The sequence below is a fragment of the Grus americana genome, chromosome 13 (genome assembly GCF_028858705.1).
Source record: "Grus americana isolate bGruAme1 chromosome 13, bGruAme1.mat, whole genome shotgun sequence".
NCBI lineage: Eukaryota > Metazoa > Chordata > Aves > Gruiformes > Gruidae > Grus > Grus americana.
Window position 1 is genome coordinate 8,426,967 of NC_072864.1, and position 288,358 is coordinate 8,715,324.

General features: G+C 36.4%; 1 protein-coding gene and 1 long non-coding RNA gene across 7 annotated transcripts; one reads left to right on the plus strand and one right to left on the minus strand.

The window, feature by feature from the left end:
• Positions 1 to 30,817: 30,817 nt before the first annotated feature.
• On the minus strand, positions 30,818 to 181,909 carry CDH8 (cadherin 8). 6 transcript variants are annotated; one of them, XM_054840964.1, is made up of 12 exons: positions 181,563 to 181,909; positions 166,297 to 166,743; positions 128,504 to 128,798; positions 111,630 to 111,749; positions 98,418 to 98,585; positions 94,342 to 94,529; positions 91,351 to 91,604; positions 83,747 to 83,883; positions 65,192 to 65,313; positions 58,389 to 58,506; positions 33,952 to 34,203; positions 30,818 to 32,840 (listed from the first exon to the last, which is right to left on the minus strand). In XM_054840964.1, the coding sequence occupies exons 2-12, from the start codon at positions 166,546 to 166,548 to the stop codon at positions 32,347 to 32,349; spliced, it is 2,400 nt and encodes a 799-aa protein (XP_054696939.1). In that variant the 5' UTR covers positions 166,549 to 166,743; positions 181,563 to 181,909; the 3' UTR covers positions 30,818 to 32,346. The 6 variants fall into 6 exon arrangements, 5 of the variants coding, with proteins under 5 accessions (XP_054696939.1, XP_054696940.1, XP_054696944.1 ...); XM_054840965.1 differs by having other exon boundaries at positions 166,653 to 166,743; positions 181,563 to 181,902; XR_008579161.1 differs by lacking the exon at positions 30,818 to 32,840 and adding an exon at positions 50,270 to 50,390 and having other exon boundaries at positions 34,114 to 34,203; positions 181,563 to 181,902.
• Positions 181,910 to 182,759: 850 nt separating this feature from the next.
• Positions 182,760 to 205,695, plus strand: LOC129212430 (uncharacterized). The gene is made up of 3 exons (XR_008579165.1): positions 182,760 to 182,798; positions 203,393 to 203,422; positions 205,568 to 205,695. It is a non-coding gene; the product is annotated as an uncharacterized LOC129212430 (long non-coding RNA).
• Positions 205,696 to 288,358: the final 82,663 nt, after the last annotated feature.

A 288,358-nucleotide genomic window follows, 5' to 3' on the forward strand; every position in this document is an offset into this window, starting at 1 on the left:
CTTAGCATAAAAAATAAATATACTGGGAGTTACAAAGCACTGAAATATTTAATGCTGTTGAATTGAAATGAGAAAGATACTGCTTTAAAGTATTTCATCTTCTATAATATTTTTTCTTTTTACTCTGTTTAAAAAGAAAGAGCTACTTCAATGTTTTAATAAGCAGAAAATATTTCAAACAGAAAACAAAGAATCCATGTTTCAATAACTTATTTAAAAAGAGGTTAAAGAGCAGCAAATTCTCTTTTTAAGGAGTAATTAAAAAAAAAAAGTTGTCATGGATATGAAACAAAAATCTATTCCTCCCTACCTCCTCCAGCTAAAACACAAGTATTTTAGACGACATTTGAAAGTGTTTTGAAATAAAAAAACCATACACAATGTATATTAATAGTGTAATTACTCTGTAAATGTTCACTAATGAGGCAAAAGTCCAAATGTCTTGGTCTCACCACTCAGTCGTTACTTAAATTAACACCCCCCAATGAAGCAGATGATAGGCTACTTTTACAAACAGCCATGAACCCTTTTTCACCATTAGTGAATGATCTGAACTTCAAAGTGGTCAGTTCTGGCCAAATTCTACATTCCTTAAATTGCCACCTGTAACACTAACAAAAATAAGAAACAATCTGTTATCCTTTAAAAGAAAGGAGGAAGCAGAAAGGAGTAGAAAACAGATGCTGTAGGGAGTTATGAAAACCTATTTGAATATTGAAGCTATTGATTTCTTTTTTTGCTGTGACCCCTCAATCTACAGTTTTATCATACCCTGCTTTAAATTAAACTGACAGCACAGCACTGAAAACAAGTCATTGAAAGTGGTGAAACTTTGACCTCATAAATCTCAAATGAAGACAAGAGGCTACATGCTTGGTAGAATCAACTATGGAAATTTTGGCATGGGCAGAATTTTAATTACAAAATTGTTGTCTGGACAGAGCATCTCAATGGGTAAAAGATTGATTAAACTTTAAGGAATTTATCAGAATTGTCATCAATCTATGCGTTCTGGTGGCTGAAGATACAGAGCCCAGCCCAGAACAAGGAACACAGATGCTCCTGTAAGTGGTTCAAACAGGGACCTCCACTTCATCCTACATTAAATCCATCCATGAACATGAATTCAATAGAAGCAGACTTGAAGTCCAGTACAGAACTGCCAAATAGCCCTATGCTTTCTAGTATGCTGTGCAATAGGGACTACACCCACTGAACCCTCTGAATGTGGCTTATAGTTTTGTATAAAACCATACACTTTGGTTATCTGGGAGCTTATATAAAAAGGTTGTTTCAGCATTCTTAAAACACTAGTTAGAAGAAAAACCATAGAAATTAAGGTGGCCCCATGCACCTAAATTTAGTGAACCTGCATGAATGGAAACAAATAGTGCCTACATTTATATGTGAGTTGAATTTCCTTTAGTCTGGTAAAATGTAAAAATCACTTTGAGAAAACATCTCTCATGCACTTAAGTCACACTGGTAGAGCGAAGGCGGACAAACAACTCATTTCTTCAGGAAACCAAACTACAATTGGTTGGTGACCATGCAACTAGGTGCTTGGGAGATAAACACTAACACTCTTTATTGTTAAGTGCTTTGTTTTGTAATCTTACAAAGTAAATAATAAACTTTGCATTTTTTTCCCCTTGGAAGAGACTAAACTCCATCAGTTTCTTGACAGTTTCACTATTATGTAACATCCACAGGGATTAGCAACCAAGCTGGCACAGGTAAAGCTGCAGCACAGGTGCCTACCTACCCTTTGCACTAACCAACACAAGCTGGAGGTTGTCACTAGTGTGTGATTGATTTTAGAAAAAGAGGTAACCAACACTCACAACAGCAGAGTACGGTCACACCAAGGAAACTAAAACTGTGGGAACAACAATTCTCACCATTTTTTTCAGGTAAGTTGAAAAAGTAGCAGTCATCTTCTCACAGCAGTAGTTACCCAAAGGGCTAAGCCTTTTCAGTCATTTCCACTGTTACTGAGGGAGAAAAACCATGCAGGATTCACAAAGCAGAGAAAACAAAGGCAAACAAACACACAAGCATGATTACAGCAGCGCTGGATAGCCAGCCTGCCAAAGGCCCTTGAGAAACCAGAGCACAGCAAGAACCACCGCCTGCTGCTGCCTCCCGGTCCCTCAGAGGTTCCAGAACGTTCTGGGCTGCTGAACAGGCTTCGCCTCAGAGATGCCTCGTGCACGGCGCCCGCAGCGTTCAGCCAATCCCGCTCGGGCTGCAGGGGCGCGGGTTCTTCCGATTGGTGTACCCGGCCCACTCCTTTCTCACGCCTCACTACCGCTGCCCCCCCCTCACCCGCGCCGCTCGCCCTCATCCTTGGAGCAGCGCGGGGGCGCTCCCGCTTTCGCGACGACGGCAGCTGCCGTTACCGCCTGTGAGGGGGGTGCCGCTAAACGAGTGTGCCCCGGCGCTCCCTCTCCGCCCTTCCACGTCCCTGAAGGTGAGACAGAAGAAGGGAGAGGCTGTAGGCGTTTGCGGGATAGAGGGATGCCAGCCCCCTGGGAATGCTGTTCTGCAGGAAGAGCAGAGCACGGAGCAGAGGCAGCCTTTGCTGCTCGGCCGTTTCCCTTTCCCGGCAGCCTGTGGTCCCGTTGCGTGGGAAGACAGTGCTAGAGGCATGTGCCCAGCTGCCGTGGATCGCTTTTGCTTTTTCTCCTCTGGCTTTTCTCTGTGGCGTTTTTGGGGCAAAGACACTTCAACTTCAGAAAATTCATACAAATGTTAAGATTCCAACGGCATCTCCCAAAGAAGAAAGGAGAAAATATCCAGTCCACGTATAAAAAAGAGAGCGCTTTCAAAGGAAAAGATTGCCTTTTCTCCCTCAACACAGGCAAAAGCAAGAGCCCACTTTAGAAGCTGCTTGGTAAACCTTTTGTCCTGTCTTGTCTCCCACTCTTCTGTCATCCCCAAAATCAGAGAGGAACATCCAAGCTGGAAACATTTTAACTTATGTAATTGAAACTTGCTGAAGTCAAAACCAAATAGAAGTAGTTTCCTGTAGAGACAATGTCAGAAAACTTTAATGATAGGTGACTATGTCTTTCCCTGAAGTAGATTTCATCCTGTTGAAAGATCTAGCAGCAATGGCGAGTGACCAATTCTCTTAAAGACTTAAACCTATTACTTGTATCCATAAGGAAAACAGTTGAGAAAAAGATAAATAGAGAAACTAGAGGAAAATCAGCAGTTGTTAAGGTTAAAGTACAAATCACTTGAGGGGATTGTAACTACTTGGCCTCTAAGTGAAACTTAAAGGGATTTCTAAAGCATTAGTCCCAGTTTTATATTTGCCCGTTAGACGTAAACTCAATAGACTGTGAAGAAAGGAAGCAGAGAGGCTGCCCAACTGCTTTGATAAAAGATCAGTACAGCTTTGGGTGGAAGCATGGAATTTATGAAACTAGAGGAATTTAAACCTCAAGTGAAGTGAATTTATTTTTGTCAAATATGCCAGTGCAGAAGACATTATAAAGTAGGGCTTCATCAGGCAATGTGCAGCTCAAGAATGAGGAAATGGCCAGGCCACTTCTTGGCTGCTATCAGTACTCAGAGGACCAGAAGGTAGACAGCTACTGCAAGTTAAGTCAGCCTGCAGACAAACATGAAATCCATTTTCCATCATTCTGCAAACATACAGCTCTGCGGGTTTACTCTGGCCTGTCCTTTCATGTTTATATCCCTGTAGTTGAATAGTGTAGAGCCATAAGAAGGGGCTCAGTTTCACAGGTAGACTTTTCCTGAAAATAACAAGGCTTAAGCAATACTAATAGATAGGTAATTGTGTAGTTACAATGAAATCAGCTAATTAAAGTGAAGCCAAATGGGAAATATCCACTGTTCTGTTTTGGCAGGCAACACAGAAAAAATTACCCACTCCTTGTATGTATCCCTAAGCCATTTATATCTCTAATTCCAGACCTTTTTTCTGTCTGAGGTAAGGATTAAAATCTCTTATGAAAACAGTGTTAACAAGAGAAAAGCAAACAGGAAAGCTTAGTTTTGAGATGGTAGTTGCATTCTGAAATTTCAGTCTGGAAAATGGTATCCTCCCATCCTGATAAGATTTGATCTTTACAGTTCTGCAGCACATGCTTGTTTATGGCAAAGCCAAAGCCAAAATTTCTTTTCACCAAACAATGAAATCAGAGATAAAATTAGAATAAATTAATTTTTAATTGCTTTTTATGGTGTTGGCCGCCTAAAACAGGTATAAACGGGTAAATGGGATTCTGTGCCATCTTCAGACTCAGTACCAAGCATTTACTGAATCAGGGCTACACAATTAGTTAGGCATTACTGAAGATACAAAAAGAATAAAAAAAGTAAATATATCCTATCCTTTTACTACTTCGAGAATATTTGGGACAAGCATGGTGCCATCCTGCTTTCGTAAGAAAACAGAAATGGTTTGGCTGGACGACAGCTCCAATCTCTGGGCTGTGCATCCTACTCACCCCCACTGGTATGAAAGATGGAGCACAGACAGAATAGATAAGAAAGCAAAAAAGTAATGGAATTTATTCAGTAAGTTCACCCATTTATATGTAATGCTGTTGTTTTTATGAAAGCATGTTGTAGTGCATTTTTGTTATGCAATATGAAGTATGATTTTTTTTTTTAATTACTTGTATGAAGGGGAAAGGGAGTGATCCCTGTTTTAACCTGTAGAGTCTTTAGCAGCAAGAACAGTCTTTAGAAGTAACAGAATGAAATAATTAAAAAATCTTTTAGTGGAAACAGAAGGTATAGGGATAATGTTGAAGAAATACTGGAAATCCATTTTCTCAAACTTTTTAAAGGTAGCCAGAAAAGCCATTAGTAAAGCTAATGTAAGGCAAAATCCTACAATACCAAAAATGACTACATGACTTAATGCATCCTTTCCATTTTTCTGTCTCCCACAATTCTTTTGATAATCTTATCATTGTGTAACCATCACAAGCAGCATCACCAGACGTAATGGTTAGCTATTCTCAGACCACTTTTAAATTATTCACAGCAGCTATGTTTCCATTTCTCTGACTCATTCTTTTAGAAATAACAGGAAGTAGAAAACATGGAAATGGAAGAGTTATGACATTACATTTTTTAGAAAAACAGAAAGCTAAAAATTATCCAGTCTATTATTTGTTTTCTCAGCAATGCAAGAAACATTGTCAACTTACTGAACAATGACCCACTGAAGCACTAAAAAAAACCCCAACACCAGAACTTGCTCAATGCTGGACAGATCCATAGGTTCTTTGCTGCTGCTCTTAAGGAAAAAGGATACAAGTAAAGATGAAGCTTTGCTAGGACAGAAACAAGAGGGTTTTTTGTTTTGTTTTGTTTTGTTTTTAATATTAATGAACCTCTACAATAAGAGTAGCCCGAAAAGGACAATCTTGGCAGGCACCTTTTAGTGCATCTTGCACAGGAAGAATGCTTTTAAATTTCACACCCCTCATGCTCTCCCCAAATACTTCAGTCCTACTTTCTGGGTTTTGGGGTGGTTTTTTTAAAGTTATCAAAAAAGGAATAATCATTCCAACTTATGCTTTTTATTACCCTTATTTTAGGGAAGAGAAGACTGAGGCACAAGGTGAAAAGTCTTGGCAAAGAGTTCCAGGTAAAGAAACAGAATTGAGGTCTGAATCCCAAAAGCCTACGCGCTAGCTCTCACTACCATCTAGCAAGTGGGCAGGTTTAAAAAGAGAACGAGTTCTCCACAATGCATTTCACTGTCCTTATTATTTTTAATTCTTTTTGACAGTATTATAAAACAAGACTGTAACAAATAAGCAAGTAAACTGGTATTTCTGTCAGGTGTAAGAGAGGGAGACGACAACAAGCATGACATGGGGATGGGGACTTTACAGCCCCTGTCTGCCACAAGACTATTCACTCTGTTGGAAGAACTCCTCTAAAGATTTTGTAAATTGGCTTCATGGCTGCTCCCTCTTACAGAAATATAGAAAAATACAGGGGAAAAAAGCTTCTAAAAGGATGATCTGGCTCAAGATCTCTATAGTAATAAACTATTGGACAGAATGTCTTACACAATCTTCCAAAAGCAATTCAAAATGACTTGGAAACAAGCCAGCTGGACTGGAAGCTGGCTGAAGAACTGCAAACAAATGGTGATGTTACACAGTAATGTATCAAGTTGTCCGCTCAGACACCAGAAAGAGCAGTGTTCTGTCAGGTCTTATTTAAAGCATTGCTCTGCTCTGGAAAGTGACAAGATAAAATGGCACCTTCTTTCTCAACAAATCTGATCTATATATGTATCCAGTCATATCTAATTCGTGACAAAAGTTTATTCCTATTACTCCTGCAGAGCCAAAATAGTTTAGAGTTAACTGAAGGGTAATGCTTCCAGTACATCATTGAAATAGTTTGGTTGGTTCCATTCAGTTCTAGCTGCACAACAGAGGTTGCAGAGGTGCCACTGGGGGCTTAATTCAGCAAACGGACTCTTCATTACCAGTAGTAGTGCTTGAAATGGGAAAAAAAAATTACCCCAACACCTGTCTGACTCTCTGAACACAGCTGGAGTTTTCCAGGCTGGCAGCCAGATCCCTCTTCTTAAGGGATAAGTACATTCAGTAAAGACTCATCAAGGTAGAACAACCATGGAGCCCTGTAATACTACATTTACCAAGAAACTGTTCACAGTGAACTGAAATAGTGAGCTTGTTTGTAATTTAAAAGTGGTCAGCTATGGGAGTTCATCCCTGGTGCTAATGAACTAATGTAAAATGATGACCTAAAAGGAAAGTTAAAAAACCTTGACAAGTTTAATATATAGTAGATAAAATTGGCCTTTAGATATCATTTCCCAATTTCAATAATTCTACCCTTGAATCCTCTTCAAATGCTTTTAACATTGAATTTCTTAAAGCATACATAAGCTGCTTTAACTGGAATTCTTTTATGTGATAAAAAAGAATATACATTGTGATTAGGTGCTCATCTTCCTAGCCACAATGCTAGTGAATGTCTTGGAAACAGTACCAAATTCAGCAGGTGATATTGATCTATCTTAAAATAAACTAAGCTAAATAATAAAATAGTCTAAGCTAAACACATGCAATATACTGCAACATTAAAGGCTGTAGCATACCACGTATAATGGATTTCTTGTGGTTCATAAGTAAGCATCAAGTATTGACTGCTCATAATAGAACCTAGCACAAATTGGGGATGGACAGGAGTCTCAGCAGACTCCAGATGCCAAAAATACTGTGAATTTCCAAAAAGTAAACCAAAAACTTCCTTATAGAAGAAATAAATAAAATAAGAGTGAGAAATAAAGAGAAGAAATTAGACAGTGTTTTCTGGTAGATTTTGGTATAAAGACTACTACATCCTCATTAATGAGCAGAAGACTTACCCGCCCAATTCTGGAAGATATATTCCCACTTCATGTAAGAATATTGTTTCTAGCAAATAGCCAGGAAGCAAGAATGCAGCCTATATTATTTTTTCCCTCATGCTGCCACACTTACTGCTGCAGAAAGTCACATGTAATCATTTGCAAAATATGCCTGGTATGAGGGCTTAATATTTGCATTTTGGGATGCACATTTACCAGGAGAAGGCCTTACGGATGGCTCCTGTCCTATGGCCAACATTAAGAGAGCTTGCCATCTACCCTTAATTTGCCCTTACACTCCCCAAATGTGAAACACACCGTTTCTACAGCAGCCAAAGACTAGAACACAAACCCAAACATCCTCTACTTACCCATATGAAAACTTAGCGATACAACTGAGTTGTTCCCCATGCTACATGATGTTTTTGTAAAAAAACCCACAATCACAGTTCATCACACAAAAGTAACTTTGAATACAAACTTCATTGTTTCTTGCAGAAATGAACTGGTGTTAACTTTCACCATGATTTGTATATTTCAGCATGTTCATACTACGCCAATCTTTAGAGTTCCTTCCATTTTTCATTGTGACTTGCAAAGTGAGACTAAGACCTAAACGCTACTACCAGGCTGGATTATAAAAAGAGGGTCTATAGCACTATCAGCAGCTTAATTAAAGATATTATTTCTCCCAGCAGTCCTTGATTCTCTTACATTCTCACACCAACTCTCAGTATGACTACTGCACACTTTTAAAAAGTTATGTGTCTGCTTAGAATAGCCATATGGCTGAATTTTGCATTCTAAGTAAAGTGACATGCTTACTTCTATTACTTGAAAATTAGTCCTAAAATCAAGATCTTCTTTCAGGAATCCAAAAGACAGTGTCAACTTACTCTAAAGAACACCAATTTTCTTTATTATAACTGAAGCTCAGTAAACTTCACCTTATTCTCTCACTTTGTTGCTTGTCAGTGCCCATGACAAGAACAGCATGGTATAAAAACAAGTTGTTGTCACTAAAAATAAGTAAATGTGACTAAACAAACAGATAAAATGGGTAAAGAAACTGCGATTTCTATAACTACTTGTCAAGTGAAATCACAATTTGGAACACCTGGTGATGTTTTAAGTATCTTTACAAATATGTACTTCCATTACCTAATTTTTCTCATTGTTAAGGGTTTTTTTCCCTAATGTCTGATTTAAATGTTTCCTTTTATGCAGTAATTTCATGCTATTGCTCCTTATTATGCCATTTTCAGCCACTGTCAATAACACAACAGGGATTCTTGCTGCTTAATTATTTGTAGACATTTATGTCCCTATCATAGTCCCCCTTTGACTCCTTTTCTCCTGGTTGTGCATATCAAAGTGTGGTTCTGTCTGCAAACTTTAAAGTATATATAATGGGATATAGTATTTATCATCCATCATTTGCCTTTGTACCAAAATGATACAAAATTTGCATGTCAAAAGGCTTTCTCCCACTTCTCCAACTGCTAGAGCAGCAAACTCAGTCTGGTATCTGAAAGTCAAGCTGTGTTCCTTCTGCTTCATACATCATCTTTCTAATAAAAGTTCTACAGTGAGACCCAGCTGCAATTCTGCTGATGACGCATGCAACAAAATATATACCAGCTCATAGTACCATTGGCTCGACAGTCATAACAGAAGTAAAAACTAGATGCCACTCAAGTGATTGTGAGTGACTTGAATTAATCACCTGGAAGAGAGTGATGTCAGTAGCTTATGCCCAACACCTAGCAGAAGTCTTTCATTTAAATGTAATTTCTGAAGCTTAGCATTGTGTACAAAATATTGTCATTCTAGAATGTGGAGTACATAATCTTAACACATTTTCACAGGTTTAAAGTAGTGATTCATATTTTGCTATTTTCTATTGAGTTGTTTTCCAAAAGTCTTAAACTGTCATTAAATGTAGTTCCTTCTTTAATGTGAACTCTCACTGAGGGATTTAGAGAATGTTCTTCTGACATGTAAAGGAAAAAAAGAAAATTAAAAGCTAATCGTGAGTTTTAACTGAGTAACAGCTTGTTTAATTTATTCCATTTGAGAGCTATCCAGAATTAAATCCCTCAGTATAGGACACAGGTCCTTGCATAATCTTTCTACCAGAGTGAAAGTTGCCAGCAGCCATCCACAGCCAGTGTTCAACCCATGGCAAAGTGGTATTTCCTTCTGTATGTCCTAGGGGCCCTATGTTATGTCCCAAATTTTCCTGTGCAGATCAGTGTATTAAAGAACTAGACCTCCTATCCGTTCCATGAGAAACTGTCCTGAACACATGATTTGGGACATGGTAATTTTTGTGATTGTCTAGTCCATGCTAAATATATCGGAAGGTAGGTATAGACCATACCTTTCTTGCAGTAAAAACTCCCTGTCCTCCTTCTCTTCTTGCCAGTCTGAACTTAGATTCACCTTTTCACGGAAAGTCCAGGAAAAAAAGTCATAACCTTTGTAGAGCCACTACCCTGACAAAAGCGCTCTCTGCAAATACATGGGCTTACATTCATTCTGTGTGATGAATTAGAACAGTTTTATGTAACATTGTATGTCCTGCAGGGCATTTTTTGTATGTTTACCATTAATTTAAGCATAAGGTCAGCATGTAGGCCTGATATTGGTAGTGTTATTAGTTACAGAGTCACCAGACTTCTTAAAAATCATTGGCTTTTATTAGATTTGTGAAGTTAGTCTGACACTGATTAAGGTCGTAAAGGAAGTAAGTTACCTAAGGTTTGCTGACTTCGTTGGACTATGGCACAGATCCTATAATGCAGATTTCACAAATTACATTTAATTCACATGAAAAGTGAGCATTGTTTCACTTGAACTTACAGTATCAGGGCTGACTCTCCCCTGCCCACCAATGTCTAGCAATATAGACTAAATATTAAAGTGTGGAAAAGTTTGTGGGATTTTGTGAGGTTTTTTGTTTTGTTTTTAAGTAAGCACCTGACTTTGCATTCCGTTTGTCTCTTTTCCAGAAACAGTTGACTATAAAGATTTCAGAAGTCCTGAAAGCAGCTGTCTATTTCTCTGCCTATCCGTATGCAGTGTAAAGAGAGACCAGAATAAGCAGAAAGCACAGTGAGTAACAGAAGAAGCTTTTCTTTTGTTTTGTTTTCATACAAAAGTTTCTCGGGCAAAAATGAGATATTGGAATAAGGGAAAATGATAAATTAAGACTAGACTATGTTTCTTTTGTAAAGGACAGTATTAAAAAAGAATGCACAAAAGTGAGGTAAGCTCAATGGAGTAATGTCTTAAACTTCTGAAAACAATAACCAATTATTTTCAAAACAGAACAATTAATAAACTTTGCATGAGAAGACTAATACTTAAAACTGAAATACTTGAAAAGATTGAGACAGAAACAGCAAAACATGTAAAATGAAGGATCCCTATGATAGTAACTAAAGTACGCATAAGTTAGTCAGTGCAATACAGCATCATTAAGCATGGTAGAAATCTGGTCTACCTATTCCTTAAAACCATTGGACATATGATGTCACAGTGTATTTCTTTATTACAGCACACCATGCTCAGGCTGACAGGTTATTTGAAACAATACTACTATTTTCAAAATACAGAGATGGAAACCTTTCCTAAAGCTACCTTCTCAGATTATTGCATTTTAAATATATTTAATAAAAACTGTTAGTTAATGGAGACTGTAAATGCACTACTGAGCTACTCTCTATTTGTGGTATTTTAAATTTGATTGAAAACAATTAGCAGACGAGAGAGATGCCTGTGAGCATTCATTAAAATGAGGCTTGTGGATTGTGACTGCTGAATTTCACTGTGCATCTGGAGCTGTTTACACTGATGGCACAGTTTTCCATCATAATAAAAAAGGGACTCTTCCCTATAAAGGTTATGCTGGCAAAAAATAAAGTGTATTAAATTTTTCCAAAACTTCCCGTTGAAAAAGCAGCAGCTTGTTACCCAAGGGGAATTTCTATATCAGATGACGATGGCTCATGGACAATTTAATTTGTTGTTTCGTTTAACAGCTTGTAAATCCCTCTCCTATAAATAACATGCAGTTGTAAAAGCTGACTGCTAATGAGATGATTGACCCTAAAGGTCATACTGGCAGAATCCCCCATTGTTTGCTTAAGGATATAATTTTCATTTCATCTAACTGAAAACTGACATTCAAGCATAATGCGATGAGAAATTAAACAAAAATATTGCATTACTGGAAGAACTATGCTATTGTTTTATCTTTTAGAAAAAAAAATTGTTAACTTGAACTGAAATACTGCTAAGGCAGTCAGCTGATGAATACGTGGTTCTCAAATAGACTGTAGGAAGAGATGAACACACTAAAAAAATATCTAGTGAACAATATCAAAAGTGAGCATGTTCTGAACTTGAACATTCAATTTTGTTTTTCATTAAAACCAAGTTCAAATCCAAAACTCATCTCAAAGTGAGCTGAGTGGGGTAAGGAGGTAGTTTTATTAAGGTTTTGCTTGTTTTATATTAGAAATTTTTGTTGCTGCCTGCATTTTTAATATTGAATGGATAGAAGATTCTTAGGCAAGACTTAAACTTAATGCACTAGAGGACAAATAATATGGACAACAGTCCTAACTTAGAAATGGTTAATACAGTAAAAATCTCTAGACTTGCTTCACCCATTCTATGTACCCAATAGTCTGAAAAAAGCACAAAATTATGAGGCTGCTATCTTACCTTATACTTTTCTCAGTATCTACCATAGTAGATGTACTCATATTTCATTCTTTCTGCTCCACTCCAAGTGAAACTCAAGCAAAAGAACTCCAAATTAGTCTAACATTGTTTAGATTCTACCAGCTGTACATCATCTCCAGCATTGCTTGTGTGATTTCACCTACACACAATTCAACAATTGGAATGTGAAGAATCAAATAGGAATACTAACAAAGTTAGCTCTTGGGGCAGGATCAAGATACCTCTTTGACTTAGATTAGCAATAGGAGTTGTCAGAAATTCTAGAAATACAATTATGTGTCATCACAAAATAACTACTTGAAGAAGGCTGGAATTTAACTTATTTGCTCAGACCCATCATTAGTTCTCATAAAGTTTAGTTACCATTTATGTCTGGGGAATATTTTTGGCTTTTGTGTCAATGTGCATCTTGAATCATGAATTACTTGGTTAATGTGTAACAGTATACCCAAAAGTGAAATATTTAACAAATACAGGAGAGAACATGCGTTACTCATCTGAGTTAATCCAGTAAGACTAAATAATGTAAATGAAGTGTGCAATACATTATAATTTTCAGCACATTAATTTGCGATAATCATGGTGATTACATAACCAGCTATCTGATGAAGACACACATGAACAAATCTGTAATAATACCTCAGATACATCAAATATATTGACAGAGATCCCAGTACCTTTGTAAACCTCTGATATCTACTGCAGAAATCATCTCCACCAGAAATACTATCAGTATTCATATATTGTTCTTATCAAAACATTAGTTATATAAAAAGCTCAAAATAATAGACCACTTGGCAAAGGTAAAATGATTTTACACAAGATAACTTTGTGCATTATTCCAGCTTCTGGGTACACATTTGAAAATTCAAGGAACTTTAAGAGGGCAATCTCTGCCATTTAGTTCATAGCAAACATGACATATACTAACAATAAGGCCAAAATTAGCACTAATACTCACAAATCAATCTGAAGAAAATTATAGGCTGTATGTAGGTAGATGATACCTCATTTTTATATTTATGCATATTCAAAACTTAATAAGAGCTATGTGCTCTGCATGTCCCATTTACATCTCTAAAGGTTCAACAACAGGGTATTCAGGAATTCCAAGGTCTCCATGGCAATGATGTGTGTTGAGCATCCGTCCCTTTGAATGAAAAGTGATGACCATATTTTTATTCTACTTGGCATTGGTTATCTTTGAGTATAGTCACAGCTCAGCTTTTTATGAGATCTTCACATTCCATCGTATTTTCCTCTATTCTTAGAGGAAGCAAAACCAAAGTTTGCTTGCTGGACAGAAGAAAGAGTGAGGATTACAATAGTTTTCAGGAAAGATACGGTTATACCCTTGAGTTTCTAATTAAAATTAATGAAATATTCAAATATCTTTAAGTTTCTTTTTATTGCACTGACAGACAAGCGGTATCAGCAAGAATGAGTCATCATCTGCTTAATGTCCAATTCTTAAGCCATTTTATCTCTCTTTTTTTTTTTTTCTTTCTGCTACTCTGTAGACATCAACCTAACGTTCAAGAATTCAGTTTTCAGTGTATATCAGGGCATTTACTATAGCATCGCCTGGTTGTATTCTCCCATAAGATCCATGTTCTTTTTAGCCCACAGCACAGATTTGTACCATCTTAACACAGATTCAAACACCACAATTTTCTAGTGCAGGGAAGCTGTCATGGAGTAATGATGTAAACATCATTTATCCACTATAGATCCGACTATTTGTCATTTTAAGGAAATTTAAAAAAAAAAAAAATCAAAGAAAAGGTAAGTTTTGTGATTTAAAAAAATCCCCAGAGAAGTTAAATGTTAAGCATCAAACACATCGCAATGGTAATTCCAATTACAGATGCTTCAGGATTTGCCAGATTCCTGTATACAAATCCAGTGTTTAGAGATTACCCATCTAGAATCGCTCCCTTTTTTTGTCTATTGATCAGCATCAGGGCTGCTGATTTCCACTGATATGTTCTCCACATTGGCATATTGTTTAGAAAGTAGAGATGCCTTGAATAATCATAAGACTATTATATTAAGTGTAATTCCCAGACCCTGTTATCAATTTGCTTCTTAGCTTCCTAGTGTCATGCACAGCCAAGATCACTTAATGTTGTCCTATTTAGGGCATTACAGTCCTCTCTCTGAAGATTGCTGCTTATAATTAGCTAGCTAGCACTGGAGCATCCATTGGTGTTTTCTACTAAAAAGGCTAAATTTTTACTCCCCTTCTCAATCACCAAAAAAGGCCACAATCTAAAAACCACATCTTGGTCTTTGTGTGAACAAAGGCTGCACTGCGATGTTTTCAACAGCCAACATTGGTACAGGAAAAATGCCATACTGTTCACACAACAAAGCTGAAGCTAAATGACAGGCCGCATCATCCAAGCAACATTTCACATTACCAATTGATACATCCTTTATATACAATTACTTCGCTGATACAAGAGGTAAGATAGCGTTCCTCCATCCTCTTTTTCTTTCTCCTTAATAAATTGAAAACTTTCTTATTTAATCCTTAAAAAAAAAAAAAAAGACAAGAAAAAAGAGAAGATGACAAGGAGTTGAGGAGGTTAAATTGCATGAAACTGGTATTTTTGCAGCATAAAAGTGCTGAAAAAGGAATTAAATACTTTTTATTTCCTTAGAATATGTCACACTTGATACTTTCACTGCTGCAGAAACATGGAAACAAGGTTTTTGTGGACTTTTGTTTTGGGGAGAAGTAGTAAAGAGCAGCAGATGAAAGTATCACAGCTAAACATACAGGTTTTTTCACAAAAGGGTAATATCTGTCAGTTCTTCCTCACTGCCATTTGACTTCCAAAAAGTTTTGTGTTTTCTGTAAGAATGATAAAAAGCTTCAACTTAGAACAAATTTCTGAAACTTCACTTGTGAATTTTAATGAAACACTGATAGTAGTTTCCATTCCTCTGCTACTGTGAATATACTGTCTATGTGCCATTTTTCATTTAGTATCTGCATATGTGTTTGGAGTGATGAACATGGGTGATTGTATTTATGCTAGTATAGGAAACAATACATAGTATGTTTGTTTACACTATCTGGGAAACCACAGTCTTCTATGCATTACATTTATGGCAGATACATATGATTCAACAAAGTACCTACAAACAATACTTAAATATCTTCAGTAAAGAACAATTGAAATATTTACATGACAAGAATTGTTTAATGTTACTGGAGAACCCAGAAGAATTAGCAACTTACTGAGTAGAGCCAATTGATTAATAGATAGAAGAGATGGCAAGGTGGTACAAGAAAGAATTGAACAGTGGATTAGGATGATGTATTGGCCTTATGATTCTTTGCAGTACGAAAAATTTACATTAAATTCCGAGTCACTAGAGTTTCCCTTTATCCTCCAAATGGAAACTAACTCACTTTTAAGTTCTCTGTCCAATGTGTATCTGAAGATGCTCCCACGTCTTAATCATACCAGCCCCTCCTAGCAAACATTGCACCTCAGCAGTTTCCTATGGCAGTACCTGTAGACAGGAGTATATAAACAGAAGTACAATAAAAATTTCATTCGTATCACAACTGCAGGAATATGACTTCCTTGTGTTAGTGCAAGTCAGATCAAGATGGGGGTCATACACCAGCTTTGTAGGCACATTGACAGTAGGTAGAAGAACCCATCTAATAGGTTGAGCTCATTTTAGTCACTTCATTCCTAGCAGTTGGAGGCACTGCTTTGGCTTATAGGAACTCAGTAGAAGGGGCACTTTTAAATACTCATGTGCAGCATAGCTGTGCAAATACTGCGAACTGTTGACAGAGCTCTTCTTTGCTTTCTTCTGAAGGAAAAGCGTCTACCAGTAAAATCATACTGGCTGGGGTCACGTGGGAGAAAAAGCTGTCCAACTGTTAGCGCTTTTTAGAGTACAGACTGTTAACTGCTTGTTCCCTGCCGGGGAATGCATGATCATTCTTAGGTCAGAGCTTGGATTTCTAGATTGGAATTGAATACTGAGAAAGCTAAAAGAACACAATAAAGGCATTTAAGGCTCAAGTATTGTGTATCAATGAGAAAATAAGTGTCTGTGGCTAGAATAATTTTACTTTATTCATAGGATGGCAATGCAGGGTAATACTCTGTCTGAAAGAATCGCACAAAAGGTTTTATTGGACTAATCGGAGCCCCTGGTGAACAGACCTAATTACTAAACTGCCATGGAAACATCAGCACAGTTCCAGGTGATTGATAACTTTTGTTATTTCCAAAACACAGAGAGCAGGGAGAAGGAAATATTTAGATAACAAATAATGCATAAATGTGAGGGGAAATGTCATACCTTTAAAGTATGCTGCTCTTTTATGGAACTACTGTTATCCTTTTATCCATAATCATCATAAAAAGCAAAACAGAAGTCATTTGCAGATATATTCTTCAGGCCTAGTCTTTTTCCTTAAAACACCGAAGGAAGAAATGCCTAGGACTTCTTATCATATGGGACAAATAAAATAGCAAACAAGATGAAAGCAAAAATGCTAACAGGGATTGTTACACAGATGTTACCAGGGATCAATGTCCATATGTGGGCATGATTACTCCGGTAGAAATTGAGAAGCAGGATATTAGGCAAACCCAGTGATGTCAGTTCTTTTCACTGGCTTCAGCTGGCTCTGGATTATAACTTCACTGAAATTACTGCAGATTCACATTGGTGTAAGAAATGGTTAGGAATCTGGAAAGACAGTTTATGGAATGTTGTTACCTAAAGCCTTCTGGATCATAACTATTACAAACAAAGCTTGTCTGTCTAGAAAGCCACCCTGTTTATTTAGTTGACAGCCTGACACATCATGTTGTAATAAAAAGGAAGAGTAACAGGGTTGTCAAGCATAGTGCATTTCAAGGATTTGAATGAGAAATCCGCAAACTTTCTTCCAGTTTTACAGAGATGCTGTTATTTCCTTTCACAAGACGCACCCTTCCATTTTTTCCCCAAGATAAGACCCCCTGTATTTCCTCCTTGCAACCCAGCTGAGAACAGACGATAATGGTCATTTGTCCAAGATCTCCACATGTCAAAGCTGCTCATTCAGAAGAGTAGTGCCAATCAACTTCAGAGCACATGCTTAGCAGGGCCAAACTACCCAAGGATACACCGCGCTCACAGTGCGTGCAGTGCTGGGCTAAGCTAAACATCACTGACGTTTAGAATCTTCTCCTCTAGTCCCAACTCTCTCAGGAACATGAACAACTAACCCATAATAAGTACATTTATTCCCTAGCTTGCGGACAGCACATTCCAGATTCAGGGCATGCTCAAATCACTACTTATCTCTATATGCTTAGATCTAGAAATACAAACATATCATTGAAATGTAAAATTTCTGAGCATGGGAACAGCAGCCCGTGCCACATGATCTCCACTGAGATTGCTGTAGAGTGAATAAAAGCCAAATTCAAACTAATGTCAGAAAGAAATAATTTTAAACAGAGTAACCTTCATCTTCATTTCATCTCACTGATGTGATGCAGAAAAGGCCTTTTATGAGGGAGGGATGATTCTAAAATTTTTGAAGGTTCATTTCAAAAGCTTTTTAAATGATTATCCAAAGCATCCCTTTGGTATAAAAAGCAGGCCAGAGTAATTTTTTCATCTCTTGAGACTACCATCCCCCTTTGGACTACTCAGAAATACCTTTCCTACATAGTACTTCCATTCCACTCATAGGTACCTCACAGGAGTGCAGACACATACAAATTATTAATTTACAAACCAAAAAAGAGAAGGATTTTGAACCGAGTAAGAAATTCTAGATTGGTTTATTTAAAAATATTACTAAGGAATGAGGCAGCTCACTCATCTGAATGTTGAGAAATCATCAATTAATTAATCAGTTGGTCACACTGACATTAGACTCAATGGAAGGTTCTTGTTTACCTCAGAAGCTGAACAACATCACAACTCTATTATAGGAAGAGATTGTAATCAACAGAAACATTATATCTGGTATTTTCTATTACACTTTCTTCAGTTATAATATATTCTGTTAACTCGTTCAAGTTACTGTATAGTCTGCTTTAATACAAATAGGAAAGAAGGCTATCCTGGTCTTACAGGACATACATAGGTTTTAGGTTAAGGTTCCTGTTTTATTACATTTTCTGTGTGGCCTGACACAAGTCCTTTAGTGTCTCAGTTTCAGTTCCTTAATTTGTGCAAGGTGGTTAATAGCATGTTGTTACAAAATAGAGTTATGAGGGTAACTTAAAAAAAGCAAGGCTTACTACAGTAATGGAAACTAATAATGTACATTTAAGAGGCAGAAGTATATACCTCCCCTTCAATTCTCTTGGACTCTTGATGGAATCAATCTCTCAAGAAAAAAATCTTATAGTGTCTTGAAATCCTAGAGTCTCTAAAGACTGGCTATTAATTAAACTATTAATGTGTTCTTTGCTCCACTACGGAGGCAAATAACCAGGCTTATGCTTTAGGAACCTCTTGTGAATAACAGCTGGGGTTTTTTTAACCTCCATTATTATTTTGTCTCTCACCAATCCAGTATCATTCGCTCCTTTTTTCCTTCTTTTCTACCTTTCCGCTAACTTCAGGCAACATAAGGGCAAATTGTTCATATTCTTTCTTTACTGATGAGATAGACTTCAGAAATTATCTAGCTAGCTTGAATATCACATTTTAATTTTTTTTCAGAGACTCTATAATTTAAAACAACTTTGTCTTCAGTTCTTTTCACACAGATATCCATAAACACAGCACCAGTTCCTGAAAAGGACACTATTTTGGCACATAACATGCCCATTTAAATGAATGAAGTTATGATTAAAAATCACTTATTACCCAGACCTGTGATGAACATATAATTCATCTATACCATACCAAGGAGGTGTATAATTGGAAAAATAACTGACTAAATGGTATTCACTTTACTAAAATACATCTACCTTCTTGTCAGAAAACAGAGTAGAGGTGGGAGAGGAAAGGAGAATTGGAGATGAGAATTGGCAGGAGAGTTGATTTTTTTTTTGTTTGTTTCTTTGTTTGTTTTGGCCACGACACATTAAATAAAAAGTTTAGCATGCAACACATTCCACTGGAACATCATCAGCAAAGCACACAGACATGTCAGGAATATTTTTTTGGGAGAATAGCACATAAAATAAGACAGGCACAGAGTAAAGGGTAATGAGAAATTGACCATTGTTCTGAAGTATCTGCTTGGGAACTGTATAAATCCTCTTTATTGATCCATGTATTACAATGACAATTCCTACTCAAAAATTCGATTTATTTCTAGCATCATATAACTTCTTTAAGCTTATTGCATATTTTTACAAAAAAAGATAAAAATCTGAAAGTCCTTTTTCCTTAACTCTCAAGAGGAATTAATCTTGCAGGGTGTGTTGGGTTTGCGTGGCAGGGTTTTGGTAGCGGGGGTGCTACAGGCGTGGCTTCTGTGAGAAGCTGCTAGAAGCTCCCCCTGTGTCTGACAGAGCCAATGCCAGCCGGCTCCAAGATGGACCCGCCGCTGGCCAAGGCCAAGCCAATCAGCGCCTCTGTGATAACATATTTAAGAAGAAGAAAAACACTTAGGGAGAGAGAGCTTTTGCAGCCGGAGAGAGGAGTGAGAAGATGTAAGAAACTCTGCAGACACCAAGGTCAGTGCAGATGGAGGGGGAGGAGGAGCTCCAGGCACCGGAGCAGAGATCCCCCTGCAGCCCGTGGTGAAGGCCATGGTGAAGCAGGCTGTCCCCCTGCAGCCCATGGAGGAAGGATGAGGGGGTGTAGCGATTCCACCTGCAGCCCGTGGAGGACCCCACGCCGGAGCAGGTGGAGGCACCTGAAGGAGGCTGTGGCCCGTGGGAAGCCCATGCTGGAGCAAGCTCCTGGCCAGACCGGTGGACCCGTGAAGAGGGGAGCCCACACTGGAGCAGGTTTGCTGGCAGGACTTGTGACCCCGTGGGGGACCCCACGCTGGAGCAGTTTGCTCCTGAAGGTCTGCACCCCGTGAGAGGGACTCCATGCTGGAGCAGGGGAACGATGAGAGGAGTCCTCCCCCTGAGGATGAAGAAGCGGCAGAAACACCGTGTGCTGAACTGACCGTAATCCCCATTCCCCGTCCCCCTGTGCTGCTGAGGGGGAAGGTTGAAGCCGGGAGTGAAGTCGAGCCCGGGAAGATGGGAGGGGTGGGGGGAGGTGTTTTAAGAGTTGATTTTATTTCTCATTCCTCTACTCTGTTTTGCCTAGTAATAAATTAGATGAATTTCCTCTCTAAGTTTGGTCTGTTTTGCTCGTGCCGATAATTAGTGAGTGATCTCTCCCTGTCCTTATCTCGACCTACAAGCATTTCGTTATGCCTTTTCTCCCCTGTTTGGTGAATGAGGGGAGTGAGAGAGCGGCTCTGGTGGGCACCTGGCCTCCAGCCAGGGTCAACCCACCACACAGGGGACTAGATATTTTGTTTCTAATCTTTGCTTTTTGTGGTTTTTATTCTAACACCTTTCTGTACTCACACTTAGTAATATGTTCGGTATTACTATGAGATAGCAAAAAAGTCATACTCTGGTCCCCTTCTGAGACAGAACAACACCTTCTGATAAACATGAACTCATTTGGGCTACATCTAAATAGATGGTCCCAGGAATGCATCCAAGGGTCTGTATCCTACCTCTGTGTACAGTCCTTCCTCATGCACTGATTTTCATGGAAAGACATGCCATACTCACAGGGGTAAGGAAGCCACTAAAAATTCTGGACTTATTTAGAACTTGTGCCAGCAGGGGAGCAGGTCTCAGGAGGTCTCCTCCAAAATAACTTTTTCTATGATTCTATGGAAAATATGAGAACGCTCTCTGGCATCATGCTTCTGTGATATTCACTGTCTGCTAGACAGCTGTGCAGTGTGGATGCTCATTCCCAGCTCAGTCAGTATTGCCCACAGTGCACGTATCACGCTGAAGGATTCATTGGCAATCAAATTCAGGCTTACACCTGTGACTTCAAGAAAAACTTTGAGTTATCTAGCTCTTTTTAGCATCAATACTAACATCATCAGGATCATTGTAGTTCTCTCCCTAATACATGTACAAATTAGTGATGATGGGGAAATCCATCTGTTCTGTAAAATGGCCTCTAAAGAAAAAAAATATTACTACAGCCCTTTGTTGCTGTGAAATTCTACCATATTAGAAGAAAATAATTTCTTTACTCAATGCTGTTTCTCTGAAAGTTTGGTTTTTTTCAAAAGATGATGACCTCACATAGCTTTCTTTTAGTTTGCAACAGGCAAAGGAGCTGTATAAATATCAAATCAAAGAGATGAAATACTGCTACATCAGAAAGAATTACTGTAAGATGTTTGATTGTCTTTCGCCTTTGGGTGAAAGGCAATCTGAAATACGAAATTCTATTTAAGGCATAGTGAGGTGATCAGACATACATTATTGTTCAGATCATGTGACTGATGATTATTCCTTTTATAACAAGAAAAAATAAAGTAACTTGTGTTGCAGATAAGAACAGTGAAGAAAATAACCTAAGTAGATGTATAAGTTTTCTAATAGTTATCTCACCAGAATAGAAATGCTTGAGAACTGTATAAACTGGACCATTAATCCTGTTTATAAAGACTCAATGTCAGGGTATTAAATGTCCATGTTTGCAGAATTTTTTTCAAAATTTTGATGATTTCTTTGTCATTCTCTCCTATACTCCATCTCATATTTGTAATACATTTGCGAGAAAGAAATTCTCATTTATACTGCTTTCTGCTCTGCTACTCATCCCAGAAATCACTACATTCCCAATCTGATTTGGGGTTTACTGTGTTCAGAGTAAAAACAATTATACTCAGACTCAGATTGCAACACAGTGATTTGATTATAAGTGACACCTTATGTTTTAGCTGCTCATTCACTTTCAACTCTTGTACATTATTTGAATTCTCACCAGCTGACTGGTACAATTTTGAACATTTTCAGCTTACACTGCACTACAAAATTGTAAAACCATTGGGTACAGGCATGAAAGTTACAATGATGTATGAGACTGCCAACATAATGGCAATAGCCTGCAAGTTTGAAGCTTATTCTCTATGTTTGTGTCCTCAGAGAAAATCACTGCAGTGCTGCGGGCCATATTTTGTGGGTTTAAGTGTTAATTAAGTGGTGTATAGGTCTCACTCTGGTTCCCTGCACAGGGGAAGCTTTTAGCCTTTGAGTTCGGTGAACTATTCACAGTAGCAGTTTTTTTTTCTTTTTTTCAGCTGTAACCCGTTTTCATCTTTCATACCTTCTAGAAACTTGTTTGAATGTTTTATGTAAAGCATCAAGTACTATGAATACAAACAACATTCTATAAGCACTTCCAAATATTCACAATTTGAATTTCAGCTTTCAAAGAACAATGTTTAGGTTCCTGGGACAAATACAAAAATTATTGCTGTACACTTACCTGATCAGGTATTAGGTTAGATCAGGATGTGTTGTATTACATCTGATTTAGTACCTCAGTTTGCTTTTAGGTGGTAGGTGAAGCACAGAAAAATCAGCAAGAAACAATCAGAAACAAATGCCAAAACAGAAATAGGCAAATTAGCCCTTCTCGGTCTACAGCACTCACACCTGGTGCAGCTGGTGCTTACTAGGACTAAGCAGTTCATTACCCCTTTACTCAGTAGTGCATTCCTTACTCATAGAAATCTCTACAATAACATATCACAGTGTATGGAGCCCTACACACTTCCTCCTCTATCTTAGGCTACTATATAACATAAAGGGTTGCTTACTTCCCACCCAGAGTTTGTGTGGCTAGGTCCACTCTCTGAAATGCTTTTTCAGCCTACTGCTTTTTAGTCTCCTATGAAAACAAAAAAATAGGATGAGGAAGCATTTAACAGTGTAACACTGAAACCTGGAGCACAATCTGTGTCTTCCCAACAACTCTTCTTACACCCTGTAAAACTCCTGTTCACTCTGAAGTTCTCATGTTTTTACCTGTCAAGACTTCCAACAATTGAATGTATCCAAGCTCTCCATGAGGACTACAGCTCCCATAATTCCTTGCTGAAAACTAAATTGATATCAGGCCATCAAGTTTCATGATCCATGTGAAAGGACCACTCATGGCAATAATGCATGTTCTCTTAAAAGAGACAATTTTCCTGTAACTGTCAGCACATGTAGTTGTTTCCACAAAATATTCCACAGAGCACACTGAAAATACTACTGAAATAAAGTGGTATAGCTGCTGCTCAATTTTTCATAAGGAGAAACAGTAGATTTCATTTTGCAATAGAGTTGTATGTATATTGGTATTTATAATCAGGCTTAAATGATGTAGGACAAACCCAAGAATGTCCAGCAGTGGAGACATGGTTTTCAATGTAAAATGTAACTTCCTGTCAAAAAAACTTACTTGAAGTCTCATTATATCATCTCCTGAGTGGAGAATAATGATTTCATCCATGTACTCTGTTCCACAATGTAAACATTTGGTATAGCATTTCTTGGGACTAAATCCAGCCTCCTTTGTCACGCAAAGCTAGCTAGCAGCCATTGATTTCAGTGCAAGTATCTTTGGGGATTATTAGAATCCATATGTGGGAAATGAAAACTAGACTGAATCATTCTGAAAATTTAGGAAAAAAATATTAATTTTAAATGTCTTTCTTTTTTCTTTCTATTCTGAACTAGAAGTTGGTTTGTGATAACAAAACTCTTCACATCATTATGTGCTCATTTAACCATTATGACAACATAAGAGGAAGTAAATTCTCAAAAGTAATACATTCTGTTCGTGTCACATTAGGGTTGAAAAAAAACCCACTCACCTTATTCTTTCATGAATCTTTAAGTGATAAAATATATTCAGAAACAGAAACTGTGGAAAAACTTGAAAAACAGTTATTAAGGCAATAGCAGGTTCATAAGATAATACTTTTCTTCCCTATCTGATATTAGCCCACTGCCTGAAGGGAAAGGGTTCTTACTGGAATCTGAGTCAAAAAGCTCTCAAACAAACTGCCACATGGACAATACTAGACACAATGCTAAATTTAATTAATTAATTACTTAGTTAAACAAGCCAAAAGCATCCATGAGGATGGGACAGAAAAAAGAGAGTAATGTAGTCTTATGCTTTGGTCAGATATTAGGCTGGGTCTATACAATCATGGGCTGAAAATTTCCTATTTTTTTGTAAATTATCAAAAAGAACTGGCAGACATTATGACAGTCTAAATAAAGCACCTTTATCATCAACCGTTACTTTCATTTAAGGAAGAAATATTATATACAATAAAATAAATGGCTGCTGTTTCATGTGAAATAAGAGGGTTGGAAAATATCCGTTAAAAACCTACAGCATTTGATGATTCATACTTGACCTTTTTCTGCAAGGATTAATTGTATCTCCTGCTCTATGTTGCAATGACATTTTACCTAACAATACCCTGCCTTTATTTGGTATAACAGGTTATACTGGGTAGCTACAGCTTGAAACAGTTAAGACCTGAAACTGCAGAAATTGAAAGGAAGGCAGTGCTGACTTGAAGGCTGTAAAAGTTGTCTTAATACAAAACTATAAAGCTGCATCTACCCCTCTGTAGATGACAGGTTCTTGGCCACCTTCACCACTTTGCCATGGAACTTACCTGGCAGGATGCTGGGATAACCCCCTGCCTCAGGTAACCTACAAAATAACCTTCTGCTTGATAGTTACAAGAAGACCCCTTGGTTGTGTGAAGGAGGGAGGCCATATGTATTGCCAGAATAATCTGTTACTTACTTCTAATCAGCCTAATCAGCTGTGAGATCAGCTGAGACACTGGACCAGGATTTTGAATTCAGCTCTGTATTCTACTTGTACATGTGTTTTTGAGTATAAAAACCTATTCTTTCTTTGTCCATAGGTTTAAGTCATGACATACTTTTTTCATAAACTATAGGAAACTTATTCCTCAACAATTTCTAAAGAGACTGAGGTATTCCCTTGCATGTAAAACTCACACCAACTGCATGTGAATACAGGTATACCAGTGTATTTGAAAATGAGTCCAAAAATGATCATATCTGTGGCTGGAAATGTAGGACCGTTGGAGTTTATTTTAAAGGTGATTCAACTGGTTCTGCATTGCTTCCAATTATATAAATCATATTTCAGTTAAAAAAATGCACATCTTTTATTTTCATACTAATTGTTAAAACTGCCACTTTGTGAAATTTGGCAGAATGAACTGTGTCAGTGTTGCCACCAATGCAATTTCCATTAACAAAGAAAGAAATTATAAAAAAGACCCCCCACCTCCTGTGCCCTCCCAAACGTAAGACCTTTTTTATAATTCAAAACCCAAGCTGTTATGAAGAGCAAGGAATTGACCTTTTTGCTGTTAAAAAAATATTTTGAAGGTAAATATCTTAGACAACACAAAGACTGAAGTAAGATACAAAACGAGGACCCAATCCAGAATTATCCATCCTTATACCATCAGTTATCTATGCTACCTGCCTTCTGTCTTACTGGCTGTTTGTTCCAAACTTCACAAATCAGAACCTTTCCACATCAGCAAAGAAATAAATCTATGTGTTCATAAGCACCAGGGAGTGAGTTTGCATATCAGTATCTAACACAGAATACATGGCCTGTGTTCATTTGATGAATAGGAATTTGAGATGCCAGTATTGGAATTTAAGTAGATGGTTCAGAGCGAAGAAAAGAGCAACAGTTCTCATCTCTGTACTTTGAGGAGGATCTTTTCCCTGGATATATGTGGTATGATGAGAACTACAAGATTTTTATTTAACTACAAGATTTTTATTTTGACAAGACTTTGAGGAGAGAGTGCTACTGCCCTCATACCATAAATGCTTTCTCCATTCATGCAATGAAACAGGTAACCTCTACTCATCCCTTCTATCTACCTGTCATCATCACACAAACTTCATTCAAGCAAGCATCTGAAATAGTGGAAGGAGAAGAAAGGGAATTTTGTAAACTATTACATAGCCCCTCTGAAGAGAAGGCTGAAATTTTCATTTTGTTCATTTCACTGGTTTAATTTTTGCAATGGGCGAGGGGGTAGGGGGAGGAAAAAGAAGGAATAATTGTGTTGCAATGCTAATGAGTACATTTACAAGGCTCTGCCAGAAACCCTGTGCTTCAGCTTGCTTTTATTAGCCATTTTGGAAGATGTCTTAGTTGCAGTTGCACAAAAAGCATTGTCAGGGCTTTTGTATTTTCTCATTTAGAATACTGTGACATTATTTGGAGAGGGACTAGTTCTGGAGCACATAAGCCGGTATCAGTATTGTATAATACAGCAGCTAGACTAATTTTGCAGTGTGATTACAAAACCCATCACAGTGAATTATACAGCAAGTTAAATTTGTTTCCACCTTCTGCAAAGCCAGAATATTATCTTCCACAAATAGTGTACAAATGTAGAAATAATACAAGTCCAACTTATCTGAACGATAGACTACAGAAAGCTTCCACTGTTCATTCCATCGATACTCTCTATCGGCTGCTAATGACACCCGCTACATTCTGAAAGCAAACTCTAATAATGGTGAGGACTCCCACTTTTTTTTTTTTTTTTTACTAAGCTTTAATTTACTAGAACATCCTGCCACTGTTAAAAACTTTCCAAACCTGAAAGTAATTTTTGGGAGTAACATCTTTTCACTTCTCTTGATCAGAAATATTTGTGAATGTGTGTTACTACTGAACATTCTATTAACTAAAAAGCACCATGATTGGCTTTTGACTTTTCAGCATAATTTAAAATACAGAAACAGTCCTTTAATAAAACTAACCCAGACTGTTCACTGTAAGTCTTCCTATGATAGTTTTTTCTATTGCTTCTAGTCATGTTTTTTATTTTTTTATGCAGCACTTGAACTTGTTCAAGCAACAATACAGTCCTCTGAGTATATCTGAAAAGTAAGCCACTTGCATACAGTTTTTTATTAGGTTTTTGTTTTGGGTTTGTTTTTTTTTTAAACATAAATTGGATAATAAGAGAGAAGGAAGAGAGTCTGGTGAACTTCACTGTCCTGGCTTACCTGCTTGTTTCCAGTCACCGAACAGACCAGCTAAAAACAGCTGAAAAAGAGCTATGTGGTCTTAATGAACTTACTTCCTAACATTTTGTTCACAGTACTATAGGTCAGGATAAGTGAACTGGTGGAGGGAGGGGCAGGGAAAAGGAGAGATAAAGTCAAATAGCACAATTAAGACAGAAGTTATATCCCAAGAAAATCAGATACAGAAACAGACTACCTGCCAAGGTTTCCTCTAGCCAGACAGACCTTGGAGAAGCTTTCTAGACCCGTTTATCCATTTCTAGAATTCAGTGACCATGCAGGCCGTTAAAAAAATTTGCCATACACATATATAGGTTTTTCTCTGTATATTAAAATCAGCAGATTAATCTCCGACAGAGCAGTACAAATAAAGTTATTTCAAACATACTATTTTGCAGACATTCCGTCTGTTCTCCAGATTGAGAATTGTTACTGCTGTGCTCTGACATAGTTGATGATATTTGGAGTTGCCATAGTGTTAAATGTTTTTCCTGTGATCAGCAACTGCTGATTTAAATGAAAATCTTCAGATATTTTCTCTCCTGTATATTTCACAGTCATTTCAAATTCATCACAGACAAAAAGGTATAAATGATACCAGATGAAAAATGTATTGTGTCTAAATGAGCTTTCCATGATTTGATTTCAAGGTCATAGCACACAAATGGCATATGCTTTTAGTTACTGTAAAGGATACAACACACTGAAGACCTTTAGTCATCTGAGTTATAATCTGTAAACATATACACTCATTAACTTCACAGTACTTGCATATTTAAATGCCTGAGCTAAATTTTGTGTCTGGACAATGTCCAGGCCAAAACCTTAGAATTCCATCTTTTATGTGTGGGATGATTTACTTTAGCAGTTCTGACAAATGAGTATGAGACATAGCTAGGTGAAGGCAAGCCAGAATCAATGGGACTCTTAAGGCGCTTGGCACTTGTAAAAGATTTTGAGAATTTAATTCTCAAATTTATCAGTATTAATAATTCTAATTTAATGCATTTTCCTTGTCACTTACAATGACTCAATTGCTAATTAAATGTTGTTGAAAAAGATGAATTGCCATTTTACATGCTTAAAAAGAATGTCGCTAATATGTCTAAATCTAGATCTGAAATGTAGAACGATATGATTGTAATCCCCCTAAATACCATTGTTATCCAAAACAATTTTATACAGAATTAATTTCATTGTCAAAAAAGGAGCAAGTACTGGAAAACTCAATGATCAATATTTAACCCTCTAATATGTATTGGTATGAATTTTATATTCAACTTACATGGAATTGGATTGCAGAAGGAATCATTTCCCTTTGATGGGGTACCAATGACTTCAAGAAATAGCACATCGCTGTTGATGGATGACATATTATTTTTTTTCTCCCCATTGCATTGTAGATATTAATGTTTAAAACTTGTATAAATGGACCATTTACAGCTATGCCCAGCAGTAGTAGCTGCCATCTCTTTTTGACTGACAATGATGCGATTTCTGGCCTGCTTTCCCTTTCTTACAGTTCCAGTGATGGGAGTTTTTTTTTCTTCGAAATCTTCATAGAATGATAGAATGGATTGGGTTGGAGGCGACCTTAAAGATCATCTAGTTCCAACTCCCCTGCCATGGGCAGGAACACCCTCCACTAGACCAGCTTGCTCAAAGCCCCATCCAACCTGGCCTTGAACACTGCCAGGGATGGGGCAGCCACAGCTTCTCTGGGCAACCTGTGCCAGTGCCTCATCACCCTCACAGTGAAGAATTTCTTCCCAATATCTAATCTAAATCATCCCTCTTTCAGTTTAAAGCCATTGCCCCTTGTCCTATCACTCCATGCCCTTGTAAACAGTCCCTCTCCAGCTTTCCTGTAGGCCCCTTTAGAGACTGGAAGGCTGCTAGAAGGTCTCCCCGGAGCTGCCTTTTCTCCAGGCTTAACAACCCCAACTCTTTCAGCCTGTCTTCATAGGAGAGGTGCTCCAGCCCTCTGAGCACCTTCATGGCCTCCTCCGGACTTGCTCCAACAGCTCCATGTCTGTCTTATACTGGGGACCCCAGAGCTTGACGCAGCACTCCATGTGGGGTCTCACAATAGCAGAGGGGTGAATCACCTCCCTCGACCTGCTGGTCACACTTCTTTTGATGCAGCCCAGGACACGGTTGGTCTTCTGGGCTGCAGGCACACACTGCCGGCTCATGTTGAGCTTCTCATCAATCAATACCCCCAAGTCCTTCTCCTCGGGGCTGCTCTCAATCCATTCTCTGCCCAGTCTGTATCTGTACTTGGGATTGCCCCAACCCACGTGCAGGATCTTGCACTTGGCCTTGTTGAACTTCATGCGGTTTGCACAGGCCCACCTCTCAGCCTGTCAGCTGGTTTCAGCTGGTATGTTCAGTGACTGGAAACAGGCAGGTAAGCCAGGACAGTGAAGTTCACCAGGCTCTCTTCCTTCTCTCTTATTATCCAATTTATGTTTTAAAAAAAACCAAACCCAAACCAAAAACCCAACAAAAAGGGAAGGGATGGCATCGCTTCCCTTCAGCGTGTCAACTGCACCACGCAGCTTTGTGTCTTTGGCAAACTTGCTGAGGGTGCACTCGATCCCACTGTGCATGTTGCCAACAAAGATGTTAAACAGCGCCAGTCCCAGTACTGACCCCTGAGATGCTTATACGGCTATAGAAAATAATATGATCCATATCTCACAGCACTTTTCTCCCAGGGTTGGGATGTAGACTAGGAATTGGCTTAGTTTCAGTTTCAATTCAGACTTTTCCAATTTACACTACTATTAGATTTGGCATGGCAATTCAGAACACCCTGGCACTTGGTGCAAGTGATTAGTAAGAATGTGTTTGGCTGTTATTATAGTCTGTTACATAAATATGTTTGATTTCATTGAAATATTGATGACTGCTTCTTTTCTATCTTTAGATGACTTCACTGTTTAGTTTATAGTATTACCAAAATTGCTACATCAAGTTATTCACAGGCAAAAAATTTTAATGCAGTGTAACTTAAATGAATTGGATTCTTCATTATTTTCAACAAAATCTTTATAATACATGAAGAAGTGGTGCAAGCCTATTAGTTGTCCACAAACTACAGTCTGTAAAACCACCCATGCCGAGGCTAAATCAAAGTAAATGTTTCCATCTTGAAATACAGGCAGAATTGGGGGTGATGCATTAAGACATTTTTGTTTGCAGAACAACTAGTGAGGAGCTTAAAGAGAAGAGATTATTTTTACTAGCAATACTTTAACAAAAAAACTGTGAGGTTTTTTTCAGCGTGGTACAGTGAATTAGACACGCATAACTCCTGTGGCCACAGGCTGCTACATATCTAATTCTGCAAACACTGTCAAAACTGCTTCAAATATTATCCTTTTTTATTTTGACTGTATTCAACTAATAAATAAATTATTTTGAAGGAACTACATTCCTCAACAAACTATGAAGTTATTTAGGTAGATTCCTTTCTGCAGTGTACAGGTAAAACTGAAAGAAAAGCAATAACAAGAAAAGTATTTATAAAAATATATTTCACAAAGTAGGAAACAATACAGGAGTTTCTCTGAATACAATACATGGAGTAAATAAACAAACAATAATATAGCTTCAAAACAAAGTAGAAAATTAAAATGATTTGCATGTAATACGTAGTTTTATTATACAATTGCTACTTCTAAATGGCAAGTTTGCATTACAAATTGAGTATGCTTGCAGCTTCTAGTGTTGTTCTTTCTCTGTGTGCAAGAGCCCTGGTGCATCACTATGAATATTATAGAAAGGAAATGCTAATAACATAAGCAGTAAAATTATGTACACACTGGTTCCTGCTCTAATACAGTGGAGAACTATAAGCATGTTTTTTTACTGTACTGTGTTATGTGTGGATTTCTAAAAGTCTATAGTTTAAATATTCACATGAACCAGTTTACTTCCAGCTGTTTGTGCTTGTATTAAAAACACCAGGTACTAGATTTATGAAGAAGATATAAAACTGTCAAAAGTTTCCTCTGGGAAAGTTTTATTCCTGCCAGCATTCTCTTAAAATTCAGCTACTGCAAATGGATAGGTTACTGCTTTAACCTGCAACAATTTGTCAGTTTTCTTTTCAAAATGTACATGTATTAAACATTCATTATACATAGAAAAAAAATCTAACAGATATAATTTAGTTTTCTTCATAATCTTACTCTATAGATTATCAGTCTTAATAAATAAAAGCAGTAATGGACATCAATAAAATATTTATTTCAAAGATTAAACAAATAAATTCGATCTTTAGCAATAAAATCAGCAATTCTTTCATATATGTAAGTCCATCCCCTTTCACAGTTTTTTCTTTCCTTTCAGAAGACGAAGCACAGGATTGATCCTTCTTCTAGAAAAAGATCCTTTTGTAAAGCAAGGTTTTGTAGCCCTGCCTCTGAATCTCTGCACATTAGTAGGATTTATTAACCTTCACTGGAATGGATTAAGAACATGTGAATATTTTAAGGCTTGACACAATATTTAAAGATGATATTCAGTCTGTGGTTACGTGGCCAACAATTACTGTATGTACAATGTATGGTCACTGCACAGTAGAAGCCAGTAGGAATTTACAATGCTATTTCTATTCAGCATTGCTAAGAAGACCAAGATATTGCTTTTAACATTTCTGTGGCGGGATCTTTGTTGGCAACGGAGAAACAAACCTTTAGCTTTACACATACTGGCAGGAGCTACTGTTCAACAGCAAAATCCCTGCAAGTCCATTTTCTAAGAAAGCACCAATTTCTTTTTGTTCTTTTCAATTCACTGGAGATAATCAAAGATCCAAATCTCCATCTTCAGAGTGGTCAAGTGAATATCAAATATCCAAAGACTTCTAGACACTCCACATACTTTACTTCACACTCCACAAGACTTAACCTCCTAACATATACTTTTTTTTTTTTTTTTGGTTCAACATTACAATGTAGTTGATTTTATAGATGACTGGCGCTAAACTTGCCTCTAAAACAAAAAGCCACATTAGTTTTAACTAACAGCAGTGGCCCTAGAATATTACATGATCATTAAGTCAACAGTGAAAAAGTTTGTAATCCACTGTCAAGTTTCTTTGTCACTTTCTCCAACTGAGTAAAGTTCTCCAAGTCTTTTAAAGCGAGGACCCCATTCACTGAGGTAGTCAAAATTCTGATCTGAGTCTGATGCAGAGGACTCCAATGAGCTAAGGGAACCAGCCGCTGACCCTCTTCCTTCATAGCCATAAATCTGGATAGAGTCATATGGTGGAGCTGTGGGATCATTATCAGCTTCATGAAGCCTTACATTAATAAATTCATCAACATCAACACCATTAGGAACAGGTGCAAGACCCTGCCTGGGCATAAATTGAAGATCAGGCTTAATATCCTTACGTGGCAAAAATCCATTAATTCCATCCGGATTTTGCAAAGTTGCAATGTCAAAAGCTTCTGTATCTTCTTCTCCACCTCCTTCATCATCATAGCGAATGATATTTTCCCTCACATCTTCATCATCTTTGATGATTAAAGGCTCATTTTTATGTCTTCTTAGTGTTACAAACAGCACCACAATGACTGCAAAGAAAGCATCATAGGCTGATTAGATAAAAAATTTCCAATCAAAGCACTACAATTTAAGTGCAGTTGTGGAAGGTGATAGGTTGCTTTTTGTGAAAATAAGAGTAATAAGGGTAGTGAAAAGCTGAAAGACGTGTAACTTCAACCCCATTCAAGTAATGAAAATTTGATCAGAAGCTCTGGTTAGTCCTCTAGTTTTATATTATCAGCTCATATTTACATCTGAAGATCAATTTTATATAAGCAATAAGAATTTGCATACTTCCATTTTTGAGCCTCAAATTTAGACAACTTTTCCCTTTGGAAAAGTTACAAACATAGGTGAAGTCAAGCTATCACCATTCATTGAACATTAGTCTATAATGATCTACATTATGGATGGAGCTTTCCAAAATTAGAGGGTGTTTTTCTGAAAACATAGCCCTGATGACAGAAGGAAATTGGTGTCTTTTTTTTTTAATTTTTACATGTTGCAAGACTCACACTATATAACTGAAAGGAGAATGAGACAGTAAAGGAGAAAGAAAGAGCTGAAGATACATCAGTTTCAGAAAAAAGCTCTAAATTGGTTACACTTGTTTCTGCACCTGAATGCTGAAATCTCAGCTACTAATGTAAATCTCAGTTACAAAGTGCAAAGCACAGAAATAGGCCTCTTCCTTCACTGTTCTCTCCCTCACTTACTTGATGTATACAAATTTTGTATGTTTCATTAAAATAGACAGTGCTTCTTATCTTGTAAAACTGTAATGTCTCTTGTGCCATTACAAGCCAAAACAAACTCATACAGGTCTCAAGCTACAACAAATCCATTTTCCCTCATGTGCAGTATATACTGTGTGGACCTTTCTGCTTAACATACCTGATTTGATTTTCGGTTTCATGTTCCACACCTGTAACTTGTGTGTAAGACTACTTCAGATTGGGATTTTGCTTTATATGCTTTTGTTCAGTTCTTAGTACAGTGGGGATGCAGTCCTGACAGGTCTCTCAGTACTGCTGCATATTACATTGTGTTAGATTGTATGTGGTTCTGTGTGACTGCTTGCTTACAGCCACCCAGGAATCAGAAAAATTTTGAACACCAGGCTGTGCAATGAATACATACCTAGCAGCAAAATGATGCATGCTAATATTGCAATTAGGGCTCCCATACTGAGTCCAATGGGAAGTACATATGCTTCAACGTTACAGGACTGGACAATACCATCACTGCTGCAACCACAGACTCGAATAGTGAGAGTGCTAGTACTGCTCATGGGAGGATTCCCACTATCGCTTATTATGATTGGCAGCAGATATACTTCTTGCTTCTGCCGGCTGAATCCACTATGCTTTGCCAATATGCTGAGAGTATTATCTGAAAAAGGGAAAATTTGCATTGATTCACCACATAAAATAACTGCTAAACCCACAGCTTTTTCTTAATGCACGCAGAAAACCTGTGTATGAACACGAACAATGCACTTTATTACACAAGCAGCATGTGACACAGAAATCCTTCCCCTTTCTGTCTGGCTGCCCATGCCCAAATGAGCAAGTGCAACATACACATTTTCTTGTGTCATGTGGTATGATCATAATGGCAAACCCTCACTTTCTCCTCTGCATACATCCCTGTAGATGTCTTCCCATCATGATTCATCACTGTTTTTCAAGTCACGCAGTCATAAAAATTCAACCAGTACAAAAGAGAGAAATGAAATGTTGAAGTAACCCAAACTTAATAAAGCATATTCACCAATTAAAGCAAATGTTCCATGCATTATAAGGACAAATTGCAAAATATTTTGCCCTGCTATAAAAGATTCCTCTTTTTTATTAATGAGCAATATAAAGACAAAAGAAAAGCCGAATGTGTGTAAAGCTGAACATTTAACTCATGAATTATACATACTTATTTTGTCCTCTTTTTTGCATACACAGTTAAACCTCTCATAGTTACTCAGTTCTCAGTTCACCATCAAAATGATTACAATGTAATTCTGAATACTTACATATAATGTGGTACATGTGATACTTTAAATACTATTAATTGTAATTAATAATTGTAATGAATTCAGAAATTACTTTATTTTACTTACGGTAATCATATAGATTCTATTGTGTATAGTTGTAAGAATTACAGATTCTAGCCATTTAACAACATACCACTATCAAATATCAATGATCTCATATGTGCCAGAATGCTCAAGGATAGACCATGATTAGTGAACATGTCAAATATGCAAAACACTTTTATTTCTTTACATACTTAAATATTCACTTTAGCTTTTAACTGCTTTATTCTGTGGAACAACAAAAAAAATAATTCAGTATTATGAGTTATATACTAACAGAGTGCATGTTGACTTGTACTAGTTTGTTTCTTGTGTTCTTCCATCAAAAATAACACCAAAAATTAATAAAAAGATTCCGGCACACAGAATAGGAATGCATGTGTGTGTTCCTGAGGAATCCAATGACAATTTAAAAATAAAGCTGCACATCATATGTGAGAGGAGATTGTAGCTCCTTTCATTAACCTCCCTTCCCCTGCGCTACCAGAGTTAATTTTCCTTAAGTATCATGAACAAAAGTAAGCCTCCTGATATTTTATGCTATAAAATGGGCACATGCAATCACTGAATGCCATTCCATGGAAGGAAAGAAATTACTGAGAGTTGTGTGGCAGGCATAAGGAAGAGAAGACTTGAAAGACAGGGAGTGTTCGTATATGACGGATATGACGAAGAGCCAATTCTTGTGAATTTAAACCAAAAAGGGTACCTGAAGTGCATGACAACACATATATGCATATACATATAGTGACTGTAAGAAAGCTTTGTATCTACTTTGATCTTGGTACTGGTCAGGTACTCACTTGAAAACATGAAATAGTTTAGAAATGTTTAATTTGTACTGTGATCACCAGGAACATTTCTGCCAGCCCATGGCATTTGTGCAGCATGTATCACTGCTCCAGCGTAAAACACCTATGTATGCTCAAAACAGCTGGCAGTCTACAAAGCACAAAAGACAGACAAAGATGCAGGGAAGGAAGAACGGGAAAACATTCATGAAGCCAATACTGTAACATGGTAACAGATCAAAAAAAAAAAAAAAAAAAGTATTTTATTCTTGAAGTCCTTAGTAAGGAGGCATATTAATAAGGAATAAAGGTAGTTATAGAATATAATGATTATAGAATTGAACATTGCTAAACTTTATCATATCCTGAACCTATATCAATATATCAATCAGTAGATAACTCCTATCTTTAATTCATTACTACCATAAAACCAAAGATGAAGAAAAAAATTATTTGATATTTAAGCACATGGGGAATTGTCTCATACAAGAGAACAAAGAAGGCTTGTTTTCCCATTCAGTGACTAAGAAACTGAACTTCAAGTAGTCTCCTTCTGAAGTTCAGGGTCTTTGATTTTATCCCTTCCATGGTGGAATCACCTACCAGTCACACTTATGCAGCCTAGAGAGGTTCTTATTATAATTTATATTGCAGATTATGGAATAATTTCTACATTTTTCATAGCATTTAGAGTACATAACCCATAAAGATCAACCTAAAAATCAACTACTTTATAAAAAGCAGTATAAATATGGTCACTTCATAATACCTTTGCAGAACAAAAAGGATTCCTAACAATTTTTCTTTCCAGGAATCCTGAGTTTTTATCTATTCAAGTTAGAAACAGTCACATCAAAACTGATGGCACCCTGGAGCTAAATAAATAGTCTAGTCCTTCCTTGTGCCCTTTTTAAAATTAAAGGAAGCATATGTGTTTACTGAAGATAAATTTCAGGTATAAGCTCTTAAGAATTCTGACAATTCAAATAAGACCAAACTCCTTGATGATATCCAGTGTTACATGTGCCACTGTGATGCAGTGGAAAAGTCAAGTGTGTTTTAAGTCAACAATTAGCACACATTTAGGATTAAGCAAAAACTGCACTCCTCCTTCTTGGCTGAATGCATCAGAGATTTAAACACATGTGTGCAAGTTAAACCACGTCCAGTGTCATACCTGCTCTCTAGCTGAACTGCAAGGAAAAAAGGGAAATGTTACGTTAGTAAAATAATATTGTAGCTAAGTTTCCTGAATATCAGTGTGTATAGCTTTACCAAAGTGACTACCACACCTATTGTAAGGTGTAAAAGGTATATTTTTTTACCTGACAGCATTCTTTTCCTCCTCTGCCCCCCCATTTCCAAACACTGAAAAATAAATTTATCTGTCCATTTGGCTTTCTCCTGGAAAATTAAAAATATCTCCATGTAAGTTGCATCCTTAATCCTTTTGCTTTAACCTTTCAAAGGAGAAAAAACTATGTGGGGATCAATTTCCAGCTTTTTCTGTCTTTGAGACAAATCCCACTCAGAAGTGTCACATCTGTAGTAATTTATTCAGAACTCCAGAGACTTTTACAGTTCTATTACACGGTGACTTCTGTGCTCTAGAAATCTGTACTCATACAGCCTGTTCCTTCCTATAAGCCTGGTACAGTCCTTCTCTGTCCAAGCTGGAGGAAAGGATTGATATGCTGAGCCCTAGCATGCCTGCCCTTTACAGATATGCAAAAGAGGTAAGGCACCTGCTTTAGGAAGAAATGAAAAGAAGCAGCTGCTCTTGTTGGTGACAGCTTCAGATCCCTTCCATCTTTCTGACATGCTCACCACTGCTCTGCCTGGTTCAGAAAATTCTAATAAGCCAGAATCAGAGAGTAAAACAAAATGAAAAAGGAAGAGCACTATAAAGAGACAAATAGAAGAGGGCAGAAAAAATGAGAGGAAGGAGGAGGGATGGAGAAAATAAAGTGCCCATTTCTGCCAATCAGTGAAGCTACACTGAGTATAAGAAACTACCTGGTACCAGTAATGGTTATCAATTCAAGTTCAAAAGACATGAAAGTAAAAGATATGCAAGATATTTTGGACGTTAGCTGAACTATGTAAGTGTAAAAGAAGTTGTAATGGTTGAATACTTAGTACTATGTAAGAAGAGATGCAAGGTAAAGAGAGAAGAGAATAAACTTTCCTTTTTTAACAGAGGGAGGTTTTGTGTTAAAAACGGCTGTGTTAGACTAAAGTTGAATTTGTTGTGCCAGGGAAGAAACTGTCAATCAGAAGTAGTCAACAGGAAAAGCAAAATGAAATGACCAAATTGTTTTGCCAGTGGATGGCAAGTACTCAATTTTGCCTTGGGAATTTTGTTTAGCAACAAATTCCTTCCTCTTCCTTTCTATGTCCTAAAATAAATATACCTTGGTGTTGTCGGAGATGTGACTCTTGAGTGAAGAACAATGACTCTCTAATTGACATTTTAGTTGGTTCCTAGAACTTGAAAATAAATCCTAGCAGCTGATTAGCAATGAACTAAATTTATCTGATTTGCTTTCTCCTCTCTGTGGACGTTTCCCTTACCCATAGCTGACAAAACAGCAGGAATCTCCTCCAGGAACAACCTCCAGCACTGCTGCATGAATTAACTTGGCAGCAGGTGCTCAGCAGGAGAAGGGACAATCACTTTCCACTCATCTTTCCAATTAACCCGCTGATCCTTCATTATAACGCTGTTCAGGTTATTTATTTATTCATGTCACTTTTAGCAAAACAAGGAAAATTACATGCAGAAAAAAAGAACCCTTCTCTGTCCCCTCTCTGTAAATAAAGCTCTGAGGTAACCTGCCACAAGCAGAGAGACACTAAGTCCTTACCTCCAGTCAGTGAGGTATATTCAGGCAGTCCTTTGACATTCTCAATCAAAATGAGCCTCCCTGAATTCTGTACCCTTCTATGTGGGGAAGGGATTGAAGAAATTCATTGAAATGCCAGAGTCCTGTTAAATGCCATCTCACTGATGATGTACCAACTACACAGGGCGGCCTAGGAGCTAAATTCTGTCCTGCGGGCTTAAGGAATAGTGTAAGATAAGTAATCTTAATGGTTGTCTTAACTTCTCAAGAATTTCTGCATCACTGTAAGGTCAGAGTAACACAGCTCCAGGAATACATAACTACAATTTAGATCTGGAGATCATTTTTACCCTTTTTTTAAACATAAAACCAAATCAGTCATTTAGATCACTGGATGACTCAGTTTCTGAAGTTTACCAGCAGATTTGTGAAACAACCATGAAAGAGACTGCTATGGGAATATCTCCTTCACAGCTGGAACAAAGAATAACAATGCAGAAGGTCTTTACAAGATGTCCAGTGTGATTTCTAGACAAAAATAGTTTGAATAACCGCAACTGAGGACATGCTTACCACAGGGCCAAGTGCTTCCTGCAGATTCCCAACTGTTCTCAAGACCCTCTGATCTCTTTTGAGGTTCTTGGATGAAAGATTTTGAGAAAAAGTATATGCAATAATTTTAATACAAAGCTACTTTTGTATTTGCTGGACATGAGTGACTTTAATGGGACTGACATCAATCTGGATGTGAAATTAGCAGGCAGGAGTCAACTTCATCTTCTACTTTGTAAAAGAACGTATGTTGCAATTTTAAGCCAGATAATAAAATGACAGAACAAAAGTAAAAATGAGAAGCAATCAGTTTACATCCAAGTGTCATTTTCTTGGCACACATTATTGCAATTCTTTAATTGCTTCATGGTGTCTTTAATGTTTTGAGATCAGTGGACTTCCCTGCTGTGTAACCTTACACCTACATAGCTCTCTTTCTTTCTTTTTCCATCCCTTTTATAATGTTCTCAGAAAGACCAAATCATTAATGGTATTAAGGACTTTGTGATAGAAATTGTTATCTATGCTGGATATGTTACTTATGTGAAGAAAGAATTTGAATTGGAAACTTTATGGCTGGAAACACTAGAACAACAAATATATGTTTCTTCATGTTTGTTAGAGCTCTCTTTTTGTGTACATTTTTTAGTCTAAACCAGATTCTCTGTAATACAGAGTCTTTCGGCACAAGTAGATGAGCAGCAAGAATATCCTTATTGTGATACTCCCTGCTTATTTCAATAATGAGAAGACACAGACAGCTCATTCATTTCCTTTCTCAGTTCATAAATGGCAGCTAATCTCACATAAAAACTTGAAATAACTAATTAATTTATTATAAAGGTTTCAGTGGAAACTACCAAAGTACAGGCAGAAAAAACCAAAACATATGACATTCTAAGAAATGTTAGTTATATAATATTTAGCAGTCATCTCCAAACGTACTAGAAGAGAACATTCATGAGAATGCTAAGATAGCATTTCAGCTCTTTGCATAACTATTAATTCATTCATCATCTGTAATACTTACTATTCAGTACTGGAGACCTTACAATGTTAAACACAGATTTTCAAAAGATCTATAGTAATACTGTGGGTTGGTTTTTTTCTTCAAAATTCAAACCTAACGACAGAGAAATAATGGAATATAGGGAAGATTCCAATCCCCATTTTAGAGACCGGAAACTATTAAAGTTGTCCAAACACATGGAGGTGTCTCAAAAAGTCTTTATATAGACTCCATGAGCTATAAGCCATACCTTAATCATTATTCTTTTAGATACTTTATCAATAGTACATAACTTTCTATGAAAGGATTTACAAACAAAACACATTTAGATTGGTAGTATCACAGTGCCAAAACAAGACCAATGAATGCAGCCCCAACAATTCACTATCCATAGTCCCACATGTGATATCTCTCTGTCAACGCAACTATTTTGAAATCTTTTTTAATTCTCATAATTACAAAAGCAGTGGGAAAGAATATTCTTGACCTGCTTTCTGATCTAGCACAAAAGGCAGAAGATGCAACTCAAAGCATATCCTCATCAGTGTTCACCTAGTAAAAGAACACTATTCATAGACACGCCCTGAGCTGAAAACCGATTTGTATGTTTCAGACTACGCTTAAGTACAAATTAGAAGCATCAGTTTCTTGCTTCCAAAAGAACGCAATTAAAAAGTGCTTTGAGAGATACACCCATGTCTGTGTAAGACGGGGTTTTTTTGTTTCTGCCTTAGGACATTACACTTTTTAAAGGAATACCTGTTTAAAAGGGAACAATGAGTTTGCATGTTATAAATTTACCAATTGTTAGTAGATGAAAAAACTATATATTCCTTAGTATAACAATTTTGTTTCATGATTAAACTTTGTATTTTCAATGTGGATATATTTATGTATACCAAATACATTTTTATGAGAACTCATATATGTATATATGTTAATATATATGCATGACTGTGTCATGTAATTTTTTACACATGTACTAGATCATCTTCCTTGATGACTGTCTCAAAATCCTGTTGAACAGCGTTTTACAAGGAAGATGACCCTTTGCCTAATCTGTATGGTAAAGGCATAAATGTTTTATTCAAGTAGAAGGTTTATAAAATAATCTGAAAATAAAAAGATGCCATTTTTGTAGTATATTTTGTCTGATTTATGATAGCCAAACCATATGGGCACTGAAGCATTCACAGGTATTTCAAACTGACCTGCTTTTCATGAATGTAAAAAATTTGTTACGTCTTCAAAAAAGCAGATTGATGAGTGCTATCAAATTTGATAGCAGACATCAGGTTCAAAAGAAAAAAGTTTTTGTACTATAAAAATTCAGCTGACTGATCAAACTGTCTCTCCTGCACCATAGTAAGTCACATGCCATACTGACATATATAATGGGAATTCACAAAACATTCCTATGACACATTAGCAAACACTTGAATTTTTTTTTTTTTTTCCTAGAGACCTGGACTTTCTGGAATCCCTTAAAAAACCATTAAGAACACAGGAAAAAAGTATTTCGTGGGAGAAAATATAATGATGAGGAGAAGAATTGGAAAATGTCACATATTTTGTATCTTTGAGTTTCTTTTTTCTTTAACAATTGGCCTAAATAATAATAGCTTATGCCAGAATTGAACTGCTGAATCAACTAATGAATTAAAAAAACTAAACACATTTCCAGGACATGTATTCCTTTGCAGAAATAAAAAGTGCTGCTGGGAATTTTGAATCATGAGCAAAGTAATGTTTAATCATGTTCAAGAATACATCACTCTCATATGTTAAAGTGTCTTGGAAAGGGGAATAATCATATTAATACTGCTGTGATGCAGAACTTGTAGTAAATAAATTCTTGACAGAATAAAAAAACCCAGACAAATTAACAGCAAAGTGATGGAATAAATATTTCCTCCTACCATTTTCCTTTGAAAAATGTGAACTTTAGATAATAGTCTGTATAATTTCTAGTTCTATTCCTTTGGAAAAGTCTGAACTTTAGATAATTGTCTCTTAAGTATTCTAAAATTTTCCTTTGACCTTTAGTCCAGCGGAGCTATAATCAAACATATCTATATGGTCACTTGCAGTCTAGCAACAACTCTTATATTTTGTTCCTTGGTTTTTTAACCCATTGAAGGAAGGGTAGAAAATCCCTGCTGATGAAATAATGATGTATATGATAAGCACGCATTGAGTCTGAAACAATCCTAGTTTTATTGTTAACAGGGTAGAGAAATAAATAGGACATAGTATCCCTCTCTCTTTTTAATTTACAGATACTTATGGCAAGTCAAACCAGGAAACTTTGGGCTCTGGGTCTGTTTAAGCTACATAGTTACCACAGTTGTCTGAACTGTACCCAACAAACCTGATTTTAATCTCACCCGGTCTGATGTTATGCCCATTTATCTCTTCTGAATCCCCTGGTGCCAATTGTGATTGACATTCCCATAATCTGAAGCAAATTCAGTCCAGTGAAGATGTAAGATAGGCTAAAACAGCAGTGGCTTTTGCATCTCATTTTTCTCTTCTGTATTCAACAAGCCAGCCACAAACTTGTTTACTAATAATCACATTGCTTTGACATGCTTTACTTTATTCGGATCACATCACTACATGGCATGTGCATTGAATGTTACATCTGTAAAGTGTAAGAATTAATGCAGGTTGCCAAGCTCTAGTTTAGAAAGAGATGAAATGGCTGTCAAATGTGCTTAGCATTAAAAATACATTATTAACACAGCAATTTGCATAGACTGATGGATCATTTTTGAAATCTACATATTCTAGTTAATTCTATTATCTTGTTATTTTAACCAAAAAGTTTCAGAAAGTAATACTGTTTTTTATAATGCTTTGATGAAATAATGGCTGTATTTTGCATTTGAACCAAGAACTTTCCATTACTGTGTTACCAGATTCCAACAAAATTCTGCAAAGACAAATAAAAAAGCCAAAATATCCCAAGGCTTTGCCATCTGTATTTCTCTTGAGGGATAATGGGTTGTTATTCTTTCTATGAATGTGTACTTACAAGTGCAGTCTAGGAGGTGAAATTAATGAAAGACAGGTATCTAAGCCCCTTAGGCCACTGTGAGGTTTACAGTTTTACACATTACATGGATTTGGGGTTCTCTTATGTGTAAAACTAAATCTCAAGCAGATTCAGTGAAATTTGTAGTACTTTTGGTAGGTGATGGAAGAGTTCCAAGAATTCCATCCTACGCTCTTCACCTTCCTTGCTTCACACGCATTCTTCAATTCTTACTTCAGTGACTTACTTCTAGGGTCTGGAAAAGTTCAAAGTCTTCACGACTATGAAGACAATCACAGATGTTGGAAGTGAATCTTTCTTTCTAGAATGTAAACTATGAATACCTAAACTATGAATAACTAAGAAAAATAAAATTTAAGCAGGAACGCTTTGGTTTTTAAATGTGATGTGTTCTTGGCATTGAAGTGAGCTGCATACTAAGAAACTTAACACCCACTTCTCCATGCCATGATGATTGTCTTTTCTGTTCCAATACTGTATGGAACATAGACATGCACATGGTAAGAATTTACAACAATTTACCAGTAGATCATATGGCAGTCCTTTAAAACTGAATCTGGAATCAGACATACCAGCCATATTGAAGTTTTGTTACAACAGTTAGGGAGCCAAATTCAAGCCGTACCAGTGTATTTCAATTATGCTATTACTTTTTTTCTAATGTTCACTTTGAAATACAGTGGCAGAAAGCAACCACCAGACTATGAAAAAACCAACCAGCATTTATTGGAACACTGCTTATTTGTACTGGTGTAATAAAGGTCTTGTCAGCACATTACAAAATGCCAATTTTCAGGGGTTTATAACTCTGACATAACAACTTAACTATAAGAAGAAATTTACAGTGTGTACTCTCTGCCAAAAAGCATTGAAAGTTAAATACAACTTAGGTTGGATGAGGCATTTTAAGTCAGAAAAGAAATTTTAAAAATTTTTGACTTAATATTTTGTTGAGCTAGTGCCACTTAAGAAAAAAATGTGGCTTTGATTTTAAGAAGTACCAGATCCTGCTGTTCTTATATACACAGAAATCTCTTTAACTTCACTGAGAATAATTTCTATGAGAGAACTGAAAGGGGTGCCGTTATACACTTTTGTAAATGTCATCAAGAGTTATATTAGCTTTTTGCAATTTGAAAGACTGAAATGCTATGGTATAAGATTGCCCCTGGGCACACAGGCAGCATGATAATGACTTTCTGAGACATTCTCATATGCAGATTACATATAACAATAACAATTTTTTATCATCAGGCCATTAATGGCAGTAATTTATACCTCTGTCTTACACCCAAAGTATACACATAATGTGTTATTATATGCACACCTCTCAATGAGGACATGTCTCCCATGGTGAAGATTAATGGTCATTTGAAAGGCAGGGACCAGCAAAATGCATCCAGAGAAGGAATTTCAGTAAGTGAAAAAAACAATTGCCTGTCTATAGAGTGGATTAGGTTGTATAAAGTTTTCAAATGAAATGTTCAAGATACTCTTGGGAACATTTCTGCACACCATGTAAACACTACATAGAGAAAACTTGGCATAGCCAGAAGTTCCAAACTAGCATACACAGTCAGATTTCTGAGCATCAAAGCAGGTCTACAGGAACACGTGCATATTCATTTAAATTTCAAGACTGGGACATACTGCAAGACTTTGCTATATATGTTGCATGACACAACACATAACTTGGAAAGAAGAAGGAGCCAGGGGAAGATGTCAACATTTGAATTCTGCCTCACCGCTGTACAGATATTACAAAGTCAACACTTATATTGGTAAATATCTGCAGACACAGCATCAGTTCATAAGATGTTCTAGAGTTTTCATAGAATCACAGAATGGTTGAGGTTGGAAGGGACCTCTGAAGGTCATCTGGTCTACCCTCCTACTCAGGCACAGCTACCCAGAGCCCAGGACCATGTCTGGGCAGCTTCTGAATATCTCCAAGGATGGAGATTCTGCAAATAGCAAAACATTTCTTAGTCACAATTGAAATAAGCGTACAACAAAACAGAAGACATTTATTCATTCATTCTCTTCGTATCAAGCTGAGAAGTTACAAGGTATGAATATATAATGCATCTCTATGCTAGGAGAACAACTTGCGTATCACAGTGAAATTGTTCCCTGTTGTCTTCTAATTCATAATGAAGAGTATCACAAAGTACAAATGAAGTGTATCAGCAGAAGCTGCAATAAAAATATGAAGCAGGATAAAGTAAAAGTATTACAAGAGACTAGCCAGTTGTACTGGCAAAGGAGAATACATCTCAATATGCCAAAAAACCCTCCATGATCACGAAAGAAAACTTAAATAGTCAAAAAGGAGAACAGAAGAAAACAACAGATACTTTTAGAAAGATACATGTTTCCTTACTGGGGGGAAAAAAAAGAAAAAAAGATTAAAAAAACCCCAATTTTAGTCTATAAAAAGGTAAGTTATTTATACAAAGTTTTGAAGCAAGTGGTTCTGCTAGACTGACTGCATTAGAACTCTAAAGTTTTTAGCAAATACATCTTTTGGTCTTGTGTGTTAGCAGGAAACAAGCACAAAATAAGAGAAAGTTGATTTGTTATAAAAAATATTTTTCTCATTTAAAAATAGAAAATAGTAGTACAAAGACAGAAGTTGTAATGTTGTTGGACAGATAAAGGGTATAAAGGAGACATATGGTGTAGAACTGAGTCTAAACTACCTTTCTCTATATTTGGTATTCCAGCTTGTATCAAAGATACAACAATGCTTTAGCTACAGCTGTCATTAGACTGGGCTCCACCATTTCCTTCCCTGCGCTGCAGAATAACTTCTACATTTTCTAACTGGGAGTTTCAGAAGAAACCAAAGAGACACCATAAGGTACTCTTGAAAATCTCAGTCCTTACCAATCCATAGGGAGCTGCTAATAGGTGCCTTTAATGTCCTATGTGAGCATCAGATGAATGTTTTAAAAGAATGTCTGCAATGTATGCATAGCACAATGACAGGCACGGTGATTAAATGACTTATCCAAAATCATGCAGGAAAAATGTAACTGAGCTATACAAAGCTATTCTGAACTCCAGAACAGTTCCTTAACCAAAAAATCATCATTCCTGTAGAGTGCTCTGAGATCACAAGGGCTTAATCTTTATTGGGGTGAACACTGTATAATTTACAGAAGGGTCATATAGAGTGGATGAAAATGTTACAGAAAGTGACATGACAGAGTTAAGCAAGGTTAGGGAGCGACAGATTCAAACAGCTACCTGAAACATTTTTATCTTCTTTCTTATTATTTCTTATAATGTAGATTTTAGCTTTAATTTTAAGTTAGACTGAATGAAAGTTTCCTAACAAAACACAAACAACCCCAAAAAGTTCTATGTATTTTTATGAAAGCAATGTGAAACTGGTATATCATTTATTACATTCTAAAACTTAAAGAGAAGAAAAAAGTCAGTGTTCATGTTCAAGACAGTCCAACATTCTACAGAATACAGCAGAGCACTTTCATCAACATTCAGTGATTATTATTGATGCTCTTTTTAAGGTTTATGACTGCAATACCTAACTCCATTCAAAACTTCATAGATAAGACTTTATTCCTGACTTATCTCTTATTATAGAATCAGATGTATGAAAAAAATTACTATGGTGTTACAGTTACTGCTCAACAATGTACATAGCCTATAGCAATAGCGAAGTTTACTTGAGCCCATGATTAGTTTAGGCCATGCTGGGTTGATCTGACTTTGCTATCTTAAATACGGGCAGACAGCTACCTCTGCTTAGCTGATTCACTGCAATTTGACTATGCATCCATCCACGTTACCTTCGAAGGACCCCACTAGCTCTCCCTCTTCAACATCATCAAGCAGACATCTGGTCCTTTTCTTGAAGTTCTTCTATTTATCTCTCCCTAACAAGCTGGCTTATTATCTCACTTCAAACAGGGGCCCATCTTCACTCCCTCTATAATCAGCACTGATTACCCAGTATGCACATCCTATCATTTTAGGATATGCAAACTCTCCCCAGACTAGACAGGTCAACTTGTGTGTTTCATTATTTTCTGCATTTGGCTCAGCATGTAAGATCTTTGCATTCAGCAAAATCATGTACTCTATCTCTTTTCTGGCCTCTGAATGGATTGCCTACTAGACATATTTATTATATAAATATTAAATACTAATAATTACATAAATATATCACTAATTACTGGATGCTTGCCAAATAGAATTCATTCTAATTAGATAGAATTAAATGAAGACCAACAGTGACTCATTTTACAACAAGGCCACTCATACAAATTACAAAATCAGACATTGAAGCGAAAATATTGTAAGTGGTACAAAACCCCCCCAACCAACAGAATAAAAGCTTTGTCTTATTCTTTAAAGCTTGATGTGAGAAGCTCTGGTCAAAATGATTAAAAATTTCAGATTTCCTTCAGTTTGTCAATGCTATATTTGAACTTGCCAGAGAAATGCCCGTCCTTGAACAGTCACCTCCTTAAAAGGAGTAAGGAGGAAATGAAAGGGTATGTAGCTATAGGACAAGGGGTAATGGCTTTAAACTGAAAGAGGGATGATTTAGATTAGATATTGGGAAGAAATTCTTCTCTATGAGGTGGGCGAGGCACTGGAACAGGTTGCCCAGAGAAGCTGTGGATGCCCCATCCCTGGAAGTCTTCAAGGCCAGGTTGGATGGGGCTTTGAGCAACCTGGTCTAGTGGAGGGTGTTCCTGCTCATGGCAAGAGGGTTGTACCTAGATGATCTTTAAGGTCCCTTCCAACCCAAATCATTCTATGATTCTGTGATAAGGTATAGAATAAATGTGATCACTCCAGACAGGTTCAGGAGAACATATAGACATAGAGTTCACATAGTATCAATGTAACGGTCATCTCGTAGGAAGAATGACTGTGATTCCAATAATATTTACTTCTATCTTGTATACCACTTGTGTAACTGGTTCAAAACAAGATGCAAATTGGAACATGGTCTTTGTCTTCTTAATTCACATTATAATGTTAGCTGTGCAATAGTTTTATCAGATAAGCCTTGAGGCCAAGTGTGAAAAATTAATACCTTCTATTTTAATGGAGGAACCATGTGCGAATAGTCTGTATACTTTTCAGCTGTTATAATGACAAAAGGAGATTTTTACTAATCAAAGGAAAATTTAACAGCCAATATGTGATGAATCCTGCTTACATTGTTTTCATTTTTAGTCTGTTTAGATTCTTCCTCTAGTAGAAGACTGTTGGGGTTCTTTTAATCTTTACTACAACTGAAAGTTTAAAATGGGACTTCTATCTAGTTTCTCATTAATTGATGAAAGAAAAGTACAATTAGAGCAACTAATAAATTGTTATTCCCCCTCAACAGCCTGTATTTAGAACATGATAATGAAAAATTCCATAATAAAAGCAACCAATAAATTTACAAGGTGCAAAAATGGTCTTGTGCCATAATTACCAATTAGGCACTTAGAGAGAAAATCCAAATATTCAAAACAAAACCTAACAATGAGGTGAAAACAGAGGGGCACTTCTTAAGATGCAATATGTCTCTGTCAGGTAATGTATTGAGCTGGTGAAGGGGTACAGGCTCTACAAGAACCTTCAGCTCTAGGACGTCATTCCACCTACTCAGTGAATTAAACCCATTTACAAGAAATCAAACATAGTCAGTATGTTGTCCATAAACCCTTCCACTACAGGAACTGTTTCTTGCAGAAAACCTGGAGGAATTAGATCCACTCATGAAACCCGAAGTGGTACTTTGGCAGAAATCTCGTAACAGATTTTCAGAAGATAGTTGATTAAAAATCTGGAAACTTATCTCCAAATATTCTGTATTCATTTAGTTATAAATACTACTATGAAATACTTTTAAAGCCCTAGAATATAATTATCACGGGTGCTTCTAGCTTTCCAGGAGTTATGTTGTTAAAGCATTTAGGGAACCTTTGAAAATTAAAGCGCTATTGGAGCACTGTTTCATTGGAAGACAAATTCCAGAGAGATGGTACTGCAGATCTTACTGTCTTCCCGACAGCACTTAGTTGAGAAGTTTTCTACTCATTAAGAACAACGCCTTTCTGTCTGCTAAGCAGCTCAGTTTTGAGACCCTGATTTAATATTTATTTTCCCCATTATGTGTCTGAAATTAAGTCACACTGAAGATTCAATTTGTTCTTATCTCTGTTATTTCTTTCATCCGTGTTCCATATTATTACTAAACCAGATTTATTTTCATGCTAATTTGCTGACCAAATTCTTTTCCTCTTCTGTTCTGTTTTCATAACCTTTTATCCCTTACTTAGTCTTTGAAAGTTATGGAAGTGTTGTTGCTCACTTTTCTTTAGTTTTAATATGATATTAAAGAAATAAACGGGAAAAAGAGAGAGAAGTATGTTACACTATCTGAGCATGATGAAACTCCTACAGCAGGAAAATTCACAGCTGTCCAATCCATCTCCTCATTGTGAGTAAGCACTATCATACATATGGTGCCCAACACTGACCTCAGATCTTTTTCACTCAGATTGCATCTGGTTCTTAATTAGTTTGATTTATAAAATGAAACATAATTGATGCCTTGGCAACATTATGTTGCTAGCAGCACAAATAATAAATTAAGAACGAGTGAAGTAAAAGTCTCTTTGGTCATGTAGCCATAATGGCACGCTGCATATATACAGTATTATCCTGTATTTCATCACTCACATTTTATGTTGGTTTGGTCTGGGTCATGTTTACATAAATGTCCTGAAATAGCTATGTAATTGTGATTGATTCATATGATTTAACAAAAAAAAAAAAAAAAAGTGCACTCTGCAAGGATGTCATGCTGTCGAAATAAGTCTTATTTTCAAGCGTGCATATACAACTTCTGTAATTGTCTGAAAGTTTGTATTTGTGAGGCTTGGAAAGAAGTTGTTGTCATCACAGAGCTAAACTAAAACAGGATTGAAAGGTTAAACAGCATTTGGAACAGAAGTGCTCCCAGAGAAACACTTTGCCAGCTACAAAACTATAAAAAGTACAGACGTGCTGGGGAACACAGCAGAGCTGAAGAAGAGCCTAAAGATGCCTAAAAGAGGACAATCGGCTTACCAGATGGCCCCCTCCTTGCTGGTTCATTCATCAGGTTGGCCTGTCCAGTCGAATGAAGACTTGGTGGATCACATCTGGTTTAGGGCGGAGAAGAGAGGGAATCTGTCTGGAGCCCTGCATCCTGAATACAGGAGAGGAGTGAATAAGGTTTCAGATGGACAGAATAGACAGAATGGTCAAAGTGTGGAGGAGCTTGGTAGCTGAGTTAGCCTTTGAAGAGCCGACTATTTTTCTGACATTGTTTCAGCTAGAGCTGCTATGTGCACCAAGAAGGATTCATCTCTTTAGCCTATCGAAGTGGGGAAAAGCACATAACCATTGTAAGAAGGTGTAAATCATCCAGATAGGGCTAAAAAGTATGTCTGCAGAGGAACTGCACTTAGTCTTCACTTGTTCTGTGGTTCTAATTAGAAGGGAGTCCAGAAAGAGCAGTGATCTGCATGCAAGAAGAAAGATGGGAAAGACAGCAGAAGCAGGTGTCAGTGAAGGAAGTGGCACACAAAGGATTGGAGTGGAAAAATGCTGGTTTCCCATCTACATTAACGTAATCTTCAGAAAATAATATCACGTTCTTCCATATCAGGGAAGTTGTTTCAAATCGCACTCAATTGATATTCAACATCAAGGAAAAACAGAACATCAGGGAATAACAGAACATAGTCAATAGTGATGATAGTAAAGAAAGAAGGGGAAAGGAAGCAGAAATCTATCAGGTATGAAAGATATATACTGAGAATATTTTCACCGACATTCTCAGACTAGATGGGACTAACACTGCTGTACCATGGAAAAGTGTAACCTTGCTAGGACCACAAAATGATATAGCAGAAATAAGTTGAATATATTACTTCAACTGCATGTGAAATCATACAATGGAAATGGAAATGCATTCCGTGCCTTGCAAGACAGAACTTCTGAGCATTACTGGAATGTATTAGGGTCCCTTGGTAATATTATCAGTAACTTGAAATCCTACCAGTCTTCTAGATTTTGAGAACAGTCTAAAGATCTATAGTACCGATTTCCACCTCACATTGCTTATCTCTTTATCACTAGCAGAAAGGGCTCATCTTTTTGAGTCTTTAGACACAGTCTATTACTTCACAGAATGACATTACTTCTTAGAATTCTGTCAGATATGTAAATAAGAAAATTGATTACTTTTCCTACAAAGAACGATCTAACATAGTTTCTGATCCAAAGCTGTTTCAATCAGGTCAATTGTCTAAGGACTAAGGATGAAGGAACCTGAGTATAATAAATAAGGAACTGCACTTCCTCTGTTATAAAAACAAATTATTTCAGAGACTCAACACTTGCCACGTAATGCACAACACTCGCTTCAGGAAAAGTATTTGCACTGGCTGAATACCATTTTTTTGTATATTAATCGAGTGGAAGCTAGAATCTGTCCTTTCCTTCTTCCGGCCATCATATCCCTGCCTGCCTGCTCCAATAGTGAGAGAGGTAAGGTAGCATAGCGTTCTCTTATCATCACACAGCCGGATTCTAATTCTTACATGCTTTCTAGCAGACAGACCAAGACATGCTTGAGACTACATTCTTAGAAAGGGACTCAGACCCAGCAGTGTAGTGTAACTTGTAGATCATAAGTAGAATGTGTTAGTTCAGACTTGTAAATCACATTTTGTTTTTAACTGAGAAAGGTAAGCATGCATCCAAAATAAAATCAAGAGTTTTCTGAAATATGATTTAATGTCAGAATAGTCTAAATCCACAGAACTAAAATGTTTCATGGCGCTTAGCTACCTTAACTATCACATGATTTGTTTTGATAAAACTTAGACCTTTCTAATCAGCAAAATATCATCTTTATGCTTTCCTGTTTTAAATTCTATAATTTACAATTTGTAACATAAGCAAAAAAGAACTTACTGAACAAGAACCACACTAAAAAGGAAATATTTCAATAATTTTATATTAACAATTTCATTATTAACTATATCATTCATAAAAAAATCAATAATCTGAGGTTGTTCTGGTATCTTCAGTTTATAAAAATGTTGAACTTTGCTATTTAAACAGCCTCAGTTTTAATGCCATGCTGAGAAAAAGATTGATAGTATGATATTTATAATACGTTTTTTTCACACTATGAACACTCCTGGAGAAACATGACGTGTGCCTATGGATGGCAGATTCTGGCACAGAAGTGCCAGATTATAGGTTAGTTTGTGTTTGTTGGTTTTTAATACATCAGAATAATTTATTTTGAACTCTACTACTTTCACACTGAATGCACCTTGCTATGCAAGTATTGCTTGTGACTTCTCGCGACAAAACTATGCCTGTTAAGAGAGATGCTGATCAATGCTGTTTCCTAGATTATGCAGCATATTTCAGATGCAGTATTCTAAATGCTACTGCATATCACTAATATTGATAGACACGGTAGAAAAATATTTACAAGACATCTCTGATCGCTTAATTTTACTTTTCAAGAAATCCACTAACAAGGATGTGATTTGGTATGTTTTAGAGTTGTACTTTGAACGTCTAATTATTGATATATAAAAGAAATAAGTATGATAATTAAACACTTTAGAAATATATAAGCATGTGTTTTCCCTCAAGAATTGCCATTGTGAAACACCCTCTGGCGTAGATGGCAGCTGGGCTGCAAAGTTTCCCAAGGCTCTTGAAAAAATTGCATGAAACTGCAAAAATGTATGAGGATTTACTGCTCATATTCAAGGGACCATATGGGTGCTGTTATTCTAGATGTTCGTTGTACATCCATCAAGAAATGATGGGTTTAATGATATCCTTGGCTAAGGCAATTTGTACCTGAGGTCACTGGATTAACTTTGAAATTGGGCAAAGTGGAAGGAGGGCAATGAAATAGCAGTGCCACCTCTTAGCTCTCTGAGTTATATATTTGGAAAAAAAAAAGTCAATCAAAACCACAGAAGGAGCTTTAGCTGGCAGCTGAGACAATGGCAGAGAGACTTATCGAGAAATGCCAAAAGAAACTGATTCAGGGAAAGAAACTCATTTTAACACATGAGAGTTACTCTTGTGGGAACAAAAGACTCACCCTCCAGGTATACATTTGACAGATGCTGCTAAAAATATTTTCAGGAAAAAGATATTTAAAAAAAAAAATCTAAGTTTTATTACATTAAAAACACAGTGACACAAAAGTACGTTCAAAAATGAAGTAGTGCTCATAATTTGTTTTTATTATTTGGGATATCTAAAAGAGAGGTTGCATGTAATTTTCTTCTCTGGATCTTTCTAAATAGTTTAGAAATAGTTGTTTATTAATGGTAAAGAGGTGATGAGAAATAGCAAATATTTTAAAATAAGATGTGCAATAGTATACAAAGGCATGCAAGCCAGTTAGTGATTGAAGTGATTATACCAGGCTATTTCCTTTTAAATACATGAAACATTGCCTATAATTTCAAGGCAGCACAATGAGGACATAAGTGACAGATTAAACTTGCTAGATGGACAGAACAAAACAAATGGACATTTAAACACAAACATTATTGGAGCTATTATAGGTATCAGAAGTATAATAGACTAAGCATGGCTGAGAATAAATATTAAGTTCATTAAAGAGAACCAACAGAACAGTTCATCACTGAATTATATATAATGCTTCAGTTTAAAAAGAAAAAAACCCCTTCTTTAGTATGCACTCACTAAAATCAGTTTGGCCCAAATTCAGAGCTGAAATCACCAGATAGACATTGAATATTTACTTGTAAAGCTATTGGACTTCTGCAGAAATATGAACATATGCCATTAAGATGGTTAACTTAAGAGAGGCCTGCTCATGTTCCAAGCAACCCTGTGATTGTTTCTACTACATAAGTCCTACTAAGAGGTATGTAATATCACATTTATACAGTAGAGATGAACCATTTCTTCTGCCAGAAGAGTTACTGCATCCAAAGACACTGTAGGACATTTGATTTGGGGTTTACTCCATTAGGAAACAGAATTTGGCAAAGGAAAAATGGAATAGCAATGGAAACATCTTTTGGGAAAAACTTAAATCTCTTTATGCCAAAGATGTATTTGGTAGTTTTTGAAAGTAAAAATTACATCGGCAGCATATCAAAATGTTTAAATCTGTGAAAACGCTTTTATCACAAAATTTTGTTCTCACTTGAACAACCTAAGGAAACCATCAGAACATTAAGAATTCAAAGTTGAAAACGAGTCTTGCTGTGAGCCTATTGTTTGGGATGCAGGAGACCATCCATGTACTGGCATTACATTTTAGGTAATGCTTTGTGAAGACCACTCACCTGAAAAAAGACTGTCAACAAATGCTAATTCCACTTCCAGAGGTCTCATTTCAATCTACTAATACCATGACAGTACAAAATCCTTATCAGTTGTCTAAATTCCTGTCAGTTTTTTGTCACTGATTGTGATCCTACAGCTTTTTGGAAGGGTTCATTTCATTCAGCTAAGGAATCTACGACACGTTGCTAGAGTATATTAACACCTGTCTAAACATCAGATATTTTCATCTGAGGTTTTAGGTTTTTTTCTGATTTGAAGTTTGTTGGAAACATTACATGAAACATTTCTTTTCATTTTTCCCATTTCTGCTCCTACGCAGAAACTCATCAGAAAGACGTGTGAAAAGTACAGGACCAGACAGTCAGTCTATATGAGTTTATGCAGTCAAGGATTTGTTTTGCCATGGAGTCACAGGTGTAGTCACTAGGATTAACATAGAAAACCTTAAATGATTTTCATGTTGCATTAACTTCTTATATTTTTATTACATAACTTTATTATTTCTCTTGTGACGAGATAAAGGCATCTGGCAATCTAAACAATGAGAGTTCCTTGCATTACAGTTTGAGAGAGTAGGACTGCTTTACTTCAGAGCATCAGTAGCTGCCCATTTAGCCAAGGCAGAAAGCCTAAGAAAAACTACTCAGTAACAGACATTTGAGCTGAGAAAAGAACAGAAAGAACAGATCAGGAGATATGAGAAATAAAGATTTCTGAGAGATGATCTACAGACATTCAGTGAGATGTATGATGACATTTAAATTTACATTTTTACATTACTTACATCAGAAAGGCACAACTGCCTCTACAGTTTTGGGCATCCTGTCTCCAGAAGGGACTGTAAATATGCAAATTTAACAGACCAAACAAATAAAGGATACCAGTATATCATTTCAAGGAACAGATTCTGCTGTGATCACAGGATAATTTCTATAATATATAACATCATCTTAGGAGAAGTGGGGGTTTTTTTGGTGGCTTCTGATGAAGATATGCTGTTGTGTCACTCAGTTAAACATATTTGGCAACAACAACATAGCCAATCATAATATTTGTAGTACATTTGGGCAGCACAGTTAATTACTGAAGTATCATGTGAACTTGCCTTAGGGCAATCTGGAAAGTTTAAACAATAGAATTAGCCTGTAGGCAACAAACTAAATTAATTAATGGTTATGCTTATGTTCCATATAGCACGAGAAAATTCCAAAATACATGCATCGTATATATTCTTTAGTATGAGGGACAGAAACAGAACATCACAGCTTTCTTCCCATGGCAGATGCCAAATCTCATTGTTTGCATACTAATGCCACCAAATCAGATAACATCATTACTTTGTGAAGTAGAGAAATAATTGTCAAAAAGCACAATGTTACCTAAAGCACAAAAGAAGAATCCAAAAGGGTAATATAATTTCAAAAATGCTCTTGAGGAGGGGTACTTTTGTTTATCTCTGCACTTGAGAGAATTTTGGAGAAAGGCAAGATATGAAAAATCTTTTAAATGAAGAAAAGAATTACTAATTCTAGCAAATAAAAGATTGGGTTTCTATATTAGGTTTCCTGAGAAAATGCAATCCATTTATAATATCCGTAAGAGCATAGCATTGCTTCAGCTGCCATCAGGGCAGTCTCTGCTGCCTTGAAGAATTTAGCAGGGCCAAGGATATGGGAGGAAGTTGAGGCTTAGGTCACAGTCAGGAAGATGTCAAGGATTTTGTCCACCAGTATGAGGAAATGTTTTTCCAGTCCAAGCCTAAGTGAGTTGTGCACTGATCTGATCCTCAGAAACACAGTTCTTCAGAAATGAGAGTAGCGTTTGTTATAGGCATTTTCTTATATTGCTTCTAATAAACCATACCAAACTGGCTTTTGGACAGCCCAGATGCTCATTAGTACAACTAAGGAGAAATTTGACTTATGAGTTCAGTTTTCAAGAAAAATAATCACTAATGCTTATCTAGCAGATATATGCAAGACAAAGTCATGGTCAAGTTCATTGTTTAAGTGGTATAACTAAAGAAAGACTTAGTAAAGATTTATGGTGTTTAAATGACATGAAACCTCACCTCAACCAAATTATACCCAGATTTTGGCTTTGATAGGAATATTTGCTTCCTGTGAGAAATCATGTTCTAGCATCAACCACGGACTGCATCCCTGGCTGAGCAATCCTGATAGAAGAGGGTGGTATGCATAGTTGGAAGTTTATTCTTGGATACTGAATGATTAAATCAGAAAAGTCTCTTCAAGTGGATTTTTAATTTCAGAAGATTTCAGTTGGTTGTTTTAAGAGGATTTACACACTTAAGTGATTCAAATGCATTAAAAACTATGTAAACCTGAGTGGCAATATTGTAACAAAATTGGACTTATTTTTCTAAACCATGTTATATAGAAAGGTTCCTCACTCCCACTCGGATCAGGACACATTCTGCCATTGGCTGTGACTAGGAGTGAGAGTGGGTCTTAAATGGGTAACAGATGGGAAGGACAAGGCTAATTAGTGATGTGAGCTAAGTATTTAAACATGAAGAGAAATTCTAAGACTTTTTTTACTTTGTCATGCTGTGCAAAGCAAACGACCTCATCTTTAGGATGCTTAATTCAATTTGTGTTACACTACTGATGATTATGAAATACATTTTGAAGAGGTTTGTTTTATCTTCTCCTCTAAGTGCAGAAAACATACAGAGACTTATTTCCTACATGAAAGTACAAATATAAATAGAGACACTCTTTGTGAATGCTGTAAGAGAAAAATATCTAATGAAAAGAAAAATTCAGAAAATATTTAAGCAGAGAATTTAAGAATTTAGGTTTTTATAGAATCATTGAACAAAATGGTGCCATCATTCTTCTTGATTGGAACAGCTAGAATAAAAAACCAAACCCAGCATTTTCTCTTTATTTGACATTTCAGGTATTTTACACTCATGTGCATACACCTCATGCATACATCTTCCTATTAGTAATGGACTAAATAGAGATTTTCTTCATTGTCATTTCAAATAAGAGACTGACTTTGACTAAAATTTCTGCCAGGGTAGTGTTTTATTTAAAAAAAAAAAAAAAAGCCCAAACTTTTCTGAATATTCAAGTAAGTACTAATACATAAAGCACTATTTATAGCATTCTTGTGATCAGTCTTAGCTCCTTCTCACATGACCTTCAAATACATCTGTGTGCCAAAGAAAAGGATCAGTGCAAATTTATTGCTCAACAACATTAAATGGGTCTTTTTTCCCACCACACATGAAATTCCATGCCTATAGTATTACAAAATGATATTATGCCATTCCAGAAGTGCTCTAAAGCATAGTGATACAAAGTGCCCTTCTGGGCTTTGCTGATCTATCAGATTTCTCTTTCTAGTAAAAGTGCCTAACTGAAATACTTTGGAACCTTTATATACACAATGAACAGGCCTAAAAGGTGTTTCCTTTGGGGATTTAGTAAATACTTAATTTTATGCTCCCATCTATATGCAGTCAATGTAGGATCAACATTTATTTATCAACATAGTTTCAGATTTTCATTTTAGAGCATATCTCTGGAATTTCAAATTAATAGAAATATAAGAGGCAGTAAACCCAATCTTGCATTTGAAGCTAGTGAGCTGTCTTCTGGATCTAAATTCAGTATTCATTTTATTTTCTTCTTATCTACTGTAAAGATATTGGAAATAGCTTAAGAAATATAATGAAGGTACCATTAAACAGATTATCTACATTGTAATTGCCCAAGGGACAAACTGGTAAAGTAACTGGAAGTCAACAAAGCAATTCAAAACTAAGCTGTTCAGATACATGTTATATAAGGTTTATATTTACCTTCATTTTTCTTTATCGTGAAATTTGGATTGTTGACCATTTCAGGAAGAAGACTGTACAGGAAATAATGCCCGTTTTTAGGATCATCTTTGTCAATGGCACTGACGATCTGAATTACCTACAACAGAAAACACTCCCATTAGGTATTCGCACTCCTGATAAACATACAGAATTGAAACAACCATTCCATTCTATTGGACACATTCTCATTTGTCTACATGCCAGATTAAAAATGCTAATTTATAATCTTACTAGGCTTTTGCAGATCTTTGAAAGTCTGGGACTGTATCTGGCCCATTTAAACTGTTTTCAGAACAAGGAGGCAGAGAATGAGAAGAAACAGGTTCACAAGAGAGGCCAGTAAAAGCTGCTACTGATTTAGGCAAGTAATAAATTATTATTTAGCAATAAAGAAGGAGGAAAATTGTGTTTCAGAAACACTCATGGTGGCTATCGTAGTCTTTCATTCATACAGTCATGCTTCTCACTGGACCAAAATTCATAATCTACCCTTTTAATCCTTTTTCCTTTCCCCCACCATTTTTTACTTCACTGAATAAATATTTTAACTTAACTTTTGGTGTGAAGCTTTATGTGATAAATAATCTAATCTGAAAAAAGAAAAGAAAATATCTAAGTCTATATTTGGATTTTTTTCCTTAATATTAATAGAACCTCAGTTATTCCTGCACTAGGAACATGGAATTGTTTTAAAATACCATTATTAACAAATGATTCCCAGGATAATGCAGGATACTAAGGTTAGAAGAGGAGAGAGTGTTTGGATAGGCTGAATGACTTTGAATAATTGAATAACTTTGTATGAAGCACCTCAAATGATTAATGTGACCAACTACAGTATCTGCAGTGTATTTACCTCCATTTACCTCTTTTACCTCCAACATTACTCAAAGATACTGCAGTTGATCATCTTCAAACCATGCAAAGCTGCATAGGGATATGAAAGGAGGAAACATTGTTTTAAAATAATCAGGAGATTTTTTTTTTTTTATATTTGGTGCAATGACTTTTGTTTCCAACTATTTTCCAGAGAAGGAGAAACAAAGACAACTATGGGTCCAGATCTCACACTCAGAGCTGAATTTCAGCTGTAGTTAACTCATGCTAGATGAGGTTTCTAAAAAATTTAATGAGAATTATTGACCTTTCCCATGTCCATTGAATTCAATAACATTTTTGTCTTATGCAGTCATTTTTGCAATGCCTAAAGCAACTGACCAATAATTTCTTGGACAATTAAATTCAAATTAGGAATCATTACAAATTTCACTTTTCAAGAGTATAGGAAAAAAAAATAGAAACAGGGTCTGACGCTGTCCAAATTCATAGACTTATACTTTAAATTTTCAAAGCTTCACTAACAAAATGCTAATAACTAATATGTTATACTGGTTTTACTGGGACAGAAAGGACTATCGATCTGTATATGTTACATATATGATAACAGTCAATATACCATTCTTTCTTCTACGTTCTTCAAGAGTCAAAGAAAGAATAAAAACTTACTAGATAACCAGAAAGAGCAACATCAGAACATAAATATTTGAAATTAGGTATGTAAAAAGATGTTTGACCAGGTATTGATATAGACATATATAATTTGTAAGAAGGAGTTCGAGACAATTAATTCCTTGCCTAACCATATTCTGGATAGGTCAGATTTAGAAAAAGTTTTAGATTATTTAAATAGATTCTTTTGTTTTATAACTGCACCTGCCAAGGGGGAAACCTTGACTGATATGATTTCAAACACATGTATTAGAAGAGATGGACAAAAAAAGGCCTAACATAGCTTTTGCTCAAAGCAGTAGGTCTCCAATTTAACAGCTGCATAATAGATACTAGAAAGCTACACAGTGTGGGGGGAAAAAAAATCCCCAAAAACAAACCAGCTGAAAAATATATACGCAGATGCTCTCTGTCCCACTGCAGAGATGGATCCTTTTACAGATGTGGAACATTTTCAGCTGTCTCTTTGCAGAGGTGTAAGGTACTAACCTGTCCACATGCGTCAGGCCCAGGGCTGGACTAGGTACTAGTAATTCTGCATCATACGTAAGTGCAATTTAGAATGGAATTGCAAACGAGTACCTTTAGACAGATGTATTTTATGATTGTTCCATTTCTGAAACACTGCTAGAATGGGAAAGGAATAGGGAAAAAGGATAATGGCCCAGTGATGTCTGGAAGGTCAACCGCACATAATAGGTGCAGTTTATCAGACGGTTATGCAATTTTATCTCTACTGGCTACATAACTGCTAATTCTTTCCAGTATTATGTAAGAGAGTTGACTGTAAAAATTCACTTCACTGTCTCCAGGTTTTCAATTAATATACCTGAAAGCCAGTAGCCAAAAGCATTAGTAATATGGGTTTTCAGCTCACAGAAATTTTATGAAATAACTTAGAATATCATATAGATTGGAAATTTTCAAGAAATAGAAACTGGGCATATTCTTTGTCCTTTTTTTTTCCAGGAACTATAGATATCTCCTAATGTCCTATAGAATTCTTTCATCTTTTCACATTTCAGTTCTTTCCATCCATTCCTTTCGTTGTTTACCAAATCATTCTTTCTCTGAAAATGCACTGAAAATTATATGCAAAAGACAGGCTTAGTGGAATACTACATTTGTTGTGTTACATGCACACATCAAGGAATTAAGAGTTAGTGTTCCCATAGCAACCTTATTTCTTTGTGCGTTTGCATTAAAATAAGCTCTAAAAAAAAAAAAAAAGGCATAACATATATACGGTGATACAAAGCTGCTGTACCTTTTACTCCATAGGGGTGAGAAAAGTCCAGTAATTCTCATTACCACATTTTTATTAGTATGCTGATGAGCATACTTTATTGCTCAGCGTTGTGTGATCATGTAATGGAACACTATCGAAGTAATTCTCCAACTCTTAATTTGTGGTTCATAACATGGTAGAGAATCTTCCTGGGCTGGCCTGCCTTACCTATCACTATAGATATTTTTTTCTTTCCTAGTAACAACATGCATAACAAAGGCGTTCCATATAACAAAATTGGTCAATACTAATAATAAAGAATACAACTGATTTTTTTCACTATGTATCCATAAGTGCTATAGTGAAAGTTAATAACCCTTTGGCTATTCAATCTTGAAATTTCTGAAATTCTTCCATGCAAAATTTCAACTTTGATGTTGTATTAAAAATTCATGCATATATTTGATTCTGTACATACATTTAGTAGAAACATAGTAAATCATCCTATTTTGCTTAACAGGCAGCTCTGGATTGAAATTAATAGTTAAATGATCCCCTAGGACAACTCAGCATTATAGTCTGCAGGTTTGTATTGCACTTCTACAAAGCCACATATGCCTGAAATAATATTTATGAAAGATTATGAGTATAATGAATGATGTAGAAATATAAATAGCAAAACAAAGTTCTTATCAATGTATCATATCTATGTGCAATTTTAATATGTGATACTGTTTAAAATCTTTCCCTGTAATGCAACTTGTTAACCTAACCTTAGAATGGCTCCTTATCAGTAGTAAACTGTTCCCTACTTCTATTAAAACTGTTCTTCCAACTCTGAAAAAACTTTTGCAGTTACATTGGTGTTTATGTTTATTTCTGAATTACTTTGCAGACTCCTAATACTCTAAGCAGTATTCTCATCACAGTACAATTTTAACTTTGCCTTTTCAGCTAGAGCCAGCCCCTTGCAGCTAGAACCTGCATTTTGCCATTTGAATGAGCTTTGACTCTTCAGAGAGACAGAGATCTATCTGAAGATTTCTTCCATTAGAAAAAAGCCAATTCTATTAGGAGAACTGAATAAAATAGAAACAAATGGCAAGAGACTGGAGGAACATTGTATTCAGTTTTATACTGCTCTAGTTTGAACACTGGCTTGAGCACCAATACATCATTGTCTGCGCTACTTAAGTGTTTGAAAATTTTGTAGCTTTGTTTTGAGCAAACAGCACTTCACTGGAAAAGTCTGGGGATGGACTGGGGAACAGCGAGTGAGGCACTTTTCTTATGCAGCACTATGGATTTTCTGTTCTAGGCATATAGGAAAATCATTTAGCTGGGCTGGAGAACAATCTACTATACAGCTATACCCAGCAAACCCATGAACGTTCTGGTTTTAGTAAGTGGAATTATGGAAGAAAAAAAAAAAGGCATAAGCTGGTTTATGGTTAGCTTAGAGGTACTGTAACAGTATATTCAATTATTTTTATTTTTTTTCCTCCCTATAACTGACAAAAAACATATCTGGCAGCTTTCTGTTGTGTGTAAAAATGTGGAAGGAGCACATAAATATGTGCATGAAGAAATACATTTCCCCCTCCTCTCCCTTTCCTCTCCTACTAGCTGTAGTACCTCTACTGTTAGAGGTAGGTTAAAGCAAAGAAAATGCATCTGGCAATGCTATACATCAACAGTTTTTAGTATATTCTGTCACATCACCAGCAGCTGCACTTGCCACTTGCAATTATATCAGAACCCAAAACAGAACACTTAGAAAGTGAACTGCAATAGATGGTTCAATATATTTAGGGGCTGCAAATAAGGTTTCATAAAAGGTTCAAATGTAATCTCCCTAATGGTAATTCAAATTTGATTTAAACTTAGACTGAAGTTGAACTGCAAATGTAAATAGATTGGAATACCATAACACAATTGCGCCTTTCCTGCAAATGTAAAATTCAAGTTTAAACTTTGGAGAACTATCCAAATTGGGCTTTTGCTACTATTTAAGAGAGTAGTATCTTTCTCACATTAGCTGTTTCATAGCTGAGATATATTTAATTTTTTGAGTTCTACCTCTTCACTGATTAATATGATTTTTTCATTTGAATATAGACTAATAAGCATAAGAAAAACCAACTGGGTAGTGTAGATACTACAATCTTTACATGAGCAGGTAATTTTTGAATGACAACTTAAATTTAGAACCTAACCTTGGTGATTATTCTGGACTGGTTACTGTTCCAATAATGTTATTTGTTTAAAACACAGAATAAATTGCAGGATCAGTGCCACCTCATCCATGCCGGCAGCCAAATATTTAATAACCATCTGTAAAGTTCACAGAAGGATTCATGCTCAAGAGTGACATCTGCCATCAGATCAAGAGTGTAAGAGGTGATGGTAAGATGAAGAATATCGCGGTTTAATGAAAGTTTTCTTTAAGTGCTTAAACAAAAGCCTCTTTTACTAGCTGGCTCTTAATTATCTCATTATTTTATTCCAAAATAAAATGTGAACATTTTTCACCATCTCTTAAACCAGCGGAAATTTGATAGCAATACCCAGATAAATATATTCAGAAAACACTGTGCAACACAGCTTTCTGATTTCAGGGAAGCTTATTGAGCCCTGGATAAGGTATACTCATTAGCTTTTAATATATCTTAGAAAATGTAACTACTCAGCATCTGAAATCCACCCTGAGCTAAACAGAAATCCACTCTGAGCTAGAAGAACTTAAATACCAACAGCAATGTAACCGTCTGCCCATAAGGGCACATTTCAATAATCTGCTCTTCAGTGGTTTGAGAGAATTCTCATTTCTGAAATGACACATTTTTGACACCTTTTTAATAAACAAAAAGGGGTGCTAGAAGTCAAATCATCTTCTGTAACAATTCAGTCTTGGCAGAGGTAGGTTATCATATAGTACTACATAGGCTGTCATTTAATACTACTAAAAGACAATAATTTCTAACTCTATTGTCGGGTAACCTTCTTTGGAGAATAGTGAATTTAATGCCTAACACCCACATGAGACACAGGAATAGTTGGATTAACAAGACTAGTGTCATGCTGTCAGCTGCTGTTTATTTAAATAAAATGTCACAATCTAGAAATAAATTAGTTTAAAAACAGTGATTTCTTGTAACATACAGTCTTTCTCAAGCTGGACAAAAGTTAAATCTCATTTACGCTGCATTACATTCTAAAAGTCTGTACATTTTCTTGAATCTTTATCTTGTCATTTATGTGGCATATGAGATATTCCTCCCTATTGCTGTACATTTGTCCTTCAAAATGGATGACTTTTAAGAAATCTGTTTCATTTTCTTTGAAAAAGGCTATACAGGTTAAATCTTGCTTCCTATATCTTGCTATGTTTATTTCACCTTGTAAAGTGTTGTATAAATTCCTTTGCCAACCCTTTTATGTCATTAAATCAAGAAGGAAGTAACCTGTTAAGTCTTCTTTTTTTTGTGAAGTATAATGAAAACTTGAACTCAACTTCTCTGATACCTCATCCCTCTTTAGATACTCTAAATGCAGTTACAATTTACTTGACTTTCCATCAAGTTCTGTCTAGCTTTCCTGTTTTTTCCCAATTGTCATAGAAAAGTAAGAACTAAATGGATAGAGATTATAACTGAGATATGGGTAAAGGAGAAATGGTTTCATTGTTTTAAGTGTTTCTTCTAAATTATAATTGGGCTCAGCTGCAATATAGTTCAATAACTGAATTGGAATTCAGGTTGGATTATACTTTTACCTAGGAACACACATGAACCTATGAAGTGATGCACTCCATCAAACAGAGCGGACACAGTGGGATACAGCATTTTCTCTAGATATTGTCACAAGATACCTACCTTTAACTTAAAACCTATACTTTAAAAATTACGTAGGTCCATATATAGAGAGATGTACTAGGGAATTCAATCATGAGTTTATCTTAAATGAATGTTAAGAGTTGTTAGCATGAACATATGGGCACATATTTTGGCCAAAGTACACAGTATAATACCATGGAGATACTTACTTGCCCAGGCTTTCCATTCTCACATAGAAAGGCTTCGTGCTCTGATGCAAACTCAGGAGCGTTGTCATTTACATCAAGAACTTTGATAGCAACAGGCACCCGGGACACTTGACTGTGGTTCCCTAAGAAAAGAAATCAAAGCATAAAAGGTAAGCATATTTAATTTGAGACTGATACATAAATGCTTACATAGTAACCATACTCTTCCTGTCTTCGGTCCTCGCTTAATTGGGTTGTCTTATCTGTAATGGATCGTAGAATTGGAGCATGAGATAAAGGAGGATGGCCAGTATTTTATGGTTGAAAAGAATAAATAGATTCCTATTGCAAACAGCATTTGTTGGAGATTAGCTCAATGAAGACCTTTCTTGGACTAAATTGGTAAGATTTTTCTTTGATGAAGTTTGTATTGTTTTATTGATAAAGTCCATTATACACGGAAAAGGGAAGGCTGTAAACAACATAGATTTATTTCGTTGTTTATCTTTGGCAGAGCACAGAGTATTTTACTCTATTAGTTGTGCTGACTGCACATCTATTATTTCTTCATTACAAATACGATTAATGTGGAGATCCACATTGTGAGAGATAGATGGTAGATTGATGTAGGTAAAACTAGATAGTACTTTGGACTATTAAAGCACTTTGATTCATCTGCCACTGACCAAAAATATGACCTGTTAACTTCTTTCTTCACCAAAATAAAGCCTCGTTATTTATAATATAAAGCTATTTTGCAAAAAAGTATTTATCAATGTAAAGAATAGAATAACCTTGTTAAGCTGCAAGGAAAGAAAAGTTAAACCAACCATTTGCATTCTACTTTGAATAGATTTCGCAGTCAGTTTCTAGTGTCTTTCCTTCAATTTGGTATAGCTGATTTATTTTAAGACATTATTTATAAATATTTTAGATTTTTTTTCCCAAGGAGAAAAACATGAATTCAGTTTAAACTGAAGTGACCAGTTGATCTGAGGAGTTTAAAACACTGTTCTATAGCACATGCATACCTCTACAAGTAACTCAATGCTAGCTCTAAAATCCATCTCTTAGTGAGGATTATTTTACAACCATAGTATTTTATCTTGTTTATATCACCAACAATTTGAAGAACTGCACACTGTGTGAATTAAACTCTGGGTCTGACTTGCAATTGAACAACGTGTTTTTGCCTAAATTATTACTGCAGGCAAGAAAGCTGCTACCATAAGTCAGGATATCAACTTACTCACAGTTGTTGTGAGAGCTTAGCAGCTGTTTAAAGCTGTCGTCAGTCCATGCGGGTTCTGTTCTCTGGCAATACAGACCTGGCTGAGGGGAAGGCAGGACGGAAGTTCCTGTTGCCTGGTATTCAATGTACCTCTCATAACAAATGTCTACAAAGTAGAAGTAGGTCAGGCTCCACCAGTGGGCAGGTAGCAACTGGTGGCAGCCGTATAAGTGGTAGTGATGATTAAAGGAAGAATTACTATATACACTGTATTTTTTGTGGTTTCCATCAAAGTTAACTGTGTTGTGACCTAATCAAACCCTACCTCTTGCAATTTTTTTTTTCCTTGTATGGTAAAGACATCCATAATTTTTGAGGCTTCACCAATAAACCTAAATGTGAATATTTCAATTGCTCTACTAACATTACTTTGAAATAGCATAAAAATAACTATTTCAAAAGACACAAAACCAGGCTATCATCGAATGTACTAATGCTATAAAGGCTTTATGTTTGCTGGATAGCCTGAAATATTAAAATTCCACCTGTATAGGATACGGAAGATTACAAGACATCAGACTTTAAATGTTTCCCTTTTGAAGGAGTCAAAAGTTTGAGTTCAGAAACATGTTACAGAAGAAAAAGAAATCCCCACCAAAATACCGTGAGTAATATTTATGTGTTTTGCATCATATGATCTTAGTTACTAACAGATGAGGTGAACAGTTTTGCCATGAGATAATAATGTATTTGAAATTGAATAGAAGTTAATATATAAATCATGAATCCCAAATATTTTAAACAGATTGTTTTATCTTAACTTGATAAAAATACAGACAATGAATCTTGAGCTTATCAGAATTCTCAGCACTAGTGTCATATTTAAACACTAAAGATTTACTTTTATCTAAATTAATGAAATGATGGCAGTTCAAATTTAAAGACTTTACAGACAAATGTAATTAATTAGATAAGCTTCTAAAGAAATTATTCATGTCCCTTGTGACTGCCCCCAAAATGTTTGTCTTTCATCAGAAATACAAACATTAAATTTAAAGATATTATAATTAGAAACTTGATGAGAATTCATTTAAAAAATTAATTTACTAAACACAAGAGAGACCCAACTGGTTTGGAAATCTCCAAACAAGGGGATATCCACCACTTATTAGGGTTCTTGTGACTATGGTGAAATTTATTGTTGAGAAAGAGAGAGACAGAGAGATGGAGAGGGAATTTTATCTACTGCTAGTACTGGCCACCACACTGAATACATTGCATTATTTTGTCATTGCAAACTTTTCAATGAAATTTCACTTTATGCAAAATGTTTTCCCTGTAAATAAAAATCAGCCTAAACATCCCTATTTTAAAAAAATTACAAATTCTCACTAAGCAAATCCAGATTTCACTTGTGGATGAAAATAGTTTCATCTGCCCATTTTCACACTTTTAATGTTTTCAGACTTCTCAGCGATAAAACTTGGACACAGAGGATGTTCCTCTCAAGTTTAAATCCATGGCTGTTACCAATGCCCAATATCCTTGAACTAAAAGTAGACAGTGATTGAAGTGGATCCACTGTGATCCACAGAGTGCACAGTTACGCTTGCATGGGCAACTGTCCTTCATACAGTTGGCCTTCATACTGATTAGTATTCAATGTTCAGAACCTTTCCTCATTTGTATGAATGGAGAGTCAGTTCTTTCTGAACTAGTGACAAAACTGAGTTTTAATTACTGGGGTTTTTTGGTCTGGTTTGTTTTTTTTCTCAATGAACCACCCAGTCAATAGAATTAAGTGAACCTGAGTCTTCTTGCACGTACCAGGTAGATAGTAAGACTGATTGCTTAAGTTCCAATCCACTGTTTTATGCAAAATCATCAAAGAGCGTAAAGTTAGAGACTCTCTCCAAGGGACTAATCGAATTTGTAAAAGCTTCATCACCTGTATTTATTGTGATTCACAATTTAAAAAGACCTACCTTGAATTTTGCAATACAAGTATATCATTAGGACTGTCACTTGTGAAGCAATGGCTTGGTTTGAAAATTTAGCACACTGAGGTGCAAGATTAAAAAATATTGAGAAAATTTCCACTAATTTAGTTTACCAAAACTCTTTTCAGAGTAAGGCTGCACAGAATGACTTAGGTTTAAATTTCAAATACATTCAATTGGTCATCCGCAGACACCACTGCTACAGCACACCATATAGCTATAAGAAACACATATGCAAATTGTGTCCATAATTTCCTAGAAACACAGCTCTTTTATGTCTCTGCTGAAGTCTCAATTGCTGCCCAGAGTTCTAAGGTCCAGTAGCCTGCTGTAGGTGAGCACAGCACACAAAGGAACATCTAGACAGGTAAAAGAAAAGGATGACTCAATGTAAAAATAACTAGTTGAACTTACCAGTGATAACTAAATTTGCAAAAATAATGGAAAGTCCAGCTGACTTCAGAAATGTATATTGAAAGGTTTACAAGAATTATAAGGACCCAAAAAAGCTCTTCTGCTTTTCTCCCCAGTTCTCAAGATTCTATTGGAACATTAAATGCTTCAAATACACACCTTGCTGGTACTCATCTTTGAGTAACATACCCATTGACACTTAATCAGCATTAAAAAAGGCTGCCGAGTTTGATACAAAAATGAAGAGGTAGATGAGTGTGTTGGGTTTGCATGGCAAGGTTTTGGTAGCTGGGGGGGGCTACAGGGGTGGCTTCTGCGAGAAGCTGCTAGAAGCTTCCCCTGTGTCTGACAGAGGCAATGCCAGCCGGCTCTAAGACGGACCCGTTGCTGGCCAAGCCAATCGGCGCCTCTGTGATAACATATTTAAGGAGGAAAAAAAAACAGAGCTGTTGCAGCTGGAGAGAGGAGTGAGAAGATGTAAGAAACTCTGCAGACACCAAGGTCAGTGCAGAAGGAGGGGGAGGAGGTGCTCCAGGCACCGGAGCAGAGATCCCCCTGCAGCCCGTGGTGAAGGCCATGGTGAAGCAGGCTGTCCCCCTGCAGCCCATGGAGGAAGGATGAGGGGGTGCAGAGATTCCACCTGCAGCCCGTGGAGGACCCCACGCCGGAGCAGGTGGAGACACCCAAAGGAGGCTGTGGCCCATGGGAAGCCCACGCTGGAGCAAGCTCCTGGCAGGACCTGTGGACAGAGGAGCCCACGCCAGGGCAGGTTTGCTGGCAGGACTTGTGACCCTGTGGGGGACCCACGCTGGAGCAGTTTGCTCCTGAAGGTCTGCACCCCGTGAGAGGGACCCCATGCTGGAGCAGGGGAACGATGAGAGGAGTCCTCCCCCTGAGGATGAAGAAGCTGCAATGTGTGCTGAACTGACCGTAACCCCCACTCCCCGTCCCCCTGTGCCGCTGAGGGGGGAGGAGGTTGAAGCCAGGAGTGAAGTTGAGCCCGGGAAGATGGGAGGGGTGGGGGGAGGTGTTTTAAGATTTGATTTTATTTCTCATTCCTCTACTCTGTTTTGCTTGGTAATAAATTAGATTAATTTCCTCTCTAAGTTCAGTCTGTTTTGCTCGTGACGATAATTAGTGAATGATCTCTCCCTGTCCTTACCCCGACCTACAAGCATTTTGTTATGCCTTTTCTCCCCTGTCTAGTGAAGGAGGGGAGTGAGAGAGCGGCTCTGGTGGGCACCTGGCCCCCAGGCGGGGTCAACCCACCACAATGAGATAAAGTCAAATTTAAAAAATCCCATTATCAAGCCATTTAGTTTCTCCAAACCTGAACTTTTGGAGGCTACAGACGCACGCTAGTTCTTATTATGATCAACAGATTTGTTCCTTCCTGGAAACACCCTACATATCCGAGATGTGCATGTATGATTGGAAATTTGTAATACAAAGCACTAAGCATTGTCAACATTGTTAGTGCATGCAGTAAATATGCTGCATACTTGAGTAACTAGAGCTTATAAATAAAATTTTTGGTCTTGTGCATAACCAACAGAAAATAATGCAGCTATTCAATTCCCATAAACACTTAAACACTTTATAAACATGCTTAAAACACTTCTCCACTGTCTTTCCTTGACAGACAGACATACAAGTGGTCTTAAAGAACAGTGGTCTTTAAGAAAGAGTAATATTGGCTGCACAGAATGAAGTTCATCATTTGTTTAACCCAAAGAAATGAAGTTTAATCCATTTTTCCTTTATTTAATTAAATCATTCAAAATCACTTCAAGGTTCTCTTAAAAAGTCATAAACTGTCTTGCATTTTAACTAAAATTAAGTACCTGAGTAGAAAGTAGACTCCTAGAAAATAACACATCTTTGATTATTATTATTATCATCGTCATCACCACATGGCTTGGAAATGGCTATTTCATGCTTCTCTGATTCAGTGAAATTTCTGCTATAATAATATTGTAAATTACAAGTAGAAGAAGTCCCAGTTCTAACAGAGAAATCAAAACAAAATCTGAATCACTGACAATAAAAACAACAGCATTTGTTTTATCTCCCTTATGTTTCAAACTTATTAAGTTGTATTTTAACACGTCCATTCCCCATGACTTTATCAAGGTTTTCTCTGATGACTTTACTAAGATAATCTACATGCAGGACAAGTTTATTTCTCCCGCTAGGGTTTATGTTGTTTCTTTGTGCAATTCTTTACCTACACAACAACATGGCTTATAACAAATTTTTTTCGCCATATAACACTGACAAATCTAACTTCAAGAATCCTGAGAAACAGACTCGCTATTGTGTAACTGAAATTTTATTTATGATGAAGTTTAACTAGAGAAATCACATACTGCAGCAAATACTGTGTTCATTTCTCTGAAGTGTTGTGTAATGATCTGATTCAGGAGAGCCTGAGTGCCTGAAACTGACTCTGAAATTGTCAGGAAAAGACATCAGTAATTGACAATATTTCTGTTAAAAATAGCAGAACACAAGCTATTTCTGAATTAGAATGAAATTCAAACAACCAAACAAAAAAACAAACAGGATTGGTCATCACAAAGATTTAGATCCTCCCTTAGATTCTTGCATTTTTAAAGGATGAGAAAATACTAAGAGTTGTGGAATATCTATAAAGAAATATAAACATATCAGTGCATAGCAGAAAGGCTTCTGTACAAGTTGCTAAGACAAGAAACAAACACTGCTTCAAAATTAACGTTCCATTTATATTTATTTCAGCACACTGGAACATATTAGAGGAGTACAGATTGTGGCGAGTCTCTGCATGTACATGTATGTGGGAGGGAGGCAGAAAGAAAAAGATGTGAAACATATTTTTCGGGTTCGTTCCTTAAGTCATTCTTTGGGAGAAGAATAATAATGGAGTTGAAAAGTTTTGTCTCTTTTCAGTACATCACTCGGTTTATTTTATTATGGTCTCCAGAAGAAAGATGAACAAGTCAAGAGTAAAACTATGCTACATTCTATTTCTATTTCCTCGCTGATAGACTGTCACAAGTTTAACCAAGGACTTGCTCAACATCTTCCACCTCCTTCATTTTTGTTCACTTTTCTACCTCTCATTGCCATGAAAAAGATGTCAGACTCTTGCAATATGCATACTTCCACAGGCATGGACAAATGCAGAAGAACCATACATACCCGCTAACCAGGTGGAGTGCGAGGCGTGTATTTCGACTGCATATCCTGGGAAGGAGGACAAGGAGGAGGGGAACCTGAGGACAGACTACATTTTCAAGTCCTTGCCTTCAAAGCTGAATTTGTAGTTAAGAGGTTTCCAAAGTTCAGCAACTCCATCTGCAAAGAGGTGACTGAGATAGGCCACATACACCTACTTTTAATCAATATATAAGATGTATAGCTTGCGACTAAAGGACATATTATACTTTCAGGTTGCTGATAATACCAGAAGGAAAAAAAAGTAAAATTTCTGTGGTAGATGAACAAGCAATGCCAGAAAACGTTAATTAAATAAAGCCATATTCTTCAGGCTCTGTTCAAAGTGTTCCTTCACTTTCATTTTATGTGGGATTTTCTATTTTTTCGCATTAGTGCATGTAAGACAAAAATTGCTTATTATAGCCAAGAACCGATGAGAATTTTGAATCAATTACCTAAAATTTGCAGAAAAATGAAACAAGCCTGCAAAAAGACCAAACTTATTATTTTTTTTATCAGTGGCGTTCCACCTAACCCTGCACTGAGTTCTTTGCTTGCCATTGTAGTAGCAAAGTAATGTAAACAGAGTATGTTGGCATGCCCTTCTCCCTTTCACTTCAAGGCCTGGTTCAGCTTCTACTGAAGTTAGTCAGGTCTCTTCTCTGGAAGTTTAATTTAGTCCTTGTCTTTAATAGTAACTTATCTATTCCCTGCATTTAAAAGAATTTAAGATTTAAAATGTAAATATGATTTAAATTAAAACAGGGACATGAACCGAGTACTTTGTTAACTTCAAAGCATCAACATTGATTTATAAAACTTGATAATCAAAATTTTTAAAAAGTTCATATATTTTTTTCATACAGATACAATACGTATTGATGGAGTCAGCCCCCATTTTGCTTATCTGAGGGCAGGCTATAATTTGACATTCAAATGCAACCTCTTTGTTATTTTTCATACCATTAAGCTGTGCAGTTATTCAGCAGCCTAACAAATAGTTACTCTGTAATTACCTCTGATCCTCTCTGAATTGAAAGATCCATTTGCAAAACTGGGAAATGTTTGTGTTTTTTTGCAGAAGTATAATATTTTGTTTCATGTATATGCATGATATCATCTTGTCTGAATGCACAGAGAGATCAAAAGGGCTTGGAAAGGCAAAGCTAGATTGGAAAAGCAAAACATCCTCTCAAATGTAGTTTACAGCTGTGAAGAGGGTCTCTTCTACCATAACCCTGGTCATAAGGGAAAATCAAAAGACACCGTTCTGTTTAAATTTAGCCATGCATGATAAGAGAGGAATAGTTATCTGGTGCTGCAATGGGATTGAGAACCAGGGAGCACGGTAAGTGAGCTGTAATTTTGTCCTTGAGGGAGCAGAGGATGCTGAAACTAATTCATATCCACCTTAGAGCTGGAAGGGAATGGTAAACATGGGCAACACCTACCCCTCGTACCAACCTCCCCAAAACTCAACCACCCAGAAACTCAAGTATTCCTGGTTATTAAAAATCACTTTGAATGGTGCTCTCCCTTTAGTCACAATGTTTGTGTTTTGAAAACTCCACCTTAGTTTCACCACTTCCTATTATTTTTCATGAACTAAAAAAAGAAAATGCCAGAAGATACAGTAGATACTGGATGTAGTAGGTGACACACGAGTGCTCATTACATGGAACCTACGTATTGCGTAAGAGAGTGATCAGACTGCACGGGATACGCACTAGGGGAGGGAAGGGGGGCTATTAAAGTAGCAGCAGCAAAGGGATGGGATGAGGCTTGAAAAGAGTTAGAAGGGGCATCCTAGTCAGAAACTGTAGCACCTTTTCAATATTTGAGTAGCAATTACAGGTACTTGTCTCTTGTCAGAAGCTCTGGATGCAAACAGCATGTCCTTAGAGACTGTTCTTCTGCATATCTAATTTTGACCACAGTGAGCTTTATATTCATAGTGACACATAATCAAGATATATGTGACACATGAATATGAGTAAACAAATACATAATTCAAAATAAATTATTAGTATAGCTGCTTGAGCAGGTTGCATTGGAAGCTGCTATAGTCATGTCAGGTTTATGACAATGAAAACAATTCTGTTTTATTCACAGATCCTAAGTAAATCCTTAAGGGGGGAGAAAAAAACCACAAAAATACACTGCCAACATCCTTCCACCCACACATCTATCCAGAGACGAAACTGAAACAAATGCTGGCAGAAAACAAGCTGTATTTCTGATACAGTACTGTGTTATTGAGCCTTATTTGTCTCTAACAAGGATGCAAGTCAGGATGTAGTTTGCAGTTATGTCATTTTCAGTAAATGAATTGTTTTACGTATTTCGGTGGTGAATTGTTACAAGTGCAAAAATGAAATATATGGTTTAAGTTTAGCAACTATTAGCAGTGGACTTATAAACTGTAAAGAAAGGGAAGCTAGAAACATTTCAAGTTATACAGTTACATTTTTTGCAAAAATCAATGCAAATTAAAAGAAAGAAAAAAAAAGGAAGAAATTATACCTAACTTCAAGAAAAAGCAATAGCAAAACAGCATTTGCAATCCCTGGAAGCATCTGCAACTAGGAAGCACTGATCTACTGACCCATCATTTTAGCAAAAGTCAGAGTCTACTAAAAGCTTTTGAAAAAAGTTTTTTCTACTTCCTGGTGGCAGCTGCCAATGAGAAGGAAAAAAGAGTTAGGAAAACAGGGAACCACAGAAAAGCATAGGGAACCACATCTTTCTGTTACTTTTATTATACACACCAGCAATAACAACAGTGCGATGAAATGCTACCGGATCTTTACTTCTTGTGGATCACAGCACCACCAACCTAATTAGGTTTCCAGATTTTCTGAGATACTGCAATGCCTTAATTGTTGTGAGGAAGTAACAGGTTTTAATTTCTAAATATAATACCGAGGGGAAAAAAAATCCAGAAAATCATATGGTGCCATTAAATGACAGAAAAGGATTTGCCTTAAAAAACAGGCAGGAAGAAAACTGACTGAAGAAAAGTTTTAAGATAGAACAAATGTACCAGGGCACAATTTGCTGCTGTGTTGCTCAATTCCAGCTTAATCAAGGAAGTTGTGCTAGCATAAAACAGTCAGGAATCTGCCCCCCACTTTAGAGCAATTATATTGTTAATATGCTAATACATCATGCATATTAAAATGTTATAAAATATTGACTTAGCTATGCAAGGTCTTATTGTCAATTATAATTAGCTTGAAATTTTATAATGTCTAGCAGCAATAATAACAACAATAAGCAGACTGATTGAGGACAAGATGTCTGGAATATTTTGATTTTTTTATTTTAAATGATTTCATGATTGAAGTAAATTAATAGCTCAAATGAAATCCCTCACTGATAGACAAAAGATCAAAATGCTTTAATATTTTTTTTTTAAACAAGAATTTATTACAGAAGTATTTAAATGTCATTTTTTTTAGAGCTCATATTCCTTTCTGGGACTGATTTTCTTAACAGTGCAATTCTTACATTTCCTTCACAGATAAAATATTGCTGGAAATCCTGGATTTGAATCAGGTTCTAGGAGTTTAGCATCAAACCATGCTTGCTTGCATACCTTCAGCAATAAGCAAAAAGATCTCCCTAGCATATCAGTATGTACCTATAAAAAATTCCGCTCCTCTGTTTTTCAGTCAAAAAATAGTCATTCTTTGCTATCCAGCAACTTTACTAGAAGTTCAAAGCATGCTACTCTGAACAGAGTCTTCATTCTAGAAAGAAATGTGCTTAAAGAAGATTGACTACAATGATATTCAGTTACAAACCTCTACTCTGACCTACTCTCATGCCTTGCCAGAGATTTGAGAGTCACATTCCCCTTAGAAGTAGATGAATTCTGCTTATCAAACTAGATGAATACTACACAGTACTTTTCATCAGATTAATCATATGTTCTTCAGAAATTCTAATTCAAAGTGCAGATGGCCAATTGTTATTTGTTAGTTTAACAATGCACTCATTTTGCTAATATAATATGTATAGTGTCAGTTTAACCATGCTTCCAATTTTCTCAAAGCAATTTAGAAATGCACTTCACATGAATTAGTCAAGTTCTTACTAAGGACTCCTGTATTCCTTACTTAAGTCCTTATCTGTTTTGTGCCCTAGAAAGTCTTGTTCCCTTCTAAAACACCACCTAGTATCCCAACCTGTTGTGTTTTAAGCCATGAACAGTGTTCTCAATTGCAGTGTGTTTGTGTGAAATCAACATTTGCAAATCTAGAACTAAGATGTCTAGCCTGGCTTTATAATGCCCTGAAACCAGAAATAAAAGAAGTTAGACTGTTCATGCAAATCTCCCCTTTCCTTGCCATATTATGTTTATTACCTCCACTGACTTTTTATTTGCACTAAATTACTCAGATGCTTTATTCACAGCTGCCTTACGTGCTTTCCTCTGAAATCAGAGGTTGCTAACTTCTATTCAGCATCCCATACCTGAAGTTTAATGCTTGCTCCTGAACTACTGTGACCAATTTATACAGAGATTGTTTCATAACTACACTCCATTCCCATTCTATTTCCTCATAAGATGGCCACTCCCATGCTACTATCCCTGTGGACCACCTCTCCTGCTATTCCTGAGCTGTGAAAAACACTAATGGGAAAGTCTGTGGCATGTCTGAATGCACTTGCATAGCGGAGGGCTGCAAATCAGCTTTATATGATGTCCACTGACCAGTGGCAAATGCTCTGCAACCTGTTAGAATCTATGTGTAGCCCTGTATTTATGTGCAAATGAATAAAAACTACCTTACTAAATTCTGTGTTTATGTGCAAAACTGATGGATTATCTAGTTTGAGTTCCACTAAGTCAGAGAAAAAAGGGTCAAGCGAATTCCTGAGCTTCTGTTTAAACCTCCATAAAGGCTTATTTCCTTCTCTTTCTAAAACTTACTGAAATTTACTCAGTCCTAAATTAGAGGTAATTATATGATGCACCAAAGTAACTTCCTAAAATGTTATTTATTGCTAATAATGCCTATAGTCATTTTTACAATAAAAGGCTAAATAAAATTAAATAAATGAAAGCATGAGCAAAAGTATTCATGGCATTAAAAAGCACACTGTAGCTGAAAGCTTATTCTGAAGAGTAATTATGTCCCTCTTCCTTTTTAATTAGCGTCCTTGTATTTTTTAAAAGAATATACAATATAGATAACTTTAGTAGAGCATGTGCCAGGTGATGATTCAATTATTGTATTTATATTCTTGGTAAACCATAAAGAGTCTTTCTGGCTTTATGCCCTTTCCCATTAGGTGATAAAATTGCCTCATACTTCTTCATTTCTAAAGAATGCAGTTGGTATGGGTAATTACCTTTGTCAGATAGAGCCCACAACTTTGTCCTTGAGATTCCTATGCTCTGTGCCTGGAAAATATTTATTGTGGTCAAATCACCATTTACATTTCAAGAGCTTGTCTATATTTTCCTCTATTGCTTTGACTAATAATTCACAAGAATTTCTACTAGTTGTGGCAGTTCTGGTACCTTGCCAAGTACTTGGGCAGGGGGCTTAGCTAGCCACTGGTGTGCTTTTTGTTTGGCACGTGAAGCTGAATACCAAGAATCATTTGATAGAGCAGTCAATCAAAATGAAAATAATAGCTCCATGACTGCAGTGCCTGGAGAATAAGGAAGACACAAATTCCATTAAACCCCTTCATTCAGAGATTTAAAACTTGGCTAAAAGCATTGCTCTAGGCTAAGAGAAATATCCTCTCCCAGGCAGCGCTGCACTGGCTTTGGAATTCCCCAGCGGAGTGATTTGTGGTATGTCTGTGCATGTGATGCACAGAGTGTGAGAACAGGGAGAAGTTTTAGAAGAGCCTTCTTCTTGGAACCTGGCACAACAGAGCAAACGGATGCACACTTCACCTCTGTATCTCCCAGCATGTCTGAAGAGGCTTGAGTCCATACTAATTATAAAAGAACCTGCCTATGCTTGAATATGCTCAGGGTAGTACCTCACAAACCGTAACTGCGCTGCGACCTGACTGCAGTTTGAGGTATCCAGTGCTGCACGTGGTCACAAGAAGGCTAGGAAGAAAATATAAATCGTAAGTAGCCCACTCAATGTTATGTCAGGTGAAAGAAAGCTTGGGGACTTTAAAGGGATCATCATTTAGTTATCTTTAAAGTTTATGAGCCACGGTTTCCATTATTTGTTGATGTGTTTTTCTCAAATTTCAGAGGCTGCCAACTGGAATATGTTTAGAAGTTTATTTCTTTTCGAAATCTATGGTATTGTTCAATGAATTTCTACTATGTAATAACACATATTCTTGAGAAAAGGATTACCTCCCTTTTTAAAAAGAGAATTCCAGATAAGCATTGCTAATAGTGAATGCATTACAGCATACTTTTTGTTTTCAAGAATTCACTAGAATCCTGTATCTCAAGCAGATCTCAGCTACAGTTTAGGAAGGATGAGTATGCAAATATCAGGATATTCATATTTAAATTGGAGGAATGTTGTGCAGTTAAATTTTGTTACTAATACACTTCTTTCTTGCCTAAAACAGCTTCTCTGAGATAGGTCTTTGTTTTGGTTTCAAACTACATTAGTTCTGGATTGAGAATCCAAATCTCAATCCAACCTTTTATTACTGTTTTTGTTATATCAATTAACCAGAAATGACGTGTAGGGTATTTGCTTAGTATTAATATGACACTCGGTGAGGATACTGGGGAAGTATCTGCAATGTGGCTGTTACAGCCATTAGAAGATGGCAATGGAACTCCATGGAGCTGGAGGCAGAAAGAAGATAGAGTTTAATTATTATATGCCTTAGACATGTATGACAATCTGGTAGGCTGATGGATCAGTGATTCTGAACTCCATTCAGAATCTGTGCAAACTGTAGCAAAAAATTTTCCAATAAATAAATAATGGCTATTTGATTTTCTTTTAGTAGCTGAGTAGCATCGACAACACATAACTCGGTAAGTACTGCAAAACCTGTACAAGAAACTGAGAGAATACTGAGGAGGTTAGCCCTGCCTGAACTCTGCTCTGCTTCACTGCCCAGCAAAATTGCTAACCAGTTAAGGCAAGCAACACAAGCATGTCAATGTGAACAGTAGTTATAGCTACAATTGTCACTTATACAAACTAAACAAATGTATTTGTATGTTCAGATGAATGAGATCACATATGACTGTAAGGATCCTGACTTTACTAGATTTTACTGAATGGCAGAAAATTCCATGTCAAAAAAGTACCAAAGAACCAAAGATGTGATGAGCCTTTGTACATACAAAAAAGATGCACCAAAAGAAATGTCTGTAAGTTAATCATTCATTCTTCCTGCACTGCAATTCAGACTCTCGGAGAATACTCACATATGCCCCCAGATTCCTTTCCTGTTCAGGGCATAGCTCCAGAGAGCCCAAACATACGAGCAGCATAATCAGCCCCCGCTTACAAAGCACGCCTATATCTACCCTTGTTCTCTCAAGCATCTAGCTAAAATAAACCTTCCAACCTTGGCACGCAATTTTAAGCTCCCATAAGTCTCAACTACATAACAAAACAATGAGAAATCTCATTAGTCCAGCATTTAAAGTCCAGAGTCAGTAACAGAAAACAAAGTTCACCTTTCATATCCACAGACCAAAAGGAACATTTCTCAGGGAAAGGTCATTTTGCCAGGGAGCCTGCTTCCTCCAACCTGTAATCATCTAGGTGTTCCAGCTCCTGACTCACTCAGCAGAATAAACTTGGATGTATGGCAATGTAGAAAGAAAATTTAAGAATCAATTCACAGGTGCAATAACTTTCAGTATTCCTCTTGCCATGAGTGCTAATACGCATATTTCTTCTGTGAATCCTAAGCCTGTATTTCAGAGTGATCTTTCAAAGAGGTCAAAGTTCTTTCTAATATTCTCTTCCCTTAAAAATCCATGTGACAGAATTCATCAACATAGAGGAGTCACCGCATGACCAGAAAGGAAAAAAGTTGAACAAGGAAGCAAAAATTCATTTGACAACATAAGAAAGAACTATAAGAAATCACACAATAGAAAAAACATGCAAAAGGAATGGAATTTTTAAGAGTAGACAGATTTCAGTGTAGTAGTTGAGAGGATCAAAGCTGCACAAGGTAGTTATCTACTGATTTTTCACTAAATTAACGGAAAATGTATAACTAAATCTGAAATACTGAAACTGTCACCTAAATATCACCTGTACCATGTTAGTGAGTTTCAGTCCAGTCTTTTTAACTGATCACTTTTTACATTGTTTTACCTTTAGTAACCAAAAAAAGATTCAGACGGATGAGATATTTGAACAATTATCTCCAGGGGGCATGCAACCAGTATGCAACATAGTTACTGTGTTTTAAACCAGAAGCATAAAACTACGTGCAACTTGTCTACATATTTTGAGAACCAGAACATAAAATCAATACAAAAGTTTGGGCAAACTGTCTGAGGGAGAGCCACTCAAGGCAACTAGCTTTTCCTTCGTCTGTCTGGCTAGTTAACCACCCGAGAAGAAAGGCTGCAGACAACTAGAACCTCCTTCACAGAGGCTGGAAGGAGTCTGCTGGTGATAGGAAAGTGAAAAGAGGGAAATGCCACCCTCCAAAATGTCTCACTTTGCGCAGGTCTGAGAATACGATGGTAGTACTATTTGTCACCAGTAGTACACATTTGTTCTGAATTATACCTAGCAGACGCTTGCCTATGAATAAGAAAATGTCGTCCTCCTAAAAAAAACCCAAAACAACCCAAACTGGTCTTTTGCCTGTTAAGTACTTACAGAAAACAGCCACAGTCCCCACTGGCTCACGCTTTTCTGTTTCTCCTCCTAGTTTTGCTAGACATGAAAGGGTTAAGTTCGCATATTGGGACACTCAGATTAAAAAGAAGTAGCATGTTTAAAATTATCCACACACATTCTAAATCTGATCACTTTCAAAAAAATCAATCTGAATCTTCATCCTCAAGCCAAGTGAAAATGCAGAAGTAGTTATGCTCAATCCAGCCAGACCAATCTTGCCTTGGAAGATGCCCACCCGAGCCAGTGGCTGAGCGAAGAATTACTTTGTCATGGTGACAGCAGAAAACTATCAAAAAATACCTGCGTTTAAAGCACAAATTTAGCTGTAGGTAACTTACCAGCACAAAGTTCTGAAATAGTGGTTTATGTTTTGGCAAAACTTGGTGTTTACCTGTGAAAGTGTTGATAAATCAGGGTATATTTAGGTTCTACCATGCTGGGAATCAAGAAGAAAAAAACCAATATCGTGGCTTAGGATTAGTAAGCACGCCTAACGGCAATGAAACGGTCTGATCATTGCCTCACAGGAATAGAGGGGAGCCGTGAACTGAACCTGGAAAGCAGCTAGCCTAGGAAGAGAAAAAGCTCCTGTATGAATGATGCTGACATATTTATTTTTATAGGAGAGATCAGCACTCCATTAATATTGCTGTCAGTGAAAGCACCATCATGACACATTTTGTATTTTCATTTGCTGCTGGTGTCTGCCTCTGACAGATTTCTGTTGGAGATCTTGCTTTTTATTGTGTTGGAAGAAAAAAATAATCTAAAAATGCCCATTTTACCCTGCTTGACAGTTCTATGAACACATTTAGTTTCTGCATGAAGAGTTTAAAAATAATTTCTCTTAAATAAGCAAAGATAGCACTCTATGAAATTAAACTCTTGTTTTATGTAAATGTCAAATAATTATATTAGGAATGCAAAAAAAAAAAAAGCCATCAGCAGGAAGGCAAATGCTTAGAACAAGATTTGCATTATTATTTTCATAGCCACTCTGATAAGAGGCAATTTTACAATAGCGATAGATGCTGAGGCTCCCATGAAGTCTAATGACAAGGCTGATTTCTTACAAAATTCTTGAGTATAATTATGTTTTAAAAATCTGAAGATGCGACAGGCAGACTTGATTCTGATGTAAAGTGCACTTCTGTTAACTTTGCTCTGACACACACGTATAAGGGAGATAAAAAAATGAATTGGAGGAGTTTCTTGAAAAAATATTCTTTTTATTTTCTTCTTTTTCAACTTTTTGGAGGAAACAAAATGTAAAATTACTTCACTTTACATCTTACTATTCCAATATCTGAAAACTTTGGATTACAAACTAATAATTCTGCTTTGCATGTCATTGGTAAATCTCATGATCTGACATTCCTCATGTCTTGAGAAAACTGGTATGGAAATTTTATACCTTTCTCCTTTAAAAACATCAAAATTATTAAGTGGTTTGATATTAACCTGGGCAAAATATGCCCTATGAAACCAGAGCTTACTTTCATTCCTTATGTAGTTTGATTCCCTGTGTTAGCTTGGCTTTCCTGCAAGCAGAAAGTATTCTTGCTAATTTATCATAGTAGTGTTTGCCTGCAAGATTTAACAGTAATTAACAGGGCACTCTTGGCACTACTGCACTATTGGCAATGAAAGCCACAAAGTATTAAGGTAGGTCACTGGAACACAGTTTACAGGGGCTGTACGTTGAGACCTTAGTTTATACTCAGACCTATCTTTCTCATTTATGTATGCCATTTTAGTTACCTGCCACGGGTTCCCCTAACATATTTGGTTTTGAAAACAAGTGCAACAGAAAAATATTGGACAACAAAAATGGGCCAAATAAGTGTCTTTTATCCTCTCCTTCATTGTGTTCATAGCTACAGCATTATGAAACTGAGCATTAAGAGTTCTGTAGCATAACACTATATTCTTTAAAAAAGATACTCTGGGGGAAAAGCAAGCATTAACATCGCCCTATTTTCTATATGCAAGAATGAGCAGCACTGATTATCAGGCTCTGAAGACAAATATTCTTACGACAATGTGTCAAGTGTGTGTATGCACGTACTGGAATTATGCATATACATTGATTGCAGCACAGATACTTTAGCAGAAACATTTTCGTAGCTTGTTTCAGTTAAGATGACGACAAGGGATGACAGACCTACGTTCTGAATTTGTTCTTTTGCTGCAATATGGTTATGTCAAATGTATAGTCTAAAATACAGTGCTAATAGTAATAATAAATTATATGGTTATATGCGATCTTGCCCGTAGTTCTTACTATGTGAACATTCCAAATTAATCAAGATATCTTCTGGATTAAAATCCAGGACCCATATTTCCAGACAGGGTGACACTCCTGGCTCCCGATGACTTGGGTGTACAGATCAGTCACAATGGTTTTGTGGATCTGAACAATCCATATTCTTGTCTATAGCTGTATATGAGTAAATTTATTCACATGCATCAACTAGGACTACTTCCATACAACATTACCCATGCACTTAATCATTTATGGTACTGAAACATAGTATCACTCAGTGTTACGAACTTTTGCGTTGAGTCTATTTACTTCTCCGATAGCAAAGCTTTCTTTAACTTTTCTGACTTAATATAACTAACTAAATACAAGGCTTTGGGTGTGGGGTTTTTTTAAACTTTTTTTTAACATTTACCCTATATATCCTGTACAAATGTACTCATACATCTCTTCAAAATCTATACTATCTTACTCAGTTTTGAAAACTAAAAGAAATGGAAATTCATTGGAAATTAAGGGTTTTTTTCCAAAAAATCTGTAATTTAAAAATCCAATATATGCAGTTTCCCCCACATAGGCTGTTAAAATGAATTATAAATCCAACAGAACTAAAAGTCAGGATATACAAATACTTACTAGTTTCAGTAGCTACAATAGTTATGTTGTGCCATGTATTTGTTTCTCTGTCCAGTGGTGTTGCCAAAGTTATTTTCCCATCTTCTGCGTTAATGTTGAACTGTCTCTCGAGGTCAGTATGCCGATCAATGGAAAACCTACAAAATAGACATCCCTGTAATCTACTTAATTAAGTTGGTGTAATCCATACAATCACAAGACAATTTAGGGAGCCCTCTAAGAGCTGCAGTTTTATAGCCAAATGGATTGAGAAGCTCAGAAGCATAATAATTTATAAGACAAAATGACAAACTGAGACTAAAAAAACTTAATAATTATTGCCCAAGGAGTAATTAGCTGTATACCCAGTGTGAAGGTCATAAAATGTCCTCAGGTTCACTGGGTAACATCTTTGAAAAACGGTGCTGATCAAGAGTTAATTACACAATCCATCACATTTATTAACAGTTTCTATGGCATTTCACAGTAACTGCTGATAATTTCAACAGTAATGTATTAAGCACACAAAATGGTGGGCTTCATGGTTATTTTAAAAAGGGCTGAATAACATTATTTTACCAATAAATTTCGGATTAATGAAGCATGAACTATTCACCAAGCACATTATTTGGTTATGGTTCAAGCGGCTTCATGGGCAGAACGTAGTTAGCAAATCACCATTTTCCTATAAAACACTTCAAATGCTGAAGGGCTGGTTGTTTTATGGATGGACATCACTGATTTTTAACAAAAGAAGTTGCATCTGACAGGTAGTCGGAGTTTGCAGATGTGAATGTCCAGGTGAATTATGCAGCCTAAACAGAGCCAGCTTAACAACAAGAAAGAGCTGCAGTAGATTGCTCCAGCGGTGCATTAAGCAGGATGATGATTTAAAGCTCAGAACAGGATCTCCAGGAAAGCTTTTATGTTTGTCCATTTTTGCAGATTTATTCTATTAATGTATTATTTGCAAAAAGAAACTAAATCACAAAATTAAGCCTTCCGATTTTTTGACAGGAGAGGTACGAAATAAGAGAGTTCAGTGATAAACTATTGATACGGTTCAACAAAAATTGACTTCAAGGGGTTTCACTGAATCCTAATTGTGGATTTATATAAAAGCTTTTTAAGCCTTTGTGTCTCCGTATTACAGAACCTAACAGCATGCACTGACAATTTTTACATCTGTTCTGCATCGCATCTAGGCATAATAGGGTGAGTTAGGCTACAGTATCAGACTGGATTACATTCTATAGTGGTCAGAAAAGTGACTCAGACTGTCAGTTTCTCGTTACATTTCTACTTTTTGCATATTTGCTGTTAAATTCACCGATAAAAGAACAAGACCGTATTTTGCTACAGTGACAATGGCACAATTATGTGAAAATCAGTTATTCCACTCTGGTTTATGCTTTATCATAAGCAATTTCCAAAAAAAGTTCTGCTTCGGAAGTCCCTTTATATGCCACAGTAAACACATTCTGATGAACTCAAACTCATTGCAGCATAACACAATTGATTTTGATAGACACAGCATTAGGATCTGATTTCAAAGCTGAGGATTATGGCGTTTGTCATTTTTATTTCAGTGTCAGATATTTTCTTATTTAGAATGAAAGATACATCACAATTAGATTGCTTGTGCACTGCATTCAGTAAGATACAATTCACTTTCAAAAATTAGTTCTAAATTATGAAAATGTATTAAAATCTTTAAACGTTTAAAGACTGTATTACTAAAGATCAAGGCTAGCATGATCACACTGGTACTTAACAACTAATGGACTTAAGAGTGAAACCCCCTGTTTAACTAGGAAATGAGATTTGTTAGACATTTAAGTTTTCTGGTTTTAAACTGTGAGAAGAACTAGTTTTACTCACTTCAAAATGGTTTGGTTAAGAAGAGTACCAGAAAAAATAGGAAGTAAAATTCCAAATATATGTGCCTAAAGCTAGGCACATGCATCTATATTTGGACATTTAAGTAAACTGATTTTCTAGTGAGCTCCACATACTCAGTTCTCCATGGTTTAATGGGAATTGTACTATCCTCAGCATTTCTCAAAATCAGGTCACTTGTGTGGAAGAAAAAAGCTGTAGGTGCCTAACTCCAGGCAATCATTTTCGAAAATGTATCTTAACCTTATTTTGATGTCTCCCTAGTTCCAATTAAAGTATTAGAAGTAAAATTCTCCTGCTAGTGAAGTTAGTGAAAAATATCTTACAGACTTTTACAGGTTTAACATTGCACTCAGGAAAATATGAGAAAGACAGTGATCAAGATAGTTTTAAATGATGATATCTTAAAAAAAGTTATCTTTTAATTCTTGATGTTTATGCAATGATGCAGAAAGAACTCTTCTGATATCAAACATTTATGAAATCTTTACAGTCCGCAAACAAAATAAAATATGAACCACTTATACGCTATTTAATGTTTAGTTGACCGGGGCTTGACATAAATTCCATTGAGATAAGACATAGCTTTTCTCTAGGGATCAATTCTTTTTTAAACTTTCATTCACAGTCTTCCTACAGTACATTTTTTGACGTTATAAAACTGGGAGCATAACATCTGTGAGTTTATTATATTGCATTTCATCTCATCCCAACAGTATTTACTCACAATGCAAAACCAGCATTCAAAAGGAAACATTTTTAACATAAGTTACTTGGCTTTACAACACTACAAAAATGTAAAACCCTCTCCTGATTTTAATTTGATAAATATTTGGTACAAAATAAAAAATAAAATCTGCAGTGTCATAAACCTGGGAAAACTAATAGTACATTTGCAGTTTCCTTTTCACGATAATGGTATTGTAACTCTTTTTAAGGGGAATGCACTGTCAGATCCATAAGCTATACATAAAACATACATTTCTCTAAAAATGAGAAAAGAATATCTTGGGAAATAATATCTTTTCAAATTGCCACAAAGCCAGCACAGGTTATTGGGAAGTTTTGGTTAGTTTATGGGTCTGCTATGGCAATGACGGGAACTAACCCATAGTGGTTTAACAGAAGACTTAAAATGATTCTCAGTCCTGCTCCTGCACTATTGATATTGCTGTTATGAGTTAATTTGATCTATTCTTTATTTGCACCGATGTAAATAAGAGCAGAAATCCTTTTTTGCTGCACCTGCTGAGATTTGAATCATAGTACTGATACCTCATCAGTGGTAAATCACCATTGTTTATTAATGCCAGGCAGATTGGACATGCTACTTAGTGACAGATAAACAGCTGTACCATTAGGGAGGCAGAAAACATCGTATCTAGGGTTTTAAGGCCTGCTGTGAATTAAGAAAATGATCAACTGCTGCCAAAGATGAAATCTTTGTCAATATGAATGGGGAAAACTTGCCATAGTGAAGCTTATCTCTCCGCAGAGAAAGACACTGAAGGGCAGTGATTTATGGGAGGGCAGAGGCAGTACAGGAAGAAAGATTATTACTCATGCTTTTTTCTATACACTTGCATCATGCTTTATCCAAGATAATTTACTGCAGATAAATAGACCATGTTTATAAAATAACAGCAGAAACGTGAAATAAGTACTACTAGAATCAATAGATTTGCATGCTAATAATGATCTTTCAAGCCTAATTATACTATAAGCCAGAATGTACCACCACCCTTACTAAATAAACCACAGTGAAACTTTACAACGAGCCTAGCTGAATTCACAGGGTCCCTTTCCCAGGAGATGCAGGCTGTCTAGATGCGGGAAGATGTGAGCCACTGACACGTGCTTCTGAAATGACTAGAGTAAGACAAACTACTGACCATGTTTACAATTATCAGCCAAATTTGTAAAACCTTTTCACCATCAGGCTTAAAGTCGACCCTTAAGCAACATGCACAGCAGAAGAGCAAATAAAGATAGAGAAATTTTGCTGCTTATTTTAAAAATACTAGGTTATGAAAGGCATGATATAATTAGACTAGCCAACCAATATGAAAAGCTAATTTATTGGAGAAATGAATAGTGAAAGCATAATTCAGCCGAATATCACCTTATCACTTAGCCATTCAAAGGTGCCTTTGTTATCCACAAGTAGGGCTCAACATCACCAATGAGAAAAGTCCCTTACAACATATGCATCCTTTAGTCCCATCCATCTCATAGTGTCTAAATTTCTTTTTGGCTGATACGGAGATTTCAGACTAACAACCACGGCCAAAACTCTGCATTTGACGTAAGACGTTGCTAAATAACCGTCTTCAGGTATTTCCATCAGGTGGGCACATTCAGAACCAGACTGGTAACCCATCTGTACACAAGCTTGTAAATCTATGATGGGCTTCATGACTTTTTAGATCTAGTGACAGAAAGGTCAGAGAATTTGTTTCATATCTTCTAAGCAAGAAGTTATTGGATAGAAATGAAGTTATTGGATTGGTTATTGGATAGAAATTAAGTTAAAACTTAAAAAAAAAAAAAAAAAAAAAAGAAGACATGGGAGAAGTTTCTTTCCAGGCTGTTTTCTATTATAATTTTTCTAAATTCTTTAATGTTTTGTCTCATGACTCAATTATCAGAATATTTCCATCTTCAGAGATATCCATATTTTATTTCATTTATGGTACAGCAATAGTCTGAGTTTACTGAGTCTGTGTATAAGACTAATGTGCAGCACATGTGGTATTGGTAGCATATAAGGTGATTCATATTTTCGTTTGTGTTGCTAGGAGTTTTATAACAAGTGCATACAAAAACTCTAACCAAAATATTGATAGAACAGATATCTATTGAAAAATATAATTTCCTTAAAGTGTAATTGGTTGTTGTCTCCTAAAATTCTGTTTTAAAAAAAAAAAAATCCATTAAAACATGGCCAGGCAGTATTAAAAAAGTCCATTATTTTTAGAACAAAATGTTTAAATTTTGGTTTTCAATCTTTTAACTTCCATTTAATGTTTTTGGAAGTGTATCATAGAACGTATACATAAAATTTACATCATATATGTGATAAAACGACAGAATAAACAATTGAAAAGCATAATCAAAATGAAACATCCTAATCCAACAAAACAATGTTGCCACGTATTTTTGTTAGAACCTGCCATGTTCCAATTTTGTTCTGAATTGGAAAGAAAGTAACTGCATTTCTGTTCCCTACTTGTCTCATGAGTATTTTTGCTCCCGTAACAGTAGAATTTCTAACTTGAAAGATTTTTTTTTTTTTTTGCCTTAAAAAATTTTTCATGCAAAAAAATGCAAAAAAGGAATTTGGACTTTCCAGAGATATCCCAGATAAAGCCAAATTAATCAGGTGAGCAAACAAGAAAAAAAAAAAAAAAAAGAAAATTGAGCTCTGTATAATCCTTAAGTAGCTTTCAAACCAATACCGTAGAAAAATTAAATCTTATAAAATACCGCATATAATATTTCTAAAGAAGATATAAATTACACTAGTTAATTACCTTTTTGTTTAAATGTAATGAATTTGGGCCAATTCTGTTTCATGTATTTCAATTGGTTCTATATGACTTGATAAAGTAAAAATATTTTAATGCAGTTTGCACATATAAAATATTTTTTGTTTTGAAAGTTTGAAAATACTTTGATCTATAAAATGATGAAAAAAGTGGAAATTAAGTATATATTTTACTCACCTCAAATTTTTGGGCTTGGACAGAATAGAGAGGCTCAATTTTAGGAGACACATAAGCTTGCAGCTGGTCTAAATAATTAGGAGTTTGGGGCAGGAATAGAAAAGATTTTCTTTTTTTTTTTTTTTTTTTAAGCTGAAGGTGTGTAGATACAGATTTAGATTAGATATTAGGAAAAAGTTCATCTTGATGAGGGTGGTGAGGCACTGGAACAGGTTGCCCAGAGAACCTCTGGACGCCCCGTCCCCGGTAGTGTTCAAGGCCAGGTTTGATGGGGCTTTGGGCAACCTGGTCTAGTGGAGGGTGTCCCTGCTCATGGCAGGGGGGTTGGAACTAGATGATCTTTAAGATCCCTTCCAACCCAAACCATTCTACACTTCTATGAATTCCAGGGAAACAGAACAAGACTGGACAGAACATAGCCAAGGTAAAACTAAAGCAGAGTTGAAGCCAGGCTGAGATGAGGAACAAAGGGGATGCAATCAAGAGGCAGACAAGCACAGGACCAAGCCAAGAGCAAAGCAGAACAGGGTAGGGGGAAGCAACTAAGGTTAAATTGAAAGAGAAATTACTATCAAGCTGGAATAAAGGGAAGAAAGCCAACTTGCTGTCACCACGGCCGGTCTCACACAACTTTCAGAAAACCCTGTCTTTGTAGCAGCAGTGCAGCCCTTTTTCACAGATGCCAGTGGACAGCAGTAATAAAATCAGGGGTGGAGCCACTGTGTTAATTGTGATAGATCAAACTCTGTGCATTCTGTGTTACTTTTTTTCTGTTTACATAACATTTTTCTAACCTGGGTAACTACCCTCATTTATTTCCCATTTCTATGATCAGATTACCATCTTTGATCATCCTGAGAGCTTCTCTGATAAGAAAATAAATTTGGTGTCTATTAACACTGTCTGGGTTATATGCTGCAGTAGAAAATATATTAATCGATTAATTTGTATAGAAATCTGTGACAGTAAAATGCTACATTTGTCTAGTTTTGAAAGGATGATTTAGAAATGAGAGACTCCAACATACTCTCCAGCATGTTCATACACAAGTTCTAATACATCCAAACATGTTGGAAATTCTGAGTTTCTAATTCTGAAAATACTAAAATATGATATGCAACATGTAGGCCTCCTGAACAAAGGTTTAAAGTTTGGGTCTGTGACAAACCTGATATAAATGATGATGATTAGAAAATGGTCTGAAGTGATAGATTATAACAATTAGCATCATCCTCACAATGCTGAAGACTGCTTGCGACCGCAGCTTAAATTCTCTAAGGCACTAATGTAGCAGTAGTGATGATTACTATTAAATAGACTCTCTCCAAATATACCTTTACTATGAATATGCGTTTTGGTGTTTGTTTTCATAATGCTTTTAGCAGGCAGTGCTATACACAGCAAAATGTGTTTTGGGAACACTTGCATCATACCATACTAACCATTACAAATAGGGAGGGGAAGATGTGTGCTCATCAAAATGAGATACAAGCCACTGATCTGATGAAACTGGAATAACAGATTTTGTTCAAGTTAGATCAAAAAGGGAAAACACTGTAAATCGAAGATGCAAAAGTCATATGGGCATAATCATCTCTGACTGTATATCTTTAAACCAGGAATGGGTTTAGCCAAAGGAATACAAAATGTGTTTTTACAATTACATGGAACAAACTCAGCATTGTTAGTGCAGACACTACCGGATTACTTAAAATAACTGCAGAGATACACACAGATGATTCAACCCCATCAGACTTCATACACCCTATTTCTTATTTTCATTACACTCCTACTGTTTCATAAGACTACTCATGTCGTAAGGAACATTTTTGTAATTTTGAAAATTATCTGAACTGATAAATCTAACATCATAAAACAAATCCTATACAAGTATTTTCATAGAAATAAAACAGTGTAAGAACAGTCTCATACAATGTATGGGAAAATATACTTGGTATTCTGCCAGTAGTTTTTTCAGTGAGAACTTTAAAGCAGCACTACCTTATAGGACTGGAAGACACGTCAGGGTCATGGGCAGTCACCTGACCAATCACAGAGTTAATAGCAGCGTTTTCATGCACTTCCAGTAGGTAAGTAGGTGATGAAAAGACTGGTGGTTCATCAGCGTCCTCTACTACAATTTTTACTGTTGCTGTATCCTTGAATGGTCCTCCACTGATGAAGCGAGGATCAATGTGAACGTTGGCTGCTTCTACCTTCAGAGTATAGGATTTTTTGGTCTCAAAGTCCAGCGGCTGTTAAAAATGAGAGATAAATGTCTTTTACTAATGGCCATAGAGAAAGAACAAATGGATATAATGCTGATGGATGAAAGTTATGTGCATTTAAGCACATTCAGTGAGTTTTCATGCAATCATTTCCCACTCCCAGAAATCCAACCTGCAAATTTCCTAGGCATATGTTGATATCTGTTTATTAACCAGCCTCAGAGAAAACAAGACTCTCTGTTTTCTTGCTTTTCACAAGAAATTTACCAAAATATTCTCTCTCATGAATTATACCATTACAATTACATATCAGATAAATACTACAAATCTGTTGAGAATGACACGACTTGCATACTAATAATGCACTTAATCAGTGTTTTGTTAGTTGGAGATAAGAAAAAAAATTATACTGGCTCCACAAAGAATAAATATTTTATTACTTCCAGAACAATGTGAGAAATACAAAGAACTAGCAGTTATTATTTGCTGGACACGAGGCATTATGTGGAAAAATGTAGAGCTAATCATATAGGAAAGTACTTCAATATTATTGCACTTCAGGTAACTCTGCATTTGTTTATAGGGGTAAATGAGGCAGACATCTCTCAGGAATTTCTTAAAACTATAGCAATTCCTATTTCTGTATTTTATTTTTTTTTTATAGAGAGAAACACGAAACCGATTACTTTATTCTGCCAATATACCTGCCATGTCACCATTGTTTTTACTATTTTACAGTTCCATATTAAAATATAAAAGATGAAAACACAGTGGATTTAAAGGAATGAAATACCAAATAAAATCCAAATCTGTGACACTTTTGAATATTAGAATTTTTCATTAGAGGAGATTCAAGTTTGTGTCTTGAAGCACATCAGTATATTCACTATATAATTCTCTTGTGTCTCACAAAGATTCAAATTTCAAAGATGCAAATTGCCAAGCATTGGAAAGATATTAAGATTTGCATTACAATGTTCCAGGGATAAAAAGAAAAGGACATAGAAACTCTGAATCTGCAATGCAAATACCAGCAAGAGCACAAACAGGAACTTTCAGGAAGTCTGTCAAAGCCTTCAATATGTATACTTACAAATTTTGTTGATTTTTTCAGGTATGAATCAAGCTCTAATGGGATTTGCTCTTTCTCACAAATTCTAGTAAACATGAGAAAACCTTGCTTCTTTAGCAGCTCTTAAATTAGTAAGCTTTTGTAATTATGAATGGTGATTTATAAATCAGCATATTCACAATTTGCCAATCATAGCTCCTATATAATTTTTTTCAATTGCTTTTCATATGCTTTACAGAAATGAGAGCACCCCAATACATTTAGTCACGCTTAATCAGAATATCATATTGAAAATTTACTCTGCATTGTCTATAGCTCATGAATTTATGCTGGAGAAAATCTGTTGGTGAACAGTACCCTCCATACATCATCTACTGTAGTAGAACCAAAATGATTATTGCTGTCAAAATGAATATATGAAACAACATTATGTTAGAGACTCAGTTATGAAATAAAGCCAAGGGAAGTGGGGCAAAAGGCTAATTGCCTTAGTTTACAAAAGAGGCCACAGCATACAATAAATAACAGTAAGGAATTTATATCATAATTTTCTCTTTAGGAAAAGAGATCTAAATTTAGATAAATATACATCATTTTATTATGCATCTACAGTGCTGACCTACTCACTGAGAAACAGAAAACATAAACTTTTGACAGGTATTCTGCCTGACCTCTTCAATTACAGGTACAAGTTGAATATTAATTACCTGTACTCAGTGGATTCTTCTTTTTTCATTGGAATGTCATGTTTTGGTTTTTTGGTGGTTTTTTGTTTTTGTTTTTAGCTTTTTTTTTTTCTCCAAAGAAAGATTCATATAGAGTACTTTATGCTACAGATTTGAAACCCTGTATGCCAGTGTTATAAGTTATATTCATATCCTTTTTAGGAACACAGCATGACAATCAGCTCTCTTCTCCTTCCCCACAAAACAATGAAAACTAAGTCTGCAATTAATGTTTCATTGACTTTACTAGCCAAGTTTTGTCCTAGATATGCTGTGTCTCCCCATATTTCTGTATATAATTGGATGGTCCTTCTGTTGTGTACATGCAAATACCTCATCTTGCATACATCAAGGCTGTACAAGCATAGAAAAGGTAACAGAGTTGTAGCCTTCTTCAGGGCCTGAACTTGGCACTTCGCATGTGAAACAGCACTGATGTCCTTGATAAGGTTCACTGAAATCACTATTCATTGAGCAAAGAGAGTTTAACATGAGAAAAGGTGGAAGATGAAGCCTCTCACACATCTGGTAATTTAAATAATATGCTCTGATTTTTTTTTTCTTTGAACAGTATTTGACCAGCTATACAGCAAATCAAATAATAGACACAGTTATTTGATGAATACTCAGGCAAGTTTTTACAGACGTTTACACCACCAACAAAGCAAATTCTAATCTACTCTTCTCCTTTGGAACCATGGAAGCAAAACCTGTATGATTTGACCCTGTGGAAACCCAGATAAGATTAACACATGTCCAGCACAGAAAATACTTCCACAGACATCTCCCCGGTTGTCACCTAAATGGCAATATTGAGGGATGTGGCTAATACATCCCTTTTTTATCACTTCACTGGCTTGACACCTCATCCACAGATAAAAGAATCCTTGGAAATTCAGCATCTTCTCACAGTCTGGCTTGGTAGTTGTATGTACAATAAACATTGTTTTTTAACAGAGATATTTACCTTTCTCACTCTAATAATGCCGTCCTGAGTTTGGGAATCTGTAGTAATTTCAAATATATCCATTCCGTCTCCTTCAATAATATCATAGGATGATTTAGCATTTTCTCCAATATCCAGGTCATTTGCTTTCACCCTTCCTATTGGTTCACCAAGAGCAACATCTTCCATTACTGAGAAGTGATACAGACCTTACAAACAAGAGGAAAAGACTAAACATTACACCTGATTCCAGTATCTCCTGTGTGCTCTTCATTTGTTTATACTTTCTTGAGATGTGCAACTGATACAAACCACATTTACACAAGTTATTTACTGAAAGCAGCAAAACATGTTCCTTATATAGGTCTATTCAGTTTACTGTCTGTGAATGTTCTTTTCATTACAGTAGTCCTTGCAGGGTTGCTTAGTGCTGGCAAACACAAATATTAAGCTACTTTCCACACTGCAAGTATGCAACGTTCTCTACTGCAGACACTGTTGAACTTACCAGTTTATTTGCAGACATGTAGTTAGAATTCAACTATGAAACTTGGGCTTTTACTCTCTAGAAAACTGGTCTAATACTTTAAAGATGCATTACACAATTTCAAATATTTACTACTTTTTTGACCCTTTCAATTTGATTTGGTTTTGTTTGTTTAACCCCTTCCACCTCCCTTTTGTGGTGAGAAACTAATTAAGAAACATTCAAGGAAGGTCTCAAAATTTATGTTTTAAATGTATGTTTTAAAACTTTTTATAGCAATCATTATTGTATTTACTATTTGGTTATAGGGTTAGACTAAAATCCACTAAAAAGTGCTATTTAAATTGTCAGCATTTTTATTTTTTGTAACACTTGCCTCAAACCTTCTGACCTAAGGAGTGTCAAAAATTTATTTAGAACTTGTAATATATTATTTTAGGTATTTTATTCAAAGAAAACTCAAAATATCCATTTTACTATTATATCTCCCAGTTCTTAACAGTATTCTGAAAAACAGAAGACATGCATGTTTTACATCAAAAATTCTTTATGGAGTGCCTATTTTTTTACCTCTTGGTCATTTACACTTGAAGCTATGGTTAATACGTGATCTAATCAACTGCAGTGCTACTTAGTACTAAAATAGTCAAAAGGAATTCAAGGTTAGCAGATGAGACCATTAAAATAGGTTTTGACAACAGGTTCTGGACTTGTTCTTTTCTGTCCTCACTGTTGTTCTGAGACAACACGCAGTTTTACTGTTCTGTGCAGCTAGTGATTTTCTAAAACCAAAATGCTCTGGAGTTGTTGCTGTAACTGTTTGTAGGCTGATTGCAGTGCCAACAATTGAAAGTAGGAAGGAAACTGTGAGAAATTCACACATATGTGTATTCCCAAAGTGAAATTTTTTTTTCTTTAATGTTTCTAGGCTAAATTATTAGAGATAATTTGAAGATCATCAAGATTCCTCAAGAATATACATAATGGCTCACAAACAATGAGCAGCCAAAACAATCAAGTGCCTCAGGAGACTAAATTATGTGTACATAATTTATACTGCTGTCCACACTTTGTGGTTTGAATCTCCAGACACACTTGATTGCATTTTTAGTTGGTATTTTTCTCTCAGATTTATTAAGATAGTTTACAAAATATTGTAAAAAAAAAAAAATTATTATGATGCAGCTGACTCTTTTACACAAATTGCTCTCAGGAATTATGAATTGTCCTGTCAAGATATCATATTGCAGAGCTGACCAAAAATCCACATTACACATCTTTGAAAAACTTTGTTTTTTCACACTGTTTTTTCACAGCAGCGCACAGTTATTCTCAGTACAATCCTATCGTAAGCTGTCAGGTTAAAAACTTCTGTGACTTATAAAATGCCTCTAAAATTATTTCAAAGAGATCATAGAAGTAGTGAAAGTTCATCTTTTTCATTTCTAAACCCCAGAAGGCTAACACTCTTTGAAATCTAACCATAAATATACATTTCTGTCCTGCCTGGAAACAATAAACCGATAAACCACACTGCTTTCCGAGTTCATTACAATTTATTGTGAAAGCAGCATGTATTACATCCTATGAATTTCTATTTCATTCTGGTTAGGCTCTATTGTAAGTTTGATCCTTTCTTATTTTCCTTTCCAGGCAAATGCAGACCGTGCTTCAACGGTGTAAAAAAATGTTAAAGGCTTGATCAGGTCTTGTATAAGGCCAAAGTCATGACTAATCTCTAATGCTAGGCAGCATGCTATGAATACTTAGTTTTAAAAGGCAGAATTTGTAATAACATCCAGTTACAATATTTCCTATGGCTCATCCTCACTAAATGCAATATATACATAATAGAAAGTTATAGTACATGCAGGTTTTTTTCTAATGAAGTTGCGTAATGGTCAGTGTTATAACAGGGTGCTTATTCCTAGATGGTAGCTTGAATTCTGCACTGGAATGCACCGGCTCTAACAGCTTCAAAGACAGCAACGCACGCTTTGTTGGAGAAAAATTAATCTACGTTTTCCATATAGAAAATATATTTCAGGGATCTGTGATGCAGTATTCCTCATGCTACCCAGTTAATGCGTTACTGTATCCAAACTACAGGAGAACAGATACGAGTGAACTGCACCGGGAAAGCAGAGTTTCCTCTCCGTATGCATTCAACCTTTTGCCTCCTGCTGAGACCTCCAGCTAACGTACGAATTAGTAGTGGTTGCGTTGCTGATTTTCTGATCAGCTTTTCTCCTACTGGCAAGCAAAGGCTTTTTGAGACAGAACGTGCTGATACAAATACAAAAGACAGGTAAACTGGCAAAAGTAGACCTGTAGTCAGAGCTATAGTACTTTGCAGGTATAAAGGAAATGTCCCACCGCATTCTGGTGATACAGGAGTCTCATCTGTAGATGTTTACATTCGTAGGGAAATTGTCGTCATATGTTGGAGAACACTACTACACAAGTGCAAGCAATGCAATGTCATATGAAGTAAAAAAAAAAACTATGCATTTTTTATTTTATAATGAAAGAAAACCTTTTATTGTGCACAGAGTGCTTACCTGCTAAAAGCCACTATGATGCGATAATAAAATATATATTTTGCAAATAAGCTTTTACCTCTAGTTATTTATTTTATATTTTTTGTCTCTGTCTGTATGTGCATTTCTAGACTATAGGAGAGTATTTATCACATCCTAAGTACTAGGACAAACCCATTTCACTCTGCGTTTTCAGAACAGGGCAAAAGTGGACTTCAAGTCATACATATGTGGAAAAGAATTAATTTTACATTGGGTGCATAAGTGCCTTGTTAGAAAAACATGCTTCTAATAAAGTAAAAATGATACAAAGTCTAGATGTGAACATTCTCCAACCCCCAAACAGGCTTTTAATAGGTTACAACTTTAGTTTTTCAGAACAAGCTGGATAAAAAGATAAGTTTCTAATAGTGCATTAGATTGCACCTGTTCCAAATAAAATCAATCCAGTCATTGTGTTCTTCCCTCTTCTTTTTGTCTTCATCTTTCAAATAAACTACAGAGCTGGTACAGAATCTCAGCAGGATGCCAAACCATTTTAACCTAGCCCAGCAAGGTATCCATTGGAACCACGGTAGTAAATATGGATTTTGAATTAAAGATCAACAATTATTTAGACTTAGACTTATTTTCTTTGTTGTCTTCACTATTAACTAATTAGTCAAACCTTTATTTCTTTTATCAGTTACATATGTCTTTTACTGGTGGTGTCAGTTGTCTGCATGAGATGGAAGCTCGTATAACAGCAACTAACACTAGCACTTAGAAACAACTGCACTGAAAGCAAATAAATATATGAAAAAAGTCCCCAAACCCTTCTCTGTGGATGTGAGAGGGGTAACAAGGAAGACAGAGAGTGGTGTACATTGTTTTGGGCATAATTCCCTCTTTCCCAAGCTCTTAATCAGGCAGAGGACTATTAATCTTTCTCTAGTAGCAGCTACATATTTTTAAATTACTTTACAAACCCAGGAAATATGATTATTAGAAAAAGAGTTTCATGTAAAAAAAACCCCAAGCATTATATTATTTCCTTATACAGAAGAAGACATATACATAATAGCACTTACTCTGTGCAAACTTAGGAGGATTGTCATTAACATCGGTGAGTGTAATTGTCACTGTTGTAGTTCCAGAGAGTCCACCCATATGTCCTCCCATGTCCTTTGCTTGGATGACCACAAAGTATTCTTCTTTGGCTTCTCTGTCCATGTTGGGAAGAGCTGTTTTAATTATAGCTACAATAATGGGGGGTGGGGGGGAAAAAGTCAGGTACAGACCCAAATTCAGTTTTGCAGCTATCTTTATGGACATATGTAAATATTGGTATAAAATTTGAAAGGTCCAGTTATGTTGCCTTTTAGTACAAAGGATAAAGAAGAATTTGAGATTTTCAAAAAAGTATATTAGAGGTCACCTACCTTAATTTAATCAAAAGTGCAGTGAAATTGTGGTCCAAAACCCAAGAATTAATCATACCTGTGATACATATTAATTTTTACTTTTTTTTTCCTGATAAGTTTTTGGTTTCTGTCCTACCACCCACAGAAATCCATTGTTTCCCCACAAAATTCACAAACAGAAGACAACCACGTAGTAAACTTAATCTATAAACACTGTTAACCATATCTGTCAGATTGTTTCAAATATTTTAAAACCAAGCCCATTATTTAATCTGCTCTTGTATATAATGCAGGCTACCGTTGTTCCCTTACATCCTAAATCAAGTGCCTAAACTTCTACTGGAGAATGACGACATGTCTTTCAGTGTAGTCATGAGTACTGCAAACTCCTAAAGTCACTGCATTGTCCCTACTCTAGGAGGGCCACTTGTTGGACAATGATCTCAATAAGCTGCTATCACCTGCTTTATTAGGCTAGAAGGTTTTAAAGATAGAGAAGTGATCTGCAGTATATCAAAATATAAAATGTCAGTGGGCTAGCAGGAAGATACCTGCAAGGGACAATCCAATTAAATACGGGTCCAGATCCATTGCAAAATCCTAGAGATTTCATGGACATCTAATAGAAGTAATAAAAAAAAAAAAATCTTTTTTTCTTTCCAAAACTGTTCCATTATATTCACATCATTCAGTATGGATAGTGCAATACCAAAAGTTTAATGGTAAATTTAAATGGTGTTCATCACAGTCTAGTATTGTCCACTATAAGTAAAAGATAATAATTAACTAAAGAAGTCCTACTAAACCTAGGGAAAACAAGTCTAAATGTTAAATTGAAATGCAGTGCTTTTTTTTCCTTTTAATCCTGTATTTGAATTTTATTTTTGAAAAAAATCATTTGTCTGTGAAAAGAGAGCACACAGTTCAAGTCACTGAATTATCTTAGTGGTTAAGTGAAGTGTAAGAGTGCCGAGGGTAATTGCATCCACCATTGCAGTGGTTCCTTTAAACCATGGTGCTTGAGGGTTCTTATGAGGCATAAAGAAGAGTGTCTCTTTTCATGGGCCTGTACTTACAGAGCTGAAGGACACAGTTTATGGGCAGGCATTGACAGTAACTTGCCAAGTCTTTGGAATTCATAAAAAAAAGAAGGTAAGAATTCTATATGGTACTGTATATTTGTTAAGATTTGCATGTTGAATAGAGTGGCCAAGTTCACACCCTGGATCATACATACCTGTTTACTGGGCCTGATCATACATGTCATTAGCTCTCACACTGTATTTTATTTTTTTACCTGCTCTTTGTTAAGTATTGTCAAGAGTTTTTAGATATCAATCAATACTTGCTGCAAATCTATTAGTTTTGATTTCTCTACTGGGACTAGCAGAGCTGTGGAGACTTCAAATAGCTCTTTTTCTTTCACATGGGATAGTTTCTATTAAATAAGCTTCTTAGAAATGACACTGGCTGAAATGCTGAGATTATCTATTCATGTATTTATGGTCAATAAAGGAATATTCCTGGTCTTTATTATTAATAGAGATGCATTTAAATAGATTCTAAAATTTACTAAACTTTAACATTGTAATATTAAGAATCTGATCAGACCTTCTTTTCTTGGCTGAGTACAAGACCAAGCTAATAGCAAGGGGGTGTAAGGCATTTAGAATAAAGCAATACGCTTGCTACATAAACCACCAAACATAACATAATGGCAGTCTTGTAACCTACACTTTTGTAAAGGATTTCCATAAAATATTTTGGGTTGTTGTCTTATTTGTTTTATAAATATAATTCTGGATAAAAATGAAACCTCTCTCTTATGTCTGCAACTGCCAAGCCAGAGTAATCTCCTGTTCCCGAGGAACTCGATATGTAATCAGCGATTTTTCATTCCAACACGTGGTAAGCGAGGTTAGGAGCAGCAAGGCCAACTGCACTGTGGTTAAAGGTGACGTAGGAGCAGAGTGTGGAAACAAGGCAGACAGGAGCAGTGACCTCACCAACCAGGAGCCAGACTGCAGAGTGGCAAGTCAAGGTCCCACTCAGATCCAGTGGCCAGGCAGAGCCACAGTCTGATGATCACCCAGCGAGCCCACAGCAACAGGGTCTGGCTCTGGGTCAGAACCGAGAAAATAGGAGACCGGGCGCGGGTGTAGCAGAGCCGGAGGCCAGCAGTGGAACCTCAGCCTAAAAGCAGCTCCCAAGGAAAAGGAGGGGCAGCCCCTGCATGAAGCGTTCTTCACGACAGCTCCTATCAGTGAAGGAGCTGACCTTGGACGCAGCCAGCTGCACTTCTAAACTTAATAAGTAAACTCCTTGAAGGAGGTTGTGCTCAGGACCCTGACAAATGCAGTATAATCCAGTGCTCGTAAAACCAGTGAAGCAGCCTTGAAGTACAATGTTCATGTAATTTAACTATTCTATACCACCTGTAGGAGGGGACATAAGTTATTCTGGAAAACATTGAAGAATATGCTTCTGTGAAATTTTTTGAATGAAAACAGGGGAACCCAGAAGATAATAATAAACATTTATCAGATGTGATAGGTGCAAAACACATTCAGTAAAAGAGTAGGGCCATTTCCTCCATAGCAGCCTGGGTAAGGAGAGTGAATGATGTTTATTTCTGAAAGCATTTGACAGTTGTGACTGGTTTGGATTGATTGGTTTACTATTTAGGAATAATAATGATGCATTCTGCAAATAACTCTATTGTTATAAATGAGATGACTCATAAAAAGGATGTTAATGCAAACTTAGGGTATCAGAACTTCATCCACATTAATTTTTTTTCACTAATAGAGCTGATCCAAAGATCAGTGAAACCTTATTTCAATGGCTTTTGTATTAAACGTACTGTAACTTTTTCTCCATTATTATCTTTTAGGCAGAGCTTCTATTTTGGTTTTGGTTTTGTTTTTTAAACCTAATTTACATAGTTAAATCTAGCGTACACATTACTTGTATAAGACGCCACATTCTGTGTTCTACAGTTTCCTCTGAAACAAGTTAATTATTTCAATAAAGTGATGATTTTTCCTAGACATGTATTTTAATTTGTCTCTTAATATATGGAACAATCCAGCCCTTGTCTGTGGTTTAAAAGATATCAGGAAGATTAAATACCTTAAGGAGTGCCTAAACCAGAATTACAGTTTCTGACTGTTAAAACATAAAAATTTGGGGTTTTTTTCTGTATAAAGATACTAACACAACCTGTTATTCCAATAGTTTTATACATATTTCTATCTGCTGTCTCAGCCCATAAACCATTTGCCAGAAGCTATGAGTCAAAGTCAAGTTTCAATTTCAAACACAATAAAAAGCTAAAAATTTGTTTACTGTTTTAATTACTGTAAGAGAAGCTGAACGTTTTTAAACATCAAATATATCCAAATTACACAGGCTGATTGTAACCACCAGTATTTCTATATTCAGCATCTACAGAATGGAGGTCAGCAAAAGAGAAGTGTCGGTATCTCTTATGAAGCAAATTAATAAACACAAAAAGGCTCCATCCTCACCTAAGTAATGTGATTAAGACAAAGACACACTAAGAGAGTTACGCATAGAGAATTTCAAGGATATTTATTTGTTCTTTTGCTTTATTCACCAGTTCTGAGGCTTGGCTCACAGGAAGTACTGAAACTTTCAATCTATTTTTAGAAAACAATTCAGGCTCCCCAAATATTAATACGCATACAGCACACAGAACATTAACTCATTGAGCATTCAACCTGTTCTACTTCAATTCAACCCAGAAACAAAACGAGAATAAAAACATAATCACTTTCAGCACACTATGATGGATGAAAATGATGTGCCAAACGGGAGAGTAGTTTAAAAGAGAGGGATGAGAATTACTGTAAACTAATGTAGGGCAGGTAGGTACTTGTTGGAAGATTGTATTCAGAACAGTTATCAATAGCTTACTGTCAAAGTGGATAGATGGATGAAGGGGTTCATAGGGTTTGTTCTGCTTCTAGCATCATTCAATATTTCCTGAATGATGGAAGGCAGGAAGAACTTATCAAGCCTTTGAGATGACACAAAGTTGGGAGCCATTGCAAGTATTGGAAGAACAGGATTAGAGTTCAAAACAATTTTGACAAATTGGATAGTCTAATAAAGCAGGTTGCAACTCAATTTGGCAAATAAAAAGTATTTTGTGTGGGTGAAACAATTAACTTCCCAATTACAATAGAGCAGATGACTCACAAGACAGAAAAGAAAGTGGAGTCAAAATGAGCTGAATATGAGTCAACAGTGTTTTGCTGATAAAAATGCTCAAACATTTCCTGGTGTATTAGCTAGTATGTTATATGGAAGAACTGTGGAATAATCCTGCCTATTCACGCATACTGGTAAGGCTGCAGCTGGAACCATGTGCCCAGTTTTGAAAAAAAAAATGGTTTATATAGTTAGGGAAGTATGAGGAAAGACTTTACAGCCAAATATGTAAAAATTACTGGGAACTACTCTCCTTTTCCACTGGGGATAACAGAAGAGATGATGGGACTGTAATATAAACCACAAAATGGGTTTAAATTGCAGCAAGAGAGATTTCAGTTAAACATTAGGGGAACACTTTCTAAAAGAGAAGGTAAGTACAGACAGAAGGCTGCCTGTAGAATTTCTAATATTTCCATTACTGAAAGTTTTTAAGAACCTATCAGAAAAATGTCTGTCAAGAATGAGAAGGGATAAACCTGATCCTTTTTTGGAGCAAGGGCACTCACTGCATTCTCACTTGAGGTCCCTTCCTTACATATTGCCTAAGATAAGGCTTTATCTCTACGTACTTTAAAACATTACACAAATCTGAGTCCTGTGAAAACATCAAATGGACATGTAGTACAACCACTGAACAGATACTTGCATCATAATTTGGCTACGGATCCTCTGACTAAAGCTGGAAACATCAGGAAGCAGGTTGGAAGGTAAAGAAATCAAGTAATCTACTTCTTCAAAGAATGAAAACATCCCCAATATTGGAAGTACCTTTTCTTTTTTTTTTTTTTGGCTGAGTTGCTTTTCCTAAACTACTATTGGTGTCACACTGCTCAATAGCAAATAAAACAGCTGCAGAATGGGATTTACTTTTACAGTGGTCCTAAATGCACACACTGAGCAATTTGCACAATCTGCCTCACAACTTGAATCGGTTAAAATGCACCCCTGTGGACTACTTTCAGAAACCTATTTGAAAGAATATACAGTGTCTCACACTGAAAAAGATCAGGGGAAAAGCAGCAATGTGTCAGAGGCAATAGCTGATGAAGAAGAAGAGAAGCAAAAGGAACAATAGAAATAAGGATCTGTTTTTCACTTTTCACTTTCCTCTCCATTTTTTTTAAGGATCTCTTTATGGTAACACTATAAAACTACACATAATAATAATAGAGAACATGGAACAAAACCAAGCAAGCACTATGCAAAATTGGAATCTGGCCCTGAAAAGCCTTTCTTAAGCATCTCGTTCATCTCACACATTTTGATGAAGACTTCCTGCTATTTCAACTTGCATACTTTGGAACTTTCCCTTCTTCGTTTTGGAACAGCTAAGTAATTGCTTTGATCTCCCTTCCATGCTAAAATCTTGGTGGAGATTCTTAATAAACGTAACAGTCATTTAGGACCCAAACTCCTGAAAAATCAATCTTGTAATTTCTTCAAAGAGCTGTGAGATGCATTCTTTGTATTCCCATGAAGCACACTGACTTTAGTGATGTTTTAGCAGTCCATAAAAAAAGTTCACTTGGAGATCTGTGGAAAACCCATACCATAATTCCTAAAAAATGAATAGATCACAACTAACTTCCTTAAAAATTAAAAAAAAAATCTAGTACTTTGATGATGTGATACAGGCATACCAGTCCACTATTTTTAACTCAATTTACCCTTCATAAAAAACCCCAATATTTTAAATAAAAATTATCATCAAATATTGTCTCTACTTACCAGGCATTCCCTTTTCCCTGGGACCAAGTGTCACTGGCATAGTGAAAGGATCACCCTCTCACCAACTGAGAATGAATGCAGTAAATGAACAAACAATCCGCACTGCATTTATGACCCTGCTTCCTTACGATTTTATTTGTAATGATCCTCTAATACCAAAGATTATACTAAACACGTTACAGAAAGTAGCCTTGGATTCTTTTTCAGATACTTTCCAAATCCATCTGTGTAGTTCAAATTCCTCTCTCTAATTCAGTCTCTTGAAGTACAACATTATTTAGATATGTAGCCCCTGTTTTCCTACTCAGCATGAGGAAAGTAGTTAAGTCCTAACTATCACACTGGCTTTCTAAAATGATAGACGTATTGCTCTGAAATGCTAGAAATATGTGTGGTATCAGCTTTTTTGTTACTACTATTATTAGATAAACTCTAGAAGCAGAAATCACTTTTTTCAAATGCCAATCTGTCTTGATCTTAAGCCACTCATCTTTACCAACTACAGACCATCAGAACTGTTTTCAAACATCTCTGCAGTGATTTTATACTTCCTTTATTAATCAGAAAAGACAGCTCTTGCTGCAACTGAAGGACCCAATCCTACATACCTTATCCATAATAGTTGCACTTTATACATCTAAGTAAAAAGCAAGAACTGTAGGACTGACCCTCAGGTCTGCTGTGCTAGCGGTTTGTCAGTACAACTCTCTCTCCTAATGGGCTGTCACCAAGACAACTCTCAGAATCACCAAAGAATCTCTGTACAAACACCTTAACGTAACTCTTAAGGTTGCACAGTATACTTAGTACACAATGAGAAGAAAAGGTTTATACTAGTTTGAAAATATACTTTGTTTTCTACATTGCGCCTAAATGCATCAAATGCTGTCAAGACAGAGTTGAAGGTGCTGTAATGGAAGCAACCAGGTATAAGCCAGAAATCCTTGCACGTGCTGGAGTTGCTTCTGCTACCTTGGAAATGTTGCTATCTGGGCCACATGAACCTACCTTCTGTATGGTGCTGCACACACCTGCCTTCTCCTCTAGGAAGTTCCTACACCTCACTTGCTAAGACAGAACAACATCTACCTATCTCAGTCCACGCCTCTCAAAATTATTTCACTTAAAAGATCAGTTAGCTTTAATTGAATCTGTAGAAATTGGCAAGGATATCACAGCAGCACTAGTTAATAAAATGAGCTAGACAGCAGCAGTTCAATCCAGGCTCTGACTAATGGCGAACAAATTCTTTCTCTACACTAATCCCATGATGCTTTAAATCTAAACTATTTAGAAACAAAACTATTTAGAAAGGCTCTGTTGAACATGAGCTAGTTCTCTTCCCAGCAGTTCATTACTTTCCCCTTACAGTTGCAGATTACTTCCTGTATCAAAACTGTTTTCCCATCTCGTTCTAGTTTGAAAAGACTACCGTGTCATTTTATCGTGAGTAATTACAGAAACAGTCCCCGTGCCTCTCTTTTATTAACACCTTTCAAATATTTGTGCAGTGATTTCATATCCTCCTTTAATCACCTCTTATCCAGTTTATACAAATTAAGTTCAATCAATCTTTCATTATAAGTAATATTCTCACCTTAGCTACCCTGCTTTGAACTTTCTTCAGTATTTTGGTAGTCTTTTTTATGGCGATGGGTCTCATCAATACTACATGCAATATTCTCAGGGCACCTTGTGCTGTCATTGATATGCACCGTTACTAGTAAACTGGGCATAACCAGATAGAAGTAGTAGTTTGTAACATCACAAAAATGCCTGTAACTCAGAAATTGCTGTCATTTATCCGCTTGCTACCTTACTTGGTTTTATTCTGCTGGATGGTATTGCAAGCTCTATATGGAAGAAGATAATAAGGACTCAAATTAAAATAAAAGATTTGGACCTGACTTCTGCTGAGTGCTGTTTTCATTCCTCCTAGGCCTACTCATTTATGTTCTGATTTCAGAAACACAGGGTGTCGCAGGTTCAACACTGTGGTCCAGAGAGGGCCATATACTAAATCATTAACAGCTCTGTTCGTTAAAGCATGTGCTCTTTCACCTGGAAGTTAAAGCTAGGTATAGAAAAAAAATCACTTATTCACTCTCCAAAAAAATATCCACATTCTATTAGGAGAGTCTTTAATTGTCTAGGTCTCCTGCCTCCTCTATTCATCTCGGTCTTACTAACTTGAACTTTGGCTTTGAACTAAATGACCATATCCAAGATGGTAGTGTTTAAAATGTATTCTCTTTCATATATACTAAGGGTTTGTGCTTGAATAATACAATGTGTTTTCTAGTGCAGTAGGGTGTTTGGTGTAATTTGCCTTGTTCACGTAACTGTATTTCAGGTATGTGTAGGCGTGACGTTATTTAAGTTCATGTGAAATGTAAATAAGTCAGACACAGCTGAAAATCTATGTTCTCTGCCATGCCTATATTGTAGAACATAGTGTCACTTCATATTATGTGCCATTATGATAATCTTATTTTAAAGCTGACAGTCATGATTTAATATCCTTGAAAAAGCTTAAAAGTGAGAAGTGTACTTTAGCTACTTGTAGCATTCTTAAGGAACCCCCTTCCCCAGCATTTCGATTGTCATTATTTGGATTATGAGAGAATACATACAACTTGTATACCTTTATAAATAATACACACTAGTCAGGAAACCTGACATCAGTTAGTCAGATGTAATGATAATGATTTATGGAATATATTTTAGTCCACCATTAAGTTTCGTTACTAATCTGATGTCATCACATTGTAGGTTTAGCCTCTTGTAGAAAAGCTGAATCTGTATCTTTGTAAGGTATTATTTATGTTTACTCTCTATCCAATAAACCAGTGGTCATATTAAAATTCACCTATGAAAAACGAAAAATACTCAGAACAAGCCATCAAAAACCCATTTACCCTAAGCCATATTCAGAACACTGAATGAAAAATAACTTCTGAATTACCTTCCTTCATGTGTCTATAACTCATACAGAAAAATTTGCAAACTAGAACTGCAGAAGCACATGCATTTTTCACCTAAGGTAATGGAAAATTATTTTATGGGTCACTTACCAGTACTTATTTCTGTGCATTATAAAATTGGTACAGCAAGAAGGTTGAGAGTACCATCAGAGTTTCAACCAAGCACTACACCTAGTTAATGTCAAGTTAGTAGGAACAAAAAAGCAGAAGAGTAAGCAACTGCTTTATTCAGGTTTACCATCAGGTGCAGCAATCCTTTCTACTGTAGGCACGAAGCTATATCCTACACCTTTGATCCCTCTTTTTGTTCAGAGTACTACAGAAGGGAGAGGAATCAGGAGGCATGATTGGGATTACTCCCGATGGTCAGCTCTCAGTGTGCCATTAAAACAAAGTAGCAAGGTCAGACAATCCTTAGTCTGAGCCAGGAAACGAAAAAAAAATTACAGTCAGTACAGCCTATCTGTGGCTGCCCTGGTGCTGGTAGCTGCACAGATCTAAATCTAGTCTTAATTTCTAATATACAAAGCTAATAAAAGGCCAGTCATATAGAAAAAAACAGTAAGTAGATCAGCACTAGCTATCAATAGCTGTACTTTTGATAAGATTTGATACACTCCCACAAATGACAGAAAATATTTACATTCTGAAGTGGATCACTTCAAGATAGTCCATTTCTTAAAACAGCAATTCCATTTTGGGAAAGACACACTTCTAGACACCCTATCTGCATTCAGACACAATTCAGTTTCAAATTAATTGGAAAGGCTTTCAACTTAGCAGGGGCACTAATGAAATGTAACCACAGAAAAAAGTGTAGCTATACACACATCCCTGCCAAAAAAGAAACCCAAACAAACCCGAAACCCTAAAATATCTACCATGCTTGGAGGATCACCTTCAGGTTTGATTTGATTTGGAAAAGACACTACTATACCTGGCTGTTCTGCTTTAATTTCCACACTGTCACAATAGTATCCAAATATCTTCCACATGAAAACTTTAACTGAAGTTCCCAGTACTATATACAAATGTGCAAGATAATGTGTATTCCTGGCCTAGTTATACGAGCAAACAAATAGTTGGGATGGTTCATATTGCTAAGGTTGGATAAATATAAAGAAAAGAAATCTACATATTTTCTATTTGCTTTGGACATTTCCTTTTTGTTAAAATGCACCTTCCACTCTATCTGTCCATGGTGAAAGCACTACTGTCCAAATTATATAGCTGCTAAACTAGTGTGCACGTTTATGCACCACTACCTCTAAAAGGTGAAATATACAGTGCCACAAGCTACTGCAAAATTGTAGCTATCTCAGCATAATACTATCGGCATTTTGAGACTGCATGTAACAACCCATAAAACTCTCTCTGGTATGTAATAAACACTATCGTACCCATGCTCCAAAATTCTGGTATTACCTAGAAAATGTATTGCATAGTTCCTTACGTTTTCTGAAATCAACACCTCTTCAGAAGAACCACAACTATAAGGCTGCTGGGTTTTAGAGCAATCTTTTTCACCCTGGCTGCAGTTTCTACATGCCTACCTGCATCTAGTTTGCTTAATAACTAGACTTTTATGTATATTTATTGTTTACATATTCTAAACAAATATATGCTGGAGGGCTCTACAGAATTTGATATTTAGTATGGCTAAGATTTCTCTAGGTGAATGAAGACACATCTCAGGCACGAGAACAAATTCTGCAAATTTTAAAACATTACCAGCAATGGATAGGTTCGTCTAATATCATAGAAACAACTGCAGACTCTCCAGAACAACAAATTATTTTCTGGGTAGCTGTAAGAGTAGTATGGTAGTTACACTAGAGATGAAGGCTATTACAGAGAGATGGCAAAGGAAGAGAGGCTGGCCTCAGTACATAAACTCATTCAATTGTACGGGTTTAGAGAAGAACATAATTGATGTCCTCCATAGATCTAGAAAAATGGGGAATCTGAAACCACTTACTCATTCAGAAGCAGCTCTGTAATATGAAGCCACTTACTCAGGGACTGTTGCAAAGCCACAGTTGAATTCTTCATGATTAAATTTCCTTTAGAAACTAACATGTCATTTTCATGGTAACTGAACTGCTACTCAAAGGAATATTTATAAATGGAAATGAAGGTAGGAGGGGGAATTTAATGCTAGTGAAACAGGAGAAAAATCATGATTTTCAGGTTCACCAAAAAGCTTTGGAGTTTTCTCTGGCTTTCATGATAACGGAAATCACTTTCTTAGGTGATGAATAGTTACTTCATTGGATTAAGCATAAAGTTCTAATGCAATACAAATAATAAACTTGAATAAAATTAAACAATTTTTTACATTTGGAATATTTTCTTTCAGGCTATTTTGTGTGAAAGAAGGGAAGAATCTTCTGTGTAGGTAGAGAATACACTTGGCTCCTCTGTGAATGCCGATGTGTTTCCCTGCTAAAGCACTAAATTTCCCTGGTAGAAAGTGGGAAAGCCTACAGCTAATCCCCCTCTAATTAAGACACCTAACTGAAGTCATTACTGCATGCAATAATTCGTAACATTAAATAAAACCAAATCATATAGTTTGATACCTGATGGTCAGGGGTCTGTTCAGAGTTATATTTCCACACGACTTGTGACAAATCAGCCAGCATAAACTAAGGGGCTTCACTAATAACACTCTCTTGACGTAGTTATTTTTGAAACAAGCTACTGTTTTTCCATTGTGCTCTGCAAGAGTTATCCTTTGTAAAACTCTATTTTACATACAGCATAAAATAAAATACTAGATCACATTCCAGAGGTTGTTTTCACACTCAGGATAGCTGTCCGTCAACCAGAAGAAAATACTTTAATGAATTAATCCATTAACCCATTAATATTTATTGACTTACACTATTTACCTAAAGTCCCAGCAAATTAGGGCATTTCTAGGAAAGGGAAATAATTTTTCCCATGCAATCTCACCAGAAAAAGTTAAAGAACTTCCAGACTTTAAAAAGTCTAAGAGTACTCTGTTTAACATTCATGAGAAAACTTAGCGCACTTGATCTATCAAAATCATCCTTTAATAATTTTTCCTAGCATTTATTTCATAATTTTGTTAATCTGCATGATGACAAGAATTTTTACTTCTGCTTTACTCCTTTATGGTCATATAAATTCAGGTGGGTTTTGTATGTTTTAAAATGGGTTACAGTTTTCTTCTCCTTAGGAGATCACAGCTGCTTGACTCGCAGGGACTAAAACCAGCTTCTAGTAAGAGGTGAAAGAATATAAGAAATAATATCAAGTCACTTTAAAAAATATGTCCTCAAACAGAACTAAATGAATTTGCTCTAAGTACGACATATGTACAGGAAACAAGAGGGAATGGATTTATTGGCAGTTCTTTCAGATGACTTTCCAGACTTCGAAACCACAGAGAAATAGAGTCATCCTAAATGCACGCTAATAAAACTTCATACCAACACTCAGTATCATGTTCTTTCTTGCTCCCTGATTCATCCCATCAAGAAAGAAAAATAATTTTTATGAAAACACACAATACATTCACTAAAATTCCCAAGCTAAACAGTACTTTAACTGGGAATACTATAGTCACATATTGAAAATTACATTATGCTCATTAAATTCCTCAGGCCAAGTCTTTCATTGCCTAATCAAGTCACACAGCACTTCCACTACCTTCAGTTTTGCTTCAGTAACTTCTGTAATATTAGCATCACCATTACTTACATTACCATTAATACAGATTTTTCTTTGTCTTTTCACATGATCAGACTCTGATGGAATACAAGTGAGACACGTGTTACAACTCGCTAATACTGACAGACATCTATTTATGCTCCCTGTTTAAGCATATTTTATGGAATACTTAAGAAGTATGGTCGCCTGTGTAAATACAACCCAGGGATTCATAGTCAGAGTCACCTACCTGTATGTGGCTCAATAGAAAAGTAAGGTTGTCCTTCCAGAATGCTATAAACCAGCTTGGCACTGTTTCCATAAACTGGATCATCTGCATCTGTAGCTGTGACTTTAGTAACAAAGGTGCCTAAATAGAAAGAACATACACAATTAATATTTCTATTCTTACTAGAAATTTACATAACATTAAAAATAATTTGAAACAAAAATTAATTTCCTTGTGAGTTGTACGACAAGAATAAAAGAAGAAAAAACATCAGTAACAACTTAAAATATCGCTGGTGGAACACAAACAGAACATTTTCCTTTGAGATGATATATGCCAGGAGACTGAATTTCTGGGTAAAAGAAAAACCTTTTTAGTAGCTGTATTATTTAAGGTTTCTTTGTAGAATGCATTTAAAGCTACCTGATAGATCTGTGTAGACTTCAAGCATTTGCAAAGGAATCATATCAAAGCCATACGAAATACAAGGTTAATAATACAATATAATATGTTGCATTTAAGACTTACAAAATCACATTTGAAAGACCCTTGCCAAGTTACAGAGACTGCATAGAAAAGCAATAATAAAAAGGATTCTTTTTTCTTCTCTTGGCTTGCAACCATAATAATGGTTTGATGTGGCCACAGTGACAGAGTTAGGACAACATCTATTGTCTCCGAAATGACTCTCTGCCACTGAGGGGATCATTGTCTACCCAGAGTTATAAATTCCATACTCTGCCCAAAAAATTAGAAGAAAAAATTAAGGAAATTGCCCTTTTTATTTCTTCGGCAACATAGCACTTTCCATTTCTGTAAGAAGCAAAATCGAATGAAATTCAGTCTGTTACATTAAGCTTGCTGCAGAGATTTCTTTTTTGGATAACTTAAAAATATAATGACATTAATTAGGCTAACAATAAAGGCAATATCTGTGGAGGGAGAGAAAGTAAGAGTAGGAGAGAGGTTAAGGGCTGAATTATGTTTCTTATGTTCAGAAAGGAAAAGAATTACAGCACCCACCAAAATACCCCCCTTTTTGGATATGCCAATAAAAATAGCCTCCTCTTCCTTCTCACACTTTGTGCTGCTGAATCCAAATTACACATCGCTTCAGGACAGGAACAGTAAACTAAAGGGGAGGAGATCCCTTTGGCACACCCTTGCATTGCATTCTCTTTTCTCTGTATGGCACATTGCTGCTATAGCTTTGGGCAGATTTGTGCATTACAGTACATGCAAATTATTTAGAGGAACATTTGCATATTTAGACATAATTTGCATGTCACCCAATAGCTTCCATTTCACGCTTTTCCACCTGGCCACTTTGAGCATCAGAGCAAGATATGGGGCCCGCAGGATTTGGGAGTGTCTAGAGGGGCAGATGACACCTCACTTATGGAGTGGAAGTTCTGCAGTGCCTGAAGTTGTGGTGGGTGTGCTGCGTGGGAACAATGGGATAATTCCTGGGGAGGGTAGGTTGCAGAAATACATCTCACTAGAGAAAAAAATGCCTATGGTACTGGTCATTTATTCTGGCTACTGGCATAAATTTATCCGTTCTTACAGGGGGAGAATACCAACAAAGGGAAGCAGATCAGCTGGTTGCCAAGCAAGCTCTGACCCATCTGGCAGGGAAGTGTCCCATCAGCATCTCTGCTGCTGCTCAGCAGAGTCCAGAAGAATCCATGTGGCCTGCAGCTGATGCATACCACGTGGAAGAGGAATAGAACATTGATGAATATTTTGTGGCATCTTTGACAAATGCTTGCTGAACCTGTTCTTATAAACATACAAACTGTTTATGTTTCGAAGCTTAACTGTTTTTGATGTCAAAAGGTGATCTTAATGCCTAACCTTTAATACAGTAATTTTTAACCTTCCACTGGACATAAGAAATGGACTTTATCCTCAACTTGATAGCTGGTTTGTAAGGAAATAACATCAGAAATTTGTTGTCTGACCAACTACAATTTTTGCTGTATACCCAGATGCTAACAGACAATGCCTGGTAGCTTTGAGTGAATGATAAAGGGGATAGATGACACAAACATGGTCCTCAGCCTTGTAGCAAGTACAGCAGCCTCAGCCTACCAACGATATCCTGAATGACCTCCTTCACATAGAAGAGAATAAAAACAGTAACAGGGAAGCAACCATGGGGCACACAGAGGCCATGGCAAAGGCTACAGAAAATAAATGAAATAGGGAACAATGACAAGGAAGTATGCAGGAGGCTTCAGTTTGGATGTTGCAGGAACAGAGGAACAAAAGGACCCTTTGTGGCTTGCCCACAGTGGTTACAAAGCATGAAAAGATGTAGCTATTGGAATTGTCTCACATATTTAAGTTTTGTTGGCTCACCCTCTGTAACTCGTACACCAATTACAAGTACTCTATTTTGTTGTTCCTACAGAAAACAATCTCTTAGCCAACCTGTACCTCCCCTCTCACAGAATTCAGTCTATAACCCCACCATCCCAGCAGGACATTCCCTGTAGTTCACAGCTGCTGTCCCATGTGTGACACCAAATAAGAATATAGAGGTCTGTGGTGGGTTAAACCTGGCTGGACACCAGATGCCCACCAAAGCCACTGTAGCACTCCCACCTGCACTGGCGTGTGGTCCTCCATTGGCTGCAGGTAGATACCTGCTGCACCATCATACTCCATGGGCTGTAGGGGGACAGCCTGCCTCACCATGGTCTTCTCCACAGGCTGCAGGGGAATCTTCACTCCGGCGCCTGGAGCTCCTCCTCCTTACTCACTGACCTTGGTGTCTACAGAGTTGTTCCTCTCACATATTCTCACTCCTCTCTCTGGCTGCAGTTGCTATTGTGCAGCAACTTTTCCCCCTTCTCAAATACATTATCCCAGAGGTGCTCACTGATGGGCTTGGCCTTGGCCAGCACTGGGTCCACCTTGGAGCCGGCTGGCATTGGCTCTGTCAGATATAGGGGAACTTTCTAGGAGCTTCTCACAGAAGCCACCCCTGTAGCCCCTCATTACCAAAACTTTGCTATGCAAACCCAATACAAGGTCACTGCTTTCTTCATCTGAATTCAAACTGAAATAGCAGGTGACGTACCAGGTTTCCGTGGGAGCGGCTGCTATCATAAGACTTTTGTTTTGTAACCTTCTAAGACAGAAGAGGTTTGTGCAGAATATCATACAATGGGACAGGTCAGGAATAAGATACGGTTCATCACAGAACAGTGAAAATTTCTATAAAAGTATTTTATCTAGGCTGTTCCAGTTTGTTTCCATGATATACTTTATACACAAAGGAAAATAAAGAAGCGAAGCTGTTGACTTCTTTGAGATTGTGTTTGATTTGCCTAGCTGGCTCTCATTTCAAAGGACTTCAGAAATAATTACACTGCTTGTTTAGAAAGATTTGATATATAATGTCTATTCTTTTCTTATTTCATTTGAGAATCCCTGAAGACTTTTATAGATATTTATTTCAAGATTTCAAAACTTAAATGGGTATGCTGATTCTTTGATAAATGCATCCTTTATCCCAAGTGTTCATTAGACATTAAAGTTGACTATGCCTTAATAAAAAGAGGCAATCAGTGCCTAACATTGCTTCCAATCCTGACGCTCAGCTCTCAAAATTTTTTTTTCCTGTGATATAATATAATTTACTCACTTATTGAGGCCCCAAGTTTATCTGAAGTTTATATGTACCTTAAAAATACATACATAATAGTCAGTATTCCCATTCACTGTTTATATACCAAAAAAGTGGGGGGAAATGGCATACCCTTCTTTTTCTTTCCCTTACAGGTCACTTGAAGTGTGACAATAACCTCGCTTAATAAAACTAATGAAGGGAACGGAAAAATAAAATATTCTCCCAGCTCCTAGAAATTGATTTCTTACACTGCCAGTCTCTGCCACTCAGCACTTCATTTCCGACCATCATACACAGTTCTGAGGTCTGTCAAATTCAGTAATTTGCTCCCAACAATTTTATTGATGAAAATTGTTTATGAAAGATGTAAGCAATCATGAAACACAAATTAAAGAAATTACTTCCGCTATTGAAATTGGTTAAGCTTTTACATAGTTTAAATTTTATCACCTTTAATTTGAATTTTTTGTTTTATGCCTTGAATCAAATCTTCTGCAGGTGTGAAACGTGCCACATTAATATGTTCACACTGGCAATAAGTAGTATATAAAGGAGCAAACTCTGTGCCCTCTGCAGCTGCAGAAGATGTTCCTGCATCAGTGCTGCTCTGGTTCCACTGCAAGATGCTAACAGTTCAGAAGAAGTAGCAACCTATCCCACTCCCATAAGTGACAGAACCCTTTTCAACTAAGCATGAACAAGAGATTGGGAGAACTGAGATTCCTGAGGGGTAAAAGTAATGCAGAAAAAAGGAACTCACAGCCACCCTGGCTGTTATTTAGGCAATCTCCCAAACACAGCAGAACTCTTTGTTCTTTGGTCGAGAGCTTTGGATTATCAATATTTAAGTAGGATTTTACTCCACTACAGACACTGCAGTTATAAACTACATGTACGTAAATATTTTTTACACGCATAATGTGCTTTAAGTTTTAAAGATAAAAATTTTGCATTGAAAAAGCAGTAATAATGCAGGGAGGAGCATTTATTAAGTAAATGCTCTTTAAAAAACAACATTCTGGGTTCTACCCAGCAAATAAACAGCTAAGGTTTCTGTTTGTGTTTAATTTTGAATGGATTTGGCTTGTGTTTGTTTCTTTGTCAATGCTACAACAAACTCATTTAGCTAGAGACTATAAATTTGAAATGGTGCCATTTTTACAAGAAAGCCACTATTATAGTCCAAGTCACTGTTGTCCTAATTACAATAATATAGCAGTTTTATATAATCTGGTCCAACAGCATAATCAGTTTCTTTTTTTCTTTATGTACCTAATATTGCCTTATGTAAAACAAACCCATTTTTTTGATAGATGAGGTGAATTTTAAGATGTTCAGTTAAAAAACTTTCTACGTTTTTTTCCTGAGGTACGCTTTTGCAATGCTAATGACCCTGCGATTAAATATGGAATGCAAAGAGATTCAACAGATTTTAATTAATGAACACTTCTAATGTGATTTAGCCATTAACCATTGCTGATTGTTTTACTCCGTTAGTGTCAGGTTTCATAGTTTCTCTTTGCAACAGGCTAGCAATCAGATGCAATTAACAATAGAAGTATTTTTACATGGCTAGGTAAGAAAGCCTGTGTTTGCTGGCAAACTAAGATTAAAAGCAATCATAAAAATAAGACGTGTGTGCTCAGCTAGTGCTCTTCTGTTGTTTTGGCTGTGTTTTTATGTGCAAGTCAGGGTACAGATTCTGCACATTAGTCAGAAAGAAAAATGCATATGCTGCCACAGGGAGTAGGAAAGCAAATTTTTTGGTGTGGCAGTGAAATGTGCGTACTGAAAAAAAACCCCAAACCTGTATGTTCTAGAGGACGTAACGCATAGTCAGTGCCAGAAATTTACATGAATCCATATTCAATGAAGCAACCATTTTGTTGAAAGATTGTAATGGCTGGTAAGAATAAAAAATGTGACCATAATGCAAGCTAGTGGGACCATGTTTTCTCATTTTCCCAGGGACTTGTGGGGTTGTTTTTTTTTTTTTTTTTGCTTTTCTGATGCCCTTTTTGGGCTCCCTCACTCTCTCTCTCCTACTCTTCTGAAATCTCCATTTCATTTCAAAGATCTGATTACCAATCTGACAGGGCATTAAGAGTATATTTGCATGAAAAAGACCTGCCATTATTTACCAACTGTTTTGTTTTTCTAAGAGGATTGCTGTGCTTCAAAATCTCTAGCTAGATTTTGAGTTTGGCTGATAGTAGGCGTGCAGTCAGTAGTGGTCAAAGCAAAGCATTGTTTGTATTCAGCAGGTCAGATAAGCATTCTTTCCAAAATGAAGCCTTTTCTTCACTGTCCTTCTTTGCTATAATCTCACAGGTAGCATGACAGTTGTTGTCATGGTAACTATTTTTTATTGAATAAAACTGCAATAATCTCATAAAAACCTGTATAACTTCTTGACATGTAAATTATTACTGCCTCAAAGCTGAAGAAACTTATTCTTATTTGTTTTTCATTGTTGCTGATTTTTTAAAATACAAAAATATAGTTTTAATCTTTATCATCCTCTATTATTCTATATGAGACCATTTCTAAACACAAAATCTATGAATTGGAGATTTCACTAGCCAAATAAAGAAAATGTGTATGGAAGAGAAATCTGTGTAATGCACTTCAGAACTTGTTAACATATGCAAAACACACACATAAAATATTACCATTGTATTTTAAATTGCATAGCTTGGTGTGTATGCAGATATACACACATATATACGTGGGTACGTTGTACGAGTGTTTTAAGGTTCTTTTGCAGATCGTATGTTATTTCACTCCTACATTCTACATCAGTACTTGAATGTATTCTAATTATTATTAATAGTTACTTTACTGCCAAAGTTCTAAAAGCCCAATATGTAGATCAGGTCTCGTGATGCGAGAAAGTCCTCTCCCCAAAGGCTCCAAGAGTACCAGGAAATACAATTGCAGACAGACGACTGAAGAGAGACAAGGAGATGACAAGAGGATGTAAATCACCCTGGGAAGCAACGCTGTCAGCACACAGCGGTGCTGCTGCCTGACCTGCCTGCTGTCAGCTTAGCACACCCACCCCACAGTGACTACCGTACGTAAGCATCACGGACGAGTTTTAAGGACTGCTTTGAGAACAGATGACAGAGGTCTTGTGTGAGTTTTTCAGGAGATTTTCCCACACTTAAAGGAAAGCATGTGAAAAGCAGAGAAGTATTTGCTTTTTAAGCATCCAGTGGATCCCTTTCAGTGATGAAAAATTAATGGAGGTGGAAGGGGTAGAGATATGGGCCAGAGTGGTCTGCTACAGGAAAAATGAGCAACTTATGCTTGACATGCTAGAGACAGGAAGGCCAGAATGTATTCTACTATATCTGTAGTATAATCCTGTATACAGCCACTCCTAGAGGGAGAAATGAGAAAGAAAATTTGTGTACTTTACAGATGTAATACTGATACGTGGGTGATGAGAACCACACAAATACATAGATACAAGACTTCACTTAATCTTCTGCAAAGAGAAAAACAACAACAAAAGCTTCCTTACAATGAGAAATTGTACAAGGAGGAATAGCTCCCCAAGGGAAATAACAGAATCCTCCTCACTGGAGAGTTCACTCTATTGCACAGGATGCTAGATAATGTATTCTAAGGGAAAACCCTAGAAAGACAGGAAGATTAACTAATAGGGTAATTTGTCTTTCCCGGCTGTAATTTATTTGACTCTAAGTAGTGAAATACTGTGATGCTGTCATGATCTTGTTTATGATGATTAAGGTAAGGAAGAAGGAAAAGATGGTTATTCGTGCAACACAGTTTTAGGCTCAACTGGCTAAATTAGATACTTAGTTGCACTAGCTTTCTGCTCTATCCAAGGGAGGAAGACAGAATCGTCCTCTCATGGGATCCTTCTTTCTTGGCTGACCACAGAGGAATCCAAATTAAATTAGCCAGCTAATGTGAATGCCTAAATTTCAGCCATAAGACTACTCTCTTATGTGGATGTACTCAAAATAGGCTAGACCAGTCTATAATAGTAAGCCTCCGGGAACTTTGAGCGTGTAAGCTGGCACACCAACATAGAGGACAAGTACAAATCTTGCAAGACTCTTGTTTTCATTTACATTATTATCCATATATATAGATATATAAACAGCTATGTGCACTGATATAATCATATAGACAATTGTATACACTTTCTGAAATAAACTGCAACTGATATTTCACGTTCAGTTTTTTTAAACTAACCTAGATTAGAGTAACAAAGCATTAATTATTTTATATAAGCAGTTGTATGTAATGTCACTGAAATGCACAGAAAGGGAGATTTGAGAACCCAGTACTTTACAGACCTACAGAAAATAGTGGATGCTGCCTCAAAGAACAGATAGCCTAACCCAAAAGTTTTAACACCTGAAAAATCTGGCTTAATAAAGGAATCTGAAAGAATCGTACAGGAGCAGCTTGGTTAACAACCAGCACAATAAATTACGAAGAACCATGCAGGAAAATGCAAGAAATTGTTTCCTGTTTCCGCCAGGAAAATAATCTTTTAATATACCTCTGAGATACTAAGTGAGGTTTAGCTCCATAAGCAGAAGAGGAATCTGAGTTGTTTATTCCAAATGTTACCTATTTCTTAACACAATTTTTAGAGCAGATAGTTTAGAAAGTTAATAAGATCTTTAAAAAATGTTAATATCATGCAGTATGTGTCTGAATCAAAATCTCTGAACAACTGAATATCCTACCACATGTAACAGAACAATGTTTTTAGATTGCTCATGTGTCATTTTAAGGACTTTTTATCATGTAAGGGAAATGGGAAAAATATATTGTATGCAAATGTGTAACTGCAGAAGTATGAAAGGTGCTTGCTATGCATAGGAGAAAAATACCTTCTGTACAGCCCACAGACAATGGAGCAAGCTGGCAGCCTTCAGCACGTTACAGCTGTATAATGAGGACTGTAGGAAGCATGGCTGTGAAATCTAATGAGCTGCATATTTTACATTTTTTTGTGCACAAACTAATTGTTTTAGAACTCTGATGCTGCCTTTTTAACATCATCTTTGGGAAACAAAAATGTTTTACATCAGAAATATATATTCAGATCCAGTGATATAGATAACTCTTTGGCAATTATCCTTGCTGATGTTACCTACTGCTTGGATTTAGCTTGTGTGACTCTAATAAGAAAGGACACTGCCTTTTCAGTTTTAAGGTTGGCAGTTCTTTCTTGCTACAAGTTATAAGATGGTGCCATTAGAGAGCCTGCAGGTATTCCTTTATAAATTCCCCTGGGTGGCTGTTTGTTAGGATTAGAATAGAGTCTGTAACATCACAGGCAATGGTAGAAGGGTAAAATATATTTTATGTTTGGCTTAAAGAATTATGTTTTCTTTTCATGTTATTTTTTTATTCTCCCTTTAGATATCCCCCTCACTATGGAATATTAATTGATATTTGTGAGAGATGTGGGAAATAGCTTTTCTTTTGCTCAGGACTTTTTGAAAGCCTGCTTGTCTCTAATCAATTGACTATTTCATCAGCATTCATTCTGCGAGGTCCCCAGGCAAAGACAGTAAAAATTGGATGATCACTCTACACTATATTCCCAAACAGGAAAAGGTACCATAAGGCTTGTTGATTTCGATGGAAGTTTCAGGTTAGGCTCAGGTGTATTGTATAAAAATATAAATAAAGTAGCCCCGGCTGTTTATTGCAGAAACTCTTTCATTTATAACTTTCTGTTGTGAAAACAGAAAATGGCTGGCATAATCTTGCAGCTTTGGTGCTCTGCTTGTTTTGTTTGGTAGAGTGAAGCCTATAACGCCAGCAACTGTAATCCAGGTTGCAAAAGCCGACTCAAATATTGCCCCCTCAGGCCACTGTGGAGCAAGCATATGGCAGCAGAGACCGTCTGGGCCCCAGGGAAAGGCTACAGTTGAATCAGCTGCCCAGCAGTACTCTACCAGCTGATTCATGAGAAAGCCGTATTGACATCAGCTCCGCAGGCGATTGCTTATCTGTATTCATGAAGAAACATTAAGTGCTGCGGATTCAGCAACTGAACAAAGATAGAGGTACCAATTGGGGGCAGGGTGGGGAATGACCAGTGCCAGAAAAAAAAAATGGATTCTGAATTGGACCTGAGTTTCATTTTCCCAAATGTCAAGTGTGTCCATCAAAGAGACATCTAACATAGGCCATCTCAATTAACAGAGTTTGAGGAGTATTGGTCCCCAGCATTCTGAAGCTAAATCTTTTCTGTAAGCAGAGTGATGTAAGTTATACTAATGAAAGTTTCTGTGAAAATATTACCACATTGAATTTAATTTTCTGACCTAGAACTTTCTACCTCGTGGTTAGAACTTGTCTACATTTCCCACAATTGCAAAAATACAGAATACGTTCCAGTCCAGCCCTGTGGCATTTCATAGAGCCCCAGTCTGGCAGAAATCTGTACTGGTCTCCTTCCTCTCATCTGTCTGTTTTCCACTTAGGCAGCATCCACTCGCCAGCAAACGGGCTCATGTCACAAGAATAGCTGCTTGGAAAAATGAAATGGCATGCTTTCAAAGTCAACAAAACTCCTACCACTGTTTTAAACATTTTTTTCCTTCAAAATTTGAAATTTGAGAAAATTGTGAAAAATCCTTCATAAGAGTAGATTTAAAGTTGTCACCAAAAGAGACTGTATCAGAAACCCGAGTCAAACTTATTTTCATATAGTCACAGAACAGAAATACAACGATGTGTGTGATACGTACGAATGAAAGCAATCACAAAGAATTTCAGAAGCAGAATATCTGCAACAAGAACAAGAAGTTTTGACTACGAGACAAGAATCGTCTGAAAAAATTACAGTAGGAGAGATTCTTGTACATTACATAGGACGAGAGAAGCACGAACCTAAGGCTGCCAAAGTTTTCTCTGCTCTGCCCTCATATGATCAACAGACAGCTATGTCTGTCTGTCCTCATCCTGTGAAACAGGAACATCATGTATTCCTCTATATGGAACTCCATAAGGAACTATGACTTCAATTCTGATCCAAACGGCTTTTTCCCGAGGTTATCTTCACTGTGTGTCATTTGCACAATGTTCCTTCGTGCAAACGGAATGCATGTTGTGTGCAGAAAATAGAAAATTTGTAACAAATTGCTACAGTTAATGGAGAGGAAAAAAAGCAGCTTTTGTCTAAGAAACCCCTACACATTAATAGCTCCATACTTTGCACAGGTACTTTAGGGCTTATTTCTAAGAACCAGACAGTGTCTTCAGAACCTGAACATTCAAGTACTTGCTGCCATTGGTATGAAGTATTCTGAACAATCCCACTGATTTTAGCAATTTTGTATAAAGTAGATGAACTAGCTTGGCACACTCAGGACAACATAGGTCAGTGCAACTAAAGGGTCAGATTATAAACCCCTAAAGAGCAATACCATAACTTCACCCGTGGTCCTCGAGCTCATAATGGTCATTTAAGAACAGTATAAAAAGATAATAACATTTTAAGTCAGACCTCATGGGAAATGAATGGTACAAAAATAATAGCACATACAGAAAAAATATGCTTTTTTTGAGTCTCAATAACAAGTCAAATAAGGAGAAGATTATCTTGGTTTTGAATATACCCTAACCAATTACTTAAGGTTACTTATGCCTTTCTTTTGGAACTGTGTCTCAGTCACGCAGGATGTACAGAAGATCTTAAACACATGCACGCTCACTAAATAAATCTCTCACGTAAAATGCTCTTCAGTACCACAGCTAGTGAATTTGATTATGCACAAGATGAACAAGTAGAGGAACAAGACAACATGAAGATATACATTTTCTAACAGCTGTTACATTGTTGCCATATTTTACAACATCTGCTGGTTTTTTTCCTTAGCTTTTGCACTCTCTTTGCATTTACCCTATGGGCTAATTTGTAGTTGACCCCAGTAATATAGTCCTTTTACTCTACAATTTTGTGACAAACTATCATTGATTTAACAGTCATGCTCAGTGCCTTAAAAATCAATGAATACATAGGGAAAAAAGCAGTAAGACAGCGTGGTTGATCTTGATAACATTTCAGGTCAGGTTTTTATCGCAACTTTCTAATTTATCAAGTTATTTTATCACTATTTGTATCAGACATTGCATGTTGATTTCATATTCAGCAGATTTTGTCCTTTTGCAAACAATTTGTAACCGGAAGAGAACTAATATCTTTGGGAGAACTGGAAAGAAAAGCTACACTGTGTACACTGCACATCTGCTATACGTGGCTATACTAAATAACTCTGTTCTGCTTTTGAAAGAAATATTAAAATGATTGAATGATTTCTAATTTACAGTGGTGTAATCAAGGGCAAACTTTGATCCAAAGGAAAACATTGCTAAGTAAATGTGCTTGTGCCAAAATTGGAAATTGATATTCTGACTCAACTGAAAGCCTAAACCCTTTCCAATAAAGACCTTTTTCCCCCCAGTAAACAGTTTTCATTGAAGCATTTAAGGACAAAAATATTATTCTAAGCTTTTTCACATTGTTAATGTTTTTAAGTGTTAAAGGTAAAAGGATTTCTAGAGCTATGGCAGACTGAATTCCACTGTATGTATTTTATGCTAGGTTTTTTAATGACTGTCAGGGAAATTAATATTTGGAGCCTATTAAAGTTTGACTGTTTACCTTAATTCAGGCAAACTATGAGAGAAATTTCTTCCCTTATGGCTTTTGTTCTTTTTCCATCTGTGTCCTTTTTTTATTTCACCAACACGTTTGTCACTCTACTTCTGTCGTCTTCTGTCTTTCAACATGACACTAGCTGTCTAAACACTCTTGGCTTCACTAAGAACAAAATCAAGAAATTTCACTCCTCATTCCTCTCCCGAAAAAAAGATCCTGAAACTATACTGTTGGGAGACGATATACACTTTTGCTCCCATTATCACCTCTGCAGCATGCTTTTAGGGAATTTGGGAACCTGTGCATAGCTGAGAAGGCAACCCTGATACAGAACATACTTGGGGGGTGTGTGTGTGTTTTGTTTTTCTTTTTTTTCTTTAAATAAGCTACAGGACCAGTTCCAATTACCCTTGTGGATCTTCTAAGATGGCTCATTCATTTACATAATATGCTATCTTCATTGCAGGCATATATACAGAGCTCACAGACAAATGGGTTAAAAAAAAAAAAAAAAGCGTCATGGGTTTCTTCCTCCCAGAAGCTTAACTGAATATGTTTTAAAAAGGTTTTAACCAGGTTTCATTCCCAGTGTGACTCTTTACATCTAAAAGTGACTAAACAAGGTTTATAGACAAGTTAAATTATTTCCTGTTTGTGAAATGCAATACTATTACAATTAAGTGATTCCACAGATTTCACTTTTTGGTCTTTAATTCCTTAAGAAAATTAATATCAGAATTAAAAGATTAAAGTGCTCGGTTTCAGCAAAGAACATATTCTCCATATACACTATTTGCTTTCACAGGAAAATTCATCATTTTGGAGTTGGGGAACAGGGTTTACTATGGTAGATTATACAGGAATTACATAAAAAAAATAAAGGAGCACAAAAATGAAATAAGGGAAAATTCAATTTAGTTCTCAAAACTTTTTCTGGAATGCGGTCCTCTCTTTCCTCAGAGAAAGAAATAAATTATTTCAAAATAACTCTTAACACAGTGAGGATACACACCACTCAGTACGTGTGTGGGTGTGTGTTCTGTGAAGACAGCTGAAAAGTGAGCATCATTCCTACCGGAGATAACACCGTGTAATACTAATTGTCTTTGCACCAAGTAGTAGGAGGAAAGCCATACAAGTCCTTTTGTTTTAGTAGGGAAGCAGGATTTTCCAGATATCACTGAAAAATAACATAAAAATCAAACAGGCTGGATTGTGCCATATATGTGTGATAATCTCCTATATCGGCATACACACACATTCACACATATCACATACAGAAAGTTTGCACGTACATTGCAGTTTTCACATCCTCATAGTGTATTATTCATGTTCTAGATAGCCACGCAAAAATACCACTGACATTCCTATAATACATCTCTTTTAGCAAGGAACATAAGACCAGAATCTAATGTACCTATTAGAAAAACTGCATTGAGTTAGAACCCTCTACATTACAGAATAATGAAAGGTTAATGCGTTCATCTGTATTTTACGCATTGCTTTCCACAGAGGTCCAAAAATAAAATGCCTTGTACTGCATCCTCATTACATAAGAACTATATATATATATATATAGCATGCGAGTTCCTCTTCTGTTTCAGAGCAGTCAGAATTGGTATAAGCATTTTGAGGAAAGAAGAGGTTTAGTAGAACTTTGGTTCATCCTGAATAAGAACACTGCCTAGTAATGACTGTGTTGTAGAAATGTCAAGGCTGAAATTAGCAGTGGGTGGAGATCTCTTTAAGGGGAATTAAGTAAGTGGATAATGGAAGTGAAATACTCTTAGTGTGGCAAAAAAAATTATAAAATTCCTTGAACTCTGAAAGGAGACAGTTTTCTTAAAAACATTATAGAGGAGTTAAAGTAATTTTAAGAGGACTAACAAAAGTTAAAAACAAAGTTAAATAATTTACGGAGCATCATTTACTACAGCCCTTGATGTTGCTACCTGTAGGTTAAAAGAGCAAGGCAGAAGGGAACAGTAACAGCAACATTGGTGAAGGGACAACATTCTCATCTTCAACTTTCCAGCCTTGAAACTTGGTTCCATCAGAGATTAAGATGCAGACTTGACTGTGTGCGCTGCATAGATTTTACGGTCATTCATGACCCATGTAATGCAATGGCAAACATATTCTGCATTTTGAAGTCGCAGCTGAGAATTAGGTTTTGTTTTTCAACCGAAGAGCAGGCGTCTATGTTTGTGCTTCTTTAGAGAAGTAACTCCAAAACACACGCTCCTAGGAATGTCACTTAAAAACATGCAAAGTTCAGGGATCATAAGGGATAAATGTGCAAAATTTGCATAGTTTCAGTAATAAAGGTAATAAATGGTAGACCTCTGAGATAAATTATAACAAGTTTCCACCTATATTTGTGGTGTTAGAATAAACTCATTTTGGACCAAGCTTTTCCATGCAGCCTAAAAATACATAAAAATGTGGAACTACATGATTCCAGAGGCAGTTCAGTGAAGAACTGTTTCTCCTTCCCCCATCGTTCTAGGGGAAACAGCTGACATCCTCCAAAAGCCAGTCCCTTTCGCTATCACCTGAACTGACATCTGTATTCAGGCATTAGTAATTTCTTCTACAGTCTTCTACTATAAAGTTTTCCCAGATAAAGTTTTCTCTTTTAATTCATCTCTCATGACCTTCCTTTACATTTTCCCCTCCTCTTTCACCCTAACACTTTTCTCAATTGTTTCATTTTCCCTCTCTTCCGTTAATGTTTTACCTTTTATTGCTCTCATTGCACTTTTACCATCTTTTAAACCTCATGTAAACCAATTCACTAGATTTTACTCATCTGATCTTCTATTTTCCTGTCAAAGTTTTTGCGGTTCTTTTCCTCATCTTTTCTACAGTAAATACTCCATGGATAGGGGCCATTCTTTACTAAGAATTATAAGTATTGCTCATATAAATTATTTTTATAGTAGCCTTTGTGATCAGAAACCATCTTTCCTTGTCTGCATATATCTTAATTTTCTTTTTTCCTAGAATACCAAACAAGTTCCATTCATATAAAGATTAACTGCCTTCCCTTTCTCCTTCTCCTACTCCTTCATTCTTTTTTCTTCTTTTTTTTTTTTTTAATTTATTCTATTTAATTAAGCCATTTTCTTGCCTAGAGCTTTGCAAAACTATTCTCTAAAAGCAGGTCCATATTATGTTTGTGCTGCTGTAAAATTATAATTAACTTAACAAATTAAACCTATGGTTTGGTAAAAGAACTGACATGCAGGCTTGTAAATGCACCTATCAGTTTTGCCGCAAGGAATTCAGTGCAACCAAGATATGAAAATCTGTTGGAGAAGTGTTGAGAGAAAAAAAAAAAAAAGCCGCCTCAGGTATCACTGTCTAGTCAGCACACCATGCTTACATTTGAAAATGACCTGGTACAACTCACTTTATCAGTGTGAGGATGGTTCTGGCTCCTCACATTCCTCTTCTTTTTAACTAAATAAGACAGAATGGTGTTTCTGAAACTTTTTGATAGGGTGCTGCTTTATTTTACAAAGTGCCTTGGCGCTCCTTCAAATACCTTGCTTTGACAGATGCAGACAAATTGCTGAAAAGCACATTATCCTCAACCTAATACTAGAAAACATTAGAATTTAGTCTGCATTTCATGGACAGATTTTGACGTCTTTGCTTATACTGAATTCTTACATTACCCTGAAATTGACTCATTTGGTTTGATGGGTTTCCTTCCCTTTTGCTTTACTGACTGCTAAAGATCACCCGCACTCAATACGTATGTGTCAGTATGGACTGAGGACCTGAGTACGTAAATACGTACCTCTGTAAGTACATACTTAGATATTTGCAAATACAGAACATGGGACAAATTATGCAAAAAACCCCCACTAATATGTTAATCCATGAGGAAATAGATTCACACTAATCCAACAAAAAATGAATAAATATAAGTAAAACGTATTAAGAAGATTATTTCCTACTCCTTTCTTTTTCTCCCCTTTCACACAGTTAATTTCCCTTTTCACGATCTTTTTCTACAGCTTTCTCTGTTTTTCCTTTCCATCTTCCGTGCAAATCCTATGGCTAATTGGTTAAGTCCACTCTAGAGTCTAACCATCAATTCCCAGACACAGCATCTTTCATTTCAATGTTTTTGGCTGATTACAGTTGCACTTAGAGGAAAACAAATAAGTATGTATGAACATACTGCAAGTGCTACATCTGTGTATGAAAATACACAAACAAATAAACAAACATCAACAAAATATCAATAGGATTAGAGTGTCATGTTGGAACAAATCTTGATAAATCCTTCTCAATAACAATACTCTAACTACAGAGTCGTAAGGGGAATATAAATTTAGCCCATTAAAGCGTTGTTGGACAAAGAAAGACACATTAATACATCTGTTAGTCATTTTCTTACTACTAAGGGACTCTACTATCGTGCTGCAGATGAAAGCTTCGGCCAAGAAGAGATTTGAAAATATGCAGATTAATGCTAACAACATAATAAATATCTTATTCATCAACAACTCAATGGCATACTGGCATAGTTTAAAGTGCGAGCAAAGTTCATCGATGTTTAGACGTACATACCTACAACAGACATTTCTGGAACCGTGGCATGATATGGACCATCAACAAACTCTGGGGCATTGTCATTGATGTCTTGAACCTTAATAATGAATTCTGAAGGAGGCTCCAGAGGTTTGTTTGTGTCCCTGTCGACTGCTTGAGCTGTTAGAGTGTATTCAGCTTTTTCCTCGCGGTCAAGCCTTTTCATTGCATGAATGTCTCCAGTCTTGTCATTGATCACAAAGATTGTTCCAGCTCCATCTCCTGACAGAATATACTTGATTTTGCTACTGCCAGGATCCAAATCTGTGTGTAACTGAAAGGAAAAAAAGCATTTTAGTGACAAAAATTACATCCAGGGGTTTTTTTTGCATTGGTCTAACCATACGTTTTGTCAAGTTATTCTTTTATACTTTAATCTTAGCTACAGTGATCCATATCTCAGCTTGAATACACAAGGAGAGTAGGGATTTGTATGCATACTAATCAAAAGTGAATGTAATCATAGGCATAATTAGACTTTCTATTTAAAAAGCAACTGTTATATATATTTTAAATCCCTGTTCTAAAATGTAAATGTCTTCAGATCTATTATCAGTCAAAATGAACAAGCATAAAATGTCCTTAACCTATTAGATCAAAGGGCAAATGAAGGATTAACAATAACATATATTTTAATCTACTTTCTTACTTTCAGTTATTACTTTCAGCTTATTTTCAGGTGACCGAAAATGGCTGAACGCTGGCATCTATGTAAATGTTGTAACAGACAGCAATCACAGAAATCGAAAACTGTATCATAACTCAGCTGTTAGAAGAACTTAAAAGGTTCTAAGATCTTTATTCTAAAATTATTTCCCCTGAAAGAAAGCTTTGTTAAAGCAAGTTTCCAGAAATATAAGGACCAGTCTTACACATATCGTCCCATTCTCCTCAATGCCCCATTAGAAAAAATAATATTTAGATGGTACTTGGCTTTTCAAAAAACAAGACAGGATTATAACAACCTGAAACAGTATGGGAAAAATAGGTTTTCTTCTTTCCTTTTTTTTTTTTTTTTTTTTGTTAATTAAAAGTCTGAACTGAAGAACACTGGAAATAAACAAAGAAATTCCATTGATTTTTTTTTTTTGTAGGCTCTGAGCCAAGTACTAAATACCAGATTATCTCCAATAATTTTTAATTTCTGAGGGCGAGCACACCAATTGGTGGACCATATGTATTAGTGTCAACACATTCAAAAATACAGGCTAATAACTTAAATATACAGTAATAGTGCTTTAAATTCTATTTACTATTAAATCTAACACACTCAATGTGAACAATAAGTGAATAACATGTCATTAAAAATGTAACTTGCATTTATTCTTTATCTCTGCCTCACAAAAGATAGTCTGAAGGAAATACATATAACCTGTTTAGGATAGCTGCAACATGACTTACAACTACTACTACTACTAGACTTGTTCCTCTTTGCTCAGTTTTGTACAGACAGCTTGTATTGGAGATGGAGTTAATTCTCCCCAGAGCAGCCCTCACAGTGCTGTGCTGTGTACTGGTCGCTAGCAAGGTGTTGGTATCACACCGGTGTTTTGGCTACTGCTGAGCAGTGCTGGTACAGCATCAAGGCTGTCTCTCCAACATTCCCCCCCTCATCAATAGGCTGGGGGTGGGCAAGATCTTGGGAGGGGACAAAGCCAGGACAGCTGACCCGAAGTGACCAAAGGGATGTTCCATACCATATAATGTCTGCTCAGCAATAAAAAGCTGAAAGAAAGGAGGAAAAGGGGGGCATTCGTTATTTATGATATTTGCCTTCCGGAGCAACTGCTATACATACTGAAGCCCTGCTTCCCAGGAAGTGGCCAATGGCCCAGAAGTAGAGAATAATTTTTTTGTTTTCCTTTGCTTCCACGCATTACCTTTTGCTTTATTAAACTGCCTTTATCTTGACCCATGAGTTTTTGTTCCGTCTTACTTTTCTCCCCTCCCTGTCCTGCTGAGGAGGGAGGGGAGTGATAGAGCGGCTTGGTGGGCACCTGGCATCCAGCCAAGGCCAACCCACCGCACAGCGCAACAGAAATTATTGCTGGTCATGCATTTTACTCTTCAATTGATAATAGTGGTTGCTAGGGCTAGGCAGCATTATCATTTGATATAAGAACCAGTATCAGCATATTAAACATAGGCGTGGAAAAAAAGCCTTGTAACACTGGGTACAGCCAAGCCACAAGTAGATTTTTATGTCATACTGCAAGTAGGCTCCACCGGTTCTTCAGTAGATAACTGGTCACATACATCACATACAGTTATACCCGCAAATTAGCTGTTCAGGAGTAAGAGATGAGAAAACTCATTAACAGTACCTTACATAAAGTAATCTCAAATTGTTGCAACGAGCACAGTGGACAATAGCAGTCAGGTCTGATTTTCCAGTTGATCTGGTTTATTATATATACAAAATCCTGGGCCACCAGTGTATTCTCTACTCTGCAATAATAGCAGAACTCCAACTGACTGCAAGAAGAGTAACTTCATCCTCTGTGTTTTGCTGGGCAACACATTATTACCACACCACTGTTTTAACAACTTTTTAAAAGCACTTTAACTGTCTGTGAATATGAATGACTCAATCCAGTTCACTCTTCCTACCCAACCCACACGAACATACACATAGACATCAAATGACAGCTGAGTTCTTCTTCCAAAAACTCAATCTGTTTTTTCTTTTTGTAGTTGCCATCAGCTTTTACTTGAGAACAATCAGCATAATTTACATTATGTTAATTTAAGTAAACAGCACTCTCCTGTTGGTTGGTACTGCAGTTTTGTCTGCTCAGTAAGACATGTTAATATAACTTTTTTTGTCTTAAGGATTATTGTCCTTATAATGACCTATGGAACAGCCATTTTTCTAAAATAATGTCATTGTTTGGATTTAGGATTAAAACATCATCATCTAGTTACAAAGTTAAATCACAGAACTGAAGTGAAATTCTAGGCCAGAAAGCCTAGTATTTTTTTCCAAGTAATATTTCCTGCCTTCTACCAGATGTGAATGATAATTTACAGCAATCGTCAAGCTTCAGCAAGCTGTGTTCATGTGAAGGTTAAAGATCATTAAACACATAATTATATAGGGTCTAGGTGAATGAGAGAGAGGCATAATGAATATGATAAATGAATATCAGTTTCTGCTGAAAAAGCCTCACAAATGTTGTAAATGTGAAACTGCTTTCCACACCTGTAGCTTTATTTGTTGTGCTTGTGCTTGAAAGCTGACCTCTTATTTTTCAGAGCAATATCGAGAAATGTAACAAGAACTTCTTTTTAAATAGGAGACATCTATAGCTAGCCCCTATGTCCCACTACTAGACAGCATCCCAAAACAAACAGAAAAGCATGTTTACTGGAAAACTTAATCATGTTCAGAGTGAGTCAAACTCCCTTTATGTGACATTCAGTTAATTAGGCTTCAAAGGAAGTGAAATCATCTTCCTCCATCACTGCCCTGCCTGTGGGACCATAAATTCAAATATCTCTCTGCCTTAAAGTAGCAGATGCAACCCCAAGACCCAATTCATGCCTGGATTTATAGCAACAGGAGAGGTTTTGGATCCTCTCCTAGTTTTAATGGTGATGCAGATACCCTGTATTAATACCCTACTAATAGCTTCCATGTAGCCTCAGCACACGTCTGTTCCTAAAAAATGAACTTCATTCAAAATGAACCCTCTGAACACTGCAGTTTCTAATCGTTATTAATTCATCTGCTATTCTGTGTTATAATACAGATGATAATCAATGAAGCCAGTATTAATGGTAACAGCACACACAGTGTACTTCCACAAAACTAACATTATTTTCACTAATAATGAATGCATATCTAAAAGTATTGCCAACACGCTATTCAAATATATAACATATATTTATAGTCTCCCAGGTACATACATTACAAACATGCATAATTACAATCAATGCAAGAGAAATTGCAGAGATGAAACTTAGTCAAAGAGCCTCTATATTCTGTAGATGTAAAAGTACTACTCTGTGGTAAAAAAAAAATACACGAGCACATTACTGATATTAAATTCTCCTATTCCATTCATATTTGTTCATCATATTTTTAATCACATTTCCTTAACAAATACTTGGTTTAAAACTATGTATGCAACCAAGGACCTAATGCATGAAGCTCCAGGCTAGGTTTATAAAGTTCTTTTGCAGGTCTGAGTACACAGAGAGATTTATGAGTCTCTTCTGCAGATGGAAACTGTCTCACCTTCTCTCAGTCAGCTACCTGGCAACTCAATGGTAGTCAAAACAACAGCTTGCTCAGCACAATGAATTTCATGTTCAAGCCATGTGTTCACCATCAGGAAAGTACATAATGCACTTGGGTCTGCTCCATACCCAGAATTAGCAGAAAGCTGTTGACTGACCTTTGTAGTAAGATTGGGCACTTTGAGTCCTCTCCAGGTGTGTCGTTGATGCACAACTTGACACAGACTAGCCCATAATAAGATACATCATCAAAGGGAGGATTTGTAACCCCAATTTCCTCATATTAGTAAAAAAGCATAAATATATCAATAATTCACAAGAAGGGGAAAAAATCTACATATTATGAAAATGCTCCTGGACATTTTTAATTAAGAAAAGAGAAGAAGGCATTATGTAGTCAAGTTTTTATTTGAGTTTGTTAGAAAGTAATTAATTTATCCTCATGTAATTACGAGGGAATTACCTCTTACTTGTTTCAAGGGAAAAGGCATAATCTGCCCTTAAAACTTCATTTTAAAATTTGCATCATTCTTCTCTTTCCTAACTCTGGAATCTTTTTTAAGGGATTAACTAGTGCATCATTGATTTTCACCTGATGTTACACAGATATACACACAACACACTAACACTATCCTAATGCTTCAGGTTCTTCTATTTATTACCTCTGCCTTGCAAAAAAAATTCCTCATTTATGAAGCAGACGTCATTTAATGAGCTTAGAGACAGAATTTTCAGCTTTTATGACTCTTTTCCAAAACTGCTGGGTTCTAAGAAGCTCTAGCTCATTCTGTGAAAGTATGGAAGGATTTGAGTGACTTTTATAGTAATTTATATATATATATCAATGCTTTCAAAAACTCTAATGCATCTTATTCATCCATGTGTTTCTTTCTGTTTGTGACTTTGCAGGTTTGGGTGTTTTTTTTCCCTAAAAAAATGAACATTATTAGGTGTTACAGAAAGTTTTTGTGTGTATTGTTGACGTGCTCTGACACATAATGGACAATAAGCACGTTTATTGATGACTCAGTTTAAAAAATCATTCATAATTAAACTATTATAGATAGATTCAATTCATTTGCACACAACACAGAATTAATAAAGTGAATGTAATTTCAATTTAATAGAATAATTTTCTCCATGGATAGGCTGATCCCATCTTTAGTAATGGGAATTATAGTTGCACAATTGGGAAGAGGAAAACCAAGTATTCTGCATTATTATTCCGGGTAATGACAAATTGGGGCACAGACTTGATGTACCTGACATAATGTCAGTACTTGGAACACTTTCAGAAAGGAAACAGACATGTCCGTGGATGAAAAAGGTTTCATTTAAGATATGAGAATCATGTAACTTGAAGCCTTTGGAGTAACTGTCAAAAGACATTACTGCTCACACTTCTCAGCTGCAGTTTCATAACCATATTCAAAGAGAATTAAAGCAATAATATCCCTAACACTTTCATTTAAGAGTGTAATCTCTGCTTTTGTCTGCCTCAGTTTCCTACCATGTCATTTGAGTATCTTTGATTCCAGATGGCTTCTTTTATGTTTCTGTTTATTCTTTGCTACTGCTTTTTTATTCTATTTGATTTGCTAATTTTGTCTCTGTTTATATTCATACTGCAACTGTGCACAAACTGCTTTTCATTGCTTACCTTTTGGTATCATCTTATAATACACTAGAGTGAACTGTTGTTTAAAAACTGGAGACAAGATTGGGATCTAACAATCTGTTTGTTCTAATTCACTGTTTATGACCAACTGATGCTAGAAGAGAGCTCAGGAATATGACTGAATCTTGGAAAACACACCTGGGCCACAGGACTACCCAAGCCATTCCTACACAGCTTTACGCATTTATCTCCAGTTAATGGCAATATCAATTTTTAATTAGAATTGTTATGTATTGCCAGTGTTGTTTCACAGAAGTTGTTCCCCCTGCCAGAGGAAGTCCCCAAGAGAGAGGAAACCACGCCCCCAGATGCAAAGTCTTCCCCAAATCCAAAATCACATGTTCATCTTTAATGGTTGTGATGGCAAAAAAGGCAAGGTAATTTGTATCTACTCTTTGCCATCTTCATTCCAAAGCACGGCCTCAGGTTGATTTTTCTGCATATATTTCTTATATACCTTGCTGCTTCTGAATCCTTATGTTAAGCCAGATGATAGCTAAAGCTTTCTGTTTTCCTGGTTCTGGCCTTGGCCCTTTCCATTTGGGAATACCATCTGTCTTCCCTTCTGTCCCGAGAACACCGCTACCACATATGACCTGTGTCCCACCACAGCTTGGACTGCCGTCTTTAGTCAGTGCTTTCTGCAGCTATTTAACGCCCAAGTGTCCTGTGTCAAGTGGCCTCAGATGGCTGGCACCTTTTTGTAGTTGGCTTTCTGCCTAGCTTGGAGTTCGTGTAACTATTTCTGAACCCAGACTGCTGTTCCTTTCTCATGTTCCAGCAGACACTGCTCCTGTGAAAAGGTCTTGATTTTTTTAACCCAACTGTTTCTGAATCTTGGAAGCATGGAATGAAATTGTGCCATATTGCCAAAGAGGAATCCTTTCCCATCTCTTTACTTCTCTATTATTTCATCTATAGTGTACTGTGGTTCACCACAGAAGATCTGAAAGCTGGGAATAGAGAGCCTCAGAAACTGCATGTAGTTTTAGTCTTGTGAAACATATTCCCTCCTCTGTATCTTTATGGGGAAAAAAAAGTGTTTGTCTCATCTCCTACTGTTTGGGGTCAAGCACTTATATTAACAATTCCAGTGCTTCAGGCATTATAATTAACAGTGCCTCCTGCACTTGTCACTCTTTTCCCAACTCAGTGAAACAGCAGAAAAACCATTTACTCCCTCCTCCATCTTGTCAGTCTTGGACACAAACTATGCTGTAGTTTCTAGCACCTGTAGGATTGTGTGTCTCCAAACGTGACTTCAGAAGACTATTCCCTTTTGGCTGTCAATTTCTACTGCTTCAAAGTCTGCCTTGCCGCTCCTTCCTTAGTATAGACAAAAGATGAGGACGGCTGTAAAAAACCATAAACCAGGGGAATTTCCCATTCAACGTGCCAGCCAGAAGTCTGGCAGCTCCTGTGTACCAAATCCTTCTCTTTTTTTCCTTTAATCATCATCATCTTACTCACACTGTTCTGAGCTTTTCTTCCATGTTGTTTGAGCTGTATTTTTTCTTTCCTCTTTAAAAGCTTATTATAACTTCATTCTTAGGCACAGAGTACATTGCACTTGAGCACTAAGACCTCTTTGTGTTTTTCAAATTATTTTCTCGAGTGAATGTCAGAGCAATATCTCATAATACATACTCTTAGGATTGCAGAAGAGGAATAAAAAAGTTAATCACTACATATCCATAGCAGTAATTTGAAGGCTGCTTACAAAATCTGTCAAACTAGACAAGCTATAGCCTAGATCAGCAAAGGTGGAAAAAAGTACAATAGGTCACTGTGGTCAAAGGTGACAGGATATTTCTATTTATTTCAGCATATATAAGTTGTCGTGATTTTACAATCCTTCAAGGCGCTGCTTTCAGCTGTGTTCACCACCATGGCTTCTGATCATGCTTAGCTCACAATGATTAGGAGGATCCCAGTGATAATATATTTAACCTGTCTTCCTTCTTAATAAAAGAATTTCAAATCCATGCACTCCGTTATTTAATAATATTTAATAAAACAAATCTGAAAGCATTAAAATACCTTTTTCGAATGTAATTTTTCAAACTTAAGATGACTGCTTCGCATACTTCAGTGTCTGAAGATAAGGAAGTAAGTACTGTCTAAAACCACATAATGTGTAAAGCTGGCAGTGCAAATAGAAATCTCTTTTCTAGCAATTGGCTGTCAAACACATCTACAGTGCAGAAATATAAACATCGGCTATGAAGCCAGCTTTGAGCTAAAATTGAAAACTGTTGAGAAGGTAACTGAGTGAAATAAAGAGAATTGGAAAATTAAATTGTGAGTACTTACATACTGATTATCTTATAAACTATCTGCTCACATATGATAATATAACTTATTTTTAGTGTACTTACACTAACCTGTGAACTGTGCACAGGGGTACAGTATATTTTTTTTCTTACAAAATTATTTTTCAAGTTACTTGGAATATGAAAATAAACACAGCTAGGAAATACTACAAAAGGAAATTCTTTATGAGATGTCAAACAAAACATTAGTTCTTCAGAGTTACTATGTTTGCAGTTATATAGTAACGTCAGAGTATCATACATCAGAATAAATAGATATAACATGAGGATAATTTGATTATTTCTCCCCACTTTCTTGCAATTAGAAGTTTACTGCGGACAGCTCACGCAGAATTGTAAGTTACTCAGAAGAACCTGGTTGAAACTAGTTACTATGATTTCACGCAGTTTCACAAGAAACTATTTGCCACATCACTTGTGTGGTTTTCAAAGCTTCCTAATGTCATTTCCCATGCATTTCCACTAAGTCATGTGTTCCTGTGAATTTGTTTCAAGCTGACTTGTAAAGGTTATGTCTCTCATAATGCGATCAATTTGCAATACCATTAAATTTGAATTTTTTTTTTAAAACCACTAGAGATAGATCATAGCTTCTGCCTTTGTTAATGCTTTTCTGGAAGAATTGACAGAGGAGAGGAGAACACAAACCATTACACAGAGACAATATTAAATATGCAAAAATAAACAACTGTGCCTACTCCAGTAGCATTTGATATTTAGTAACGTATTACCTCTGATTCTCTAGCAACTCTATAGAGTCCCCTTCTCAGTACATATGGTGACTAAAATCTCAGTGACAATTATCACTTTTTTTGGCACATCAGATAACCTGACCTGTTTCCAAGGAGGAAAAAATAGCAGTGCTATGATTAGAAGTGTGGGCACTGTTTGGAGTGTTTATGTCATTTGCTGTAAACACCTAACCTACCTGTGATTCAAAACATCCAAAATTTGGGGTTGATGTCCCATCAAAAGAGAAACTCTGGCTCAGCATGAATACAGACAAATTGTATACAAATCAGTATCACAGAAACTGTAAGTGTGTAACATATGTCAATCTCAAACCAGCCAGAATCCATACAGACTTAGCAATGATTTAGTCTAGACCTTTATCCAAGTCGTCTGAGCTCATGGTGAAGACTACTGTGGGAGGCTGCAGGAGACATCTGTACTAATTTAATGATGGTTGAATCACTGTCGGTTTTCTCTACCCACACAAGCTTGGTAGTGCTCATCTCACTCTGTGAGCACAGAACAGCCAAAACCCCATATGGTCCTCTCCCCATTCAGCTGTTCTTCACATTTCTCTACCAGGACATTCTTCTTAGAAGTGACTAGTGACCAGCTATCCTGCGCTAGTATCTTTTGGGGTTGTGAACAGCAGAGAAGATGCACGATACCCGCTAGACTGAAGTTAAGAGACAAAGAAACATATCAGGATTTCTCAGGACATCTTTTCAAATGGTACGTGTATTCCCCCCCTTCAAAGAACTGATTATTAGGTTGCCCACTAGAGAACGTAATGGCCATAAAAGGAACAGCAAAGGAGGGAAATGGCTGAAAAGGGAGATCCTTGAAGATTTCCAAGGACTTGGCTGAGGTTTCTCTAATAGAATTAGTTCAGGTACCTATTGGAAGGGCTCAGGAAAAAAAAAACAACACAACCCAAAACAAAAAAAAACCACAAAACTTTAAAAAGATGAGAAACAGGTACGATATTGAGAACTGAAGTTTTTTAAATTATCTAAATGATAACCCAGATACCAGAATGATACAAAATCCAGATATCTTATGTACATTCCTGCTATTTATCTGAAACAACTCTACTGAGAGCGCCAAATGACAGCTGGTTAGCTGTGCAGCTGACAACTGCAGAGTCAGTACTCATCTATAAATAATGATTATTAATTACTCGTATTACAATAACACAGAGGTCTCTTATACTGTGTGCTGCAACCTTCACTGAGCTTACTTCACTGTCCTCTGCTTATGGTGAAATATCAAATGGATTCTTTTCCCCTTCCCTTTTTCTGAAAAAGAGACAAGCAAGAATGAACCCAGAATACATAGAAATGAGTTTCTAAGATTTCTACAGTTACCACCTATGGATTTTGTTTGGCTCAAAGTCATGGAAAAAATGGGGCTGAATTTTTGCATAAATTTCTAATCCTAAGATGATTTTTTTTTAATTTTTAATGTGAATGGTTTTAGGATCGCATATAAGACACCAGACAAAACTCTGTATTTGAAACAGAAATAGAGTTATAAAGAAAGATACAGAAGCAAAGACATCCCCCCAGAAGAGAAAAAATAATCACAACTGACATCTAGTCATTAATTCATATTATGCCTCATAATTTATAGTCCAACTAAATTCAGAATTTACCACTAGCCTACAAGTTTATTTTTTATACTTTTTTGATAACTTATAGATCAGGTGTAACTGACTTTCATACAAACTAAATAATGAGATTAACAATTATCCGACTGTGAGATAATAAAGTGTTGAAAACAGCAAGACCCTGAAAGTAAAGTAAAATATTTGAGATTATTTATCAAGTCAGTAAAGCTGCCTTTTCACATTTACTCAGGATATAGGAGACGGAATATTTTGTTTGCCTATGGAGATGGGATCGTTGGGTATGTAAATGGACACTGATGGCAAAGTTAACTGAAAAGATAATCTGCTGTATATTGTTCTTCAACAAAATATTAGCAGTATAAATGCACTGTTGCTCAGTTCTGTTACACAGATATTCTGACACAAAAAATGATACAGTTAACAATCGTGTCTTGGCTTATCAAATGTTAACTCTTCTTTGACAAAAATTGGGATCATGACCAGTCAAAAAAATCACAATCACAGCATGATTAAACCAATTTATTTTTTTTCCACCCATCCTGAAAATTCAAAGCCATATTAAATATCTCACTATGGACCACAACTGGTTTCTGAGTTTGTATATGTTAATCAGCGGGACCATAGTTCCCTGTCTCAGCTACGCCAACTCCACTAATAGATAGCTTTCCTCAAGAAAAGACACACGATAAGAATGCCTGGAGCCATAATTTTCTCCAGTCTGGTGCATAACTGCTTCTGATTATACAGCATCAACATTAGCAAGGTGGCTAAACAGGGAAACCCCACGGGTTCTCCAGTCTCCTTTTCTTTTTCCATTATGTGCTATGAGAAAGGTATGACGTAGTGGTAGAACAGGCTCAAACATTTTCAAGAAAAATTAGTCAGCCTGAATATAACCCTTCTCTTCTAACCAGCACAAACCCCAAGCAATCTCCACCTGACAAAGAGAAAACACACAGCAATTTTGGGGGACTGCAACGCTTACATTTCCTATAATAGGATAGAAATTCATAAGAAAAGCAGAGTCCCTGAATGAGCTATATATTCTGCTTTTGTTTCATATATTATTAATGTGCAGGTTTAACAATCAGTTCCAAGTCTATGAAAGAACCTAGAAATACTGAAAAATTCTTACATTTGTCAATTGTTACGAAAAGGTTGCGAACAGTACCTGACAGGTGAGTCATGTTCATGGAGATTTTAGTATGCATAAGTATTGCTAGAAATTGCCATTTAAAAATTCAGTTCCACTTCTTGATCTGTGAAGACCATGGATTTCTTACAGTTGACCTGTAACTTTAAACCTTTGTATGCTGTTTGCCAGGATGGTCAGTCTCCACTCAGTCCAATTCTAACAGTTTAGATGAATACTACATTAATTCCAATCTTTCTCTAAACCTGAATAGAATGTATATTTGTTAGACAGAATGGAAGATAGTACTGAAGTTGTATTATATACAATGTACTTACTCTTCATACTTTATAAAAGAACTTCAATATGAGAGTTAAATAGTTAAAAGTCTGGCATCTGTCATTTACCAATAAAAAGAAATGAGGTTATGCAGATTAGGTGATGGATAATAGAGAAAAAGTGAAAAGACTGTAAAAAGCCTCCATCTAAAGTATGCTTTATAGTCACAAGAAAAAAACCAAAAACCAATCCTCATATTTCAGCCCCCTTCTATCTGCTGAGCTATAGTTCCAAAGGGATGGCAGTAGTGAAAGCGAAAAAACAAACATCAGCCAGTTTAGAGGATGAAAACAACCAAGAAATAGAAATATCTACAGTAAACGAATGGGAAAGCAGGAAGAAACAAAAGGAAATAAATACCAAGCATATGGCTCCTAAAAACCACGTAGAATAAAGTTACATGACTGTTAGGCAATTTAAATCTTGCCACAGAAATGAAGCTGAGAATATTTAACTTCCAGATGCCAGTTTATTGATTACAAGATGGTTGTTGGGTTGTTGTTATAAAAAGACAAACAAACCACAGCCTTACAAATACCTAAATCAAAGAGGAAAAATCCTCCAACAATCTATGTATGCTTATAATAATATTCACTTTAAGGGTTAACTGGCGAGTTTTACATTTGATAAATACTTTTTCTTTCCTTTTCCTGCTCTTGTCTACAAAAGATTAAACAATAAGTGAATTTTTAAGCCTGTGTGGAAGAACACTGGAGAAGCAGTCCCTCACCATCAAAGGGATGGGGGAGTTGCTTGATAGGAAGAAGCTCTTCCAAGAAATCTGCATGAGAAAAAATTGGAATAGCAGCTAGCTGAAATCAAGGAGAATACAAGGAATTACATTCCTGAAAGGTGGGCCACAAGTTGTTTGTAGATGATAGCTAAATGAATGGATACAGAATACGAGATCAGTAGAAAAACCTCTGAGGTTTGTTTTTTTTTTCCAGAAGTAATACCTCATCTGGATCTCATTATATTCAATAGTGAGTGTATTTCTTTGCTAAGAATACTCCCAAACCTTATTTATTCTGCTTGGAATCTTACTGCCGAGCTCATTTCTTCTCCCTCCCTGTGGCTAAAGCTCTCTTCTGGCCTCATTCTCTTCTAGAAGTGACACTTTATATTGATAGCCCAAGCAAAGAGAGTCATCATCAAACTGACCATGTCATTCAGCCCCGGGGTGCAATGCTGAGAGTGATCACAGATACTGAATAGCAGCAATTCACTCGGAGCTTTGCACAAACCAGAGATAACCTTTTATTTGACTTCCTGCAATCAAAGTAATGTGATCATCATCTAAATATTAACATATGGACACATGTACATTACTCCACAATCTGAATGTATCACCACAGTAACGGAATGAGCATCACCACAGCATGGCAAAGCGAAAATTATTTTTTCTTCCCATTCCACTGATGGGGAAACAGAGCCACAGATATAGAGACTCAATTTTCAGAGCAAACTGAATAGGTGAAGGTCCTAAGGACAGCTCTTCGAGACCACTAAGAAGCCACACCCAAATTACCAGCCTTATCCTTGTAGCTGCATATATTTTTTTCACCTGTATTTTTTTGGACAAGAAGAGCGATTCAGTGACACTTCAACAATTCACCTCCATATTACTGAAAAGTTGATTTAGGCAACAAATGCAGTTTTGGGAAAAGACCAAAGCAGTATTTTTTCTGAACATTCCTGACCAGAATACTTCAATGTTATTTTACATTTAAAAACTGTATATGTATTAATTTCATTCTTTTAAAGTATTTAACTTTTTAATATGTTCAAAATGTAAACAAAATGTTTCCTTTGAAACTAATTTCATTTGTTATTGTATTAGGGGTTTCTTTTTCATATAATAAAAATATTATGCCTAGCCCAAAACATTTTTTGGTATTCCAAAACGTGTATTTGGAGTGACACAAAAGTATCTTTTCTCCTCAACTTTTCAGAACTGCTCATGAAGTGAAAATCTGTTACTCAGAAGCAGCACTCAATTTCTAGGAGAATTAAATTCTTACTTGCTTTAAAAGCAAAACCATTCCTTCTGCCTACACAAATCCTCCAATTAAACCTTTATTTCCAACAAAAATAAGGCAATTTCATTCCATTTGTTTATCATAATTTAATTATTTTCCTTATTAGAACCAGCTTTATTTTAATGTTTTAGTGTTTTTATGCTATGACTCATTCTGTAGATATTAGAACAGCTTTCTGCTGTGCCTTTACTTCCGCAGCATCACAAACATAATTAAAACATATTTGCTGTGATTATATTTCAGCATATACAGATCAACATATATTTTGCTCTTAGGTATAGAATCCCTATTGTTCATGTAATTACTACGAAGAAAAAATGCAAATGAGCCTGCTGGAGACAATTATTGAACTTTCTTTTTAACTTTATAATGTTATAAACAAGAATTGGCATTCCACTCAGGGGTGGACAGCAAACAGTCATTTTATTGAATGCTTTAAGGACTTCAAATTAACAGAAACTAAGCAACCATTGTAATCATTCATCTAGTACACATTAGTATCTCTAAAATCAGATCTTAGATCATGCTCTAGAATTATACAGATCAAGATACTTCTGATTAGTATACCTTAACAAAAAAATGAAATATTGTGCTTCTGTGATAAAGGACATCACATCTATGACTTGGCAGCTGCCTGAACAACTTGAATAAGTAATCACAGCAGGATGAGTTAAGACTGGAGTAAAATCCACATTTGTAGTACCTGCTGAGAACACTTCTTAACTTGTGTGGGATTTAGAAAGATCTTTAAATTACTTAATTTTTTTTTTTTTTAGTTTGTAATGAAAGTCATTGAACTGTATCACAGGATGATAAACATCCACATACTATGTTCTTCTAAATTAGTTTCCTCTCATTCCCAGTGACAGAATTCCCTTCCAGTTACTTGGAAATCCACAACCAACACAGTGAAATCTCGCCTGTGAAGATCTCACCCCCAACAAACCACCTCTATTAATCACATATACATGTTGTCACGGTCCAAAAGAACACGGAGGCACATAGTACTGCAGAAATTTACCTCTGAACAACGGACAGTATTCAGAGACAGGGAAGTGACAGGGTCATCCCACAGTGTCAAAGCCTCAGATGTTCCACCAAACCAATCTCTTAATTTTTGCTTTCTTTCTTTTTCCTAGCATGCTTTTTCTTTACACTATTTGGGGTACCGCGCATAAAGGAATATCCTGCTGCTTTATCTAATACCCATCTAAAATTTTTGTTGAGTTCTCTGCTGACTAGGATGTGCAAAACTGTCTGCACCAAAGGAAAAGATGACAAGGGCCATTCTAGATGAATGATCCCTTAAACAGGATCACCGCTGGTGCCATCTGATTGATCTATAAGGCACTACAGGCAGTCCCCTGGACTTAGGCTCTTTCCTCTGCTCTCATCAGACCAGGCTGAGTCCACAGATACTACCAGGGATCCAATTGCTTATTTTTTCCAGGGATCAGAAAATTATATTTTCAGAACATACTCTGATCTTATATAGGATATCATTATGAGGAAAGTCAAGTTTTCATAAACAGCAAAAATCATATAGGAGCCTGACAAACTTAACCTCAGGTAAAAGGTTAATGCATAAGCATGCCTGAAAGCATGCTGATGGACTGAGTTTTGGGAAAGGAAAGGACATGATTAGACCTGACATCATCCTAGGTCTTCAACAGTGTCTTCCTAGTCATTTCTTCCTGCTTATCTTTCACAAATCCTAACTTGTCCAAAGGATTTCGGAGTACCAGTTTTGACATGCAAATCCAGTACTTCCGGTGCACAGCCCTTTCTGTTATTGCTTTGACTATATTTTACTACCAAATGAACTAGGCTGAGTTTGCTCTAGTTTTTGGAAACCTCCAGTCCTAAGTTTTGATGCTCTTTTTGAAATTACATACTTGTCCATATTTTTTTCCCTTTCAAAAAACACAATCAAAAGAAAGGATACCAAGTCTCCTCTGAATGTGCCATGATGGCTAGCTGAAGTACACACTATTAAAAATGGAGACAAAACCCAAGGTTAAAAAAAAGCCCTTTTTCTCTATGCAGCACTAGCAGGCTCTCCCTGCATTTCAAGTGCAGAAAATGTACTTAGATATCTCATTACACTATGTAGTAGCAAATTTTTGTCCATCTCTCTGCTGAACAGAAATCCAATGTTATAATTATCCCAACATTCTAAGAATCTCCCCAAATGCCTGTATTGACAAAGTTGCCCTTTGATGCTAAATTTTGATTTATATTTTAGTGAATTCTTTATTTTAAGCAAGGGAATGGGGGAAGAACTCAAATTACATTTGTTCACATGGAAAGAAAAAGCATTTTTGAGAAAACTAAAATTAAACTTTAAGAGCTTTGATATATTTCTCTTTTTTTGGTGTCTCCTAGTATTATAAAAATGGAAAGGAATTTTTACTTCATGCATATCTAAACTCCTTCAAGTTTTGCACTACGTGAGTTTGAATTAAGTTAACGTTATTTTTGAAAGGCTAAGAAACGCAACTATAGTTTAGCTCTGTTCAACCAAGCAGTGTCTGTGCTTTGAACTGACAGAAGCCTTTAAGTGCAAAAGCTTAGATAAGCTGATAAAGATGAAACCAGCCACATCTGCAGTTACTTAGATCCAATTCAATTCAGACCTATCACACCACAAATCTCATCCTTGCACATTTTAAAACAGTATTAGTAAATAATAAGCTTGCATAGATAATGAGATCTCAAACAAAAAGAGAAAAAAACAAAATATTATTTCTTGGTTCCTGCTCCCCCAGAATATAAGTTGTTACCACCACAATAAATTCATTATTGTGAATTAAAAATCCCCCCAAAATTTACTGAGTTATTCATTAGAAATTTCCCCTTTAACAGAGAGCGAGCTTTCCATCCCCAACACAAAACTAACTGGAACAGAAAAGAAACATATTTTGTACATTACCCTGTTGTGATATTTACATTTGGCTAAGATCAAGTAGTTTGGCTGACTTGTACTATACATACAGGAAAAAGCACAACAGTGGCATTACCCTGCATTCAGTCCTCCCTATACTAGAAACTCAGAAGAAATACAGAATATGGGCTACTACAAATTATAGTTTACTTTCCAGGAAAAAAAACCAAAACAGATTGTTGGGTCCTCTTCCCCCACCCCTGAATTTGAAGGTCACTAGAATTAAATACGCTGGCCAGATACCTTCTTTTTAGAGAGCTAAAAAGCTCTATGTGCACAATACCAGAAAATAAGTGGAACAGGAAATGCTACATCTATGCCACCTGAGGATTCCCAAATACCAGGGCAATCAGGACAGAAATGAATCCACACCACCATACTGGCCCATGGTGGCCAAATCAGTGGAGTAAATGTCTTTTAGCAATCTGTCTGGCGTAACGTAGTCCAGCTGCATTTTACCCTCCTTGTGGACACAAATGAATGCTATAAACTCCAGATGTAATTGGCTCTGCTGTGCCCTTACCAAAGTCAATGCAACTCTGCCGTGCCAACAAGTTTTGTGACAGCTTTTAATTAAAATAAATAAAGAATGAGATTAAAATGTAAATTTCAAAAAACCCATTCAGGTAATTCCATGTTGGTCCAACTTTTTTCCTATGTGGCCACCAAAAGCATACAGTATTTCAAACTGATTTTGCAAACAGATTAGCTGTTAACATAAAATCGTTAAGCAAATCACTTCAGGAGAAAACCATTCTGGGATACAGTTATGGGAAGAGGTCACATATGCAAAACTGAGTTTTGCCCAATTGATTTCTAATTATAAAATCAGAGGCTCTAGAGTTTGTAGTTAATAGTCCTTCCCTTTAGCCTGAAAAAATAAACTTACAGCATGTGCTCACACACAAATACACATACGCATAAAACGCTTCTCATTGTTTTAGTAAGCAAGTATGTATCCTGGCACTGTTCAGCTAAGAATGAATCAGATGATGCCTCACTGAAGGCCACCTATGGAATTAAGTCTACAATGCCTCACTGATGGCCAGCTGTGATACAGCAAATTGTTCCTTATAATAAAGCTACAATAATGTCCGTTTGGGGAAAAAAAAGCCACAGTCAGATTGTAACAGGGCTGAATAAATTTAAATGCCAATATCGTATAATTACATAATTTTATGTTTTCCTTTGTAAAAAGATAGTGGCTAAGAATTTTATATATTTAATTGATTCATTCTTTAGCACCAAGTGTAGACTGCCAGGACATCTGAGTCTCTTGTCTCTTTTCATCTTTGTATGAAATTGGACAATTCTTGGGAAGAAAGCAAGCCAAATAGTACAGTTCTACTTATTAAGCGTGCTCAGCATAAGGATGCTTTGAGTACATTCTGCACCTTCATCATAGACTAAAGTGGCATGAAGGTCAGTATACTTTGTCTATAATAGAAACAAATTATAAAATCTTGAGTTAATATAGGATGTACAAAAGCATTTGATTCACAGGTCTACCTGTCTATTTTATACAGCAGCTGTATTCAGTGTACATGCATTACATTTTAGAAATTGATGATTTCTTCTGAGTTCATAATTTTATAATGATAAAATGCTAGCACATTCCTAAACATTGTGAATCTTTTCTTGGGGAATCTAAATTCTGTGCTGTGCTGCGTGATTACTCAAATAATAAATTACTACTCCTCATGACAAGAAGAGAAGAATTGTGGTCTATATAACTTGTCATCTCCATCACTGATATTTACAAATGAATGCATCTAATGATTTGGCTGCTAGAAATTTCACCCCGTAATATTTGCTAAAACTTAGTCATCTTCATTATTTTTCTCTCTAAAGCTTCAAAAAAAAAAAAAACAAACCACAAACCCAGAAGAAAATTACTTTTTAAAAAGAAAAATGTTTTCTTAGTAAGTTATTACTTTCAGTCCTAGGCTTGATTTTCTGCTGCATTATTCTACTTGCACATCTATGAGAGTTAGCAGAGCAGAGATGACATTTCTTGAAGAAACAGGTCTTTCCTTGCTCTGCTCCAGTCCCCTTATCACCCAAAGTTACACAAAGTAATCTGGAAAACAGTGCCACGAATTCAGTTGCATATATCTGAGTAACAGGTTTTTAATCATGTATTGCTAGTCGACCAGCTTGCAAGCCAGCAGTCAAATTTTGTGGTGGCATCACCCACAGATGTTTCACAGAAAGTGAGACGCAGGGAGTTGTCAACCCACTGTGAATCAATTTATTCATTCTCACCAACTCTCCAGTCAATTTCATCCTTCAAGGTGCAAATTAGAAATACAGATGTATTCTCTGAAAAGCTTTCCAGATTCAGTTTTTAAAAGCAAGTTAAGAGCCTGTTGGCCCTCATCCAGTGTAGTAGCAGTTTAACACTGGAGGAATACTTCTGCAGGGAGCCACATCCCCAACTTTGAAGTGAACTTTATAAACACATATTTATATCAGTTATTATCTCTCTGCAGACCTAAAGTCCTAAGACTTCATAGCCACAGTCAAGACCTGGCAAAATGCCCTTCAACGTTCAGCCTCTTCTACCACAAGTAGAAAATGTAAAGCTCCAAGATTATGCCATTGTCTTCAACTACACGGTTGACATTATTAGTACTGGGGATCAGAATCTGGAGGACAGCAACTACCCAAAACTGCTACATGAATGAGAAGGAACTTTAGTACTTTTTAGCTATGCAGAACAGTGAGATAGCTTGCATTAATTCAAGATATATTCCATCTGCAATGACCTGGAATAGAAGGTAAAAGGAAACTGGAAGCTGAGTCAATAAACTATATAATAAAGTCATCACAGGTCTGTGATGTGAGGAGATGAACAGCAATGAAGGATAAACAATGGTACGTTACATCTGTTGCATACACTCTAAGCACTGCTGAGTGGAATTGTGTTCTTGTAATTTGTTTCTATTTGCTGTGAGAACTTGCACAAGTTAACAGATAAATAAAACAATAAAAGTCTGTCAGGATTTCTAGTATCTTAATATTTAAAGATTTTTTTCTAACACTGCAGAGTGATATTAATAATGGCACAATATTAGTTTGACAGAAAGTAGACCAAATTTACTTGCCTAATTATGCCTCACTTTGGCCTAACCGTAAGCACTAAGAAGAACAGGCAACTAACCCCAGTAGGCTGCTCTATTATTCTGGGTTATCAGTTGCAGCATTGGTTTCTCTTAATAATATATTTCAGAGGATGAAACCAGAAGACTACGTAGGTAAGAAGCAGCAATGAAAATGTTTCATTCACAATATACTTGCTAACTTTTTTTTATTTAGCTAAGACTGCTTGGAGCAAAAATTTCATTCTAGCTCAGAGATACTGCTAAAATTTTTATTAATATGTGTTGTTCTTTCTTTTTAAACCTTACAGAATTGAATCTAACATAATACTATTCTGGATTCTGAAATATTATTATAGCTGAGAAATTATGGTTTTCTACCAGTCACAATGGCAATGCTGTCTCCTTATTTTCATATTCACCCTTTATTTTAATATGCAGATAATAAAGATCTATAGCTACACAAATGTAAATACCAGAGAATTCATTTTAATCAGGACACATGAAAAAAACCCAAATGTACAGAAGCATAGAGACAAAGCAGTACTTCACAGAAGAAGTCATACACGTGTAGTTTACATGTTTATTACTGTCAGTGAATTCTTGACTTGCTCTTGCAAATAGCTGTAGGACAGTGACTCAACCAGGGTGAGCATCAGCCAAATCCAACCAAAGGAGGAAAAAACAATGCATATATTTTTTTATTTTGCTTATGGAGCAAGAATGAACACTCTACTCTGACCAAGACTCTTTCAAGAGTATGAAGAATATGTGCCACAAAGGCTTTAGGGTGCTCCATGAATGACTGTTTCCTTTCGGGCTACAGAAAAGCTTGTAATGGGACTCTTCTGTCTCTAGGGTAACTTTTAAAGCCTAAACCAAATCTCAGCAATATTTTGCAGATAGTATGAAATTGTTGCTATAAACCTAACTGCAGATACACAGATTATATTTAAGCCATATTTTTAGAACAAAGAAGTCAAAAAATCAGTTTTGAAAGGGTAAGCTTTTATCCAAATTAATAGGGCAGTGCATGCAGCTGGTTGACTTACGGCTAATGTGGTACTTTTCAGAGCTTTTAACACACTTTGCTGATTGTTTGCTCAAGGCATATGGTTTGAATGAGCTGGGCAGTGCACAGTACAGCTGGCAGACTAGATATCAAAATCTGGCAATAAGCCTTAGAATTATGTGTGACTAGGTATCAAATTTGCCTGAATTTTATGTTATGATTCCTACTGTATCAGCATAAATTTGAAGTTGCTTCTGATTCTACTATAGTAGATGTCATTGCTTCCAATCTTGCAGCAATTAGATGTAGCTGATCCATGTTGTGGAGGAATGGTCTTAAAGGGGAAAAAGGTATTTTTTAGGGCAACATAATGATGAAAAGCTTTTATTAAACAATTCCAGTATTTTCAAAATGGGCAAGTATCATTTCCTCTAGTGCACAGATTGGGAAGCTGTGACAGGTGCTGTTCCAAATACACATTCATTTCAATCAAGCAAAAAATGGGAAGTTTTTGGCAGCCTGTCCTGTTTTCACTATTGCCTCCCATAACCTAAGGCAATGGTTTCAGCCTCATCTCTGACATTCAGGAAGGTCTAACAAAACTCTCCAGCAGTATCTGAATACATTTTTTGTATTAATTTAATAAATGAAGCATCATTTTTAGACTCTCAGCATAATAAACTCTCATTTGCACTGAGCAGATTCATAAATTCATGCTGTTAGAAACTGTTTTCATCAGAAATGGGCCAGCCTCCTGTGGTGTCCATTCGTATTCCAGTTCTGAACTGCAGGAGAGTGTTTGCCAGTCACAAGTGTTCAGTTATTATTACAGAGTTTCCTTTATTGCTGCTTGAAAAGCCAATATAGATACTAAGAGTGACTCTCACATCTCAGGGTACATTCAACTGCATATTTCTGAGTATATATTTACAGTTTTTCAGTGAAGTGCATCACATTTTTATGCCACATGAGCTCAGTGTAATGAATTAAGATAAATACTAAGAGAAGCAGAGAAGCACCAAGTTCCCTGTTACACAGCCATGCAGGTCTGTCGAAGTACTTTGTAAAAAAATGCGTGCTGTAATGCAAATGCTTCACTGAACTCAAATAGCATTTCAAGTACAATGGACCTTTTCAAGCAAAATAAATAAAACAGCACATAGACTCTATTCATCTCAAATATTATTCTCTTAAGTTTAGAAAGAAACTAATTGTCAGAAATTCCTATTTCCAACAGTAGAATTCTCACAAATTTGTGAGGTTGACTAATATCTTAAATAACAATGCACATATGGACAGTTTTAGAAAAATATTATTTCAGTAAAAATAAAAATTTTTACTGCTTTTTTATTACTGAAATTTTTTTATTACTTTGAAATTTTTTTGATTACTTTGAAATATTCCTTTTTGCTATTCCCACAACCCTTTCTTCCCACTCCCTAATCGGTCCTAACAATAATGCTAACATGGGGTCAGCATAGATATACTATATTCGCACAAATTCAAAGTAAGTAGTAAAGGATTTAAAACATTTTTTTACATCTCTCAAACTTCAGTTTCCTTATCAACATAAAGGAATATAGAGAGGGGAAAAAAAAAAATTGTGAGGAAAAAAAGGTTGCATATTCTTATAGTAGAAGTACTGCCACTAAGTTCTTGAATCTTTTGAAGATGACCCCATGAATAATGAATAAAACGTGCAAAGGACACTGTTTTATAGGACAAAAAGATTGAAACACAATAAAAATGTCAAATATATTGAAGTTAAGTTTGTGGAAGTTCAGTAGGACTGAAGCACAATACAACTGGAAGAGATGTATAGTATCATTTCTCTATCAGCAAATAATACAATATGCTTGTACAAGTTCATGGAGAAGCTCTTTAGAAAGATGGCATGGCGTATGTTCTGACACTTCTAAGTGAGCATGCCACAACTCTAACTTTCCTGCTGTGGCCTTTAGAGTGTCTGTACTCTAAGGCTGATTTTTCATTATCTTTAAATTGTATTTTTAAAAATTGAATACATTATCCAGCCCTAACACTTGACAAAATGTACAAATACACGTTTCCTTTACCTGCAAAGCCCGATTTACAGACATGTTCAAAGTATATGTAAACTTCACGAGAGCAACTGAAACACTGAATAGTATTAAAAGCAGCTACAGAAAATAAACTGAAGTATAGTTCAAAGAACTTTGAGAGGAAAGTAGGGAATGTTAGAGGTCATCTCACCTACAAAGTAGTAGCGTCATCAAAGGATTACAAAATTTTATTCCCTAAGCGACTCTCAGGTCAGTTAGCTACTGGGTCCATTTCAGGTCAATTATCTAGCATTAATATGGACATTAGCAGATGACTGCTTAGATTCACAAAGAGAAATCCACCAGCAGCTTTAGGCAACCATATCTAAACTCTCTCTCTAGCCCTGAAACAACTAAATGCCTTTTTCCAGGTTCGCGTGAAACCTGACAGCCGTCGGTTTGCCTATATTTGAGCCTTCCACATCACTTGGATGTAAAAATACACACCCTCTCACAGGCCTGATTTATAGAATCATGCAGCTAACCTTCAGAGAACACAGGAGAAAGGCTGAGAATTTCCTTATCCCACATTTTACTCATATAATTAGACAGGTATTTGAAAATCCTCTCCCCCATGACCAGAACACTTTCACCCCTCTTAATTCCTTTCCTCTAGGTTGTATCATTTCTCTTTATCCCTGTTCTTTATTTTGCTCACTGATGTTTAATTGTTTTTGTCCAAAGGGAAGAACCTTAAGAACAGACCCACCTCATAGTATCAGGACCCCTTGAATGACATCGCTCTCTCTTCTGGAGGAAGAACACTGGCCTGAGCTACGAGCCCAACACAGGAAAGGCTCCATACTGACTCCGTGTTTGAGGTACTTTCTGCCTGGGCTGAAATTCCAAACACAGGTGATCTGAGTTTGTTGCATCAGCAAATAAACTCAACAGCTTATCAAAACTATTAGCCAAGCTACCTCATCTCCATCACTGTTTTAATTCAGGTTATATTGAGGGCTTTTGTTCTTTCTTTTTTTTTTTAATCATACTCACACCAGATTTAAAAAGCCAATTACTGAATATCCCATTTTTAACAATGTTTTCACAGTAAATTAAGACAATGATTAACAAACAACTCACTAAGCAAATTATCTTAGAACTCAAGTGTTATAATTGGAAGAACTCAGTGGATATTTTCATGGTAATGCAAAATAGAAAAATCTTGGCCCAAGAACATAAAACCCCCGCATATTCAGACCTCAATTACCAGGCTTTACATATGATAGCCATGGAATAATCTGGCCAACTGAAAACGGAATTTAAAATAATCCAAAATTTGGTCTTGGAGAATAAGCATATTCACACCACAAGATTCTTAATTACCAACATAAGCCTACTATTGCATCGAAATATGCAACTAATGTCAAGCCAAACTTTTAAACTAGAACAGGAAAAAAAAAATCTTCACAGAGATCTAGCGTCTCCTTTAAAATAAACATTGTGAAAATGGCAGCTATCTTGTGGGTTACACACTACCAGAATCCTGGTGAATTATTTACAGCTGGAGAGTCTTAACATCTTTTAGTATCATCTTTCTCTGGGTTCTGTACTCACGAAAGCCCTTCATACCAAAATGAGTGAAAATAGAAATGAGAATATTCCATTCCACAACAAAAATAGATACTGAAAGGTTTCATTGTAGGTCTACCACATACTAGCCTTGAAAATGTCTGCTCTGCCTGAAACTAGTCCTTTAACTTTGTATACGTGATTCTGTATTGCTTTCGTTGTCTCCCACTTCATAAACCTTCTTGTTTATGTCACAAGGTTTGGAATAAACTAACTGTTCTACGCTGTATAGCAACCAAGATGATTCTAAAGACATGCTAATTCCTTTTTTTTTCCCCCCATACATTTATTTTGCTCAACCTAATAAGATAAAACCTGTATCAAGGTGTGCTTTTGAGTCCTAAGTGTGTGTGGGGGGGAAATAGAATTACTTAGAAAGGCAGTAAACTCCTGCTATAAGTTAGTGTTTAAATAATATATTAGACATATCTATAAAAACACACACACGAAGACACATATGTGTACACTTAGACTAATATATACATTGCCCTGCAGTTCTGTATTAATCAAATGGAATACCTCGTAGTAGAAATACAGTACTAATAACTCAAAATAGCACTTCTGTTCAAGTTGCCTTGTACAAGCTTGAGGTCTAATTGTGTGCTGAAATTCTCTCTTTTAATACCTAGGTCTATTTGAAGGTTAGCTTTTGGTCCCGTGGAGATAAAGGAAAATGTGCCAGCATTTGAGAGATTTGATTACCTGTATAAAATTATGCTTGCTCATTTTTCTAAGGCAAGATACTCTTGGGTAAAGTTATACTAAAGAGAGAATAGAAATAGTGTACATCCAAAGAAAATATTTTCCAATTATGCTTCATAAGATGCAGAAAATATTACTTGTGATAGAGGATTATGAATGAGATAATTACTGGGAGCCTAATGTACCTAAAGCTACAATAAAGGAGAGAGAAAAACATTAATAAGTGGTTATTGACTGTTCCTCCTGCTCTTTGTAATAAAAGGCCAGAACAGTACCAAGGACAAACCTTTCCAGAGTTTTCCTGTGATACATTATATACAAGAATATCTTTGCTACCTACATGGCTTATCATTAATTCCTATAAATGAAACTGTATCAGCTTTTATTTAACACCAAAACACTTTATGCCTCTCAAAACAAGCTTAACAAGAAAATTTTCATATTAAGAGTCAATTGAAAATAATAGAGAGCTAGAAATACATAGGATAAATGTTTCCTCTCAAATTATTTCATTTCATACACTCCTAATGAACAACCTGCACTTTGAAAGAATCCAGACTAATGTTAGGTTGGTAAGGTAAAGAAGGACAAAAGACTCTGACTTTTAGAAATTAAAATATGTCTCATTATCACTTTTTGATACTCCAATGAAATAAATAACTCAATTATTTCTGAGAAGCCCTAGCAAAGAATATCTGAGCTTCTACACACAGTATTTCAATACAGGTGTGATCAATAGGGAAGATTATAAAAAAGGGATTTTAAGTAGGTGCAGCTCCTTTTCCTGCTGCAGAGCAGACCTTGGTACATCATGCACAATTAACTATGGTGATTTTTTTTTTTCCAATTTTGGCTCACAATACTGCTGCATCAAGTGTGCAGGTACAGTCACTACAGAAAATGTTAATAGTATTTCTAAATGAATGACAAAGGACATGAACATTATGAGGGTCAATCTACATGGAGAGGAAGCTGTGTGAGTGCTGTAGCTTTCTCATGCTCCTACGCTTACTTAATTTCAGAAAGAGCAACAGTGTCACTACAGAAACACACGCCCTACTGATTATTGTGGTTCCCCCTTCTTAACAGGAACCCTTTTAATATTCTCTTAGATACGCATACCAACCTGTGCATATGCACAGCACGCACACACCAGTTTTCACCTCAGTGTAGTCATTCCTTCTTCGATCTCCCTGCCTCCACCAGACACACTATATATATGTATGCACGTGCATATATATGTATATGCATAAACTGTATATAAGGCTTTCCATTAAGAAAGACTTAATGCCTAGTGACTTTACTAACCAAATTTGGAATGAATTTGACCTATTGGATCTGAAGCAATTCAAAGTATCTGGAAGGCTGGATCCCTCAAAATTATTTTTATGAACTAAAAGCAGTATTGCAAAGCATACAGATTCACAAAGCAGAAATTCAGACTCTGTAACAGAACATATCACTGGGCATAATAAGGACAAGCAACTTATAATCCAGTAATAGTTTATCCTTAATTTATTCTTTTCTCAGCCACTTAATTTATTGGTCTCCCTGAGACTTCTCAAACAAATGATCCTGAGAGATTTCTTTTGATAGCATCTCATGGGGACAATGAAACATGAGTGCCTGAAGACTGTATCGTGGTTATTACCGCAGGAAGGTCACCAAGAAAAGAGGCTCCTGAGGTCAGTTACTTTGTCCTACATCAGCCTACACCCTCCTATGCTGCGGAGCTTCTCAGAGCTAAATACCAAGTGGACTATCAGATGAGTCGGTATTTGTATTCTTCCAGGCTGACAACCTGCCGTCCTAAAGTGACATCAGAGCTTTCCTGTCACAAAGAAACTACCGTTGGAAACTGAGCCTTAAGACAAAACAGACACACATTGCTTGTTCTGGAGTAGGGAAAGTATCTCTTATGTATTCCAGCCTTTCCACAATTTGCAGAATTTACAAATGTATTTCTGATTCTGCACAAGAGATGTCAGTTGGAATAAATATTGACTCAGTCATACTATGTTTTTTTTCCACTTTACAAGTATGAAACACGTACATTTCACAACACATTCAAAACACCACAGTGAACCTATTGTCTCAGAGCAGGCCTCCAGCCTGACTAGTAGAGCAAAATTTTGCTTTACTATCCATCAGACTTTGTGCACAGAGAATTGTCTATTATGTTATTTGTGCAGAATGCATTTGATTTAGATAGAAACATTTACTCACAAAAAACCCCCTTAAAAATTCAAATATTTATTTACGCATATATACTGCTCAATTCCTAGCATTCCTTTGCTTATCGGTAATTTGCAGTAACTAGCAGGTGGTCTTCTAGAGTGACAGAATTTAGATCAGTTACAAAATGATTACTTAATGGGATGATCAGTGCAGTTTCCTTCTGCACAGAATGAGAAGCCTAATTCTGCCTAACAATTTAGAGTGTTTGTCATTTTCTTTATTTTTGAAGTAAGATCACTCCACTGTATCAGTAAGCCTTATGTTCAATATATTTCCATGTACATATATTTGCTATTGTATTACATTTAAGTTATTAATAAACTGTATAGGACACATGTCTTACAGAATGTCCCAAGCACCTGAAAAGTAATCACACAGTTTCTTAGACTTCCTGATGATATTCGGTCTTTACACCTTGTAGTACCATTTCTGGCTACCGGGAGACAGCACTGCCTATAGAAATTACCAGAAAATCAGAAAGCTTGTCCCCGGGCAAGGCCATGGACTTCAGACATAATTGTGGACATTGAAAATTACCTCTCTGCCCACATCATCTTTCTGCGTTGGTATTTTCTTCCTCAGTTACAGTCTGCATATCCTGTTTAGTAACAGCTTTGAGGCAGGAATTTTCTCCTACTAAAGAAAACAGATCAAAATTTTAGCTAAGGCTTCTTAATAAAAAGGGCAGCATTAACAGCTTTCACATCTCTTGTTATTTGCTGTACCATTCCTCATTTGCTGTAGTTCTGTTTATAAAAATGTCCTCCATGTACACTTTGAGGGTATGCACAATATTTTAAAAATTCACACAAGAAATAAGTCCACGCTGAGATTCCCTTAAAAACCCCCATGGCTTAATTCTCATTTTTGTCTGTAAATCTTTTCATGCCAAGTAAAATCCTAGTATATGCTTTAAATACCAAGATTAAACAGTATATATAATACCAGAATAAACAGTAACTTCTGTTTATTCATATGAAAACTCAGTAAAAAAGTAAAAATCCTTGTATATTTAGATAAGCACCTGCTCTCAGTTAATCAAAAGTATGTGGGATATCCAACAAAATAATCAAGACCCATTAATTAGCAGAAATAAACTAACAAATTTGAAATATTGTGTTGGCATTAAGTTTTGTTTTAGATGATTTTGCATGAAGGAAGAAACACAAACATTTTGCCTCTGGACATTGCATACTCTTGTCTGTATGACAGGACAACAATAGGAATTGCGAAGTGTGCCAGCGGTCTACGTTAAATGCTTTAGACTGCATAATAATTAGAGAACAGGTTGCCGCAAAACAGACACTTCAAAAAAAGAAAAAAAAAAGAGAGTGTGAAAAGGGAATAGCAAGTATATCAGTAATTGTATTTAGAAAACATTCTGTAAAAATGTGGTAGATTTTCATCAAGCTATTTGAGTTGAGAAATATCAGATTCTGAGCCTTTTGCATCTTGCTTTAACATACAGGATGACGTTGCATCAATTATGTTGCAGTTTATCCCAAATTAATTAAGAAATAAGGTGGTTTTTCCCATTCGCTTTGATATCCTGATTTCTTAGGTTAGGTGTCATAGCCTTTAATGATGCCTGTGGCTTGATGACCTGAGAAAATAATGTGATAGAAGAGCTATGGTTTGGTTTAATTCCTCTGTTCTCTGTGTACTTCACGTCTGGATGCCCACCACCAGTTCTGCATATACTAAAATTCACCTTTTCTCACTTGGTCACAATACCCCTAATGTATATAAGCAGTTCTTTCATCAAGGGAAAAGAAAATTAGATAATATGATTTCTGGATTTAACTCAGCAGATGACTAGGGCACTCTGAACTGCTAAGAAGTATCTTTTGCTGGTTTTACCTATAACTGGGCTCCTTGCCTCCAGTGATCTTCTGTGAGTCAGTCTTTTATTTCACTACATTCCCTCTCAGTGAGACAATCTAACAGCAATGCATAGCACATCAACTTGAAACACAAACCCTCAGCTTTGCTTCTATTCACTAGGGGCTGGGTGTGTAACAGTTATTGAACTCAGACCCATAAGAAAAGGGATTTCTTATGTTGCTCCTAATGATTCCTTGGGTTAATTCAGGAATGGCATTGATAGTCTCCAGGGAGAGCTACACTTACTTTTTCTTAGCTGCTGGCATGATTGCTGTAAAATAAAGGTTTTGAAATAAATTATGGAAGGGGAATCTTTACACTAATAGAGAGTCCTCGGGAAAAAGGAAAGTTATATATTACTCCATATCACTACAGGTGTTCCTCAGGAATCACCAAGAGGTTATCAGATACATTAATATTTGCTTAAAAATCTTTAGGAAAAATATCTACATTTTTTTTCAATGCCAAATGCCCCACACGTTGCTTTTAAATAACAGCTACCTTTAAATATTGCCTAAAATACTTATTGCAGCAAATTATTTCTGTAATAAAGCTGACTGCTTCACATTCAGATTAAATTACACAGCATCAACAGCCCTGGCTTTGTCCAAAAAACCCCACCAAAACCCAAAGACTCTCAACTGTGAAGTCCTTAGTTTGTTGCACAACACATGTTATACCTTCCTTTTTCTTCTTTCACTTTACCAGAACAGGAAAACCCCCAATCTTTAAAACAGAACTTTCAGGAAACAAAGTTTATGCAAACTCTTGCCCATTATTTTCACATGCAAACTAGTTTTTCTTGTGATTACTGTGAATGTGTATTTATTACATCCTAAAAATACAGAGCTGTCCACCAGCTAGAAAGCCAGCCTCAGATGTAACAGAGTTCATAAGGTATCACCCACTTCAGCTTCAGAGCTCTTACTGGAAGCCTGCAGATACTAAAGGAATCAGTCCTGAACCATTTCTCATTTTAATGCAAAATAATTTTTAAGGTTTTCATTACAGGAATCCTTGGCAAATTGAGGAACACCATATCAGGACCTGGAAACAATAAATAGACCCTTTCGCTTTAATGGTTGAAAGGCAACATCTTCTGTCACTTTTGGGAAGTTACCACTATCTGATAGTTTTTCAGTGATCTATGGGAAATATGTTTGTCAAATTCAGAAAGGACAACCTTTTAGCAAAAAACCACCATCACAATTGGCACTAATTGGTAGTTAAATTGACAACTGGAACTGAAGCATCCTGACAGCACCAGAGGTGGGCCCTACAGGTAGAAATTAAAAACCATTTACTAAAGCAATGTTGGAAAGACTAAAGGATCATAGGGCATCTGCAGAATATCATGTGCAAAGCTCTACTTCATTTTTCCATGCTGTCACTTCAGCATTTTGCATGCATAGTTGGAAAACATTTCAATTCATTGGAAGAAAGATAGTGTTTAGATCAATATATTGAACAAAAGTACACAAGCTTTTAATTCTTCACAAAAAAAATCTTGATGTTAGCTACTTTTTTTCAGAAGATTAGAAATCTTTGTGGCTTTAGAAAAATCTGACAAGAAAATTTAAGTGAATAATGTTAAAGTAACGTCAGGGGTTCCAAATACCTAAGCACACACAGTGTAATCGTGTCCACCATATATACCATTCTTTTTACAAACAAACCCAACCAAACAAAAAACCCATCCCAACTTTTTGAAGTTATTCTACTCTTATTGTCTCTGAAGTCTAAATTTTAAAGATGCAAATCACATCACAGAGGTGTTCCCACTTTAGTAAAGAAAATACAGATGGCTCAGAAGGTGCCTGGTGTTTTGCAGGTTGACCCTTTACTATGCAGAATTTGTAAGTCACTTGGCATTATAATGCATTCCTTTAAGTGCTCTCCACATTAATGGCCCATACTGGTATGTGACACCTTTTTACTCTTTTGCTTTAATAGCGTGAGGCAGAAATAGAGGAGCCATTTGATGAAATGCCTCTGAAGTTATTACTAGTCCAGTTGTATTAGCTGACATACAAGCGGTTTAAGTTGTGACTACTTAAATTGTGTTCATATTCCCAGACTGGAGATGAGGGAGCCTGAAAGTGTTCAACCTTACTCAGTGATACTCCCAGAAAAACACAGAAATGAGATTTTAGAGTCTGAAGATACATCTTGTTTGTTAACTCTAAGAGAAATCAGTACAATGATTTTTACACTGTGTTAGAAAATGTAGACATTGTTGACTCACTTCAAACTGTCCTTGTTTAGATTTATATGTTCCAAGAAGAAATTTCTTGGAACTTGTATTTAGTTAAAAAGAAAGAAATGAAATTTGTGCAGATTCAGGAATATTTGTTTGAAAACCACTATTTTTATCTGGCTTCTATAAAATGTATACTATATTTATTGTCTTTGCAGCAATATTTAATTAAGAAGAGCTTTTCTCAGAGTTAACTGTACTCCTGCTTACTAAGCTGATTTAGACCACGTAAACTGGAGCGTTCTATGAAGTATATAGTAATCTCTTCTCCTTCAGAAGCACACAAAAGGCAGGGGGAATTAGTATTTTCCATAAAGAATACAGTAGCAAAATAAATGATACATTTCAGCTTCTGGGATTTTATTAAAAATAAGTAGAAAAATTAGTCTATAATTATGGTTGCAAAACAACAACAAAAATCTAGGGCTCAGAAAGCAATGTTGACTTTGCAACATTTCAGATACTGAATATTTTATGGTATGCATTTAAATCATCGATAGCAAAACATACAAGTTTATATTAGAAGGAAAAGAGGAGAATCTATATACTATGGTGTTCTGATTTCTGTTGTTCTGTGAAAACTTTAACATTGCATTAATGTAGGACCATGCTATACCCTATGAAACCTATGCTAGGGCTATACTACACCTATATTTCACAATGATTTCTTCCATTCAGGGAAGCAGAATGCAATTCATCCCTAAAGTAATGAGACCTTAGTTATACACACTTGACTGCAACGGTATTTTCAGGCAGCCGTTATAAACACAAGCTCAATGCAGGAATAAGGAGGAAAACATATGGAAAGAACCTGTTTAATTAAAACCTTGTTTACTTTGCAAATATGTATCACTTGTACTTAAACAGAACTATTTATAATTTTAAACAAGTAAGATTTTACCATTTCCTTGTTAAGAGATAAAATGTATGTTGGCAATGAAATCAAAGATTACATAAAGCATGTATAATGTAGAACATACAGCTTAAAGCTATTTATAAGTGCTCTCTGCATTTCCAGGTTCGGTTTTTACAGTAGTACAGCCTGAAGCACTTAACTGCGAAAACATGATGCCTCTCTACTGCTCCTCCTACAGGAAAATTATTTCTCCTCTAAGAAGGCCTGAACCTAAGCCCCATACATCAAGGATAAAATCTTTGCTCTAAAAAGCAAAAGTTGCCTAGCTCCCTCATCCTATGAGCCATTAAAAAAAAAAAAATAAATAAATAAAATCTGCATTTAAAACAGTGAAAAGACACATATAATGTAAGTCAGAAGCAAGGAAGAAAAACTTCAGTCACAGATAAAAAATGTCTACCTGAGTCCACTGCACTAAAGAGATGATGTGGCCACGTTCTTTCTGAGCCGCAGTAACTCAGCATGCTTTGTTTCCTCCCCTGGCCAGGCTTTTCAGAGCAACTTCTCAAGGGCTAGCACAGCTCTTCTACTGACCACATGCCGCAGATGTGACATAGCAGCCGTGAATGCAGCACAAGTGCTGGTATTTGCTGGCCAGCTCATTTTACAAATCTCTCAGACTGTGTGCAAAAACCACAAAACATTATTACTTTCGGACTAGAAACAGGTAAATTTTAAAAAGTCTGGGAAAGATTCCAGGAGAAATCAGGGCGTACTCCCAGAACAGCACTGATCTGACAGACCTTTAGTGGAGTATTTTGTGTTTGAACCTAACTGCTGATTCGTTTAGTGGTAAGTCAGAAAATATTCAAAACAAAACAAAACCTAACCAAACTTTTTCCACCTTCACTCCCTCTTTGGTTCTCTCCATGCGTTGTACTTACAAACGATAACCATTAACGCATTAACTATCCCAGGTTTTTGCTTAAAAAGTCTATTAAACCAGGTCCTATCCCATTTAAAACATCACAAATAACACACATTCGATAAAACGCGAGCTACAATTATATACCCAAAGCCTAGTTTCCTAATGCTTTCTAACTCCATTATCTATTTCATTGTGAATTCGGCGGCTGTCTCCTGTGAAAGAACAGTGGCGCTCGCTACACCACAGATTTCACAGCACATCTGCCATGGTGCTGTAAATGCATGCAGAGGAGACTGAGAAAATGCAGCAGTGTATAGCAAGTAAAAGTTCCATCTAACTAATCAAGTCCACAGGGACGGTACGCAGCATCACAAGACATATCGCTCTACACTTGAATGAGGTTGTCAGCCACTGGGAGGCTTGCAAACTGCTGACAGCAATATGCAGTATATGGGGTCTTCTAAAGTAGATGCAGTAGCTTTGTAAAGTACATACCTGTTTCTATGGATGAAGAAAAAAAAAAAGAAATTAAGTGTGAAAGAGTATTTGTAAATCTATCTTTCTGTATTGTATTGCTGTGAACAAAACCAAACTCATTTGAAGTATGTCACACGACCAGGAAAAAGCTTTGTAGGTTTCTCAAAATGCATATATACATTTCTGCATATACAGATCAAAACAATATGGAATTTATTACAATACTGTTTGTCAAAATAATGCAATATTAGACAAAAAAAGAGAAAAACTAGAACGTTTAAAGCATTTTATAGAGAAATCTCATAAATTCAGAAATCATCCTTAGAACTATTCACACGCTTTTCTTACAGATGTGTGAACTCAAATAGAGCTGCTTATTTTAAATTTGAATTTGATCCCACTGAATATAATGATGAAAATTAACATTAAAAGTGCATATTGTTCAAACTCATTGCAAGAAGTTCAAGAATGAAAGTAAAAGATTTTCTCCCATCCTTTACTCAAGTCATTGAATAAAACCACCACGCTTTAAGAAAGAAGTCACATTAAACCCTCCTAATAGTGTCACCCCAGATTCTTTCATGTATTACAGCAAATACATCGGGAATGCATTTATTAATGTATATTCATGCAGAACAGCAATGAGTAAGTACCTCTGAAGAGTATGCAGTTGTATTGCAACACTTAAAATTCTGAAGAAGGGTCTTTGTGCCCAAAAGCTGTTCCTGGAAAAACTGAGCAGCCTGATAAAAGATATAACCTATCTCTGTAAACCCAGTCTTGCTAAACTTTATCTGTGCTTCAGAAACTTTGGTATGAGATCTTTTTAACTAACAGAATGAATGCGTAGACTCTATATTCATGCTTTTATTTAGAAAGTGATTTGTATTCTGTTTATATTTATTATAATTAATCTCAATTTTCAATTTTATTTTGCTGACGTACATTTCAATTCCATTAAAATCAAATGCTTCTACTCAGTGCCCTTCCACCCACTGACATGAAAAACGTATTTAAGTATCAATGTTATTCTGCAGTTCTTAAGAGCTGAATTTTCAATGGGCTTTAAAGGTATACTTGAGAACATACATGAAATGCTGCTTGTGTGTATATTATCTCTGTGCAAAAACTTATGTTCCTATTTACTATCTAGAGCTCCTAGTTACATGTTTGTACAAATCATACATGCACAGTATCACGTACACTCTACTATAGAGTAGAAAGAGACAAAAACCGCAACCGAGACCTACATAATTAGATTTGCTTCAAGAATGTTCCCTTTGAAGCAATTAATGGTCAAATAATAAATTTGGAGATTATACTAGTACTTTGAACATGTAAAAAAGCATATGCAAGCAACACTGCCTCTATAATGGCACAAAAGCACATCTATGTCCAGAAAATGCAGCAAATAGATAGCATACATGTTTGGTATCATTCTCTCCACAATATTAAGCCTCTCTACATTAATTCACTGTATTGTATTTTAGAGTGTCCTTCATTTGAAGTGTGGCAAAAAAACCCAACAAATAAACAAAAAAACCAAACAAGGTAAGTCATATGGCAGAAAAATAGTTGATAAAGAAAGTCACAGAATGAAGGAGATACCCCAAGTGCGCAAATCCTCTGGAAGGGGGTAAAATTGAAAGGTTGGAGGAAGAATATAAGTAGAAAAGAGATGAGGAGGAACTACATAAGTGCAAATCTACTGTGAGTTTTGAAAAGGAGGTTACTGTTAAATTGCAGTGGATAAGAAACCAATGAGGGTGACAGAGGACAAACTATAGCCCAACTTCATGGAGGAGGAGAACATTTTGCTTGTGACATTCTGTATACCTTTAAGTTTTGGGAAGAAGGATTGCCAGGAAGTATAATTGAGGGAGTTGCTGCTTTGTAGTTAGGAGGGATTAAGAGCAGCTCTGAAAGATGCTGAGTACCTCTGTTCCCACTGACCACACAGCAGGGTTTGAAAGTGCCCATAGTACTCATAAACCTTAGGAAAGAAAAATAACTCAGAAATACAGATGATTTTTCTGGAGACAGTGAAAAAATGCAGACAAGAATTACAAGAATATTTAAGCTATTTTCATGAATAAACTAAGGATTTCTCCCTATGGGACCAAATTTCACTTTTTGCTCGTTTCCATCTATATCATGTGGTGTTTTAATTATGCAGCAGTCTCAACAAATAGATTGTCACAGTATTTTAGAGTAGCTAATTCTATTCAAAATGCCAGCAGAAGATGGGATAATGTCTTTATTGGTTTGGCTTAGTTTAACCCACCCACCTCTATTCACTAATGACTTGAACAATTCAGAATATTACATCCCATCAAGAAAACCTAATATTGTAGAAATACTAAGACTTGGATAGTCTCTGAAAAATCAAAGTGCTACAAAGTACAAACTCAGGATTCTCCCCAGCCACTCAAAAGCAACTCAAAATCATTTTAAAAGCTTGACCAAAATATTCTAAAAAGAATGGGTTAGATAAAATATTTTAATATATGAAATGAGCATATTGCTATCCCTCTGAAATTAAGTTATGTTACTAACCACAGAAAAACAAATGAGAACAGATATATAATATCTGATATAAATGTAAATTAACACAGCACTCAAAAGTCACTGGATATAAAGCTCGTTACACCTTCTGACCCTAAATGTCAACTGGAAAGTAGCCATGCTAGGGAAAATTTAGGAATGCACTTGATCTGTGTTCTCTTCAATAATAGATATATTGACAGTCCCTATTTTAGACTATATGCTATTCATTTACCCAGCAAATTTCCAAAATTATCATGAAATTAACTGATAACCATAATTTCTCTTCTTTAGATTTTTTTTTTTTTTACTCAATTTCAGTAGCCCACTAATGTAATGTAATGACAATAAGCTAATGCATGGCAACAATGAAAGGTTTAAGGAAGCAGGCAAGCTAGGACACATAGAAAAATATGATAATTTTCCTTGCGTTATCTTCCTAACTTTGAAAATAAATTACAAAATCTGTGGCAATAACCTTATTTCATATATGTGCATATCAGGACCTCCCCATAAACTAGTACCTTTTAATTTGCTGTATATACCACACTTCTCTTTTAAAAAAAAAAAAAAAAAAATTCTCAGAGCATAAACAACTTCCATGTAACCAGGCTGGAGATAGAAAATAACCTATAGGTGCAACAACCTTTTTAAATGAACAAATAGAAACACATTATAAAAAGCTACTTTGGTAAAAAGCTTCAGCTGACACAGATGAAGAGTGGTGACTAACAATATTAAAGAAAAAACGTGCACATTCTTGTGTATTTTTGACAAATGGAATACGTATAAGTTTTTTGTAAATAGCAGGTTAGCTAACCAGGAAGCCATATCCTTAAAATAAGGTACATTTAAAGCACAAATGTATGGATATTAGAGAAGAATGTCAGAATAACAGAGCACCTCAAATCTGAATTTCTTAGAGGAGTCCGAATGACTCAAGACCTTCACGTGCTGTACATTTACATACTCAGAGGAAAAAAACACACACACAAAAAAAAAAAAAAAACCAAACAAAAAAACCCCCACAAACCAACAAATCTTGCCTTACCCGGCCAACTAGTATTGGTTCAGGTCCAGAAAATTCTTCTAATACAAACATTTGATTCCAAACCCAGCCTCTCTTGGAACGGTTCAAAACTCTTTGTTCTTCAGTTAGTTTTTTTAGTCCTGTACTAGATCCACTTGGTAGTACTTGAGATTGATTCATTGGAGACATATAAATGGAAGGAAGGACAGTAATCCATAATATTATTAATGGAGTCCATGTATCCATAAGCATTTCCGTTAGTCTTTCTGGCATTGTACCACAAGCTATGCAAATCACCACAGAAATGAAATTATTATTTTGCTTTCCTCCAGACTGTAGGAATCCAATTCATCATGCAGTACAGAACATTTACTTACAGCTCCTCCATGTGTTTACAGCACAGTCAACGTAAAAATAGCTTAGATTATAAAAATATGATCCATTGAGTTTTCCAGTCATTAAAGATTCCTGGTGGGGAGAAAAAAAAAAAAAAGTCAAATCAGTGACTAAAAGCTTAAGAAAGCATTCTGAAAGATCTTACTTACTTTTATATCATAAACAAGCCATATTAGGTTTTAAATTTGTTGTACATAATACTATTGCATATTAAGTGGGTTAAAAAAATAAGTGATTCTGTGAATTCCTTTATTGCCTGAAATAGTGAGAGGAGACCCAGATAAATGATTACATGCACTCAGGAAAACATTTTACTGGCAATTTGTCTTAGGATCTGAAGAAGCTCCTGGTTTTCTTGCTAGCCTGTACTTTTTATGTAGTCAACTATAAACACTTTGACACGCACATCATATAATAAAAGTCAAACAAAACAGAAGTTCTTGCATACAGACTTACTCTCCTGTCTTCCACAAGAAAAGAAAAAAAATCTTCTAGTAAGTATACAAGGCTCCAGCAATTCATTCCAATTTTAGCAATCATCTAACTGCAGCAGCACACAGCTCAGCGAAACCTTCACAGCCCAGCAGAGGAACAGGAATGTTAAGTACCACTGTGAAATCCATGATCCCCAAACCAGACCACTACCAGAACCTAAGGAAGCTCATTTATGTGCATCTACGCTATAGGACTCTCAGTGTCTCTCTAGCTTTGAGAGAAAACACAGTCAGATTTTATTTCAAAGACATTTTCCTTGATGGACACAGGGGAGCATTTTGTTTTTCTTTCCCCACCCACCCTTTCATGTATTAGAAGTCCACATCAGGTTTCATCTCAGTGTAAATATTCCTCGAAATGGACAAGCAAGTTAACATAGTAGGGTTTGCTAATGCCACAGTGATTGGCAAAACCTGAAATGCAGCCATGGATCACTTTAAGATAGGTGGGACATCTCAGGGAGAAGGGTTGCATTACAGCTACTCTAATAAGGCTGGAGTTTTGTAAAAAGATTCCTGATACATTTTCATTGACTGATTTATATCTAAACAATCTCATGAGAAACCACTCTATACAAGAAGAAATGTCTACTCTTAAGCTTACACTGTGTCATAGGCTTCAGGTTTTTCCACTTTAAAATGAGTTTCTAGTGTTGCATGTCCATGAAAATATTGGGGAGTTGGGGCTGTTTTGGGGGTGGGTGGGTTTGTGGCTTTTTGTGGGAGGGTTTTTTTGATTCATGGAAGAAAATATCTGAAAACATGAATAACACCAGTAAAAAAGTCAGCTGTTATTTTAAAAGCAAACAATATAAAAAGTATTTTTTTTTTAAACTTCAGTAATTGCCAAAGCAACTGTGAAATCTGTTGCATGAAAATCTGAAACTGTGAGAAACTTGTCTTGTTAAAAGGGGAGAAGAGCTGTTAAACTAAAATTCAGTATCTCAAGTAGCATGGAAGAATGGTAAGCTAATAGCGCAGTGCTTTGACAATGTATCAAGAATGAGGTGAATACCCATTACAGAAGTAACTGTGTGGCTTAGAAACATCGTTTAGGCCTCATTGCCAGCTGAGATGGAAAGAAAGAAATCAGAGAATACAGTGTGCTCTTGCAATGAAATTTTGGGAAAAATGTGAGGGAAGCAAGAGAGGCCTTCAATCTCTTGGCATTCTCTCAATCCCAGTAAAGGGAAAAGGATGAGGAGCAAACAGTCTAATTACTTGATGGAAGGGTCTGTCAAGTCACACTCTGAAAAACCCTTTTTGGTCTAGGGAATTAAATGGAGGTTACTGCTGTTGCTTTCTGGCACATTAAAAAGCTCAACTTCCTGGTGCATATTAGATAGTAGAAGCTATCAAAAGAGAAAAACAGCCAAACTCTCAATGAAATTGGTAAAGTTTGTTTGTATGGGATCCTCATACATATGTGAGTGAACTTGTGGGTACATGTATCTATCACGGGATACATTTTCCTGATTCCTTCAACAGAGCAAGAATTGAAACATAGGGGAAAGAGAACCACTATAAAACAGCAACAGACATTATCTTCAAACAATAGTCAGGATTAAATTCAAAACTGGGGGCATAAATTGAAACCCCAACTTGAGAGCCATTTTCCATAGCTAGAGGAGGCCTGCAAGAAACAGAATAGTAAGTTACAACTCTGTCCAAAAAAGCCTTAAAAAGAACCCAACTAGACCATGACTGACTTACTTTGCCAGTACAAATTAGTATAGTTCTCTTTACTAACAGGACCAAATAATAATAAAGCACTTTTCATATTCAAGAGGCTTTTTGAAAACAATTCCTAATTAATCTACACAGGCTGTATTCTAAAAGAGATGAATTAAATGAGATAAAACAATATGATGCTCACAGAAACATTTGTGTTTGAAGAAAGAACAGGATATTTGTTTTTCAGGCTGCCACTCTGAAACCTTGGCAAGCATTAAGTCCGTTTCAGTGCATCCTCCTCAGTTCCTCCCCCAGACTTCCTGCCTGTTACTCTTCACGTACTCCAATCAAATTTAGGTCCTATCCACTAGCACTAATGCATAAGATTCACTGTGACTGGACTGTCTTCACAGGAGCTCCCTATTCGGCAATACCTTAAAGGCAAACAAGAGTCAAAAGCTCACCAAAAATATTAGTAATGCACATAGCATGTCATTATACCTAACTTAATGAAATAACCTGGTGAAGAGTACAATTATGCAAGCTCAATGAACACAAAACTCTGAGATTCTCAAGTACTGACAGGAAAGTTAAGCAAGTGTTAGGCAGTGCAGGGTAAAGAAAAAATCTCATAGGGCTTTTGCACATGTCTGTGTACTGCGGGGGAATACGATCAGTGTGTAACAGCAGAGCTGGATAAATTTCTCTACAGTTCAACCTCGACTGCTGGAGCCTTTTGAAATTTGAGACAGACTCTCATTTGGGATTCACTGCTTTGTCAGTGAATTGTGGCATTTACTTTGTGCGATGTATGGAGATTATACTTTCCCCAAATTTCTTTATCAAATTTGGAAATTATTTTTCTTCTCCATTCCTGGGAGCAGAACACCATGTATGTTTTTGTGAACTGACGGAAGACATTATTAAACACTTGGCCCTGCATTTTTCATATTGGCTAGTATGAAAATCAAGAATTGCCTGGTAGTAAAATTATAATCCTCTGGATTAGATGTGTAATAGAAACTGATATTGCAACTGAATCAGGCTACTATAATGGTATTAAAAAGCCACATGTAAAGGGAGGTCTGGTAATCAGGGAAGAGTAGCAGGTGAGGCACACTAGCGTTTTCCCTTTTTATATTATGCCAGGGTCTAAAGAAGTGGTGAGTATGGAATGACAGCAAAAATTATTCTTGTGAAACCAGAACTACCTTTTGCTAAGCAATCAAAAGAGAGCAAGCACACAGCCATTAAAGAGTGTATTTCCACCCTCAAAGATTTTGTTAGTATTGACAAAAGCACAATTTTTGTTCCGAACATCTGGGTATTCGTATAGGCCTGGGCTGTTTTCTTTAACTAAATTTCACTGTTCTTTTAAGTGGTTTCCCTATATAGTATATGATATATACAATTACAGATACAACTCTAATCCAGCAAAGCTGTTTACAAAACAGCTTTAGTTCTTCATGCATCCCTGAGAGGAGATAGAGATATTTAAAATGTAAAGAATTTCTTTAATGTAGCGAATAGATGACAGAAAATGTGACACTATTTCAGGTAGTAGAGATTCAGATAACTGTCTTATGTTTCAAAAACATAAGAGTACATTCATAAATTTGGTTCTCCGTGCACAACCTATAGAGAAATACAGATAAAGCTGAGCTGTTTGTTTTCCTTGTATGTACGTGCTGATATACTTTTAGAAAAAACATTATTCTATTAACAGGAACATGCATTTTGGAGCACTACTCATACAACTCTAGGCCATAGAGTATGAAAGTTTTATTCAAGTACAACACAAAAAGTGATTACAATGAAGGAGAAGTTTATAACCTAACTCTAGAACATAACTAGCATACCAGCTTCAGAAATTGATGTAATATACACTGCAACCTCTTTTGGAACTAAAAATCTATGTAGGTTACTTGTATGAGCTAACTGCCTGCATGAAGTCAGAATCAGGTATGACAGTAGATAGTTATAGCATATATACTAACTGATGACAGTTCTCATTTTGTGAGTGGTGGAAAGCTTTATGATGGCTAGCATATCCAATGTAACTAATTGTGTTACAATTATTTTAGAAGCATCTTGTAGCTTTAAAAAGGTGAACACTGGAATGCCGTAGATTTGTTAAAAAGATTAATAAAATTAATAAAGTTAGTTTAATATATAAAGTTCTTATTGAAAAAGCAACAAAAGATTATAAAAAGTTTAAAAAACCCGAACAATTTATTTTTAGGTTTCAAACCACAGAATATCTATCTGGTCAAGTAAACCACTTTATCGCAATGCTTATGCATTTATTTACACCACGATCTTAGTTTAAAAGATTTTAGAGCCTCTTTAGTGTTTCTTCATGTACAAGACACAGAGGGTTGTCTTAAGAATTGCAACAAAGTTTTTTCTTTATTTCATTCTGCATTTACCTTATCTTTAATAGTCATGATATGCAATAGCTAAGCCCTTTGACCTCACTGTTTCATTAGGGTGGATTTTACCAATTCTTAAATAACTTAAGGTGAAAAACCCACCTTGAATTACTGGTTTATTTAAATAAGCTACATTAGAGATGACAAACAAAAGTTGGTGATTTTTGCCTAAAGCAGGTGGGTTTTTTGGTAGAATTTTCAGGACCTTTTATATTTTGTACATTAAATGACCTCTTCAGCTTGCATTCAGAAGACCAATATCAAACTGCCACAGTAAGAGGAAGTAAACAATACATAAAGGTAATGGAGTTCCAGTAAAAATGTTTTAGATATCTTTATGCATAATCTCTACCTTTGATGCTAATTCAATATAAGCAAGTCTGCATTATAATACAAGCAGCCTCAAATAATTGATGAGGTGTTAATTTACTGATCACCTGGAGAGTTCCAACTAGTGCTGTGCAACAGCAGGCAGAGACCCTCTGCGTTTTGCATGTCTCCTTTGGAGCCTCAAAATTCCATTCGACCCACATGGGCTTTCATATCCAGAAAAATTAATTTAATTTCTACCAGAAATAAGGATCCTTATTCCTGCAAAACAGAGCTGTAGGTAATAGTTTTAATATAGGTTAGAAGAATAAAATAGTAAGGTTAAATCAGGTGTCCTTGACAAAAATTTACATCTTCTTTTATCTGACTTCCTTTATCTGAAATTCATTAAGCAACAATGAGCTTCTCTCTACACTGTCACAGGTTCCCCACAGCTCATGATCAAATATTGTATTTCCCCTGTCAATAGGTCTACAGACTTGGGATCCATTTTGACAGCCTGTACACAGGTACAAGTATTTTGTACCTTTTAGTGTTTCCTTTACTAACATCCAAACAACTTTCTTGTTATTGTTCAAAGTACTATTTTTTTAACCTCTGGCCATTTCTCTTCTTCCTGTTTTTTTGTCCCCACAGTAGCTACAGTATCTTTTGGAGGTTTTTTTGGCTTCACACTGTTCCTTAAGCTCTTTAGGTTTACTTTTACTACTGCAGTTATTGGCTATGCTACCACTTATGCTTCCTAGTCCCATTTCTCAAGGATTCAGACAGGGTCTTTTTCCGTCAATAGCAGCAACATGATGCAAAGCCTTCCCACCACGGGAAGCACAATTATCTTTTCTTCATTGATCCTCTTCTGGCAGTACAATAGAGTCTTAAGTTTTCAGTAGTAAAAATATAAGGCCTTAGGACTCCAGTTTCACTTGTAGGAACAATTCTTACCCATAAGACAACTGTGGTAAGGATTTTAATTTGCCATTAAAGCAGAACAAAACCAAAGTCCATCAGAATAGAACTATCAAGACACCATAAACAATATATAAATAATCATGGCATCCTTGTCCACATAACTTTGCTACATACTCATCCTGTTTCCAGTATGCGCCCATTATATTGTACCTGAACTTGATTTTAAATTACCTTGGATAAGGTAGCATTCTCAAGTTTCTACTGCAAAGGAATACGTACTTCTTGCCATAAATAACAACTATTATTCTTCAGTAGATTACTCATTTGTGTAAAGACTACTCACATACACCAAAAAAATTAAAAAGCAATTCTCCACCTTACTGCAAGATGAAGAGGGACTGAGGCTGTAACCAGACATGCTACTATGGCAGTAGCTAAGATCATGCTTACAGTGTCCACTGCAAAACGCCACTTGCATGTCCTGGCTAGACTTTACTGCCTCTCTTATCTGCCAGCCTAACTGTATGTGTAGTCACTCCCTAACCCAGTTCTGTCAAAATGATCTTGTTAACTTAAACGCTTTCAATAGTAAGGTGTTTTTTTAAACCAAATCATTTTGACAGAGCTGGGTTAGGCCATTGCTCATGCTATTCTTCCACCAAGAGCAATTTTAATTTCAGAGGTTCTTGCCCCCCACCCCTGCAACATGCCAGCTGCACATTTCCAATAATTTTTCTCCATCCCCATTCCTTTCCTCACTGCAGTTTACTATCCCTGCAGTTGTGCTATTTGCAAGGCAACACTAAGCCAGATCAGTGAAATGTGGGTTTAAAAAAAAAATTGCAACAAAACCCTGTTTCAAGAAGTCTTTTGCTTCAAGTTTATAACCCAGATCATTGCACTGATCTAGTTTACAGCATGGTTGCACAAGCAGTTGCATCAGCACAACTAAAGAGTCCACAAACTACAGGACAACAACAGAAAGTTTTGCAAACAGCTGTGCTGCCAAAGAGCATCTGAAGTTTGACTATATGCTTTAGAGAGCAGTCAGACAAATAGTTGAGTCAGCAAAACTGAGCAGAGGATAACTTCTGGAAAAGAGGAGAGAACAAGAAATTAGGGGCAGTGAAACTACTTAAATAAAACTCTGATGGACTCCTAGTATAACCGTGGCAGTCTGATGCAGCACCATTTATTGATGCTGGTAGATTTCAGGGACAAAAAACTTCTTCCACTATCTCAGCTGCAGCGAGGCTGCAGTCAGATGTGCTGCTCTGAGAACAGCCTGTCAGGAGGGGAACTCCCAGTGATCCTGCCCACAAGCAGCACGCACTACCGCACAGTGGAGAGGTGCTGAAAACGGCAGCAAGCCAGCAGCCAGATTCTGGGCCATGCATGTTCTAGGCATGGCCCCAAGTCATAATTATACTTTGTAGCTGCTCTAAATTTCACCGACTAGCAGTGATTTTAAGGGACTGTTATGTCACCTGGAGTTAACTGTAACACAGAAAAGCATTATCCACACGTCCTTTCCTTTGGCCAAGCACCTGAAATTTCAAAGGAAGGAAAATGAAATGGAAAATGTTATGCTAACTCTGCTATAGCAGCAGGGTGGCATACACTTGAAGTATACTTTGTGCAGAGATGTGCCAGAGAGGATCCTGCCAATACAAGTGCAAATCAATTGTCCAAATTTATTTTGATACATGACATGTGGCAATTCGCTTGCAGAATCAAAGGCAGTTATCTAAAGAATTACTTATTTCAGCAACAATGGTAACAGACGCTACCCCCCTCTTTCTCTTGGTCTTAGATGTTCTGTCCTACACACACAGAGTAATTCAGTGTGCAAGGATATGCCACCTTATTTTCTACACTTAGTCATGCATTGCTGCTCTTTATAAAGACACCTGAACAGTTCTTTAGATTATTGAGTTGTTAAGCTTGTGTCAAATGCTAAGGGACTGTTTTTAAGCACAGTGTTTGTCAGTCTTTGCATTGGGTATATAGGTGATGGAATCCATACTTGCACTGAGGTAATACAGACATGCAGACATGCCAGCACAGAAAGGCAACAGTTTCTTCAGTGTTTCGATCTTTAATATTTATTGGAGTATTTATTCATCTGTCTATAAGATCATTATTAGTAAAAGCAGGTTACTTCAGTTTTAGGGATCTGTTTCAGAGGCAGAGGGAAGGAAGGGTTAGAAAAGCTTTTGTAAGATAAATTCTTCTTCCCTCGTTGTCTTACTCCTTTGCTTTAACTAGGAAACACCATGACTGGCATTCTGAAGGAGAGATGAGGCTGCTGCAGGATATAGGTCATTACACAACTTGACTAATGCTTTGGGATAAAGAGAAAATTATATGTACATCATATTGAAATAGATCTTCTTTAATCAAAGTAATATATTGTAACAAATTGTCCATTATTCTTTGATTGCTTAACATGGTACTTTATCATATCTACAAAGTCTATTTTATGTTAGTGACTACCTAAATATTTTTTATAGTTTTTGGCAAATATGTACTTGCAGGAAATCCTATTTTTAAAAAACAAAACAAAACAAAAACAACCCACAAAATAGTATCCTGCCCTGTGATATCGTGCTTATTATTTAAATGTTACTGAAATCAACGGTTATATTTTTGTTACTCTTCAATAGTAAAATCAACATGGGCCATCTTTAAAGCTGCCAAGGCTCTGATACTTTGTATATAAAGCTGTCAGTCTTTCCAGAAGCATTCACTACTTTACAGAACCAGAAGGCACTTAAAACCACTGTGTTGTTAGCACTTCTAAACTATTTTTTCTCTTTTATTTTGTTATTACTTGCATTGTGCAGTGCTCAGGAATTCCAGTCATGAATCCAACTGTGCTAGGCACTGTACAGATACAGGACAGAGGTAGTATGTGGTCCACAGTTTGCAATTGAAGTAATAGGTCTTGTTTGACTAATTTCATTGGAGAAGAAATGCAGTATCTATAGAGGTTTAGTGTTTGTGTTTTGTTGTTGGGGGGTTTTTGTGGATTTTTTTTTTTAATTTTCTTTACAGCTGATACCAAAAGAATAGGCATTAAAATGACAATATAGCTATTTTAGATCTATGGTAGAACAAAAGGTATTTGCAAACTTCCTTTTCAACCTCTTATACTTAGAAAAAAAAAAAAGGTTTTGGGTTTATGGGAGTCAGATACTCCACTGATGTTTGTCAAAACATCAGTTCACCTCACACCGTTGTGCTGAGAAGCTCATGATGCGGGCTCTAAACAAAGGGAAGAAAGTCAAGATTTGTTTGAACAACCAAGGTGGTCCAGAAACTTAAACATGACAAGAATAGTTGTATCTGCATTGTTTCCATTCTATAGTAAGAGGAAGAAATGAACTGAAGTAATTTTTATTCTCTACAGTCCACTGATTAAAGAGATTTTCCTTTGACTAAAATAGAACTGCATTACATATAGATTTAATAGCTTCAGCTCATGCCAACCTCATCTCTGAACTGATGCTCATTTTTACAAGGGTGTATTACATAATTTGAAGACCTATATCACTTTTAAAGGGAGAGGGGAAGGCAAGTTATGCACAACATGAAGAAAGCTCACAAAAAGGCAAATAGATTGGCCTGTGACTGAGAATTAGGTGTTAACCATGCTCTGCCTAGGGCATCGTTTATCATGAGAGTTTCAGCAGCTGGGATGTGCTTATCCTGTACTTGCTGAAAAAATGTTTAAATATTAATGGAGGACATAAATATCTTGCTTTCTGGGCTTCCTTTTTAGTCCTTTTTTGATATACAACAGAGCTTTCATTTTAATTGGTTTTCTTTAAAGAATATTAGGTATTCTCTACATAAATAAACAAAACATAATAATAAAGGAAAAACTCACACATTTCCCTGAAATGTATTCTGATTAAGCTAAGAATATAAAATGATGACTGGTCATCATGATTTAGTGAAAGCTATATTAACTTTCCAGCCATATGCATAAACATGGGTGTACATTAGAAAAAAATCTTTAAAAAGGAGAAATGTGAACATAACTGGACTTAGTTCTAACTACAGACAGTACTGCTGCAGTAAACCTACCCAAATGTTTTTTGCTGAAATATATGAAATTAGAAGTGAAGGTCTTTAATTTTGCATCATTGAATTTGATGGCAGTTTTACCATCAAATTAAATGAGTTGTTTGGAAAGAATTAGCATCCTCCAACATGAACCTTACTACTTTTGCAGTTGCCAGGTTGAGGTTTTTGTGGGTTTGTTTTGTGGTTTGGGTTTGTTTGTTTCTTTTGTTTGAATCTGATTTTTGGACATACACAAAAAAATAAAGCCCACAGCCTAGAATACAGAACTCAATCCAAACTTCAGTGACATTAAAAATTTTCTGATGATCTGTTACTTAAAAGGCAATCATAGCTGTTGCATTTAAACCATAAGAGAGGTTCATATCTAAAGCGTTGCTCAGTTGGAAAACTCTAATCAATTGCACTACCTCTGAATGCATACAGTCCATTTGCATTAGTATTTAGGGGCTTCAAATTTTTTTTAATATACAAATCCCTGTAAAAATATAAAATTACACATGCATATTATTATAATCAGTGACTGCAAAGGAAATGGATTTAAATGGTTATCCGAGTTCCTCAACTTAGGCTGAGCATTGCTTCCCAGAAGTAAACTACTTCAACCAAATATACATCAAATTAGAAAGTAGAAACTGTGAACTAATGACTGCCAAGACTCACTACTTTCATAATGTTTTGAAGTCCCACATCCAGTTGCAAAAACCTGAGCAAGACACACTGAGAAACACCTTTCTGAGCTTGTCTTTGACTTCGGCACCGCAGGGTACGATAGACACTTCTCATGGAACGTTTCACTTATTCAGATCTAGGACTGGTTGACCTTACTAATTTCTAATCCAAGCCAAGGTGCTGATCATTCTCAATTCAAATGATTTTTACAAGACACATCATGTTCAACACCTTGGAAAATCAATTCTATAAGTATTATCATTGCAACTCATGGACAAAGGCTACTCTCATGACTAAGGCAGGTAGAAATCTGTCTCTTGCCTGGAATCAGATGCTTTAAACTCTATCTGTGGGTAACTGAACCGGTTCAGAAATCATCTTTCCTTTTCAGCTTGCACTTACCACTTCAGATACCACCAGTCCCCAATGTTTTTTGGGAACAAAATTCTATTAGCATAGTTGAAATATCACTGTGGTGATGTTATTTACTTGGTTGACAAGATGAGAAACGTGCTGAACAGATTCCAGAACAAAGGGGTCTGTCTGAGGGGGAAAATATATATCTATACACACACGCACTTGAAATATCAAATTGGACTTTATTTTGCTCTATTTCTGTCTACTGCTCAAACAGTTATGTTCAAGAAAGCTATGAAGTGAGCCACCTTTTCTATGGCAACAACACTAAGAAAAATGTTGAGTTTCTATCATCTAATTTAATTCTATTGATGCGATCTTATGGCAGCAATGATGCTTAAAATGTTCCAAGCTCAAAATGCCTTAGCGTTTCCCTCCCACTGAAAGAATTTAGTTTGTATTATTTTAAACTCATAGTTGAAAGACTCTTATGATACAACTATAGTGCATACTGTGAGTATACAATTGTCAGTATTGATAGTATATCCAAAAGGTCAGGCTCTAATAGTATCAAAATGGAAAACAGAATAGAAAAGGAATACTGCTAAGATACTGTATATCTTATGGTTATTGGATGCACTATAAAAATACCTGTTTACACCATGTAGCATGAGAAGTTTCTTTCTGTTACAGAGTATGCATAATCATCGCTTATATGCAGCACCAAGAGCTTAAAGTACATGTTCACATTTCCGTCTTGTTCCTAAACTTAGAGGTCAGTATTTTTTGCCTTGAAAGTCTCTCAAGTTTTGGAAATGAAATTAGCTGTATGTATCAAGGGTCAAGTGGGTGGGTTCCAGGCCCCTAATTTCAATAAGTGACTGAAAAAGTCCCGGCTAAAGTCTGTAGGGCACTTAGGTCTTCTGAAATGAAGATTTTAAAAGATTAAATCTGCAACTGTGTGAGAAGAAATAGAAAGAAAATTCAGGAAGTACTCCAAGGGGTAATAGACGTAAATCTACATTCATGGCTGATTGTGTGTTCTTACTCGTAAGAGTTCTATATTCTGAAGAAGGGAGTACAAATATATCTTTTCTAGAGAAGACGATGCAACATATGTTAACAGAGATACAAATAGAGCATCCAGGGATCAATGAATTCATTTGGTAAAGGCGCAATATTATTGGAAAAATTCTGAAAATTACTAATGAGAAAGTGAATTTAAATCTGATTGTGGGACTACTTCCCCCTTTACAACTCTGTTTTGGACTTCAGCAGCAGGAGCAGATGGGAATGACTAAAAATATATTGATAAAGCACTGAGAAACTTTGTCTAAGGAGGATTCTACCTCATCTCATGCATGAATTTTTTTTTTAATGAAAGATGTAAAAGGAGTAGATGTCCTGTACAGGGATACTTATTAAGACCAGCTACATTTGTTAAGCAGGCACACGTACTTCTTATTGATTTTTTAATATCGAAGAAAATGTCCAAAGTTAGTTTCTTGGCTAGCAGCCTGCTCAGTTAACAAATTGTTCACCTTTAACTTAAGAGCCAACTTTCATGAAATACTTCAATCTCCAAGGACATTGAAGGCCCTCAGCTTACAACTAGGCATGGAAATCAAAGTTCTTTCCAGCCAGAATGCAATTTTTTAAAAAAAGAAGGGAGAGTTAGTAAATAGCAAGCCTAGGAAGAAGCTAACAGAAAGCTGTGCTCGTTATACATGCAGTAAGGTAGAACAATAAGGCTGAATAGATGAAAACCCTAGACTAGAATATCACATAATCACTTCCCTTCCCAGGGTTTTTGTGTCGCAGATATTCATACAATTAGGCTTGGAGGTGACGCTACAGAGAGCTTTTGGGTTTTGATGTTATCACATTTTATGGGTGTGAAATTTGATAATTTCACAGGTATGTAAAATAATTTCTTTTACCATGTTATTTAAGACAGGTAAAATGTACACTAGGGTAATTTTTCAGTCTTCCAAATGTATATATTATTTACTTATATTTACTAAGAAACCTATTGTGAAGTCTCTTCTTATTCATGTCTGGTATCGAATGTAGAGGAGGAATATCATTCATATAAGAGTACTATATATTTCTTTTTATCCTTATTGCAGAAAAAATCTTGAAGAATTTCCAAAAGAGGATGAGTGAAGTTAAGAGGATTCTTTATCTATAGCTTTACTAGTTATCAGCTCTATTCTTTAATTGAAACTGAAGTGAGCAGCTGTTAGCTTCCCTCCTACTAAGCACTAGCATGGTAGATTTTAAACAATAAACAGTTAACACTATTTGGTGTCTTAAAATCAACACCCCCAAAAAAACATCTGGCTGTGATACTCAAGGACGCAAATAGTGAGCCGTTTATGCGATCGAGTTGGCTGTTTAGAAGTATCAGCCTTTATGAAAGTTGTACGAGTATTTATTCCTGCTTTCAGATGAAAGAAAGAGTCACTTGCATGAAACAGAGCATGTGTGTTTGTGTCTGTCTGAAAGAGAAGAGGGAGAAGTGAGGGTAGAGAGTTTGATACCTGTTGGCAACACGAGCAGGTTTGTGTAACGCCGTTATGTGCCAGGTTGGATTGATTCCACTCTATTTAGTCTGGTACTAAACACAAACTGTTTGAATTGAGACAGATTCAAGACATGACTGAACAGCAACGAACCACACAGGAATTCCTGCCTGTGTTAAGTGGTGTCACCTTCATGGCGGTAGGCAGTAACTAAATAAGGATTTGAATTAATCTCTTCTATAATATCCACACAGAAACTGCCATAGGCTTTCTGTGGTCAAGCTTTGCAGTGCCTCCCAGGCTCCCCAGCCAAGCACTGTGTACAGGTCTGATACTGTCTAGCAGGGATGCTGTCTGACAGGTCGGGGCTCCTGATTGGGATGCTGCTACCCAACAGATACTGTGGCCAAGCAGAATGTAAGTACGTGTTACTCCTCTGCCTTCCTCAAAGAGGAGATGAAGTGTTTAGTGGAACAGTCAGCTTCAGGGGTCGACAGACTCCTGCATTTCTTCTCTGGGAGCCTTGGCAGTGATGCAACTAACGAGCAACTGGAGCTAAGGGTCTTTCTCCCTCTCCGAAGTTTCAGCTGGGTGCATTATCTATTTAGTCAACCAAAGAAAGGGAAGGAAAATAACTTGTGGGACAGGGATGACTCCTAGCTAGTTATGGCTAATGATTCATTCCCATCTCAGCTTTTAAGAGGAAGAGAAGTATTTCTGGGATGCTTTCCCCTCGGAAAGTAGGAAAGGAAGCTATCATACCATTCCTATTAATTTATTTACCTAGGGGGTGCAGAGCTTTGGGGGGGAAGGAAGGTATTGATAAATCTGGGGGACTTCCCCCCCCCCCGGTTCTTCCAGCCTCCTCCTCCTTCATTTACATATTTGGCTGGTGGGTGATTTTTATTCTCAGCACGAAAACTGCAATCTATTTCAATGCATGAATGCAGCCCTGCATCTATTCAACACAGTGAAATAGCCCAGAGATTTATTGTGCTAAATAAGAAAACAAGAAGAAACAGGTTCTCCAGCCTTGGAAGCAACCCTCTGTGATCTAAAGTCCTGATCCTTTAAAGGAAGGGAAAGAAAGGAAGAAAAAAAAAAACCACCACCAAACCCACCCCAAAAAACCAAAACAGGAAGAGAAATAGCCACACCACCACCACTCCTCCTCCTCCTCCCAAGGGAATAAAAAAAATCCTAACATCCCATGACATTTTCATTATCAGGAATCTCAAAACATCTGACTTAATGAGCCAATACAGTTCAGCCTAATACTGTACCTATTAACAAGGAAGGTACATGCACAGTGCACCTTGCAAGAACACAGACACTAAGTCAAAAAGAAATCTACAGAGACAGCCCTCTGCCAGCAAGACATAAATAATATTCATAAAATGAATACTCACTCTTTCAAGGACCAAGGAAACCGCTTGCTGACAGCCACTTCACACCCGGATTGAAAGGGTGAGGTAAAAAACATTAGTCAGTCCCTGTGAACAGGCAGGATTCTCCAGATTTTCTTTTCATGCTTTTTGAGGCTGCTGATGCTGGAGGAGATGCTGGTTACTTAGCTTCTCGGGTTTCTGTGCCTGCATGCTAAAGTGCAGTTATTAATTTCTCTCTTTGCACAAGCCAGCGGCAGCAGCACGTCTCCAGGAAAGCAGGAATATTCCAAATAAATCCACGAATTCCGGGTCTGAGCGCTCCAACGTGCCTGCCTGCAAAATGTAACTGTGAAGTGATGTGGAAAAGTGAGCTAGGAGCCTCCCCTGACAGCTCTTATTGGGCTGATCTCGGAGGCAGGTCTAGCGCTTGGAAATTCATGTAAGCAGTTTTGGGTGGTGGTTTTTCCTCCTCCCTCTCCTTCGCACCCCCTCACCCCGCCTTTAACCTGGTAAGCACACAACTTTTCCACAAACCGTGGAGCCACTCGTTCCCCGGAGCCGTGGCAGGCGCCCGCACCGCCAACTCCGAGCCGGGGCATTTCCCTCAGGCCGGGCGAGAAGGGCGCGGGGGCAGGCGCCGAGGCGGTCCCTGCTGAGGGAGGTGTGGGGGGGAGGCTAGGCACTGAGCCGCGGGGCCACCGGGGAGGCGCCCGCCAGGGCCGGGATGGCGGAGCAGCACGGCAGGGCTGGGACGTGCCCAGAGCGCCGGGAGATGGGCGGCGGGAGGGAGGAAGAGCGGCGGTAAAGCGCTGCAGGGGCAGGGGGCGCGAGAGACGGCGGGCGACAAGGAGCTCCCCGTCCTCTGAGGCGATGCCCGCCACGAACGGGAGGCCGGGGCCGCCGGGAGACGGGCAGCAGGCACAGCGGGTGGCGATTGGGGCCCACGGGAGGAGGCAGGACCCCGGAGAGGGCTGCGGAGGGGTAAGGAGCAGGCGGGAAGGGCAGGAGGCAGTTCCTCATCTCCGTGACAGACGCTGCGGGAGAAACAGTCGGACGCTCCGGGGACAGGGAAACTACCCTTTAAAAAACCTTTTCCAAACAATCCCAAAGAACTGCAGGCATTTAAATTTTCTCCTGTACTGTTTTAAAGCCAAGGGTGGTAATCAAATTATAAGCAGGAGTCTGAAACAGCCTAAACGCAGAACAGAGCCAAGACCTCGACACAGCAAGAGATGGCTGAAGGGCAACCACAATACAGTAAGTTGTTGACCATCGCCCAGTTTCTAAATCCTCTTTGTGAGTGACAGTACTGGTACTCCGCACAGCCCCAGCTTGTGAAGTGCTGGAAAGAGGCTAAAGGACCCTAAGCATCGAGTATCCTCAGCTGCCTTTGACTTTAAGGAGCTGAAGGTTGCTCATCCCTCCTGAGGGCTCAGCACTGAGAGCCCCTGAGGAGGGCTGAGGAATACCACGGCCAGCGCGCCGTGAAAAGTCCAAGCAACCCCTTTGCCCATCTTCTTTAGCAATTGAGTGTTTTCTTCCTTTTCATGCTGCATGTATTATCTATTAGAAGATTAAGTGTCTTATATTTAATAATTACAGACATCATAGCTCTAAATAGTACCACCACCTATATTTTTTCCCCAGGTTTAATGTTTACCACTAGAGAAGGGGTCAGTACTGTGCTAGGAGCACAAGGAACAAACATGGTCAGGTACAGACGATGACTCTTAAAATGGAGGATTGATTCAACACCTAACTAGTACTGTTGTGGAAGCTTAAGTGCACTCAGTTCCATACTCTTTCCCAACTTTCCTTGACCAGTATTATGTTGTGTTTAAGATGAGCATTCAGTATGCTTCTGTATTATTAAAGCTGGTTTGTTGCTCAACTTTATTTTTAAATGGCTGGTCATCTTAAACTCACTCATAGAAACTGAAAACCTTTTAACCTTAAACAAAAAATGACTACATTGTTGAAGATCTATCTAGGATTACAGAAAATGGACCCTAGTATTCGTCTATATAGTAGGAATACCATTTAATTTAGTTTCATGATTGTTAATCTTATTTTTCATGCTGATACTATTTGTACATGCATGCAAGACCGTGAAAGAGAGAAAGGGGGAGACCTGCATTTGGAACTTTTACGTGCTTCACTTTATTTTAACTAAATGCAATTTACTGCAGATAACAGGTGCATTTCTTCTTGCACAAGCATTCATTCTGAAAAGTCTTAAATTCATTAGAATGTAGCAAAATGTACCTAGAATTCGACATTTTTTCAAGGGCAATGAAGAAGCATCTACTATTTCTTTGCTTCCCTCAGCCAAAGCATTTACTTTCCAACTATGAGCCTGGGATGATTTCTTGGAGAAGGATAGATATAAAATACACAATACTTACTTGAAGCAGGCAGAGAGCCTTGAGGGAAATACAAAACACTGCAGTGCAATAGATAACATCAGAAGTGTGGCTTCCCTTTACCTGGGGTTCCACTGAGGCAAAGAGTATTTTTCTCCCCTGTCCTTCCACCAACTGAACAACAGAGTGAGAATATAGATGCTGTCACAAGGAAACATAAGGCTGTTTAGCCTGTCTTTTCTCCTGGTAATTAATGACAGGTTTTTTTAAAACTTTTTTTAAGGTTTCAGTAACAGTAGGTGCACACCTCATTTCTACTAAAAATACATGAGGAAAGCCACCACGAATAAAAATTCTCACTAATAAGAATGGGTTAGATCCCTTGTGTCTGTGCTTTAAACAGGCAGTACAGTTGTGTGAGGGAAGAAAGCTAATGGTAGAGGTTGTACTTTCAAGTACAGCTTAAAAGTTTAGGTTTTGTTTTGATTTCAACCTTTAACTTTTGCCATTTGTTCTATGTGACCTTGCTTGCAGTTGGAAATTACTGGGCCAAATGCTATGCTCTTTCATCCTCAAGTTGTTGTAGGAGAGGGTGATAAGTGTCTTATTAAAATGGATCATGTCATCCATGAATTCCCCTGCTGTAAAGCCTTTCAGATGGAGTAAGTCTTGACAGGAAGTGTATGGATTAATAATTTTAAAATAATCTTGGAATAGCAAAGGAACATTTACAACTTTCTCCATCCTATCCAAACTAAATGATTTAATGATATTTATCATAGCAATATATATACACACACTATCACATAGCACTGATGAGTATGCTGGCCAAAAATTGTTTCCTCATAATATATAAGAAAGATACTTCTATCTCCTAAATGGTCATTTCATTTTTTTTAAGCAAAAACCAGCTCTGACTCCAACTGAAATGGGATCAAGATTTTTAGTTTAATAACTATAGTGAAGAAAAAAATCATCTGCAAAATGCATGTCAATGAATGCATTGTGGATCAAATTGGAATTCAGTTTTTAATATTAAATCTTTGTACCAGAAAAAAATGCATTGGGTTGGGGGTGGTGGTGGTATGCATGTATGTTGTTTTTGTGTGTGGTTGTTTTTCTTTTTGGGGTATATTTGGTTGGGGGGGGGGGGTGTTGGCTCCTTTTTTGTTTGTGACTGATAAGGGGAAAAATTAACCTCTGCTTGAAAAAGAACCTGGAGATTTTTTTCCGTATTACTTTGCTTTTATGAATAAGAAGGATTAAAACCCTAATGTGATTTCTCATTCATATACAGACAGGAAATATCTGTGTACCATCTAAAAATTTGTGGCATAATGGAATACAAGGATCTTTTCACCCTTTTATGTTGTTGTGAAAACAGTTGTTGATTATCATATAATTCTTTGTTCCTCAACATTGCAAAGCAGTGCAATAAACTGTTTTCTGAAGACAGAATTTCGACCTTACTGCTTAAAAATATTCAATAGAAGTGACTTGAAATGAGCTCTTAAGGAGCAACTCAATCACAACACAGCCTTACAAGGACTGCTGCTGATGTAGATGTTCAGCGTCATCCTATTTAAATAACAATGCAAAAGTCAGGAACTTGAAAGGGGTGGGGAGGAGAGTGAAGGGAAGCATGCCTGGAAAAGAAACCACTGTTTTAATTCCTCATATTCAGATTTTATTCCATCGGATCACTTACTAATGAGATATTTACCTTAAAGTATCAGTAGCTGATTTCAGTTTTCAATATACAATATAGCACCTGATCCAAAATTACCTGAGGTTAATGAGTCCAGTGTGAATTACTGAAGTTATTTTACTGCAAGCAACTTTTGCTTACAGGGATTACCACTAGCATGCCACTTCAAAGCAATATTAATAATACAAAATTGATAACTGATCTGAGTTACAAAAGCAGGTTTACAGAATAGTGGTGTATCCTATCATTATTAAAGCTTTAAATGAATTCAATGCTGTTTTCTCAGGCAATATCCAAAAGCTCTACCTAGTTTGTACCTTTCAGTCAAGTTATGTGAGGGATTACTTCTAAATTTAATTTGTTTTGAAAGCTAGAATTCACATTCCATAAACTAAGAAGAAACAAGGTAAGTCCAGAAGATTTCTGAATAAAATACGTGCTTTCATCAGTTCACTCTGCCAGTACAGAGACATAATTATCTTCAGAACATAGGTTCTTACCACTGTCTTGCAAACCTTTAAAACCTGCTTGTATACAGTTATCACAAGTTGGTTATCATGAAAAATAATGATTCCCCTGTGTTTGGGAAGTCACTGAAGACAGCTGTAACTCAAAAAAGTTCTATTATATAATGCTTAAAGCTGATACTATAGATGAAAACAAAAGAAATTATACAAATGGCCCACGAAATAAAGGTATATGGTTTGGGGTAGGTTTCTTCTTTTGTACTGACAGAAATTCGTGGTTTCATTTTAACAGGGAAAGCTAGAAACACTCAGAAACTTAAGTGAGAAATTTGCAAAGGAATGCCAGGTCTCTATAGAGATCAAAACCAGTTAAAATTCAATATCCAACACTGGAATAGAAAACTTGAAAAACCCCACTGAAGGAAGAACAGACCATAAAGCAGCAGCATCCATAATTGACAAAAATTATTCTCAATCACCTAAAAATACTTGCTTTCCAGTCTGGCCTCCTGTGAGAGACATCTAATCAAAGTCCATTCTCTTGTTACTCAATACATGAAAATAAATACACTAATTTTGACTAAGTTACTTTTGCCTTGATTGGACAAACACATTCTTATAACTATGCAAATTCCATTTCCAGCCCATGGACTGTCAAATAGAAACAAAGGTTTAACCTAACAGCAGCACTGGGGGTTTTTGGGCCCTCTTCCCATCCAAAAATTATTCCATTTAGTAAAATAAAATGTAACTAGTTCTGAGCCCCCTTCACTGTCTAAAGATTTTAAAATATAAAACCCCCAACTACTAATTTGTGTACCATATGCACCAATGATATTATACAACGCATAAAAATAATAACACATTATCAAGTTTTATTATTCCTTGGGTACTGTTTGCAATTTTGATTAGTTGCTGTCAGGTTGACTATTAGAAAAACAAATATTTGTTTTGTACATCAAACACTAAGATAAAGACAAAAGAAAATTATAACAAGCAAGGCAATCAACCTATTTTTGTACATTAATGTTCTGGATACAAATTGTAAAGTTAATCTTTTGCTTTTCGTTTTCAATATGCCTTGTGAATATAGGTAACTGGGTTGGCTTCAGTAGCTGTACAAATATTTTTTGCTCTACTTCAAGTGCCCTCTAGTGTGCAGTAACTAAGCAGGTTAAAATAATTTTTTTCTTTTTCTTAACAGCCACTCTTCTAAATCCCAAACTAATGTGTAACACTGCTTTCCTTCTCATACAAAAGAGAAATTCATTGTTCACTGCTTTAATTGTGTGGATATAAATGAATTCTCTTCTATGTAAAAGCAAGTCACCCCCTTTGCTGTCAATTTTTTATTCTCAGAGGTAGTAGTTAAATAAAGCCCAATAATTCTGGACATTGCGCAAATGTTGTTGAGATACAAACAGTTTTCAGTGTTATTAGAATCAAAAGAACAGTCTTCTCTATCTGCAAAAGAAAATTAACATATTCATCAGGAAAACAAGACCCTAGAACAAGATTTAACAACAAAATCCCTAATTATGTTTCTAGAGTTTTGTTGTTTGATTGTGGTTTGCTTTTTTTTTAAATATATTTTTTTAAAGTGCTGGACACCACTGATAGTCCTAGCTTTGAAAGTTATTTTTAGCTATTCTAGGTAAACACAAATACACTCTAAAAATACACACTAATTTGTGAAAAATGGAAGTACTCTTATATAGACACCTACGTGCCATTGTTTATTAGCAAGTGACTGAATAAAGACACAAGGAATGTACTTTTTGTCACTAGTTTAGAAAATAAGTAATTCTACATGAATATAAATAATCACCGAGGCACACATGTAACAAGTTCTGTGTCTTCTCATCTGTCTTTAAGAGCAGGATTAATCTGTCCTTCCATTATGCTGATGTGGTTGGTCAAAATTTTGACATTACTTGGCTGGACAAGTTGCATCATGTTGGTCAGCAATAGGAAGTTCTGTACAATGCTGCTTTTTGAGTGCAGGAGGCAATGCGTACAGCCAAGCAGTTAGAGCTGTTTAACTGCCACATCAACAGGACAGAAGGTGGCTGCCTCACAACACAAAGAGGAAAGGGAGGATGGGAAAGAGAGAGGATATTGGGAGAAAATAGTCTGGAGAGGTAAAATCACCAGGTGCAGCTCCAAGAAAGAATGAAAAATATCAATGAATGTACCTGCAAGAGGTACTTAACTTATTTAATCATATTTTTAAGGGGCTCCCCTGTATTACAAAAGTAGGCTTAACCCTTGAGTTACCCACCTGAATTTCTCCACTGCACGAATGAGTTAATTTGGGGGGAACCATTGAAGAATTTTTCCCATTCCACATTTCATTGTGGTCTGACTTCATAGCCAAGCATTCACTTTCAAGCAGGATTTACCATAAAATTCCATGATAATCACAAGCTTAAGCATACTCCAATTAAAACAGATTTTTAATGGACTTCTAACTGAAAGCTGAGGTAAGAAGGATAGGTAGATCCTAGGAGAGATGGCATGCTTGCATATACTAGGGATGCAGGGATACTACAAGGTGAGAGAATTTAATCTTTTATGAGTTGTAAAATCAGTAGTACTTCCTGTAAGTGGAAAGAGTCATCATTGCTGTATCTGAGCTTGGGCTGTGGTTTCCAAGTGAGGTGCTGAAGGAAGCCAACGGGATTGTTTCCTGTTTGCTAGCTTAGACTCTTCCCTGCTTGGCATATGTCTCTCTGGAATGTTAGCTTTTGTACCTTAACTATTCCTCATGCATTCTGTGGAGAACATCGTTTTCTAACATTTTTAGCATACATTGAGGGTAACAGAAGGGAAAGCTAAACATCACAGTACATCAATAGACAGTTTTCTAGCACCTAACAGCCTATTTTCATCTATTTTAGTAGCCACGCTGCACCCAGGCAACAACTAGATTTATGCCGGACAGAACACCAGAAGAGACACTCTTACACTTTACAGCAAGTAGAGACCTAATGTACATGTTAGTAGGGGCTAGATAGGTCTTGGTGGTGATCTGGGAAAATAAACTGCATTCATTATCATCAGATTTGAGTAAAGTTATCCAGACTGCATTCAGCCCTCATCATTACGGTGCAGTGATATGGGCGAACTGCTATTACAGCAGAAGCAAAATATACCTGCTATGAATACTAGTATAACATAATGAAAGAAAAAAGCCATTCACTGGCAAGGGTATCTCCTTGCTATAAAATGGATAAGTTAAAATTGACAGCATTGTTACCTCTGTTCTGAATGAGAAATGTCTTAAATTTAGACCAGCTTTTCATGAAGGTGCCTTCCTTAACTAGAGTAGAAATAGCGTATCTTAGGTGCATGTGAAGGTGACAGTAGTAGCAGGTAAACATACTAAAAGGTAGCTGTGGTCACTAATAGAAGCAAAAGGAAAACATAGCACAAGCCTCAGGTTTCAGCATGTACCACCTGAAGAAACTCCCAGAAAGGTAGTTTTGCATAGCCCATATCCCAAATCTAATAGCAACACAAGGTGAAGCTTTGCTGCTAGTCCAAATTGTATTTGTTTTTCCATTCTGACCACAGCAACAGATTAGGAGTATATGCTTATTTCAAAGTACTTTTCTCCAGAGATTTGTGTTTTGTTTCTTTATTTACATAGGTAAGTAAACATATTGCCCATAAAGTGGGTTTTTTTTTTCCCAGCAACTGCTGACATAGTAGTTTGGCAGCCTGATTTAAAAAAAAAGAAAAAATTTCTGGTGCATATGTAACAAATATCACTAATGAAGGAGAATATCAATCATTTAAATCCCCAGGACTTAGTGCTGAAGTACTTCTTCAGTAAGTAGCTAGAAAAGCAGAGTACATAGAAGAAGAATCATTTTACTGAAAAGAAGTAGTTTTAATGCCAGTAATTTAGTGAATCAAGTAAATACCTCCTGAAATATGTATACTACATTCATTTAAGAACTTTGATAGGTGGTGTTTATTGTTAAATAGTAGTAAAATCAAGTGAATAACTATCTGAGACTGAGTTGCTGAAAGTAATGGCCCCCACAGGAAACAACACGAAAATGATGTGGCGAATAGTTCTGTTGTTTGTTGATCCTCAGCTTCTTTGCAAGCCCTTTGAAGTAAAGGAACAGTAGTAAAGGCAGCGTTCTCCGTGAATTACTTGAGTCAAATAAGCTAATTGTGGCATAACAGAAGGAATAGTAGGGCCTGATTCACTACTGTGCTGATTTCACTAATTCCAGCCTAATACTGGAGTAACGCTATGGGTAAAAGATGACCCATATTTTTATTTAAATTAAAATCTCTAATATTCATCAAATATTTATAAGAATATATAACAAATAATTGTGGCAAACATTGCATAATAAAGATGAAAGGGAAATTAACCTTGTGAATTTTTAAGTTGAAGAATAAAGACCATTACATTAATAAGACTTAATTATATCATTAAATATTTAAAATTATGTCCTCTAATAAATGTTTTTATTTAACATATTTCTTTTTTATCTATTACTTTAGTAAAATGCCTTTAAGATATGAACAAAAACCCAGCAGAGGTGGGGTTTTTTTTTTTTTGATAGCCATGCAATTACAGAAAAAGCGAGAAGGAAGCCATATGCTACCTCTTCAACTCAAGGTCAGCTTTCAGGACAGAACAATCTGTACTGCCACAAGCCTCAACTCCCTGTCTGGGTGGGCTGGCGAGGGGCTGCATCTTTGCTAAGCATTTTTCTTCAATTATTCTCTTTTTCTAGGACTAGCTTGGGTCTATCTGTGCTAATGAACTAAGTTGAGCTAGCACAAATAAAGCTTATCGCCATCCATATTTCTAGCATTCCATTTAACATCTAACTCTATTAAAACGGGTAGAGAGGACAGTGTGTTCAAAGATCAGCTTCCTGCCTGCATTGATGAGTCCTCCCTTGCTATCACTGACAGAATACAGGTTGTGGTGGGTTGACCCTGGCTGGAGGCCAGGTGCCCACCAGAGCCGCTCTCTCACTCCCCTCATTCACTAAACAGGGGAGAAAAGGCATAACGAAATGCTTGTGGGTCGAGATAAGGACAGGGAGAGATCACTCACTAATTATCATCACAAGCAAAACAGACCAAACTTAGAGAGGGAATTCATCTAATTTATTACTAGGCAAAACAGAGTAGAGGAATGAGAAAATAAAATCAACTCTTAAAACACCTCCCCCCACCCCTCCCATCTTCCCGGGCTCAACTTCACTCCCGGCTACAACCTTCCCCCCCCTCAGCGGCACAGGGGGACAGGGAGTGGGGGTTACGGTCAGTTCATCTCATGGTGTTTCTGCCGCTTCTTCATCCTCAGGGGTAGGACTCCTCTCATCATTCCCCTGCTCCAGCATGGAGTCCCTCTCACGGGGTGCAGACCTTCAGGAGCAAACTGCTCCAGCGTGGGTCCCCCACGGGGTCACAAGTCCTGCCAGCAAACCTGCCCTGGCGTGGGCTCCCCTCTTCACGGGTCCACCGGTCCGGCCTGGAACTTGCTCCAGCATGGTCTTCCCATGGGCCACAGCCTCCTTCAGGTGCCTCCACCTGCTCCGGCATGGGGTCCTCCACGGGCTGCAGGTGGAATCTCTACACCCCCTCATCCTTCCTCCATGGGCTGCAGGGGGACAGCCTGCTTCACCATGGCCTTCTCCACGGGCTGCAGGGGGATCTCTGCTCCGGCGCCTGGAGCTCCTCCTCCCCCTCCTTCTTCACTGACCTTGGTGTCTGCAGAGTTTCTGACATCTTCTCACTCCTCTCTCCGGCTGCAAAAGCTCGCTCTCTCTAAGTGTTTTTCTACTTCTTAAATATGTTATCACAGAGGCGCTGGTTGGCTTGGCCTTGGCCAGCGGCGGGCCCGTCTTAGAGCCGGCTGGCATTGGCTCTGTCAGACACAGGGGGAGCTTCTAGCAGCTTCTCACAGAAGCCACCCCTGTAGCCCCCCCGCCACCAAAACCCTGCCACGCAAACCCAACACAAGGTGTAAAAGCAACAGTTGGAAACTATCAGGCAAGTCAGCACCTTGCAAGCAAGAGAAAGGGTCAGTTTGCTTGCAAAGGATTGGAGGGAACAAGCTTTGCAAGGAATACGACCCACCCCATCATCCCTGTGTCAATGTCACAAATTTTCTTCCTTACATTAATCTCAGCCTGTTCTCTCTAGACTTTTACTATTATTCTAAAAAAGAAAATCCAAGGAAGAGTTACAGCAAAAGCTTCTGAATCAAACCAAATGCCAGTCACCAGTTCTCAGCCCACAACAAGGTTATAGTCCTATCAGAAAGAAATTCCTTTCTCTGGCATACCTCCAAGCCTTTAAATGTCTCCCTATAATTATGGCACTTCCAAGTAACATTTATGTCTCTTCAGTATATTTCAGTTGTTCTTTCTGCCTTACTATACATATAAACCACAGACTCAGGTAGCTTGCGTCTCTCAGCTTTCCACTGAAAAACTGCATTACATGCACTTGCAAAAACACTGATTAAAATCAAATGGCAAGCACTAACAAATCAAATCTAACTCATCAGCATTTCGGATTTATCAGAGGCTACAATTTAATGATGCTTTAGTGGAAATTCTCTTCACTTACAAGCACATAAATATGAGGCCCTATCTGTTTAGCTATTGTTGCTTTTTCCAGTTAAGCCATTCTTTCTGTTTACCACAGTAATACTTTTTCTGATTTAATCCCTGCAAATTCTTGTTTATTTTTGTAATATTCTTTTGACTTGTCTTCTGTAGATTGTGTGTTTTGTTGCTATGATTGGTTTCCCACTATCCCTCACCATTTCCCACTCATCTATCCGTCACCACCCATACTGTAATCACAGAAATGTTATTTGCTGGTAGACAGATGCATAGGGTTACTGGCAGGAGTATTACCATACTGCAGTGCAAATACTGTGCAGAATATTAAAGAATCATGAATCAAATCTTAGTAAAAGAGTATTCTTGAGAGTTATCAAAAAGATTGAACTAAGTCTGGTTTGCTTGTTTACACATTGGACAACTCATCTAAAACTGGGTAACTTATTTACGTTTGGCAGCTAAGAGTGCACTGGAGATACAGTCTTCAAATTAACATGCGTGATGCTGCAAATATAATCTGGGATAAACACATCTTCCATTATGTATAGCTGCCAGTCACATTGTTACAGTATTCTTTTCAGTGCACAAGTAAAACAATGCTACAAAGCAAATAAGCTCTGAGCTTTCACTTCAGTATCTGCCCAATAAACAATCCCCTGCAAATAAGGTATGACATTATTTGGAATAGTTACCAAAACAAATCCCCCCAAAAAACCAGTTTTCCAGCAGTGTCATATCCTACCATTTTATTTACCTAAGGTTCAAGAGGCAGCAGGAAAAACAAGTGAGCTTCCACTAGCATTACGCTTTACTTTGCCTTGAAGTTTCCACAAATAAAGCATGTTTCTAACTGCAGAGGTTCAGAAGAGTGAAAAATGACACCATGCTTACAAATAAAAAGCAATAAGGAATAACATATATACTGTGGGTCAAATGGATCACCTTTGAAACGTAAGGTAAAGCAGTCTTCCTCGGCACATGTACAAACCAGCACAGTTAAGCAGTTGCCAGGGAATTTTAAGCAATCACTTATCAGCCATGTCACCACTAAAATTTCACCTGGGTGCGTGTTTCAGTGATACACAGCAGCACGTATAGTCTAAAAGGGTCCACTGCCACATCTCCCTTCTCTGTTGATTAAGTTGACAAAGAAAATGCAAAGATACCGCCAGAGACAGGAATGCTGGAACCACTGAGCCAAAGATGCTTTCCCATGGTAATTTTGCCTTTTCCTCTCACTACTTCAGTGTAAGAGGACAATTTGCAGCAGCGTGCCCTGAGCGCTAGCCTCATCACTGATAGACAGGTGTGCACATATAGGGGTAATGCGCACACATGCTTATATAGACTGCTTATACCAGAGGTTTACAAATGCTCAGTACATTGTAAGATCTCTTCTGAAAAGTGACTGACTGCTGTCACTGGGAGTAAGACAGGATTTATCATTTGCTTTATATTTCAGCCCAGACATGTTTGGACGGGTGTATGGTTTTCACACAAAGCTCTCTGTTAAAGTGCCTTCAGACAGACTTTTAGTCTCCACACCACAGTTCACTGCACACCCTTACCCTGAGTTGTCTCATATATAATTTAAACGTTTAATGCAAAGTAAAGCTAATGTTAACAATACATATTTTTGAAGACTGACAGTATAATGCTTTATTTCCTAAAGGAATAACTGGAGTGATCCATAAGCAAATATAAACTCAAGTAACACCATCTGAACAGATATAAATTGTGCTCATCCTTGAGAAATCTTAGAGTGCATGCTTCCCTTCCTCCTCCTCAACTAGACAAAGTGCGATTTACTGTGTGGTTTTCTTTCAGATGAGGTATTAAAAGCTGCAGTGCACTCTATTCTGTATTGGTATTAATGATACCTTTGGAACTGCGATGTCTTTGATATGTATTGTGCGCTGCTGACTGATGGCTCTTTCTAGCCTAGAAAGGTACTTTGTCTTAGCAGGATTGTGTGGGCTGAGAGCGGAGGCCACAAGGATATTTTGAAGTTGAGGATTTTAAATTAATATAAAGTATCATATCATTAAAGTTGAGATAGTAATACCCTCTAAAGTCACTCTAAACTTTCTTTGTCCATGCAGGAAATTATTAGATATTATCCTATCTTGGTTCTGGATATCCTTTATTGCTATTCATTCTCAGACTCAGTAGATGAGAATCCACGCAAGCAAGAGCAGGGACAGCAGAATCATCCTCTTTGTGCACGTTCCTTGCATACTTGCTGCAAGGGCCCCCAAATTCTTTTTTAAATACTCAGAAGCACCAGTTCTGGTAATTGTATGACTAATATCTTCATTATCAGAAAGTGCTATCTTTCACATACAACAAGTGGAGATTATACCAACATCAGCACTGAAAAAAGGATTTAGGAAGGGGGAATTGTTTATCAAAAGGTAAAATGATAAAGTTAAAAGATTAATTTGTAGCACATCTTTTTCTTAACCTGTTTTATAAACTGCTGTCTATAGTAAATATACATTAGATAAACAGCGTGCAAAATGATTCCACATTTTCTTAAGTATTACTACTACGGTAAAAAAATTTTGCATAAGAGAAGACTCATGTTCTGCTACAAGATTTTAATTATGCCATCTGAAGCATGAGCAGTGGTTAAAAGCACAAAAGGTTGGAGACAGAAGAAAAAATTTGGCTTGGGTAGGAAATCAGATGGTTGTTAGGGACTGAAAGCTACAAACAACTCGGCCAGTCAGTGATCAATGCAATTTCTAGTAGAGAGCTGTTTACTCTGCAGAACCGCTTTTGTGCTAGCATTGAGCATCAGTCATCCCAGGAGTCTTGGAGACGAAAAGGACTCTGGACTGCTGGCTGAACCCCTCAGTCTCAGGAGCAGCCTTTTGACGTCAGGTTTGAGAAACACCAGCAGGGCAACATGGGAAACAATCGGTGCTGCTGCCCACGCTGAACCTGTTCTATGAATAGACAACTTCACTCTCTAGGCTTATCAATCTGTCACCAAGAAAAAAACAGAAAGGAAAATTAAAAGGTTATGATGTTATCTTCTCCAAAAATAGGATTTCAGTCATCCTGGAGAAGTGCTGTGCTTGGATATATTCACTCAGGTTCTGCAGTCTGCTGACATCTCCCTACTGTCACCAGTACAGAGCTTCCTCTTGGTACTGCTAAAGGTCACAGAGCATCAGGGGGGTGGAAGGAGACCTCCATGTAAATGGCCGTAAGAAAACGTCTTCAGGATTAACGTGACTTTGAAAGAATTGCAACAGTCTCTTTATGTTTCTTTGCTGTTGTTGAAAACATCAAAACAAGGAGTGCCTTCCATTATTCAGCATTGTCTCAAGTCTATCAAAGACTAAAGATTAGTTCCTAAAAATGTATGCTGCTGACTGAACGAGTTATTCGGGTAGCCTGGTTTCTTATATTTCTGAGCTAACATGCAAAACAAAGGATCAGAGATTGCAAGTGCAGAAGAGACTAGTAGAAAACAATCTAAGGAAAAAAGAAAAAAAACAACTGGTAAACATCAAATGTTATCTTCAAGAATGAAAAGAAATTAGTGAATGCCACTATTCACTTTACTTAGAAAGTTCAATGGCATCAGTATAAATTGGAAGAAAATCCTCTGGCATGAAAGAGGCTAATTCAGTTCTCAGGGCAAAGTAGAGGATCACAATGGTAAGCCTGACCCTGTAAGGTGCTGAATGCCACATGGTAGCCTACAAGCACACAGTGCTCAGCACTTCTGAGGGTCAAGCCTTTGGCACTCTGGCATTTGAGATTCAGTCTCCCTATAGCTTAGGATTGATCTCCCCTGTCTCTGGATAAAAAAATAAAAATAAACAAACTGTAACCTTGAAATTGTCATCCAAACCTGGAGTCCAGCCAAAAGAACAGAAACAAAATCCCTTTGAGAAGCAGAACAGCGACCCCAGAGGTCACTATTGATGCATCAAATAGAAACAGTGGATTTTGATATAGCAAGGGCTTACATAATTTCATTTTTATTCAAAAGCTAAAAATGTAATCATATTTTTTCCCCCTGAAATGCAGAATTGCATCCGTTGCCATTTAAACACAGATACTCCAGGGTATCTTAATATCCATTTGGAACTGAAAATGCACAGACATGCTTGAACGCAGCAGTTAGAGAAGACAACATTCTTACTCCATGGCAATAGGATAGTTTTTCTACTCTCTTCATTGCTTTTGGGAACAGAAGAAGTTGCCAGTAGCTTCAAAGCTGTGCAAAGGAAGCAAGCCATATTCAAGCTAGGAATGGCACCAGTCAACTCCCCAGAAGGAGGGATAACAAGTGGTCAAGCTTTTATGATTCATTGCAAAACAAGTAAGTTTGCATTCTGGGGTGGTTTTTTCCTTTAGATGAGGCAATATTCTGAGTTCAAATCAATAAAGAACTCAAGCATGCTGTAGGTTCTGTTTCCTCAGAAGCCTAAAACCCTACTTGAGGTTCACTGAAACTGAGGAAAGCAAAGACCACAGAATGGTATTTCAAATGTTTATGCTTAAACGTAGCTCACGGCAATGTGCTCATTGCATATGGTTTCCATACTCATAATAGGCAACACCCGGCAGACACCAAGCAAATGTGCAACGGCACAGGAAGATGCACCCTCAATTCCCAGGGGTTAACCAAATAAAATTCCAGACAATTACACTTCAGACCTGCAGAATATCAGTCTAAAAATAAGAAAAACAGGAAAGTAAATGGGAAACTACACAATAGCGTACATTTTATATAAAAATATCTGCAAAAAGAAAGTAAATTAAGAGGCCCTCAAAGATTCAGCCAAGGGAAAAATACTATATAAATAGGAATAAACAGAGAGAAACAAGTGTTTTGAAGCAAAGTGCAAGGAATTTGATTGCTCTATCAGTGACTATGTTGGCTACACAGTACACCTACCAATAATGCATTTTATTATCTAATATTTATCACTTTTGACGGTCACAGGTGTTCCTACTTCAAAAAGGTTTTAGCAAATGCCCCTAACTGTGTGACATCTGGATACTGTCATCGCACTAACAAGAGGTAACTTTTGCCACTAGGCTCTGCTCTGGCAGATGTGTTTTTACTGCCATTGTTCATTTCCTTCCCTGTTAAAATGCAAAACATTAGCTTTTACTTACCAATAGACATAACTTGTTCTTTTCTACACCATGAAGTCAGTCAGATCCTTGTATACTGTTAGTCCAATCAGGTAAAATATTAAATAGAACAAAGTTTTACTTGCTAGAATACTGGGTCAGATTCTCAAGTAATATAAATTAAAGGCCATGGAACTATTACACTTGACACGTTTTGTTAAGCATGTTTTCCATGTTGTTAAAAGAGAGTGTTTAATAAAAAAAACACTCAGGAAGGAAATAGCAAGTTTTCTCTCCTGCAGAGAGCAAGCTGCTTTGAGGTAAGGCAGAGTCAAGCTTAAAATATTTTGCAGAAAATATTTTTCACAAAAACCTAAAAAAAATCTTTGGAAACCTCATTGTTTCTAGATCCCTATATGTAGCTGAGTAAAATTAACATATTGTTAAGTCCCAAAAAAGAGCAGTTTCAGCTGCTCAGGTACTCCTGATGGCCTGTAGAGTCATGCCCTGGGGACCACAGGTCTTCCTTCGGCCAGGAAGGACCCTTCGCCAGTTGGCTTTTTATGATGTTAATTGGTCCTGTGCCAGTGACTTCATGATTTCATTAGTATTTCATCTCCACAATAATCTAACACTGAACAAGATCCCTGACCTCAGATCCAAGCTGCCTCATGGCTAGCTGTCTGCAGAACACAGCAGATCAAAGGGAGATTACTCAGCCGACAGCTAGGAAATCAGATGCTTGCTGTGGTTCAGTGAGTCCCATCGAACACTGTATGGTTTTGCAAGATTGCCTGGTGCTGGAAAGCTTTTTATGATGAAACCAGCTTTGTTGGGATGAGATTATGATGGAAGACATCTAAAATTTTTTTTGCAGGTGAGTTTTTATTAACTTGTACTTTATTATTATCCCTTACAAAAGGAAAAAGTACAAACAGAACCTAAAAAGCTATATAAAAAATACGTTTAGCTAAACGATTATCTGTATTAGATAACTGCCCCATTCATAATATGTACTATGTTTTACTATTAACTGGCAGAAAAAGACAATACAATCAACAAGTCTATAATTTATGCACAACCCACCAGAGAGATCTCAACAATCCAGAGTGAATAAAAACAGTATTATGCATTCACAAGAGAATTACAGGATAATGTTTAACTAAACAAAATACTACAGTTTGTATATTACTAAAGATGGACATAAAGTTGCATCTAGAGATTTCTGAAAATGTGAACATCAAGGATTCAACAAAATACCACTTGTCTAGGAAAATTCCAATTTTATGTAATGTATTAATATCAATCTATGTCAGATTAGACAACGATATAAATTCTATTCTCTGATCTGAGAGGTTTTTTGCATATTAAATTATATAAAGCATTCTACACTTATGCCCAATTCTGTAGGAAATTAAACCCTATGATTATCAGTTGCCTAACAGCATCAGTGTTATAAATTAAAGGCTTTGAATAATGGCTAGCATGCATCTCAGCCATATTTCAAACTTTTAGAAAATAATCCATTTTTGGCAGACCATCTGACAAGTTCATAACTTTTCAACAAGGCTTATATTGTCATCAGTATTCTTTTGTTCATCGCATACCTATCAATTTTGTTCATCAAAACCTAGGGCCGTTTAAAATGTGGAAGAAGTTTGGTATGTTATGTGGGTCATTTATGGAAATCAGGAACATGATTAAACATTAATATTCATAAAAATGACTAGAAATTATGCACCACAAATCCAGATCACTTTGTGGCTTTTTAAACTCCATTGTATAATACAAAGCATTTTCTCAGTGAGGGACAGAAAACTTCAGGTGGAAAAAATATAATTACAAAATGGAAATCTAGCTTAGTTGAAGCTATGTAGTATATTAATGTTATTCTCATCACAGCAGGATATTGGTAAATAAGACTTACATCTATGAATGTTAATTTTTAAACACAAAATCTAGCACCTCTACTTCAAATGTAAACTAACTCCTATGTATTTCTGAGTTCTGGTAAAATTTACTGCAGAACTGTAGCACCACCACATATGGGATGATCCTTGCTTTTATAGAGAGCGAAGCAAAGAGTAGTCACTACATTAACTGAAAATAAATGCAAATGGTATAGAAAGTTGTTTTCATTATTTGGGAACAGATGAAAAAAACATTTGGAAAGCAAGTGTCTCTCACTGTGTCTATCAGAAGGTGGATCTCTGCAGAGAAAGCAGCTGTTCTGAGACACTGAACATAAACATAACATGGGAGAAGCAAAATCTGTTCTTTTTTGGTTTGGTTTTTTTGGAGGTTTGTAGGAAGATCATCCATTGAACATTCGGTACATTAAGGATGACAGTTTATCTCTGTTAGAACAAATCCGTACTTTCAGGCAGGGGTGTGTATTTGCTTTTTATAGCACATGTACGTCTTTGCATGTAAATTCAGCAGCATCCATGCTATCTGCACCTGCATAGCTCAAGTGTAAGCCTATGCTAACCTTTAGTGCAATATTTGCTATTGCTAATACCAGAGTTTCCCCATTTTATGATCCACTTGGCTCTAGACTGGAGCCAGAACAGAAGCCAACATATAAAAAGAATGCATTGTCAGAGCACAGGTGTGACTGCATAACATGGTGTAGACTAGCCAGGATAGTCCTAATTATTAGGGTTTAGTGTCACGCTGTCTTCTGCCACCACTGATTTATCATAACTATTTTTGTAGAACATTTTGCAGAGATTTTATTTCATGACTAAAATGCAAAGACTTATGTACAAAAATGAACCAGCACAAAATGAACACAAGTTACAGGCTCCTCCTTTGCCACCACTAGGTGAGAATTCTGCATTTATGAAGATTTTCTAAAGCTAATATAGTTGAACTTAGACACAAGACAGAACAGCATATATGGTACTAGGAATAGTAGCCTAGCATTCATTCTGTTGTCTCTTTTTATCCTTTTAAAAACACAACCAAGTTGTCCCCTTTATTTTCTTCTCATTTCTGCTTTTATATTTAGCTCTCTAACATTAAAAAGCTTGGAATAGGAGCGGGGGGATGACACGAAGCACAAAAAACTCCATTAACTCAGTACATTTAGGAAATTTTTTTGATCCTCCATTATTGCTCCTTCCAGGGTTCCACAGTGCATCAATCTCCTACAGCTATTTATTCCTTGTGTGTAACCTGCACTAGCTTTACTGTGCTTTTCTTTTGCATCATCATCACAAAGGCGACCTCCATAACAACAAAAAGAATGCTTTATAAAGGCACCATCAAACAGGTTAAAACTCTTCACTGTGTGAAACGCACCTAGGAAACTGCAGACCACGTTCCAGTGCAGGACAGCTGCAGCAGGGCCAACAGGAAAACCAAACAAGTCACTTGCCTTAGTGCTCAAGCACTGCAGACAGACAGTTACCTGATTGCTCGCTGCATAGCAAAGCACAATTGAACATAAATTCCCTAGCTTCTATCTAGTGGATCGTAGATTTCAGATACAGCTCTTCTCTATAGAGACCTATTGCTCAAATACTGCACCAGCAATATGTAACTGGGATTTACAGACCCTCCTGCCATCTGCGCTGCTTGGCCCTGATCCCGTCCATCCTCAGCGTGATCAACGTGCACTGCCATGTTCCCGGGTGTATGACTATCTGACTGTACCTCATGCTCTCGCACTGGGGGCAGACAGCCAGTACCATAGTGAAAACCAAATAGCTGAGGTGCTGCAGCCTGACCTACTGGCACTTATGCCCTGGCTGCTTAAATAAAATGCCTCTCACTTCCCAGGTTTGCATTAGAAGTTTAGCTCAAACATCGTCCTTATCCAAAAAGGATCTCTGCTGCAGCAAAGCCTCGGGCTGCAATGAGATTGCCAGGGAATTGCAAACAGTCTTTTGCAATACTGCTATTACCTAAGTGCTGCCAACGCGACTCCAGGCCTTGTCACAAGCTCAAACGCACTTGCACCTAGAGGGTAACAGGTAGCATTTTAGCAACAGTTGCAGGCAGTACCAACCTCGGGATTGCTAGGGTGTTGCTGTGATTAAGTTACCTTAAATTTGTGCTGAAGCAGGATGACAAACAGATTTTGGAATAAAACTGTGCTGCTTCCACTTTACCAGTTATTCTGACCACTCAGGAAATTGAGATCACCCTGCCCCCTCGTGGGGGGGAATCTGCAAAACGCAGTGCACAGCTGCAAGCTGGGGATGGGCCTTGCTGAACCCCCAGTTGTCACCCAGGGGTCCCTGCTTTATTGCCGAGCAAAGAGGGTTCCCTCAGACTGAAGCACTGTGCAGAGTTAGAACAGCTCAATCAGCGCTGCTTCTGGTGTTTCGTGCTACTCCCGTTTTGAGGAATGAGCACCTTACTTGCTGTGTTGGACAGGTCTGTCTCCCTTTTTTTACTTGGCATCAGAGCTTGCCTACGAACACAAGCCTAAATTAGGTAAAACTGTAAAGTCTGTAATCCTGCTAATGTCAAAATCAATAGCTTTGCCATTAACATCACTGTGAATGAAGTCAGCACACTGAAATAACTTTTACTGAAAATGTATTTCCTCAATCACACCTGACAGTGATTTGCATTTGCTAATCCATGCATATAGCATGTGCCCTACATCCTCTTTACACACAACGCCTCGATTTCACAGACTAGTTCTGATTACAGGAACTTATTGCCCCATGTAAGAGAACAGAAGAAAAAACACAACAAAACTCTTTCAAGGGACAGATAATGAGATTCTAGCAACTTACTTTCTGCTCCTTACTTCCTTTGTTTTTCTTACTACTTAACACACACCAACTCCAACTCTGACTATCTAAGGCTCAGAAGACTAAATTTGGAACTGATGTGTAGAAGATAAGTTACATATCTTTAAGTAGCTATTGAAGTTAGTTTTATCTTTATAACCAAGTATACTAAAGTAAATACACTTTGGAATGTGTTCTTATGAGTTAGGTACTGGCAAAGTTCTTTTTGATAAAAGTTTTATGTTGTTAGAAACTGTTGTACTTCCAATCTCCCTAAAGAATGCAAAGAACATGTAAATTAATTATAAATGCTGAACAAAACCCCACAGTTATTTAAATAAAAATTATAACAAAACATGGCAAACAGTTGTAGATTATTTTCTTGGATATATTTGCTGTAAATCAGTATTCAAAAACTGTATAGTTTTAATAATATACTAAGCTACATTAAAAAGTGTCCTCAAAGGACAAATATTGCTGCAATTTTCCTTAAATGGGGGGTTTGTGTATATATAGAAAAAGAATAGGATCACCATGAATGCTCACCATCTCCTCCAAATTTGATATACTAAAGTTTATGGATTTATGAACATGAGACATCATCACCATTTCTTTGCAAAAACTATGGAGTTTTATTCTGAATTCACTACTGCTCATAAAACTTCCCTGATTTGGGCTACATAATATGTAAAATCTACCTGTTACATGTGCCACATAGAAGGTGGAAGAAAAACATAATAAAACTATGGTTATGTTTTCCACCTTTTTTGTAACAGCAAAATGCATTAGCAAGAAATAATCCTGCAGTCTGCTATACTGGCTCTCTTTTATCTATTTTTGTTTAGGTTTTGTTGAAATCAACACCTTCTATCAGGGTAAGAATTTCAGTTTCATTTGTTTGCTCATTAAGAACAAGAAAGTGTGTAATTCAGTAAGGCTTGATGTACAGATGAAGCTGTCAAGAGCAATACAAATTCTAACAGAGTAGTTTCTCAAATGTGATAATTACTATTTATTTTATAGGCTTACACATGACATCCCATTATTAAAGTAACTCCCACTTCAGCTTTTATTATTAACCACACTTTTCAATCTCTTTATCGACCCCAAGCAAAACTGTATTTTTCTGCACAGCAACAACAAAAAGCTAACACTCAACATTTACTTTACCAGGAATTATTCTCAAACCTGTTTCCACATTTTAAAAGGTGCATCATTTGAAAATACCGATGGCATCCATTAGAGATTGACATTGCCCTTTAGAATAGACTGGATAAATCAAAATGTAGGGAAAACCAGTAGGACTTTCAAAAGCATTTAGAGGTAGTCCAGCTGAGTTCCCATACAGATCAATGGGGGTTTTAACACCACTTTCAAGGACAATAACAATCAGAAGAGACATGTAGCTGCTTCATACAGAATTCTGTGCTATTACATTGGATAATTATGGGGACTCCACAGACCTCCTAAAAATGTGTACCTGGCACGGCTGGGTCAACCTATGGTTTCATTCAGAAACACACTATACAGCCTCTTTATCAATGCTTCATACAAGCAGATTGCAGTCTGTCAGGTTCCTGCTCAGGATGTTTTGGCTCCGGATCCTCTTTCCGGGTATTGATCATGGCTACCTTCTTTATTATTTATTCTTCCGCGAGTATGAAGTGATAACCTCTCACAATTTTGGTTTAAGCCACTGTTCTCCTGAATGGAGTTTACTACTGCATGTGGAAGCAATACAAATGTATCACCACTTACAAGCTGGAAATGCACAGACACCAAACTACTTCACCAGGAGTAAATTCCACTTTCCTATGCCTATGTAAAGGCATCTGTCACATAGTATTGGGGGGGGGGGAATTGAACCCAAAAGACGAAATTAGCAAATTCAGAATAAATTAAAACCCCAATAACCACAACACTAGAGTCTCTTGCAGGAGATAAGGAAAAGAAATGGAAATTTCACCATGGACTGGGTGAGAGAGGAAGAATAATGATAAAAAGGACCAGCAATAGTCAGTAACAGAAGCAGAGCAGAAGAGAACATGCTGGATTATGTCCAGTCAAAAATGAGCAAGGAAAGAATTCAAAAAGAGCAGAAAAGTCAAAGAAAGTAGTCCATAGACCACACTTGAGCTTCGTAAAAAGGAAGGGAGATGAGATCAGAGAGTCTTACAGACTTTGAGATCTCACCTGACCTGTGAAATAAGTGTTCTTCCTCAATGGTTTTATATGTATTTTTGTTACATGGATGGTAGATTTTTGATCATATATGCCTTCAGAGATGCACTGCCGTGGCAAAGCACGCTAGTAAGCATCACAACACAGTAAGTTTGGCAGAAAGCATAGGATTTTAGGGGATTGTCCCTGAACATCTTCAAGAAAGCACAGCTGACTGAAAACACTATTGAGATCTGTTGGAGATTCTAATAATAAAGACAGCATCTATATACCACACAACTACCCCTAAGATTTAGGCAGGCTGTTTTCTCCTGACAAACACTTAGCTTTTTCATTAATAGGACAACATCAGTCTTGAGGATCCCACTGCTTCCCGCCCCCAGCCCGAACTGCATGCACACAGTCATGCACTATTGCCATCCTCCTCCATGCCTACAGTTTTGAGAAATGTACCAGTATTTGTGTATGGTCAGATTTTCCCATAATGGTAAAGTTCCCAAACAAAGCAGCAGTAATGAATATAAAAGCACTGCACACTAAGTTAAAAATAAAGCTGCAAAATTTTACTACAACATGGACATCAACATGTTCATTTGCTGCCAGTAACAGGGGAGATGACCAGCATTCAACCATCAATGTCTGACTTCTTTGTTGGTTTTCTTCTTTTTATAGATCTCTCTGCTGCACTTGTTTTGATATGCTTTTAGTCTAGTCAATTCTGCTGCTTTTTTTCAGTAATTGAAAGTCATACTAGAATTTTTAACAATGTTAATTTTTGGTGAAATAACACTTTTTTGTCTGAATTACTATAATTATATTCAATGCACTCTTTATTGCAGCCTATCGTCCAGATGGCTCTGTGGAAGAAATGGAGAAGCTAATATAATATATAAGGATGAAAATTACCAGTAGATTTGATATTGTTTAAGTGACTGAAGACTTCCCCCCCTCCCCAAGATAAAATGCAGTATCCTCAAAACTAGCACCCGTATTCTGTGATGCAGAAGAAAACAGATTTGTAAACCCATAAGAAGCATCTTTGATGTTTAGGTTTTTATATTCCTTTGATCAGAGATTAGTTGCTAAAATGCAGAAAAAGGATCACTTACTGATACACAATGAACCTTAAGAACTAACGTGGAAAAAAGACCCTAGAATATCAGGCTTATTGGCCACCACAGCTGAAATAGAACTCAATTTTAAGCATGAATAAGTACAACACTAATCTATAATTTCACCTAAAACATTTCCTAAATTATCTTTTTTATTTAACTGAAGAGAATATGATAAACAGGTCTCAAATGAGCATTGGCATGTTCTACTATGAATTTCATTATACCATTGAATTCTAGTGTTTCAGGAGAGGTGTCACATAAAACTTAATTAATATTCACCAAAAATGGCAACTGTAACAAAATTCAGAATAGGATAGAACACTCATCTCCTACTGCATTTGTCAGATTGCATTGTCAGACACATTAGAGTCCAAAAAGTAACACAGAAATGGTGAGAAGATAGCACTGTCTTAATTGTCCATTTTTTACTGCTTTAAAAAGTATTTATGGTTTGGTGGTGGGGGTTTTTTGTGGGGTTTTGTTTGTTTGTTTTTTTAAAGCAAAACATCCTAACCTAAAATCACTGTAGGGAGAGATGAACAGTAGCCATTATGGGAGACAGAAATGGGATGTAACATCCTAAGATTCAGTTTAAAGGAAATACTGAATTGCACAGGAAAGAACTTATCAAGTGTCAAGAGAAATTCTCTCTACATACAGAAGTCATTATACAACATTTATACTGTATAGCTCATGTTTAAGCATATAACATATCACGGAATTGTAAAGTCCACTGATTGAAGGCTGGGTTATACTGATTTTTCCAAATCAGTTCTACACTATTTTATATGGTTATCCTATTAATTCAGTGAGGATACATATGCATCTCACAGAAAGTTTTATATAATCATTTAGAGCTACATGATAAGATACATGAATACAGAAAAAGAATTGAAAATATACATAGTGGGGAAAAAATTGGTTTGCCTTTCCTCAGAAGGTTTGACTTTGCAATTTTTGCTACATCATTCTTCTCACAGCAAGAAGGGAATTAGTTATATCCCTTTCTTACTTCACAACTATGTTATGTGGCTTACTTCATTATGGTTGGTAAAGCACTTTAATTTCTTGGATGAAAGCTGCTAAGGAAGTGCAAATAATTTCTATTTTAAAAATAATTTCAACTTCAGTTATGTCAAAAATCTCAAAGCTCTTACAACAATCTTGTGGAATATGAAAGATTAAGAACTGGGATTTACATATGCTAAGAGAAATTTGGGGTTCTGCCTTAATTAGCGCTGAGGGTGTCAAAAACAACCACAGATTTTATTCAGTTCGGTGATCGCCTAAATACAGAATCCTTAACCACACTGATGACAACCTCAAGGACAGCACTTTAAGACTCTCAACCCAGTGACCTCTATCCAAGCTCTCTGGTGATATACCATACCACTTCCAATTTTCTCCTCATTCTTTTACTGGCACAAAAGTAAGTCTGACTAGTTTGAGGAAGACTGGAAAGGAAAAAATCTGACAGTTTTAAAAACCAGCTCTCTTCTAGCCTCCATCCTGCATTCCGGTGCAAAGAGATAGAAGCTGAATTGTACGCCTTTAGCTCTCCAGATCCAGCTCTGGCATGGGGAATGACATAAATTGAGATAGTAATAGAGGCTGCTACTACATTTTTCCCCCCCTCCTGTCTCTGCAAATTCACTGTGAGCTACTTGAACACACTAGCAGCTTCAGCTATGTTTCCAGTACATATTGACAACAGTTATTGACAATTATTCAATTTGACAAGTCTACCAGCAAAATAGCTGAGAAGCAAGTGGACTCCGAAACCAAAATCACTTTTCACTCCAACTGATATGTTTCCTTCTCCAAGTTAATAAAATAGAGGAAGCAGGCAGTGATGGGTAGCCATGGAGTAATACAGAACCAGTATGCAAGAGTCCAAACTGATACTCAGAGAAATTTTTAAGAAATAAAATAATTTGCTCTTTGATATCAGTCTGTACAGCAGGTTAGCTACAATGTTTACATTTCACTAATTATGCTATTTTGTCAAGTGGATCTCATCCAGTCTGAACTGAGTGATGTTGCCCCCCACATCATCATCTTGCTAGCTTGATATCCAACTTCATATAGCATGACAAGGCAACGTTTTTATGAACAAGCCTAGTGTCTGTGATCTGCCTTCGTATGAAATTAGTTTCTTCCCAAATGCCTGTTATGCCAGTTGTTAAATTACTTTAAGTCATGCTCCAAGGCATGTATAGTATACTACAATCAAACAGGAACAACACTTTGCATATCATTAAATGCCAAATTCTTTCTGCCACTCTGGAAGCAGAACTGCAGCCAGAAATGTGTGCTTTCTATGCTTCTTTGCAATTCCAATTGCCAAGTGAACACAGACTGGGGAAGCAGTTCTGCCAAGTGTCAGTGCTGCGTTAATATTGTTATTATTCTCTAGGAGTGAAGTATATAATGCTGTTTTCTCCAAAGGCATTATTGATACCAAGGATTAGCATTACAATTTGTGTAATTATTGCAGTGCCCACAGGACTTAATGTCATCAAATATTTATACAACTCGGAATAGTTGAGTGCAAGTGATTTTAGATGCTTTGCTGGACCTTTGGAAGAAAGAAGTGATTAGATCAGCTGGCTAATTCAAAGGAAAAACATAATATGATGTTGCCACAAAATACTTGAGAGATACTTGGACTCAGGATAACCTTGAAATCTCTTCACACTATTCTTAATCAAGGGGCCTCAGCTTCTGTTGGGGTTTTTTTGGTGTTGGTTTTTTTTTCCCCCCTCTCTCTAAGAGCCTACCTAATTTTAAGCATCCAATGTCCCCCTGTCACTTCACATACATGTCCCTCCACTATCCAGTGTTTCCTTTTTCTACTTTAGGCCTCCATCCCACAAATACCTGCTGCAAAACACAGCACACAATGCCAAATTATCCAACTGATACTATCTGGTATCAATGTGGCCTTCGGTAACAATATTTCAGGTTTGCCTTTTTTTTTTTTAATGGCAACAGCAGGATTGCTTATGAAAACCCCACTGATCCATTGTAAAATAGATGCTCTGAAATATTTCTAAATTGGGAAGATATCAATGCATTTTGTTCAAAAGCCTATGTAATTGGAAGTCAAAGGCAAATGTCCTGGGTGGGTTGGGTTTTTGGGTGTTTTTTTTTTTTTTTAAAGAGACACACAGTAGTGCATTTACCTTTGCCAAGGCTTCAAGAGCAGGACAGATTTTAGAACAAAGATATACACAGGATAAAAAAAAAAGCATCAATTACACACTTTCTCAGGATAGCTGTTTAACAAGCAGGTCTTATTATGAACTCCTTGCTCCAGTACAGATTGCACCAAATTCACAAGTATTCAAATGTGATAACAGGAGCATGGTGTCCAGCATCTGGGCCTTACATATCTTTCTGGTGACAGGATCAATGGCCCAGTGTGCAAAGGTCATACAAGCTATTTAACAGATACTTAATAGTACTCTGAGGATTAGCCTTGATTCACCTTTTTGCTTTTCTTTATATTTGTTACTTTTGAAGAAGCCACTGTATAGAACCTTAACAGAAACCATCAAGTTTCAAATCACAATATGTTTACTGCTTGGGTGTCAAACTACTACAGAGTGAAAGTCTTGTTAATTAACTAAATTATCATCAATATAAGCTGCCTTGACATCTAACAACATTTAACAGAGAACATTAAATTACATTATATTTAATAATGCCCTTGAAAAACAGTCCTTTTATTTTATTTGACTTCTCAGATTGCAAGTGAAGAGAAGGATGACTATAACACTGCCTCTGAGTGGCTGTTATTACTATTTTTTTAAATAAGTATTTCTAAAATCGAGTTACTGTTGAACTATGAAGTACTTAATGCTTCCCAAGTCCTTATATATGCAAGTATAACCATTTTATCCTGGAAGAGCTCAGTGAATGATAGACATTGATCTTTCCTTTGGTACATTGGTGCCTTTCTTTGGAGGCTTCTCCACCTCTTCCTCCCCAGCTCAGGAAGGTCAGCTGCTCTATCAGCAATAAGAAGCATAGAGCAGAGCCAAAGCTGACACCATGCTGTTGCACTCCTTCATGGCTTAACTTGGCTCATGAAAGGAAAATTGCCCCTTAGATTTTTTGAAGTAAATAATGACACGAGCTAAGTAAGTTGATGTAATAATTTTATTACATGACTGATATTTATAAAGCCAACACCTCTGGAAATACTAAAAGATGACTATCACAGAATGGTCTCATATCAGAAACAGCCAAAAACTTGAGATTGCTTAAAATGGCACAAACCCTTTCACTTTTCATACAAATACCACTGCATATTCTGTTATCTCAGGTTAGAACATAGTTTAAAAAAAAAATGTAGCTTTGCCTCATGATGCTATATCAGCAAGTTGGACTTCCTGGCCAAGAGAGCGAGATTCAGAAACCAATTATAAGTTATTCTTACTATATAACGCGTGTTATTTAATAATCATACATGTCTCAAACTGGAAGTAGTGTGTAATAGCTCAGCATTAATAGAATCATCCTGTCCACTTCAGTCTTGAAAAGAATTGCATTTGAGATTGTTTAAATAGATAGTATTGAAAAGATCAAGAGCAGGACCTAATAAGTAACACACCATTAGAGATAAAGCAATTAGCAAGTTAGCAAGATACCATGCGACACTACAATTTTAGTATCAGCATTGTAGGAGAAACAGTATAATCATGGGTAGGGATGTGAGCAACACCTTGCATGAAGATTGTCAAAACCTCTATTTTCTTTCTTTGGCTTCTATTTGGTCTCCTATCACAGTAAGTACAGGCAACGTTACTTCCACAAATATCTACAGTGTTCTGAAAACCTGTCTTTTCATTTTGCAGCTAGAAAAAGGTTCACACATTAAAAAATTATCCTGTATGCTGCCTTGTAGTTCCACCTTTTTTCCCCAAAGCATAGTATATTCATAACAAAAATTCTGGAACTGGAAACATTTTAATGGAAGTAGTATTACAGTCTGGCAAAAACAAAGTTAAAAAACGATGAGGGAGTAGGTGGTACATGATCTCGCTTCTGCCAGTTGGGTTCCTATTCAAAAGAGATCAGGACTTTGATGAGTATTTCCTTGGAAAATAACAGGACCTGAAAGTCACTTTGAAAGCAGCATAACTAATAAATTTTTCCAACACCAGTGAGGTCAAATCAAGTTGACTGAAATGGAGAACCCAGCCCACAATTTCACCACACTGAAATATTGTCTGTGTCAGAAAGTTCAGGAGATTGATTTAGTTTTAGGCAAACATCTGAACTTACTACTCCAAGACATCTCATAGATACCCTTCAACTAAATTACGTTAATGAAAGAAACTACTAAATAAAGGAGAGGATCACTAGTTCCTAGCTCAATTCTCCTTGTAGCTTGTCTTAATCAAAGTTGTATCACAGTAATTGCAAATGACTTTATTATCATTAACATTACTAAACTTCATGAAGAAAGCAGTCTGCAGGGACATTAAAATAAAATCAACTTTGCAAAATTAAAAGACTCAACAACTCTTCTTTAAGACACTGTGATACTAATTAACAACAATTGCTTTCTGTTTGAGGATTTCTCTTGGTTGTGTAACTCAGGGAAGATGCTACATTTTGACTTAGAGCAGACAAATCAGCCAGCTATAGCTTTTTTTTTTGGGGGGGGGGAGACGGGGACGACGGGGGGACGGATGGGGGACGACATGACACACGGGATGACATGGGGGACAACACCAGCCATAAACAACACTCCAACAAAAATCGGTAAACAATTCACTTCAATGAAAAGGTATTGAAATGCGCTTCTCATCCAGGAAACAAGATTTAGACAAAGCACTTCATGTCACATGATAGCAATTAGTAAAGGAAATAAAATTTCAGAATAGTCTTCTGAATAAACACCAGCAGTTTTCATTCTAGCTTTGTATGAAGTCTTTCCTCCCTGATCACAATTTTGGCTGCTTCTTACATATGTGTCAAGATCTCTGCCCTTTCTGTAACTGATGTTGTGCTACATGTAGAACAAACGCAGAGAGCTTGGGAACAATCAACACTAAGGAAAATATATGCTGCATTTTCACTATCTTAACTTTTTCAGTTGTTCTCTTGGGACAGGAAAAATAAGTTTTACATTTTTATATGAGAAAATGTATTGCCATTATTTGAAAGGAAAGTTCTTTTTGCTTAAGTTTGAAATCATGCTTTAAACTTATTTTTCTTAATTGCAAACCAAATTGTTATCCTGCTTTAGAAACAGCTGCAACATCCAGCTCCCCTGAATTCTTTACTATCTCTTCTGCCTGTGAGGCAAGACTAATGACTATGCAAAAAGGAGAGGGACACCTCTGGAAATACACAGTACCAAACAGCAGACCTAGCAGGGAGAATGATCAATTAGAAACCAACCCATAATTCAGACTGTAAAGGAGGTTCTCCCTCCAGATGAACAAGAGCTATGAAATGATGCTTAGAATCAATCTTAGCTAGACCAATGTTATAATGAATTATGATTATAATGATCAAATATATTTAACTTACATAAATACAGAAACAAATATGGGACTTCTCTAAAAGTAAAGAGTTATGTTTATTTGTAGTGTGTACGTTTTTAGTAACTGATGGAGTTGGTACAATAAAGTTCTTCAGCTAACAGCAAAGCACTGATTCTTTGGACTATGCGATCATTATAGATGCATTGCTTTCAGACTAATCTGCTGTGACTTTAGCAGGTGGGGTTTCTTGTTTTTAGCTAATTGTAGATAAAAAGCAATTAAGATATGGAAGATATGAAGACAGCAATTTCTAATAATAAGTACTTTAGCTACATAGCTGGGTTATGGAGAGTCTTTAAATTTAGGGCACACAACACAAATCTCACTTGTATTAAAGAATGGAAAAAAATTAGGGAAAAATATTTATATAGTAGTACATTGCCAAAGAAGGGATATTTGACCATTTTCTGTCCTTAATAACAGAACTTAATATTATCAATAGCATGTTATTTTAGCAAAAAAACCCCAATTATTTGTTGGAATAATGGCAAAGTAATAGAAATTCTTAACTGGCTAAGGCTGTGTTATCTCTAGGAGACTGACTCAGGTTAAATCCTGATATCCTTTACCAGCTTCTTGACAATAATACCATTTTCAATAGGATGCTGAAGCAAGTGTTGGAGGATACATAGTACAGGCCTGAAACATGGGCTGCTACTCCTTTCAGAGCAGATACTACAACCTCATCTTTTGGAGAGCTACCTTTAATTGTTGCCATGAAACACTTGAAAGATAACTAAAGTCTAACAGACACCCACCTAAATACGGAGACAACCTTTAAGAGGTGTGAACTACCATAACTCTGATATATTACAATCTGTTAGTTGGACAGAGCCAGCCACATAGAATAGAATAACAGCATGGAAATCGGTGTATTAAAAGAAGGGAAGTTTGTCTTCTCTTTGAATGCCTAGTAGAAGGTCTCCCAAAATAATGATCAGGAAGGTATTTAAAGCTGACCCAAACATGAGCAAATGACATGTTCTCTGCCTACCCAAAACAGATGGAAGGATCCTTCTGCCTCCAAGAACTCTGGGTCCTCTTTGTACCACCTCACACAGAACTGAGACAGAGAAATCTCAAGGCCATCCGTATTCAGTCAACTTCACCCCTGTGATTCCCCTCTCCGATCATAAACTTCTGTGATCCCTTCAATATGCCTTCTGTCCTACAACTGTGCACTGTCAAACCTCCACCAGCCCTCAACTCCCTCCACAGAAAAAAAACAGCTTTTCTTTTCCTTTCTCCTTCACAGTGTTTATCCTTCCTAGCTACTGAAAAAAAAAAAAAAAAAAGAGACAAGTAAAGAGCTATAACCTTCTCTTACTTCAGGAAAGAAAAGAGCTCAGAAGGAAGATGTACAACCAGAGTAGCAGTCCCAAAAGACTGGATTTTTCCAATTCATAACTGATAAAGGCAACAGCTGAAGCTTGAAGGAATTGCAAGAGTAGGAAAAGAGCTGAACTGGAAGCAGTCAACTCCAGCCTTCTCAGACATCAAATTGATTTGTCCTCACATCCTAGATTACAACTTGCTTTGCATATGCCTTGAGCCTGTTCTGCATAACTCCTAACCTCACTTGTTCTGTACCAAGCAACATCATTTCTTGAGACTCTGCTAGTTCCTAATGATGTGGAATATAATGTGTCACTACTGAATGCAGTTAAGAAATATGCAAAAGAGAAAATGCTAAACTTTGAAAGCAAATCCTGTCTTAGCATACTATTAATCGTGTGAAAATGTTTATTTGCGATGAAGTCACAGTTATTAAACAAATTGGTCCATTCTGCAGTGCCATAGTACTCTTACATGGTGTTGCAAGATTTCTTTGAAATTATGTTGAAAAAGATACATTCAGCTAATGAAATTAATGAGCTTTATTACTCCCTTGAAGTACAGGTTTTCAGCACAAATTTGCTTCATTATCACAGCTCTGTAAGCCTTGTAATGCATAATGGTCACTGATCCTACCCAGAACACAGTGAAACATGGCAAAAGTTTAATTGTACATGCACCTACATTTTAAGGCAAATAAGGCAGTCTCTGAGGCTATTAATATAACAGACGCCTTTTATAATTACAGGGATAATGTCCAAAGATTAGCTGGAAAGTATTTTTAATTAAAGTTAGTAAATTACTGTTGAAGTCATCATTACATGAAAACTCAATGAAAATTAGATGCTTAATTTTGCAACAGTACAGCAACAACAGTAAGTTTTCTAACATTTGTGTCACATAGAACCTCACATGCTGAAACACCTGATTTGGTACAAGTTTTCCTCATTTGCTTAACACATACTGTATTATAAGGCAAAGAACCAAGTCTGGTGCACTGTAATAAGAAGTTTATTTTTTTCCTCTCTGTTCTCAAGACTAAGTCTCATCCAAAGAGAGTAATATTCACATAAAAATCATTTTACTGAGTTTATAAAAATATATTCACATAATATACAGTATTAGCACTGGAAAACACTTCCTATGGACATCATTTTAATGAATGGGTAAAGAAGCACAGAAGGACTGTAACTTTTCTTGAATGCATTGGCAGTACAAATACAAATCCATTACAGGAAGTCTACCTCAAAGTGTATTTCAATAACTCAATTTAGTAAATGTTTACAAGGTCTTTGGACGGTACAAAGTGACTCTGGCAAGTAGTTAACATAACTAATTACAAGAACACATTTCTCATCTAGACAGAGAAAGGATTAAGCTCATCTATCTTTTTTTTATATTGAACTGAATAAGAGCATACACTTTTTATCTACCTTGTCAGTTTTAAATTATTCAGTGCAGTAATATGTGACATCAGACTACATTTCTACAGTTTGCTTTCTGTGTCTCTAACATATCTATTCTATACTGTTCAGACGATTCACAGACTGAAAAAGGTCAGTCAAAAGTTTAAGAGAACAGTTACATGGATACAACCTTTAGAGCACTATGGTGAAATACTTGAATGAACAGTAGCAGGTTTTATGCCCATTGTTCACCAGAAGCCTGAAATTAGATTTGTAGGTGGTACATCTCAGGAAGCAGTAAATGCCCATGGTTTTGTGCTATTAGTCAGGATAAGCAACAAGAAAGGGTTTAGAGTAATAAATCACATGCATGTGCAGTTGTGGTAGAGGACCTGTGGAACCTAGAGATGAAGATATTTCTTTGCTGACTAGAGACCTCCAAGGCAAGAAGGTAAATTTAAAAGCAGGCAAAGACATCAAAGTTGCACAGAAGACACCTGGTGCCAAGGCTGAGTCGGGGTGAAGAGAGGGAAAACAGCAAAACAATTAAGTATCTCCTATCAAGCAAATGCTGCTGGTGAGAGCAAGAGCCCAAGAATTTTCTCTTCCAGTCCTGAATTTTATAAGCTCTACTCTACCTAAGTTCCACCATGTCCTACTCATATGTTAGTTTTCCCCTCTCCCTCCAGGGAACAGTGGCCTGGTATTACAAGTATTAATGTGTCAAGTGATATACAGCCTGTTGCAAATAACTGCTGTAATTCCACACCGATACAAGAAACAATATCCTTTGCATGTAACTTTCAAAACCAGCACAAGCTATTTGTGGGAACTATTTTATATTTTATTACTGCAGTAATATTCAACACACTGTGCCACATACTGCACATTTATCCTGTTTGGTCTGGTACTAGTGAATCTGTTATGAGCACCCGGATTCTCCCCATATTGGAAAAGTGAGAGACTACTTTGTTAGTATTTCCCTTTTACTAACAGACTCACCACTACACTCGCACTAGATATACTGCACTGAATTACACAAAAGAGCACCCAAACCAGAGTGATCTTTGATCTGTTGAAAGGTCATCTATGATGGCTTTCACAACATGTGGGTGCTGCACAGTTCCCAGGTGTCTTCCCTTTATATTTTCATTAAGAAGGTATCCCTTACCAGGCTGAATTAATTTGAACACTTGTTATGCAGTTTGTATGTGGCAGACATCTTTTGAACAGCAAGGAATATTTTTATTACTTGCTCTGTTAAGTCACCATGAGTCATCAGATGAAGTTTAAATCTGTTTATTCAGCTGAAAAAGCATTCTGGTGTCTGTGCTACTGGTCAAGCAAATGGCATTTTCCATATCAGGTCATAATTGCTGTAACATGGATACTAATTTGAAATGTGTGTTTTAAGAATAAATTATGTACTACTTATCACTTTACCTAAGTTAAAATTATTGTTCCTGCAAAGATGGACAGAGCAAAGGTTAGGCTGTCAAAGCTGGTTGACAAATACAATCCATTTCAGGACACCAGAGTTTACTGCATGACTTGCACCTCTACAGCACAAATACTCCTTTTGAGTCAAAAGCTGAGATATACCACAGAGAACAGCATATATCTAAATGCAGTGTCTGAAGTGTTATTGATTTTTATAGCCAGTCAGAATATGTTCAACAAAATAGCTGTCTTTTTAGTGGTTTTGACCAGCTCTGTTGAGTCCATTTACAAGAGTGTCTTTGCATTTCAAAAAAGCGTTTAGTGGGGATACAGGGAAGAATCCATCAGGAAACAGCATACATTAGAACTGCTGCAATCAAGAAAACAATGCTAATAGCACTGACAATGCTGAAAGCTGCCTTTCTAGTTTGTTTGCTCCAGTCAAAAAAAAAAATATCGAAGACTTAAAACTGCCCCTCTCTACCAACTCAGCCCTGTATACATTTTCTTTTTGTAACTAGACTTGCTTGGAAAATTCTTACAATCATTTTTAACCTTTTTGCTACTGAGGCTTCTGCCTATACCTTAGTTATACCACTCCCAATTACCCAGTAACTTAAGAATTTCTACCAGTTTTAACTAATCTCATGTACTATATTTCCTGCTTTTTCAATAGCAGGATACTAATTAGCACTTAATATTTACTTAACACATTCTATTACAGTGAAATGAATTCAGATCTTTATTAACCTGAACTGAAAAATTATGATATTGTCTATTCAATCACTGCGTATATTCACTGCATTTGTATTGTGTTGGCTTTCTTAGGATTCTACTATATTTTCCTCATGCTGGGATAATAAGTCTCTTAAATTGCTATCCACAGTAAGTTTCTTGTGAAATGGTTCAGTTTCCTTTTTCTACTCCTTCATTTTCTGCTTTGAATAGAGAACCCTATAGTGAGATAGAGATTGCCAACAAAAACAATTCAGCAAAGACAAATGACTAGAGAGTTTGGAAGAGGAGAAAACCAACAGGTTCAGGGATTACAGATGCACCAACTGGTCATTTCAGTTGTATTCACACCAAGTCTTATTCCGAAATACACTTGATAAGTTTGTCAATAATGTCATTAGCTTTCACATAATTTTTTGCTTCTCTCCAGGTCCGAATCTGACAGCTATGCCCTATTGATGCCTTTTGTCAGAAGCACATCACCCATTCTACAACAATGGCTCAATTCTCCCCATCAAGACTCTCTTTTTTACTCCCCCTCTGCCCCCCCCCTTTTTTTTTTTAAGAAGGAAACCACTACACATCCTAGGTGCTTGTATTCTCATCCTTCAAAGTAGGACCATTTCCTTGAATCATTGACAGTTAACTCCTCAAAGTCAAAAGCAAATGAATGTGGGTTTTACTTCAGCATTTTTTTTTTTAACCCTGTAAGAGCCATCTCAAGGAATACAAAGTATGATGCAGAACTCCTTCGGAGGAAGAAATTAGAAGCCTTCTAAAGCCTTCTCTTCCACACCTAGGTGATGACAAGATCAACAAGATAGTCACTTGGGAGAAAGTCTAACTGGGTAGAACTCCTGTGCAGTTGAGTAAATACAAAGACCTGATGTCTATTTAAAAGCATGATATTAAATTAAATAATGTTCTGACAAAGATTGAATGGAAAAAGAAGCCTCAGGACTTTTGCTTTGTTGTCCTGTTCACCCACCAGAACCGGTTATAACATACTTTAACAAATTCCGCAGGACCTATGGATTTACAGTAAACTATTCCATTTAGTCCTTATTTCTTTCAAACTAAGTTCTATTCAAGTCAGCTTTGTAGCAGCAACACTGTCCTTAACTACAAGGGGATACACATAAGACACTTTCATAAAAGGGTTCCCCCCAACTGCTTTTTCCTTTTCTTTATTCCAACAATAAACTATTGACTCCAGCTGAACTACTGATCACATCAATAGTTACATTCATGAGAAAAATGCTCCCAAACGAGCATTTGAGCCTGAGTGTTTGGACTCTCAGACATGCCATAGCTTAAGAACAATAGCAAGGTAAAGAATGCTACAAGTATTTGCTTTTTAGGGTCTTAATGTATTTTGCTGTTTCCTGCTCCTGCAAGGAACAAATTGATATAACCCTCTCCATAGGGTGAGGATGCCTACTTATCCTTGTGTCCTGGTTTCAGCTGAGAGGGTTAATTTTCTTCATAGTAGCTAGTGTGGGGATATGTTTTGGATTTGTGCTGGAAACAGCATTGATAATATAGAGATGTTTTTGTTCTATGGACCTATGGTTGAGCAGTGCTTACACAGAGCCAAGGCCTTTTCTGCTTCTCACGCTGCCCTGCCAGCAGGATGGCTGGGGGTGCACAAGAAGTTGGGAGGAGACACAGACAGGACAGTGACCCAAACTGACCAAAGGGATATTCCATACCACATGATGTCATGCTCAGTTTATAAGGAGCTTGGGGGAAGGGGATGGGGGGGTGGCAGTGTTCGGAGTGATGACATTTGTCTTCCCAAGTAACTGTTACATGTGACAGAGCCCTGCTTTCCTGGAGATGGCTGAACACCTGCCTGCCCATGGGAAGTGGTGAATGAATTCCTTGCTTTGCTTGTGCACGCAGCTTTTGCTTCACCTATTAAACTGTCTTTATCTCAACCCATGAGTTTTCTCACTAACTTTTCCAATTCTCTCCCCCATCCCAATGGGGGGGAGTGAGCGAGCAGCTCCGTGGTGCACAGCTGCCAGCTGGGGTAAAACCACACCACCTTGAAATCATCACCTCACCTTCTCTATTCTACTTGGGACAGATCCATCCCACACTTCATCAGTGGAAGCTGACTACCATCAATCTCCTTTTCCTTCCCAGCAACAGATATATTCATGCACACCTACCTCTCACTTTGAAGTCTAATATTTAGGATCTAAGTATTGTCCATCACATCTTTAACAGACAAGTTATGTTTCAAAGGTCAACATTATTTATTACTGGATTTTGGCTCTTTTCATCTTTGAGGGTGTTTGATTTAAACAATATATAGAATGTTAATATTCTAAATCTAACTGGCTCATGAAAGCCATTATCTACATCAGATGACTGCAACTAATTTTGACTTGCCACTCTTACCTCAGATCAGTCGCACCCCCTTTTCCATTTTTAATGCCGTACTTTACTTTTTATACCACACCTAAACTATTGTGGTTTTGAAGTAGATGCATGACATACTAAATAATTGCAGCAGCTGCATAGTACAAGAACTCAAGACTCCAACACAGATGCATTTCCTTAGTATGATTCACACTATGTGGGAAGGTTAAAATCCTATTCCCATAGCATTTGTGCAGTGTCTTCTTTCAACTTGTTTCTCACATACTTTTCTAATAGTAAGAAGTTTTAAAAAATTAGCAAATATATACCTATTATTTATAAAATTAGTCATAAATCTTGGAGACACTAGAGTCTCAATAGTACTCTGAAGGCTTCTGATCCTTTTTTGCTTACAAAAGCCATGTCACCATCAATATTGTTATCCCTTAAAGTGTACTGTCCCATTATTTTCATCATGAAGGAAGAAGAAACCACCTATCTCTCTCTCCTTCAGCAACAGGTGAGTTTAAGTTCTTTAAGAATGCTGTTTCTGTACTTGATTAACTTTTTTCCTCTAGTTAATGACAGCTCTTTAGAATTGCTGCTACAGCTCAAAGAATTGCTGCTACAGAGAACAAGTTATCCCAACAGTATGATTTCAATTGTTGGTTGGTTTTTTCCCAGAAAGTTCAGCTAATAAAAGCTGTTTAGCTTTGCTAACATAATCAAATAGACTTAAATATAAAATCATTTGTGATAAAATGCAAAGATTACTGATCCCTAATCATCTTTCTCACTGGATTATCTTTAAAAAAAGGTAGTCACCAATAAAAACTTGTTTGGTGATATTTATTTTAGTAATAGCCTTCTGTCTCAACCAATACAAATATTGTTCACCAAAAGTTTGTAGGGTTTTATGTTGTTTTGTTTCTTTTTGTGTAAGCTTTTTAAAACAATGTTTTCCCACAGTTTTACTATTAAATACAATGCACAAAATACAGAGGAATATTCCAATATCAGTATATATTGTTTTGCCAGTAGCATTTTTTGATACAGAAGATTCAGGTAATGAAACTCCATTTTTACTTCTGAAAGAGATTAAATTGAACACAAGAAAAATCTCTGAAGATATGGAGATTCAGATATACTGTTTGCAAATGTGCAAAACAGAATCAATTTAATGAAGCTTCTATGAATTTTCCCAATAGCAATCAATTTTACCATGCTTAACTATTACTTTTGGAGGACAAAATCCAATAGTAAAAAAAAATTAAAAAAATAGATAAAATCCAATTAAGAGCAATTTTGAGAACTCCAGGATCTCAACTATGGAGAGGCTGATGATGGAAACACTGCAGTATGATTTTGCAGCAAGATACCGAAGTTTCACCTACATCATCTTTTAAGCTTCTAGACCTTTTCCCTGCCCCTATTTATAATGTGCAAGTAATTTTAACCTTTAAAACTCAAACTGTGACTGCTCTTCCCTCTTGAGCCACAGCATGTAGAGGCAGACAATTTCCTGAGGATCCAATTCCCTCCATCATGTACACTGTTCTATAAACTTATATAGTTCTTTTATTGTAATAGAGTTAAGCAGTATCAGGGTAGGGATGAAGAAAAAGGATCTGATTGACTCAAGCACCTCCTCCTTCCTTACCTTCCCCATTTGGCTCCAGGGAAAAAAGACATTGTTAAAGGACAACAATTCTGAGAATACAGAAAGAAATGCCCTTACAGCTATTAATTCACTGATGGTTTTCTGCTTTTAGGTTTCTGACCTAAAAAAGTCATTCATAGAGTTGCTCTGGTTTAAAATACTGCGTTAATAAATAAGGTTAGTTAAAACACTAAGTTTTAATGAAGCTTAAAGTAAAATGACTAAAATTTATCTCTTCTTTATCTCATCTTAAAGGATAAGCAGAATTACTTTGAATATTTGATCACTTTTTTAGTAGTAGAGTGATTGCCCTCCTCCTCTGCCCTCCCCAAGAAAACTAAGAAGCCTGTACAATCTGAGTCAGCATTCTAGATCATTGAAAGAATTCAACACATCAAGCCGTATTTCTTACTCCATATTACTTTTTACTTTCTTGATGTAAAGTGTTCTGCTAGATTATTTTTTTCCCCCCAAGATTCATCATCATTTGGCTCTTTGCCTTGTTTTTGCCTGTGCTTTTGCTGAGCTAAAGAATCAATATACATATAAGCCAATTTTTAAACAAGCTGATCCTATACAGACATTTTCCTGTTTTTTTATATACATATACAAAAATGTGTAATTATCGACTATAAGCCATATTCTAAGCTTTCTGAAGTAAATAGGAAAGGCTTTTGATTTCCTTGAACTTTTGGATTAAGTTCTAGAAGCAAACATCACCAGAGATCTTATTCAACCAAGTGGAAGAGATCAATGTTCTTTTCTCCCTTGGTTGGGGTCCTGCCCTGACTGCAACAGAAAGAAAAATCAAATGCTAAAGAAACAGATACTCTGATTTATTCAATGAGTGCTGTGGAAAATTGTCTAAAATTTTAGACTGAGTTAGTTAAGACTGAAGATGAAGAAAGAATATAGTTTTACAAAAGATCTTTTCTTTTTAAATGCCAAATCCATTTAAAATACACCTTTCCCTCCTCAAGTTTCCTTTTCTCTCATCTTTTAATACCACATTGAATGAATCTGTTCAAAATTTAGGGTGCAACAAGATGGAATTCTGTACAAGTATGCAAGACCATTACTGAACTGATGTACTTTAAGGGGCGTCCCTGCAAGAGCATTGCTTGATGAATAATTACATTTTTGAATTCCAGATGACCAGGTCCTTCCATGGTATGAAACACAGGTATAGAGTTACAAATATTCATGTAGAATATTAAGAACAAGCTGGGCAATCAGACTGAGGAAGACTCAGCAGAAGAACAAAAAGCGCAAGTGTTACAGTTATCTTCAAGATTAATATGTGCTGTAAGCACTGCAGTCATACCATTTTCTGAAAGAAGTACAGAAAGAGCAGTAACAGCTGAATGAACTGTAGTTTCACTGACAGATATTGGTGTAGGTAATCTCATCACCAGTTAATACTGTAGAAGCCCGCGAAAAGGGCTTCCATCAGCATATTCTCCTCAGACTGTCCTACAGGCTCAAAAGCAGAAAAATATTTCCAAACCATTTGTCAAGAAAATGAGCAGTGCCATAGAAAAAAGAATCTACCATAATCTTTTCTTCTTGCAGTGTCTGCTTTCACACTGGACTCAGAAGCTAGATACTTATCTCAGGTCTATTCTCTTACACAGGGTATTTAAACCCACCTGCTTTGGCCTTATTCGCAGGCTACCAGCTGATCTCTCAAGGCTGTGGAGAGTGAAACACTGAGAACAAACATCTAAAATTCCACCTCTGCTCAAAAGGTTTAAGGTCAGAATTTGAGCCACCTATGCAGCTTCTGTGCCTATAAGCAACAAGTGATTCTTCAGCATTACAAGTTTTGACTTGGGTGAAAACACAGCTTCTGTTTTAGGATGCTGCATCACGTTTCTGTAGAGAAATCCAATGGCAGGGCACAGCTCCATGTGGCATTCTGCAAAAGTGCTCAAATCAGGGTCTACTATGCAGAATTTAAAACTGTCTTTTAATCAAATTTTCTCCTTAAGTATAGTGTGCAATAGAAGGGAAATATTTTTGTGTCATTTACACAGGATTCAATAAAAGCAAATAAAAAGTTGTTTCCTATTAAAATCTACACAAGTTTTCTCTTATCATGAGTATTATTAACTGGAGATATATATGCCAGATCTTCTTTTAATTACAGACATATAACTTACACAAAAAGAAGTTATATCTCCCAAGTAATTACAGGCAGCTCTAAAGTATATTATTGTATTATTAAATTAAAAAATCCACTAGTAGAAAGATCAGAAATTAAATATAGAATCATCCAGCATTCAAAGAAATGGTAGGCATAGACAGAAGTGAAATAAGCTAAATTATTCAGATTTAAAATACAATTTTCACACAGAAAAGAATTATATGCAGCAGTAGTGTTTTGCTGCAGTTTTCTAAATCAGACATAGCTACCAGCAAACTATTCAGCTCTCATTAAAATGAGCAAAGAATTAAACCCACTTTATCCTGAAGAGCAGCCAAAGAACATTCTTTTTTCCCCCAACGAAATCATTTCCAGAAAGATCCCCATGTAAGCAGTAAGGTGAGGAAAACGAACAGCAGCATTGTATAATCAGAGCATGGTGCATTAACCAATGTTGTCTAGCCTCAGTTCTTCAGAACTGGTACGTATGTATTTGCTTTATGCCCTCTTTTTCAAGCTTACGATCCCTTATACTGTCCAATGGTAGCAAGACGAAGTCTTGAAGGAAAAGGCACAGGCCCTACTGCAGATGGATTAAACAGGCCCATAAAGTCCTCCTTATTAAGATACCAACAATCCAAGTCTGAATATTTTATCTGTGTTTTTGTTCAGCCCTCAGGAGACAAAACTGGCCATGTAATACCACAGAAGGACTTGCAACTCCCTGACGTCATGCTTCTTGATTTACCTTAGTCTAAACTGCCCCATAAATTACACTATCCAGTCATAAACCAGTTCAGCTTGCTTTCTACTCTAAGTCAGCAAGGTTCACCCTGAATTAATGATGAGCCTTAATAAGATGGAAAATAGTACAGCTTAAAAAGGATCATAATACATAAAACTGCATTTTGAGGTTGAGCTGGATATAGACTTTAAGCTAGCTGTTACATATTTTACAGTACATTTAAAGCAGGATACCCAGGAAGCATTTTCAAAACTAGTTCTAAGAGCTTTTATTATGTGACCGTGGAGAGGCAAACAAGTTCGGTAAAATAAGTGCATGTACTAGACACATATCTAAAGCATACATCTATTTTTATGCCTAAATCAAATGTTTAAGGTCCAAAGTATTGAAATGTTGTATCTTTTTCCACTAATACTTTCCAGTAGTGAACAGAAACAGAACTATCAAAACCTTGCAAGAAAGATTATTTTCTTCAGATTTCCCTTCTGGTTTTTTAAGCTCAACAGGTCTAGAAATTTGTGATAAGTTCTGAACTTCTGCATGCTTACATGAACTCAAAGCAACCCCTTTTGAAATCTGCCCTGCTGTACTTGCATTCCAGTAGGATCAGAAATTGGCTACTGCTTTGAAGGCTAGGCCACAGTCCAGCTATAAAGTGAAGTGCTGCCTTAAGGTTCTGCAGCTTGCACATATGCCTCAATTTGGTATTTTTTATAAACCACTGCCACTGGTGAGTTTTGTCATGATATCGTAATTATTGCCTTTTTCTTAGATTTGTTTTCTTGTAAAAATAGATAGCACTCCTATGAAGTGGAATATTTTCTCTCCCTACATGTCAATAGCACATATGAATGCCGTTTTTGTTAATTTTTTTTCCCCCATCATCTTTACACAGTGGAGCAAAAACTCTAAACTAAAATGCCTGAGAGATTCAGTCTTAAACTATGTGAGAACCTTTGCAATTTTTAATAAGTATCAAGTACATACATAGAAGATTAAAACTAAGTTTTATTAGTAACCTTTCCAAGTACTCTGCAAATATAAAGGCTGTTAAATTTTATAAGGCAGTAACACCCTATAAAGTGCTTGAAATGTCTATCCACCCTCACAATGACTAGCTGCCTTTGGCCGCAAGTCAGTAGGGAAATACACAACATTAGTTGGACCACATAAGACAAAGAGTGTGCCGGTTGCAAACTCTTACTGCACAAGCGTTTTTTTTCCAGCTAATTCAAAGTGTCATCAGAATGGATTAAAGAGAGAAGGAAAGAGAAAGAGCAAGGGAGAGAAGGTAAATTAATTCCTCCATACCAGAAAGCCGACTTTCAGTCAGCTTTTCCCTGGATGTTTGTATCTGCAAGCCTACTGAGGATTCCACCAGAAGAAAGTCTATTAATTTTCCATGTACTTGTTGACGAAAAAGCTATCAGGATTATGGGTTGAATATTTCTAGAGTAGGAAAAGTAAGGGATGCAATTAATCTCTGTGAACTAAAATATACCTCTTTTCATTAATCTTTTATTGTAAATGAGCAAAGTAATTGAACCAGTACCACACTGTCAGAATAAATGCAATGCCAGTGGGATATGCATGAGAGAGCACATACTGATTGAGTATTAAATATCTAACGGCAATAATTTATGGTTCATTACCTCTTTTTGGAGTTCCTTAGTTGCAGAGTGCTTGAATTTTAAGTAGACAGACTTTCAGCAGAAACTGCTTTCAAATGCTGAACATAGCAAATGCGCAAAACCCTCAGCAATCTACTTAATTTTAAGAGTTTTGTACTTAGTTGAGCCAACCTCTGTATCACCAGAAACATGCAAGCTATTTGCAACTTGGATTAATGCAATTAAAGTTGCAGTGATGAATACTTCAAAGATCATATGCAAAATTAAAATCAGAGAGTATGACCAGAACATTGTATATAAGCACACCTCATGTAAAAATGGTCAAATGCCTTGCTTATGTTTTCATATAAGGAGACACCGAAAAGGCTAAATTCTGAAATTGGAGCAAAACATGGGCACTTAAATGACTATGTCACATGGTATAATTTAGTTATCAACTAGAGTAATTACTCCAACTGTTCAAGGGGAAAAAAGTCAGACATCCACTTGTATAATTTTTATGTATAAATAACGTTCTCTATTATGACTTGAGTATTCCTGACAACATCAGTTTTACAGAGAATTGTGGCAATGGTAAGAGCTAGTAAGAATTTGGCCTCTTGCCTCCCTATGCCTTCTCAGACTCCTAGCAGAATCACTTGCAGGGGAAAGATGTCACTTTTGCTAAATTGACACACCACGACCTTCTTTACCAACAGGCCTCCTGACAGATTCAAACTGTCCTGCTTTGACAGAACCTTTCAAAGATCAAAGAAAAGATCAAACTGGAAGTAGAAATAAATACCTCAGTTTTTTTTACCCTTTTCATATTGACATCATATGAGTATAACTGACTAAATCAGAGGCAAAACAGACAGGACTCAGTCCAAACACAGATATTTTAATCCTCTTTCTGAATTTTCTTCTTTCTGTTGCCTACTGGAATTGGTCCTGGAATGCATGCAGGGCTTTGTGGACTCCTGAGCCTATCTATCTGTTTGTGGTGAATTCTGCTCATCTGCTCAAAATTAAACTGTCCTATTCAGACATTGCTCACTTGGCAACAGACTGCTCTATGTTTACTGTTTATTGATTTTTGTTAACTGGGACTATAGAGAAGAAGCATTTCAGTTTCAAAGTCGTCCCAGAGGACACTGGCAGGTTACAATCACTTATACTGTAAAAATGATTCATGTTAATTGACTCTATATTTACATATTATGAATGCATATTTTAATCTGTTTTACATGAATAAGTCCTCCACAATGAAGATTTCATTTCCTTTTTTAAAACAACATAACTACTTGCCTTATTTGAAGAGACAAATCTCTTCTAAATTGTTTTGACCTTTCCTAGTGTCCTTTCTTAAAAGTGGGAGTTGTATCTGCCTTCTCAGTTCAGGAATTTCTTATCTTAAAAGTAAAACTCAACTTCAAACTGAAACCATTCCATTGTGCTCTTTCTAGTTTGGCAAGTCACCCTGTCTATATTTGAAACAGCCAATTTCTTGACTAGCTCAACTAAATTATTTTTAGTCACAATAGACAGAAGGCTGAGAATAGACCAACTTCAGCAATACACACTGGAAGAGGTCTCTGGTCAAAACCAGAAAGACACAAAGATATCCTAGACTAATAAAATAGGAAGGTCAGGACATTAATCTTGTAGAGAGCAGAACCAACTGAACATGGCACTCCTACATCTCAGCAGAGGCACCCTTGGCTTCCGAGTGTCCCACTATTGCTGTTTAATATTTTGTCCTCAACCTTGGCAAAGTTTTGTTGTTCTCCTTTGCAAATCTTTTGTTTCAAACTTTCAAAGGCAATCTGCATTAAGAGGAAACACCTTCTTATCCAGTTCTAATTTCATCATCATCAGATCAGGTCTCAGTCAAGACAAAACCGAGACTCCAGTAAAATAATATGCCTTTATGTGGCACAGTCTCTGGCTTTGATGGTTCATTTTTAGGCACAGAAAGTTTTCAGTAGTAGTCATCTGTACCCCCATCCCCCAAATACTGATCTATGCTCTGCTATTTTCCAAGACCACAGTAAATATTAAAAGCCAGCTGTGCTAGGTTCTGAAAACAGAGCAAGACAAACCTGTCCTCAAAGTATCTGGCTTCCTTTGCCTAGTATCCATGCATTTTCATAAAGTATTAGCTCATACAGAACATTGCTACTAGCAAAGATAAATGCCTCCATCTTAACGCTTCAGGTGAAACCCTAATAAGGGAGCATCATAGATTGCTCTTTGTCATGAAGCACATTTAAAGCATTGCAAGAAAACAATTAAGCATATTCACAGATGTGAACAACGCAGCCCTGAGTGTTATTCTTCCATTTCTTCATTCTCAAATCACTCTAATATCCTCTAGTAAATATGTGTACTCTAGGGGCTTATCTGTTACTATTCTGTATCTCTACAGCACCTTTGTAGCAATGTTCTTTTGTGTTCTGAATTACACCCTGAAGAAATTGCTTCCTGCCACTGAGACAGACCAATTCATTTCATGACTACAAATCTATATTAATGTCTTTTCTATAGTATTTAATAATGCAGGTCCTTCCACTTGTTACTCTTAAGCATACCAAGGCCTGTATCTCTGAAGGCAGCAGTACATGCAAAGTTCATAGCAGTTTTTATTGTAATTAGAAGCTACCTGATGTTTCCATTATCAATACAGTGAAAATGTATATGCATTAAATATAGGCAAACAAACAAAAAAACAGTGATGAGAAAACACAATGGAGCCGTTACAAAGAAATAGTTACAGTTTATATTTTTCTTCTAAAGGCCATTCTAACATCATAACATCAGAACAGAATATAGTAGCAGAGTGCATATGGAATTTAATTTTGAATGATATTGAAAGGTCAGTACAGAATTGCTCAGCTCATATTTTTGTGAAGATAACATGTGTGAACTAGTTATTTCCTCCTTTTAACATATAATGACCTCGTCCATTGATTTAATGAGAAAATTATACATGCTGCACTCAGATTTAACAAACTCTTCAGAATTAAAGATATACCAAAGGAAGAAAAAAATAAAAAAGGAATGAGATTGAGACCTCACACTTGCAACCCAACCGTCTGGCAGAAGAAAGCCCAGAGATACCAACACAATGACCTGTGGAGCCTTTGTTATGACACATACTGGAGCAGAGAGGGGGGGGAAAAGCTGTGCAATAGCTCCTTCTACCTCAGGTGCGCTGACCTTATTAATGTGATATAATGTGAACAATGCTTATGGTTAAAGTGCCAAGTCACATATGTGCTGCTAGTAGCAAGAAATGGAAGACAGAACACTAAAACACTCAACCGTAATTATAACTTGAAAGACTTCTGTAATCTTAATTACATACAAGTTGCTTAACCTGTATTAGGGCTGTATATCTCAATTCTAAAGGTTCCAATAGTATCCCGTGTCAAAGGAATATTCATTTGTTCATTAAAAATCTTACTTAATTTTCCAAAATATTTCAACATTTAAATTGATTGCCTCAATTCCTATAACAAATACTGAGACCTGACACCATTAAAGAATCTCTTCTAATGTTTATAAGTGGAGGAGTGAATAGGAACTCCTAACTCTCTCTCTAGCTCTGGTATAGCCATGTATAACCCTGACTATGTTTCTTTTCTTCTCTATGCCTTTAGGCATCTGCAAATTGCCAGCATTCAAAAGATTTGAAATTTGTGTGATTAGCATCCCTAGGCCCTGTAAGACAGAACTAAATAATGTAACAATGTAATGATCTGCACTTGCTTTCCACTGCTTCCAAGTTGCAACTGAAAAAGTCAGGTTTGAGATACAGAAGTTTAAACAGATTGATAATTGTTTAAGCATTACTTTTTTGGTGATGAGATAAATCAGCAGTTAGGACATGTAAGAAAACTACTCCCAGAATCAAAAAAGGCAGAAAACTAATTACAGTGCCCTCACTAGGTTTCAGAAGTGTGGTCCTTTTGTTTTATTTTGGATGAGATGTGATCAGGCTTCCTCATCTACTAGCCATGTACTAAAAAATGTCCTCATATGTTAGAGACATGTTCTGTATAACACAGCCCTGGATCAAAGGACATCTGCACTCAAGTGACACAGGTGATGCTCCTCATGGCTGATCCCACCATGTCAAGGTAGAAGAGGGCTGAGCAGGGCATGGAGCTGTGTCAGACAGGGTGATACCCACGCTGAAGCACTGCCTTGAGACAACACTGGCATTGACCACAAACCACACGCTCTTTAACGGGCACAGGTTCACTACTCTCTGGCTTGGGCCACAGATACTTAAAGCTTTAAAACAGTGGTTTGTCTTTCTGCCCCAGCTTACGTGTTTGATTATGTGCAGGTTTTTAATTTCACAAGCACATTGAGTAGAGAGACAGATGAGATCAAAAGGGACTTCTGAAGAGGAACAGTTCTACAGGGATCCCCTAAGGATCAGCAGATACATTTTTTGAACATTGAACTTTAAGAATTGTTTCATGAATATTAGATTATATTAAATATATAGGTTATGTCTGAAGCCTGATTAAAACAATTGGATACTGAAATTTATCTTGCTTTGGAAAAAACTGAAACCAGGAACAAACTGAAGACTACTGAATTTATGTTGGTTCTCATGATATTCTACTCTACTCTTCTTCAGAGCAAGTTACTCACACAAACATGAAAATCTCCCAAAGACAAGTACTGAATTCAGTGAAACATAAAAGAAAAAACAGAGGAGACAGTCATGCTGATACTCTTCATAGGTATCAGGTTTACGTGAATGTGTCTTATCTGAGTAAGATATTAACAAGGACCAAAGCTCTGTACTATGGTTTTAGGGGTCCACAGATGAGTTTCTTCCTTATGATCTATCTTCCAAATAACCACAGTGTGGCAGTGTGGCATTCCAACTGCAAATGTGTATTTATTTCCCTAGAGCCAGACGACAGCTAATGGAAAAAAAAAAACCAACAGAAAAGCATATACAGCGGATGACAGGTCCTCTAAAACAACTACTTTGTTCTACAGCTCTGCTTCAAATCAGTCTGCATCACTTGCAATCATAGACATGGCCAGGCTCCCATTCTAGAGTCTCCTGGGGTCCCATTTTGCATGAACACTTGCAAAAGCAAGGGTGCAATAGCAAGTGCTGGGTTGCTGACAAACGCTCCTGAGGTCTGTGTTTTGGGACTGTGGAAAGGGAATAAAGAAGGCTTCTTCTCTTTAGTTCTGAAAAAAAAAAAAAGACCGTCCTAGTGCTGACATTTTGTATTCAGTGAAAGACTTCAGTTTTAACAAGCCAATGTTTTCTATCAGAAAAAGCAAGTAAAGTGTCACAGCTCCACCCTCAATATCTACATGTGACAAAAAATCATGGCCTGCTCCAATGAATATTTCTGTGCCATTGCAAGACATTTCACAAGGGGGCCTTTAATTCTGAAGCAAATTTGTTCTTGAAGGTCAAGGGATGAAACAATACAAGCATTTAACATTCAAAGTAGTTTAAAAAAAAATATTTCATCCAGTAAGACTGCAAGAAACTGTTTAGTTACAGAAAGTATTACACAGGTTTTATTCACGACCGTGTAACCAAACCTTCCAAAGTTTTTTTTATTTTTTCCATCTTAACATAAGATCATGAAAGGCTGCAGCAGTTCAGTCCCTCTTTCTGTAAAGGTAGCATGAACTGTCATTAAGCTGTCCTGGGGCCTCTTACCAGCACTACTTCATGCTTCTCATGGCTTTCAATTGAAATACTGATCAAGTCTGGCCTTACTGAATTTTCACAATTAAAGTTTCAAGGTGATATGCGATGGCATAACATTAAGCATAGATTTCATTTGTCCTTCATTAATAATCAACCTTACAGTCAAATATCCATTAACATGAACTGCATAATAAAATCAACAACAATTTCAAATGAATTCCCATATGAACAAAACATTTCAAATGCTTAATATTTCACACTCCTCTTTCACCAGATAGACTTCAGTAGCACTCTAGGTCTTTGAAATCTTCATAATGCTTTTTATCTTTTGAAATGAAACATTTTCCTTAGACTTTCATAGCATCCTTATTACTTTACACCAGAGCCAAGTCAATTCCCTTTCTGGATTACATCTGTCCTATTGTATCTCTTTTACCATTTAGCAAACAAAATCCTTCCTCTGGATCTTCTCTGGGTATTTACTCACAAAAAGCTAACACTGTTCTAAACTAAATTAGCAGAATCATACAAAAGCATGCCCTCCTCTGCTTCATAGGCTGGCATGTATACCAAGTAAAAATTCAGAGATAAAATGCATAAACCAAGCAAAATTAGCAGTTGGCTTGCTATATATAGCTTGACTTGGCAATGTAGGCCCTTTAGTACCACCCATTGGTGTGCTGAATTATTATGAAAATCCTTCAACAAGGTAAATTTATGTCTTTTTCACTGTCCTTTAGATGTGTTGTTTTTTTTTTCCTCTAAGTAAGAGGAATTTGATCTGGTATGCACATGTAACATGGTGCTATTCTGTTCAGAAACATTAATGTTAAGCTGCAAAGAACAAAACTCGCAGCCATTATTATTAATATAGAAAACTTTACCAACAGTGACTGGAACCTCTCAAGATTTCAGGTTTAACTACTGTTCATGGATGTGAACAGGGTGATTGCTTATATTCTGCAGAGTAGAGGTGACTTTGTCATGCTCAAAATCTGTGCTTTTTGATGCTAACTAACTTTCTATAAAATCCTGTGAATGCAAGATAAGGAGGTTTTTACCTGAGAGCAGCTAAGACTGATAAGTGAGGTGTTTGATTAAGCTCAACTAAGATTAGGAGAAAGTTATTGATGCCTTATCTCAAAAGGACTATACAGTTAGACAGCTATCTCAATAAGAAGCCCTCCTTTTTCTCAACTTCAGACAAAGCCAGGATCTAACCATTTTGAATCCAATCCACTTACAGAATTCAGACAATACTCTTCATTTACTATAGTTCACAATGCAACATTTCCATGGCAGATTAGAGACAATATTTATTACAAGATCCAGAAGAGTACATATGGAATTCTCAAGCATTAAATATTTTAGACAATAAAGATTTCCTAACACTTCTTCTTGAGATAAAAGCACATGACTTCTAAAGTACTGCTTCCATTACATAGTACTCTGAACATAACACAGAGCAATTTCCCAGTACTTTATGAAATCTATTCCTTTAGGCTACCATTTACATCCTAGGAATTACAGAGCCATATCAAGCATTTGCATGGAGATCATTAATATTTAAAAGTGAGACAGTTAGAACTTAAGCAATTGAAAAATCTGCAATCATAAAACACACACACAGCCCCTTCTCACACGCCATTTTGCAGTGGAAGCAGCTATGTATCCCTTCTCCCCACTGCTGTTTTTTGGGGTGGTCGTTGGTTGTTTTTTTTAAGCTTGAAAGTCTCTTGTTGCCTAGACAGCACAAACAATACCTGGAGATAAGAGTCCTAGATTCTGGGACTGTTTTGTGAAAATGTTGACACTGGTGGGAATGGAAAACAGAAGAGTAAGAAACCCTTGACCACTATGTTTTACAAGCAAAATGCCTCCTCTCCTCCCTGCAGCCCATGATGCCCTAAAAATGAATCCGAGAAGTGGTCTGCAAACCTCTGTGCTCAGCATTCCTTCCTTGCCACGTCCCTGCCCCTCCAGCTCCCTGTTCAGGGTATTTGTTGCATATCTCATACCTAGGTGCCTAGTTCTCAAACTCATTAATGAGCAGCTCTCGATTACAGACTTTAGTAGGTGTTTCAGTGACCCCAAATCTCTAGGGAACTTGATTTATTCTTGTTCGACTGACAGGAGATCGCTCTTGGACTTTTACTGAACTTGACCTTCTCTCTCTCTCTCTCTCCTGTAAATTACCTGACACACTGCTGTAAGTATACAGACTTAGTCAAGGAATTGTAATTATTAAAATGCATGAAACTGGAGATATAATTTGCACTTGTTCATCACACCATTTCATTTCCATACTGTTGTAGATTTTCCTCATTTTAATTGAGTTACTATGCTGCAAATTAGAGTTGCATAGCATTCCTGCTTTGTTTTTCTTGCTTAAAGCAATCATCTATGCAGTATCCCACTGAAATAGCTAAATTCTTGCTGTAAGGGATATTTAACTTTTCTTGCTAATCCTGACTGCATTAGCTAATTTAACAAAGGTTTATCATTAGTTCTGTATTTATTTTCTAGACCAAGCCTACTTCCAAGATGTAAAAGTTTACATTAAAAAAACCCCAACCTGTAATATTGTGGCTATCTATTCTGTTTAGACATTTTAAATAATAATGACCAGTACAAAAACACATATATGATCTTTGGAAGTTGTGCAGGTAAGGAAACTAAACAAAGCTAGGTAGTACTGTATTTATTTAGCACAAATATGTATGTTCCTCAAATATAAAAAGAAAGTATTGATTTGCTACTGTTACAAGATCTGTTTTCTCCAAGCACTACTGGCTTAAAGCCTTTTCTGAAGTATACTATTGTTGATCATCAAATACAGCACATTCCTACATCAGCAGCGTAGGAGGTAAGATTATTCCTCTGAGAATTACTGTATTCAAGAAGCAAGTGATAAAATCATCACAAAATAGACAAGTTACATTTAAAATGAAAGAAAATAGTGCACCAGAGGCTTCTGCACCTACTGATGCTTTTTTATTTCCCAAACTTGTCTCCTACTGGATCAGGCAGAACAGTGTTTTACTTCCATGAATTTTTAATTTGACTTTATCAAAACTGTGGTGAATTCTTCCTATCTTTTTCCTGTGCAGACTTAAAAATAGCTTGCTGAATTTGTACAGCTGTACTGACTAAAGGAGGCTCAAAACTCCAGATGAAAGCTTCTATTTTACCTATCAGTAAATAAGCGTGCTTTTCTTAGAGCTCGTATTTTGGCAAGTCAGGAAATTCACTTGTTTGCAAATTTCATCCACTTGTTTCATTCATTTCTTAAGAGGTTGCAGGACTCACATTCCAGCAACTTTATGCCTTGAAGTAAGAAAAAAATCACCCACAAACCACTTTACTAAAAATCAGCACTACATCCAGGTCATTAACTTCACATGTAGCATTAGAGTTGTACATCTAGGTATTCTCAAAGAAATGGTCATTCTGAACAGCATTTTATTCATTTTTCTGTATTGAGCTGACTGTGTTTTCTGGTACAACACTTTATATAAAGCAACCATTCTTTTGGCAGAATCATTGTGGTGACAGTTTCCACTGTGAGAACTACCAGGGACCTTGAGCTTCTACACAGTGCGGGGTGGTACTAAAGTACTATAAAGAATGCAAGAAATTTCTGTACTATTTATCTGGTGAATACAGTTTAGGCTTAATTTCTCCATTCATTCTTTTCTCATACTGAAGAGAAAGAAGTTAATTCATTTTGCTTGCAAGCAGTAACCATTTTGGTTAGTATGACGAAACTATTTCAGACCGCCAACATGCATCTAGGGGAGCCTTGAGATAGAATGGAAGACAAATTGACCAAACACTGATTTATAACAACAGTCAGCCAAAGAAGGCAGAAAGGCGAAAACAGTGAGAGCAGAGTGTGAAACAAAAACCTGAACTGTCAGGGAACTGAAAGAACAACCAGATGCTTTCTGCAGTGACATAAATTGAAGTAGAAGTCACCAGGCAGAGATATAAGCAATGCTACCACAACAACACGTAAATAATCTGACTTACTCTAAAAGAGTTGTTCTCTGGAGCTGAAACCAACTGCTGGTTGCATAAATCACATCCACTCTCAGACACAAACAGCTAGAACATACATTCCCTCAGAGAATGGAAACTATGTAGCAGAGTTAGAATATTCTTCCCACTAGAAATACAATCTAGAACAAAGAAATTGTCATATTTAGGGCCTGAAACAGTGCCTATGGATTGGAAAGTAGCTGTTACTGGCACCACTCTTTCAATTTATCCCCAAGTATAACATGAGCGTTACTGTTAGTGCTTGCTTTCTGCATTGAGAGATGAAGAAATTGCTTATATACCAACTAGAGATCATTCAAACAAATGAGCAGGCTAAAAACTACAGAAGCAATAACTTTTTAGTGTAATGCTGTGGTACGTACATGATGCATGAATTTACATTGAATTCCATAGTTGATGGTAATTCTATTGTTCCTGTAAGTCAACAGGTAATCATTAATAAATGTAGTCTTCTGTGTTTCAAAACATAGAATTCGTATATGCTATGCACATAGTACATTGCCATTTAATCTTTTTAATTGACCTTTATACACAAGCAACTTATGAAGTTTATTCTTAAAAATGGCATCACTTCTAAATACTCAAGATCAAAGATTTCAAGTATGCGAACACTGTTTTTGAAAAGGATACTTCCAAAAGCCAAGATCTATATGAAACACTTCCAGGGGTCGCCATGCGCTAATTGTCTACTTAACCTCACCTACAGTAATGTTTTATATTTTTTTTTTTTAGTAATTTTATCTTTGATATTATGCAAGTTTTAACACCTCATTCACCTAAAAATATCATCTCAAAGCTCTTTACAAAGCATAGCATACATTGATTAACTGAATTACTTATTACCTATGTGTTTGTTTTATAAGGCAAAGGCAAAAACCCCACTCATTTTCCTCAAACAACTCAAACTTGGAGAAAGGCATTGGACTCTGCAGGGAAACATCTTCTCTCAAAGCAAATACCAATTCAGTCAACAAGAGAAAAGAGTAACATAATGCTTAGATATATCTCAGTTTCTTTTCCACTTTTTTACTTTGTCCATAGTTTAATGCAAGAAATAAAAGATACTTTCTCTATATGCCTTTTTTCATGTAAAAATACAAATATATACAAAGCATTATTGGAAAAAGAGCACATACTGCAACCTACATGTATTTTAGCACTATAGAACCTTTTTCACCTTGCCAAAAAATATATACCCCATAGAGACATGAAGCAAGATAAGGCAAAAAAAGGGTACCATACTGAGGTGTGAGATAAAGGTCAGTAAATCACACGAGCATTCTTATGTCAAGACTGAGTCACAGGGTAAATTACTGAGTCCCATATAGTATCTACAGAAAGTTGTTCAGAGATTCAAAATCTGTACAAACTAGTCTGCTGGAAGAGGGTGGAAATCAAAACCATGAACTCAATTGCTCCTAAGTAGATAATAATAAAAAATCCCAACACAAAACTTGAAAATATTCACAAACAGAAAAGAAAAAAAGCACATGTTCCTTTTGTCCATTTTCTATAAGCAGCCATTTAATGTGCACAAACCTTAGTGGTAATGTTTTCCACTGAACAGAAACTTTTCAGAACAATCACATCAGAAACCAAAGGCTCTCTCTACCCTACCAGCCCAAATTAAAAATAACTCCACCCACTTCCGAGGCAGCTTTGCACTGTTTCTTGTATTCAGTGTTGTCTTCTTGACTGCTTCAATTTTGTCATCAGATTTGTTTTGGCAGGTAGATCCATTTACAACTTTGACAGTAGTTTGTACTGTTTTGTTCTCTTCCCCTTTCTCAAATATGTTGAAAGATTTGCCTTTAAAAAGGCTTTATCACAGCATAAAATTGTGATCTTACCCTAACAGTCAAAAGGGATGGAAGGCTAATACAACATGCCTTAACCTGAAATTCAGCACAGAAAAAAAAAATCAGCAGAAATTCAGGGGTTTTTCACTTTCTCTTCATCACCATTTTGCTTTTCATGTTTTAACTGAATCTGTTGGGAAACAGGAACACAAGATTAAACCAACTAGACCTAACATATGTTTCAAGCAAGACTAGGTAAACAAAATGGTGTCGATTGATAAATCATAGTTTCAATGTCCACACATGCATACATCTGAATCATGATTTTTTTTTGACAGATCAGCTGGGAAACTCTGCAACATTATATTACTAGAAAATGTAATAACTGAGCATCTGAGGTTTCAAAAGACAACAGAACATATGAAGGCTAGAAAGACATTTCAACATTGTTATAAACATTTCCTTTTTTTAAAGGAGCAAGGATAATTTGAAACAGTGCAAAGAATAGATTTTCAGCTTCTGTTACTTCTAGAAGCACTACGGACTTTGTTTTGTAGTATTAACCCGAGAGAATTAGAACTCCTACTAGACATTTGTGACACTGTCACTGCACAAGAAAATGTCAGGATTTAGTATTGATGGCACACGTAGTATAGAGGTGTATTTTGGAAAGTGGTTAAATATATAAGAGACAGTGGTTGAGAAGAAGGAATTTATTCCCTACAAAAAAGTATGAGAACTTAATGCATTACTCCAAACATACAACTCTACACAAAATGAAAGGGTCAGCGATGCTTTCGACTTGGTTCTGTTTCTTATTACGTTTTTGACCACTAGAGTGCAGAAGCTATTACTCAGAAGTTTACCACAAGCAATATAAAGTCCCATCAACACACATACTTCACTTTCTTTTTGTTTAGCCATCAAAGAAATTATGTAAAAACGCAGAGATCAGTGGATCATGCAATTAAAGAAGTCCCAGATCATACTGCACTGAAAAGGGCTTCAGGAACATGAACAAGCTACTTCACATCACCTCAGCTACAATAGCTGTCTGTGTATATGCTTTTAGCCTATATCATGTTACAGTAAATCAGCTCAGCTTAGTCTGAAGTGAACAACATCATCTACATTAAGGTTTTCTTGCATTTGATTCTGACAGGCAAGTATCAAGCATGGCAGGGGCAATTATCTTAGGTAAGCATGGTAGCTGTGTATTAGCTGTAACTCATTTCACAGGAAGACATCAGAATCTAGAAGCCAAAGGTCTTCTGGGAAGAAAAAAAAAAAAAAAGAAAACAAACCAGAAAACAGGCTTTCCTGAATACTTTTCTTCACATCTTAAGTAGCTTTCAAGGATACATATAACTGTTAATGGAAAACTAAAAACTATCTGCCAATTTATGGAGAAACACTACCACTTGTAAAGTTTGATTCTTTCTTTGCCTCAGTATCAAAATGATTTTAATGTTACTGAAAAGGTATATAAAGATGTTTTAAGGTATTTACATCAATACTGATAGTTACTGCCCAATCCATACTTCAGCACAACCTTCAGAACACTTGTGGTGCTGTTTCACATGCTCTATAACATATGGTAAGAATCTGTTGCATTTCAAGCTTATTAAACATATTTTAGATGAAGAGTAATATGCTCAATTATTTCAGTAAATAATCCTTTTGTCTTGAAAATAGGATTAATATATTTTTCCTTCATAGCAGGTAAATTAATTACATTGAGAGGTGTGCATGTTAGTCGTTTATTTGGGTTTTTTGTTTTTTAATAACTTGTTCAGAATTATGACTAAATGATTACAGGAGAAGTAATTCTGGAGCCTCAATTTTTATTCCCCAGACTACAAGATCTCCCAACTGAGAGTTGGAATATTGTTTGTGAACTTACAAAAAGTATGAACTTTGTGCAGGGATAAACAACATGCATAGCAATGAACAGATCTGTAAGCACAAAGAAGCGGATTTAAACAGTCTCCCACGTTTCACTCAAGAAAAGAATGACTGCACAAAAAAACTTATTGTTAATGGTTACAGAATTCATTATAGAATAAATGAGTTATTCTAACTATGATTTTAATTACTTAGTCTTAACCAATCATCCAGAATAAAAGGCTGATGTTAATTTCACTCTTCTATTTAACAGACAACTATTATTGTTTCTTTATCCATTATTAATGTATCAGTTCTATCAAAACATAATATTCACAAAGAATAGGGTAAATGGAAACACGGGGGTTCATTTTTTAGAGCAGATACAACATTGCTCTGCTTTCCTAAATGCTACCCTCCTGTAGTTCTTTTATTTCTGCACAGCATTCACAACAAAATTTCATATGCCCCTATACTGGCAAATTAATTCTTGCATTCTAATTAAAAATATCACAAGTTTATACTTTTATCTGGCTTTACTGTTGTCAGCACCAATTCGTATTCCCATTGTGCATAGCTAATTTTTCTTCATTCCCTTGACTGTAATCCAGGCTGTTCATGCAGAGCACTAAGGACAAGATTACAGAGACTCCACTTACAACACATAGTATCTTAATCCACAGCCATCCTTTCAAAAAGGACTTTAACTGCTCAGAGTAGGTACTTCACAGTTTTTCTAAGGATAATGCAATTTATTTCTTTCCTTTGCTCCCCGAACATGATACTACTAAACCATGATAATATATTTCACCAAGTAACATGAAGTACTGTGCTTTCTATTGTCCCTTCAGCAATCTTCTCACTTTGCATTAAAAAATATTTTAATGATCTAGCTTTTGATACACAGAAATAATTTATGCCAAGCAGATTCAGGTAATTTAAATTGCATCTCTCTGCTCTGAAAAGTTACTTGGAAATCTTACACCACCTTTTATTAGATTTCTACTACTGAAATAATTAAACTCATGTCTGAAATGCTTTCACTATTGTTACTTTTTCATTTACCCTTATGTTTACTATTTCCTGTTTTTCTTCATTACTTATAAATTAAAAAAATTACAGCTTTTTTTTCTAATCTTACATTATGTTTAGGAACAGCCTCAAAATTACCTAGGTAATCTTAACTACAAAATTTGAACACAGATTTAAAATTCTTTAAATTTCAATATTACTCCCATTTGTTTAAAAGCAGGAAATTAGAAATGCAGTATATATTCACATGCAAGTTTTTTGTTTTTTTTTTTTTTTTAACCACTTCATTATTTTAAATGAAAGAAAGCACCTGGATGAGTGCTAACAATGGAAGAATAATTTTGATCTCAGTTACTCAAACACTAAAAATAAACATTTTGCCTGAAGTCAATTATGTAAGATTACAAATAGATACACATTCAGAACCTTCTAACTGCAGCTAATCAAGGAAATTGGAAAGGTATTATGCTTCTCAACTAGTGAAATCAAAACCCATAAAAACCAGATGGAAGCATAAGATCTCATAATACAACAGTTTTCACCATATCTGAGTTCTCACAGACTAACAGTTCCAGACAGCAAGAGCGAACCAGGCTGTGCGGCTTTACAAACTGGAACCTTTTTATCAACAGACTTCCGTTTGAGAAAAAGGAGGCACTTCATTTCCCGAGATCACTAAAAATATATATATATATAATGCAGCAAAGATACCCGCAACATTTAACCAATGTTTCCTCCTAGATTTTTTTTAGCTTTATACATGATGCTTTCAGTCTTTCTCTGCCTTAGGGCATTCCCTCCTGTTTGTGTTTAAAAAGAAAAACAGGCTGCCTTAGAACCAAGCATCCTACTTTGAATTAGATCATCATTAGCCAAATCACCTTGGGAAAGCTGAATTAAATCAGGATAAAAAAAAGAAAACCACTATTTCCCTTTACATGCATACCACTGATTTGTGAACCCATAAAGCTGTTGAAAATCCAGGCAGATACAATCACTTCTGAACATTTTTGGCTAGATCACCTGCCTAAAAGCACCATGAATCTATTCCATGGACAAATATCTATAAAATTAACAATTATAAGAATGCTAGAGCAACCAAAATAGTTAATAAAGTCAGCCATCAGTAAAATTAAAAATAAATTCACATATGTAATAGTACATGTCATCACAACTTCTCTACCATTCTATAAACAGACAAATCTTCTTACCCTTGCTTATTCTGCAATTAAAGCAATTTTCTCATTTTGGAATCAGGCTATTGGTCAAACAGTTTATATTTAGAAACCTAAACTTTGGAAAATTTATTTTAAGCTGAATTCTATTTAACAATGCAAAGTTAAAAAAAAATTTTTGAAGTACCATGTGTCCATACAAACTGTGATCATCACAACTGCTCATCCTGCCTGATGTCCTGGAAAGGGCATCCTGTACCTCTGCATCATTAACTCTTTCAACAGTGCCCTCATGGCTAAGACACTCATGCTCCCCATCGCTCTCTTCTTGAACTTGTAATTGCTACATAGTCACACATTTTCAGAAACAGCTGTTCAAGGCACACCCAGCATATGGGGTCTAGAGTTTACAAAACATACATTTGGATATCTTCAGCATAAGGAGTTAAAATTTAGCAGCAAGAATGTTGCTTTACCCGCAAGCAGCCTAACCAATACAATATTACATAGAGCATGGCATTACATAAAAAATGAGATCACTGTAATTTAAGAAAGAAAATGGCGATGCTTGGTTCTTTCAGATGTTTTTCAGGCATTTACTTTTAGGAGAAAGCCGCGCATCTGATACAAGTCTAGTGTAGGCACCAGACGTGATAGTGTCAAGATTTACTACTAACTCTAGCTAGCTATTGTGTTGCCCTCTAGAAGTAACCAGTCTCCCCTTCACATTGTAAAGCAAGTGAGGTTCCAAACTCAAAACGTTTACTTCCACTTCAGGCAGCAACTGTCATTAAACAATCGGAATTCCCCTTTCCACCAAGCTTAAAGTTGTGGGAAGGTTTTGGTTCTCTTGGTATGCACAGAGCAGATACAGCATACTTTCCCCTTAGCATGCATTTGCCATTTATTTCCTGCCTCAAGTAAAGACTATGAAAACTTAGAACAGTTGTTCATTGCAAAACCTTACCTGTTTCAGAAATTTAAATATTTGAAATAGCACAATTTATTATTTTAATTTTAGCAAGAGAAAGAAGAGAGGCTCTTAATTTTTTTTTCCTTATCAACACATAGTTAATTCTAACAAAGAATAAATTTTATCTCAGGGATAAAATCTTTAACAATAACATTACAACAATATCAACAGTCCCAACTGTAGGTTCAGACAGAGAAATATAAACAAATCAAGTCACTTCAGTGAAGTCAGTTGGATAAAAATAAAAATAGAAGCACATTCAAAGTCTTCCCAATCTGTCTCTGTTATTAAGATTAGCATGTTGGTGTAACAGATCCATCATGTCTTCTTTACATGACTTTCTACACAAGATTCATCTTATTTTTACTGACATTCTTATTTAATACTGAAAACAAATATTAAATTAAGATCAAAATATTATCAGAAAGCATTAAGCATTTGGTTGTGTATTTTTAAAGCATAACTATTTAGTCATCATCTTAACGTAGTCTTCCTATAGAGGCCAAAGATGTATTCTAAGGAATCAGAAGAACTCAAGGAAATGTACTATATGCAAAACGTATTTTGGACATAGGTGTATAGGAAGAAAAGCTACTTTAGTGAACTTTACTCTTATTGGACACTTTTTCTAAGTGAAAACCCATTTTTAAGTCAATAAGCATCAGCAACAGATTTTAAATTCAATAATCTAATTCTAATGAAGATTAATTTACTTTTCACTTTTATGGGCTTTTTGGATGCAAGTCTTGTTTCCAGTGGAAGCCAATTGCCAAGACTGTCACAAATTAGACAACTGAGAAGTAAGCAGCAAGTTTGTTAATTACTAGGATTAATTTAATGAACTTACTCTCATTAAGCTTTATGAGCCATGCTGTCTATAGGAGTGTGTGAAAGTCCACAACAGTAACACAGTGATGTCATGAAGCAATTAAGGACACTGATGCGAAATTTTGTAAGGGTAGGCGGAATAACAAGGCAAACATTCTGCGGAAAACAGCCTTATTACACAAAATTAAAAGCAACTAATTGAAAGAATCCAATAGAGATCATTTTAGTCCCAACAAGTTATCAACAAAGTATATTCTCTTCTGAAAGCAGACAAACATACACTTCAACCATAGTGTTACATGGCAGTCCATGTCACTCCTCAGGGGAGAAAATGAGTAACAAAGTTTTCCCACACCTTAACCTACTTACTACTGAAACTGAGCTACTAGTCTTTCTTTTGGATATTAAAGTGAAATCAGCATTCATGTAATAATATTACTAAGTAAATATCATTTAATAAAACACCACAATATAGTGTTACTTTAAAGCACTTCTAATTTAAAAATATGTGAATTTATGAAGTTATGAAGTATCACTTATAAAACAAACCCTACTTCTCCCAATTACTCAAATTTGCACCAGGAAAGACCAGCACCAACAGAGACTGAAATCACTACAGTTACATAAGGCTGAAAGACAAGTGTTTTTCCTCTTTAACCCACAAGTTATAACCTCCAAAACCTCTATGCTCCAGACAACTAGCTTTGAGGTACGAGAGGAACTTTCAGGTTCCTCAAGAGACTTCAAAAAACCAAATGTTTCTAGGAGAAATAATACCATCCTATCCTCTCTAGAGAAAACATCTTCAAGCATATAATTGGTTTAAAAGCAAACAAGGATTATTTTGAACATACCCGAGCTCTGAAGGCTGTAGTGAGGCCATCCAACACACCCTGCCTGGAACCAAAGACCACCACCCAGCTGTTGCTTTCACTGGTCACAGCAGCAAAAAACCTCAGCAAATCCGTCCTAGCACAGCTTTATAGATTTGAGCACAGCTACCTTAATCTACTCCAGCTGTGAGTCTGGCTTCAGCTGAAATATATAACCAATTAATAGGTATATGCATTGGGTTTACCAGGCAAGGCTTTGGTGGCAGGGAGCTGCAGGGTGGCCTCTGTGAGGAGAGGTCAGGGCTGCCCTGAGCCGGACACAGCCGGTTCTAGCCGGTTCTGTGGTGCACCTGTCCCACCTGAGCCAATTAGCAAAGCCAGTGGGGGCCTCTGGGAAAACGTATTTAAGAAAGGGTGAAATAGTGCCCAGGCAGTGAGGAAATGCTCTTGTGAGCACAGAAGTTAGGGAAGGAGGAAATGCTCCCAGTGGTGTAGTGTGAGACCTCCCTACAGTCTGTAGGGAGGGCTCTTATGGTGTGATGCTTCCCTATAGTCCATGGAAAGACTTGTTAGAGCAAATATCTATGTCACAGCTCACAGAGGGTCCTGTACCAGAGTGAGTGGATGTTTCCTGGAGGAACTGCAGCCCCTGGAAAGCCCATGCTGGAGCAGGTTTATCCTGGAAAACTGTAGTGTGTAGGTGGGCCTATACTGGAGCAGAGGAAAAGTGTGAGGAGGAAAGAGTGGCTGGGAGTGGCTGTTATGGGGGACTGCAGCCCTGTTTGCCATCCCCTTGGGGACTGGTGGGGACTTAAGGAGCTGGGAGCAAAGGACTGAAATTGAGCTGGGCAGAAGGTGGGTTTTTTCTGTTTTGCCTGTTTATCACCATCCAAATTGAGTTTAATTAGTAATAAATAAATGAGCTATCCTGGAGTCTGTTTTGGCTGTGAAGGTAATTGTATGTTTTCTCCCTGTCTTTAGCTTGACCAGGAAGCTTTTTTGCTGAGGCAGGGGAGGTGAGGGCAGCCTGCCCACCCCACCACAGTGGGTAATGAGTTGTGTATTAAGGCATAAGTGCAATATTCTTCCCCAAATTGCATGTGGTATGGCAAGTACATTATGCCTTATGTATGTAGCTAATGGGTACACTTGCCATAACTTTAAGAAGCAAATAGGCAATAGTTCTAATAATGTGACTAATTACCATTTGCAGTAGTAATTACTATGTAGAATTTATGCACAAACCTGATGTATTCCATTTCCTTGAAAAGCTGTTTCTTATTATTTATAAAGCTTTCAGAATCCTTTCTTTCTTCCTGGGAGAGTATTTAGATGAAAGTAAAAAAGGTACTTTTTCTAACTTCTCCCTCTAAATAATTAAGACTCAATATTAATTGATACTTATGGTTTGCTATTCTCTTAACTAAGACATTACAGATATTCTATCTTATACTGCTTTTTGAGAGCTTATGGTATGAGTGTATTGATACTGATTAGGTTGAACACAGTAGGAAGAAGTAAGAAGTGGGGTTTAGTATGAATACAAGAAAATGAGTGGGTGGTGGAGAATAAATCTTTAAAATGGCTACCCTTGAGGAATAAATAAAAATACAGCAGTATTTTTCTATTTGTCTAACATATGGTCTAGATAAATGATGCTGTTAGTGAAACTGCACTAATTCCCTATAGAAGACTGCTATCTGTAGCTTTGATCAGTACACAAATATTCACATACTAAATACTGATGAGAAAAAATGGACAAGTGCTACTTTTGATGTTATTTAAATACAGTTAAATAATTTCAAATAAAAAGTGTTTTCCAATTTTACAGATAAGTAATAATTAGCTACTCAAATACATTTGAAGAGCATGGTATCTTTTCTCCATAAATTATTCTACAGCTCTGGATTCTAGTCGAACTTCTAAAGTATTTTTTTAAAATGCAAATCTAGCTTGTTTGCTGTTTTGAGCTTCTGCTGGATGTGTGGGTGGAATTGAGGTGGACATATCCCAAAGAACGTTATTTTTTAATATCAAACTAAATATGGGGACAAAAGCCCCAGAACATAAAGGCCCATCCCAGACTGTTTACATGGTAAGTTTTGATTCTGCTGTGACTCAAAGAAAATACCCTTTTAGATGATTATACAAGTTGAAATGGTACATTTATTTTAAAGGTTTAATGTCATAATTACTATGATAATCACATTTTCTCTGGTAAAAATACAGAAATAGCTCAGTGCAGCACTTGAGGATAACATTAACAGCATATATTTCAAAAAAGCAGGTAACATTAATGGAGTCTGTTTCAAACTAAAATTTTTTCATGCTGTGTATTTTACCACAGCCATCTCAGCTTCAGAAGTGTGGATAGGCTCAAAGGCATTTTGTATGCTTCTTCCAGAACTGTCTCTGAAAACTGGAAGGAGATTAAATTTGTGTTGCTGTTTGTTACACATTTGAACAAAATGACTGTGTGCCTGATGTCAGAGCAAAAGGTGGTTTCTGGTGTTTCATCTTTGATGTTACCATGTGTTATACTATTAATTAATGAGACAAAGCATGCAAGTAAAAAAAAAAAAACAGGCTGGGACGCTTACATTTCTGGGGTGAAATCCTGTAGCTCCTCAAAGCTGTTGAGATTTCTGCCTGTGGGTCAGTGAGGCCCTGAACCCTGTGGTTTTCACTCCATGTGTATCTGTTAATTTGTGTGTCCATGTGCATATATATTTATGTAAAATGAAGAAATACTATGGACTATTTTCTTCCCTCTGACTGTCTTCCTGAGAAGGATATTAGGTATTTGTATATTCACAACCAATATGAACAAGATGAAGAGGGATATGGGGTCAAAACTCTGACAGTAATAGTTCAAAGCAATCCTTGGCACAGTGGAAATATGAACATGACCACATCTCACTTCTCTACTGATGCTGGAATGTTGGAAGGCCAATACTAGAGGAAGTCTGAATTTTGTATGCATAACATCCTGCAAGAAAGAAATAATGGCAGAAAACTGCCATCTCTAATTTGAGACAAAATAGAAAATGACAGTTTTACCAATCTGTAGTGAAAGACGGCAGCTGGAAAAAAGTTATCAGTAGATGTGTGTATACTTCTTTTTGTATACATAACTTTAAAAAATAATACTTAATTACATACACTAGAACTTCTGTACTAGTTGTAGGTATGCTGAGTCCACCCATTCATCTGTGATGTTATTCTTGCTTTGTATGAAAATCCCCTGCCTCTAATAAAAGATAATTCTCACATCATTTAATGAGTCATGCCAATCCTGCTAATCATCTCAGCAAAAGGTTAGCATGGTGATTTATTTCTACTCTTTTACTGCTACTCAAATTCAGGTATAAGGTAAGTATTTGATAACAGAAATGCTTCTTTCAGAAAATAATTTCTGTGTGTACTTATATATATGTACATTCTGCAGTTGTCAGAATTATAACAAAAGACTTCATTTCTAAAGGCTTGCTGGGTTTCTACACAGCTGTATGCTGCACTTCCCATCTTACTAGCAGATGTCACACTATCTTGTAGGAATTTCTACATCATGATTAATGCAATGATTTTTTTGTGTGAAGAAAAATTCCTGTTATTTGTTGCTCCAAAATAATTACAACATAAAATGAAAGTGTAGGAGATACTGCTTTTTTGTTTGCATATGTTAAGTAGTACTTATCCTCATAAAAAGCACTTTAAATCCAATATGCAAATGTCTTATCAAACAGCAGTTACTTTCAGCACTGCTGATATGATTTTAAAAGTTCTAAGACTGACATCCTCACTTAGAACCATAAGTTCTTAAAAGTATGGATTTACAATTTGTAAGAAAAGTACCTAAAACTCTTTCTTGGTAATTAAAGATTTTTTGTTTGTTTGATGCTGAGCACAACTTCCAATGAAAATGAGAACAAAACCTTCACAGTGCTACATCCTTACTGTTTAAGATATTTCCCAGGAATGGTGAAAAAAGTGATGACTATGGAGAGAAAATGTAGTTACTATGACAGAAAACAGCACTGCAGAAATATTTAGTAATAAGATTTAGATAAGGAGCTCCAGTAAATGACTAGTGACAAAGCTGAGAAGTCCTAAATTTTAAAACAGGTTGTGTGGAAGGGGATAAAATGGCTCTTAATTTACTTGTGTACTGACATCTTGCTTGAATATGTTATTTATTTATGGAGCTTTTAGTAACACAAACATTTGAAGCAGTAAAATGGCTATAGGCAAAAGTTGCCAAATCAACTGATACGTTAACTATCTGTTTGCTAATGAAGATATGAAGAAAAATATCTAGAATTTCAAAACTGGTTTTTGGAGAAACTGAATTAGTGTTTAAATAGGTTGTTTTCCATTCCTCCTGTTCTTTTAGGATGGCCTCTTAGGAATATGGATTGGCTTTTGTGATATATAATAGTGTCGTAGACTTTAGAACATCCTGAAGTCATTAGGATAAGTAAATGAAACACAGAGACAATATTCTCTTAAGAAAAAGCATAATCTTATCCCATTAGGGGAAAACCACCTTTTGTCTAACATTTTACAGTTTACATGGACATAAGCATTAAAAAAAAATTAAGACTGTAATAGAATTAGTGGGAAAACAGGTGACAGCTACAGAAAATAAATATCACAATATATGTATTTTAGGGAGAGAAAGTACCAAAAAAGCATTTTGGGGTGTTCCTGCTCAAATGTTAAACAGAAAAATTCTGGAAACTCAGAGGATTATTACTCTAAGAAGATCAACTATAGGGTTGGGTTATTTTGTTATTGCTCTGCCTGTCTATGAAAGTTTTCTGATAAATGGTCCAACAGGGGAAAAAAAGCCCGAGTTATTCAGTGCATTGCTGTTCCAAAACACAGGGGACAGAAATGTCACAAATTAAATTTCTTCTTGGATCCCTTATGTGTCTGTCAGTGTATTATGGGAATAAAAACTTCCAGTAAGATACAAAAGGAAAAGTAAAGGGGACTATCCAAGTAAAGACAAAAAATAGTTAATCTGAGAACAATGAGTGACAAATCAATAGTAACCTCCCATTGTACTCTTTATGTTTGGATTTACTAAGAAAATGGCACTGAATACTTCTGCAAATGATTGGCTTTAAATAGGTACTTGAACCATACTTCTACCTTTTGCTCTGCATGTATAATGATTAATGACTCAAAATCATAAAAAGTATTTAAGAATAAAGAATATTGGTGCTACTACATTTTGCCTTCATTTTGGGAAGATTTTTTTCATTATTTTACTTTGAGCTATTTTTTATCTATTTATTACTTTTAGCTTACTTTCCACAATAGCATAAATAGTACTTCTCATGGAAGTGTAATGATGTTATTTCTGTAAAAAAGTGTTAAAGATTAACAATAGGAAAAATCTAAACCAAATTGAGATTTATTTTTCTTTTCTGAAATTCTGTTTTGTTACTTATACTGCAGTGCAACAAACAACTCAGAATGGGTTTTCAGGTGTAAAGAATTAGGAACATTGGTTTTGAATCACACCTTTCAAATCTTTTCCCATCTTAATGGATATAATAGTTCAAAACTAAAAGTTATATTCTGGTTATGAGCTAAATTAGCCATTATGGCAGAGAAAAAAAAAAAGCCCATTAAATTCACAAGAAGTTTTACCTTTTTACATTTCCAGAGAAGTTTTGCAGGCTTTCATATTTAGGTTACTTTTTGCACTGTCACCTGAATTTTTCCAGGCTTCTCTCAACTAAACATAAAATCTTTCAACATTAATTCATTAATAACTAGCATGCCTGTGACATAACCTCCTTTCCAGTATTGTTGCTGTTACTCTCCTGCCCTTTGTATTGACCGTCCTGCCTTGGATTTGTTTCCTCAGCATATTTCTTTGCCTTACTATGCATTTCTTCTTCCAGATTATTTATAACATAAATCAGCCAATACATTTGAAAACAGGTTAGGAACCTGATCTTTTGTGCACCTGCATTTATATCTCTAATTCCCAAACTCTTGTCATTCATATTTGCCCTCTGTCACTGAGATCCAATCAAGTTCTGCATCTATTTGAGCTGCTCATAATTTGTAACTTACTGATCTTGCTGATTAGTCTTTTGTATTTTTAGATTGATTTAGATAGATTAGTCTTTTGAATATTTTCACTGGATATATAAAATGATTTCTTAAATGCCCTAGTAAATTGCAGCTAGGGATTTCCCACTCAGTGCTTTTCAAAAGAAGTATTTATAAAATGTGTTGCAGTGACTTCTTTGATAAATGTATCCAGATGATCCATAATCAAATAATAATCCTCCATATGTTTTCTTACCATAATATCCGATAAACCGGTCTACTCTTTATTGTATCCAAACTCAAACTTTCTTATCTAGTCCTTTTATATATATAAAAGGAATGTTTCTGTTCCCCCCCCCCCCAATTTCTAAAGTGAAATGTTATAGCTTCTCGTACTTGTATCTGGAACTAGGAACAAATCTTACATCATGAATTTCTATAGTAATGCAAACTTCCATTGATTCTTGAAGGGGCAAAGTGATTGGACGAGGAGGTCTACATTAAAAAAATGAGGCAATTCTGACACCTTATTTTTCTTATAATAGGATACATATTTTCTTTAGGTAATGAAAAGCCTGCACCTTTTTCTGAGACACTACTGTTAGAAATGCCATCTACTTCCTGTTCACACTAAGACCTATGAAAGTACCATGGCCTTTTGTTACGGTTGTTCCTAGTCCATTGAAGCCTTGTTACTGTCAGCCTTCCCCAGTCTTCCTGAGGGTGGTGTAGTAATGTGAAGCATCTTTCAAATGATTGCATTTTTAGCTCTTTGCTGCTTGTTCATCGTTCCCATCCAAAATGCCTGACCTCATACAGGAAGATCTCCTGACAGCTACTGAACTACAAGAATAGTGTTCCAATGGTGATTTTGCTCAGGGCACTACCAAATTTGTGACCATCAATTATAAATAGCAATCCTGCGTTTATGATGAACAATTTATGACAGGTAACACAGCAGTCGTATTAATCTGCCAACCCAATAGTCAAAGCAATCTTGACTCAGGGGCCCATCAAAAAATGGATTTTAAAGTTGATAATCTTGTGTAACAATGACTGTGACCAGACTTGGGCCTGGTTTTATTACCTCTATAGATAGTATAAATGTGTTCTGCACGTAGTGTAGATGTAAAAAATGTAAAGATAAAATTCAACAAAAATAAAGGAAAAGGCAGCTAAAAAGTATTGTAACAGGAATCCAACTATGTATTGAGTCTCTCTTATTACTTATCTAGGTTCACTTGCCTTGCACGTGGAGCTGGACCAGATAACCGACAGAGGTTCCTTCCAGACAAAATTATTCTATAATTCTACTGGAAAGTAATAACCTTTACTCTGAAGATGGCAGAAAAATCTGTCACTAAAAAAATCAAAGAATGCTTACAGACAACCAGAACATTGCTCACTGCATCATTCCCTTTCTCCTTATTGTTAAAATATACTAATAATATTAACTCATCCCAAGTGAAGAGAAAGAAAAGCACATAGAATTATCTAAATAATTCTTATTTTCTCACAGTTTCTTATATTTTAAAATAACACATGCTTCCCTTCAGGACCTTTCAAACCATTTTTATCACAGCTCAAATGTTCTACATCAACAACTCTAATTTTCACCCTGGAAACAAGAACTTTGGCTCTTTCTTTTATCCCAGTCTGTTTAAAACTATAACAAGCAAACAAAAATACAGGCAAAGTTTAATACAAGCAAAAATGAGCATGTTGTGCAACCGTTTGAATTTCAAACAACCTTTCTGTACAAACTATGTTCTTACTAATTTTGTAATCTAAAAAATCTTTTTTTTTCTTGGACAACAGCTATTCCCAAGAACTCTTCTGCATTGTGAAGTACAAAGGCAAACTCTTTTGCTCATGTACATAGCAGTCTCCTCAATGGGTGTATGTACAGTTGCAGGTGTTGGTCTGCAATACGTATCACACAGCTGGAAGCACTGAATATTAATCTCATTTTTATTTCATATACTTAATAACCTTCTAGTTAATTAATGGACCCTATCCTGCAAACCGTGAGGGCATGGAGCATTGTCTGAAATGAGAGGCAATAAATATGTACGCATGTCACAGTTTGCCCAATATTTGTTAAACTGAAATCACATTATAAAGAAATTCACTTAATTCAGAGAGTACAATCCTAATGCCAGTAACACTTGATAATTATACAAAGGTCACTCATAACAGCAAGTTTTAAATCAAGCTTACAATATTCCTTCCTGAAGAACATGCCATATTGAAAAAAGGAAAGATGGAAACTGAAACTGAAAAAATCAACACACTAAACCACTGAGAGACCTGTTACAAGAACAGGAAACTTCTGGTTTCACTTAGCATAAGCCATACGTGTACTCCATCAGTTCTACTTTTTCTCAAATATTTCTACCAAATTTAATACTTTTCAAAAAAATTTCTTCCCAATCTGAGATGACAATCACTTTTTAAAAAATCTAATTATTATCAGTACCACTGCCTGTTTACACTTTCTAATCAGTACTACTTCTCTCATGGTGCTAAACTTTAATTTGACCATCACTGCTTCTGTTGTATCATTAGCACAACTGAAGTCATCCATTCAGTTTGGGCATCAGATAACACAGGATAAATCAGGAAAGAAATTACTATCTGCTATCTATTCTGTGTAATTCCTTGGATGAATATCTGTATTCAATTGTGAATATAATTTTTTTTTTCCAAAAATGGCCTCATATTTCCAAAATCATTGATTGTGTCCTTAAAAAAGTAACTGCACAGCCCCTCAAAGATTCTCATTAAAAGTCTCTATGACAATTTTAAGAAAAGTGTTTCTTACTCTCTTTAGCTGACCATTTTTGCAGTTGAGTAGTATTATTGCAAAAGTCATTCCAGTTTGCTAGACTATGAACCTCAAAGAAAGTGTAATCCTTTAGTAGACAGATACCTCACTCTTCTCAATGATTCCTATGTCCTTTTGTCCTTTATAAAATATCTCAGAATGTATATATAACCATGATTTTTCTCATGCAGTTTTTCCAGTACATTTATTTTCACTGAGCTAGCACCAATGTCCATTTCTATTGCAATTTCAGCCAGTATTACCTGCCTGTTTTCAAGTACCAAATATTCAGATCCACATATATTGAGTTTCAACAAAACTGTCCTATGCAGTCCTTGTCCTCCTGGACTCCTTTACATACAATTATGTGCTTTTTCCTTTCCCTGGATATTATGACAATGCTTAATTCATATCCACTAATTCAGCTCCAAAACAATAAACTTGAATTAAATGACTTTCTTTAATATTGAATTTCTTAAGCCCAATTCTCCTGAGAAACAGCTCTTTCTGCTTTTGGAGTCTATTTCTGTTCCATCCTAGAAAAAGGATAAGCCTATTCTTAAACCAGTGCTCAGATAAGTTCTGACATATTTTACCCATCACTGATCAAGCACTTCATCTAATTAGCTCTCTAATGAACTACTCAATTGCAAAGCTACAGGTATGCTGCATCTTTTTTCTAAACTCCTCAATAGGAAACCTTTTAAAAATATACCACACAAGTAACAAAATTCCTCTTTTTTTTTTTTTTTTTGTTTTCTTCTCTATTACTATGTATAGGGATGGGGGCATACCAATGTGTATTGCCCCAGGTTTAGTTGACCCTCTCTCCTCTTACACAAACCCCTGTATTTGTAGTAACTGTTCTCAAGTATCTAGCTGTATGTCTCGACAGCCACTGGCTACAAAAAAGGGGCAGATATAAAAGTTATAAATTGGATTAAAGTAGGTAAGATAAACAGAAGTATTCTTTGGTTGCTGTTGAACGGGGGCAACGAAATGTTATGTGTGATCATTCAAAGTTGGCATTTTATGTGCTTTGTGTATAGCTCTGCAACGGACTTGATCCCTCAGCTTCTTCGGTAATCACTTCTTTTTGTTGTGACTTTTTACCAATCCATTAGACCAGCAACAATAAAGGCTAGAGATAAAATGTCTAAACTCCACACTTCAATGGAAGCCCATTAAACTGTAGCACACTAGTAGATTTTACCATTTCATGCAAATCATGTCTTGCAAAACGGATCTGGCTTGCACAATCATCAGTTCTGATGGGCTGTTAGCTGACCTGCAAGGAGCCAGCTAAGCTGTCCCCTGCATATCTGAGTTGATGTGTCTGCCAAACTACATTATCCATCTGGCTGTGCAGACTTCTCTGTGTATACTGTTTGACACACAAAGGCAATAGGTCTTCTGCAGAACAGCTACAGTCAAACAACTTTTCTAATAAAAAACAAAATTGTGAGCATCACTGGTTGCTATGAAAGTTGAAGAATACTCAGAATTTCTGAGGAGCAGGCTATTATTCAAAATTCTAAACATGAATTTCAGAGTCTGACTTCTGACTCCTTTTTAAATACCTTATTTTTTGGAGTACTAATAGAAAAAAAATGGCCAAAACATCAGAATTTAGGAATATTATTTAGGTGATTAATACCATGGAACAGTGCAAAAAGCCAGTGAAAGCTATAAAGCACACGACATGCTTAACAAGAAGCCACAGGCAAGCTTTGAGCGCAAATCCCCTAATCCTATTGATCCTGCTTCTGAAAAAAAGCAGAGCTCTTCTGTGGCTCAGAAGGGTGACAATATACAGTAAGTGCACACGGCAGGCAATGTATGCTTCAGGAAACTTAATCACGTAACCTTCTTCATTACTTGAAAAATCACTTCTGTCAATACTCAAGCCACATCCTCACTGACTGCTGCTGTTTAAGATGCTGTCAATCTTCCCGTATGATTTTGTGAACCAAATAAATTCCAAGTCATTTAAAGGTGTTATTATCTCTGCTGATAACATTACCCCATTCAGGAGTTGCAGAAATAGGAAAATAAAACTTATTTCAGTCCTTTTGTTCTGGCAGTTTCTCAGTCTCCCAACATAAAAACATAAGGTTTCAACCTAGAATTGGAGACTGAGTAAGTATTTAAACATATTCTCATAGAAATAAATCTGCTTATAATATTTAACTGGGAATATATTTCTATTATAAATCAAAGAAAAGGTTTGTTGTTTTTTTTTTCTTTATAGATGCAATTATCTTTGAAAGCAGGCATTTCATTCATACAGATTATCTGACATGATAGAACAACCTGTTTGGTTAATTTTTCTGTAGATTTTACCACTTTGGTTTATACACATTTCCCAGAAGAATGTAAATTCTCCTCCCTAAAGCGATTGGTATTACTCATGTCAGACATTACTATTGCTTTACATGGTTTGATATATCAGTCAAACCAAAAAGTCATAAAAAAATTTATTGTTGATTCTGATTTGATTAAAAGTATGTTCAAAAACTTCTCCCTTTGTGAGAAGAGTTTTATCAAAAGCTTTTTTTCCACCTGTACAGTGCTGTTTTTATTCTTCAGAACTTGAGCAATACAAAATCCTTATCAAGATGGACGCTGAAATTACTGTGTTAATGGCAATTTCAATTTTTATTCTGGTTCAATTGGCAAGCTATCAGCAATAATCTAGATTCCTAAGTGGCTGTTTCAGGAAAGAAAAGATTTGTAGTTTATGGAGGAAATCTAGAGAAGAGATTGTAAATACATTCTGGCCCTTGAATGAGAAGCAACAATTATCTTGTGTTGTCATAACAACAAGGAAGAAACAGAATGTGATTTCAATAATCATAAAATACCCTTAGCTCCCTGACTCTCAGAAAAAATAATCTGCCCCTGTATTTCACATTCTTAATTCTTTGTGTCAAAGTCAAGATGGGTGTAAAAAAAAAAAAAGATAGATAGATAGATAGATAGATCGATCGATCGATCGATCGGTCGATCTCTGCCCTTTCATGTCTCTCTACCTACAATAAGCATACACACATACACAAAAGTAAAAAAATTGTAGTAATGATGAGATACTTGTTCTGCCAGGTATACTGTGAATAACTGTTTGAATATCAAGCAAAGAAATTGGGCAAATAATTATTCCCACTTACTGTCCTGGAAAGAACAGAGCAACATAAAAAATAAGAAGAGGAAAAATTTGAGATGATGATTCATCTGTTTCTTGACTCAATGCACAATCAACGAGTAGCAAGCAACAATATAAAATATGCATAAAACAACACAACTAAAATTATTGTTCATCTTGTTGCTGCATGTTCTTTTTTACCTTGCGTTAATTTTAACTGTAATTCAAATAAATATAAAATGGAGAAAAAATATCTACTTTATACAGGGGAAAGATATCAGTTGCAGGAATGGCAAAGAAACTGCACTCTGCAAAAAGAATGTGTTGTATGCATGGATTTTGCACACAGAGAAATGGATAGATGCAGAATCAAATCTCTCAAGTGAAGAATGCTGTCATCAGAGATTGGTGGGAAACCAGGCTACAGAAACATCATCACGTTTCCAGAAGATGGAAGACTATCAAAGAAAACACCAAGTGGCAATCTTCTATGACACCTCACTATTCTCTGGAGCAGGCATTACATCACAGAATCATAGAATAATTTATGTTGGAAAAGACCTTCAAGATCATCAAGTCCAACCATTAACCTAGCACTGCCAAGTCCACCACTAAACCATGTCCCTAAGCGCCACATCTAAAAGTCTTTTAAATACTTCCAGGGAAGGTGTCTAAACCACTTCCCTGGGCAGCCTGTTCCAATGCTTGACAACCCTTTTGGTGAAGAAATTTTTCCTAATATCCAGTCTAAACCTCCCCTGGCGCAACTGGAAGCCATTTCCTCTTGTCCTGTCACTTGTTACTTGGGAGAAGAGACCAACACCCACCTCGCTACAACCTCCTTTCAGATCGTTGTATCATCCTTCACTGGAAGATCTGATTTGCAGTAGTCAGGTGTATAGACACCAAATTCAATTAGTAATTTCAGCCTATTCTGAAAAGGCACCATGCTTCGGTGAATCTCACATAGTCCCAGTGTTCACCTACGCTGCTGGTAATAAAGGAGTGTTAATGCTTGAAGGACAGAAATCCAAAATGCAAAGGCAAGGGATCAGGAATGTTTGACATTACAAGCAAGCTGAACATCTTGGAAATACCTTTCCCATCCTTTTCATTTTGCATGTGAATAAATTATGTAGACTTTTTTCCTACATTTCCTTATTTCTGTAGTTCTCATATAATCATACTGATGATTAGTTAAACATGTAAATTTGGGTTACAGTACCCTTGAGCAACTGATGAACTTCATTCACCATCACCACGCTGCCTCCTCCAGAGTGGAACAGAAGTGTTTGCATGACAGAAAACATCACGTAAAATAAATGCTAAGGAAATTCTGGGTAAGTAGGTAACTACTAGAGCTGGTGGATAATTTGTAAGAAATAATCATGTAGGCAAATTTAACCTATTTGCAAGCCTAATATTTTTCACTGGTTTGCAATAATTGATCATTTTTTTAGCAAAGCTGTGAATTACACCAGAAGATATACTGCAAATAGAAATTGACTCTTGCAAAACATTAAAGTTTAAAGTTTGACATTTAACGGGCATTCTAATAAAGTTGGAGTGTAAGGATGCTTCTAGAGATTTATTCAAAAAGGTCATTAAAAACAGTCATAAATTTGCTTTGAAATTTAAATCAAAAGTCACAGCTTTAATTTTGCACTGTTCACTCACTGATTGTTAGTGCTAATAATCACTTGACATGAAATTTGGCTATGACATTAGGGCTAACTGTCAGTCTCTTAGAAGAAGAGTTCAGTGAAACTCCAGCACTTACAGGTGGCTATTAGTTTAACGTCCTATTGGAAAAGCAGCACCTTCATTGCCCTCTACTGCCAGGGTAAGACACAGTTAAAAATGGCACTTATTGAATTACCATTACTATTTTCTACAGTCTATATAATGACTATTCCCTACACAGATTTCACTTCTGTTTGGCAATGATGGATTGAGTGTGTTAGAAATGCTCTGTGCCGCAATCTACACCCCACAGAAACTCAGTGTGTAGTGGAGCTCTACATGAAGAAATGGGTTGGAGCTGAGATGGGCCAGGAGAAGTTGACTGGGTCAGAAAGACCAAAAGAGTCATCACCATCAACTCATTTTAGTCCTGTACTGTTTTGGTGGTGTTTTTCCTTTCTATTTTTGTTTTTCTTTTGATAAAAGACTGTCCCAGGGAAGTTAGACATTTCTGTGACCATTTAAGACTGCTTGATAATGCTGTTCATTGTTTGGAGCTGAGTCTGGATTCTAACTATACAGTAATCACTTCAGTATCACCACTGAAATGTTTTTAAAAACTATTTGCAAGTCCTTTATACTGAAGCTAAATCAACCATACTAAGGTAGAGGAAATAGAATAGGAAAATGGCAGTTCACCAGAAAACACAAGGATTTCAGGTTTCTTTTTATTTTATTTCTTTTATTTCTTTTTCAAAGGATCACTCCCTTACTTAGTCTTTCTAAACTAAGCTTCACTCCAAGTGGAATTTTCAGAGGAGTTATAAACCCCTGAAAAATGGGGTTTATAACAGAAATGTTGACAGCTGGCTCTTAACAGTAGCAGAGTTACCCACCACTGCTATAATATAGTAGTCTCTAACTACTCTAATTCTGATGAAAAGTTACTGTAATGTGACTCCCTATCTATACTAGGACACATCATTTTTCTTCTTTATGGGCTCATTATGGTACAGAAAATGCATGTCCCCCTAGAGAAAGCTGGTAAAAGAGGATCTAAGTACTTATAAGCTATGTTTCTTTTACATCAGTGCCTGAATATAAGGCTAGAAGATCTAATGTGCTTACTCTAATGAGAAACATTATCAACACTCCTCAGAAAATGCAGACTTAGATGTGGTGCACAGTTCTAACATAAGTTAATTTATAGCGCCTTTTATCTTGAAGGATTCCTAGGTGTTTTAATGAATAGTGTCCCTGGGCAACATTCACTTATCCCAAAAAACACAGCCACTGGTAGGATGGACAAAGCCTCCTTTCTCCATCTTCAATACTGTAACTCTCTTCATGCTCACAGCGGAGGAGGGAAACAGAAACAGGTTCTCAGCTGAACACAGAGCTTTACATAGAATATATTCCTAAAATTAACTACCAAGTGGGAGGCACAACACTTTTGCATCAAATGGTCTCCAGATACTTCCTATAGGTACATCAAATAATTCTTTATAGTGAGCCAACTGCATATTTGTTTTTATTAGAAAACAGAATTCCTAGTGTTTATTCTATTATTCTTGTTATGGAATAGCACCACAATCACACAATGCCTCTGTTCTAACTGTGCAGTTGCACTTGCTATTTTTTGTGCTACCGGGGGAAAAATAAAGTGAAAGGATGCAGATATTATTTTGCAAAATTTAAAATGAAAAAAATAGATTTTACATGAACATTTCCAATACGTTTAAGTACTCTTTCCTCACACTTATATTTTTCCATTATTGTATTAGAAATTTTTGATTTAATGTTTGTGTTCATGAATACTATGTGTTTATATGTGTGTTAGAGGGAGGGAGAATTTATGCACATAAACTGTCATTTCAAGGTCAGATTGTGAAATGCAATTGCTATTAATGACAGTAAACAGAGGTGGATAAATATGGGTAGCTTTTAGCAGATGAGCAGCTTAGACCATTGCTTAGTATTTTTTATAGAACAGACAAAAGTTTTTGATATGTAGTAGAAAACAGTAGCAAAGACAGAGCAAAGTCAAAGCTGTAATCAGAATGTACTGTGATTAAAAAAGAACAAATCAGATGGATATAAGAGATTATGACCATCTGTATATTTTTGCCTCACACGACACTCCTACCCTTGCTTAACGCCCCCAAAAATCTCATCCCCAACTTATTTGCCTACAAATATATCCCATTTCAGCCTTGTGGGGTAACTTTCATGCAACAAAACATGCAAAAGAAAAAGTTAATCAATATTAATAGCTAGTCAAAACAGTACATCACAGTGCAAAATCCCTTTTTGCATGAGGTGAAACTTTCTTAAATGTGAGTTATCTGATAGTGTATCTGTAACTCACTGGTCTGGCCAGGTCCAACACGTGATAGTACTTGGTCAATACTCAGATGTTCGTATCTGACATGGAACACAGTCACTACCCCAACAATTCAGTCAAAGTGAGATGTAAGTATAACATTAATTGAATTTGTACACAAAACGCATTAGTTATCCATTGTGGCTGAGAATCAAATTTTTGCCCAAAGTAAAGCAAACACAAGCACCATTAATTTTATTTTGCCTTGCTCTGGAAATGGAGCTAAAAGCAACCTAACTCTGTTTTTCCATCCACTTGATGGTGCTGTTTCCAAAATGCATACTACACAGTGAAAGAGAAAATGAATAAATGAAATCCATAACTTATTTTACTCCTCTAAAATATGGTGAAGAACGAACCAATTTTCTTACAGTCTGCTTTAGATACAAAAGCTACAACATCCCATCATTCCAGTGTTTCCTGCATTTTCAATTAAATGCAGCAATTTTTTTACCCTTCTCCCAATGTATGACCAAATCTTTTAATCTTTTCTTAATTCACATAGCCATGTGACACAGTCAATAAGGCCACTTGCATAATTAGGATGACACATCTAATAAAGTTTGGCAGATCAGCATTTTGAATGGAAGATTTGAATTTTTGCTAGAAAAGGAGACTGTAAATTTAGACCCTGATCTTCAACAACTGAAATACTTCAGAAATTTTGTGTGCATCCTCTTCTTATACAAAGGATCAAACCATGCATATTTGGGTTGTGTCTACATTTGGGGGAGTATCAGTGGCCAGCTAAAAGTATTAAGGATATAATACTACATAATGTCAGCAGAGCACATCAATGGTGCAATCAAATAGATTATCTAAGTAGGATGTATTATGCAGTAGAATCATGAGGCTTATATTGGAAACCATGCTGTAATAAAACACATCTAATGAGCTAGAATTAATACAATGTAATGTACGCATGCATAGTGTAATGGGATCTTGCAGAGATCAAAAAAAAAAGAACTATTTGTTGTGATTCCTAGCAATAGAATTACTTCCCATAGATTTTTCTATAGCAAGAGTAAAAAAGTCAGGTACTTAAATTACTGAAAACTCGGTATGAAGGTCCAAATAAAATATTGTTGCTTTTAAATATAATTATGCAAAAATATTTTTAGATCTTGGGTACTTTACATTTATTAATAAATATTTTATGACGTTCCACCACAGATGCTATTTAAACATGTGATAAGCCTGAATAATTAGTCTACAGCACATATCGCGAATAAAACAGATTACTTGGAAAAAAGCAAAATGCCAGGCTTGCCTAAGACACAAAATGAGGATCTGAGATGAGGCACTGAAATGACATTAACCTTGATTAAGGTTACTGCCTAAAACTGATTGTCAACACAGGATCCTTCAATGCATTACACTTATTCCTGTTCTTCTATTTGGTCTTAATGTGAATGAAATTTTAATGCACTTTAAAAAAACCAGGTTAATAATTACGTGGAAAAAGAAAGTGTCAGAATCAAATATAAATTCTTCACATGGTAATTTTCTCTTCACATTACTCTCCCCTCTGCAGAGGCTTTATTCCATTAAAGCAGGGCTTGTCCATAACTGTCAGGCTATCTACAACAATTTCAGGAAGAGTTTCTTGGGTCACTCAGCTTTGACCATCTTGGATCTTGTTGTTTTGTGTGAGAGCTGGGTATCTGACAGGCTGACATGATTACTGTTGTGTTTTCTTCTGCCTTTTTTAAGCTTATCTGCAAGATATGCTGGCTCTGAGACCCTGCCCTGCTAACATCAGCCTGACAAAATCCATCCTGTTAGTGACTGATTACCCTCCCTGCCAGGCTGAAATGATCAATGAGCGGATGGACTTGTCAGACAGTTCTTTAGAGATCTCTGTGGCAGTGTTTGCAGCAAGTGTAACAGTGGAAAGAGAAACAGTCTAGGGACCTGCTCCTTCCCTTCTAACGTGCATGTGTGGTCTTTTACTGCTCCGGAGCCAGTGGCTCTTCAAGCTGGCTGGAGAACTGGCTTTAGATCTTTGTGCTTTAGAATGCAAAGTTTATGCAGTAACTTTGTAGATGCACACAAAACTTAAACTTAAATGCATTACAAATCTGCCTAGCAACCAGAAAGCCCATACATTCATCACTTTGTGCAACTGCATTAATACTTCAGTTTTAATCATAACTGCTTTTTTGAAACCTATGTCACAGGAGTCTTCATTTACCATGGACCATGGGAGCAGTCACAGAGAGTACAAACTTGATTCCTTTCAATGGTACTCCTGGACTACATTAGATGCAACCATTAATGAATATTTAGTCCATGGCACCAAATGAAAACTAGTCCAAAAAAAGCCTACTTGAAGTTCCCATAACGTGGATCAAGCTCTTAACACCAGCTATTTGGTTTCAAAGACATGGTCGTGTTGCGTTACACTACTCACTAATGTGGCTACTGCTGTGCATTAAAAAGGGGAAGAAAACTGGAAAGGAGGAGTAAAAGGATGGAAAAAGTAAAAATGGTTGTAATAAAAGGTGTACAATTTTGTTACGTCAAAGTAATTTTCAAACAACGAACACTGAGGGGGAAAAGCAAGAAATATATTACTAAAGATTTTTTATGTAACAGCCAAAGACACATTTGTTGATGGATAATATCTTACATGAGCAGGATCATCTCTGATGTTTAAACTACGTTAACTTTTATAAATATGCAAAGCATTGATTGTTAAGTGTCTGAGCAACCACACAGTTGTTACACATACACTATAAGTAAGTTTCCTGGCAGCTAACAAATTCACAAAGTTATATTGCAGACTTAGAACTCTAGCTATTTTATTGTTTTTGCTGTTTAGTTGTATTTTGGTAGTACCTGGAGACATAAGCAAATGCAGGCTTTGACATGTAAATAAAGGGACAAGAAATATTTAAGAAGCACCACATAATCCCCATTCCACAAGGTACTTGAGGAACAAAGACATTTATTGACATGCCTGAGTGTGCACAGCCAGTTGGAAATAGCGAATAATTGCAGAGAGTTCCAGGTCAACTCATTGCAAATCACAAATCTGAATTCACACTGGGGCCCTAGTACTGATGTGACATATACGTGTCCTAAGTATGAAAAAAGAATACATATATCAGCCCATATTTCAACCAGTGCATTATCCTTCTCAGAGATAAGGAGCAGTGATGGATTAACTGTGACCAACTTTTAATGTTAAAGTTTGTTGGGAATTATGCCATTGAATTCTGAATTCAAAATCATTGGTAACCAGATGGTGAAAATGTTAACTTTTTATAAGACAACCATGGAAAAAACTAGCTTTGTTATTTAACAAATATTGTATCACAGGATTGATATAATCCAGTTGCGAATTTGCATTGTAAACCTTACAGATCACTTCAAAAGAGTACAAAGTGTAACTCTTGCACAGCACATCAGTTTTGCACTAGCAGATGGTAAAGCAGCAGTTCCAATTGGAGATGCCGATGTCCAACAAGTGGTACAGATTTCTCAGTGGAAGGAACTGTGTTGAAATCAAATAAAAACAAAAGGAAAGTGCTGCAGTAAAGAAGATAGATAGTCACCTAGATATGCTTAAAATACTTCACTGTAAATGTTTGCAGAACTATAGTACCATAAAAGCTATAGGCTTGCCAGAACTTGATAAAAAGGAAGACATGTAAGAACAGGACTAAGAACATGTTAATTGTAGTATTAGTGAAGAAATCAAGCAGTGAAAAAATTGAATTTGACTTTGTGAAGAATAGTGAAGTCTTAAATACTGGCAGAATTGCAAAAATAGTACAGTAAATTGGGCATATAATTACAAAACATAAGGCTTTCTCTGTAAGGATAACGGACGGTATATGATTTTCTTTTATGAACAAAATGTAAAAGCTATTAGAAAAAAAACCCCAAGCATTTTGAAAACTGTTAGAAATGAAAAAAGGATATAACCTTGTGTCTGCAAGTAGTCCTTCTAGAAACAACTTTAAACATTTATAATACATAGATATGAAAATATCCTATTTTATTATTACATTATGCTGCTGGAAAAGACTCATACCTTTGCTAACAGCTTTCACAGAAACTTAGGCATCCTTTAAATCCTTCTTTAGCCCTGAAAATAGGCTATAAGTAGAACAGTCACTTTGCTGGTCCTCCACACAGAAATTAATTTAATCCAATTTTTTTTCTCTTAATCTTAAATGAAAGGAAGAGAATTAGTACTTAACTTGAACAAACAACGTCTGAACAAATACTGTAATCAACAAATTTGGTCTTGTTTTCCTCTCAGAAGTCCTTGAATAGATCACAGATTTACTCTTTAAAGCATCTTGATGACATATTTCAACATAAGCATTTGGTTTGTGGCTTGCTAGTCTTGTTTTGGTTTTAGAATTTTGAGATTTATTGCTTAGATGTGATTATCCATTATCTCTGGCCTATACGAGAGCACAGTAGCTGAGACAATAAAAATTAAGCTGTATGCAGTAATATGAAGCAGTAGATGCCAAATTTAAAAAAAAAAAAAAAAAATTAAGACCTTCTCTTGATTTGTATTGTTTATTGCTATTTTGGTTTAGTTTTGGTTTTTAATGCCTAGTCTTTCAGCTTATACTACTGACATTCCTAGAACTGCTTGATATTTGTTAACGTGGCAGATGATACACAAATAGCTCTGGCTATGAAGGCAGGGCAAGCAACCCTGCAGTATGGTCAGTAGAAGGATGCTCTGAGCCTCTCTAACAACCCATCCTGAGAATGCTTCAGCAGAAATGTCAAGGGTAAAAACTCAGGATCTGGTCGAAAAATCTGAAGACGGCTTCAATGAAGCAATCCTCCAGTGCAACATATTGTGTGTCACCATAAGGGAAGATGACTCTCATCAGAAAAAAGACAGGAGAGGATTTGGCTGACCTTTCAAGTAAGTGTAGAGTCCTGTCTACACCTGAGTTTGAGTGGCATCTTACAGTAAGCTATAAAACCTTACCTGAGACCTATCAAACAGAGGTTTTGAAAAGGAAGAAGAAATTTCCTTCCTTGGTGATTTGCTTCTGGGATAATTCTGGGCCCCTCATCATCACATGATGACCAGGAGCAGAACATCAATTTGCCTATTTCTAGATTATCCAAACTCCGATACTCGAAAATGAGGGTTACGGTTCTACAGACCCATTTGTCCTCCAGGAGCACTCTGTTTTCTAGGCATCATAAATGTTATCATTGAGGATGGAGGTTGATCCAGACAAGTTATAGATGTTGATACGAGAAGATCTATGAGCCTCTGCTCCTTAAACCACATCACTGAGTACAGTCCAGGCTACTGGCAAAGGAGGACCTTCCAAAACACACTGATAGTCAATATAGCCAGTACTCTAACAATATGGATAGCTCACCCATGTAAACTGGAGATTCCTAGAGCATAACAGAATGATATCCTATAGGATTATAAGGTTCCTTTTGGGGAGCACTGGGTAAAACCATGTGTCCTGCCAATGGCTCTGGCACAACTGAATGAATTACACTCAGAATACAACTATAATGTCATTGCAGATGAATGAAGCAGATGATCTATACATCACAAACTACCTAAATAACAATAGCTGCAATAGGCATGTCAATGCCAGACTGCTTTTGCCACAGATCTATGGGAGCCTGGCAGGCCCACTGACTGCTGGATTAGGAGGGGAGCCTGGAAACAAGAATCCAATATGTCCTGGTCCTGTGAGTGGAGACTCTGAGATGAAACAACAGGATGGTGCAGATCAATGTCTGGGCATTTTATTTTATGTGGGTTAAAATGAAATACATAGTTAAATGCACTCATTCTGTCAAGACTACTTCCAAGTTCACTTTTTTCTTCATGACTGTAAAAAGATCCAATTTCCATTATGAAGTCTGGAAATTTATATTGACTACCAGGGTAGAATTAGACCTGACAGAAGCTTGGTGATCTTAAAGAATACAAGATATATCCATCTTTCGTTGTAAGAAGATTTTAGCTTTCCACTGGGCTTACTAATTTTTGCACTGCTATTGTAGTGTATTCTATCTATTTTTAATTAATAAAGCTAATGGAAGACCTTTATTGCAAATGCATATGTACACGTTTATTTCCTGACTCATTGTTGCATTTATTTTTATCTTCCTGATGAATTTAGCGCTTTTTTTATAAAATGTACAGGGAAATAAAGGACAGGGAAATCCACAGTACCTTATACAGAGGTGAAGCAAAGAGTAAATACATTCATTGCTTTCCTCAAAATAAATGTATTGTGCAGCTCCTGAGGAATACAATATTGAGATGAAAATGAAGCTGCAATGGAAATGGAATGAGAAATAGGTATTTGCTTCTGTGTGAACACAACAAACCTATCAGCTACATAGTTAAAAAGCAGCAGCCCCATCACACCAATTCCTGATGACTAAATAAACTACAGGTAAAAGGACAGGGGAATAAGACCGAAGGAAAGAAGGGAAATGAAGCTGCCAAATGAGAGAGAACTGTTTCTGCAAAGGTCAGTAAGGGATAAGATTAGTTTGGAGTAAGCCAATACCACAGTGTAATTTGCAATATTTTCAAACACTTCAGAATAAGCATTCCTTGCTATTTTTAATACAGGCTTTGAGCCATGACTATCTAAATAGACAGAGTAGGCATTAAAAGTTCACAGGGCTTGATATTGCCTGTAAAGAGGGAGCCCCTACAGAATTTTATTTTATTACTAACCTTTATTAGCCTTGTAGCCAATGCTGATTAAAGTGTTGTGGCATATCTGTCAGCATGCATGAATGCATGGAGATTATTAGCAACTGCATTTAAAAGTCTAAGAGCCAAGAGGTAGAGTCACAAGCCTGGAATACTAATTCCTATTTTATTCAGTGTAAACAGTCAAAGGGATAGATAATAGCTTACTTGTCTCCTTTTATTGGCATGTTTATCTATCCTTTTGCTCTTCTTTCTCAGCATGTAACTAAGACAACAGAAAAGAATACAAAATATGGGGTATCTACAAGTATGGGTCAAATTGATTGCAGTGCAGAATATCCAAATTTGGCTGGTCAAAAATAACCACTTCTAGCCCCTATAGGCTAATGACTTCATTGGAATATATCCACTCAAGTAGCTCACAGGCAGATTTGGACTAAATATTAATGGCAAGTATGTATTCAGCAAAGGTAGCCTTTTGGTATTATGCATGTAGACACATTCCAGACCTTTACTGAAGTATTTTGTTGATCGTGTGATGAATCTTTTGTAGACATAACTTCTAACCCAGTTGACTCAAATTTCTTCACTGAGAATATTCAGAATTCACAATTCGAATTGAGTTGCATGAGTAGTTACTTAAGTCACACTGCATTCTTTTGTCTTGGGACTTAATAAATTACTTAATAATATAAGAAATTTAACCCCACATTCATTTTTATGTTGCCCAAAATTTTTTTTTTCCGTAACTGTATTTTAGTTACAGCACTGGTTTGAAGTGAAACTCCCCTTGGAAATGGCTAAATGTTTATGAATAATATCTTTCAATATTGCTCCATGCAATGCTACAGTTCAGAAAAACTTGAGACAAGTTAGGCAAAATTAGACAGAGATCTACTGATGATTTAAGAGAACTATCTGAGTACAGTTCAAAAAATAGATTCTCTTTGTTGATGTACATCAGAGTGAAAAATCTTGGAAATATTTATCTTTCCTCCCTATGACAGGAAAACTCTTCTGTCTGGCACAGAACTAAAACCAGAGATCATAAACCACTGCTGAGCATTCATTTTAATGACAAAGAGATGGCTTCTACCCAAGACAAGCCAGTTACTCAAATGTGAATCACAACAGTAACTAGAGATCACCAATAATGCTTTTGCATTTTTTTGCTAGAAAACCTTTTGATGAGGCTGAGCATGAGAGTCTGGTAGAAGGATCTCAATGTTTTATGTAAGTAATCTCTCATGTCCTCTTTTAAAATAACTTAGAGGAAAAGTAATCATAGGTATAATTGTAACACTGTGGACTGTACATATATATCATGTAATCTTAATTAAATCAATTAATCAACACAATATGCTGAGTTAGCAAAGGTACAGATTAAAATTTTAATAATCATAATAGAAAATGTCTCTGAAGGTAATTAAAAAAGTGTTTGTTTAAACATCTCACTATTCTATTTCTGAAGATGTTGTGTAATTTAAAGCTGTCTGATAATCTTGTCCAGTTCAAAATCTGTATGTGTGAATGTATTTGCCTCTAAGTATTTTGTAATAAGTCTTGGTAATTTAACATGTTTGCTTCTTTATCACTTAATGATTTTAATATGTCTGTCTATAATACTTGCAATTCCAATGCAAAGTTGTATTTCACTATGTTTCCATAGTTAAAGTTTTGTTATTATCTGTACTCTAATAGCCCCTAAAGACTCTAGCTAAGATGAGACACTCCTATACCAGGATACTCTACTGTAAGCATATGAGTTCTGATCAATGCCCGTGACCATCTCAGTGATCTCTGGGATCCAGCCATTAAACATGGTGGTAGACCTGAATAGGTGCCTACCCAAACAATACTCACAGTAGTATCTAGAGATGTTGAATCTCACTTCCTAAACCTTAAACATACTAATATGTCAAAGGAATTAATATCATAAATCACTCTTATTTCTCTACTGAAGCAAAAAAATAGTTGAATTAAATTTCCCCAGTGTTTTCCAATCCTCTGTACCATCCGTATTATGCTCTCTAATACGGATTACTGTGATTTTTCTGCTCTCTCTAAAAAGAGTCATCTGTATTATGGTTTTTCATCTACTCCTTCCCTTTATGATGTCTATTTAGAGACCTCCTTGTCAATTCTTCATGAAACTTACTGTAAAGCACAGATTTACAGTTACTGTGACTTACATTTTCAATGCAGGAGGCCCTGAATATCTAAGTAAATTCTATCTTGCTGTCTGACTAATAATGTAATACTTGTGATACTGTCTTATCACAAAGCATGAAGACTTTGTTTTGTGCTTTTTCTTATTTGTCTGCTGTGGTTTGCAGTTCTATTCATCACCTATTGCTTTTATTCTTCTATTTTACTTCTTTTGGACTGATTTTGTAATGACCTTGCCACCTGCTCCAACCCAATAAACTGATACTATATACTGTAAATTTTAGTCTAAGATTAACTTTTCCTAAGATAGATAGACCTTTTTTGTTCACTTGATCAATTTTGCTTTCATAAATATTCTACTCATGTCAAAAATGAAACAAGTGAATCTATATGAAGATGAATACCAAACCAGAAGTTTAAGTAGTCTCTAATTAATATATGTTGATTCATCAGTCTGGCAACTACTTCAGTTTAAGTATAGTAACTAGGAATTTAGAGCAAGCGTTGGTGTAGCATAGCCTGCAAAACTCAAAGATGTAAAATATTTTCTGTATTGTAAAAACTCGTTAGTCATTAGCTTTGTCAGAAGAAACATCTGATGTTCTGAACCCATTTCAGTGTGCAGAATAATGGCGCAGATCATGTCTATTTTCCTCTCCATACCAGCTAACAGAAGTTTTATCTACCTGCTTTAGGTTCACCTACTTGTTGCTGTTTAACTAAGACTTTCAGGTAAAGTTTGCTCAGCCTGCAAAAACCATCTTTGGCCTACTGAGAAAAAAAAAAAATTAATTAAAAAGAGAAAACCTAATATTTTGATCAGTACAAGCCTCCACCAGGGCATACTCTTACAGAGAACACAGAACCTTTTCCAACAGCTGCTTACTCTCCAAGTCCTATACCAAAACCTTCACTTACATTTAAGTAAAATAACGCATGAAGTTACCTTTAATAACATTTGGAGAAGGAGGTCTGTTTCTGGTCAACTCTGTCTTTGGTTGAGTGGTAAACAAGGAGTTTCTTCTTCCACAGTTCTTAAACTAGAGCTGAATCTATACTTAATGCTGTTCTAACTGGGTCTCTCTAAAGAAATTATCTCATTTCTAAATGCATTTTCTATGAATTAATCACATTTGCTCCATTGCCAGAATGCAAGTGTTAATGATTATAATCACTGTCCTTCCACCAAAAACTTTTCTGAGAATTAGCTATACCAAAATAGCTATACCAAAAGAAGGCAGCACCTAAATTGTGTCTTTTCTGTGAATTTAGAACTTTAGACACAGAATACTGTAATGGTTTTAGTGTGCTTCAGCTCTCAGCTTTTGTCTTTCATTGAGTGACTAATAAACAAAAGAACAGACTTCTACAATTCTGCCTCTGTCTACTAAGCTTCTGAAAGTTAGGTCCTGTCCTTTGATCAGTTAAGCAATTCAATGGGTTCCTAGGTTGCAATAAACTCCACACATTTCCTTACCAGTTCTTAGAAGTCTTCCGCTATGTCTGAGGCCTGGGCTCTGTATCAAAATCAAAACTATTGTTCTGATGAAGCATGCCCTAAGCCATGTTCTGGCCTTGTCACTACAGCATAACTGCACTGAAAGACAACAGCAGTTAGACCCACACAGAAAATAACATTTTTTGGGTGTCTTTCTCCTCCAAGGCTTTGGCTGTGGAATGGCAATGTTATCTTGATAAGTCTGTCAGGGAGAGCTTTTAGGTGTATCTGAAAATCTTGAACGTGAGGTTAATCAAAGCTGAAATGGTTTCTAGAGTCATTAAGGAGGGAAACAAACTAACTTGGTTTCTCCCAGTGGCACCTTATGAGAAAATCCTAGATCAGTTAACATCCACAACTTATGACTTCATTATGTGTCAAGGTATTTAATGAAGGCCTGAATCCACAGTGGGCAAGAATGAAGGCTCTGTGTGCCAGAATATTCATCACTGCAGCTGCAAAGTACCTTGGAACATATATATATATACACACATGTCTATAATGGCAACAAATCTGGGTACTATTTACCCTCTCTAATACCTAAGAGTAGAATGTCTCTACTTTGTTAACTGGGGAAAAACAGATGAGAGAAAATATATTTGGTTTTCAAGTATATTGAAGTTACTATGAATGTCTAAAAGAAGCTTTGATCATTACTTTCCTACTAAATGGTAAAATTAGCAACAAGATAGTTATCATCAATGGCTATACTAAGAACTGTCACAAATCTGAGGTTACTTTTTTACCTCAGAGATTAGTAATTTGAAAGGTAGCAGAAAGAACACCTGTTTAAAATAATGACCTAGTTTAATAATCTGCAATAGGTCCACAGTTGAAGAAAAAACAATTGAGGGTGCATCATTCTGAGATTCCAACTCAGTGACAACATTTGTTCAATTTATTCAGTTTTGATTTTTCGTTAACTGTTTTTGATATTGAATAGTGCTTTCATGTTCAAACTGCAGTTTTGTCTGAGAATTGCATAGGAACTGTGTAGACTGTATCACTACCTCTCTTCTTCAGAATATAAGGAAAAATAAGTTTGCACTTGGCTGAGAATTCTTAGCACAGCACATTCAGATGCATAATCTGTAAGAATTTCACATAAGAATTTTAGAGACTCTTAGCTTTTAAATATCTCATGAAAACAGAACAGGGTTTTCTTCCATTTGTTTGGATTTCATATTATATAAGGAATATTTCAGCTATAATATTTAGGTTCTTATACAGACTTATAATTTGTTCAGCATTTAGACAGTACAATTCCTATAGCACTATAGTTAGCCCTAGTGATATCTGTGTATAGAATATAAATTTACGTATCTATAGACAAATGTAAATTGGATCATGTATTAAAAATGGATTAAAAATAGAAATATAATTATACTAGCACATCCTTGAAGATGATTGCTACTATTCACTTTAAAAACACATGACATGACAACATAATGTGCACTTTATTTGGCTGTTGTGAGAACAGCTGTCGTTTAAGAGACCTAATAAGAACATATATGAAACAGGTTGTTTTTTTTTTCTCAGAGTAGCTCAAGTGTATATAAGATTATTTTTTAAAAAATTCTGTTTCTGGTATTTGACTTAAATCAAATAAGAAAAGATCCTTCTCAACCTTAAGCAGATACTAAAATTAGATATTATTGCTACTGTGGCATCAAATCTGAGATGTACTGATGTAGTTCTTGTGTTGGAGTTCTCTCAGTAGCTTCAGCTTTTCCACCTGCTGTATTTGTTAAATACTCTAATATCTATAGCTGTATGTTGACAAGGAACTTTCACTAAGTTTGTAATGCTGCATTTGTTAACATCAGAGTTAATCTGTCATACTGCTCTTGTCAGCATGGTTAAGACCTCTTGATATGCTTTACCGGACACGATGAACCTAAATAGATTTGTTTACTGTTCAGCTACCTCTCCACATAATACATAGACATTGGTTTAAACTGGAATGTAATCTTAGGATTAAGCTGTTCTGTGAAATTCTGCTCGGTTATTTGCTTTAAGGTATGGACTAAATGCATGTCACGTTTGGGTACCTGATGGCATGTTTGGGTACCTGATGGCACATCTACTTTTACTGGGAGAGACAGAACCGAGAGGTTGTAATTCTGGAAAATTTATAGCTGAACAATTTTTTTTTTTTTTTAAGTAGAAAATAAAGATTATACTAAACAGGCAGTTTTAACCTTTTTCTTGGAAAACTGGATTCAGAAGACAAATAACTATTACTGTTTTATCCACAAAAACCAATGAGCCAGAAATGAAAAACAGCTAGCACTGCTGCAGAGGTGTTTTACCAGGTAAGGTAGTTTTAATTCAGTGTCTTAATGTAGTGTCAGGAGATAGAAGTTAAACAGGACATTCTGGGCAGTCCACTGCAAAAAACTCTCTACACTATAATTTTTTATTTGTGTATTTTATATAGACATACGTATAAGGGTATATATATAGTGTATAACAACCCTGGGTTAAAATTCTCCAACCAGCTCTGAGGAACTCATGTTAGATTTCCATATTATAAGTATAGTTGTTGCCCCTCTCTCCAAGTGCTTCCTTAAACAGACAAGTTTTCCTCTAAAATTCAATAGGAATTTGTCTTGATAGAAGTTAGCATTTGAACACATTGCACAGAATACGTTTTGGTATTGAGAGATTCCTCACACTTCACAAGCTACAGGACAGGTGACATTTTCCAACTATGGAGCTCAGATCCAATGTCTAGTTATGCGAATCAAGGAAACACACATTTCTGGTACCTTCCTGACTTCCACAAAAACTCACTTGTTCCTTAAGCCTTCCAGTCTATGTCCTGACAGCTGATCTATATGGGTAAGCAGATTTTCAGCTCCAAAGGTAGATTTTCAGAATCTGGGATTTAGAAGTCAATTTTTTATGCTCTGTAACTACTAAACATGTACATCTAATGACTCCTCATAATGTCAAATACCACTGAGGGCTCCATATGCCTCTGCAGCCAGTAAATAGCTGAAAAACCCATCCGTGCGGAGTACTTCAACGCTGTCAAGTGGCTGGCCTGCATTTGATTACAACCTACCATTGTTCGCAGACTCCTCATTATTACTCCCACTGCTCGAGAAGCAAATGTCTGTGCTGAACTATACAGTGGTTGGCAAGGTTGCATGTGAGAGAATTTGAAAGTAAACTTTAACCCTAGCATTCAGCTTTTCATTAATGGAATTAAATTAAAAGAGCTTTTCAGATAAGTTTAATTCCAGCACTTCTGAACTCTCTGACTGTCTTTGTAACCTCAACTTTCTTCTAACATAGTGGACAGGGCTGTGTTTTTGACATGAAAACTAGTACTTCTAAAACCACTCCATCTTTATTGTTTCTTGGATTGACACCTGCACAACTCAGACCACTATTTCTAATTTGCACAAGCCAGACATTAAAGTACCACAGTGTTACACGGAAAGGGAAGGATCATTTATTTGTTAATTTAGGAGGATTGGAACAGCTGTGAACTGTGCAAGCTTTGGGACATGATGTATCTTGGGGCAAGGGGGCAGGAACAAAAAAAAAACTTACCTGGGAAGTTAGCCTTTGGAAGGGAAGGCTGCAGAAAAGTCAAGCCTGTCTAGTGTTCTTTTCATCAAATACAGATTTTTTTAGATCACAAAGTATTAAGTCTAAAACTGGAAGTGGACTACAAAAATATTAATTCCCAGATCTCTTGTGCCAACAATTAATTATGTTTCAGGAAAATCCTACTTTGAGCACAGATGGATTAATATGTATAATGGCATGCTCCTGTTCTAAAAACTTTAATATGGGAAGTGCTATGCTAAGCCATAGTCTACTTAAAAATAGACATTGTAATGAAAGAGCTCAGGTTGTAGATGTATATTTCCAAAAATCTGTTTAATGCACTTGTTGCAGGGTTTCACAGTAAACAGCTTGTGATTTTATATCACATAAACACACTTGCCCTATTTTAAAAAATGGTGTACAGTATGTAATAAACACCACAGGCACACTTTTCCTCTGAAAGGTAACACTGGTACTGTTTTTGTAAACAACCCTCTCATTTATCATAGAGAGCCTTATACTGATAACTTACATGGAACAGAAATAAATACTTATCTTCACACCAACTGATTAAGAGAATGAAAAGACATTTTCTGGCAGACTAATTGTTTATTTCCCATCTTCTAATGTAGATGATTTGGAATATTTCATTTTATTTTTAAAGTATGAGGCTGAAAAAACAAAATGAGAAATTGCCCTACAATTTGTTTAGGATAAATGGATGAGAATAGAGAGGATGCAGTATCCATGTTGCTACAATGCATCTATTTATGCAAGGTTATGCAGAATTTTAGAGAATAATGGTGCTTAAAGAATTTCCAGATGGGTTTGATATATAAATATGCCTAAGTCTTGAAACAATAAACAATAAAACACAATCACAAATTAGAAAGTAATAACATACCCATGGCTAATATAAGAAGTCCAGGAACTGATTCTAATATTGATCAGTTATTTCTGAATAATTTGTTATTCCATCAATAGTTATAAAAGAGGGTGAGAATTGATCAAATGCTGTACAATATGAGAATATCTTGGGAAATATATATATACAGATCCATTTTTAATTTTAGAGATAGTGTAATCTATTTTTATGTCAGTGTACAATATGTTGATGGTAGGTTGCAAGAAAAAAATGCTATTAGGATTACTTGTTCATACAATTTTCCTCAGTTAAATGAATTGATTTTCCTACTTATTTGATTTGTGACTTTAGAGTTCTCTGTGGTTTGTTCAAGAATGTAATCTTCAAATTTCACAGAAAATTTGGCACTTGGAATGACAGTGAAAATAATGAAAAGCAACAAAACTTTTCCCAGCATAGTTTTGATGGATAACATAATTACTTTGCCTTGTAGTACTCTTACTCATCTGAAGGTATTTCTACACCTTGTTTCAATGTTCTCTTAAATGAATCTTCAAATACAGGAGGACTAGGATTCCAATCCAAGTAATCTCCAGGTTTACCCATGTATTGGGTCATCACGACCATTGTATCTGAGAGTTATAGGGAAAGGCATAAAAGCAGAATTTCTGACTTATTATCATTCATCCTTTGGCATAGTTTCCAAATTCTTCTCTTTAAGAATGACTAAAATGTATTTCACAAGGATGTCTTAAGGTTATAAATGTATGAATTAGAAGAAAAAAAAACGTTAAAAGCAGAGGAAGAATCAAGACAAAGCAGGAGGGCACAAAACATTTTCAGTACTGAGACTTGTAACATCTAAGCTTACAAGAGAAACTGAACATGATCAAGAATGCAACACAATACAATCAAGAGTTTGAGACTTATAAAGGTGATTTATATTAGTACTGTTAGTTAATGATAACAGAAAATAAAAAGAGATAACAAGGTTAAAAACAAACCTTTTGTGAATTAAGATCACTTTGGCGAAGCAAGGTAAAAGTGAATCTTCTGACGTAGTATTGGGAGTCAGCTACTGAGAAAGGGATAATTTTTATATGGATCTGCCTAATGCTAATATAGGAGTCTTTATTTCCCAACATAAACTTCAGAAGAAATGCTCCATTTTATATTATTGTGTTTTTTTACATATAACAGTTATCAAATTTCTTCAGTGAGTGCTCACTGAAAGAATTTTGAAGATTACATATATATATTTGGGCTTAGGTAGTGGCGGGAGCCATGCAGGACAGTTCAGAGAAAGAAAACCTCAGGTAAAATTATCACACGTGATATCAGTTGTGCAGAAGAGTATACAGAAGTGGCTTTCTAATTAAGGGTATGTATCACAAAAGTGAAATACTGAGAAACAAATTAAACAAATTCTGTCTCTTACTAAAGGCCACTAGTATTTGGACACAGATAATTCTTGAAATTTTCTGGTTGAAGGTGCAAGTTTGGTGAAACCTATGTACCTAGCAATATCTGTGGGTGAGCTCGAAAGCCTCTTTGAATTAACAGAATTTCCTGTTGTTTTTTTCAGGTGATGTGAATTTGGGAGAATATAAAGGGCAGAAAAGGAAGCATTATTCCATTAGAAAGGTTGTTTTAGGGACCAAGACATATAGGATTAAGTATCACTCAAAGTTATGCAAGGAAAAAAAATTAAAACAGTACAAGAACTGAATGTTATGCAGTGAGGATGGAAGAGATATTACAGTCTACATCTAGTCTGATACACAGGCTCTACCAGTTTAGAGCAGGAACAGAATGGGAACAGTATGGCTAAAAGGCATGAAGGTTAAGAAATGGAACTGTATCAGAGATGGAAGCAAATTTTAAAGATCATGACACTCAAATAAGAATCTCAGTGCTGACATGAGAGAACTGATCCATGATGACAAAGTCCAGTTACAAATTAAATTACGTTTACACAATAAATAAATTTACTTGGTATGGTAAAAGTAGAGAATAGTAACACAACCAGTAAGATGTGGTTAAATACTTCTCTATTAGTCTGATCTGAGTGGAATTCAAAGCTTGCTATAAAGAGAAGAGGACAAAAGGCATAGATGTAAGGAGAGAACAGGATACAAAACAAAATCCCCACCTTAAGTCCTGTTGGAGAACCTCCCCCATTTTGATAGGTATAGTAGCCTACTGGAAATGATTTTTTTTGTGGCAGACTTTGGTATGAGTAAATTTTTAGCGACTTTCATTTCTCTAGAAAAATCTGAATTCATATTACTGTAATATCTTGATTGTAAAATTTTCCATAGCAATCCAAAAGTATTAGGAAAACCAATTGCCTTTATTACTGAGCAATAAGAACTAGCTTTGAGTCTTCACAAGATTCCTAGCAATCATTACTCCAAAAGCAGCAATCTGAAATTGGAGGTTAAAATAACTCCTTTGAAGGAAAGGATTATTTAACCTCTATAGAATAATAAACTAAAACTACTTTCTGCCGCACAAGATGCTAGCCTTTTTTATGAAAGCTTGAAAATGACTAAACCTGAAGCCAATAGTGTCAATTATATAAATGTTCTGATCAGATTATATTAATAACAACTGAATCCTCATCAGCGTCCACAGTCATTGCTACCAGGGCTTTTAACAAGGTGCAGAGATTCTGCAACGCCTTCTGCCCCAAGTGGATTTTAGCTGCCTGTCTTCAAGGTCAGCTCTGATATAGTGCTGCTGCGTAATCTTTGATCAGACTCCCATGAAAAAGCAAGACCATGTGAGAAAAAGCTGTAAGAAGTCTTGCTGGGGGCCCACAATTACTCTCCGGTCTCTACTGTGGTCCCTTGTCTGAGCCACAATGTCAGCATGTCTGTGCTTGGCCATGCACGCTGCCGATCCGGACACTGACCTGATGACTGGACTTCAAATCTACTCATCATGACAGACACGTCTGGCAGCCTCCGGACTGTCGGCTGACCTTGCTATGCTAGTCTTTTTTGGGCACTGAGCCTCTTCGTGGTGATCACTGTCCCTGCCTGCTCTTGCTACAACCCTCAGCTCCTGGCTCACCTTCTCTTGCAGAGCAGACCACGGTTTTGATGCCTCCCTGACACTGGAGTGATGTCTTGGTGAAAAGCTATTTTGGTAGACCTACATTCTGCCTGAAATGAGTGACTACTTCACAGATAGTAGTACTACACGTCACACTGGTTTGTAGTTTCCAAAACAGTAAGAGCAGGAGAATATTAGTCTCTAGTCACTGTTGTTTGGGAGGCAGAGGGTGTTTGTTCTTCTTGGGGTTTTTAAGGCCTTGGTGCCATGCAAGTGTTACACTTGGAGCTGGGAGGTCAATTTGTTTTGGAATGAGTAGCAGGAAACTGCAAAGCAAGTTCTTACCCCAGTTGCAGCTTATGGAGAAACTTGTCTTGGACAAAACTTCTGGAAGTTGTATAAATACTGAAACTGCTGAGCACAGCCAGCAAATAGCTGTTCTGGAGAGCACGGGAGCTCTTTGATGTCCTTGTTCTTAGAGAACAACATTTGGGCAAAACAGAAACAACACAGCTACTCAGTACATCGACCCTGACAGTATGTGTTTATGTTTGTGTGTGAGAGGGGATGTTTGGAAGAAGGTTGAGAATGAGGAGGACCTCACTATGTAGAGTCCAAGCAGTAAAGCCTCTATTATGAGCCACCTCTTACAGAATTGCAGAAGAGAAAAGATAAATGGATGAGGGGGTGGGGGGAAGTCACCAGAAGACAAAAACACTAGCTTAAAGGTATTACCAAGTTGAAGTGAAACTGCGGATTTTCCTCATGCAGCTAATTTCAGTTAATGATTCTGTTATGTTTGGACCAGTCCTTATGACCTTCTATAGATTGCTATATGGCACTGAAATTGCCAAATTTCTTTGGGAAAGCAAACAATCCCTTCCCCAAACCAGAATCTTATGCTCTGAATGCCAATAGTGATCTTATTTACCCAATATACACCCTAATTTATCTAGAGATTCCAAACACAAATTAATGAACTCTAATCCCTCCCCTCTTCAAAAATCTTCTTATATTTTAAACACCTAGTAGTTATACAGTGTGTTATACAGCCACATGCTGTAGATCAAGACTTTGATCTGAAAATGCTCTCTTACAAAATAGGAACAAAGGAGGCTACCTCGCTAAGGGGAAAAAAGTTAAGGTCATTCAGTTACTTTATATTTTCATAATTTCTAATGTCTGAGTTACTTTTACAGAAAGACTGTATATGTCCCCGTCTCTTTGTAATGGATGTGTCATAGCTCCTGCAAACTGTATTGTCAACTTTAACAATTTTTTCTGTTCTTGGAAATACATATTTTAATGCATAAGAATAGAAATGCAAATGATTGTATTGATTTAAGAATTGCATTTAAGTATAAACCTGAGTCCATCCTTTAATCCAAACTTGTCAATGTTGGATATAAAGCCATGCTGGTGTGTGGTTTGAGGCAAATGCAGGAATGCCAGGATGCTTGGATTTGCGCTACCTTTTGGTGTGAGATCAAATACATACCCAGAGGGAATGTGACCCATTACGACACACCCACATCATATGTTTGATATCTGAGGACAGACAGCGCCCAAAAATGTCTGAGAGACATTTCTCATAAAGGCTACCAACATATCTCACTTCTACCTGGGGCATACAACTTTGTAACTCAAGTGCAGGATGTCCTTACAAACTATAGATAACACTAACTCCACGCACTTTCTATCCAGGCGTAGAGAGACATAGAATTAGGCTGCTGTTAGGTGAAGCTGACCCTGCTAAAATGCCATGCAGATGTATGTGGAATACAAAATGCAGACTTCTATCTGTTGTAAAGCTCATATATCTGGCAGAAATTCAATTTCGACCCTTCTCTAGCTATTTTTTACCTTCACCTCATGGCCTTAAACACAGTAATAAACACACATTAACGCAATGGGCAAGAAACAGGGATTGTGACTCTAGCAACCTCTGCTAGGTCATGTTTGTAGTTCATTACTCTAGGATTTCTGTAATTTATTAAGCAATGTCCAGAGAGATCTGGTGATTTTTCACATGGCTAACACAATTAAATATTAAAGGAAAATATTATCTCATTCAGCTGAACTCAAAACCTTTATGTAAGTTAACTTATTGATATCCAAAATACATCTTAACATTCTACTTGCTATTTTTCAGTGAATAAAAATTGGCTTAACTCTACACTAACAGACAAATTTAGCAACTGGCACCACATTCCAATAATGACAGAAATTAATTTGGAAAACACTTTGTTAGTTAGTAAAATGTTATCACTAGCTGTATAGACAGTACATTTCTCTGCAGAAAGATTAATGGGAGAAGGAGAAAACTTGCTACAGACCTTTGGAGTGGAAAATGTTCATGAGGTAATGCAAAAAGCTGTTCTGAGATACCTTTGCATGTACATCATCAAGAGGGAATTTAATTTAGATGTTCAATATAAGTGTCAAGCTCCGAGAAGCTCTTTGGATCACAACAGCAGCAATTAACAAATATACTGTTGGCAGTCAAATTCCTCCCACAGGGCATGAGTTCAGAAAAAGCACATCTCTCCCAGCTGTTTTACATTTCATTTTTAGTGACCTAATTTTTAAAAAATGCTTTAATCTGTAGCCGGGTTTTCCTTTTTCACCTAAGAAAGCCTCTGTACCAACTTTGGAAAGTGTAGGTCTGCAAAATCTGTAAATGGCAACATTTTCATTTCTCCAACACTGCAGTTTTGTCAGGTCTCTGTAGGTATCTTCTCTTAGGTCACATTAAGATCAACAATTGCATGTTGAGCTTAACTAGTCTGCAAGTGCTTCTATCTACATTAACTACTGGGACTTGTTATTGTCTAAACACTACAATGAAGCGATAAAGTTTTGCTGACATATCCAGCATAGTGAATACACAACAGCTTTAGAAAGAACTGGTATAGCTCCAGTTCAGGTGCTTGGGATACATCAGTCTTAACTAATTAATTGTAGTTATTCTGCCATTTCAACAAAGATACTATAGACAAATAGAGGTTAAAAAAAAGTCTTTTTCTGAAGTTCAATATAGGAAAAGATTTTTATTTGTAAGCTAATTAAAAAAACCCAAAACAACAGTAAGAAAACCCAAACTACCATTTTATTTAAAAGGATTTGTCAAGAAGCAGTTCTGAGCATTTTTTGTTTGCTCTTTAAATTGTAATCCACAAAAACCTAAGCTTCAAAGCTCCTTCTTCCCCCTTACACTAAAATAACGGAAAAGAGAAAATGATAAATTGTTATAGTAATTTTCCAGTCATATTGCTTGGGGGGGGGAAATCAACACTCCTAAAAATTTTAAATTACTTTTCCTCATTTTTTTATATATTAAAAACCCCGTGCACACTGGGAGAGAGCAACTGGTAAAAGCAGTAAGTCTATTTTTTTAGAAGTTTTCATTTTTCCTTGGGTTTTGCTTTAGTTCCTTGTAGCAGTCATAGGAATGTTGTGTCTTTTAAGGAAGACTATATTATGATTCAGGCTCTGACTGTAACAGTATTGATACAGCAAAGTCATACCCTAGCCCCTCCACAGTCAATGCCCTGGACCTCTCTTGAGCACTGGCTGCCTATTGTGCTGATCTGTGCCAAACTGTGATGATGGCTACCCAAAATTAATTAAAAAACCCACAGACACAGGACAAAACTGCAGCCTGTCCTAATCAAGAAGACAAGAGCAAATCCTTGTTAAGGAAAAACTGAACAGATATCATTGACTACCTCGATATTACTGTGCTTAAGGTGTAAAGAAATTAAGGAATCTCATTTCGCTTTTAGTAAGATCAATCAAGTGAAGAGAAGACAGAATGAAAATCTCAGAGGAAGTTTTATGCAACAGGTAACAACGTCCCATTGGAATGGCACGGAAAAACCTTAATTCAATTCCTCGGTTTTGCACAGCTGGGCAATTACTCACTATCAACACAAGTTTTAGAAAGGGGATACTGTGTCCCATTGTCACTGATAGCAAACATGAAAAAAGTTTGCAAATAAAAAAATCAGACTTTAATAAACAATTGACACTTTGGCAATTTTGTTTTGGCATAAACAAGCAAAAGGCTTTGTATTCCATGGAAAAAGAAACAATGGCAAAATTTCAAAAGCTGCTGCTAAATTGAAATATTCTTTGAACTTCTCTGCAGATAAAGCAGAGGAGGTTATTTTGACTCAAACAAGATCACAATGAGATATTTTGGAAGAGAAAACTCCTTAATGGTACTAACATAGATTTGTTCATTTTTGAGGTTTTGAAGTTTTATGTTTGAAGAAAAACCTTGTTCTGCATCCTGGCACTACAGTTTCTTTGGGCACTTTTGTACAACCCTATGTGACATAGCAGGTCAAGAAGGGAAAAGAAAAGCTACCTGAATTAAACTAGTACAGCTGATTAGGTCTCTTCTTAGAGTATAAATAATGAAATTGCTGGAAAAAGTACTGTATTCTGCTAACGCTTTATTAGCAGGCTCAGGTCCTCTCTTAATTACCAGAATCACTCGCTTAAAATATGTGTGTTTATTTCTCCCACAAGTCTGAGAAAAAAGTTAGGAAATAATAATATCTCCTGGAGTTGTCAATGGGACTTCTGCCCAGCAGTGGAAGAATAACTCCCTGCAAGGCTTCATCTTTTCTATAAACACATGACTCCTGCTCTTTTTGTCAGAACTGATGTTTACTCTGTCAGACTTCTTGTAACATTTCAGTGATAAATTAAAGGCCCTAATTATTGCTTTCCATTCTGTTCCTAAGATCAGGACTTTATGTACACCACTTCAGAAGACAATACTGAACTCTGTTGGGTATTCATATGTATTTGTTGCACCCTTCTACTGTGGCAGTAATTGTACCTGCTGTTTCTTTGTGGCTATGACCTTTCAGTTATCCAAAATTAGTCTAGATAAGGCTGTGCCTCTGGCACAAACAGTACTTTGGCTAACCCCTTCGAAAAGGGCAGTGCCAAGGTAAGACACAGCCATAGCAAACTTCAAAGAACCCACAAACAGAATAGGCTTTTTAAGTTAGGTGGGAGCTGACACATATGTATCTTGATTTGGGGGTACTGTAGGAGAAACAGTTTTACTGAGCAGTGATTTAGGAACTGAAAAGTTATGGGAAATTCTTTAACGATAGAAAAAGAAATAATATACAAAATGATGACCCTTTTACATATTATTGGCTTTAATCCACAGAATGTCACATAACCAGTAATTAATTAACCTAATAAATAATAATAAAGTTAAAAATCACCTGCCTCAACATGTTTTTTGCTTTTAATGTCAGGGCTCTTAATGTTGCAGTTCTCATTAGAAGGGGGTCTCTGCTTGCCACTTGGAGTGGTCGTATTTAAATCGTTTTCCTCTCAGGAGTTTTAGGAGAGCTCATACATCTAGTGCTTTACCCTAACAGTTCAGATTTTGTTTAACCTATTTATATTGTCTATTTTGCTTTCACTATTTGTCATCATGACAGAAGAAAATCATCAGGGGGAAAAAAAAATAAAATTCTTTCCCAAAACCAATGTTCTCTCAGTGCCACCTTTTTGCATTTCTTTCAAAAACCAGAAGACAAATTAATGTAGCAAGACTTAGAGATGAAATACTGTGAAAGTGCTCTTGATACCTGGTTGGGCTGCCAGAGGCCATGGAAAAGAACTCTGCAGCTCAGTAATGCCTGAGTGTGTCTTTGATTGTCTCAGCACCTCAGGTACATATCCATGGCTTTACTTTTCCTTAAACTAGAATTTATGCAGTCTAATGCTTCCGAATTTAGTTCACTGGTTCTAATTTAAACTGGTACGTGGGAATTGTCCCATGTTGACTCAAACTACAATTGTAGAAGTTACATATTAAGGAGATACTATTCTTATTATTGCAAAAACAACAGAAAATTTATGTTGATGAATACTCCAGGCACATGAAAAACAATTGACAGAGATAGAAAGAATGTGCAGTAGATGAAATACTTAAAAAAATAAAAAAAAAAATTTAAAAAATAAATTTTCTTTTTGTTTTGATACTAAGCTTATAAGAGAACAGCAAACCTCAGTATTTATGCAACAAACTCCAAAACCACTTCATATAACAATAATAAAAATGCTTATTGAAGAAACATGTACTCTGTGTATCTGTTTACCTGACATACTGCAATGAGCTACCCTTCCTCTCAACATTCTGTCTTCTAAGCTAAACAGCTACAGCTCCCTCGTCCTCCCCTCGTATATCCCGTGCTTCAGCCCCCTAAACCTCTTAGCGTCCTTCCACTGGACTCTTGGCCCCAAAACTAGACACAGAATTCAAGATGGTGCCCCAAAACTGCTGAGAACCGGGGAATAATCATTTCTCTAGAACTCCTGTCTATGAACTTGCCAGTAAGTGGGTAGCCTTCACTGCTGCAACAAAACACTGCTGACTCATCACCTTACTGTCCATCTGGCCTGCCCTGCTCTCTGTGGATGGCTACGCACCTTGTCAGGCACCAGCTTGTACAATTCCATGGGCTTGTTCTGTCCCAGCAGCAAGGCTTTGCATTCCTCTCTAGATTATCTTTCCAGAGACTTCTATGAGACTTCAAAGCCTGTATTTCCCCACGATCCCATTCTTGCCTGGCATAACATTTGCAATCTTCCAGTCATTAGGCACCTTTGCCAAATACCAAAAACTTTCAAAAATGATAGACTCTTGCAAGCTGAGAAAAAAAAAAAAAATCTTGTCTTAGAATTCTTCCCCTAGAAAGACAGAGTTTTACTGACACTAATGCTGATCTGGAAGAATTGCCTCCCACTGTCTATTTTGCTCCGCACATGATATTAAGTGAACAGTCCACATCTGTACATTAATGTAACTTTTTCACAAATTCTATCCACCTCATGCAGAACACATTAATTTACAGAGCCTCAAGCAGACAAACTAGCCTTGGGATTTAGGTTCTAGCTCTTCATCATTCCATCATCTAATGGTGAACATGCAATTAGGTGCAACTGTTGTGCAGATTAATTAATTAATTATTATGTGTCAAGATGATGATGGTCTGTTGTGCATGGAAATTTTGTGCCTGAAGTAACTGAGATCTAAATCTGAAATCTTTTGTTCTGCATAGGAATACAAAAGCAGAACTGCCAGCTAGTAGGCTGAGTACTCTTCAGTGAATAATTCATTTAATGATGACAGTACTGTCATAACTCGTTTTCAGTACATGTTGCTGGGATTGAATCCTTCTGCATGTTCTTCTGGATTATTTTTTTTTTCTTCTTCATACAGCAAGACCCTCTAAAGTAGGCTTTCCAGTTGTAGAGACGAGAATTTCCAAGACTGTGATTAAAGAAATAGATCAAAACCAAAAGTGGGAGGAGGGAGGAAGGTGAATGTCACATTAAAAAAAAAAAAAAAAAAAGTCTTCAGCTTTTGTTTTGAATACTTTCAAGTCTTTCAGTTCTCCTATCTTTCTCCCCTCTTAACCTCAGGTTCTTTCCCATTACATATATGTAGATTTTGAAATTCTGTTAACTAAGAGAAAAGAAGATAAGAATCTTTACAGCAAAAAAAGCCTATTTCCTTTAAGAAAAAATATCTTTAGCACTAGTTCTGAAATACTTGTTACATAAAGCTGGATAAAATCTTCTGGTGCTGCTTCAGGAAAACTGATGTAATAGTAGTCTGAAATGGTAAGGGTAGAAGATGATGGAGTATAATAAGCCATTTACCTTCCTTTTATGAAGTCTTTTGTATGAATGACTTCAAAACTGAAAAATATTATGATGTAATTGTACTTCTATACAGCTGAAATACAAGACAATACTTTCACCCTGGAAAACCAGAGAGTTGAAGTGTGTCATTGTGTATATATTCGCAGGTATACGCACACACACATAATTATTGATCACAAAAATTTTCAAGTGACTACTTGAGATCATTCAAATGCAAACTTTTTTTTTTAGTCGTAAGTCGTTAAAATATGCATGAATGCAATTGCTAGGGCTGCAGCAAGTATATGTGTCCAAAATGGTGCTCATACATTATATCAACAAACAGAAAGATAGGGTATGGGCTGTATTTTTAGAATAATGAACATTATAAAAGGTTAGGTCTTTTGTTGTATTTCTTCTGAAATATGCAATTTGTTACAAGTTATATTGTCTGTGAAAAGAATCCCTACTGCAACTCTAATGTGTTTTTTTAGTATCAAAAACATAAAAGCACATCAGAACACATCATGTGCAAACCATGGCATTAAACAGATTAGAAACTAAATGTCATACTGTAACATGACCGGGTTTTTTGCAGTTAATTTACAAGAAAGGCAGAAGAGCTCTGCAGGAAGCACTTTCTCCAAATATGCACCCTGCAGCTAAAATACCTCATATACCTTATTGTTCTTACAGGGGGAAAAAAACCCCTTGACTAAAGTGATAAATTTAAAGCTTATGTGGATTTTTAAGATGACTAAATGAATTCCATGTGCGATTGTGTATTGCAAGCAAATTAAAAAAAAATCACAGCGGTCTTAGCTATAAAATACTTTTGTAATCTACCATTCGACTGTTTGCACTGCAGTTGTACTGAAATATTTGTAATTTTATGAATGCTTCAATTACCAGTAAACTTTTTATTGAATTTCTATTTAATTGTATTTTCTTCTATGCCCCTCTGTGACACTGCATTTCTGTTAGTACCCTTGAGAAAGTAGGCTGCTCTACAGTCCACCATAGCCACAAAGATGCTGTTTTGTTTTATTTACTGAGAAACATGTTGAAATTTCAAATATGGTTTGCTACTGGATCTGGAAGAGTTAAACAGGACTCTGTATACTCTTGAAGAGACTTAAGTAAAAGGCTATCAGTCTTCTTAATTAAGGCTTTTCATATAAGCAGTGCCTGAAATCACCTTAGCTGCCTTTTCAAGCTCTCACCTGATTCTAATTAAGCTCCTTGGAACATTAACCTGGCTTTTTCCTCATGATTCATCTCATTAGGAAAAAAAGGTAAATGACTCGCTTTTATATGCTACTTTGTATAGTGGCCTTCTGTTGGAGTTGGTGAAATCCTTGAGCAGTGACTTTAATAGAAGCAGGACTCTTTCCTTGGAAATTAAATGATCAACATCTTTAAGCAATTCCCTAATGAAAAAGAATACTCCGCTACAGAAATTCATTGTATAATAACAGTGCCCACTCCATTTTACCTTTGGACAATAACTATGTCAACAGCTGAGATCACTCTTTCGATAGGTTAATGGCCTGGTTGAGCAGTTATCAAAAAGTATACTGTAGTTCTCACTTAGGTACTTAAGACTTCCTGCAGAAGACCTATGTTCCCAATACACAATCAAGCATTTGGACCATACAGTAATCTTACCTGGAATACATGCTACCCTGCTAGGCTAGTATACAGCATAATTTGCGTTTTGAGGAATAGTTTGGAAAAGCCTTCTCAAAGCTCAAAGGAATGGGAGCATCAAACTGTGTTGTATCATGGAAATGAGATATGCTCATTTTTTCCTCCTTCCTTGTGTGACTATGCAAACACTGGGAAGAAGTTAAACCCTATATATATTCATATGTTGGGGTGGGTTTCTTTGACTTTGTTCCATTAAATTTTTTACTTCCTTTAGAGACTTCTTGAACAATAGCCATTTAGCCAGCTAAATGATAAAACATAATTGCTTCCAGCTGCTGCAAAAGAAGAAACTGTAGTCAATCTGAAGAAAAAAATTGAAGAAAACTTTTGGACCTTGTCAAAATACAATAATTTTCAGAGCTGAGTGAACACTACTCTTTAGTTTGATAGCTGAACAAAAGGAACAAAAAGTAAATTAGTTGGGCCAAGCTGAAATAAATCTTGCTTTTTCCATCAGTAAATTTGTTTCAGGTCTAATGCACATGGTATTGAACTCAAAAGGGTGTGCTTTATTTTCATACAAGAAAAAAACTTTTAGATAAAAAGGATGCTGTAGTACTTTCTTTCCCCATCACCTGTATAGAATGTCCAACACAGGACGTGAATATACACCACCCATCTGAAAGTTCTATTTTGAATCAGCGAAAGAGTAGACTGGAAGCAAAAACCTTTCACCTTGTTCCCAGTTCTAAGGAAGTTGTCCTAACCATCAGGTAATGAAACCATTCTCTCATTTTGACAAGTGAAATCAGCAGAACAGACTAGGAACAACCTACCCAAAGGTATGTGATAGCATAATTAGCTGATGGTGAGGACATTCTGCACAGAAAAAAGGTAAGTTCAAAAGACACAAGTGGAATTTCTTGCA

What these genes read in the sequence shown, in the direction of transcription:
- CDH8 (XM_054840964.1), bottom strand. Translation starts at nt 166,548, where the DNA reads ATGCCAGAAAGACTAACGGAAATGCTTATGGATACATGGACTCCATTA. An exon ending in TCCTCCTAAGTTTGCACAGA is followed by an intron (nt 94,530 to 98,417) that starts GTAAGTGCTATT and finishes CTTGTTTGTAAG; the next exon opens with GTCTGTATCACTTCTCAGTA. An exon ending in TATTGTAGCTACTGAAACTA is followed by an intron (nt 65,314 to 83,746) that starts GTAAGTATTTGT and finishes TTCTTTTCTTAG; the next exon opens with GGAACCACAGTCAAGTGTCC.